Source organism: Hemitrygon akajei, unplaced genomic scaffold (genome assembly GCF_048418815.1).
Source record: "Hemitrygon akajei unplaced genomic scaffold, sHemAka1.3 Scf000035, whole genome shotgun sequence".
Taxonomy (NCBI): Eukaryota; Metazoa; Chordata; class Chondrichthyes; order Myliobatiformes; family Dasyatidae; genus Hemitrygon; species Hemitrygon akajei.
Window position 1 is genome coordinate 4,054,726 of NW_027331921.1, and position 266,883 is coordinate 4,321,608.

Below are 266,883 nucleotides of genomic sequence, written 5' to 3' on the forward strand. Positions count from 1 at the left end.
GCTTACGATTGCATATTCTGATGCAAGTGGTGTGCAACCACATGACCAGCCTGTGCATAGAGAGCATTGGAGAAGCTCACAAGATATCGTGGAAAGGGGGAACTGTAATACTAAACGTCATCTCTCCCTCATACTCCCCACAATTGCCAGAGACACAGAGAGAGGGGAGAGTAGGTAACTCGGGAGGGGGCGTCGTAGATAGGGAGTGCTTAGAGGTTGGAGTGTATCACGATGACGGGGAGGGCGTAGGGAACACACGGAATGATGGAGACGGTGCAATGTGCAGGAGCGTGCAGGGTCACAGAGACGGGGTTGCTTGTAAACGAGGATGAATGAGGGAGACGGGAGTGGTGTAGTGGAGACAGTGTGAAATCTTATGTGGTGTTAGCTTTCATAAGTCGAGGGATAGAGTTTAAGAGTCACGGGGTAATGATGCAGCTCTATAAAACTCTGGTTAGGCCACACTTGGAGTACTGTGTCCAGTTCTGATCGCCTCACTATAGGAGGGATGTGGAAGCATTGGAAAGGGTACAGAGGAGATTTTTACAGGATGCTGCCTGGTTTAGAAAGTATGCACTATGATCAGAGATTAACAGGAGCTCCAGGGCTTTGCTCTTTGGAGAGAAGGAGGATGAGAGGAGACATGTGGAGGTGTACAAGATATTAAGAGGAATAAGCAGAGTGGACAGCCAGTGCCTCTTCCCCATGGCACTACTGCTTAGTACAAGAGGACATGGCTTTATGGTAACAGGAGGGAAGTTCAAGGGGGATATTAGAGAAAGGGCTTTCTCTCAGAGAGTGGTTGGTGCGTGGAATGCACTGCATGAGTCAGTGGTGGAGGCAGATACACTAGTGAAGTTTAAGAGGCTACTAGACAGGTATACAGAGGAATTTAAGGTGGAGGGTTATATGGTACACAGTGTTTGAGTGTCTGCACGACATTATGAGCCGAAGGGCCTGTAATGTGCTGTACTATTCTATGTTCTTGTTCTATGTATCTGTGAGTTGTGTAAGAAAAGTTGTGTTTGACGGAGTTGGGGAGGGGTTTTGGAGAGGGAGTGTGTTATGTTTATGGGGAAGAGTGTTTTCAAGTTACACTGCAGGGCGTGACTCTGTTGCCTCACTACAGGAAGGTTGTGGAGGCCATAGAAAGGGTGCAGAGGAGATTTACAAGAATGTTGCCTGGATTGGGGAGCATGCCTTATGAGAATAGGTTGAGTGAACTCGATATTTTCTCCTTGGGGCGACGGAGGATGAGCGGTGACCTGATAGAGGTGTACACGATAATGAGAGGCATTGATCGTATGGACAGTCCGCGAGAATTTCCCAGGGCTGACATGTTTGACACAAGAGGACACAGATCAAGGTGCAAGGGAGTAGGTACAGAGGATATGTCAGAGGTAAGTTTTTTACTCAGAGAATGGTGGGTGCCTGGAATGGACTGCCGGCAATGGTGGTGGAGGCAGATACGAAAGCGACTTTTAAAAGACTTTTGGAGATGGAGCTTAGAAAAATAGAGTGCTATAGATAAGCCTAGTAATTTCTAGGTTAGGGACATGTTCGGCAGAGAATTGTGGGCTGAAGGGCCAGTATTTTGCTGTAGGGTTTCTGTGATTCTATGTATTCATGGATATTCATGTATAGTTGAATGAGGATTTCTCTTGGATTGCATAGAAACCGTATTTTATGCACAGGTCGCAACTTCCTTGAAAGAGAATCCAAATATCCAGCTGTGTGATTACCTCATTCCTGCTCCAACATCTTAGTCACGTGTTAATCTGTATTATCCTCTCTTGCCTTCTGAGCCACACATCTGATCTCATTGCCAGTGTCCTGCCTGTCAGACATATTTCTAATTGTACATTTGCACCGCTTTCCTCCCACCCAGAAGTACGAAAAGTGGTTTACGTGTTATTGAGGAGATTGCCCACAGCAGGCACTTTGCCCTGGGCCTGGCTTTCAAACCGATTTCATCCTCCTGACTGTCACGCAGTTTCCTGTGAACCGCACATTGGATCATACTAACTCCCATATGTCCCCTCTATCAGCTTCTCAGTTTAACGAATGATCCCGAGATTATCCTTCTCCACTTCCAGATCCTTAAAGTCGTCAGAGACACTGGGGTTCTCCAACAGCATAGCATTACACAAACCCGGGGTCAGACACAGAGTGAGTCTCCCTCCACACCGTCCTAACACACACTCAAGGATCAGACACAGAGTGAATCTCCCTCCACACCGTCACATCACAAGCTCCGGTGGTCAGACACTGAGTGATGCTCCATTAACAACGATCCATCACACCAGACATGGTCAGACACAGGCTGAGGCCCCTCCACACTCCAACATTCCATTCTCCTAGTGCAGACACAAAGTGAAACCTCTTCTTCCTCGTCTTGTCATACACTCGTGTTTCAGACATAATGTACAGTTCCCGTCCACACATTCATTTCGGGAGGACTGCAATGTACAAAAGAGGATGTAATTTTAAGACCTAATAAGGAACCGTAAGGCCACATTTGCAGCATTGTGAGCAGGTTTTGATCCCTTACCGAACAATGTATGAGCTCCTATTGGAAATAGTTCAAATCAGATCCATGAACACGATTCCAGATTGGACGGCTTGTCATATGATGCAGTTTCAAGGCTCTGGGGACTGTGCTCGCTGGAATTCAGAAGAATGTGTGCTCAACTATTTAAAGCTCTCGGATGGTGAAATGTCATGATTTGAACATTTGAACAGGTGAACATTTGGAGTTGCAGAAAATAAAGAGAGGCAGAGACAGAGTGAATGGGCACAGAATATTTACCCGGGCTGGGGAAATCGAGAGAAAGCGGGGGTATAGTATTGATCTGAGTGGTTAGAGCGGAGTGAGAGAGATCGTAGTGGTTTGAGAGAGCAGAGGGAAGGGAGAGAGTAGGATAGTGAATGGGAGACAAAGTGGAATGGAGGGGAAAGAGTTGTGCGGAGGGTGCGGAGAAAGAGAGTGGGTGGAGAAAGGGCGAGGAAGTACGGGAGGAGAGAGCTGAGCAGTGAGGTAGACGGAGTGGCGATATGATGAGAAACAAAGGGATAGATGGGGAGAGAGGTTTATCGGTGTGTGGTGGGGAGAATCGGGTTGCGACAACTGGAGAGAGTGGAGTGGGAGGGAAGGGCAGAGGAGGTGAGAAGGGAATTTGGGGGCGCTCGGGGAGTGGGTGTAGGAGAGAGAAAGAGGAAAAAAGACGAGGTAGTCACTTGATTCAAGTCGGTCCCAGGGTCTGCTCAGAGACCCTGCATCTTTGCAGGAATATCCCAGCACAAAGGTACTGACTTCTCGTAAGCGAAACGTTCAGCCCGATTACAAGGTAAACCCCACACGGACGATTCGCACTCACGACTGGCATACTTTCCAGAGCTCATCTTGTACAGGAGGCCAGAGGCCACTTTGCTGTCGAAGAGCATCAAACAAGTTCAACAGAGACAAAACAGCTCCAGCAGATACCCGAGACCATCGCCAAAGTAATGCCATTAAACCCCCTTCTCCTCAGTCCTGTGTCAGCCCCCACACTAATCACACGAATCCCTTCTTCCCCCACTGACCGACTGTCTCCCCACTGCCCTGTGTCAGTTGCCAACAATAATCCCAGTACACCACGCTCCCCCGACACTCTCTGGTCCGAAGTCAAAACAAATCCCACTGACCCACTCTCCTCTCCAACAGTACTGTCAGTCTCCATACAAATCAAACACGCCCACTTTCTCCCCTGAGATTGTTTCAGTCCCCAGCGGAATCCCACTGCCCCGTCATTTCCCCACAGATCCATGGCAGTCCCGAAATGTTTCCCACTGACCCACTCTCTCTCCACAGTACTGTCAGTCTCCATACGAATCAAACACGCCCACTTTCTCACCTGAGATTGTTTCAGTCCCCAGAGGAATCCTACTGCCCCGCCATTTCCTCACAGATCCATGGCATTCCCAAAATGTGTTCCACTGCCCACTTTATTTCCAGCAACGCCGTGTCTCTCCCCCAAATTAATCCATTTGCCCCCCTCTTCCCACAGCTTCGTGTCAGTCTCCAAACTAATCACAGTTCACCTCACTCTGCCTACAGCCCTGTGCCAATCCGCAAAATAATACCAGTTGACTGAACCCTCCCCACTGCCCCCATCCAGATCTCAAAGCATTCCCACTGCTCTATTCCGTCGCCGATAGATAGGTGACGGTGCCAAACTCTTCCCATTGTACCACCCTCTCCCAACAACATGGTACAGTTTTCAAACAAATCCCAATGCCGTCCCCCCTTCCCAAAACCTACTTCAGTAGTATGTGTGTTTTGTCCCGCATGTGATTGTTGGCATTGTGTTTCTTTATGCTGAGTCACGCTGACGCGTTTGGCTGTATTTATGTTTACTGATATATGGTTGAATGACAATTAAACTCGAATTGGATTGAACCGGTCTCATATGCACAGGTCTCACCTTCCTTGGAAGAGGCCCTTGTGATCCAACTATCTGAAGCCGTCATTCCCACCCCCAACACCTTAGTCCACGTGTTGATCTCTATTATCCTCCTATTTCCGGCGACACCAGCCCGTGCAGAACTTTGCCCGCTCACCCTCCCACTTGAGATTGCTGAAAACCCGATCCGAGAGGTCGTGACCCTGGCACGCGGAGGCCACAATACCATGCAGGAATATGTACCTTGCGCAGAAAACCAGTTTTATGTTCCCCAAACTAGGAATCGCCGATAACCACAGCATGTTTCATCTCGCCTTCCCTTCTTAACCACAGAGACAAACTGGGTGCCAGAGACCAGAACTGTGAGACTTTCCTCTTCACAGACATTAACACCCGTCTCCCCCACCCAGACGAATACAAAGTGATATATCTGTTATTAAGCTATTTGGACAAACCCCTTTCAACCTCCTGACAGTCACCCAGTTTCCTGGAACTGCGCATGGGTCTAACGTCCTCCCAATATGTCCTCCCGACCACCCCCTCACCTTCTCGAATGACCCTGAGTTCATCCAAGTACCAGTTCCAACTCCATAAATCTGCGTGGTAGAATCTGCATCCGGATGCAATTATCAGAACCGAGGTTGTCGGAGACACTGGAGGTCTCCCCTGCCGTCCCAGATCCTGCAAGAGGAGCATTCAACTCTCCTGCCAGGCATGCCTACTGTTCTAACTGTGCAATTATAAAGAAGGAAACAATAAATAAACTGAAAACAAACCTACCAACAGTTTGCCCTTACAGTGACATGCAAAGGTTTGGGCACCCCGGTCAAAAGTTTTGTTACTGTGAATAGCTAAGCGAGTAAAAGAGGACCTGAATTCCAAAAAGCATACTGTTAAAGATGACGCATTTCTTTAATATTTTAAGCAAGAGTACTTTTTTTTTTAATTTCCATCTTTTACAGTTTCGAAATAACAAAAAAAGGAAAAGGGCCCGAAGCAAAAGTTTGGCACCCTGCATGGTCAGTACTTAGTAAAACCCACTTTGGAAAGTGTCACATCTTGTAAAGGCTTTCTGTGGCCAGCTAAGTGTATTTCAGTTCTTGTTTGGTGGAATTTTCACACATTCCTCCTTGCAAAGGGCTTCTAGTTCTGCCCAGATTCTTTGCCCGTCTTGCGTGCACTGCTCTTTTGAGGTCTATCCACAGATTGTCGATAATGCTCCAGTCAGGAACAGTGAATGTCATGGCAAAACATTCAGCCTACGCCTCTTGAAGTAGTCCGTTGTGGAGTTTGAGTCTAGGATGTGTTTCAGATGATTATCCTGTTGTAGAAGCCGTCCTCTTTTCATCTTCAGCATTTTTATAGACGGCGTGATGGTTGCTTCCAGAATTCGCCGGAATTTAATTGAATGCATTCTTCCGTCTACCAGTGAAACTTTTCCTGCTGTCACTGGCTGCGAAACAAACATGATCGATCCACCCCCTTGCTTAACAGTTGGAGAGGTGTTCTTTCCATGAAATTCTGAACCTCTTTTTTTTTCCAAAATTACCTTTGACGGCCACAGGGTAGAGGGATGTCTATTCACAACAGAGATTGGGAGGAACTTACTTTGCCAGAGGCGGGTGAAGCTGTGGAATTCGTTGTTACAGGCGGCCGTGGACGAGAAGCTACTGGACAGAGAGTGACAGATTCCTGACCAGACAGAGCATGCAGAGAACGGAGCGAAAGCTGGACATTGGGAATAAGGGTTGCTCAGCCATAAATAAGTGGTGGACTGACCCGATGGAGCAAATGGCATAATTCTACCATTCTGTCATATGATCGAATTTCAAGCTCCTGGGATATTGGGTATCAGCATCTCAGATGGTCTACACTGGGCACAACACATTCATGTGACACGAAGAACGTGTCATGTTCCTGACAGAACAGCCACAGGCATCCAGGTTTCAGCACCCCCATTCCTCGGGGGAGTAGTTCGCTGTCACTTTCCCTTTAAGACTCAGGCTGCCAATTATTGTCTGCCAATGATCCTTCATGGAATGTCTGTCGGTGAAGGTCTCGCGCCGAGCACTCAGTGCTCAACCGTACGGAATCGATTTCCTGTACTGCTGTTTGTGAATTTATCTTTGGATTTCATCACTGTGGTCTTGTTTATTTCGAGACTGAGCCGGAGTGTATTCTGGACTCAACCCGGCCCCTGCCTTCTCCACCATCCATACCTCTCCCGGTACAGAGGGGACTGCAAGGTTAGGGGTTTGAGGGGATGTGGTCTGTCACTGAGGACTCGCGAAGTTCTCAGGATGTACTGTGGAGAGCGTTCTGACTTGTCGCATCGCCGCCTGGTGTGGAGACTGCAACGCAGAGGGTCGCCAGAGGCTGCAGAGGGTTCTAGGCTCAGCCAACCCCATCACGGGCACAATCCTCCCCTCCATCGAGGACATGTTCAAGAAGGAAAGCCTCGGGAAGACCGCATCCATCAGCGAGGACCCCCTCTAGTCGGGAAATACCCTGTGCTCATCGGTACCATCAGGGAGGAGGTACAGGCGCCTTTAAACTCAACAATTTACAAGCAGTTGCTTCTCCTCCGCCATCACATTGCGAACGCTCCCTGAACACTTAAACACTCCCTCGGGAATCACCTTTGTTGCAGTATTTATTAATTCTCACAATTTACTTTAATTTTACATTTTTGCACCGTACCGGGGTCACTTTGAAGTTGTACAAGGCGTCGGTGAGGCCGCGCTTGGAGGGCGGTGTTCAGTTCTCTTCGCCTTCATGTAGGAAAGATAACACTGAGCTGGAAAGAGTGCAGAATTATGGGACTTTGTTCCTTGGAGCGTGGGTATGAAGCCAGGAGGGGCACAGATAGGGTGAATTTGCACAGTCTTTTTCCCCTGGGTTGGGGAATTGAGAGCCAGCGTGCACAGAATTGAGGAGAGAGCGTGCGGAGAGAACGGAGAGAGCAGAGGCAGAGAATGTGGTCCGAGGGGGAAAGGAGGGGTGGAAAGGGAATGAGTTAGAGAAAAGAAAGGTAAAAAGAGAAAAGGAGTAGAAAGGGGGAGAAGTTGAAAGGGATTGAGAGTTGGGTAGATTGAATGGGGAGAAGTGAGGTGTAGTCAGTTGATTGAAGTCGGCCCCACGGGCTGTTGACAGAGAACTTGGATCTCTTCAGGAATATCCGGGTATAAATGTGCCGACTTCTCGCAGATGAATCTCTGATTCCTTTTGCAATTGTAATTGTAACTGTACGAGTCACACTTACTGCAGCTGGTCGATCCATAGGACATCTTGTACAGAAGCTCAGAGGCCACATTCCTATCAAAGAGGTTTAGACAATTTAAACAGAGACAAAACAGCTCCAGCAGACAACCGGAGACGTCGCCAAACTAATACCTCTGATCTGCGCTCTCCCCACAGACTCTTGTCTGCTTCGGAACTAATGCCATGATACCGCGCTCTCCCCACAGTCTCGGGTTCATGGTCGTACCAATCCCACTACACCGCGTTCCCCTACAATCCCGACTCAGTTCCCAGATTAATCCCACTTTCCCACCCTCTCCCGACAGCACTGCATCAGTCAACAGACGAATCACAATGTCCCACTCTCCTGACTGACCTGTGTCAGTTTCCAAACTAATCCCACTGACACACTCTCTCCTCGACAGATCTCTGTCAGTATTCAAACTAATCCCACTCCCAGACCTTGAGACAGTCTCTAAACCTATCCCACTGCCCGACTCTCTCCCCACGGCCTCGTGTCCCTCCAACACCACCGACCTGTAACAGTCCAAACCTCACCCGTCTCCGCATTTTCCAATCCAGTAAGTTCTGTGCCCATAGCCGATAGATGTGGAAACAAATTCCTGTGAAAATAAATCCCTGCGATTAATGTGCATGCAACGCCCTGGGACATGTTTCACTTCTAATGTGATGGTTTCTCTGTAGCAGCAGTGTGTTTGTGTTATGACGAGAGATAACGGGGGCTTTGGACTGTGCGGCGTCCCATGATGGGAGGGGTTTTCTTTCCTGTGAGCCCGAGAGCGAGGGATTCGTGGGCTTTTGTTCGGCAGAAGATGGAGAGAGAAGATGCCAGAAAGGGGATATCGTAGACTGCATGCCTGAGCGGACTTGGAATGGGGTCGGGAGTAGTCCACGCCCGGGAAAAATCGATGGAGAACGGACGGACGGGGAAGCTGTGAGTTCCAAGGAGCGCATTAGACTGTTTCGTTAAAATGGGCCCTTTTTCTCTTTGTTTCCTGTAATAATCCTCTAGTCAAATGAAGAATCATAAAGCACAATCGTTTAATTGCAAATGGTGAACTGCTCGTTATTTCGTGGGATTGATTTGTAACCGGGCCACACATCCACACAATCGAGATTTCTCAGACTGACCGGGCCGGAGGCAGTATCGCACCCCCCACCCCGAGCCCCAGAGAAATGCATGCTGTTCGAAACAAAGGGTTACATTTAGCCTCCCTCCATACCTGACCTCTGGAAAATGTGAAGTGATGGGACAGAAATGGAATCACTCAGTATCTGATGTCACGAATGTGTGATGGGACGGTGTAGATGGAGTGTCACTCTCTGTCTGACCACGGGAGTATGTGACGGGACGGCGTGGAGGGACTTCATTCGGTCACACTAAAAAAAAACTTCCATAATTGTACTGTGCAGAGCAGTCTGACAGGCTGCATTACGGTCTGGTATGGAGGGGCTACTGCACAGGACCGAAAGAAGCTTCGGAAGGTTATAAATCTAGTCAGCTCCAACTTGGGCGCTAGCCTACAAAGTATCCAGGACATCTTCAGGGAGCGGAGTCTCAGAAAGGCAGCGTCCATTATTAAAGACCTTCAGCAGCCAGGACATGCCCGTTTCTCACTGTTACCATCAGGTAGGAGATACAGAAGCCCGAAGGCACACACACAGTGTTTCAGGAACAGCTTCTTCCCCTCTGCTGTCCTACTCCTGAATGGACTTCAAGCTCTGGACACTACCTCACTTCTTATAATGTAGACCATTTTTGTTTTTATTTACATTTAATTTAATCTATTCAATATGCATGTTTGATTCACTTGTTTATTTTTATTTATTATTATTTTCTCTCTCTCTCTCTCTGCTAGATTATGTATTGCATTGAACTGCTGCTGTTAAGTTAACAAATTACACGTCACATGCCGGTGATAATAAACCTGATTCTGCTTCCAGTGGTAGTTTCACTCTGTGCTTGACCCTGGGAGTTTCTGATGGGACGGTGTGGAGGGAGAGTCACTCTGTGTCTGACCCCGGGAGTGTGTGATGGGACTGTGTGGAGGGAGATTCACTCTGTGTCTGACCCCGGGAGTGTGTGATGGGACGGTGCGGAGGGAGATTCACTCTGTTTCTGACCTCGGGAGTGTGTGATGGGACGGTGTGGAGCGAGATTCACTCTGCGTCTGACCCCGGGAGTGTGTGATGGGACGGTGTGGAGGGAGATTCACTCTGTTTCTGACCCCGGTTGTGTGTGATGGGACGGTGTGGAGGGAGATTCACTCTGTATCTGTCCCCGGGTGTGTGTGATGGGAAGGTGTGGAGGGAGCTTCACTCTGTGTCTGACCCCGGGAGTGTGTGATGGGACGGTGTGGAGGGAGATTCACTCTGTGTCTGACCCCGGGAGTGTGTGATGCGACGGTGTGGAGGGAGATTCTCTCTGTATCTGTCCCGGGGAGTGTGTGATGGGACGGTGTGGAGGTAGATTCACTCTGTTTCTGACCCCGGGAGTGTGTGATGGGTCGGTGTGGAGGGAGATTCACTCTGTGTCTGACCCCGGGATTGTGTGATGGGTCGGTGTGGAGGGAGATTCACTCTGTGTCTGACCCCGAGTGTGTGTGACGGGACGGTGTGGAGGGAGTTTCACTCTGTGTTTGTCCCAGGGAGTGTGTGATGGGACTGTGTGGAGGGAGATTCACTCTGTGTCTGACCCCGGGAGTGTGTGATGGGACGGTGCGGAGGGAGATTCACTCTGTTTCTGACCTCGGGAGTGTGTGATGGGACGGTGTGGAGGGAGATTCACTCTGCGTCTGACCCCGGGAGTGTGTGATGGGACGGTGTGGAGGGAGATTCACTCTGTTTCTGACCCCGGTTGTGTGTGATGGGACGGTGTGGAGGGAGATTCACTCTGTATCTGTCCCCGGGTGTGTGTGATGGGAAGGTGTGGAGGGAGCTTCACTCTGTGTCTGACCCCGGGAGTGTGTGATGGGACGGTGTGGAGGGAGATTCACTCTGTGTCTGACCCCGGGAGTGTGTGATGCGACGGTGTGGAGGGAGATTCTCTCTGTGTCTGTCCCGGGGAGTGTGTGATGGGACGGTGTGGAGGTAGATTCACTCTGTTTCTGACCCCGGGAGTGTGTGATGGGTCGGTGTGGAGGGAGATTCACTCTGTGTCTGACCCCGGGATTGTGTGATGGGTCGGTGTGGAGGGAGATTCACTCTGTGTCTGACCCCGAGTGTGTGTGACGGGACGGTGTGGAGGGAGTTTCACTCTGTGTTTGTCCCAGGGAGTGTGTGATGGGACTGTGTGGAGGGAGATTCACTCTGTGTCTGACCCCGGGAGTGTGTGATGGGACGGTGCGGAGGGAGATTCACTCTGTTTCTGACCTCGGGAGTGTGTGATGGGACGGTGTGGAGGGAGATTCACTCTGCGTCTGACCCCGGGAGTGTGTGATGGGACGGTGTGGAGGGAGATTCACTCTGTTTCTGACCCCGGTTGTGTGTGATGGGACGGTGTGGAGGGAGATTCACTCTGTATCTGTCCCCGGGTGTGTGTGATGGGAAGGTGTGGAGGGAGCTTCACTCTGTGTCTGACCCCGGGAGTGTGTGATGGGACGGTGTGGAGGGAGATTCACTCTGTGTCTGACCCCGGGAGTGTGTGATGCGACGATGTGGAGGGAGATTCTCTCTGTGTCTGTCCCTGGGAGTGTGTGATGGGACGGTGTGGAGGTAGATTCACTCTGTTTCTGACCCCGGGAGTGTGTGATGGGTCGGTGTGGAGGGAGATTCACTCTGTGTCTGACCCCGGGATTGTGTGATGGGTCGGTGTGGAGGGAGATTCACTCTGTGTCTGACCCCGAGTGTGTGTGACGGGACGGTGTGGAGGGAGTTTCACTCTGTGTTTGTCCCAGGGAATGTGTGATGGGACCGTGTGGAGGGAGATTCACTCTGTGTCTGACCCCGGGAGTGTGTGATGGGTCGGTGTGGAGGGAGATTCACTCTGTGTCTGACCCCGGGATTGTGTGATGGGTCGGTGTGGAGGGAGATTCACTCTGTGTCTGACCCTGGGAGTGTCTGATGGGACGGTGTGGAGGGAGAGTCACTCTGCGTCTGACCCCGGGTGTGTGTGATGGGACGGTGTGGAGGGAGATTCACTCTGTGTCTGACCCCGGGAGTGTGTGATGGGACGGTGTGGATGGAGATTCACTCTGTGTCTGACCCCGGGAGTGTGTGATGTGACGGTGTGGAGGGAGATTCGCTCTGTCTCTGACCCCGGGAGTGTGTGATGTGACGGTGTGGAGGGAGATTCACTCTGCGTCTGACCCCGGGAGTGTCTGATGGGACGGTGTGGAGGGAGATTCACTCTGCGTCTGACCCCGGGTGTGTGTGATGGGACGGTGCGGAGGGAGATTCACTCTGTTTCTGACCTCGGGAGTGTGTGATGGGACGGTGTGGAGGGAGATTCACTCTGCGTCTGACCCCGGGAGTGTGTGATGGGACGGTGTGGAGGGAGATTCACTCTGTTTCTGACCCCGGTTGTGTGTGATGGGACGGTGTGGAGGGAGATTCACTCTGTATCTGTCCCCGGGTGTGTGTGATGGGAAGGTGTGGAGGGAGCTTCACTCTGTGTCTGACCCCGGGAGTGTGTGATGGGACGGTGTGGAGGGAGATTCACTCTGAGTCTGAACCCCGGGTGTGTGTGATGGGACGGTGTGGAGGGAGATTCACTCTGTGTCTGACCCCGGGAGTGTGTGATGCGACGGTGTGGAGGGAGATTCTCTCTGTGTCTGTCCCTGGGAGTGTGTGATGGGACGGTGTGGAGGTAGATTCACTCTGTGTCTGACCCCGGGAGTGTGTGATGGGTCGGTGTGGAGGGAGATTCACTCTGTGTCTGACCCCGGGATTGTGTGATGTGTCGGTGTGGAGGGAGATTCACTCTGTGTCTGACCCCGAGTGTGTGTGACGGGACGGTGTGGAGGGAGTTTCACTCTGTGTTTGTCCCAGGGAGTGTGTGATGGGAACGTGTGGAATTGTTCGATCTATATTAGACCCCGGAAATCACTTACCTCTTCCACGTTTGAATTTATTTCGAGGAGCCTTGCATCGAAGATTGAACAATGTTCCCTCGATCCATCATAAGATTTCTCAAAGGTGGATATGAAATAACACCGATCTTCCTTTTCGATCCACTTCCGAGGACACGTCTGCTCTACAAATCAGGCACAAAAACACTGAATCTCCCTCCATAACCCCCATTGCACCGACGGGGATCAGAAACAGTCAACCTCCCTCCACAACGTCCCATTCTGGATTCAGACAGCAGGTGTCGCTGCTTTCACACCGTCCCATCACGACTCCTCCGTCCAGACATAGAGTGAACCTTCCTCCTCACCGTCCCATCACGCACTCATGGGGTCAGGCACAGAGTCAAGCTCTCTCTCTCTCTCTCTCTCTCTCTCTCTCTCTCTCTCTCTCTCTCTCTCTCTCTCTCTCTCTCTCTCTCTCTCTCTCTCTCTCTCTCTCTCTCTCTCTCTCTCCTCTCTCTCTCTCCCGCTCTCCACAGTCGTATCACACACACGTGTTCAGACTACACGCTGCCCACTATCAAACCACGCGCTCTTGTGGACAGACACACGGAGTGAAGCTCCCTCCACACCGTCCCATCACACATCCCCAGAGTGAGACACAGAGTTAAGCCACTTTCACAGTGTCCAATCGCACACTCCAGGGATCAGACACAGTGTACCTCCTTCAGCACCATCCGATTACTGACACCCGGAGAAAGACATGGAGTGAAGCTCTTTCTCACTCTCCCATGACCCACGCGCAGGGATAGAAACAGTGTGAGGCTCCCTCCGCACCGTCCCATCACACACTCCCGGGGTCAGAAACAAAGTGAATGTCCTTCCGCACCGTCTCATCACAGACTCCCGCGGTCAGACACAGGGTGAATGTCCCTCCACACCGTCTCATCACACACTCCCTGGGTCAGACACAGGGTGAATGTCCCTCCACACCGTCTCATCACAGACTCCCGAGATCAGTCATGCAATGAAGCTACCTCGGCACCATCCCATCAGTGAAAGAGTGAAAGTCCTTTCAGGCCATTCAAACACACACTTCTTGACGGGTCAGACACAAATTTGGGTTCCACACACAATGTCCCGTCACACACTCTCGAGGAAAGACGAAGATTAAATCTCTTGTCTCACGGTCCGATCATACTCTCCCGGTGTCAGACACAGATTGATGCTCCTTCCACACTGTCCCTTCATACACGACCCTAACCTTAATCCACAATATCACACACTCCTTGGGTCAAATATAGAGTGAATCTCCCTGCACACTCTCCCATCACACGGACCTCCGGCAAACATAGAGTGAATCTTCCTCCATACTACCCCAATACACCCTCCCGTGGTCAGATAGGAAATGAAACACTCTCTGCTTCATCTGGCCGCACACACTTGTGGTCAACCATAGTATGATGCTCCTTCTACCCGGTGACATCACACAACACCGGGGTCAGTAAACGAGAGATGTTCCTCCGCACCGTCCTATCACAAAGATATCTGACACAGAGCGGAACACCATCCAGGCACGCGTCACCGTTCCCGGTGTCAGACAAATACATAACGACCACCCACCCCCTCCCACCGCAACAAAGGCACTCACCCACCCCACATCCCGCAGTAGCTTCTCATCACATACAACTGGGTCGAACACAGAGTCCCATCAAACACACACGGGGTGAAACACAGCTTTACGTTCCCTGCACACCGTCCGATCACACACTCCCGGAGTGAGACACATAGTTTTCTCCGTCTACAAAGCCTCGTCACGCAGTGCTTGGATCAGACACAGAGTGAATCTCTTTCACCATAGCCTCATCACACATTCCAGCGTTCAGACGTGTAGTGAAATTTCCTGCACGCCGTCCAGTCACACTTCGGGGTCAGTTTCTCCGTGTTACTCCATAGAACCATAAAACTATAGAACACTACAGCACAGTACAGGCCCTTCAGCCCTCCATGTTGTGCTGACCCAAATAATCCATAAAAATGTACTAAACCAACACTACCCCATAACCCTCCATTTTTCTTTCATCCATGTGCCTGTCCAAGAGGCTCTTAAATACCCCTAATGTTTTAGCCTCCACCACCATCCCTGGCAAGTCATTGCAGGCAAGCACAACCCTCTGTGTAAATAAACTTACCCCTGAAGTCTCCCCTAAACTTCCCTCCCTTAATTTTGTACCTATGCCCTCTGGTGTTTTTTTCCTATTGGTGCTCTGGGAAACAGGTACTGACTAACCACCCTATCTATGCCTCCTATAATCTTGAAGACCTCTATCAATTCCCCTCTTATTCTTCGACGCTCCAAAGAGAAAAGTCCCAGCTCTGCTAACCTGGCTTCATATGACTTGTTCTCCAATCAGGCAACATCCTGGTAAATCTCCTCTGCACCCTGTCCATAGCTTCCACATCCTTCCTATAATGAGGTGACCAGAATTGAACACAATACTCTAAGTGCAGTCACACCAGAGATTTGTACAGCTGTAACATCAGCTCTCTACTCTTGAACTCAATCCCCCTGTCAATGAAGCCCAGCATTATGGGATGCTGGGCTTCATTGACAAGGGGATTGAGTTCAAGCCTTCTTAATTACCATATCAAACTGTGCAGCGACCTTGAGGGATGTATGGATTTGAACCCCAAGGTCCCTTTGTTCATCCACACTCTTAAGTAATTGATAATCCATCCTGTACTCAGTCTTCTGGTTTGTCCTTCCAAAATACATCACCTCACACTTGTCCGGATTGAACTCCATCTGCCATTTTTATGCCCAACTCTGCAGCCTGTCTGTATCCTCTTGTATCCATCGACAACATACAGCTCCATCTACAGCTCCTCCAATCATCGTGTCAACCACAAACTTACTCACCCGTCTTTCCATCTCTACATCCAGGACATTTATAAAAATCACCAACAGCAGGGGTCCCAGGACAGATCCCTGCGGCACTCCACTAGTCACCGACCTCCAGGCAGAATACTTTCCTTCTACAACTACACACTGCTTTCTTCCTTTAAGCCACTTTTTTAATCCAAACTCCTTGCACACCGTCTCATCAAACACTCCCGGGGTCAGACACAGAGTGAATCACCCTCCACACCATCCCATAACTCACTCCCGGATTCCGACACAGAGCGAAGCCCCCGCTGCACCTTCCCGTCACACACTCCCGGATTCAGAGTGAAACTCTCTCTCCACGGTGCTATAACACACTTCAGACGTTAGACATGAGGTGATTCGCACTGGGCACTGTCCCAATATGCAATCCCTCTGTCAGACACAGAGTGAAGCTGGATCCATACCGTCCCATCAAACATTCCCGAAGTCAGACATAGAAGGAAATTGTAATGTTACGTCTGACAATCCCGAGGTCAGACCCAGAGTGAATCCACCTCCACAACGTCAAATCACACTCTCCTGGGTTCAGTGATAGAGGACAACTTCCTCCAGACAGCCCCGTCACACACTCGCCCGGTCAAACTCAGAGTGAATATCCCTCCATACTATAGCTTCACACACTCCCGATGTCAAGCACAGAGTGACGCTTCCTCTCTCCATGCCTGCCCTGTGATGAGGAGCGGGTGAAAGAGGGGGATGATGCCTCACCTCTTCTGCTGGTCAGCAATTCACAGATTCGAGCCTTGGCTTCGTTGGCAGATTTGTACTTCTTTTTCACCTCAATAAGCTGGTTACGGAGTTCAGTGTTCCTTCGGTTAAGATCGGACAGATTAGTGTTGAGCGCAGAAAGATTGTTGAGACAGGTTCTCTGGGACAGATTCAGGTGGGAAATCTCTGATATTGTGGATTCAATGGTTGCGTTTAACTCATGAATTTGTAGTCGACATTGGCGTTGGGTCCTGTTCATCTCGTGATTCTCTTCCCGAAGGAGCTGGTTGTTTCGGTCGCATGTGATCTGAGACTGAGGAATCTGTGATACTGAGAGAGATGGGGAAGGATGATTAACGTTTACAGTGACACGTGAGTCAGCGTCACGCTACTATACGGGCCACAGAGAGTGTTTTGTAAGTGTCACCGTGAAGGGAGTCACAATGAAGGATGTGCTGGTGGCACAGTCACAGGCGTCGGCGCCTCCTTGAGGGTCGTGTCTGTGTCACGCTGAGGGGTATATCAATGTCCCGGTGAAGGGTTTGTTGATGGTACAATGGGGGTCAGCGTCAGTATCGTGCGGGGCATGTCCGAGTTGCTCCGAGGAAAGTGTCGGTGTCACTGTGATGGGTGTTTAGGTGCCCTGGCCCGAGTTGAGGCGGTTCATAATGAAGTGTTTCTCGATGTCACTGCGAGGGAAATCCCAGAGTGAGGGGCGTGGGGGTGTCACGGTGGTTAGAGTATCTGTGTCATGGTCTGTGATGTGCTGGTCTCACAGAGAGCGGTGTGTCTGTGTCACGGTGAGAGGCATGTCATGGCTACGTTGGGTGTGACAGTGTCATGCTGAGGTGTGGGTCGATGTCACGGGGTGTACAACGTAGGTCGTGCATCGGTGTTATGTTGAGGGGTGATACTGTCTCGTTGAAGTGTGTTACAGTGACGTGTGAGTTTGTCACGGTGCGGTGCTGGGCGGGTCACGTTGAGGCACTTGTTGGCGTCTCAGTGTCACGGTGAAGGGCGTGTCGGTGTCACTGTGGTGTTTTACAATAACAATTTAATTACATTTCGATCCCGTTAGGCTCACCATGGGTCGAGAGCCCGGCAACAATCACGACAACGGCGGACGTAACGAGGCGGAGTAGGCAGATCCTACGGTTCGATCTATTTTCCATGTTCTCTTTCACTGTGTTGGTGAATTCAGCCGCGTCCCCCACTGGGACTCCCTTCCACCCACCAGCCGCGGTCTCTCCTTCCAACAAGATCACCCCTCCCTCTCTCAATCCCAGTTACATTGAGCCTCATCCCTAAGAGTCCAATCCCTTCACTTCCCAGGGCCGACAAGCGTCTCTCTGATACCAGAGATTTTGTCACCTCTCCCGAATGTGATCGATTAAGTTGGTACCGGGGGTGTTTGACTGAGCTTTCAGGGGAGGCTTATCCAGAAGATAATGACACATGGAATGCACGGGGAACTGGGCATCCGGATACAGCGTTGCTTTTTCGGTGTCACTGTGTGGATGTAACTGTGTCATGGTGGGAGTTATGTCCCTGTCCAGGAAGGGTAGTGTCAGTTCCACGGTGAGGGGCGTGACAGTGTCACGGTGAGGTACTTGACAGTGTCACGGAACGGTATGTGTCAGTGTCACGGAACGGTACGTGGTGAGGTACACGTTCAGCGGCGAGTCCGTGTCACTGTGAGGTTTTACACTCACGTTTCATTCCACTCTGTTATGTTACGGTCTAACTCCAACCGGAGTCCGTTCGACTCACCATGGATCGACAGTCCGACCACTGTCAAGAAGAGGGCGGACGTAACCAGGCAGTGTAGCCAGATCTTACTGTCCGGTCTATTTCCGATGTTCTCGTTCGGCTCCTGTTTACGCGGACCTGTGGAGAGACCATTCAGATAAACAGAGGGAGAAGAAAAGAGATGATGTGAGGGGAGCAATGGGCGGGAAAATGTGAAAGAATGGGGGAGAGAGAACGAGAAGAGAAAGGGGAGGGGATATGGCCGCGTGAGAAGAGGAAGCGATGTTCTGTGTGAATGGGGAGTGGGATGTGTGAGAGAGACAGCAAAAGAGTGGGAAAGGGAGGGGTAGTGAGGGGAGAAAAAATTGGGAGAGAGAGGAGGAAGAGACAATGCAGCGAGAGAGGGGTGCGAAATAGTGGAAAGAGAGAGTGTCACGGTATTATCATTTTTCGTAGCAGTATTGTTGTTAGCCCGCTTTGTTCCTTTTTCACACATGGGGTAAATGACGGTGTTGTGGGGATGAATATGTTGTGGGGATTTTCGTGGACTCCATTGTGTTTCTTTGTTTTGTGGTGCTGGCAAGGAGAAGGGCGGCACGAACACGTGATGGTTAGCGCAGCGCTTTATAGTACCAGCGACCCGGGTGCAATTCCCGTCGCTGCCTGCAAGGAGTTTCCAATTTCTCCCCACGAGCGAGTGGATTTCCCCCGGGCGCTTTGGTTTCCTCCCACAGTCCAAAGACATACCGGTAGGTTGGTTGATTGAAATTGAACAGTCATTAGAAAACGGAATAATTCGGAGAATTGATGAGCAGCGAGGCCTGAGTGGCCGGAAGTGCCTGTTCCGAAATGTTTTTCAATAAAAAATAAAACAAAATATATTTTGAGAAAAAAGATAAAAGATGGTGGGAAATGGTATACATATACAACCGGACCATCCGGTGTTTGTGATGGGTGTGATTGACCTGGATGGGAATAGAGATGGATGGTTGGACACAGAGATTGGCGGTGTTGTGGACAGTGCGGAATATTGCCAAAAGATTCGGTGGGGTCTGGATCAGTTGTAGATCTGGGTGGAAAATGGAAAACGGAGTTTAGCTCAGGTAAGTGTGAGGTATTTTTCTTTGGGGCGTTAAATGTGAAAGGACAGGAGACAGTTAACGACAGAACCCTTAACGTCGACAGGGGAAGGGATCTCGGGTTGATCACGCGTTTCAATGGAGAGATAAAGAGTTGACTGCAGACGGGCCTTTGACAAAGTCTCTCTCAAGGGAGATCTATTCACAAGATTGTGATTACTGGGATTCACAAGGTTTTTTGAATTGAGTCTCCGTACTGGCTTGACCACAGAACCCAGGGGCCGGCGGACGTCCGGGACTGGTAGTGTTATCCATGGATCCGCACTGGGAACTCTGCTGTCTGCGGCCAAGACTTGTGAGAACATGGACATTTAACAAGGCTTTGTGTGTTTCGAACATCCTGCATCGTAGACCAGTCAGTACAGCACAGGAACAGGCCCTTCGGCCGGCAATGCTGTCCAGGATGAATTCCCTCTTTCCCTAAGTTAGCGAGTTAGGGAAACATTTCAAATTTGAGAGTGAAACCCTCTGTAACTCTTATGATCTTGTGCTATCTCTGAACATTTCGACTACAAAGGTAAAACAATTTACGTTTGTCCGGGTTAAACACCATCTGCCATTCCTCCACCCCATATCAGAAACTGATCTATTTCCTACGGAATTGAATGCAGGTCCTCTAAATGATCCTCAACACCCATCAACCTATCATCTACAAACATACCAAACCACCCATCTACATTCCCATCCAGATCGTTTATATAGATCACAGACAGGAGAGATCCCACTCACATCCATAGATACAGGTCACTTCATTGGAGTAGAACAAGGTTACTCAATCACAGAATGCAGAATAAAATATATTTTCGTGAGGAACCAGGGCGTTTCATGAGAACAGGGTAGTAGACATGGTGAACCGCGAAGAAAATAAATCTTTTTTTTTACTTGGTAGACTACTCTGTGTGATGGGTTGGGACCCCGGGGAATTTGAGTGTCTAATATGTCCGGATTGATAGACATAATGGACGCATGTCAAGTCCCGAATCAAGATCCCATATGGTAGATCACTCTGGAAGATGGGAGACAGGAATGTAGAGAGAGACCGAGAAGTAATGGAGCGGTGAGACTGGGCGGGAGAGAGAAAAATAGGGAGAGTAGAAGAGAGATTGGACAAGAAGATTACAGGTGGCGTGAGACACAGGGAGATTTGCCAGGAGGATTTGACAGTGGAGAATAGACCAGGAATTGGTAGTAGATGTACCATACAGAAACTTGACCAAGGCTATTAACAAGGGCTCAGATGGTAGACTGGTCTGGAGATGGTGTGGAACCCATGGAGATCTGTCTAACTAATTTGATTGAGGAGTACTGAACAGGTCGAGGTGCTGGATGTAATATACGTTGATTTTAACAAGATCCCATATGGTATACCGTTCTGGGAGATGTGCGACGCTGGGAGGGATGGCTGCTCCGGCTGATCCGGCTCGGAGATAGGATCCAAAGTTTAGGGTTGCAGTCCATCTCCCAGACTGGATGCACGTCACTAGCAGTGTTCACGGGTGGTCGGTGGTGGGACCATTGATCTTTGCCAACTAGATCGACCATTTATAGCAGATTATACAATACGCGGCAGGTAAATTTGCAGACAACATTAACGTCGATGGCGTTTTAAACAGTGAAGACAGTTATCTCTTACAGTGGGATCTTGATTAGACTGGGAAGTCGCCGAGCTAGAGCACGTGCAATTTATTTCGAGCTATCGTATTTCAGGAGGATAAACATCAGCGTAAAACTTACACGGTCAACAGGAGTAAACTTGGGAAATGTTATCGAACGTATGTACCCAGGGCGAGAGTTAAACTGTTTCCTGAAAGTTTAGTCACAGATAGACAGGGATCCTGGGGAGTGTTGTAGAACAGAGGGACGCAGGGGTACAGGTACACGGTTCCCTAATGTGGAGTCACAGGTAGAGAGGGACCGTGGAGAATATTGTAGAACAGAGTGACCCAGGGTTATAGGTACACGGTTCTCTGAAAGTTGAGTCACAGTAGACAGGGCGGCGAAGAAGGCGTCTGTCGCGCCGCCCTTTTTCTGTCAGGTCAATGAGTACAGGAGTAGGGAGGTCGCATTGGAATTGTACAAGACGTTAGTGAAGCCACATTTTGAGTAGAGCGTTCCCTTGCCGTCGTCCTTCTCTGGATAAGATACCACTAAGCTATCAACAGTGCAGAGGATATGCACGAGGATATTTCATGTACTGAGTATTGGAATTAAGTCAAGCAGTTTGGGAATTTATGCCTTGCAGCGCAGAGGTGATCTTACAGAGTTGTATAAAACCACATGGGACACAGACAAGGTGAATGCACACAGTCATTGTTTTCTCACAGCTTGGATCGTACAGGACCAAAGCGCTCAGGGATAACTTGACAGCAGTAGATGATGCTACTGGGGACAAGACTGAAAACTCTTTTGGATCAGAAGGATCCTTCTGCTAATCAACACTATTTAGCGTCTTGGCTTTAAAAGATTGCTACATCTTCAGAAGGTCGTTGACAAGGTGCCGCACATGAGATTGCTTAGCAAGATAAGAGCCCATGGAATTACAGGGAAGTTACTAGCGTGGGCGGAGCATTGGCTGGTCGGCCGAAAGGAGAGTGGGACAAAAGGGATCCTATTGTGACTGTCTGCCGGTTACTGCTGGAGTTCCACAGGGGTCGCTGTTGGAACCATTACTTACAGTACATGTCAATGATTTGGACTGCGCTATTGAGGGATTTGTTGCTAAATTTGCCGATGATACAAAGATAGGTTGAGAACGGTAGTGTTGAGGAAACAGAGAAGCCGCAAAGAGACTTAACTAGTTTTGGGGGGAATGGCCAAAGACGTTGCAAATGAAATATAATGTTGGAAAGTGTCTGGTCATTCACTGGGGTGGAAGCAATAATTGGGAAGACTTTTATTTCGACGGGGTGAGGACTCAAAATGTAGGGATTTAAAGAGATTTGGGAGTCCTTATGCAAGATGCCCGAAAGGTTAACCTGCAGGGTGAGTCGATTATAAAGAAGGAGAATGCAATGTTGGCATTAATTTCCAGAGGTACGGAATATAAGAGCAAGGATGTGATATTGAGGCTCTATAAAGCATTCGTGAGACCACACTTATCGTATTGTGTGGAGTTTTGAACTCCTTATTTTAGAAAGGATATCCTGACTTTGAAGAAGTTTCACTGAAGATTGACGAGAATGATTCCAGGAATGAAAGGGGTACCGTATGAGGAACGACTGGCAGCTCTTGGGCTGTATTCTCTGGAGTTCAGGAGAATGAGGGGGGGTCAAATAGAGACATTCCAATTCTCCCCTATCCACTCTACTAGTTACATCTTAAAACATTCTATAACATTCGTGAGACATGATTATCCTTTCACAAATCCATGCTGACTTTGGCCGATGATTTCACCGCTTTCCAAATGTGCTGTTATCACATCTTTGATAATCGACACTAGCATTTTCCACACCACCGATGTCAGACTAACCGGTCTATAAGTCCCCAGTTCTTCTCTCCTTCCTTTTTTAAAAAGTGTGATTACATTAGCCAACCTCCAATCCTCAGGAACTAATCCAGAATCTACGGAATTTTGAAAAAATAATCACTAATGCATCCACTATTTATTGGGCTACTTCCTTAAGCACTCTGGGATGCAGACAATCTGACCCTAGGGATTTATCGGCCTTTAATCCCTTCAATTTACCTAAAACCACTTTCGTAATAACATGTATTTCCCTCAGTTGCTCCATCTCACTAGACCCTCGGTCCCCTACTATTTCCGGAAGATTATTTATGTCCTCCTTAGTGAAGACAAAAAAAAGTAGTTATTCAATTGGTCTGTCATGTCCTTGTTCCCTATGATAAATTCACCTGTTACTGACTGTAAGGGACCTACATTTGTCTTGACCAATCTTTTTTCTTTTCACATGTCTATGAAAGCTTTTACAGTCAGTTTTTATGTTCCCTGCCAGCTTTCTCTCATAATCTATTTTTCCCTTTCCTAATTAAGCCCTTTGTCCTCCTCTGCTGGACTCTGAATTTCTCCCAGTCCTCAGCTGTGCCGCTTTTTCTGGCTAATTTATATGTTTCTTCTTTGGACTTGATACTATCCCTAATTTCCCTTGTGAGTCACGGGTGCACCACCTTCCCTGGTTTATTCTTTTGCCAAACTGGGATGAACTATTGTTGTAGTTCATTCATGAGATCTTTAAATGCTTGCCATTGCATATCCACCGTCAACCCTTTAAGTATAAATTGCCTGTCTATCTTAGCTAATTCACGTCTCATACCTTCAAAGTTACCCTTCTTTAAATTCAGAACCTTTGTTTATGAATTAACTATGTCATTCTCCATCTTAATGAAGAATTCCACTATATTTTGGTCACTGTTACCCAAGGGGCCTTGCACGACAAGATTGCTAACTATCCCTTCCTCATTGCTCAATACCCATTCTAGAATGGCCTGCTCTCTAGATGGTTAATCGACATGTTGGTTCAGAAAACCATCCCGCATACATTCCAAGAAATCCTCTTCCTCAGCACCCTTACCAATTTGGTTCACCCAATCTATATGTAGATTGAAGTCACCAATTATAACTACAGTTGCTTTATTGCACGCATTTCTAATTTCCTGTTTAATGCCATCCCCAACCTCACTACTACTGTTAGGTGGCCTGTACACAACTCCCACCAGCGTTTTTCTGCCCCTTAGTGTTATGGAACTCTACCCATATCGATTCCACATCCTCCAAGCTAATGTCCTTCCTTTCTATTGCGTTAATCTCCTCTCCAACCAGCAATGCTACCCCACCTCCCTTTCCTTCCTGTCTATCCCTCCTGAATATTGAATATCCCTGGATGTTGAGCTCCCATCCTTGCCCTGGAGCCATGTCTCTGTGATCCCAACTGTATCTTATTCATTAATAACTATCCGCACATTGAATTCATCCACCTTGTTACGAATGCTCCTCGCATTGACACACAAAGCCTCCAGGCTGGTTTTTACAACACTCTTAGCCCTTATACAATTATGTTGAAAAGTGACCCTTTTTGCTTTCTGACCTGGATTTGCCTGCCTACCACGATTACTTTTCACCTTTCTACTTTTGCTTCTACCCTCATTTTACACCCCTCATATATATTTCATAATTGATTGACTCATAATATGAAAAATGATAGAAGGAAATTAATACAGACGTGTGAGGTATTGCACTTTGGAAGGAAAAGCCAAGGTAGAACATAACAGTCAAATGGTAGGACACTGAGGAGTGCAGTAGAACAGAGGGATCTGGGAATACAGATACAAAATTCCCTTAAAGTGGCGTCACAGGTAGATAGGGTAGTAAAGTGAGTTTTTGGAACATTGGCCTTTATAAATCAAAGTATTGAGTATAAGAGTTGGAATGTTATGTTGAGGTTGTATAAGGTATTGGTGAGGCCGAATGTGGAGTATTTTGTGCAGTTCTGTCCACCGAATTACAGGAAGGATAGTAATAAGGTTGGAAGAGTGCAGAGAAGGTTTACAAGGATGTTGCTGGGACTTGAGAAACTGAGATACAGAGAAAGGTTGAATAGGTTAGGACTTTTTTTCCCTGGAGCGTAGAAGAATGAGGGGAGACATTATAGAAGTATATAAAATTATGATGTTTTTTTTTTACTGAGGCTAAAGGATACAACAGAAACAGGGGACATTGATTAAGGGTGAAGTGGGAAACGTTAAAAGGGAAGATCGTGGTGGGGAGGGCTTCCTCACACCGAGAGTAGTGGGAGTGTGGAATCAGATGCAAGATGAAGTGGTAAATGCAGGCTCACTTCTAACATTTAAGAAAACCTTGGACAAGTACATGGATGCGAGGTGTATGCAGGGATATGGGCCAGATACAGATCAGTGGGACTAGTAGAAAACTGGTTCGGCACAGTAAAGAAGGGCCATAATGCCTGTTTCACTGCTGTAATGTTCTATAGTTCTATGGTTCCAGGGTCGTAGGAAGGGATCACAGTTGAACATGCAGTTCATTGGGGTGCTAAACTCTTGATTTTAGACGGGCATTCAGCAACGTCACTTTCATGGGGGATACATTGACAAGATTGCGATGATTGGGATTCACAATGAACTGGGAATGTGGGCTCAGTGTTGGCTTGTGTACAGACCTCAGAGAGCGGCGGACGCCCGTGAATCGTGGTATAATGCATCGATCCGGCCTACGGCTTCTGCTCTTTGTGGCAAAGATTTGGATGGAAATATGGATATTCAAGTAGGCTTTGTGTGTTTAGAATGTCCTGCCTTGTAGAGTTAGTAAGTTGTTAGAAAATTGTTTTATTATTTCCAGGTATAGAACAGAGACCGCCCAGCGGAGTACAGGAATGGGCCTACAATTTTGTCCCGAATTCATTCCCTCTGGTATGAGATATTTCAACTTTGATGAAAGGTACTGTCTGTCGACTCAGTCTGTGCCTCTTGTGATCTTAGAAACATCTGACGGATCTCCCGCTCAACATCTCCGGAGGCTATCCAAGGCCTTCTAATCCTCCCAATAATGTGGTGAACAGAACTGTATACAATACGCCGGATGCAGCCTAAGCAGAAATTTTGATAAAGCTGCAACATAACTTCCTGAATTTTTGAACCCGGTGCTCCCAATGATAAAGTCAAGCGTGTTATATGCCTGGTTAAACACCCCAGAAAGCGTACCCACGGATAACGACTTTGGACCCTAATCTCCTTCTGCTAATCAACACTGTTTAGGGTCTTGGTTTTTTGGGTGCGCAATCTCTTAACATTTGACCTAACAAGGTGCAGCATTTCACATTTGTCCGTGTGAAACTCCATATGCCGTTTCTCCAACCCATATCTGTACCTGATCCATATCCCACTGGATTCTTTTCAGGTCTTCTACACGATCCACAACACCACCCATCGTCGTATCATCTGCAAACCGACCAAACCACTCATCTAAACTGTCATCCGGGCCACTCACATACGTTGCAGACAGGAGAGGTGCCAATTACATTCCGAGCACTTCATGGCAGTGTTGCATTTGGAGAAGGAAGTCGGAGGGTCAGAACGGGAGTGCGGAGGGAGCCATTTTGATTTTTTTTTCTTCTTCTCATCAGAGTTAAGAGAGTTGGGACTGCGCAGGCGTGTGACGTCGGGCAGTGAAGCGGGGAAGATTTAAAAAGGACACAGCCTTATACAGCTGGCAGTGAAGTGGCCGGGAGCAGAGTGAAGGCTTAAGTTCTTTGACTCAACTTGCCGAGGCGGAAACGGGCGAGGCAAGGTAGGTTTAGTTTTCAGTATTTCCTGTTATGCAAGTTATTTTGAGTAAGTGCAAGCTGCTGTATTTCAGGAAGACAAGCAGCGTGAGACAGTCACAGTGAAGAGGAGGAACTCTGGGAAGTGTTAGAGAATAAATAGCCACAGGTCTACACGAAATCGTTTCCCAGAGATTAAGGTCAAGGGTGGATAGGGCGGTGAAGATTGAATTTTCATCAATCAAAGCTCTGAGTTCGGGAGTCGAGAGGTCACTTTGCAGTTGAACAGGACGTAGTTGTACAGGACCCTGGAGTATAGTGTTCAGTTCTTGTCCACCTGCTCCAGGTGAAATGCCACTGAGCAGCAAAGATTGCAGAGGGAGCTTTACGGGGATATTGCCGAGACTCGAGGGACTGAGTTATGGAGATAAGTCAGGCAGATTAAGATTTTATACCCTGGAGTTCATAGGTGACTTACAGAGGATAATATAACCACGTGGAGCACAGACAAGGTGAATGCGCAGAGTCATTTTCTATAGACTTGGGGAATTGAGGAACAGAGCGAACAGTTCCGAGGTGATAGCAGAAAGAGATTTAACTGTGGACCAGGATGACAATTTTTGTTTAAAAAACGGTGCTCCGTCTGTGGAAGGAACTGCCAGAGGAAATGGTCGATGCAGATGCATTATCACTTGTACACTTGTGCGTTTTTCACGTGACACCTTCAGAATGACGTCATCAACGTGAACTCTGACCTGCCTGAGCTCCTGGTTCCCACGCAAGAGGAGGATCTTCTTCCTTAGCGATGAGAACTTCATTTCGGCGAAGGTTCAGCTGAGAGTAGGTGGGGTCCAGTCCATCTGGGAAACAAAGCAAGAGAATGTGAGAGAGAGACAAATAGAAGGGCAAGGGACAGGAAGAGAATGGTGGGGCGGAGTGAGAGACGGAGACACAATTTGAGGGAGATGAGGAAGTGAGTGGAGAGAGAGGTGGAGACAGAGCAGCAGTTAGAGGGATGGATGGATAGGGGAAAGAGGGTGATAGATGAAGGCGCTTCGCTGGAGAATGGGAGAGAATGGGGAGACAGAACGAGGAGAGGAATTCAACAGGCAGTGTGGCAGGAGAAGAAGGAAAGGGACGGGTTGCACCTTAACAAGAGGGGGACCAGCATTCTGACAGGCAGGTTTGCCACTGCTACACGGGTGCGTTTAAACTAGTAAGTGGGGCGAGTGGGGACGAACTGGAAATATAAGGATGGAGTTAAAGGGAAAGAGTGAATAAGAAAACGTAAGAACGACAGCAGAATTAAAGGGGCAGAACGCTCAGGAAGGGATCGGAGCGTATGGCAAAGTGCAATAGGGATCCGTGTGAGAAGCGAGGGGAGTGATGGATGAAAAGTATTATACATGAATGCGCGAAGTATAAGAAATAAAGTGGATGGGCTTGAGGCTCAGTTGGAAATTGGCAAGTATGATGTTATAGGAATAACACAGACATGGCTGTAAGAGGACCAGGGCTGGGAAATGAATATTCAAGCGTATACGTCCAATCAAAAGGACAGACAGGTGGGCAGAGGGGCTTGAGAGTGTCAAGCTGTGGGAAGAAGGGTGCTGGGGAAGGACACAAACACTTTTTTATTGGTACAATAAAATAGCGTTTCTTCCTCGCTCCACGGTCCTCAGACTAGGGACGAGGATCGCCGCGGACCTGGGACTTGGAAACAGGGAACTGGTATCGCGGCGGAACTTGGACTTGGACAGCGGGAACACGGACAGCTGCGGGCCTTGGACTCGGACAGGAGGAGCATGGGTAGGAAGGGGCAGAACCCCCGCCGGGCAGCGGCAGTCCGGCCGGAGCTGCCCGAAGTAGGCAACGGGTAGGATCATGGAGTCAGGACTCCGCCTTCCACTCAGGCACCGAGCCGAGACTCTTTGAAGGGTAGATATGGAGAACGGGCAGGAACATCGAGTCAGGACTCCGCCTTCCACTCAGGCACTGAGCCGAGACTCTACGAGGCTAGACACGGACAAGGGGAATAAACGTCAAGTCAGGACTCCGCCTTCAGCTCACCCCTGGTAGACTGACCTTGCCCGGACCCACTCTGACGACGGAAGCCGAATTGTGGGTACTCCGATGCGGGCTGGATCACTTTGGTTCGTCGTAGCAGCGGCGGTGACGCTCTCGCACCGAACGGCTAAAGCCAGGGGCTTATAAGCTGCCGGTTCGGGTCGAGGGTAGATTACCATGATTGCCGAGCTCAAGGGACGCGTGAAACGGAATTAGACGGGAACAAGTAGTCAATGGTCCGGATCGCAACCTAACTAAATTTAAAGGAGAACCGATCCGGACCATGAAAGGGAGGCTGTACTGGTGAGGAATGAAATTTAGTCCCTTGCGAGGGGTGACATAGAATCAGGAGATGTAGAGTCAGTATAGAGAGTGCTGAGAAATTGTAAGCGCAAAAAGACCCTAATGGGAGTTATCTACAGGCCCCCAAATAATAGACGGGATATAGGGTGCAAGTTGCATCAAGAGCTAAAATTAGCATGTCGCAAAGGTAATACTACGGTTGTAATGGGGGATTTCAACACGCAGGTAAACTGGGAAAATCAGTTTGGTACTGGACCCAAAGAAAGGGAGTTTGTGGAGTGCCTCCGAAATGGATCCTTACAGCAGATTGTACTGGAGCCTACCCAGCAGAAGACAATTGTGGATCTCGTGTTGTGTAATGAACCGGATTTGAGAAGGGAATTCGAGCTAAAGGAGCCATTAGGAGGTAGTGACCATAATATAATGTTTTAATCTACAATTTGAGAGGGAGTAGGGAAAATGGGAAGTGTCAGTATTACAGTTGAACAAAGGGTACCATGGAGCCATGAGGGAGGAACTAGCCAAAGTTGAGTGGAAGGATACCCTAGCAAGGATGACAGCGGAACAACAATGACAGGTATATCTGGGAATAATACAGAAGGTGCAGGATCAGTTCATTCCAAAGAGGGAGAAAGATTCTATGGGGAGTAGGGGGCGTCCGTGGCTAACAAGGGAAGTCAAGGGCAGTATAAAAATAAAAGAGAAGTATATCATAGCAAAGATGAGCAGAAAACCGGAGGATTGGGAAAATTTTAAGGAGAATCAGAAGATAACTAAAAAGGCATTACGGGAAGAAAAGATGAGGTACGAAGGTAAGCTCGCCAAGAATATAACGGAGGATAGTAAAAGCCTCTTTAGGTATGTGAAGCGGAAAAGAAAAATATTTAAGACCAAAGTTGGGCCCTTGAATGCAGAAACGGGTGAATTTATTATGGGGAATAAGGAAATGACAGACGAGCTGAAAAGGTACTTTGGATCTGTCTTCACAAGGGAAGACACAGACAATATCCCAGATGTAATAGTGGTTCGAGGACCTAGGGCAACAGAGTAACAGGCGGAAATCCAGATCAGGCAGAATATGGTGTTGGGTGGACTGATGGGACTGAAGGCTGAAAAAACCCGAGGGCCTGATGGTCTGCATGCCAGGGTACTTAAAGAAGTGGCTGTAGAAATCGTGGACGCATTGGTAAATATTTTCCAATGTTCTATAGATTCAGCGTCATTTCCTGAGGATTGGAGGGTAGCTAATATTATCACACATTTTAAGAAAGGAGGGAGAGAGTAAACAAAAAATTGGCCTGACATCAGTGGTGGGGAAAGCTGGAGTCAATTATAAAAGATGAAATAGCGGCACATTTGGATAGCAATAACAGGATCGGTCGAGTCATCATGGATGAAGGGGGCGGGTTATCATGCTTGATTAATTTCTGGAATTTTTTGAGGATGTGACTATGAAAATGGACAAGGAGAGCCAGTGGATGTAGTGCACCTGGGCTTTCGGAAAGCCTTTGATGAGGTGCCACATAGGAGAATAGTGGACAAAATTAAAGCACATGGTATTGGGAGTAGGGTACTAACATGGATATAAAATTGGTTGGCAGACAGGAAACAAAGAGTAGGAATGAACGGGTACTTTTCAGAATGGCAGGCAGTGACTAGTGGGGTACCGCAAGGCTCGGTGCTGGCATCGCAGCTAGTTACAATATACATTAATGATTTAGATGAAGGGATTAAAAGTAACATTAGCCAATTTGCAGATGACACAAAGCAGGGTGGCAGTGCGAAATATGAGGATGATGTTAGGGGAATGCAGGGTGACTTAGACAGGTTGGGTGAGTGGGCAGATACATAGCAGATGCAGTTTAATGTGGATAAATGTGAGATTATCCACTTTGGTGGCAAGAACAGGAAGACAGATTACTATCTGAATGGTGTCAAGTTAGGAAAAGGGTAAATACAACGAGATCTAGGTGTTCTTGTTCATTAGTCACTGAGAGCAAGCAAGCAGGTACAGCAGGCAGTGAAGAAAACTAATGACATGTTGGCCTTCATAACCAGGGGAGTTGAGTATAGGAACAAAGAGGTCCTTCTGCAGTTGTATAGGGCCCTGGTGAGACCACACCTGGAGTATTGTGTTCAGTTTTGGTCTCCAAATTTGAGGAAGGACATTCTTGCTATTGAGGGAGTGCAGCGCAGTTTCACGAGGTTAATTCTCCGGATGGCGGGACTGTTATATGTTGAAAGATTGGAGCAATTGGGCTTGTATACACCGGAATTTAGAAGGATGAGAGTGGATCTGATTAAAACATATAAGATTATTAAGGGATTGGACACGCTAGAGGCAGTAAACATATTCCCGATGTTGGAGTCCAGAACCAGATGCCACAGTTTATGACTGAGGGCTAGGCCATTTAGAACTGAGTTAAGGAAAAGCTTCTTCACCCATAGAGTTGTGGATCTATGGCAGTGGAGGCCAATTCTCTGGATGCTTTCAAGAAAAGGTTAGATAGCGGAGTCAAGGGATATGGGGAGAAGGCAGGAACGGGGTACTGATTGTGGATGATCAGCCATGATCGCAATGAATGGCGATGCTGGCTCGAAGGGTTGAATGGACTACTCCTGCACCTATATCCATTGTCTATTGGCTATTGTGTACAAGAGTAAGGCGGTCATGTTGCAGTTGCAGAGTACGTTGGTGAGGTCAGTACGGTGTTCAGTGTTGGTCGTCCTGTTCCTGGAAAGATGCCATCGAACTGGAAATGAGTGCTCGTGGAGATTTACGGCGACGTTGCCAGGACTCCAGGGACTGAGATAGGGAAAGAGGTTGGGTTGATTGCGACTTTATTCCTTGTAGCGCAGGGATGACCTTTCAAGGGTATATAAGGCCACGAGGAGCACAGACAGAGTGAATGGGCGCTATTATTTCCCCTAGACTTGGACAACCGAGGACCTGAGCGCACAGGTACAAGGAGACAGGGGAAATAGATTCAACTGTTGAGCCGATTGACAACCGTTTGTTACCCAGATGGTGGTCAGTCTGAGGAACGAGCTGCCAGGGAATTGGTGGAGACGAATGCATTACACACTTGGGCATTTGGGAGAATGACATGTGAGCCCTCCAGAATGACGTCGTTGTTGCATCACTGACCTGCTTGTGTATTGGTGAGGCGTTCGACTTTCCGAATGTTCAGCTCGGTGTAGGTGGAGGTCATATCGTCTGCGAGAGAGAGACAGACAAGTATGAGATAGCGCGATAGAAAATCGGGGACTGTGAGGTACAGAGGGAAGGAAAGAGAGTACAGAGACGGGGGGGGAGTGTTGGGGACAGCGAAAGGGAAGAAGGGAGGCAAGAGAGGGAAGCGAGACAGGGAGTACAACGACAGAGACTGAAATGGATGGATTGAGCTGTTGAAAGGGGGTGACTGAAGAGAGGCGATGGGTGGGGAAATGGAGCAGAATTGGGGAAAGAGAACGAGGAGAAATAGGAGAGAGAGGGGCAAAGTGATGTGAGGGGAGGGAGGTAGTCAGTGCGGAGAGTAGGATTGAGAGGCGAGGCAGAGGGGTGAGAGAGTAGAAAGTACAGGATGGAGAAATGTTGGGGGAGAGAGGATGGAAGAGTCAAAAGGAACGAGAGAGTGAGGGAAAGAGTGCAGAGGGAGAGTCAGAGTGGGAGTCCGGGGGAGGGTGACAGAGGGGAGAGGATTAAGAAAGTGAGCAATGAGAGAGGGAAGAGTTAATGGGTAAAAAGGGGTATAGAGATGCTGGGAGGTAGTTAGAGAGCGGACAGAATATTCACGGCAGAGGGAGGCAAAAGAGGAGGGAATGAGGGAGCGATAGGGAGAGAGTGTGAGAGAGGAAATAGTGGGACAGATAGCGTGAAAGATAGGGTAGGAAGAGAGGGGGTACGGAAGAGAGAGGTTCAAGGAGTGATAGAGAGGGGACGGGGCGTTGGAGAGGAGCGAATGAGAGAGCAGTTTGGGGAGAAGAGTTAGAGGGTAAACAGAGGGGGTGATGAGGGTCGGGGAGAGTGAGAACAAGAAAGGGGAGAGTCGATGAGATGGGAAAAGAGGGATAGAGGGGAGAAGAGAGGGGAAACAAAAGAATGAGTGTGAGAGGGAAAGAGATAGAGAAGGGGGGAAGAGGTAAGGTTAGTGCAGAGTGAAGGGGGTGAGGAGATGGAAAATACGAGAGTGGATCAAAAATATATTTTAGGGGGCTCCCTCATCACCGCATCTCTCATTGCCGTCTCTAAACACCATCCTTTCCAAGGCACTCCTTATTCACCTGCCATCCCACAACCCTTCCTCCTTTCGCCGTCTCAGCGCTCCCCCCTCAGTCACCCTTCCACCCCACCGCCCCGATCACGAGAATTCCACAACACTGCCCCCCATGACATTCCGTCCTCCCATATCACACTCTCTACACCCCACTCCACAACACTGCCCCCATGAATTCCGTCCTCCCACTTCACACTCTCTACACTCCACTCCAAAACACTGCCCCCCATGACATTTCGTCCTCCCACTCCACACTCTCTACACCCCACTCCACAATGCTGCCTCGATAATTCCCTCCTATGCCGGTCGCTCCACGCCACCCTTCCCAAAGCACGCCAGCGTCACAGACGTCCCCACCCCCTCACCTTGCTCCTCCGAGTCGCCTGACCTGCGCGCTCCCTTCGACATATTCTCAAACAGCGAATGTTAATGGTCAGCTGTGTTTGCCCTGAGGTCTCTCGACAGGAATAGACAAATTACATGAACACAGTCAAGGCAACAACGATGAAACTGTCTTCCATCTCTACGAACCTGGGGCACAGAGAGGGTCTAGGCTTTAGTCGCCACGTACGATACATCAGGTTCAGAAATTGGCTGAGACTCCCTCATCATCGACCCAGGATCAGACACTGAGTGAACCTCACTCCACACCAGCCCATCACACCCTCCGGGGGTCAAACACAGATTGAATCTCCCTGTGCAGCGTCTCACAAGTCCTGGGCTTAGACACAGAGTGACGCTCCCTCCCCAATGTGCCATCACCAACCCCCAGGGACAAACGCAGAGGGGGTTTCCATCCACACAATCCAACACACGCTCTCGGAGTCAGTCTCAAATTGAAACTCCCTCCTTCCGTCTTTCTGCCCCACTCACTTCGGGAAGCTGCCCCTGAGCCAGTATTTGTGCGTTTCTTATTCATGGATGCCTCGCAGTCGTCCAACCTGTCGAGGATCCTTTGAGTGTCTGAGCTCAGGAAGGAGAAGTAACCGTTGTCACAGTAAGCCCGTTTTGACAAGTGAGTCAGACCGACACCAAATAACACAAGCTGAGCAGCTGAAAAAGTGAGGAAGCGAGAACTGGGGGTGGGAGAGGTACCGTGGAGAGGGGTTGAGAGTGCGAGAGAATGGCCCGCAGAGATGGACTTCGATAAGGCCTTTGACAAGTTCCCACATGGGAGGTTAGTTAAGAACATTCAGTTGCTAGTTATAGATGGTAAAGTAGTAAACTGGATTCGACATTGGCTCAATGGGAGAAGCCAGAGTGGTAGTGGATGATGTCTTCTCTGAGTGGAGGACTGTGACTAGTGGTGTGCCACAGGGATCAGTGCTGGGTCCATTGTTATTTGTCATCTATATCATTGATCTGGATGATAATGAGGTACATTGGGTCAGCAAATTTGCTGATGATACAAAGATTGGAGGTGTAGTGGACAGTGAGGTAGGTTTTCAAAGCCTGCAGAGGGATTTGGACCAGATGGAGAAACGGACTGGAAAATGGCAGATGGAGTTTAATACAGACAAGTGTGAAGTGTTGCTTTTTGGAATGGAAAATCAAGGTGGAACATACTAGGTAAATGGTAGGACATTGAGGAGTGCTGTAGAACAGAGTGATCTAGGAATACAGATACAGAATTCCCTAGTTTCCTTAGTAAATACAGCTGCAAAAAAAAAACCCATTTAATATCTCTCACATTTCTTTTGGTTCCATACATAGCCGACCACTCTGATCTTCAAGAGCACCAGTTTAATCCATTACTATCCTTTTGCTCCTAACATACCTGTAGAAGCTCTTTGGATTATCCTCGACCCTGACTGCCAACGTAACCTCATGTCTTCTTTTATCCCTCCTGAGGCTTCACAAGTAGATAGGGTTGTAAAGAAAGCTTTTAGTACTTTGGCTTTTATTAATCAAAGTACTGAGTATAAGAGTTGGAATGAAATGGTGAGGTTGGATAAGACATTGGTGAGACCGAATTTGGAGCATTGTGTGCAGTTCTGGTCACCTAATTACAGGAAAGATATTTATAAGGTTGAAAGAGTGCAGGAAAGGTTTGCAAGGGCATTGCCGGGACTCGAGAAACTGAGTTACAGAGAATGGTTGAATAGGTTTGGACTTTATTCCCTGGAGCGCAGAAGAATGAGGGGAGATTTGATTTAGGTATATAAAATAATGATGGGGATAGATAGGGTGAATGCAACCAGGCTTTTGCCGCTGAGGCTTTGGGAGAAATAAAAAACAGGGCATGGGTTAAGGGTGAAAGTGTTGGCGCGTGGCCTAGTTTATAGGGCATTGGTCTAGTGATCTGATGTTCACTGGTTCAAGCCTCAGATGAGGCAGCGTGTTGTGTCCTTGAGCAAGGCATTTGACAACACATTGCTCTGCGACGACACAGGTGCCGAACTGCTTTGGTCCAAGTGTCCTTCCCTTGGAGAACTTGAATAAGAATGAGGAACTTTTGTTCTCGAGGGATATTGAAAGCCTGATAAAGAAGAAGAGAGAGATGTAGAACATGTATAGGCAACAGGGAGGAAATAATTTGCTTGAGGAGTATAAAAAGAGAAAGAAAATACTTAAGAAAGAAATCAGGAGGGCTGAAAAAAGACATGATGTTACTGTGGCAGTCAGGGTGAAGGATAATCCTAAAAGTATCTACAGGTATGTTAAGAAAAAAAAGGATAGTAATGGATAAAATTGGTCCTCTTGATGATCAGAGTGGTCGACTATGTATGGAGCCAAAAGAAATGGGAGAGATATTGTATGTATTTTTTTTTTTGCATCTGTAGCTACTAAGGAAACTGGAATGGAGTCTATGAAAACAAGGCAAACAGGTAGGGAGGCCATGGAACATACAGATTAAAGAGGAGGAGGTGCTTGCTGTCTTGAGGCAAATCAGTGTAGATAAATCCCCCGGACCTGACAGGGTATTCCCTCGGACCTTGAGGGAGACTACTGTGGAAATTGCAGGGGCCCTTGCAGAAATATTTAAAATGTCGTTCTTTAAAAAAGTCTCAAAAAGTAAGTAGGGATATTATAGGCCGGTAAGTTTGACATCGGTAGAAGGTAAATTATTGGAAGGAATACTAAGAGATAGGATCTGCAAGTATTTCAATAGACGGGCACTTATTAGAAAAAGTGAGCATGGCTTTGTGCGTGGTAGGTCATGTTTAACTAATCTGTTAGAGTTTTTCGTGGACGTTACCAGGAAAGTGGATGATGGGAAGGCAGTGGATGTTGTCTACTTGGACTTCAGTAAAGCCTTTGACAATGTCCCGCGTGGGAGATAAGTTAGGAAGATTCAGTCGCTAGATATACATGATGAGGTAGCAAATTGGATTAGACATTGGCTCAATGGAAGAAGCCAGAGAGTGGTAGTGGAGGATTGCTACTCTGAGTGGAGGCCTGTGAACCCACAGGGATCATTGCTGGGTCCATTGATATTTGTCATCTATATCAATGATATGGATGATAATATGGCAAATTGGATCAACAAATTTGCTGATGATACTAAGATTGGTGGTGTAGTGGAGAGTGAGGAAGGTTTTCAAAGCTTGCAGAGGGATTTGGACCAGTTCAAGGAATGGGCTGAAAAATGGCAGATGAAGTTTAATGCGGACAAGTGTGATGTATTACACTTCGGAAGGTCAACCCAAGGCAGTACATACAAGGTAAATGGTAGGACACTGAGGAGTGCAGTAGAACAGAGGGATCTGGGAGTGCAGACACACAACTCACTAAAAGTGGCTTTACAAGTAGATAGGGTTGTAAATAAAGCTTTTGGTACATTGGCCTTTATAAATCAAAGTATTGAGTATAAGAGTTAGAATGTAATGGTGAGGTTGTATAAGACATTGGTGAGATCGAGTTTGGAGTATTGTGTGAAGTTTTGGTCACCTAATTAAAGGAAGAATATTAATACGGTTGAAAGAGTGCAGAGACGCTTTAAAAGGATGTTGCCGGGACTTGAGAAACTGAGTTACACTGTAAGGTTGAATAGATTATGACATTATTCCCTGGAGCGTAGGAGAATGCGGGGTGATTAGATAGAGGTTTATAAAATTATGATAGGTATTGATAGAGTGAATGCAAGCAGGCGTTTTCACTGAGGCCAGGGGAGAAAAAAAAACCCACAGAGGTCATGGGTTAAGGGCGAAGGGGGAAAAGTTTAAAGGGAACATTGGGGGAGGGCTTCTTCACGCAGAGAGTGGTGAGAATGTGGAATATTATACCTCCTCAAATGTGCATAAATCCTGCCTCTTAGGATCTTCTCCATCAAATTACCAACGACTGAGGAAGGACTCACTGGTCTATAATTTCCTGGTCTATAATATCTACCCCCTTTCTGGAATAAAGGAACAACATCCGCAAATACCAATCCTCCGGAGACTCTCCCGTCCCCAGTGATGATGCAATGATCATCGCCAGAGGCTCAGTAATCTCCTCCATCGCCTCTCATGTTAGCCTGGGTTACATCACATCCGGTCCCAGTGACTTTTCCACATGCTCAATCTTTTCAGTCAGCTGCAAGTTAACACCACTATCACCAAGATGCTTTTCCATAGTGAATACTTAAGCAAAGTATTCATTAAAATCTAACACCTGACCAGGTTAATCTGACAATATCAAATCAAGAACAGTTTCCCGCCATGCAGGCTTATCTACATATTGTGTCAATAAACCTTCCTGAACACACCTAACAGACTCCAACCCATCTAAAACTCTTGCTCTAGGGAGATGCCAATCGATATTTGGAAAATTAATATCTCCGATCGCGACAGCACTGTTATTATTATAAATGTCCAGGATCTGTTTCCCGATCTGCTCCTCGATATTCCTGCTACTGTTGGGCGGCCAATAAAAAGAAAACACCGAGTAAAGTTATTTACCCTTTCCTTTTCCCAATCTTCACCCTAAGAGTCTCCGTAGATAATTCATCCATGGCGTCAACCATTCCTGCAGCTGTGTCACTATCTCTGATCAACAGTGCCACGCCCCCAGCTCTTTTGCCCACCCCCGTCCTTTCTGAAACATCTAGAGGTTGCCACTTGAAGTATCCATTCCTCTCTCCGAGCCATCCAAGTCTCTGTAATGGCCACCACATCATATTACTTCGGCAGTTTGAACGGTGCACGACTGCGCAAGCGCGTGAAACTTGGCCCGTGATGCAGCGGGAGATTTTAAAAAGCAAGCAGATTAACGGAGCTGGTACGTAGTGGAGAGAGACAGGGTTGAAGGCTTTGGTTCCAGAGGCTTCGGCGAACAGATGCTGAGGACGAGCTTGCTCCCAGTGAGGTAAGGCGGGGTAATCTCCTTCAATTAATCTAATTAGTTCAGGAGAAGGTAATGGAGGCAGCAGTTAGGGCGGTAGAGTACTCCGTTAACAATATGTGAGAAGACCGGGAGAGCACAAACGTTCCTGATGGCCACACCTGCAAAAGGTGCATCCAGATGCAGCTGCTCACAAACTGTGTTAGGGAGCTGGATAAACGTCAGAACATTTGGGAGGCAAAAGGGGAAATAAACTGGAGTTTCTGGAAGATATTCACCCCTAAATGTCAGGAGGCAGGTATCCGGGTGACTGTGAGCGGAGGGAAGAGGAATAGACAGAATGAGCAGAGCACCCCTGCGGATGTTCCCACAAATAATAAGTACACCGTTTTGGATACTGTTGGTGGGGACGACCTACCAGGGACAATTTGCAGAGTTCAGATCTCTGGCAGTGAGACTGTATCCTCAGCTCAGAAGGAAAGGAGTGAAAAGAGGAGAGCAGTAGTGATAGGGGATTCGATGTTTGGGAGGAGAGATAGGAGGTTCTGTGGGAGAAATCGAGAATCCCGGATGCTCTGTTGCCTCCCTGTTGCCATAGTCAGCGATATCTCGGATCGAGTTCTCACTATTCTCAAGAGGGAGGGTGAGCAGCCGGATGTTGTGGTCCATGTAGGGGCAAATGTGGTGGATAGGAAGAAGGAGGAGGTCCAGCAAAGAGTGTTTATGGAGTGAGGTGCAATTTTGGAGGAAGAGACCTCCAGGGTTGCAATCTCAGGATCGCTACCCGTGCCACCTACTAGTGAGGCCAGAGATAGGGAAATAATGCAGCTAAATACGTGGCTTAGGGGCTTGTGCAGGAAGGATAGCTTCATGTTTCTGGACAATTGGGCCTTGTTCCAGAGAAGGTGGGACTTGTAGCATCGGGACTGTTTGCACCTGAACTGGTGGGGGACTAACATGCTTGCGGGAAGGTTTGCTGGTGCTGCACCGGCAGGTTTAAACTAGATTTGCGGGGGGACGGGAACCAGAGTGTTAGCGCAGATGGTGAGGTGGAGAAGGATAAAGGTCATGCGAGAGCTGCAAGTACAGTGCATGGAGTAAAGACAGATCTAGAATTTGAGGAAACAGAAGCAGAATAAGGGTGTAAAGGTAGTTAGATAGAAGGGCTAAAGTGCGTGTACGACAATGCAAGAAACATCAGGAACAAAGGGAATGACATATTGCCCTTACAACTTCTCAGTTCTATCCATACTGACTCTACATCTCCTGATTCTATGTCACACCTCGCAAGGGACTGAATTACATTCCGCACCAGCAGAGCCATCCCACCCCCTCTGCCCAACTGTCTGTCCTTTCGATAGGACGTATACGCTTGATTATTCATTTCCCAGTGAAAAGTGGCAGATACGTTCACCTCGAAGAAGTGTGAGGTGGTATGGGGTGTTAGCTTTCATAACTCGAGAGATAGAGTTTTAGAGTGGCGATGTAAAGATGCAGCACTATAAAATCCTGGTTAGGCCACACTTGGAGAATTGTGTCCAGTCTGGTCGCCTCACAATAGAAAGGATATGGAAGCACTGGAAAGGGAACGGAGGAGATTTACCAGGATGCTGCCTGGTTTAGAGAGAGTGCATTATGATCAGAGATCAAGGGAACTAGGGCTTTACTCTTTGGAGAGAAGGAGGATGAGAGGAGACATAATAGAGGTATACCAGATATTAGGAGGAATAGATAGAGTGGATAGCCAGCGCCTCTTCCCCAGGGCACCACTGCTCAGTACAAGAGGACATGCCTTTAAGGTAAGGGGTTGGAAGTTCAAGGGGGATATTAGAGGAAGGTGTTTTTACTCAGAGAGTGGTTGGTGCGTGGAATGCACTGCCTAAGTCAGTGGTGGAGGCAGATACACTAGTGAAATTTAAGAGACTACTAGTCAGGGAAATGGAAGAATTTAAGGTGGGGAATTATATGGGGGGGCATGGTTTAAGGGTCGGCACGGCATTGTGGGCCGAAGGGAATGTAATGTGCTGTACTATTCTATTTTCTATTTTGTAACATTGCCATACATTTCTTATTCGTCACTTACGCCCATAAAGCCTCATTTAGACGATTTGTCTTTCCTGTCCTGACTGTCCACTGCGGTGACATTTTCTCAGCCTAGTAATGTCACCCCTCCTCCTTTAATTCCTTCCTCTTTCTCACGGCTAAATATAGGGAAACCCAAAATATCGTGCTCTCCTGCTTGCTTCTCCAACAACCAATTCTTAGTAATGGCCACAATGTCATAGTTCACTGTATTGATTCATTCGCTGAGCTCAACCGCATTTTTTAAAGCGTCCTGCAGTGAAATATACGGAGCTCAGGGCACCAGTCGCATTAGGTCTAAACTCTTGACATCGGACTCTTTCTGCGGTCTTAACATCATCTGTCTCCATAGCGACTCCGCTGTTTGCTCTGGAGCTTTGCATCCCATCCCCCTGCAACTCGAGTTCGCCAACTATCCCAAAAACTCTCACGCACAGTACTGACAAACCTTCCCGCTCGGATATCAGTTCCCCTCCAGTTCCGGTGTAAACCGCATTACATCTCTTCTGTATAGATCCCACCTTCCTCGGAAAAAAATACAATGATTCCAAATTTTGGAGCGCTCCCATCTACACCACGTCATAATCTGTATGGTCTTCCTATGTCTGGACACACTGGGACGGGTAGTTTGTCCTGTCCTTTAATTTAATAGCTAAATCCCTGAGCTCACTTTGCAAAACCACCTTCCCGTACATACCGATTTCATTTGTACATATATGCTGCTCACTCACTCACTTAAGCATCATAGAGAAGGAATGGTGTGCTGCAAAATGAGGAAGGAAGTGGAGGAGAGTGGGGCCACAGAAAGGGTGTTCAGACTGCAGCCGTTGGAGCACAGCATGAGAGTTACCATTTTCTTGCTCCCTATCTTTGCTTGGAGTCACCTTAAAAGCCGAAATCCACTGAACCATGGCCAGGAGTCACAGACAGGGCGAGAATCCCTCCATACAATCCCATCGCACACTCCTGGAAACATACACTGAGTAACGCTCCCTCCGCAAAGATCCATCACACACAGCCGGGGTCAGACACAGAGTGCAACTCCTTCCATACTGTCTCAACACACACTCCGGGATCACACACAAAGTGAAGCTCCGTCCACACCGTCCCATCACACTCTTCCAGGGTCAGATATCTAGCGAAGCTCCCTAAATATTATCCCATGACACTCCGGGAGTCAGACATGTGAAGTACCTCCCGCAACATCGCAGTACACTTCACTAGAATGAGAAAAAGTACGAAACCCTCTCCCTCCTCCGGTCTCCCCACTCACCAATACCCAGCCTTTCGGCTTTCCAGTAGTCTTGAATTGTGTGTGTCTCTCGGAGATGGTGTGTGTGTGTGTGTGTGTGTGTGTGAGCGGACTGTGTGCTGCCGTTAGAGGAAGGAAGGGGAGGAGAGAGGAGGCCAGGGAAAGGGTGGTGAGAATGCAAACGCTGATGCAAGTGGTGTGGAATCACGTGACCGGCCTGAGCATGCAGAGTTGTGGAGAGTTTCAGATCCTGGCGATCGATATCCAAAGTACGGGGGAGATTTATCACCAGCCATCATCTCTCCCTCATACTGCGCACAATTACTTGTGTCACGGAGTGGGAGGAGAGTGCAGGGACGACGTAGATGGGGAGCGTTTAGCACATGGAGTGTATCACCGAGATGGGGAAGGGACGTATGGGTACGTACGGGATGATGGAGACGGCGAAGTGTGCAGAAGGGGGTTTGGGTCACGGAGACGGGGTTGCTTGGAACTGAGGGATGGGTGACGGAGACGGGAGTGGTGTATTGCAGACAGTGTGTGACGGTGACGGGAATGAGTGTAGGGGAAAACGTTTGACGGGGTTCAGAGGGATTTTGCAGAGTGAGGGAGTTATGCACACGGAGTGAAGTGTTTTCGATTGTTTTAGAATTACATTGCAGGGTAACTTTCTCTAATATGTCCTCACTATCACACCCTCGGCATCCCTAATGACCCGGAATTCATCCAGTTCCATTTCCAACTCCTCAACGCAGAGTGTTAGAAGCTGCAGCTGGATACACTTCAGACCATAAGATTCAGGGGCAGAGGTCGGCCATACGTCCCATCGATTCTGCTCCGCTATTTTATCATGAGCTGATCCATTCACCAATTTAGTCCCACTTCCCCCGCCTTCTCACCATAACCTTTGATGCCCTGGCTACTCAGATACCTACCAATCTCTACCTTAAATACACCCAATGACGTGGCCTCCACTGCCGCCTGTGACATCAAATTCCAGAGATTCAACACCCTCTGGCTAAAAGAATTTCTTCGCATCTCTGTTCTGAATGGGCGCACTTCAATCCTTCAGTCATGCCCTCTCGTAATAGACTTCCCCACCATGGAAAACAACTTTGCCACATCCACTCTGTCCATGCCTTTCAACATTTGAAATGTTTCTATGAGGTCCCCCCTCATTCTTCTAAACTCCAAGGAGTACAGTCCAAGAGCAGTCAAACGTTCCTCATATGTTACCCTCTCATTCCCGGACTCATTCTAGTGAAATTTCTCTGAACCCTCTCCAACGTCAGCACGTCCTTAATGAAATAAGGTGCCTAAGACTGCACACAGCACTCCAAGTGAGTTGTTACCAGTGCCTTATAGAGCTTCAACGTTACACCCATGCTCCTATAATCTATTCTTCTAGAAGTAGACAATAGGTGCAGGAGTAGGCCATTGGTCTCCTCGAGCCAGCACCGCCATTCAATGTGATCAGGGCTGAACATCCACAATCAATACCCTGTTCCTGCCTTCTCCCAATATCCCTAGACTGCGCTATCTTTAAGAGATCTATCTAACTCTTTCTTAAACGCATACAGAGAATTGGCCTCCACTGCCTTCTGAGGCAAAGCATTCCATAGAGCCACAACTCACTGTGTTATTTTTTTTTTCCTGAACTCCGTTCTAAATGGGCTACTCCTTAAACTGTGGCCTTTGGTTCTGCGCGCCCCCATCATCGGGAACATGTTTCCGGCCTCTGGCGTATCCAATCCCTCCCATCCTTCTAAATTCCAATGTATACAAGTCCAGTACTCCAATCTTTCAACACCTGAAAGTCCCGCAATCCCGGGAATCAACCTCGTGAACATATGCTGCACTCCCTCAATAGAAAGAATGTCCTTCCTCAAATTTGGAGACGAAAACTGAACACAATACACTAGGTGTGGTCTCACGAGGGCCCTGTGCAACTGCAGAAGGACCTCTTTGCTCCTATACTCAACTCCCCTTGTTATGAAGGTCATCATGCCATTAGCTTTCTTCACTGCCTGCTGTACCAGCAAGCTTACTTTCAATGTCTGATAAACAAGGACATCTAGATCTCATTGTACTTCCTTTTTTCCTAACTTGACACCATGCAGATAGTAATTTGCCTTCCTGTTCTTGTCACCAAAGTGGATAACCTCACATTTATCCACATTAAACTGCATCTGTTATGCATCTGCCCACTCACGCAACCTGTCCTAATCACCCTGCATTCTCCCAACACCATCCTCATATTTCACACTGCCACCCAGCTTTGTGTCATCTGCAAATTTACTAATGTTACTCTAAATCCCTTCATCTGAATCATTAATGTTAATTGTAAATAGCTGAGGTCCCAGCACTGAGCCTTGCGGTACCCCACTAGTCACTGTCTGCCGTTCTGAAAATGACCCGTTAAACCCTAGTCTTTGTTTCCTGTCAGAAAAACAATTTTCTACCCATGTCTGTACTCTACTCCCAATTCCATGTGCTCTAATTTTGCCCACTAATCTCCTGAGTGGGACCTTATCAAAGGCTTACTGAAAGTCCATGTACAGTACATCCACTGACTCCCCTTGTCCATTTTCATTGATAGATCTTCATAAACTCCCAGAAGATTAGTCTTGCTGAGTCAGACAATAGATGTGATGCCCACTACACCGACCCAACACACATAACCCAGATCACAGACTGAGTAATCCTGTCTCTCTCTCTAACTCTCCTTGCCCGTCTCTCTCCTCTACGTCTCTCTCTGTCTCTGTCTCTCCCCCTCTCTCTGTCTGTGTCTCTCTGTCTCTCCCTTGAGAATGGGGTTCAAGCAGGTTGTGGAGGGAGCTTCGCTGTCTGGCCACAGGAGGGTGTTATGGGACGGTAAGGAGGAAGTTTCATTCTGTGCTTGACCCCAGGTGTGTGTCACTCTGGGCCTGACGGTGGGGCTGTGTGGTGGGACGATGTGAACGGTGATCCGCACGGTTTCCGCCCCCGATCTTGTTTGTTCGTACGGTCTAGTGGTTCTTGTCCTCTCTGTCTCTCTCTCTCTCTCTCTCGAGGGTAGGAGCGGGGGAATGGGGGCTTTTACCTCACCTTTCCTGCAGGTCAACGTTGGCAGAATAATTTGCATTCGGGGATAGAGCTGTTGTGATTGACGATGCACATGTTCCTGAGACAGGTGGCCTGGCAGAGGTCCCGAAGGGATTTCGCGATTGTCCTGGATTCAAGGGGCGAATATAACTCAAGGAATTTTAGTCGATATTGGCTCCAGGTCCTGTTCATCTCCTGATATTGTTCCACAAAAGTCAGCTGGTCTCGTTCGGAAGAGATCAGGGAGAGGCGAAACTCTGTCAAGATGAAAAGAGAAAATTGCAAAAGTTTCGGAAGGCTAGGTAATATCTAAAAGATTGTAAGGCTAGCAGGAAGGATCTTAAGAGGGTAATTAGGAGGGCCAGAAGGGGCCATCTGAAGCCTTGGCGGGCAGGATTAAGGAATAATTCACCGGGACTGGATGAGATGTGCTCCAGGCTACAATGACAGGCGAGAGAGGAGATTGCTGAGCCTCTGGCGATGATCTCTGCATCATCAATGGAGACGGGATAGGTTCGGGAGGATTGGAGAGTTGCGAATATTGTTCCTTTATTCAAGAAAGGGAGCAGAGATAGCCCAGGAATTTATAAACCAGTGAGTCTTAACTCAGTGGTTAGTAAGTTGATGGAGAAGATCCTGAGAGGCAAGATTTATGAACATTTGGAGAGGTATGATATGATTAGGAATAGTCAGCATGGCTTTGCCTAGGACAGGCTGTGCCGTACGAGCCTGATTGAATTTTTTGAGGATGTGACTAAACACATTGATGAAGGAAGAGCAGTAGATGCAGTGTATATGGATTTCAGCAAGGCATTTGATAAAGTTCTCCAGGTAATTATTATTGAGAAAGTAAAGGAGGTATGGGATCCAAGGGGACATTGTTTCGTGCATCCAAAACCGGCTCACAGAAGGTTATGAGTTGTTTTAGACGTGTCATGTTTTGCATGGAAGTCGGTCACCAGTGGAATGCCTCAAGGATCTGTTCTGGGACCCTAACTTTTAGTGATTTTTTTAATGACCTGGATGAGGAAGTGGAGGGTTGGGTTAGTACGTTTGCTGCTGACACAAAGGTTAAGGGTGTTATGTACAGTGTGGAGGACTGTCAGAGTTTACAGCGGGACCTTGATAGGATGCAAAACTGGACTGAGAAGTGGCAGATGGATATCAACCCAGGGAAGTGTAAAGTGGTTCATTTTGGCAGGTCAGATATGATGGCAGATTATGGTTTTAATGGTAAGACTCTTGGCAGTGTGGAGGATCAGGGGGATCTTGGGGTCCGAGTCCATGGGACGCTCAAAGCAGCTGCTCAGGTTGACTCTGTGGTTAAGAAGGCGCATGGTGTATTGGGTTTCATCAATCGTGGAACTAAATTTAGAAGCCCAGAGGAAATGTTGCAGCTAAATAGGTCCCTAGTCAAACCATTGGAGTACTGTGCTCAGTTGTTTTCTCCTCACTGAAGAAAGGATGAGGAAGCCATAAAAAGATTGAAGAGGATATTTACAATGATGTTTCCTGGAATCGGGAGCATGTCCTATGTGAATAGGTTGAGTCAACTCGGCCTTTTCTCGTAGGAGCGACGGAGGATGAGAGGTGACCTGATAGAGATGTATAAGATGATGAGAGGCATTGATCGTGTGGACACTCAGAGACTTTTTCCTACGGCTGAAATGTCTATCAGGAGTGGGCACAGTTTTAAGGAGCTTGGCCAGTAGGTACAGAAGTGATGTCAGCGGTATGCTCTTTACTGAGAGAGTGATGAGTTAGTGGAATGGGCTGCCGGCAACGGTGGTGGATGCGAATAAGATAGAGTCTTTTAAAAGACTTTTGGATAGCTGCATGGAGCAGAGTAAAATAGAGGGCTATATGTAAGCCAAGTAATTTCTAAAGTAGGGACATGTTCGGCACAAATTTGTGGGCCGAAGGATCTTATTGTGCTGTAGTTTTTCTGTTTTCATGAAAACTACGCAACTCAGAACATGGGTCCCACCAACATACCATCCGAGACTCTCGCTCTCTCCACAGATCCTCATTTTGTTACCCTTGATAACGAATCCCCTGTCACGACAGCTCGCCTCTGCTCTTCTCTCCTACTCTTCCTTGCTCTTCCTGCAGCACAAGATCAATCACACACACACACACACACACACACACACACACACACACACACACACACACACACACACACACACACACACACACACACACACACACACACACACACACACACACACCAGTAGCCCAAGTGTGTGGTTGTGTATGTGTGTGGGAGGCGGTGTGCGGGGCTTGAGACCGGAATGGGAATATACGGGTGGTGATATAGTGGGTCCTACAGGGAGTGGTGTCCACGCAGACATGGGGTCACTGATGTAAAATTGCTCCGGCACCATCACAGCACACTCTAATGGAGTCAGTAAAACTGCGCAACGCTCTCCCTCCTCCGTGCTACCCACTCACCAATACCCAGCCTTTATGCTTTCGAGTGTCGAATTGAGTGTGTCTCTCCAAGATGGTATGTGTGTGTGTGACCGTATAATTTGCTGCGAGAAGACTAAGGAAGGGGAGGAAAGAAGTGGGCAGGGAAAGGGTGTTAAGTTTGCAGACACTGAAGCAAGTGATGTGGAACCACATGACCGGCCTGTGCATACAGAGCTGTTGAGAAGCTCAGATCCTGGTGATAGATATCCAGTGGAAGGGGCGAGGTGTAATACTAGGCGTCATCTCTCCCTTACATTAACCACAATTGCCTCTGACACAGAGAGGGAGGAGGGAGCGGGGTCGACGGAGATGGGGAGAGTTTAGCAAATGGAGTGTATCTCGGATACGGAGATGGGCGTAGGGAACGTACAGTATGTGAGAGGGGTAGAGAGTTTGTGTCAAATAGAGGCAGTAGAGCAAAAGAGGAAGTGTCAGTGCAGAAAGAGAGAGAGGGAGAGTAGAGACATTGAGATTTGGGTGAGGACAGAGAGTGTGTGTGTGGGCGTAGAGTGCACAAAGGGAAAGAGAGAGAGAGAGAGAGAGAGAGAGAGAGAGAGAGAGAGAGAGAGAGAGAGAGAGAGAGAGAGAGAGAGAGAGAGAGAGAGGAGAGAGAGAGAGAGAGAGAGATACAGAACAATAACCCATGGAATCATGGAATGTCCAAACAAACACGACCGGGGTCAGACACAGAAAGTGAAGTTCCCTCCACACCTAATGCTTTCGGGTATAGAGAGATTCTTGTTGAGGGTGTAAGCATTCTTGAGACAGTTGCTCTGGCCGAGGACCAGAAGTTAAGTAGCGGTTATCCTGGATTCAACGTGTGAATGAAACTCATGGACATTTAGACGATATCGGCACCGGTTCCTGTTCCTCTTGTTCCCAAAGGTCTACTAGTCTCGGTCGGAAGTGATCGGAGAGAGACAAATATCTGTCAGAAAGAAAAGAAAAGCTTCCAAAAGGGGTTCACAGAGTTTGGTAATGTCAGAGATCTCGAAGATTATAAGGCTAATAGAAAGGAGCTGAAGAAGGAAATTAGGAGAGCCGGAAGGGGCCATGTGAAGGTGTTGGCGGGCAGGATGAAGGAAGACCCCAAGACATTCTACAAGTATGTGAAGAGCAAGAGGGGAAGACGTGAAAGAATTGACCCATCAAGAGTGACAGTGGAAAGTGTGTGTGGAACCAAAGCAAATAACAGAGGGACTTAATGAATACTTTGCTTCAGTATTCACTATGGAATAGGACCTTGGTGATAGAGGTGATAACTTGCAGCTGACTGAAAAGATTGATCATGTGGAAAAGTCACTGGGACCGGATGAGATGTAACCCAGGCTACCATAAGAGGCGAGGGAGGAGATTACTGGGCCTCTGGCGATGATCTTTGAATCATCAGGATTGGATCAACAGGATCCTGGAGGATTGGAGGGTTGCGGATGTTGTTCCTTTATCCAAGAAAGGGAGTAGAGATAGCCCAGGAAATTATAGACCAGTGAGTCTTACATCACCGGTTGGTAAGTTGATGGAGAAGATACTGAGAGGCAGTATTTATGAACTTTTTGAGCGGTATGATATGATTAGGAATAGTTAGAATGGCTTTGTCAAGGGCATGTTGTGCCGTACGAGACTGTTTGATTTTGCTGAGGATCTGACTGAACACGTTGATGAAGGAAGAGCAGAAGATGTAGTGTACATTGATTTCAGCAAGGCATTTATTAACGTACTACATGTATGGCTTACTGAGGAAGTAAAGTGGCATGCGATACAAGGCGACATTACCTTGTGGATCCAGAAATGGTTACCTACGGAAGAAAAAGAGTGGGTGTGGACGGGTCATTTTCTACAGGGTGGTCGGTGACCAGTGGGTTGCCTCAGGGATCTGTTCTGGGACCCTTACTGTTCGTCTTTTTTTTTAATGGGCTGGATTGAAGAAGTGGAGCGATGGGTTAGTAAGTGTATTGATGACACAAAGGCTGGAGGATTTGTGGGTAGTGTTTAGGGCTGTCACACGTTACAGCGGGACATTGATTGGGTGCAGAACTGGTTTGAGAAGAAGTAGAAAGAGTTCAACCCAGATTCTTGAAAAGTGGTCTATTTTGGTAGGTCGGTGATAAGGCAGAATATAGTATTAATGGTAATAATGTTGGCACTGTGGAGGATCAGTGAGATCTTGGGGTCCGAGTCCATAGAACGCTCAAAGCAGCTGCGCATGTTGACTCTGTGGTTGTGAAGACGTACGGTGTATTTTCCTTCATCAATCGAGGAATTCAATTTAGAGCCGAGAGGTAATGTTACAGCTATATATGCCCCTGAACCAATCCCACTTGGAGTACTGTGTTCACTTCCCGTCTCCACACTGCGGAAAGGATTTGGAAGCCATAGAAAGGGTGCAGAGAAGATTTACAGGGATGTTTCCTCGAGTGAGGACTATTATACAATACAATACGTAATATATTATAATTTTATAATTTTATATATTTTAAATTATAATTTTATATAATTATATAATTATAAATAATTATAATTATAATAATATATAATATATTAGTATAAGTATACACTTATTACTTAATACGTTGAGTTTTTCTCCTTGGAGCCAAAGAGGATGAGGTCACCTGACAGAGGTGGAAAATGTGATGAGAGGCATTAATCGTATGGATGGGCAAAGGCATTTTTTCCCAAGGGCTGAAATGGTTGCCACAAGAGGACACCGCTTAAGTAGCTGGGGTGTAGGTACAGAGGGGATATCAGAGGTATATTTTTAATCAGAGAGAGGTGAGTACGTGGAAATGGTGACAGGCAGCAGTGGTGGAGGCGGATACAACAGGGTCTTTTAAGAGCCTTCGAAATAGGTACATGGAGCTTAGTAAAGGGCTATAGGTAAGCCAAGTAATTTTTAAAAGAGGGTCATGTTCGGCACGAGCCTGTATTGTGCTGTAGATTTTCTATGTTTCTATGAAAACTGCGCAACACAGAACATGGGACCATCCATGACTCTCGTTCTCTCCACAGAGTCTCCGTTTGTTACCCATATTAATGAATCCCCTGTCACGACAGCTCGCCTCTGCTCTCCCTCACATTCCCTTCTGAGTCACAGTACATTAAACAGAGGCACCAAACTGCTGTCAGCAACTACACACACACACACACACACACACACACACACACACACACACACACACACACACACACACACACACACACACACACACACACACACACACACACACACACACACACACACACACATCCGAACTGTGTGATTGTGTATGTGTGCGGGGTAGAAGACGGAATGATATGGTGATACAATGGGCACTACAGCGGGTGGTGTCCACGCAGACATGGAGGTCACAGAAGTAAAGTTGCTCCGGCACCATCGCAGCATACTCTAATGGAGCCAGAAAAAGTGCTCAGCCCTCCCCCTCCTCCGTTCTCCCCACTCTCAAATACCCTGCATTTCGGCGTTCCCCTAGTCTCGAATTGGGTGTGACTCTCGGAGATGGTATGTGTGTGTGTGTGTGTGTGTGTGTCTGTGATTGATCATGTGCTGCAGGAAGAGCAAGGAAGAGTAGGAGAGAAGAAGGGAGATAAAGGGTGTTAAGTTTGCAGATAGAGCAGCAAGTGGAGTAGAACCACACGACCGGCCTGTGCATACAGAGCTGTGGAGAAGCTCAGATCGTGTGGAAAGGGCGCGGTGTAATACTAGACGTCATCTCTCCCCTACACTCCCCACAATAGGCTATGACACAGGGAGGGAGGAGCGAGCGCGGGGCGAGGTAGATTGGGAGCGTTTAGCAGATGGCGTGTATCTCGGAGACACAAATAGGTGTAGGGAACGTACAGGATGTGAGAGAGATTAAAAAAGTGTATGTCAAATAGAGGCAACAGAACAAAAGAGAAGAGTGTCCTCATAGAAAGAGAGACCGTCCCATCTCACAATCCCGGGCTCAGACATTGAGTGAAACTCCCTCCACACCGTCCCATCACACAGTCCCGGGGTCAGACACAGAGTGAATCTCCCTCCACACCGTCCAATTATCCTTTCACATTGTCAGACACAGTGATCTCCCTCCACACCATCCCATCACACACTCCCGGGGTCAGACGCAGAGTGAATCTCCCTCCACACCGTCCCATCACACACTCCCAGGGTCAGACACAGAGTGAATCTCCCTCCACACCGTCCCATCTCACACTCCCAGGGTCAGACACAGAGGGAATCTCCCTCCACACCGTCCCATCACACACTCCCGTGGTCAGACACAGAGGGAATCTCCCTCCACACCGTCCCATCACACACTCCCGGGGTCAGACGCAGAGTGAATCTCCCTCCACACCGTCCCATCACACACTCCCAGGGTCAGACACAGAGTGAATCTCCCTCCACACCGTCCCATCTCACACTCCCAGGGTCAGACACACAGTGAATCTCCGTCCACACCGTCCCATCACACACTCCCGGGGTCAGACGCAGAGTGAATCTCCCTCCACACCGACCCATCACACACTCCCAGGGTCAGACACAGAGTGAATCTCCCTCCACACCGTCCCATCTCACACTCCCAGGGTCAGACACACAGTGAATCTCCGTCCACACCGTCCCATCACACACTCCAAGGGTCAGGCACAGAGTGAATCTCCCTCCACACCGTCCCATCACACACTCCCAGGGTCAGGCACACAGTGAATCTCCGTCCACACCGTCCCATCACACACTCCCGGGGTCAGACACAGAGGGAATCTCCCTCCACACCGTCCCATCACACACTCCCAGGGTCAGGCACAGAGTGAATCTCCCTCCACACCGTCCCATCACACACTCCCGTGGTCAGACACAGAGGGAATCTTCGTCCACACCGTCCCATCACACACTCCAAGGGTCAGGCACAGAGTGAATCTCCCTCCACACCGTCCCATCACACACTCCTGGGGTCAGACGGCGAGTCTCTCTCTCTCTCTCTCTCTCTCTCTCTCTCTCTCTCTCTCTCTCTCTCTCTCTCTCTCTCTCTCTCTCTCTCTCTCTCTCTCTCTCTCTCTCTCTCTCTCTCTCTCTCTCTCTCTCTCTCTCTCTCTCTCTCTCTCTCCTTAACATTAGGAGCGGGGAATGCGGGATTTCACTTCACCTTTCCTGCTGGTGCACAGCTGGCAGAAGAATTTGTTTTCGGGGAGAGAGAGTATTTTGTTGAGGGTGTAAGCATTCTCGAGACTGGTGTTCTGGCCGTGGACCAGAAGGACACACACACACACACACACACACACACACACACACACACACACACACACACACACACACACACACACACACACACACACAGAGTAAGGTGGGGGGGGGGAGGTTCAGAGGCCGGAATGGGACTATATTGCTGGTGATATAGTGCACACTAGAGGGAGTGGTTTCCACGCAGAGCCGTGGAGAGATTCAGAACCCAGAGGTCAATATCCGGTGGAAAGGAGGAGATGTGACAACTGGCACCAATATTCCCCTTCCTCATCACACATCCCTCTGATCACAGAGAGGGAGTGGTGCAGATATACTGAGGGGGTAGTGGAGGTATGGGAAGACGGAAATGGAGAGGGGTATATGGGAGGACGGGGTGACGCATGCGAAGAAGAGTATGGGGAGGGTATTCGGTTTGGAGACATGGAGGTTTTTAAGGGAGGGAAGAGTGAAGGGACGGGTGGGGTCCCTCTATTCACATTGTGTATTCCCCAGCCTTGTACACCAAAATCCATCTCTCCTTCAACACTTCCCACTATTCACAGTATAGGACGCTCCCGGCTACAACGAACTATGCACCGCTTAGTCACCAAGTTACCAAGAGCATATTTGCCAGAAAACATCTTCTCCAAATCCACACATTCCACATAATTTCTGATCCAAGGTAAACTTCGCCTTGTTCCAATTTAGAATCTAAACTTGAGGAACGTCCTATCGTTTCTGATAATTATTTGAAGCTAATGACTTTCTGATCACTAGATACAATGTGTACCCTGGCATAAAACTCTGACACCTGCCTTGTCTCATGCCACAGTAGCAGTTCAGGTCTTTCTCAGGTATGTGTCGGGGATAGTGTGGCGGGCTGTCAGACGTTACAGCGGGACATTCATATGATGCAAAACTGGGCTGAGAAGTAACAAATGGTGTTCATCCGAGATAAGTGTAAGGTGGCTCATTTTGGTAGGTCAAATATTATGACAGAATAAAGTCTTAATGATCAGACTCTTGTCAGTATGGAGTATGAGAGAGATCTTGTGGACCGAGTCCATAGGAAGCTCAAAGCCACTGCTCAGGTTGACTCTGTGGTTAAGAAGGCATACGATGTGTTGGCCTTCATCAATCCTGGGATTGAATTTAGGAGCAGAGAGGTAATGTTGCAGTCTTATGGGACACTGGTCAGACCCTATTTGGAGGACTGTGCTCAGTTCTGGTCGCCTCACTATAGGAAGTATGTAGGACGTTTCCTGGACTGGGGAAATTGTTTTATGAAAACAGATTGTGGGAACTTGGCCTTTTCTCCTTGGAGCGACGGATGATCAGATGTCACCTGATAGGGGTGTATAAGATGATGAGAGGCATTGATAGTGTGGATAATAAGAGGCTTTTTCCCAGGGCTGAAATGGTTGCCACAAGAGGACACAGGGTTAAGGTGCTGGGGACTGGGTACACAGAAGATGTCAGGGGTACGTGTTATATGCAGAGAGTTGTGAGTGTGTGGAATGGGCTGCCGGCAACGGTAATGGAGACGGATACAATAGGCTCTTTTACGAAACTTTTGTACAGATACATGGAGCTTAGAAAAATAGAGGGCTATGTGAAAGCCTAGTAATTTCTAAGGTAGGGACATGTTGAGCGCAAGTTTGTGGGCCGAAGGGCCTGTATTGGGCTGTAGTTTTCTTTGTTTCTATATATCCACCCACAAAGCCCACAGGGGATGCAGAGTCAGTGTGAATAGAACTGAGAAATTCTAAGGGTAGAAACACCCTAATACAAGTTATCTACAGGCATGCAAACAGTAGTCTGGATGTAGGGTGTAAGTTGAATGAAGAGTTAAAATTGGCATGTCGCAAAGGTAATGATACAGTTGTCATGGGAGATTTCAACATGCAGGTCGACTGGGAGAATCAGAATGGTACTGGACCCCAAGAAAGGAAGTTTGTGGAGTGTCTCCCAGATGGATTCTTAGAACAGCTTGTACTGGAGCCTACCAGGGAGAAGGGAATTGTAGATTTAGTGTTGTGCAATGAACCGGATTTGATCAGGGACCTGGAGGTAAAGGAGCCATTAAGAGGGAGTGACCATAATATGACGTGTTTTAACCTACAATTTGAGAAGGAGAAGGGAGAATCGGATGTGTCAGTGTTACAGATGAACAAAGTGAAATAAGCAGCTATGAGGGAGGAGCTGGCCAAAGTTCAATGGAACAATACCCTAGCAGGGAAAACAGTGGAACAACAATGGCAGGTATTTCTGGGAATAATGCAGTAGGTGCAGGATCGATTCATTCCAAAGATGAAGAAAGATCCTAAGGGGAGTAAGGGGCAGCCGTTGCTGACGAGGGAAGTAAAGGGCAGAATAAAAATAAAAGAGAAGGATAACGTAGCATGATGAGCGGGAAGCTGGAGGACTGGCAAGTTTTTAAAGAACAACAGAAAATAGCAAAAAAGACAATGTGCGGAGAAAAAAAATGAGGTACGAAGGCAAACTAGCCAAGAATATAAAGGAAGATAGTAAAAGCTTCTTTAGGTATGTGAAAAGGAAAAAAAAAACAGTTAAGACCAAAATTGGGCCATTGAAGACCGAAACGGGTGAATTTATTATGGGGAACAAGGAAATAGCAGATGAGTGGAACAGATACTTTGGATCTGTCTTCACTAGGGAAGAAACAAACAATCTCCCAGATGTAATAGTGACCAAAGAAACTACGGTAATGGATAAACTGAAGGAAATTTATATTAGGCAAAAAACGGTGTTGGATAGACTGTTGGGTCTGAAGGCTGATAAGACCCCGAGATCAGATGGTCTTCATCCCAGGGTACTTAAGGAGGTGGATCTAGAAATCGTGGACGCATTGGTAATCATTTTCCAATGTTCTATAGATTTAGTATCAGTTCCTGTGGATTGGTGGCTAGAGTTGTCCCACTTTTCAAGAAAGGAAGGAGAGAGAAAACAGGGAATTATAGACAGGTTTGCCTGACGTCCGTGGTGGGAAAGATGCTGCAGTCAAGTATAAATGAGGAAATTACGACACATTTGGATAGCAGTAGAAGGATCAATCCGAGTCAGCATGGATTTGCGAAGGGAAAATCATGCTTGACTAATCTTCTGGAGTTTTTTGAGGATGTAACTATGAAAATGGGAAAGGGAGAGCTAGTGGATGTAAAGTAGTAGGACTTTCAGAAAACCTTTGATAAAGTCCCACATAGGAGGTAATTTGGCAAAATTAAAGCACATGGTATTGGGGGCAGAGTACTGACATGGATTGAAAATTGGCTGGCTGACAGGAGACAAAGAGCAGCGATTAATGGGTCCCTTCCGGAATTGCAGGTTGTGTCCAGTGGGATACCGCAATGTTCGGTGCTGGGACCGCAGCTGTTTACAATATTCATTCATGATTTCGATGAAGGGATTGAAAGTAACATTAGCAAATTTGCCGATGACACAAAGCTGGGTGGTAGTATGAAATGTCAGGAGGATGTTATGAGAATGCAGGGTGACTTGGACAGGCTAGGTGAGTTGGCGAATGTATGGCAGATGCAGTTTAATGTGGATAAATGTGAGGTTTTCCACTTAGGTGGCCAGAACAGGAAGGCTGATTACTATCTAAATGGAGTCAAGATAGGAAAGGGGGAAGTACAACGAGATCTAGGTGTTCTTGTACATCAGACAATGAAAGCAAGCATGTAGGTACAGCAGGCAGTGAAGAAAGTTAATGGCATGCTGGCCTTTATAACAAGATAAATTGTGTATAGGAGTAAAGAGGTCCTTCTGCAGATGTACGGAGCCCTGGTGAGACCCCATCTGGAGTATTGTGTGCAGTTTTGTTCTCCAAATTTGAGGAAGGACATTCTTCCTATTGAGGGAGTGCAGAGTAGGCACACAAGGTTAATTCCCGGAATGGCGGGACTGTCATATGTTAAAAGATTGGTGCGACTGGGCATGTATACACTGGAATTTGGAATGATGAGAGGGGATCTGATTGAAACATATAAGATTTTAAGGGATTGGGCAGGCTTCAGGCAGGAAGCATGTTCCCGCTGATGGGTGAGTCCAGAACTAGATGCTACAGTTTAAGAATAGGGGTAGGCCATTTAGAAGAGTGATGCGGAAAAACTTTTTCACACAGAGCGAGGTGGATTTGTGGAATGCTCTGCCCCAAAAGGCAGTGAGGGCGAAGTTTCTTGATACTTTCAAGAGAGGTTAGATAGGGCTCTTACAGATAGCTGGGTCAAGGTATATGGGGAGATGGCATTAACGGGGTACTGATTGAGTATTGTCAGCCATGATAACAGTATATGGCGGTGCCGGCTCGAAGGGCCGAATGGCCTACTCCTGCATCTGCTGTCTATTTTCTATATGTGTAAACTCTCTTCCATCTAATCAGTAGACATCCCACGTTCCTTGGAATAAACACAATGAATTTTGAAGCCCTCCCGCCTGTACTGTAATTTGAGCCACGTGCTAAACTGTATGGTCTTCCTGTGTCTGGGCACACTGGGACGGGTGGTGGTCCTGTCCTTTAAGTTAATAGCTAAATCCCTGACCTCACTGCGCAGATCCACCTTCCCAGACATATCGATTTCATTGGTACATATATGGACCAGGACGTCGAGCGGCTCACTCACCCACTTAAGAATCATAGAATATTTCTGCAATAGCAGTTGAGCCTCTTTCTATTGCACTTAAGTCAACTACATTATTCCAAGGTGTTAGGAGACGGGTCATAGAACATTCCCATTGAAATCCTCTCAATTCACATCTAACCCTGTCGTGCTCTCCACCCTCAAAATGTTTAATCAATTTCGCTGCCATTGTACGTTCACATCAGTTCAGTTTTGGGTCCCATTCATAGAAACCATCTATTTCTTCCCTCCACACACGATTCAGTTTTTAGACAATGGGGTTTGAACGGTCTTATGCCCATTAATGATTTGTGCACTGAAAATATATTCAACAGTTTTGATAACCTGTGCAGTAAATATGGCCTTCTGCAGAATCATTTTTTTCCATACCTGCATATTCTCCACTTTGTCAAGGAAAACATTCCCTCTTTTCCTGATGTACCACCTGCTATGTTGTGGGACAAACTCACTCTTAGCTTTAATAATAAAGGGCTGATCTCTGTACTATACCTTCAGCTGATGTCTTTGGGAGTTCAAGATCAAAACAAAACTACGACTGGCTGGGAGGATGACCTTGGTGTGGATCTGGCTGAGGGATATTGGGGAAAAGCACTGAATATGGTCCATTCCTCGTCATCATGTGCTAGACTCGGGCTCATACAATTTAAAGTTTTACACTGTACATTTAAGTAAAGCCAGGCATGCTGACATATATCCTGGGACAGACGCAGGCTGTGACGGGTGTTCCTTCTCTCCGGCTGGTTTAGTGCATGCATTTTGATCTTGCCCTAGGCTTGATGGCTATTGGGAACTGGTTTTTAAAATTATCAGTGAGGTTTGGGGGTGACACTGAGACCCTGCCCGCTTATAGCTGTATTTTATGTGGCAGATGATGTTTTGGGTTTAAATGCAAAGCAGTAGGATATCATTTTACTTACATCGCTTTTGGCCCGTAGGACAATCTTGCTGGTCTGGAAATCTGCCACTCCCCCATCTGCTGCTGCTTGGTTAGAGGACGTAATGTTTTATTCTGAAATTAGAAAAAGATTAAATTCACTCTGAGGGCGTCTGTGAGAAAGTTCTATTCGAAATGGGGGCCCTTCTTGTCATATTTTGGGAGTCTGAAGGAATTACCTACCAGTTAAAGACATTTGCTTGTACTTGGGAAGTTGCTTCCTTTTGACACGCATATGGTTTACCTCACAGGGTGGTTGATGAATTGTAATATGAGTGTATTCTGGATCATCTGAGATGTTGTAGATGTGTGTGGGACTTCGTCTTGAAGTAGTGTGGGGGTATGGCATTGAAATGTCCGTACATTAGCTGTCATTGTATGTTCGGGGAGGGCGGGTGAGGGGAGGTTTCTTTAGGAGTAAGATACAAAAGCAAAATGGAGGAAATTGTAATCCATTATTATTCTGTACAGTGACCTTTCTTCAATAAAAAATATATTACAAATAAAAAAGAATCATAGAGAAGGAATGGTGTGCTGTGAAAAGAGGAAGGAAGGGGAGGAGAGTGAGGCCACAGAAAGGTTGTTCAGTTTGCAGCCGTTGGAGCAGAACGTGTCAGGCACCATTTTCTTGCTCCCTATCTCCGAATGGAGTCTGTTTGAACGCCAAAATCCACTGACCCATGGCCAGGAGTCACAGACAGAGTGAGAATCCCTCCATAAAATCCGATCACACACTCCTGGAAACATACACTGAGTAACGCTCCCTCCGCAACGATCCATCACACACCCCCGGGATCATACACGGAGTGCAACTCCCTCCATATTGTTTCAACACACACTCCGGGGTTACACACCGAGTGAAGCTCCGTCCTCAACGTCCAAACACGCAGTCTCTGGTTCGAATAACCAGCGAAGGTCCTTAAATATTATCCCATCACACTCCCGGGGTCAGACATGTGAAGTACCTCCCGCACCGTCGCAGCACACCCTACCGGAGTCATCAAAAGTGCGCAGCCATCTCCCTCCTCCGTTCTCCCCACTCACCGATACCCAGGCATTAGGCCTTCCAGTAGTCTGGAACTGTGTGTGTCTCTCGGAGATGGTGTGTGTCTGTGAGCGGACTGTGTGTGGCCGTTAGAGGAAGGAAGGGGAGGAGAGAGGAGGCCAGGGAAAGGGTGGTGAGTTTGCAAAGACTGATGCAAGTAGCGTGGTGGAATCACATGACCGGCCTGCGCATACAAAGTTGTGGAGAGGCTCAGCTCCTGATGATCGATATCCGGTGGAACGGAGGGAGGTGCAATACAGAGAGAGAAAAAAAAACTAAATGTATCAGGGATGGGGTAGGAAGGGGAGGAGGGGCATTATCAGAAGTTAGAGAAGTCAATGTTCATGCCATCAGTTTGGAAGCCGGTATATACCGGCTGGGTAGCCTCCAAACTGATGGCATGAACATTGAATTATCTAACTTCAGTTAATGCCCCTCCTCCACTTCTTACCCCATCCCTGACATACTTAGTTGTTTGTGTTTTTCCCTCTCTCTGCCCATCATTCTATGCTTGTTCTCCATCTCCCTCTGGTGTCATTTTTCTAATTTTGTTGACACCTACACGTAAATAAGTTTGGAGAACCGGCTCCCTTTTTCTGCCTATACACTGGTGACGGTAACGATCGCTTACCATCGACGAATCTCGTTCTCGTCCACAGTTCCTCTTTTCCGTTCCCCTAACAAAGAGAACCCTATCAATACAGCTCGCCATATTTCACCCCTTTCTCTGCTGAGCCACAGAACCACAGTCAGTGCCAGAGACCTGACCGGTGAGACTTTCCCCTGCTTGATCATTTGCACCTCTCTCCTCCCATCCAGAAGTATCCAAAGTGGCCTACCTGTTATTGAGCGGGTTGGCCACAAGGTGTCTCTGCATAGGTTCTGGCTGTTTAAACCCTTTCATCTTCAGGTCTGTCACCCAGTTTCAAGTATCCGAAACATTGGGTGTAATTCCTCTCTATATGACCCCTTATCACCCGCTCAGCTTCCCGAATGATCCAAAGTTCATCCAGTTCAAGTTCCAACGCTGTTCCGCAGAGTGTCACGCGGGATGCGTGTGGGTGTCACCGTGTGGGGTCGCTTAGCGTCCGGTCGGGGTTGTGTCCATGTCATGGTGAGGGGTGTGTAGGTGTCACAGTGACAGCTGTGTGGCTCGCTCACTGCCTATGCTGTCTGTGAACCTATGCTGGTTGTTCTCTGTGTTTCTCAATCTATCGTCAAAGTCCTTGATCCACCCCACCCAGTTATCTGCCTACTCGATGAGTTTAAATCTGTCTTTTTGCCCCTCTTGCAGAGCAGTGAACGTAAATCACCGAACAGAACAGACCCTTCGGCCACAATGTTGTGATATACCAATTGAATTGAATCACTTCTCACTGCACAACAACCATCTCCCTGCATTCCCTGCACATTACCGTCCCTGTCAAAGAGGCATTTGAACTCCTCTCTCCCTGAGTTTGTCAATGAATCCCATGTGACTAGTAAAGCCGTTCCTCAACTTTGAATACTTCCCGCTTCATCACGACTAATATAATCACGTCTACAATATCATAATTCCAGCCGTGGACCCCGGACCTCAGCTCATCTGCCTTTCGTACAATACTTCCTGCATTGAAACGTACGCAGCTCAGAATTTGAGTCCCAACAGGCTCAATGTTTTGCTTCTTGACTTTGTCGGAGGCCTTAACAACATCTGACCCAACAACCACTCAGCTGTCTGCAATGGCGTTCTTGTTTACATGTCCCTGCAACTCTATTTTGTTTCACCACTCTCCCTTTTTAATGGCAAACTTTACCGATGGTATATTAGTTCCAATAAAGTTCGGGTGTAAAGTGAGAGGGTTGCTCATGGGAGACTAAATGAAGGAGCTGCGCCAGATGGAGGCAGTGAGGCGCTGCCTCCAGACAGGATTCTGTGCTGCCCCCCAGTGTTCGTTCGGCAGAAGACAATCTCTCTGTGAACAATTGTAGATTACCGTGTATTCAAAGTGCCCAGGGGCTTCAAGGTGTATGTGGTGTGTGTGTGTGTGTGTGTGTGTGTGTGTGTGTGTGTGTGTGTGTGTGTGTGTGTGTGTGTGTGTGTGTGTGTGTGTGATATGTGTGTACGCGCGCGCCCGTGTACGTAATGCGTGATTGAGTTTTCTTGATAGCCTACATACGCTTGCTGTCTTTCCATTTTATACACATTGTGTGTGCTTTCTGCCATGTGGGACTGTTGGTATTGCAATTAACAGCAGGTCCTGGCTGTATTCATGGGCAGTTCTGTGTGATGGAATTACAATGAAACTTAAATTGAAATTAATTGAAATGAAATGAAACCGTTCCGTCTGTAGAGTTTGCACCTTCAGTGGAAGAGAATCTAGTGATACACATATCTGAAGTTCTCATTCCAACCCTAATGTTAAACTGAAAGTTCTTTTTAATTTTGGCCACACATGCACATACATAAGTTTGCAGAAACGGCTCCCTCTTCGATCCTATGTACTGTTGTCTGTAACATAGGCAACATAGAAACACAGAAAAATCTGCAGCACAATGCAGGCCCTTAGGCCCAGAAATCTGCGCCGAACATGTCCCTAACTTAGAACGACCTAGGGTTTAGCCATAGATCTCGATTTCTCCAAGCTCCATGGAGCCAGACTGGAGTCTTTCAGAAGTTCCGATCGTATCCGCCTCCACCACCGCCGCCGGCAGCCCATTCCACGCACTGACCACTCTACATTAAAAAAAAAACTTACCCTGACAACTCCTCTGTATATACTTCCAAGCACCATAAATCAATGCGCTTTTGTGCTAGCCATTTCAGCCCTGGCAAAAGGGGTTTTGACTGTCCACGCGATAAATGCCTCTCATTTTCTTGTTCATATCTGTCTGTTCACCGCTCATCCTCCGTCGCTCCAAGGAGAAACAATCGAGTTCATTCAACCTCATAAGGCATGCTTCCCAATTCCAGCAACAATTTGTATATTGGGGACCGCATACCATCGAGGAATCTGGTTCTCGTCCACAGTACCTCTTTTTCGTTCCCCTAACAAAGACAACCCTACCGATACAGCTCGTCAGATTTCACCCCTTACTCCCTGCTGAGCCACAGAACCGTTGTCAGTGCCAGAGACCTGACCGGTGAGACTTTCCCCTGCTTGGTCATTTGCGCCTCTCTCCTCCATTCCAGAAGTATCCAACGTGGTCTAACTGTAATTGCGCGAGTTGGCCACAAGGGGTCTCTGCACTAGTTCTGGCTGTTTAACCCCTTTCACCTTCCAGTCTGTCACCCAGATTCCTGTATCCTACACCTTGAATGTAAATACCTCTCTATATATCTTCGCTATCACCCGCTCAGCTTCCCGAATGATCCCGAGTTCATACAGTTCCAGTTCCAACTCTGTTACGCACAGTGATAGACGGTGCAGCTGGATGACCTTCTTACAGGTGAAGTTGTCAGGGACTCTGGAGGTCTCCATGCACTCCCACAATCCATAAGGCAAACAGTCAACTCTCCTGCAGGAGTGCTCACTGCTCTTTCTAACTGTAATTATAAACGAAACAATCAATAAACTGAGAACAAATCTACCGATAGTTTTGCGCCTTCTCTCACACGAGTCTCTCCTCCTTACAGCATCAGATTGGATAAGCCCTCTAACTCGAACAATGTCCGCTGCGATTGCCCACACCTTTACTCCGAGGTAAGCCCCCTCTGCTCCGGTTCATTATACTGATAGAGATTCAAACAATGAACGAAATTCACCCCACACCGTCCCATCACCCAGACGCGGGGCCAAGCACAGATTGAAGCTCCCTCCCCACGGTCCCATCACACACTGAAGGGTTCCGAAGCTGCTTTCCTCTCACCATCCCCAACACTCCGCCGTTCCAGTAGTCCTTCATTGTGTGTCTGTCTCGGAGACTGTGTGTGTGTTTGTGTTCAGATGGTGAGCAGTGAAGAGCAGAGAAGTGGAAGAGGTTGACGGGGAGGGAGTAGGGACGTGGTGTTGAGACAGTGGTCACTGGGAGAAAGTAGTTGGAACCGCAAGACCGGCCTGTCCTCACAGAGCAGTGAAAAGGATCAGAACCGAGAGATCGACATCCGGAGGAGGGGGTAGGTTGTTGTAACACCAGACGTCACCTCTCCCCCTTCCTCACCAGAATTCCAGATGAACGGGGGGCGGTGTAGAGGAGCGAGAGGGTTTATGGAACCGTGGAGATTGTAGGGGATGGAACAGGTCAGGGAGACTGTTAAAGGAGATGGGGAAGGAGGAGATAACGGAGACTGCAAGTAGTGCGGGAGACGGAAGATTGATGGAGTCGGGGTGTGTAAGATTGCGGTGATAGAAATGAAGTTAGGGGAAATCGACATCGGGTGGAGGGTGTTGTGGTGTGGTGATGTAACACCAGACGTCACCTCTCCCTCTTCCCCACAATTCCACATTAACATAGAAAGGGAGCGGGGTGGAGGGGGGAACGGGATGACGGAAACTTGGAAGGCTGTAGGGGACGCAGCGTGTCAGGGAGACGGGGAGAGGAGTTGGGGAAGGGGGGATTACAGAGACGGCGTGAGGTGTAGGGGACAAAGCAGTAATGGAGACGAGGTGTGTGGCAGGGAAGGTTTGACGAAAACGGGGGAGAGTGGTGACGTAGAGGATGTCCTGTCTGCATGTGGCGAGGTTGGTTGTCGGGGAACAAGGGGTTGACGACGAGGAGAGTCGTAGGGGAGGAAGGGGCCAACGGAGACAGGGTAGGGTGCTGACCCTGCTGGTGGTGTGTACAAGAGCGAGGGGTTCATGGAGATGGGCAAGGGTGATTGGAAGGGACAGAGTGACTGGAACCGAGAGTGGGGAAGAGGGAGGGACAGACAGAGACGGGAGAGAGGATGAGGAGGAGAAGTAGGAACAACTGACATGTGTAGCGGTGTACAGGAGGGAGGGAGTCATGGAGTCGGGTAGGATTTTGGTGGAGGGGAACGGTCCTGCTGTCGGGGAGGGAGGAGATGACGGAGACGAAGGGGGTTGCAGTTGAGGAAGTATTCGAGTTGGAAAGTCACGTTACATTTCAAAAAGATGTTAGAGAGGGGCACCATGTTCGGCTCTGATCGCCCCCTTCTCTTCTGTAACCTCTATTTTCTCGGCCGATGAAAGAATCATCCTTCAGGTGGGTGAACCCTCGCAAGTTATCGGGTTCCGAATGTGTACCTGGTAGGGCACTGAAAACCTCTGTCACCAACAGGCTGGATTGTTCAAGGACTCGGTGGTGAGGAAGGCTAATAAAAGGTTCGCATTCATTTCCCAGGCAAGGATTTAATTTTCAGGCTCTGGGGTGGCCTCATTTGGAGTGTGCTTCGCTGTCACTTTCAATTTAAGACTCGGACTTCCAATTTCTGCCCGTCACAATCCTTCCTGGAATGTCTATAATGAAATGGATTGTCCTGAGCACTCAGTGCTCAACCGTAGGAGATCCATTTCCAGCACTGAGGGCTGTGATTGACACTTTGGATGTAGTTACTGCCGGCGTTTATTTTGACTCTAAGTCTGAGATAATTCCAGACCTTACTCTGCACTTGGGTTGACACCATCCATAACTCCCTGGCCACAGAAGTTATTGTGACGTCAGGAGTTTTTGACGATTTGGTCTCTCATTGAACACGAGTAAATGTCTATGGATGTCCGCTGGGGGGCGCTCTGTCCAGTCGCATCACCGCCTGGTGTGGAGTCGACGACGCCCAGGGTGGCCAGAGACTGCAGAGGGATGTAGACTCAGCCAGTCCCGTCAAGGGAAACAGCGCTCCCCGCCGTCTCGTAGTTGAAACGGTGATTATCACAATTGCAAGACGAACTCTTTCTGGACTATTTGCATTCGGAACATTCGAACTTTCCAGAGTCCATCTTGTACACAACAGGAGAGGCCACTTTCCTATCAAAAAGGGTTAGACATTCTCAACAGGAGCAAAATAGATCCAGTTGGCAACCAAGAGAGTTTTCTGGAAATATTCCCATTACTCCACTCTCTCCACGGCCCGTGTCAGTCTCTAAACTAATCTCACTACACCGCGATCTCCACGCAGCCCCATTTCAGTCTCCAAACTATTCCGATCACTACACCGATCACTCTCCACGACCCCTCGTCATTATCCAGACTAATCTCACTGCACCTTTACGGGATCCAGCGGGGCACCGAGACGGGTTGTGGCGGTGGGAAGACAGGAGATAACGGAGAGTGTGGAGAGAGGGAGTGTGTCACGAAGACGGGGCAGCTTGTAAAGGAGGGACGGTGACGGGGATGGGAGTGGTGTAAAGGAGGGATTGTGAGACGGAGAGAGGGAGTATTGCAGGAGAGCGAAGGTAGACGAAGTTGGGGAACACTCTTGGACAGCGAGGGGATTCTGCATACGGGGCGGACTGTGTCACTGCTGCGGTGAAGGTCGTGAAGGTATTTCGGTATCGTTGGGCGGTATGTTCATGTTATGCTGCAAGGCGTGTCGGTGCGTCGCTGTCACGGTGAGGGGCGCGTTCATGTCCCGTTTAGGGCTGTGTCGGTGTCACGGTGAGGGGTGTGTCTGTGTAGTAGTGAGGGCTGTGTCGGTGTCACGGTGAGGGGTGTGTCTGTGTAGTAGTGAGGGCTGTGTCGGTGTCACGGTGAGGGGTGTGTCTGTGTAGTAGTGAGGGCTGTGTCGGTGTCACGGTGAGGGAGTGTCTGTGTAGTAGTGAGGGCTGAGTCGGTGTCACGGTGAGGGGGCTGTTTGTGTAGTAGTGAGGGTTGTGTCGGTGTCACGGTGAGGGGTGTGTCTGTGTAGTAGTGAGGGCTGTGTCGGTGTCACGGTGAGGGGTTGTCTGTGTAGTAGTGAGGGCTGTGTCGGTGTCACGGTGAGGGGGGTGTCTGTGTAGTAGTGAGGGCTGTGTCGGTGTCACGGTGAGGGGGGTGTCTGTGTAGTAGTGAGGGCTGTGTCGGTGTCACGGTGAGGGGTGTGTCTGTGTAGTAGTGAGGGCTGTGCGGCTCGTTCACTGCCTATGTCGAGAGGTCGTTCCCTGAGTTTCTCAATGCAGCGTCATATTCCTTCATCTACCCCGCCCCCTGCGTTTCCAATCCCATGAGTTCAAAACACTCCCTAACCCTCCTGTGGAGCGGTGAACGTCAATCACCAAACAGAGGAGACCCTTCGGCCCGCAATGTTGTGATTATACCAAATAATCTAAATCCTTTCTGCCGACACACGTCCATCTCTATCAATTGCCTGCAAATCCACGTGCCTGTCAAACAGCCAGTGAAACGCCTCTATCGATCTGCCCACACCACCGTCTCTAGTCGCACAGAACAATCACCCACCAGTCTCTGTGTGAATAAAAAAACTTGCCGACCTCATCTCCTTTGGGCTTGGCACTCTCACCTCAATACATGCCCTCTGGCATTAAACATTTTCATCCTGAGGGTAATAACACCTGCTCTCTGGTCCATCTGTATCTGTCCCCATGAGATAACCCTCTGCCAGTTGTCCCCTCCGCCTTCGCCGCTCCAGAGAAAAGAAACCGAAAACTCTGACCACTGCCTATAGATATTGCCCTCTATACCGGGCAGCATCCTAGTGAATATCCATTGTATCGTCTCTGAACACCCCCGCACACTTCCTTTAACGAAATGTCAGTAATTAGTCAGGAATGTCCGAAACGTCAAACCCAGACCCAACTCCTATCTGCTCCGCCCCTTGGTTTCCTGGCACTCTTCCCCATTCACAGTGTGTGGTCCCCAATCCTCTAGACTGAAGTTCCTCTCTCCTTCCAAACCTCCCACAATTCTTATGAGACAGCGCCTGGGCTCCAACTTAGCAGGTACATCTTTGCCAGAAAACAACCTGGCCGAATCCGCACTTGGCAGATCATTCCTGATGCCAGAAATATTGGCCTTCATTCATTTTATGAACTAAACTCGAGGAGTAGTCAGCGTGGCTTTTTAAAGGGCAGGTCGTGCCTTACAAGCCTGATTGAATTTTTTGAGGATTTGATGATGGAAGCGCAGTAGATGTAGTGTATATGGATTTCAGCAAGGCATTTGATAAGGTAACCCGTGCAAGGTTTGCTGAGAAAGTAAGGAGGCATAGCGTCAAAGAGGACACTGCCCACAGAAGACAAAACTTGCTTTTAAACGTGTCATATTCTGCATGGAGGTCGATCACCAGTGGAGTGCCCCGAGGATCCCTTCTGGGGCCCTTACTCTTTGTGATTTTTATAAATGACCTGGATGAGGAAGTGGAGGGATGGTTTAGCACTTTTGCTGATGACACAAAGGTAGGAGGTGTTGTTGATAGTGTGAAGGGCTGTCACAGGTAACAGCGGGACATTGGTAAGACGCAAAACTGAGCAAGAAAGTTGCAGATGTTCAACCCAGATAAGTGTGAAATGGTTCATTTTGGTTGAACTTCCCCATCAACTTACCAACCAGTAAAAGACAGGATGCAGAAGGACAGACAGATTTGTAGAATGTGCAGCAAATTGGCAAATGCAACACAATTTTGGAAAATGCATGGTCGTGCAAATTGGTTGTAGAAATAAAAGTGCGGAATATTGTCAAAACGGGGAGAACATTCAAAACACAACGAGGCAAAGGGACATCTTCTTCCACTGCGCACCTTTCAACGCACGAGAACTAACTCCAAACTTTTTGCAGTATTTATTAATATTTGTAATTTACATTAATATTACATCTTTCATCCATAATGATGCTTCAGAGTAAGAAATTGCAGGCCGTGTAAGTCTCAGATAAAGGGGTCTTTATTCCCTGGAGCATAGCTGTAACTTTACAGAGTTGCATAAACTCAAGAGGGGTACAGACAGAGAGAATGCGCACATACTTTTACGCAGAACTGGGGTACGAGACCCAGACGACACAGGATTGAGGTGAGAGTGGGTGGAAAGGAGATAGAGAGAGAGAGAGAGAGATCAGAGAGACGCAGGTGTTTGAGGGAACGGAGAGGAGAGGGAGAGAGTGTGGTAGAGGGGGAAAAGAGAGAGAAATATAAAGTGGTTGGAAGAGGGAGCGGAGAAATAGCAGACAGAGTCGAGAAAATAGGGAGGAGATGGGGTAGAGAGAGTTAGAGGGAGTGAGGAACTGCGGGATGCAGAGGGATGGCGGGAAAGAACGGGATAGATGGAGATCGGGGTTTTCCATGTGTGGTGGGGAGAATGGGATTGGGAAAAGAGGAGAATAGAGAAGCAGGTACGGCAGAGAATGTATGGAGGATTTTGAGAGGATGGGGTGAGTGAGAGTGGAGGAGGGATAAGGAAGGGAAAGACGCTGTAATCATTTGATTCAAGTCGGCTCTCCGGGCTGTTGACAGAGAACCTGGATCTTTTCAGGAATATCCGGGCAGCAAGGGGCAGACATCTCGCAGATGAAACGGTGTTTCTCATGTGGGCAATATTCACTCCCACCACTCGATGTGCATGCACTGCAGGAGGACCTTCCAGAGGACACATTGTACAGCAGACCAGTGGTATCATCCCTATCAATAAATGGTTAAAAATTTTGAACAGAAACAAAACAGATCCGGCGGAACAAATGCTTGTCGCCAAACTAATCCCATTAAATCCGGGCAATCACCACAGCCCTGTGTCGTTCCCAAAATAATTCCAGTGTCCCAATGTCTCCCTACTGCTCTGTGTCAGTCGACAGATTAATCCAGCTACGACAGCTCCCCCACAGCCTCCGTTCGGTCGTCCCGCGGTCTCCACAGTCCTGTGGCAGTCCCAGTGCGAATCGAACACACCCATTTATCCAGTCAGATCTATTTCAGTCCCCAAACAAATCCCAATATGCCACCCTACCCCCACAGACATACGCGGTCCCGAAATTTATCCCATCGGCACAATCTGATCCTGCAACCCTCTGTCGGTCACAAAATACATAACACGGCTCCTCTCCCGCCCGACAGTTTATGTCCGTCTCCAGGTTAATCCCATTGCCTCTCACTGCTCCCTCAGCCCTGCGTCAGTCAGTAGACTGGACCCACTGACCGACTCTGTACCCACATCCCCGTATCGGTCTCCAAACTAATCCAGTTCTCCCACTCTCTCCCCCCAGATCAGTGTCAGACCCCAAACTAATCCAGTTGTCCCACTCTCTCCCCCCCAGATCAGTGTCAGACCCCAAACTAATCCAGTTGTCCCACTCTCTCCCCCCAGATCAGTCAGACCCCAAACTAATCCAGTTCTCCCACTCTCTCCCCCCCAGATCAGTGTCAGACCCCAAACTAATCGAGTTGTCCCACTCTCTTCCTCTAGATCAGTGTCAGACCCCAAACAAATCCAGTTGTCCCACTCTCTCCCCTCAGATCAGTGTCAGACCCCAAACTGATCCTGTTCTCCCACTCTCTACCCCCCAGATCAGTGTCAGACCCCAAACTGATCCAGTTGTCCCACTCTCTCCCCTCAGATCAGTGTCAGACCCCAAACTGATCCAGTTGTCCGATTCTCTCACCCCAGATCAGTGTCAGACTCCAAACTGATACAGTTCTCCCACTCTCTCCCCCCCAGATTAGTGTCAGACCCCAAACTGATACAGTTTTCCCACTCTCTCCCCCCCAGATCAGTGCCAGACCCCAAACTAATCCAGTTGTCCCACTCTCTCCCCCCAGATCAGTGTCAGACCCCAAACTGATCCTGCTGCATAACTCTTTCTCACAGAGTAAGGCCTGTCGTCAAACTAATCCGACTCTGCCTCCTGCTCCCACAGATCTGTGTCAGACTCCAAACTAATTCCACTGCATCTCCCAATCCCCACAGCCCTGCGTCAGTCACCAAAATAATCCCAGGGAAATAATCTCCGGAGCCCACTGACAATCGTCAAAAGTATTTCACTGCCCTGTCCCGTGACAGACGCGTATCGCTCCCTGAAATATTCACCTTGTATCATCCTCTCCCGACAACTAATCAATGTCCCGCACCCACTTCTCACAAACCTACTTCACTCCGTAAACTAATCTCATTTTCTCCCCTCAAGACAGTGTCATTCCCCATCTCTCACCACACAGTTCAGTCCAAATCTCACCCGTTCGCGCATTTTCCAACCCAGTAAGCAAGGTTTCGGTTGTCAAGAAGGCGGAAAACAAAACTCTGTAAAATTAAATCCCTTTGATTAATGCCGAGAATCGAAAACTGTTTACAGCAGTGTGTGATGGGGCGTTGTGGAGGGAGATTCACTCATTGTCTGACCCCGGGAGTGTGTGATGGGACGGTGTGGAGGGAGATTCACTCTGTGTCTGACCCCGGGAGTGTGTGATGGGACGCTGTGGAGGGAGATTCACTCTGTGTCTGACCCCGGGAGTGTGTGATGGGACGCTGTGGAGGGAGATTCACTCTGTGTCTGACCCCGGGAGTGTGTGATGGGACGCTGTGGAGGGAGATTCACTCTGTGTCTGACCCCGGGAGTGTGTGATGGGACGGTGTGGAGGGAGATTCACTCTGTGTCTGACCCCGGGAGTGTGTGATGGGGCGGTGTGAAAGGAGATTCACTCTGTGCCTGATCCCGGGAGTGTGTGATGGGGCGGTGAGGAGGGAGAGTCACTCTGTGCCTGATCCCGGCAGTGTGTGATGGGACGGTGTGGAGGCAGATTCACTCTGTGTCTAATCCCGGGAGTGTGTGATGATTCCTGTGTTACTGTGTGATCTTCCCGTGCTGTGACACATACCGCTTCATCCCTTGAATTGATTTCCAGCAGCCTTGAATCACGGATTGAACATTCTTGCATCGCTCTGGGGAAAGATCTTTCATACGTGGATACGTAATAACGCCGGTCTGTATTTGTGGCACAGTCCTTGAAACACGTTTGCTCTGGAAATCAGGAACAAGAAACAGTGAGACACAAAGTGAATCTCTCTTCACACTTTCCTATCACACATTCCCGGAGAGACACACAGATTGAATGTCTCGCCATGCGGTCCCATCACGAACACCTGAGTTCAGGCACAAAGTGAATCTCCCTCACACCATCCAATCGCACATTACCAATGATCAGACACAATTACCTTCCCACCAAACCTTCCATCACACACTCCCGGATTCAAGACAGAGAGTGTATCTCCTACCACACTGTCCCATCGCACACGTCCGGGGAGAGACACAGAATGAAGTTCCCTCCACAACGTCCCATCATAAATTCACAGGAGCAGGCAGAGAGTGAGTTTCCTCCACGTCATCCATCACAGACTATCCAGTCAGGCATAGACTGAGACTACCTCTATCCCTCCCCTGATGCATTCACGGAGTCAGACACAGAACGGTCGTCGCGCGACACCATCCCACCACGCATTCTGTGTGTCAGAAACAGATGCTGCCTCCACAGCGTCCCATAAGAGACCCCTGAAGTAGTGTGGAATCGTCACACAGCCTCTGGGCCGGACCCAGAGTGGTTTCCCTCAGATTCTCCACATTCAATGTTTCAGACACGGAGCGAATATCCCTCCACACCGTCCCATTACACACTCCCGGGGTCAGCACAGAGGATTTATCTCCCTCCACACTGTCCAATCACACACTCCAGGGGTCCGAGAACATAATTTAGATCCTTCCACAAAGTCCAATGACACTCAAGCTTGGTCAGACACATAGTGAATTTATCTCTCTCCATGGCCCCATCACACACTCAAACAGTCAGACACAGCAAGAAACTCTCTCAGCACACACGACATATGTCAGAGGGAGAGTGGTTCTCCCTCTACAGCTTCTCAACGCACCACACAGCAAACTGTCAGACACAGAGGGGAAACTGCCTCCGCACGGTCCCATTACACAATCCCGATTCTAACACAGTGTGAATCTACCTCCTTAAGTCCTATCACAATTCCTGGCGAGTCACAGAGTGAGGCTCTCTCTGAACCGTCCCATCACTCCCCACTGTTTTCTTACACAAAGCGAAATTCCGCCCACACCCTCCCATGGCAAACTCACGGTGTCAGTCTCCCTCCACAATATCCAATCAAACAGTTTGGCGTCACATAGAATGAACGTTCCTCTGCACTGTCCCGTCACACAATCTCGCTGTCTGACAAAGAGTGAAGCTGGATCCTTACTGTCCCATCAGACATTCCCGGAGTGGGACATAGAGTGAAGCTATAATTTTACGTCTCACAATTCCGTGTTCAGACACAGAGTGAATCCACCTCCACAACGCACCATCACATCCTCCTGGATTCAGTGATAGAGTGAAAGATCTTCCACGCAGCCCCATCACACAATGACCGTTTCAAACACAGAGTGAATCACCCTCCATACCGTCCCATCACACCCTCCCGAGGTCAGACACAGAGTGAAGCTCGCTCCATACCGCCCCTCACAAACTCCCTGTGTCAGATAACAGAATTTAGATCCCTCCACAAATACAAATCACGCTCAGCCTTGGTCGGACACAGTGCGAATCTCTTTCATCAGCACACACACACACACACACACACACACACACACACACACACACACACACACACACACACACACACACACACACACACACAGAGTCACACAAAACCTTGATCAGGCACAGTGTGAATCTCTCTCTCACGGCCGCATCACACACTCATACGGTCAGACACGGAAATAAACTCCTACGCACAGACGACATATGTTAGAGTCACATATGTGATTCTCCCTCTACTGCTTCTCAACACATCACACTGTAAAGTGTCAGATACAGAGGGAAGCTGCCTCCACACGGGCTCATCACAAACTCGCGAGTCTAACACAGTGTGAAGCTCCTTCCTTACGTCCCATCACACACTTCTTGGCGAGTCACAGAGTGAGGCTCTCTCTGAATTGTCCCATCACACTCCTCTGTGTTTTCACACAAAGCGAAGTTTCGCCCAGAAGTTCCCATGCAACAGGCATGGGCTCAGACTCCCTCCACAACATCCAATCACACGGTCTTGTGTCACAGAGAATGAAGGACGTATCACAGAATCCCGCTGACAGACACAGAGTGAATCCACCTCCACAACTTCCCGTCACACTCTGCTGGATTCAGTGATAGACTGAAACTTCCTCGCAGAACCATCACACACTCACCGGGTCAAACACAGAGTGAATCACCCTCCATACCATCTCTTCACTCATTCCCGATGTCACACACTGTGACGTTTCCTCTCTCCATGCCTGCCCTGTGATGAGGAGCGGGTGAAAGAGGGGGATGATGCCTCACCTCTTCTGCTGGTCAACAATTCACAGATTTGAGCCTTGGTTTCGTTGACAGATCTGTACTTCGTTTCCATCTCAGTGAACTGGTGACGGAGACCGCTGTACATTCCTTTAAGAAAAGACAGATTAGTCTTGAGCGAGGAAAGCTGGGACTGAAGGGATGAGTTTAACTCATGGTAGTTTCGGTCGGTGGTGACCTTAGACTGACGAGTCTTTGATACTGAGAGACATGGTGAAGGATGTTTAGCGTTTACAGGGACACGTGAATCAGCGTCACGCTACCGAACGGGTCACAGAGAGTGTTGTGTCAGTGTCACGGTGAAGGGTGTCACAGAGAAGGATGTGCTGGTGGCACATTGAGAGGCGTCGGCGATACATTGAGGGGCGTGTCTCTGTCACTCTGAGGGGTTATCAATGTCCCGGTGAAGGCTTTGTTGTTGTTACCATGGAGGCTGCCTCTGTGTCTTGCGGGGGATGTCCAGGTTGCTGTGAGGGACGTTTCGGTGTCATTGTGATAGGTGTTTCTGTGCCCCGGCGAGAGGTGTGCCGGGTTACAATGAAGTGTATCTCGATATTAAGGTGAAGAAAATGTCAGATGAGGGGCCTTGTGGTGTCACCGTGGGTGGAATACCTGTGTCACGGAGTGCTGTTCTCACGTATGTGTGTGTCACGGTGAGAGACATGTCATGGCCACCGTGTGTGTGAGAGTGTCACACTGAGATGTCCGACGGCGTCAATGTCGGTGTCATTGTGAATTTAGGTGTCGGTATCAGTTCAGGGATTTGCCTGTGTCAGGGTGAGGTGTGGATAATTGTCTCAGTGAGGGCCAATACTGTCTCGGTAAGTGGTGTTACTGTGACTTCTGAGTCTTCGTCACGGGCCGGTGCGGAGGGGATCACGTTGAGGAGCGTGATGGTGTCACGGTGTACGTTATCTGAGTGTCACGGTGAAGAGCGTGTCGCTGTCACTGTGAGGAGTGTTTCGGTGTCGGTTGTGGAGATTATCAGCGACACGGTCAGGGCATGTCGATGTCACAGCGAGGGGCATGTTCCAGTCAGTGTGACTGCGATGTGTGTGTCACGGCGATGGTCGTGTCCCTGTCGCGGTCAGGAGTGTATCTGTGTCTCGGTGAAGGTCGTGACCGTGACAACGTTGTTGATGTTATGGTGAATGGCGTGTCGGTGTCAGGACGAGTCTTGGTCGTGTTACGGTAAAGGCCCTGTCTTTATCACGGTTAGGGGTGTGTCCGTGATTGGTTTTAATCGGTGTTACGGTAAGCGGCATGTCAGTGTCGCTGTGGTGTTTTACAATAACAATGTATTCCACTCTCTTTTTCATGGTCTGACTCCACCCGGAGACCGTTCCACTCACCATGGATCCAGAGACCGGCCACAATCACGATGAGGGCGGACGTAACTAGGCAGAGTAGGCAGATCAGACGGTACGGTCTGTTTCCGATCTTCACTTTCGACTCCTGTTCATGCGCAGCTGTGGACAGACCACACGACCATGCGACCATCAGATATAGCAGCAGAAGGAGGCGATTCGGGACATCGCGTGCCCCGCCATTCAATCATGGGCCGAAGCAATTCTTCCAGTCATCCCCACTCCCTTGCCTACTGCCGATACCCATTAATGCCCGGGCTAATCTAGAGCCTATCTCTCTCTGCACCCAATAATTTGGCCTTCACAGCCGCTTATGGCAACAAATTCCACAGATTTAACAGCCTCGGAAAAAAAATTAATTTCTCCACATCTGAGTTCTAAAAGGACGTCCTTCAATCCGGAAGTCGTGGCCACTTGTCCTAGAATCGCTTACCATTGGAAATAATATTTCCATATTTAATCTGTTCAGGCTTTGAAGATTCGGTAAGTTTCGTTGAGATCCTCCCCCATTCTCCTGAACCCCAGGGAATACAGCCCAAGAGCTGCCGGATGTTCCTCATACAGCGACCCTCTCATTCCTGGAGTCATTCTCCTGAATCTTCACTGAACCCTCTCCAATGTCAGTATTTATAAGAAGCCAAAAGCTGCACACAATACTCTCAGTGTGGTCTCACGGGTGCCTTTTGGTGCCTCAGTATCACATCCCTGCTCTTATATTCTATACCTGAATGTCAACATTTCATTCGCTTTCTTCACCACCAACTGAACATGGAGTTTAAGCTTTAGGATCCTTTGCACAAGTACTCCCAAGTCCCTTTGCAAATCTGCATTTTAAGTTCTCTCACCATCTAAATAATAGTCTGCATGTTTATTTCATACAATAAAGTGAATGACATTGAATGACATTTTCCAACATTGAATTCCATTTGCCTCTTCTTTGCCCATTCCCCTAAACTATCTGCGTCCCTCTGTAAGCTCACTGTTTCCTCAAAACTTCCCGCTCCTCCACCTATCTTTGTATCATCGGCAAATTCTGCACAAGTCCATGAATCCCATGGTCCAAATCTTTGACAGACATTGTAGAAATCAGCGGTCCCAACACCGACCCCTGTGGAACTCCACTGGTAACCGGCACGACCACTCTCTTTTCTGCCGATCAGCAAATGCTCACCCGGTGCTAGAAACCTCCCTGTAATTCTACGGGCTCTGATCTTCATAAGCAGCCCTATTTGCGGCACATTGTCATAGGCCTTCTGAAAATCTAAATACACTGTTGATTCCTGAAAGATCATTGTTGATCCCTCGGCAATCTCTCTGCCTACTTCCTTCAGAACCCAAGGGTACATTCCATTAGGTCCATGAGAATTAATCCCATCGTCCAAGTCACTGGCATCATCAGTTACTTTCAGCCGTAATCGCCTAGAGTCCAAATTCCTTGACTCGGCAAAGGCTGAGAAGTGTCTGACTGATTCCTGAGGTGTTTTACTCTCTCCTATGCGATTGATTAAGTTGGAGTTCTGGGTGTTGTCTCCGTCAACTTCATTTGGGTGTTTGACTGTGTCCCTCGGGGGAGGCTTATCCAGAAGATTATGATACAGGGGACACACGGGGAATTGACCGTCTGGATTCAGAGTTTATTATTTTTCACAGTTGTATTATTGTTTGCCCGCTTTGTTCTTTTCCCTCACATCGGATACATGACGGACTAAACTCTTCCATTCTTCAGATGGATCTGTGACTGATCTCTGTCGCAATGAACTCTTTTTTTTTTTGCCACTTTCCAACATAATCCACAAGAGCACCCATCTTCGCATCGGGTGCAATTCACCAACTCACCCACCTACAGTTTCAACCAGCTGATTTAAAAATTGGAAACAATTGGCAAATGACACCTGACGATTCCAGAATGGCGTCACTACTGTGAACTCTGACCTGTCTGTGCAGTAGTCGGCAGCCCTCCGGGTCCTGAGGCAATGGGAGGAACCTCGTCCTCGTCGATGAGAGGCTCGTCTTTCCGAAGGTTCAGCTCTGAGTAGGGGGAGGTCAGGCCATCTGGGGGAGAGAGTCGGACAGGCAGATTAGGATGAGACAGCGGTAGAGAATGGAGGAGAGACACAGAGGGAGAGAAAAGACAGCAGAGAGGGGTAAGCGAGAGGGAGAGAGGGGTAAGCGGGGGAATGTGAAAGAGAGGGAGCAGAGAGAGTGGGGAAGGGGAGAGTGGGGAAAGGGAAGTAGATAGAGGGGAATGTCAACGGAGAGAGCAGGAGTCGTAGAACGGGAGAGATGTGGAAAAGACAGTGAGAAGGGTTGGGAAAGGGGAGAAAGCGTGAAAGTGTAGGTAAAGGAAAGGAAATAGTGGGCCAGGGAGGAAGAAAAGAAGATGAGAGAGCATCAGTGTGTGAGAGACAGGGGAAGAAAGAGGGAGACAAGGGAGAGAGAGGAGAGAGCGTGATGAGAGTGTTGGTTTGGAACGGGGTCAGTTCCTCACTGAATCTTGCCACTCTCCTCCCTCCTCGCCACTCTTCCCAAGGTGTTTCCTGCTCACCGGCCATGCTACAACACTCCCTGCTCCCGCACCCGCCCCATCAGACAGCTCCCCTCCTCAGTGTCCCCAATTTAACCCCCTCTCGCGGTACTCCCACCACACAAAAAAATTCATGGCATTCTCTGCACCGATCCCACCTAGAGAAACTCCTCATTCCTTTCCACAGACCTCCCTCTGTACCACACCGCCTGTTGCTCTGCCTCCGCCTTGACCCTTCCCAGTGCGCACCTTCCTCACCGACCTTCCCATAGAGCCCGTCTCTCATCCAGTCTCGCACGCATTGCTACTGACCTATTGTCTAACAGGGAAAAATCAGGGTTAACTGTGCGCTTGGGATGAGATTTCTCGACAGGAAGATTCACATCAGATGAACAGTGTCAAACAAACAAAGTGAAACTGACCTCCATTCGTCCGGACCCGGGAATCAGAGTGGGATTTAAAATGAAGTTCCACATACGATACACAAGGTTTAGCTGGGGACAGAATAGTGAGAGTCAGAAACAGGGTGAAGCTCCCTGCACACGGTCCCATCACACACGCCCGGTGTCAGACACAGAGTCAATCTCCCTCCACACCGTCCCATCACACACTCCTGGGGTCAGACACAGAGCGAAACTCCCTCCACACCGTCCCAGCACACTCTCCCGGGGTCACACACAGAGTGAATCTCCCTCCACACCGTCCCATCACACACTGCCGTCATCAGGCACAGAGTGAAACTTCCTTCACTCTGTCCCATAATGAGGGACAGACTACACTTTGGAGCGTAGAAGGTTGAGGGGGGACTTGACAGAGGTATTTACAATTATGAGGGGGATAGATCGAGTTGACGTGGATAGGCTTTTTTTCCATTGAGAGTAGGGGAGATTCAAACAAGAGGACATGATTTGAGAGTTAGGGGGCAAAGGGTTAAGGGTAACACGAGGGGGAATTTCTTTACTCAGTGAGTGGTAGCTGTGTGGAATGAGCTTCCAGTAGAAGTGGTGGAGGCAGGTTCGGTATTGTAATTTAAATTAAAATTGGATTGGTATATGGAATGGAAAGGAATGGAGGGTTATGGGCCGAGTGCGTGTCAGTGGGACTAGGTGAGAGTAAGCGTTCGGCACGGACTAGAAAGGCCGAGATGGACTGTTTCCATGCTGTAATTGTTATATGGTTGTTATATGGTTTATGTTATACAGTCCCGTGTTCAGACACAGAGTGAAGTTTCCTCCGCACACTCCCGTGATCAGAAAAGGAGGGACACTCCCTCCACACCGTACCATCACACACTCCCGGGGTCAGACACAGAATGAAGGTCCCTCTACACACCCCATTACACACTCCACGGGTTAGAAAGAGACAGAAACTCCCTCCCTCCATCTCTGCCCCACTCACCTCCCGATGGAGACGGTGAGTCCGGTTTTACAAGTTGCTTTTTCATGGACGTCTCGCTCTTGGCCATCCTGTCGAGAGTCCGCTGCGTCTCTGAGCTCAGCGAGGGGAAGGAACCGTTGTCAGAGGAAGCCCGTGTTGACAAGTGGATCAGAACGAGACCAGCAAACACCGGATGAGCAGCTGATGAAGACAGGAGCCGAGAGCAGAGGGAGGAAGCGCTGGGGAAGAGAGAGATTTAGAGTGTGATGGGGGTGGCCTGTAGCGATGAGAGTTGCGCGGGGAGGAGTAGTGCGAGTGGGGAGAAACATAGGGAGGGGGAGTGAGGGGAAGGTTAAGGTTTGGCGGAAAGATAGTCGTGAGTGACAGGGGTCAGAAAAGGGTATCACTGCAAGAAGGGGAGGACAATATCTGGGATGGAATGGAGGGAGGATTGTTGGAGAGCTTCAATTTCGCCCCTCTCTCCAATTCTCTGCTTTTTCCTCCAATCCCTCTCTCTCCTCTGCCTGTCTATCAAATCCTCCACTGAAAGCAAAGGGGGAAGTGAAAGGAAATGGGGGCTTTTGAAATGGGGTAATTGAAGTGGACAAAGGGGTGGTGGTGCGGGAGGCGATGTGCTGTAGCAGTTCAGTGTCTGTGTCTGGGTGTGTGTGTGTGTGAGAGAGAGAGAGAGAGAGAGAGAGAGAGAGAGAGAGAGAGAGAGAGAGAGAGAGAGAGAGAGAGAGAGAGAGAGGAGAGAGAGAGAGAGAGAGAGAGAGAGAGAGAGAGAGAGAGAGAGAGAGAGCGTCGACATCGGCCGAACTATCACTCCCGGATCAGACATTAGTGCAGTTCCTTCCATACCGTCCCATTGCACAGTCCCGCGGTCAGACACAGAGCTAAACCGACGCTTCACAGTCCGATAACACAGTAACAGATTCAGAAACAGATCGAATCTCCCACTGCACTCTGTCTCTGCCTGTCAACAACCAGCAGTTTTTCAGCGTTCCTCAACAGTGTGAACAGTCTTCAACAGTGTGTCTGTCTCAGACATAATAAGTGTGTGTCTAATGCCACAGAAAGAAAAGTGGATGGAGGGGGACGAGAGGTAGGGCTTTACAGGGAAGATGAGTTTGCAGTCACTGGGGAAAAGCGGTGAGAAACTACACGACCGGCCTATACACACAGATGTGTGGAGGAAACTTGATTCTGTGTCTGACCCCGGGAGTGTGTGATGGGACAGTGTGTAGGGAGATTCACTATGTGTCTGATCCCGGGAGTGTGTGATGGGACGGTGTGTAGGGAGATTCACTATGTGTCTGAGCCCGGGAGTGTGTGATGGGACGGTGTGGAGGGAGATTCACTTTGTGTCTGACCCCGGGAGTGTGTGATGGGACGGTGTGTAGGGAGATTCACTCTGTGTCTGACCCCGGGAGTGTGTGATGGGACGGTGTGTAGGGAGATTCACTCTGTGTCTGACCACTGGAGTGTGTCATGGGACGGTGTGTGGGATGATTCACTCTGTGTCTGTCTCCGGGAGTGTGTGATGGGACGGTGTGGAGGGAGATTCACTCTGTGTCTGACCACTGGAGTGTGTCATGGGACGGTGTGTGGGATGATTCACTCTGTGTCTGACCCCGGGAGTGTGTGATGGGACGGTGTGGAGGGAGCTTCTCAGTGTGTCTGAGCCCCGAAGTATGAAATGAGTTTGAGTGGAGGGAGTGTTACTTTGGTGTGAATATATCACACATCTGAATTCCTCATTTGAATTTATTTCAAGACGCTTTGTAGCAGAGGTAGAATAATGTTTCTTCGCCCCATCGTCTGCCCTGAAAATAGGAACAATAAACAGTGGATCTGTCTCCTCAGCTTCAATTACATCCGCGGGTAGTCAGACACAGAATGGGAATCCCTTCACACATGCCAATCACACATTCCAGGCGTCAGTTGTAAAGTGAAGATCACTACGAACCACCCGAATCACACACACTCGGCGGGTCGAGACAGAGTAAAGCTCCTAATGCACTCTTCCATCAAATTATCCTGTTGGCAGACATACAGAGAAATTCCTCGTAAACTCTCCCAAAACACCTTCCCGGGATCAGACACAGAGTCAAGGTCCCAAAACACAGTCCCAGCACATAATAATTGAGCTAGAAAACAGAGTAAAGTTGCTTTCACACCGTCCAATTTCACACTCCCGGTGTCAGCCACAGAGTCAATCTCCCTCTTCACTCCCTCTCTCCCTCTCACCAATCACCAGTTTTTCAGCGTTCCTGTAGACTCCAACAGTGTTTCAGTCTCAGGGATAATAAGTGTATGTGAGATCAGAGGTAGAACAGAGGAGGGTGGGGGAGTGGAAAGCGGGCTGTGGACAGGTGGTGAGTTTCCAGTCACTGGGAGGAAATGTTGTTAAACCACACGACCGGCCTGTACACACAGAGACGTAGAGAAGCTCAGAAGCGAGAAATCGATATCCGGTGGAAGTGAGCAGCAGTAACTCCAACGTTGTGCAAGGAGTTGACCACTTTTCTGACCCCGGGAGTGTGTGATGGGGGGAGGGGTGGAGAGTTAGTCACAGTGTCTGACACCTGTAGTCTGTAATGGGACTGTTTGGATGGCGATTCAACATGTGTCTGATCCCGGGAGTCTATGATGGGACGGTGTGGAGGGAGATTCTCCCTGTGTCTCACCCCGGGCGTGTGTGCTGGGTCGGGTTGGAGGGAAATCCAGTCTGTGACTTACCCCAGGAGAATGTTGTAAGGCGGTGAGGAGGGAGCTTCTCAGTGTGTCTGAGCCGAGAAGTATGAAATGGGATGGAGTGAAGGAAGTGTTACTCTGGTGTGAATATATCACACATCTCAATTTCTCATTTGAATTTATTTCAGGACGCTTTGGAGCAGAGTCAGAACAAAGCTCCCTCGCCGCATCGTCTGCTCTGCAAAATAGGAAAAATAAACAGTGAATCTCTCTTCTCAGCGTCAATTACATCCGCGGGTAGTCAGACACAGAATGGGAATCCTTTCACACCGGCCCATCACACATTCCAGGTAACAGTTGTAAAGTGAAGTTCACACCGTACCGTCTGATCACACAGACTCGACGGGTAGAGACTGACTGAAGCTCCCTATGCACTCTCCCATAAAATTATCCTGTTGGAGGACATACAGGGAAGTTCCTAACACACTCTCCCAAAACACATCCCCGGGATCAGACACTGAGTCAAGATCCCAAAACACAGTCCCAGCACATACTAACTGCGCTAGAAAACAGAGTAAAGTTGCTTCCACACCGTCCAATTTCACACTCCCGGGGTCAGACACAGAGCGAATCTCCCTCTTCACTCCCTCTCTCCCTCTCACCAATCACCAGTTTTTCAGCGTTCCTGCAGTCTCCAACAGCGTGTCTGTCTCAGAGATAATAAGTGTGAGTGAGACCAGAGACAGAACAGAGGAGGGTGGGGGAGTGGAGAGAGGGCTGTGGACAGGTGATGAGTTTGCAGTCACTGGGAGGAAATGGTGTGAAACCACACGACCGGCCTGTACAAACAGAGACGTAGAGAAGCTCAGAAGCGAGAAATCGATATCCGGTCGAAGTGAGCAGCAGTAACTCCAACGTTGTGCAAGGAGTTGACCACGTGTCTGACCCCGGGAGTGTGTGATTGAAACGGTATAGAACATAGAACAGAAAACGATACAGCACAGTCCTGGCCCTTCGGCCCACAATGTTGTCCCGACCCCTATACCCTGCTCCCATGTAAAACCCAAATTTAAATTCCCCCATATAGCTGTCTAGTAGTCTGTTAAATTTCACTAGAGTATGTGTCTCCACCACAGACTCAGGCAGTGGATTCCACGCACCAACCACTCTCTGAGTAAAAAACCTTCCTCTAATATCTCCCTTGAACTTTGCTCCCCTGAACTTAAAGCCACGTCCTCTTGTATTGAGCAGTGGTGTCCTGGGAAAGAGGCGCTGGCTATCCACTCTATCTTTTCTTCTGAATATCTTGTACACCTCTAACATGTCTCCTCCCATCCTACTTCTGTCCAGAGAGTAAAACCCTAGATCCCTTAATCTCTGCTCATAATGCATACTCTCTAAACCAGGCACATCCTGGTAAATCTGCTCTGCACCCTTTCCACTGCTTCCACATCCTTCCTATAGTGAGGCGAGCAGAACTGGACACAGTACTCCAAGTGTGGGCTAACCTGTGTTTTACAGAGCTGCATCGATAAGCCGCGACTCTTAAACTTTGTCCCTCGGCTTATGAAAATTAACATTCTATTGGCTGCCTTAACTACACTATCTACACGTGAGGCAACTTTCAGGTTTCTGTGGACATGTATCCCGGGGTCCCTCTGGTCCTCCACACTTCCATGTATCCTGCCATTTACTTTCTATCCTGCCTTGGAGTATGTCCTTCCAAAGTGTACCACTTTACACTTCTCCGGGTTGAATTCTATTTGCCACTTTTCAGCCCAGTTCAGCATCCTATCAATGTCTCTCTGCAATTTTCGGGATTTTTCTACACTGGCCGCAACACCACCAACCTTTGTGTCGTCTGCAAACTTGCCAGCCAGCCCTTCTACTCCACCATTAGGTGGTTAATAAAATCACGAAATATAGAGGTCGCAGAACCGATCCCTGCGGGACACGACTCGTCACAGCCTTCCAATCCGACTGTACACATGCTCCACAACACAGTGCTTTCTGCAGCCATGCCAATTCAGAATCTACCTTGACAAATCTCCCTTGACCCCATGCCTTCTGACATTCTGAATAAGCCTACCGTGTAGAACCTTGTCAAATGCCTTACTAAAATTCATGTCGATTTTTCATCCACTGCGCTGCCCTCATCTATATGCCTGGTCACCTCATTAAGGAACTTTATCAGCCTTGTTAGCCACGACCTGCCCTCTGCAAAGCTATGCTGACGGTCCCTGATCAGACCATGATTCTCTAAAGGCCCATAGATCTTATCTGTAAGAATACTTTCCTACAGCTTTCCCACAGCAGACGTAAGTCTCACTGGTCTATAATTACCCAGACTATCCCTACTAACCTATTTGAAGAAGGGGACAACATGCGTCTCCCTGCAATCCTGCGGTACCATTCCCGTGGAGATCGAGGACATAAAGATCGTAGCCAGAGGCTCAGCGTTGTTTTCCATCGCCTCGTGGAGCGGCCTGGGGACTATTTCTTCAGGCCCCGGGAAATTATCCACATTAAAGTATTTTAACAACTACAACGCGTACTCTCACTTAATATCATCGTGCTCCAGAACATCAACCACACTCATATTGTCCTCACCGAAAAAAAGTTCTCTAACATCAGTGAATACAGAAGACAAGTAATTATTGAGGACCTCGCTCTATTCCACACAACCGCCAGGCACAGCTTTCCATCTTTATCTCTAATCGGTCCTATCTTTAGTCCTCTCAACTTATTGTTCTTAACATAATTCAAGAATTCCTTGGCGTTTTCCTTTACCCAACTGCTTCTCATACCCTCTCCTTGCTCTCCTTAGTTCCTTCCTAAGCTCCATTCTTGCTACCCAATATTGCTCAATAGACCAATCTGATCCTTGCTTCCTAAACCTCATGTCTGCTGCCTAATTCCACCTGACTAGATTCTCCACCGCGCTTCTCATCATCGTGCCTTCACTCTACCATTCTTTATCTTCCTCATCGAAACAAATTTAACCCTAATATCCTGCAAGAGATAACTAAACATCGATCAAATGTCCATAGTACATTTCCCTGCAGAAACATCATCCCAATTCACACACGCATGTTCTAATTTTATAGCCTCATAAACTGTCGATCCCCACTTAAAAATGTTCTCTGCACTTTCTGTTATTTACGGATTTCCATGAGTCAAATGGAGGCAAACTCTCTGTCTGAAACCGGGAGTGTGTAATGGGACGTCGTGGGGGGAGATTCACCATGTGTCTGACCCCGGGAATGTGTGATGAGATGGTGTGGAGGGAGCTTCACTCTGTATCTAACCCCGGGAGTGTGTGATGGGACAGTGTGGAGGGAAATTCACTCTGTGTTTGACCCCGGGAGTGTGTAATGGGACGGTGCGGAGGGAGATTCACTCTGTATCTACCCCCGGGAGCATCTGATTGTTTCGCTAAGTGTCTGTCCTGGGTACTGTGTGATGGAACGGTGTGGAGGGAGATTAATTCTGTGTCTGATCCCGGGAGTGTCTGATGGGGCGGTGTGGATTGAGCTGCACTGTGTGTCTAACACCCGAATTATGAAATAGGATGTAGTGGAGGGAGCTTCTGTCTGGTATGTACGTACGTTCTGTGTGTCTAACACTTACCTCTTCCTCTTTTGAAGGTATTTCAAGACGCTTTGAAACAGAGTTAGAAGAATGCTGCCTCGCCCCATCGTCTTCTCTGGAAAATAGGGCTCTCTCCACATCGTCCATTACATCCGCCGGTAGTCAGACACAGAATGGGGAGCCTTTCACAACGGCCCATCACACATTCCCGGCGTCAGCTGTAAAGAGAAGATCCCCCCGAACCGCCCGATCACAGAGACAGAGTTTAGAGACAGAGTGAAGCTCCCTCTGCACTCTCCCATCAAATAGTCCTGTTGACAGACATACAGAGAAATTCCCGAAACACTCTCCCAAAACACTCACCCGGGATCAGAATTAGAGTCAAGATCTCAAAGCACAGTCCGAGCACATACAAACAGCGTTAGTCTCTGAGTGAAGTTGCTTTCACACCGTCCAATTTCACACTCCCGGGGACAGACACAGACTGTAGCTCCAGCCACACCGTCCCATCACACAACCCCCGGGTCGAGCTCGGAGTGAAGCTCTCTCCGCATAGTCCACACACACCCACACACACAACACCCCCCCCCCCCCATCCCCGCGATCAGATACAAAGAGAGAAGCTTCGCACACACCGTCCCATCTCCCGTGGTCAGACTCGGAGTGATGTTCCCTCAACATCATCCCCTCGCACAGTCCCGGGGTCCGACAAAGACTGAAGCTCCATATACACCGACCTGTCACACACACTCGGGGTCAGACAAAGTGTGAAGTTCCCTCTACTCCGTTCCATCACTCACTCCCGGAGTCAGAAACAAAGTGAAGCTCCAATTACTCTGTCCCATTACACAGCCCCTGGGTCAGACGCAGTGTGACTCTTCCTCCACACCGTTCGATCACACACTTGCGGGGTCAGAGGTGGAGGGAAGTTCCCCTGCGCACGGTCACACAACTCTCTCCCGGGGTCGGACACAGAGTGAAAGTACATCCAGTCCGCCCCAGCGCACAGTCCCTCGGTTAGACAAGGAGTAAATCTCCCCTCTAAACCGTCCCATCACACATTCCCGTGGTCAGCCAAAGAGTGAATCTCCCTCCACACAGTCTCATCACACACACCGGGGGTCAGACACAGAGTGAATCTCCCTCCACACCGACCCATCACACACTCCCTGGGTCAGACACAGAGTGAAGCTCCCTCCATACTGCCCCATCACACCCTCCCGGGGTCAGACACAGAGTGAATCTCCCTCCATACTGTCCCATCACACACTCCCGGGGTCAGACACAGAGTTAATCTCCCTCCACACCGTCCCATCACATACTCCCGGGGTCAGACACAGAGTGAATCTCCCTCCACACCGTCCCATCACACACTCCCGGGGTCAGACACAGAGTTAATCTCCCTCCACACCGTCCCATCACATACTCCCGGGGTCAGACACAGAGTGAATCTCCCTCCACACCGTCCCATCACACACTACCGGGGTCAGACACAGAGTGAATCTCCCTCCACACCGTCCCATCACACACTCCCGGGGTCAGACACAGAGTGAATCTCCCTCCACACCGTCCCATCACACACTCCCGGGGTCAGACACAGAGAGAATCTGCCGCCACACAGTCCCATAACACAGCAACGGTTTCAGAAAGAGAGCGAATCACCCCCACCCCCCGTCACTCCCTCTCTCCCTTCTCACCAATCGCCAGCACTTCAGCGTTCCAGTAGTCTCCAAAAGTGTGCCGGTCCTAGAGATAATTAGTGTGTGTGAGACCAGAGGTAGAACTGTGGCGGGGGGTGGGGGGGGGGAGGGGTTGGGTGTGAGGGGAGAAAGCGCTGAGACGGGGGTGAGTTTGCAGTCACTGGGAGAAAAGGGCATGAAACCACACGAACGGCCTGTACTCGCAGAGACGTCGAGAAGCTGAGAACCGAGAGATCGATATCCGGTGGAAATGAGCAGAAATAACACCAACGGTGTGCTAGGAGTTTGACCCTGTGCCTGCCCCTGGGAGTGTGTGATGGGATGGTGTGGAGGGAGATTCGCTCTGTGTCTGACCCCGGGAGTGTGTGATGTGACGGTGCGGAGGGAGATTCACTCTGTGTCTGACGCCGAGAGTGTGTGATGGGACGGTGTGGAGGGAGATTCACTCTGTGTCTGACCCCGGGAGTGTGTGATGGGACGGTGTGGAGGGAGATTCACTCTGTGTCTGACCCCGGGAGTGTGTGATGGGACGGTGAGGAGGAGGTTCACTCCGTGTCTGACCCCGGGAGAGTGTGGTGGGACCGTGTGGAGGGAGATTCACTCTGTGTCTGACATCGGGAGTGCATGATGGGAGGGTGCGGAAGGAGATTCGCTCGGTGTCTGACCCGGAGAGTGTGTGATGGGACGGTGTGGAGGGAGATTCACTCTGTGTCTGACCCCGGGAGTGTGTGATAGGACGGTGTGGAGGGTGATTCACTTTGTTTCTGCCCTGGGAGTGTGTGATGGGACGGTGTGGAGGGAGATTCAATCCGTGTCTGACCCCGGGAGAGTGTGATGGGACCGTGTGGAGGGAGGTTTACTCTTTGTCTGACCCCGGGAGTGTGTGATGGGACGGTGTGGAGGGTGATTCACTCTGTGTCTGCCCCGGGTGTGTGTGATGGGACGGTGTGGAGGGAGATTCACTCCGTGTCTGTCCCCGGGAGTGTGTCGTGTGACGGTGTGGAAGCAACTTCACTCCGTGTCTGACCGAGTGTGCGATGAGACGGTGTGGAAGCAACTTCAATCAGAGTCTAACACTGTGTGTATGTGCTCAGACTGTGTTTTGAGATCTTGACTCTAATTCTGATCCCGGGAATCTGTTTTGGGAGAGTGTTTCTGGAATTTCTCTTTCTGTCTGTCAATAGGACTATTTGATGGGAGAGTGCAGAGGGAGCTTCACTCTGTCTCTAAATCGCCGAGTCTCTGTGATCGTGTGGTTCGGAGGGATCTTCTCTTTACAACTGACGCTGGGAATGCGTGATGGCCCGTTGTGAAAGGATTCCCATTCTGTGTCCGACTACCGGCGAATGTAATGGACGATGTGGAGAGAGTCCTATTTTCCAGAAAAGACGATGGGGCAAGGTCGCATTCTTCTCTCTATCAAAGCGTCTTGAAATACTTTCAAAAGAGGAAAAGGTATGTGTGAGTCACACAGAACGTACGTACATGCCAGACTGAAGCTCCTTCCACTACATCCTATTTCATACTTCGTGTGTTAGCCACACAGAGCAGTTCCCGACACACCGCCCCATCACACACTTCCAGTGTCGGAGACAGAGTGATTCTCCCTCCACACCGCCCCATCACACACCCCCGGTGTCGGACACAGAGAGAATCTCGCTCCACACCGTCCCATCAAACACTCCGGGGGTCAGACACAGAGTGAATCCCCTTCCACACCGTCCCATCACACACTCCCAGTGTCAGATACAGAGTGAATCTCCCTCCACACCGTCCCATTACACACTCCCAGGGTCAGATACAGAGTGAATCTCCCTCCACACCGTCCCATCACACACTTCAGGGGTCAGACACATGGCGAAACTCAATCCACACCGTACAATCAGATACACCCGAGTTTAGACCCAGAGAGAATCTCCCACCACACTATCCACCACATACTCCAGGGGTGAGACACAGTGAATCTCCCTCCACACCGTCCCATCACACAATCACTGGGTCAGACACAAAGTGAATCTCCCTCCACACTGACCCGTCAAACACTCCCGGGGTCAGACACAGAGTGAATCTCTCTCCACACCGTCCCATCACACACTCCCGGGGTCAGACACAGTGAATCTCCCTCCATCCCGTCCCATCACACACTCCCGGAGTCAGACACAGTGAATCTCCCTCCACACCGTCCCATCACACACTCCCGGGGTCAGACACAGTGAATCTCCCTCCACACCGTCCCATCACACACTCACGGGATCAGACACAGAGTAAAGCTCCCTCCACACCGTCCTATCGCACACTCCCGGGGTCAGACACAGAGGGAATCTCCCTCCACACGTCCCATCACACACTCCCGGGGTCAGACACAGTGATTCTCCCACCACACCGTCCCAGCACATACTCCCGGGGTGAGACACAGTGAATCTCCCTCCACACCGTCCCATCACACAATCACGTGATCAGACACACAGTGAATCTCCCTCCACACCGTCAGAAACACACACTCCCGGGGTCAGACACAGAGTGAATCTCCTTCCAAACCGTTCAATCACACAATCCCAGGGTCATACACAGAGTGCATCTCCCTCCACACCGTCCCATCACACACTCCCGGGATCAGACAAAGAGTTAATCACCCTCCACACCTCCCCCTCACAAACCCCGAGTTTAAGTGCCTCCATTTGCCTCATGGAAAACGGTAAAAAAACACAAGAAGGAGAACGTTTTAAGTAGGAAACGACAGATTATGAGGCTATAAATTTAGAACATGCGTGTGTGATTTGGGATGATGTTTCTGCAGGGAAATATACTATGGACATTTCTTCGATGTTTAGGGATTTCTTGCAGGATGTTAGGGTTAAATCTGTTCCTGTGAGGAAGATAAAGAATGGCAGAGTGAAGGCACGATGGTGACAAGCGCGCTGGAGAATCTAGTCAAATGGAATTAGGCAGCGTACATGAGGTTTAGGAAGCAAGGATCAGATGGGTCTATTGAGGAATATTGGGTCGCAAGAAAGGAGCTTAGGAAGGAACTGAGTGGAGCAAGAAAAGGGTATGAGAAGGCCTTGGCGAGAAGGATAAAGGAAAGCGCCAAGGAATTCTTCAATTCTGTGAAGAACAAAAAAATTAGATGAGTGAAGTTAGGTCTGATTGGAGACAAAGTTGCTAAGATGTGCCTGGAGGCTGTGGAACAGCGCGAGGTCATCAATAATTACTTGTCTTCGGTATTCACTAATGTGAGAGAACCTTTTCCGTTGAGGACATTATGAGTGAGGTTGATGTTCTGGAGCACGTTGATATTAAGGGAGAGCAGAGGTTGGAGTTGTTAAAATAATTTAGTGCGGGTAATTCCCAGGGGCCTAAAGGAATAGTCCCCAGGCTGCTCCACTAGGCGATGGAAAACATTCCTGAGCCTCCTGCTACGATCTTTATGTCCTCGTTGTACACGGGAATGGTACAGCAGGATTGCAGGGACGTGAATGTTGTCCCCTTCTTCAAATAGGTTAGTAGAGATAGTTCGGGTAATTATAGACCAGTGAGCCTTACGTCTGCGGTGGGAAAGCTGTTGGAACAGATTCTTACAGTTAGAATCTATGGGCCTTTAGAAAATCACGCTCTGATCAGGGACAGTCAGCGTAGCTTTGCTAAGGGCAGGTCGTGTCTAACAAGGCTGACAGAGTTCTTTAAGGAGGTGAGCAAGCAAATAGATGAGGGCAGCGCAGTGGATGTAAAATCTACATGGAATCAAGTAATCATTTTACAAGATTCTACACGGTAGGCTTATTCTGAAAGTCAGAAGTCATGGGATCCAGGGAAGTTTGTCAAGGTAGATTCTCAATTGGCTTGGCTGCAGAAAGCAGTGTGTTGTGGAACATGTGTACATTCAGATTGGAAGGCTGTGACGAGTGGTGTCCCGCAGGGATCGGTTCTGGGACCTCTAGATTTCGTGATTTTATTATCCACCTAATGTTGGGGTAGAAGGGCTGGTTGGCAAGTTTGTAGACGATGCAAAGGTTGGCTGCGTTGTGGACAGTGTAGATACCTCCAGAAGAGTGCAGAGAGACATTAATAGGATGCTTAACTGGGCTGAGAAGTGGCTAATAGAATTCAACCCGAAGAAGTGTGAGGTGGTACACTTTGGAAGGACATACTCCAAGGCAGAGAAGAAAGTAAATGGAAGGATACATGGAAGTGTGGAGGACCAGAGGGATCTCGGGGTACATGTCCACAGATCCCTGAAAGTTGCCTCACAGGTAGATAGGGTTGTTAAGAAAGATTATGGGGTGTTAGCTTTCATAAGTTTGGGGATAGAGTTTAAGAGACGCGATGTAATGATGCAGCTCTATAAAACTCTGGTTATGCCACACTTGGAGTATTGTGTCTAGTTCTGGTCGCCTCACTACAGGAAGGACGTGGAAACATCGGAAAGGGTACAGAGAAGATTTACCAGGATGGTTCCTGTTTTAAGGAGTATGCATTATGATCAGAGATTAAGGGAGATAGTGCTTTACTCTCTGGAGAGAAGGAAGATGAGAGGAGGCATGTTAGAGGTGTACAATATGTTAAAAGGGAAAGATAGAGTGGATAGCCAGCGCCTCTTCCCCAGGGCATCACTGCTCAATACAAGAGGACATGGTTTTAAGGTAAGGGGAGCAAAGTTCAAGGAGGATATTAGAGGAAGGATTTTTACTCAGAGCGTGGTTGGTGCGTGGAATGCACTGCCTGAGTCAGTGGTGGAGGCAGATACTCTAGTGAAATTTAAGAGATTACTAGACAGGCAAATGGAGGAATTTAAGGAGAGGGTGTGGGGTTTCCGAGAGGCAGTGTTTAAGGGTCTGCACAACTTTGTGCGCCGAAGGGCCTGTGCTGTGTTGTACTATTCTATGTTCTAAGTTGTAACATTGCCATATACGTTTAAGAGACTGCTAGTTATATGGGAGGCAGGGTTTGAGGGTCGGCACAACGTTGTGGGCCGAAAAGCCTGTAATGTGTGGTATTGTTTACTGTTCAATGAGCTATACCGACCCAACTCACACTACCGAGGTCAGACACATGGTCAAGGACCCTGCACACCGTTGGTGATACAGCTGCTCACTTCCACCGGATATCGATTTCTCGCATCTCAGCTTCTGTACGTCTCTGTGTCTACAGGCCGGTCGGGTGGTTTCACACCTTTCCCTCCCAGTGACTGCAAACTCACCAGCTGTCCACAGCCCTCTTTCCACTCCCCCACCCTCCTCTGTTCTGCATCTGGTCTCGCACACACTTATTATGTCTGAGGCAGAGAGGGAGAGAAGAGAGAAACTGTTTTCTAGCTAAGTTAGTCTGTGCTGGGACTGTGTTTTGGGATCTTGACTCTGTGTCTGATCCCGGGAATGTGCTTTGGGAGAGTGTGTTAGGAACTTCTCTGTATGTCTGACAACGGGAAATTTGATGGGAGAGTGCTTTAGTAGCTTCACTTTACACCTGACGCCTAGAATCTGTGGTGCGCATGTGTAAAAGGATCCCCATTCTGTGCCTGATTACCCGCGAATGTAATTGACGCTAAGGAGACAGCTTCACTGTTTATTGTTCCAAATGTTCAGAGCAGGGCGAAGCAACATTGTTCTAAATCTACTCCAAAGCGTCTTGAAATAAATTCAAATGAGGAATTAAGATGTGTGATATCTTCCCACCAGAGTAACACTAACTGCACTCCATCCCATTTCATACTTCGGGGGTCAGAAAAACTGAGAAGCTTTCTCCAGAACGTCCTACCACATTCAACCGGGGTCAGGCACAGAGTGAATCTCCCTCCACACAGTCTCATCACACACTCCCGCGGTCAGACAGAGAGTGAATCTCCCTCCACACCGTCCCATCACACACTTCCGGGGTAAAGCTCGGACTGAATCTCCCTCAACACCGACCCGTCACACACTCCCTGGGTCAGACACAGAGTGGATCTCCCTCCACACTGACCCGTCACACATTCCCGGGGTCAAAGCTCCCTCCACACCGTCCCATCACACACTCCCGGGGTCAGACACAGAGTGAACCTCTCTCCACACCGTCCCATCACACACTCCCGGGGTCAGACACAGAGTGAATCTCCCTTCACACCGTCACATCAACTAGTCCCGGGGTCAGACACAGAGTGAATCTCCCTCCAAACCGTCCCATCACAAACCTAAGCGGTCAGACACAGAGTGATTCTCCCTCCACACCGTCCCATCACACACTCCCGGGGCCAGAGACAGAGTGAATCTCCCTCCGTATCGTCCCATCACACACTCCAGTGGTCATACACAGAGTGAATCTCCCTCCACACCGTCCCATCACACACTCCCGGGGCGAGACACTGAGTGAATTTCCCTCCAAACCGTCCCATCACTAACCTGCGCGGTCAGACACAGAGTGAATCCCCCTCCACACCGTCCCATCACTCACTCCCGGGGTCAGACACAGAGTGTATCTCCCTCCACAACCGTCCCATCACAGACTCCCGGGGTCAGACACAGAGAGAATCTCCCTTAACACCGTCCCATCACACACTCCCGGGGTGAGACGCAGAGTGAATCTCCCTGAACACCGTCCCATCACACACTCCCGGGGTCAGACACAGAGCGAATCTCCCTCCACACCGTCCCATCACACATTCCCGGGGTCAGACACAGAGTGAATCTCCCTCCAGACCGTCCCATCACACAGTCCTGGGGTCAGACACAGAGTGAATCTCCCTCCACACCGTCCCATCACGCACTTCCGGGGTCAGACACAGAGTGAATCTCCCTCCACACCGTCCCATCAGACACTCCCGTGGTCAGACACATTGTGAAGATCCCTTCAGTCCGTTGGCGTCACTTCTGCTCAGTTCCAAGAATATCTCAACTCTTCTCAACTTTTCTACGTCTCTGTGTGAACCGGCCCGTCGTGTGGTTTTTCACCCCTTTCTCCCAGTAACTGCAAACTCACCAGCCCTCCACAACCCTTACTCCCCTCCCCCTCCATCCTCTGTTCTGCCTCTGGTCTCACACTCTCCGTTGGCGACTGCAGGAACTTTGTTGAGGAACGCTGAAAAACTGTTGCTTGGTGAGAGGCAGAGAGGGAGTGAAGAGGAAGATTCGATCTGTTTCTGAATCCGTTATTCTGTTATCGGACTGTGAGACGGCAGATTAACCCTGTGTCTGACCCCGGGAGTTTGTGCTGGGGCTATGAGAACGGAGCTTCACTGCTTCTGACCCCAGGGAGGGACGAGTGAACGCGCGCAGTAGAGCTTCACTCCACATCTGACCCGGAAAATCTGTGATGGAAAGGTGTTTTGGGAGCTTCCCTCGATGTCTGACCGCGGGGCTGTGTAATGGGACGGATTAGAGGGAGCTTCACTGTGGGTCTGACGCCGGGATTGTGTGACGAGACGGTGTGGAGGGAACTTCACTCCGAGTCTGACCACGGAGGAGTGTGATGGGTCGGTGTATAGGGAGTTTCAATCTGGGTCTGATCTGGGGAGTCTGTGATGGGACGGTGTGGAAGGAGATTCACTCTGTGTCTGACCACGGAGGAGTGTGATGGGTCGGTGTATAGGGAGTTTCAATCTGGGTCTGATCTGGGGAGTCTGTGATGGGACGGTGTGGAAGGAGATTCACTCTGTGTCTGACCCCGGGAATGTGTGATGGGACGGTGTGGAGGGAGCTTCACTCTGTTTTCTAGCGCAATTAATATGTGCTGTGACTGTTTTTTTAGGATATGACTCCCGGTCTGATCTCGGAAATGTGTTTTGGGTGACTGTTTTGGATACCTTTCTGTATGCCTGCCAACAGGACAGGAGAGTGGAGTGAGAGCCTGTGAAATCGGACGGTTCTGAGTGATCTTCTCTTTACAACCGAAGCCGTGAATGTGTGATGGGCCGGTGGGAACGATTCCCTTTACTCTGTCTGACTACCGGCGGATGTAATGGACGGTGTGTAGAGAGATTCACTGTTCAGTGGTCCTGCTTTCCAGAGCAGACGATGGGGCGAAGCAGCATTGTTCTAACTCTGTTCCAAAGCGTCTTAAGAGGAATAGATATGTGTGATAGATACACACCAGAGTGAATCTCCCTCTCCTCTGTCCAACCACTCATTTCCGGGGCCATACACAGGGTGTAACTCTGCCGGTGTCAGGCACATGCAGAACCTCCCACCACACCGCCCCATCACAAACTCCTGGGGTCAGACACATGGTGAATCACTTTCTACATCGCCCCATTACAAACTCCCGGGATCAGACACAGAATATAGTCCCTGCACCCTGTCCCATTACACTCTCCTGGGGTCAGACACAGAATAAAGCTCCCTCCACACCGTCGTATCACACACTTCCGCTGTCTGTCACAGTAAGAAACACCCTGCACACCGTCCATCACACACTCCTGGGGTGAGACATAAAGTGAATCTCCCTTTACATCGTTGCATCACACACACCATTGTCAGATAGAGTTTAACTCCCTCGATTTGGCTCATTGAAAAGGATAGAATCAGAGGGTGGTACCGAAAGACTGGACGGAGGCGAATGCTGTTTTCTTTTTCAAATGGTTAGTAGGAATTGTCTGGATAATTATAGACCAGTGAGTCTGACGTCTGTGGTGGGAAAGTTGTTGGAAAGGATACTTAGGGAAAGAATCTATGGGCATTTAGAGAATCATGCTCTGATCTGGGACAGGCAGCATGGCTGTGAGAAGGGCAGATCGTGTCGCACAGGCCTGGTAGAGTTCTTTATGGAGGTGACCACGCATATAGATGAGGGTAGTGCAGTGGATGTACTTCTACGCGTATTTTAGTAAGGAATTTGACAAGGTTCCACTATGCAGGCATATTCAGAAAGTCAGAAGGCATGGGATCCAGGTACGTTTGGCCAGGTGGATTCAGATTTGGCTTGCCTGCAGAAGGCAGAGAGTTGTGGTGGGGGAGTACATTCAGACTGGAGGGTAGTGGCTAGTTTTGTCCTACAAGGATCGGTTCTGGAACCCCTGCTTTTCGTGATTTCATTAACAAACTGGATGTGGGGGTTGAAGGATTGGTTGGCAAGTTTGCAGACGACACAAATGTTGGTGGTGTTGTTGATAGTGTAGAGCATTGACAAAGATTGCAGAGAGACGTTGACAGGATGCAGAAGTGTGCTGAGAAGTGGCCGATGGAGTTCAACACGGAGAAGTGTGAGGTGGTACACTTTGGAAGGACAAACTCCAAGGCAGAGTACAAAGTAAATGGCAGGATACTTGGTAGTGTGGAGGAGCAGAGGGATCGGGGGGGGGGGGGGGGTACATGTCCTCAGATCCCTGAAAGTCGCCTCACATGTAGATAGGGTAGTTCTGACAGCTTATGCAGTGTTAACTTTCCAAAGCTGAGGGACAGACTTTAAGAGACGCGGGATGTCAGCTCACTCTTGGAGTATTGTGTCCAGTTCTGGTGGCCTCACTATAGGAAGGATGAAGAAGCATTGGAAAAGGTACAGAGGAGATTTACCAGGTTGCAGCATGGTTCAGAGAGTGTGAATTATGATCAGAGTTTAAGGGAGCTCGGGCTTTACTCTCTGGAGAGAAGGAGGATGAGAGGAGACATGATAGACCTATACAAGATATTAAGAGGGAAAGATAGAGTGGACAGCCAACGCCTCTTCCCTCAGGACACCACTTCTCAAAACAGGAGGACATGGCTTTAAGGTAAGGGGTGGACAGTTCAAAGGAGTGATTAGAGGAATGGCTTTTACTCAGGGAGTGGTTCATGCGTGGAATGCACTGCCTGAGTCAGTGGTGGAGGCAGATACACAAGTGAAAATTAAGAGACTACTAGACAGGCATATGGGGGAATTTACGTTGGGGGTTTATATGGGAGGCAGTGTATAAGGGTTGGCAAAACATTGTGGGCCGACGGGCCAGTAATGTGCTGCATCATTCTCTGTTCTATGTTCTATACGGTCCAATCACACACACCCGTGGTCAGACACGTGGTCAACTTCTTGCACAACTTTGGAGTTATTGCTACTCACTTCGACCGGATATCGATTTCGCGCTTCTGAGCTTCTCTACGTCTCTGTGTGTACAGGCCGGTCGTGTGGTTTCACACCATTTCCTCCCAGTGACTGGAAACTCACAACCTGTCCACAGCCTTCTCTCCACTCCCCCACCTTCCTCTGTTCTATCTCTGGTCTCACACACACTTATTATCTCTGAGACAGACACACTGTTGGACACTACAAAACGCTGAAAAACTGGTGATTGGTGAGAGGGAGAGAGGGAGTGAAGAGGGAAACATTTCTAGCGCAGTTAGTATGTGCTGGGACTGTGTTTTGGGATCTTGACTCTATGTCTGATCCCGGGAATGTGTTTTGGGAGAGTGTGTTAGGAACTTCTATGTATGTCTGCCAACAGGATAATTTTATGGGAGAGTGCATTGGGAGCTTCAGTCTGTCTCTACTCGCCGAGTGTGTGTGATCAGACGGTGCGCAGTGATCTTCACTTTACAACTGACGCCTGGAATGTGTGGTGGGCATGTGTGAAAGGATTCCCATTCTGTGTCTGACTACCCGCGGATGTAATTGATGCTGAGGAGAAAGCTTCACTGTTTATTGTTCCTATGTTTCAGAGCAGACGATGGGGCGAAGCAACATTGTTCTAACTCTGCTCCAAAGCGTCTTGAAATAAATTCAAATGAGGAAGTGAAATGTGTGATGTATTCACACCAGAGTAACACTCCCTCCACTCCATTTCATTTCATACATCTGGGGTCATACAGGCTGAGAAGCTCCCTCCACACCGTCATACCACATTCTCCTGGGGTCAGTCACAGATTGAATTTCCCTCCACACCGTCCTACCACATTCTCCTGGGGTCAGTCACAGACTGAATCTCCTTCCACACCGTCCTACCACATTCTCCTGGGGTCAGTCACAGACTGAATCTCCCTCCACACCGTCCTACCACATTCTCCTGGAGTCAGTCACAGAGTGAATCTCCCTCCACACCGTCCTACCACATTCTCCTGGGGTCAGTCACAGACTGATTTCCCTTCACACCGTCCTACCACATTCTCCTGGGGTCAGTCACAGACTGATTTCCCTTCACACCGTCCTACCACATTCTCCTGGGGTCAGTCACAGACTGAATCTCCCTCCACACCGTCCTACCACATTCTCCTGGGGTCAGTCACAGACTGAATTTACCTTCACAGCGTCCCATCACACACTCCCGCGGCCAGACACGGAGTGAAACTAACTCCACACCATCCCATCACACAATCCCGTTATATGGTTATATGGTTATATGAGTGATAGGACAATGTGGCGGGAGCTTCACTTTGTGTCTGACCGCGGGAGTGTGATACCGGACAGAGTGGAGGGAGAACCACTCTGTGTCTGATCCCGGGGGGCGGGAGGAGTGGGTCACGCGATGGTGGGGAGGGAGCTTCACTCTGTGTCTGATCCCGGGTGTGTGTGACGGGACGGTGTAGAGGGAGCTTCACTCTGTGTCTGATCCCTGGAGTGTGAGATTGGACGGTGTGGAAACAATTTTATTCTGTGTCTAACGCAATTACTATGTGTTGGAACTGTGTTTTGGGATCTTGACTCTGCGTCTGATCCCGTTAATGTGTTTTGGGAGAGTGTTTTCAGTGTTTGCGAGAGTGTGAGACAGTTTAACTTCACTGTCTGTCTGCCAACAGGAATATTTGATGGGAGAGTGAAGAAGAGGATTCACTCATTCTCTAAACCGCCGAGTCTGTGTGATCGGAGGGTCCGGACGGACCTTCACTTTACAACCGACGAGGTGAATGTGTGATAGGCAAGTATGAAAGTATCCCCATTCTGTGTCTGACTACGGTCGGATTTACTGGACTGTGTGGAGAGAGATTCACTGATCACTGGTCCTGTTTTCCAGAGCAGACGATGGGACGAAGCAACATTGTTCCAAAACCGTCTGAATGTGAAAGAAATTCAAAAGAGGAAAACGGGTGTGTAATATATCCAGACAAGAGCGAAGCCCCTTCCACTCCAACCCATCATATTCTTTGGGGTCAGACGCACAGAGTAGCTCCCTGCAGGCCATACCATCAGACATTCCCGGGGTCAGACATATGGTGAAACCCCTTCCTCACCGTCCAATCACATACTCCCGAGGTCAATCACAGAGTGAAACTTCCTGCAAAACGTCACATCACACACTCCTGGAGTCAGACACAGGGTATGACTTCCTCCACACTGTCCCATTACACACTTCCGAGATCATGCACTGGGAGTAGCTCCCTCCGTACTGTCCTATCACACTCTCCCGGGTCAGACATATGGTGTATCTCCCTCCACACTGTCCCATCATAAACCAGTGGTGTCAGACACATGTTATATCTCAATCCACACCGCCCCATTACACAATCCCGGGGTCAGACACTGACTGACGTCCCTCCACATCGTCCAATCACACAACCCCACGGTCAGACACAGAGTGAAACTCCCTGTAAATCGTCCCATCACACTATCTCGGTGTCAGACACAGGGTATGCCTCTATCCAGTCCGTCCCATGACACACTTCCTGGGTCATACACAAGGTGAAGCTCCCTCCACAACGTCCTATTACAAACTTACGAGGTGAGGCACAGAATGAAGCTCAATCCACACCGAACCATCACACACTCATGTGGTCAGACACAAGGTGGATCTCCCTCCACACAGATCCTCATACACTACTGGGCTCAGACACAGAGTGAATCTCCCTCCACACAGTCCCTCATACACTACCGGGGCCAGTCACACTGAGACGCTCCCTCTACACGGCTGCATCACACACTCCCGGGGTCAGGGAAATTTTAACTCCCTCCATTCGCCTGATGGAAAAGGATAGAATCAGAGAGGACAGGGAAATTTTTAATTGGGAATCGGCAGATCATGAGGCTGTAAGGTTAGAACTTACGGTGTGAATTGTTTGATGTTTTGCAGTAAAATATACAATGGACATGTGATCGGTGTTTAGAGATCTCTTGCGGGATGTTAGGGTTAAATTTTTCCCGATGAGGAAGATAAAGAATGATAGGATGAAGCCACCATAGTAACAAGTGCGGTGGAGAATCAAGTCAGGCGGAAGAAGGCAACATACATGAGGTTTAGGGAGGAAGGATCAGATGGGTTTATTGAGGAATATTGTGTAGCAAGAAAGAAGAATGGGCTGAGGAGAGCAAGAATGGAGCATTGAAGACCTTGGAGAGAAGGGTAAAGGAAAACCGCAAGGCATTCTTCAATTTTGTGAAGAACAAATGGATGAGAGGAATGAAGATAGGGCTGATTAGAGATAAAGGTGGGAAGATGTGCCTGGAGGCAGTGGAAGTGAGCGAGGTCCTCAATGTATTCTTGTCTTCGGTATGATCAAATGAGAGGGAACGATGACGGTGAGGACAATATGAGTGAGGTCAATGTTCTGGAGTATGTTGATATTAAGGAAGAGGAGGTGTTGGAGTTTGAAAAATACAGTGGGAAGGATCGTTCCGCGGGGCCTGACGGAATATTGCCTAGGCTGCTCCACGAGGCAGGGGAGAGATTGCTGATCCTCTGCATAAGAACTTTATGTCCTTGTTGACGACGGGAACGGTACCGAAAGGATGAATGTTGTTCCTTTCTTCACAAATGTTAGTAGGCATAGTCTGGGTAATCATTGACCAGTGAGCCTGACGTAAGTGATGGGAAAGCTGTTGGAAAACATTCTTGGACATTGGATCTATGGCCATTTAGAGAATCATGATCTGATCAGGGACAATCAGCATAGCTTTGTGCAGGGCAGGTAGTGTCTAACAAGCCTGATGGAGTTCTTTGAGGAGGTTACCAGGCATATAGATCAGGGTAGTGCAGTGGATGTGATCTACATGGATTTCAGTAAGGCATTTGACGAGGTTCCACAGGGTAGGTTTATTCAGAAAGTCAGAAGGCATGGGATCCAGGGAGGTTTGGCCAGGTGGATTCAGAATTGGTTTGGCTGCAGAAAGCAGTGGGTTGTGGTGCAGTGAGTACATCCGGATCGGAAGATTGTGACCAGTGGTGTCCTGCAAGGATCGGGTTTGGGAAGTCTACATTTTGTGATTTTTTATTTACGACCTAATGTGGGATAGAGGGTTTGGTTGGCTGGTTTGCAGACGACAGAAAGGTCGGTGGTGTTCTGGATAGTGCAGAGGACTGTCGAAGATTGTAGAGAGACATTGCAAGGATGCAGAACTGGGCTGAGAATGGCAGATGGAGTTCAAACCGGAGAAGTGTGAGGTGGTACATTTTTGAAGGACAAACTCCAAGGCAGAGTAGAAAGTAAATGGCAGGATACTTGGAACTGTGGAGAATCAGAGGGTTCTGGGGGTAAATGTCCACAGATCTCTGAAAGTTGCCTCACAGGTAGATAGTGTAGTTAACAAATCCTCTAGAGTGTTAGTTTTCAGAAGCCGAGGAATAGAGTTTAAGGGTCGCGGGGTAATGATGCAGTTCTGTAAAACACTGTTTCGACCACACTTGGAGTACTGTGTTCAGTTCTGGGCGCCTCACTTTTGACGGATGTGGAAGCATGGGAAAGGGTACAAAGGAGATTTACCAGGTTGCTGCCTGGTTTAGAGAGTACGCATTATGATCAGAGATTAAGGGAGCTTGGGATTTACTCTCTGGAGAGAAGGAGGAAGAGAGGAGACATGATAGCGCGATAGAAGACATTAAGAGGAATAGGTAGAATGGACACCCAGCGCCTCTTCCACAGGGCACCGCTGCTCAATACAAGAGGCTTTTAGGTAAGGGGAACTAAGTTCAAGGGTTTATTACAGGAAGGTCTTTTACTCAGAGAATGGTTGGTGCGTGGAATGCACTGCCTGAGTCAGCGGTGGAGGCAGATACACTAGTGAAATTTAAGAGACAGAAAGACAGGTATATGGAGGAATTTACGGTGAGGAGTTAAAAAGGGTGGCAGGGTATAAGGGTCGGCACAACATTGTGGACCGAAGGACAATGATGTGCTGTATCATTTTCTGTTTTATGTTCTATACCGTCCCATCACACACCTCCGGGGACAGACACAGGGTCAAGCTCCCTCCATACCGTTGTATTTATTTCTGCGCGCTTCCACCAGGTAGTCGTGTGGTTTCAGACATTTTCCTCCCAGTATGTGCAAGATCATTAACCCTCCACAGCCCTTCCTCACTTCCCCCTCTCTACTCTGTCATCCTCTTGACTCACACACACTTATTATCTCTGAGACAGACACACTGTCGGAGACTCCAGGAACGCTGAACAACTGCTGATTAGTGAGATACAGAGAGGGAGTGAAGACGGAGATTCTCTCTCTTTCTGAATACGTTAATGTGCTACCGGACTGTGAGGTAGACTAACTCTGTGTCTGACCCCGGGAGTGTGTGATGGAAGGTTGTGGAGGGTGATTCACTCTGTGTCTGAACCCGGGAGTGTGTGATGGAACGGTGTGGAGGGAGATTCACTCTGTGTCTGACACGGGGTGAGTGTGATGGAACGGTGTGGAGGGAGATTCACTCTGTGTCTGACACGGGGTGTGTGTGATTGGACGGTGTGGAGGGAGATTCACTCTGTGTCTGACACGGGGTGTGTGTGATGGAACGGTGTGGAGGGAGATTCACTCTGTGTCTGACACGGGGTGTGTGTGATTGGACGGTGTGGAGGGAGATTCACTCTGTGTCTGACCCCGGGTGTGTGTAATTGAACGGTGTGGAGGGAGATTGACTCTGTGTCTGACCCCGGGAGTGTGTGATGGAACGGTGTGGAGGGAGATTCACTCTGTGTCTGACACCGCGAGTTTGTGATGGGACAGTGTGGAGGGATATTGACTCGGTGCCTGACCGCGGGAGTGTGTGATGGAACGTAGTGGAGGGAGATTCACTCTGTGTCTGACCCCGGGAGTGTGTGATTGCACGGTGTGGAGGGAGTTCTACTCTGTGTCTGACCCCTGGTGTGTGTGATTGGACTGTGTGGAGGGAGATTCACTCTGTGTCTGACCCCGGGAGTGTGTGATTGAACGGTGTGGAGGGAGATTTACTCTGTGTCTGACCCCGCGAGTATGTCATGGGGCGGTGTCGAGGGAGATTCACTATGTGTCTGACGCTGGGAGTGTGAAATTGGATGGTGTGGAGGGAGATTCACTCTGTGTCTGACCCCGGGAGTGTGTGATTGAACGGTGTGGAGGGAGATTCACTCTGTGTCTGACACCGCGAGTTTGTGATGGGACAGTGTGGAGGGATATTGACTCGGTGCCTGACCGCGGGAGTGTGTGATGGAACGTAGTGGAGGGAGATTCACTCTGTGTCTGACCCCGGGAGTGTGTGATTGCACGGTGTGGAGGGAGTTTTACTCTGTGTCTGACCCCTGGTGTGTGTGATTGGACTGTGTGGAGGGAGACTCACTCTGTGTCTGACCCCGCGAGTATGTCATGGGGCGGTTGTCGAGGGAGATTCACTATGTGTCTGACCCTGGGAGTGTGAAATTGGATGCTGTGGAGGGAGATTCACTCTGAGTCTGACCCCGGGAGTGTGTGATTGAACGGTGTGGAGGGAGAATCACTCTGTGTCTGACACGGGGTGTGTGTGATTGGACGGTGAGGTGAGAGATTGATTCTGTGTCTGACCCCGGGAGTGTGTGATGGAACGATGTGGAGTGAGATTCACTCTCTGTCTGACCCCGCGAGTGTGTGATGGGACAGTGTGGAGGGATATTGACTCTGTGTCTGACCGCGGGAGAGTGTGATGGAAGGTTGTGGAGGGAGATTCACTCTGTGTCTGACCCCGTGTTTGTGTAATTGGACGGTGTGGAGGGAGATTGACTCTGTGTCTGACCCCGGGAGTGTGTGATGGAACGGTGTGGAGGGAGATTCATCTGTGTCTGACACCGCGAGTTTGTGATTGGACAGTGTGGAGGGATATTGACTCGGTGTCTGACCCCGGGAGTGTGTGATTGCACGGTGTGGAGGGAGTTTTACTCTGTGTCTGACCCCTGGTGTGTGTGATTGGACTGTGTGGAGTGAGATTCATTCTGTGTCTGACCCCGGGATTGTGTGATGGAACTGTGGGGAGGGAGATTCACTATGTGTCTGACCCTGGGAGTGTGAAATTGGATGGTGTGGAGGGAAATTCACTCTGTGTCTGACCCCGGGAGTGTGTGATTGAACGGTGTGGAGGGAGATTCACTCTGTGTCTGACACGGGGTGTGTGTGATTGGACGGTGAGGAGAGAGATTGATTCTGTGTCTGACCCCGGGAGTGTGTGATGGAACGATGTGGATGGAGATTCACTCTCTGTCTGACCCCGCGAGTGTGTGATGGGACAGTGTGGAGGGATATTGACTCTGTGTCTGACCGCGGGAGAGTGTGATGGAAGGTTGTGCAGGGAGATTCACTCTGTGTCTGACCCCGGATGTGTGTAATTGGACGGTGTGGATTGAGATTGACTCTGTGTCTGACCCCGGGAGTGTGTGATGGAACGGTGTGGAGGGAGATTCACTCTGTGTCTGACACCGCGAGTGTGTGATGGGACAGTGTGGAGGGATATTTACTCTGTGTCTGACCGCGGGAGTGTGTGATGGAACGTTGTGGAGGGAGATTCTCTCTGTGTCTGACCCCGGGATTGTGTGATGGAACGGTGTGGAGGGAGATTTACTCTGTCTCTTACCCCTGGTGTGTGTGTGATGGAACGGTGTGGAGGGAGATTCACTATGTGTCTGACCCTGGGAGTGTGAAATTGGATGGAGTGGAGGTAGATTCACTCTGTCTCTGACCCCCGGACTAGGTGATAGGACAGTGTGGAGGAAGAGTCACTCTGTCCCTGACCCTGGGATTGGATAATAGGACTGTGTGGAGGGAGATTCTCTCTGTGTCTGACCCCGGGAGTGTGTGATGAGACGGTGTGGAGGGAGATTCACTCTCTGTCTGACCCCGGGATTGTGTGATGGAACGGTGTGGAGGGAGATTCACTCTGGGTCTGACCCCGCGAATATGTCATGGGACGGTGTCGAGGGAGATTCACTATGAGGCTGACGCTGGGAGTGTGAAATTGGATGGTGTGGAGGGAGATTCATTCTGTGTCTGACACGGGGTGTGTGTGATTGGACGGTGAGGAGTGAGATTGATTCTGTGTCTGACCCCGGGAGTGTGTGATGGAACGATGTGGAGGGAGATTCACTCTCTGTCTGACCCCGCGAGTGTGTGATGGGACAGTGTGGAGGGATATTGACTCTCTGTCTGACCGCGGGAGAGTGTGATGGAAGGTTGTGCAGGGAGATTCACTCTGTGTCTGACCGCGGATTTGTGTAATTGGACGTTGTGGATTGAGATTGACTCTGTGTCTGACCCCGGGAGTGTGTGATGGAACTGTGTGGAGGGAGATTCACTCTGTGTCTGACCCCGGGAGTGTGTGATTGAACGGTGTAGATGGAGATTGACTCTGTGTCTGACCCTGGGAGTGTGTGATGGAACGGGTTGAGGGAGATTCACTCTGTGTCTGACACCGCGAGTGTGTGATGGGACTGTGTGGAGGGATATTTACTCTGTGTCTGACCGCGGTAGTGTGTGACGGAACGTTGTGGAGAGAGATTCACTCTCTGTCTGACCCCGCGAGTGTGTGATGGGACAGTGTGGAGGGAGATTCACTCTGTGTCTGACCCCGGGATTGTGTGATGGAACGGTGTGGAGGGAGATTTACTCTGTGTCTTACCCCTGGTGTGTGTGTGATTGGACGGTGTGGAGAGAGATTCACGCTGTGTCTGACCCCGGGATTGTGTGATGGAACGGTGTGGAGGGAGATTGACTCTGTGTCTGACCCCGGGAGTGTGTGATGGAGCGGTGTGGAGGGAGATTCACTATGTGTCTGACCCTGGGAGTGTGAAATTGGATGGAGTGGAGGTAGATTCACTCTGTCTCTGACCCCCGGACTAGGTAATAGGACAGTGTGGAGGGAGATTCACTCTGGGTCTGACCCCGCGAATATTGCATGGGACGGTGTCGAGGGAGATTCACTATGTGGCTGACCCTGGGAGTGTGAAATTGGATGGTGTGGAGGGAGATTGACTCTGTGTCTGACCCCGGGAGTGTGTGATGGAACGGTGTGGAGGGAGATTCACTCTGTGTCTGACACCGCGAGTGTGTGATGGGACTGTGTGGAGGGATATTTACTCTGTGTCTGACCGCGGTAGTGTGTGATGGAAGGTTGTGCAGGGAGATTCACTTTGTGTCTGACCCCGGATGTGTGTAATTGGACGGTGTGGATTGAGATTGACTCTGTGTCTGACCCCGGGAGTGTGTGATGGAACGGTGTGGAGGGAGATTCACTCTGTGTCTGACCCCGGGAGTGTGTGATTGAACGGTGTGGATGAAGATTGACTCTGTGTCTGACCCCGGGAGTGTGTGATGGAACGGTGTTGAGGGAGATTCACTCTGTGTCTGTCACCGGGAGTGTGTGTTGGGACAGTGTTGAGGGATATTTACTCTGTGTCTGACCGCGGGAGTGTGTGATGGAACCTTGTGGAGGGAGATTCACTCTGTGTCTGACCCCGGGATTGTGTGATGGAACGGTGTGGAGGGAGATTTACTCTGTGTCTTACCCCTGGTGTGTGTGTGATTGGACGGTGTGGATTGAGATTCACTCTGTGTCTGACCCCGGGATTGTGTGATGGAACGGTGTGGAGGGAGATTGACTCTGTGCCTGAACCCGGGAGTGTGTGATGGATCGTTGTGGAGGGAGATTCACTGTGTGTCTGACGCTGGGTGTGTGAAATTGAATGGAGTGGAGGGAGATTCACTCTGTCTCTGACCCCGGGACTGGCTGATAGGACTGGGTGGAGGGAGAATCACTCTTTCTCTGACCCTGGGAGTGGATATTAGGACTGTGTGGAGGGAGATACACTCTGTGTCTGACCCCGGGAGTGTGTGATGAGACGGCGCGGAGGGTGATTGACTCTGTGTCTGACCCCGGGAGTGTGTGATGGGACTATGTGGAGGGTGATTGACTCTGTGTCTGACCCCGGGAGTGTGTGATGGGACTGTGTGGAGGGAAATTCACTCTGTGTCTGACCCCGGGAGTGTGTAATGAAACGGTGTGGAGGGAGATTCACTCTGTGTCTGACGCCGGGTGTGTGATGGGACGGTGTGGAGGGAGATTGACTCTGTGACTGACACGGGGTGTGTGTGATTGGACGGTGAGGAGAGAGATTCACTCTGTGTCTGACCCCGGGAGTGTGTGATGGAACGGTGTGGAGGGAGATTCACTCTGTGTCTGACCCCGGGAGTGTGTGATTGAACGGTGTGGATGGAGATTGACTCTGTGTCTGACCCCGGGAGTGTGTGATGGAACGGTGTTGAGGGAGATTCACTCTGTGTCTGACACTGCGAGTGTGTTTTGGGACAGTGTTGAGGGAGATTCACTCTGTGTCTGACCCCGGGATTGTTTGATGGAACGGTGTGGAGGGAGATTTACTCTGTGTCTTACCCCTGGTGTGTGTGTGATTGGACGGTGTGGAGTGAGATTAACTCTTTGTCTGACCCCGGGATTGTGTGATGGAACGGTGTGGAGGGAGATTGACTCTGTGTCTGACCCCGGGAGTGTGTGATGTAACGTTGTGGAGGGAGATTCACTGTGTGTCTGACTCTGGGAGTGTGAAATTGGATGGAGTGGAGGGAGATTCACTCTCCGTCTGACCCCGGGAGTGTGTAATGAAACGGTGTGGAGGGAGATTCACTCTGTGTCTGACGCCGGATGTGTGATGGGACGGTGTGGAGGGAGATTGACTCTGTGTCTGACCCCGGGAGTGTGTGATGGGACTGTGTGGAGGGAAATTCACTCTGTGTCTGACGCCGGGAGTGTGAAATTGGACGGTGTGGAAGCAACTTTACTTTGGTTCGAACGCCGAGATGGAGAGAAGAGGGAGACTGTTTTCTAGCACAGTTACTTCTGGGAATGTGTTTTGGGACTTTGACTCTGTGTCGGATCCCGGGAGTGTGTTCTGGGAGAGTGTGTTAGGATCTTCTCTGTATGTCTGACAACAGGACTATTTGATGGGAGTGTGCATAAGGAGCTTCACTCTGTCTCTGAACCGCCGAGTCTGTTTGATCAGACGGTTCGTAGGGATCTTCACTTTACACCTGACGCCTGGAATGTGTGATGTACATGTGTAAAATGATCCCCGTTCTGTGTCTGACTACCCGCGGATGTAGTGGATGGTTTGGAGACAGATTCATTGTTTATTGCTACTAATCTGCAGAGCAGACGTTGGGTGAAGCCACATTGTTTTACAAACGTTTGTAATTCCGTTTCAAAGTGTCTCGAAATAAATTCAAAAAGGAATAAAAATGTGTGATATATCCACACTAGAGTGAAGCTCCCTCCACTCCATCCCATTTCATAATTCGGGGGTCAGACACACAATGAGAAGCCCTCCACACTGTTCCATCAAACACTCCCTAGGTCAGACATAGAGTGAACCTCCCTTCATACCGTCCCTCACACACTCCCGGGGTCAGGCACAGAATCAAGTTCTCTCCACACATCTCTGTGTGTACCGGCCGGTCGTGTGGTTCTCCCAGTGAATGCAAAACCCTCCCTCAGCTCTCACTCCATCCACTGTTCTGCCTCAGCTCTCACACTCAGACTTAATATCTCTGAGACATACACAATGTTGAAGAATGTTCACACTGTTCAGGAACTCTGAAAACCTGCTGATTGTTGACAGGCGAGGAGAGAGTGAAGAGGGAGATTCGATCTGTCTATTAATCCGATATCGGACTCTGAGGCGTCGGATTCACTCTGTGTCTGACCGGGAGTGTTTGTTCGGATGGTGCTGAGGCGCTCTCTCCGCCCACCCCCTCTCTCTCTCTCTCTCTCTCTCTCTCTCTCTCTCTCTCTCTCTCTCTCTCTCTCTCTCTCTCTCTCTCTCTCTCTCTCTCTCTCTCTCTCTCTCTCTCACACACACACACACACACACACACACACACACACACACACACACACACACACACACACACACACACCTGCTGCAGCACATCGCCACCCGCACCACCACCCCTTTATCCACTACCCTCTCCCAATTTCAAAAGCCCCCATTTCCTTCCTCTTTCCCCGCTGCTTTTAGTGGAGGATGTAACTAATCCCCACTGTTCAGTGGGGGCGCCTTTCCAGGATACGGGACAGTTTTCAGATTTCAGTCCGGGAACGATCACTGTGAGCGGGAGAGAGTGGGAATAGAGAAAGTGGGGTAGAGAGGATGGGGAGACAAAAAGAGAAGGCTTAGTGAGGAGGGCAGTGAGATAGATAGGCAGAGGAGAGAGAGGGAGTAGAGGAATAAAAGAGAGAGCTCGAGAAAGAAGCCAAATTGATTCTCTCCAACGTCCATCCACTCTACGTCTACCCCTCTCTCTCCATTCTCTCCCAGTTCTTGTCCTCCCCTTCTTTCAGTGATATCCCTTTCTGATCCCTGTAACTCACTACTCTCTTTCCGCCAAACACTACCCTTCCTCTCACTCCCCCCTCGCTCTACTCTCCCTCCCTGCCACTCTCATCGTTATAGACCAACCCCTCTCATACCATCAATCTCCCTCTTCCCCAGCACTTCCTCCCCCTGCTCTCGGCTCCTCCCTTTATCAGCTTTTCATCCGGTGTCTGTCTGAGTCGGTCTGATCCGCTTGTCAACACGGGCTTCCTCTGACAACGGTTACTTCCCCTCGCTGAGCTCAGAGACGCAGAGGACCCTCGACAGGATGGACGAGAGCGGGACTTACATGAATAAGCAGCTCGTAAAACCCAATTCACCGTCTCCATCGGGAGGTGAGTGGGGCAGAGACGGATGAGGGTGTTTCAATCTCTTTCTAACCCGGGGAGTGTGTAATGGGAGGGGGTGTAGAGGGAGCTTCACTCCGTGTCTGACCACGCGACTGTGTAATGGGACAGAGTGCAGGAAGGTTCACTCTGTGTCTGACCACGGATGTGTGTGATGGAACGCTGTGGAGAGAGCCTCACCCTGTTTCCGACTGTTCTGTACCCAGCTGAACCTGATGTACCCTATGTGGAACTTCATTTCAAATCCCTCTCAATTTCCCAGGTCCGAACGAATGGAGATCAGTTTCCCTTTGTTGGTTTGACTCTGTTCAGCAGATGTGAATCTTCCTGTCGAGAAATTTCATCGCAAGCGCACAGTTAACAATAATTGTTCCCTGTTAGACAATAAGTCAGAAGCAATGCGTGAAAGACTGGATGAGATACGAATTTTGTGGGAGGGTCGGTGTAGAGGGAACTCTCTGGGAAGTTTCGGGGTGGAGGCAGAGCAACAGGCGGGGTTGAAAAGAGGGAGAGCTGAGGAACAGGATGAGCAGTTGCTCTGGGTGGGGTCGTGCAGAGAATGCAATGAGATTTTTTGTGTGGGTGGAGTACCATGAGAGGCGCTTAAACTGGGGGCACTGAGGAGGGAGAGCTGTGCGTTGGCGAGGTTGGTGCGAGAGCAGGGAGTGCTGTGGCATGTCCGGTGAGCAGCAAACACCTTGGGAAGAGTGGCGAGAAGGGCGGAGAGTGGGAAGAGTCAGTGAGGAACGAGAACTTTATAAAATATGTACAACACTCTCCCCGTTCTAAATCAACTCTCTCATCCCTCTCTCTCCACTCTCTCCTCTGCCTCCCTCTTTGTTCCCCTATCTCTTACAGGCTGATGCTCTCTCATCCTCTTTTCTTCCTCTCTGGCCCACTATTTCCTTTCCCTCACCCATACTTTCACGCTCTCTTCCATTTCCCAACCCTTCTCTCTGTCTATTCCACATCTCCACCCTTCTACGACTCTTGCTCTCTCCGTTGACATTCCCATCGATCTACTTCTCTTTCCCTACCACCCTTTCCCACACCGCTGTCTCATTCGCTCCCTAATCTGCCTGTCCGACTCTCCCTCCCAGATAGTCTGACCTCCACCTACTCAGAACTAAATTTTCGGAACGACGATTCCATTCATCGATGAGGACGAGGATCCTCTCATTGCCTCGGGACCCGGAGGGATGCCAACTACTGCACAAACATGTCAGAGTTCACTGTAGTGACGCCATTCTGGAAGCGTCAAGTGTCATTTGCGCAAGTGTTTCAAATTTTAATGCATCTGCCTCGACCACTTCTCTGGGAGCTCGTTCCACCTCCTGTCTGTGTTGTACAGCGTCGTTTTGCGGGCAGCGGAGTTAGCCGGGAGCAGAGTGAGATCTTAACGGCTTTGGCTCAACAGGTTTAGACGGAAACGGGCGAGGCAAGGTAGGTTCAGGTTTCAATTGTTTGAGGGGAGGTGTAAGTATGAGTGTGAGGGCAGCTTGTTGTTCTCGGTGTCGGATGTGAGAGGTCCTGGAGTCTCCGAGCTGCAGCTCCTAAGGGACCGTGTTAGGGAACTGGAGCTGCAGCTCGATGACCTTCGACTGGTCAGGGAGAGTGAGGAGATGATAAAGAGGAGTTACAGGCAGGTGTCACACCAGGACCACGGGAGGCAGACAGGTGGGTCACGGTTAGGAGGGGGATGGGGAAGAGTAAGGTACTAGAGAGTACCCCAGTGGCTGTACCCCTTGACAATAAGTACTCCTGTTTGAGTACTGTTTGGGGGGGGGGGCAGCCTACCTGGGGGAAACAATAGTGGCCGTGCCTCAGGCACAGAGTCCGGCCCTGTAGCTCAGAAGGGTAGGGAAAGGAAGAGGAAGACAGAAGTAATAGGGTACTCGATAGTTAGGGGGTCAGATAGGTGATTCTGCGGACGAGATCAGGAGACCCGGATGGTAGTTTGCCTCCCTGGTGCCAGGGTTTGGGATGTTACTGATCGCGCCCAAGATATCTTGAAGTGGGATGGTGAGGAGCCAGAGGTCGTGGTACCAATGACATAGGTAGGAAAAGGGAAGAGGTCCTGAAGGGAGAATACAGAGAGTTGGGAAGGCAGTTGAGAAGAAGGACCACGAATGTAGTAATCTCGGGACTACTGCCTGTGCCAAGCGACAGTGAGATTAGGAATGGCATGATGTGGAGGATTAATGCGTGGCTGAGGGATTGGAGCAGGGGGCAGCGATTCAAGTTTCTAGATCATTGGGACCTCTTTTGGGGCAATTTTGACCTTTACAAAAAAGACGGGTTATAGTTGAATCCTGGGGGACCAATATCCTGACGGGGAGATTTGCTAAGGCTACTGGGGAGACTTTAAACTAGAATGGTTGGGGTGTGGGAATCAATTTTAAGAGACTAGAGGAGAGGAGGTTATTTCACAAATAGAGAAAGCTAATAGACAGTGTGCGAGGGAGGACAGGCAGGTGATAGAGAAGGGGAGTGCTCAAACCGAGGATGTAGGGGAGAAGGAAGATAAAAATAATAAAGTTGAGCTCATGGTTAGGGATAAACAGCGAGGAAGAGGTAGAGAGTATCTTAAATGCATCGATTTTAATGCTAGGAGCATTGTAAGAAAGGTGGATGAGCTTATAGAATATATGTCAAACTCCCGGCCCGCGGTGGAATTATCTTTGGCCCGCGAGATAATATCTAATTACTATTAAAGCTGGCCCCAGTAATCGAAGCGCCTATGGCGTATGATAAGGCTAATGCTGAGTTTATTCAGGTACCAGGTTTTCAGGGTTTATTCGGCAGTCTTGCTCGGCAGTCTTCTTCATAAGAAACGGAATTTGTAAAGTGAAACACTTTGTAGTTATAGCAGAGACTGAGACACATGAGAGCAGGCTGAAAAAACGGAGGCAACGAAAGCTGCGTTCGCACACGTCCGACTGATCCGGCCCGTGACCTAAAATGAGTTTGACACCCCTGGCTTAGAGCATGGATCGATACCTGGAAATATGATGTTGTAGCTACTACTGAAACATGGCTGCAGGTATGATAGAATCGGAGGGACAAGAGGAGGAGGTATTGCATTGCTTGTCAGAGAAAATATTACAGCGGTGCTTTGGCAGGATAGATTAGAGGGCTCATCTAGAGAGACTATTTGTGTGGAATTGAGGAATGGGAAAGGTGTAGCAACACTTATAGGGGTGTATTATAGACCACCTAATGGGGAGCGAGAATTGGAGGAGTAGATTTGTAAGGAGATAGCAGATATTTGTAGTAAGCACAAGGTTGTGATTGTGGGAGATTTTAATTTTCCACACATAGACTGGGAAGCCAATTCTGTAAAAGGGCTGGATGGTTTGGAGTTTGTAAAATGTGTGCAGGATAGTTTTTTGCAGCAATACATAGAGGTACCGACTGAAGAAGGGGCTGTGTTGGATTTCCTGTTAGGAAATGAGATAGGTCAGATTACGGAAATATGTGTTGGGGAGCACTTCAGGTCCAGCGCTCACAATAACATAGTTTCATTATAATTATGGAGAAGGATAGGACTGGACCCAGGGTTGCAATGTTTGATTGGAGAAGGACTAACTTTGAGGAGATGCGAAAGGCCTTAGGAGGAATGGATTGGTACAGTTTGTTTAATGGGAAGGATGTAATAGAGAAATGGAGGTCATTTAAAGGTGCAATTTTGAGGGCACAGAATCTTTATGTTCCTGTTAGGTTGAAAGGAAAGGTTGAAAGTTTGAGAGGGCAATGATTTTCAAGGGATATTGGAAATTTGGTTTTTAAAAAGAGGGAGATCTATAATCAATATAGGCCGCATGGAGTAAATGATGTGTTCGAGGAATATAAAGAATATGAAAAAGAATCTTAAGAAAAAAATTATAAAAGCTAAAAGAAGAAACGAGGTTGTTTTGGCAAGTAAAGTGAAAATAAATCCGAAGGGTTTCTCCAGTTATATTAATGGCAAAAAGATCGTGAGGGATACAATTGGTCCCTTGGAGAATCAGAGTGGACAGCTATGTGTGGAGCCGAAAGAGATGGGGGAGATTTTGAACAATTTCTTTTCTTCAGGATTCACTATGGAGAAGGGTATTGAATTGTGTAAGGTAAGGGAAACAAGTAGTGAAGTTATGAAAACTATGACGATTAAAGAGGAGAAAGAACTGGCACTTTTAAAAGCTATAAAAGTGGATAAACCTCCGGTTCCTGACAGGATATTCCCTAGCACCGTGAGGGAAGTTGGTGTAGAAATAGCAGGGGGTCTGACAGAAATATTTCAAATGTCACTAGAAACGTGGATGGTGCCGGAGGATTGTCGTATTTCTCATGTGATTCCATTGTTTAAAAAGGGTTGTAAGTGTAAACCTAGAAATTATAGACCTGTCAGTTTGACGTCAGTGGTGGGTAAATTAATGGAAAATATTCTTAGAGATGGTATATATATTTCTCTGGATAGACAGGGTCTGATTAGGAATAGGCAGCATGGATTTGTGCGTCGAAGGTCAAGTTTGTCAAATCGTATAGAATTCTTTGAAGAGGTTACTAGGAAAGTTGAGGACGGTAAACCAGTGGATGTTGTTTATATGGACCAGTATGGCCTTTGACAAGGTTCCGCACGGATGGTTAGTTAAGAAGTTTCGATCGTTAGGTATTAATATTGAAGAAGTAAAATGGCTTCAACAGTGGTCAGATGGGAGATGCCAGAGAGTAGTGGTGGATAACTGCTTGTCAGGTTTGAGGCCGGTGACTAGAGGTGTGCCTCAGGGATCTGTATTGGGTCCAATGTTGTTAGTCACATACATTAATGATATGAATGATGGGGTGGTAAATCGGATTAGTAAGTATGCAGATGATACTAAGGTAAGTGGCGTTGTGGATAATGAAGTAGGTTTTCAAAGCTTTCAGAGACATTTAGGCCAGTTAGAAGAGAGGACAGCGATGGCAGATGGATTTTAATGCTGATAAGTGTGAGGTGCTGCACTTTGGTAGGAATAATCCAAATAGGACATACATCGTAAATGGTAGGGCGTTGAAAAATGCAGTAGAATAGAGTGAACTAGGAATAAAGGTGCCAAGTTCCCTGAAGGTGGAATCTCATGTGGATAGGGTGGTGAAGAAAGCTATTGGTATGCTGGCATTTATAAATCAAAGCATTGAGTATAGGAATTGGGATGTAATGTTAAAATTGTATGAGGCATTGTTTAGGCCGAATTTGGAGTATTGTGTACTGTTCTGGTCACCGAATTATAGGAAAGCTATCAACAAAATAGAGAGAGTACAGCGAAGATTTACTAGATTGTTGCCTGGGTTTCAGCACCTGAGTTACAGGGACAGGGTTAACAAGTTAGGTTTATATTCTTCGGAGCTTTGAAGGTTGAGGGGCTCTTGATAGAGGTATTTAAAATAATGAGGGGGATAGATCGAGTTGACGTGAATAGGCTTTTTTCCATTGAGAGTAGGGGAGTTTCAAACAAGAGGACATTAGTTGAAAGTTAGGGGGCAAACGTTTAGGGGTAACACGAGGGGAAGCTTCTTTACTCAGAGAGTGGTAGCTGTGTGGTATGGGCTTCCAGCAGAAATGGTAGAGGCAGGTTCGGTATTGTCATTTAAAGTAAAATTGGATAGGTATATGGACAGGAAAGGAGTGGAGGGCTATGGGCTGTGTGCGGGCTACTGGGACTAGCTGAATGTCAGCGTCGGCACGGACTAGAAGGGCCGAGATGGCCTGTTTCCGTGCTGTAATTGTTATATGGTTATATATAAATTATCTGGTTGAATTTGTAAATGGGTGAGTTGGTGAGCTGCACACGATGCGAAGCTGGGTGCTCGTGTGGGTCATTTTGAAAACTGTCAAAATAGATGCGACATAGATCAGTCACAGATCCAGCTGGAGAATGGCAGAGTTTAGCCCATCATGTATCCGATGTGTGAAAAATGAACAACGCGGGAAAATAATACAACTGTGAAAAAATAATAACATCTGAATTGAGGCGGCCAATTCCCCTTGGGTCCCATGTATCATAATCTTCTGGATAAGCCTTGCCTGAGGGACCTAGTCAAACGTCCAAATGAATTTCACGGAGAAAACACCCACGATTCCAACTTAATCACTTAATCAATCGCATAGGAGAGAGTAAAACACCTCTGGAATCAGTCAGATAATTCTCAGCCTTTGCCGAGTCAAAGCATTTTGACTCTCAGCGATTACGGCTGAACGTAACTGAGGATGTCAGTAACTTGGACGACTGTATTAAATCTCATGGACCTGATGGAATGCACTCTCGGGTTCTGAAAGAAATAGGCGGAGAGATTGCCGAGGCATCAACAATGATCTTCCAGGAAAGATATCAATACATTAGAGAGAGTGCAGAGACGATTTACTAGGATGTTACCGGGGTTTCAGCACTTAAGTTACAGAGAAAGGTTGAACAAGTTAGGTCTCTATTCATTGGAGCGTAGAAGGTTGAGGGGGGATTTGATCGAGGTATTTAAAATTTTGAGAGGGATAGATAGAGTTGACGTGAATAGGCTTTTTCCATTGAGAGTAGGGGAGATTCAAACGAGAGGACATGATTTGAGAGTTAGGGGGCAAAAGTTTAAGCGAAACACGAGGGGGTATTTCTTTACTCACAGAGTGATAGCTGTGTGGAATAAGCTTCCTGTAGAAGTAGTAGAGGTCAGTTCAGTTGTGTCATTTAAGGTAAAATTGGATAGGTATATGGACAGGAAAGGAGTGGAGGGTTATGGGCTGAGTGCGGGTAGGTGGGACTAGGTGAGATTAAGAATTCGGCACGGACTAGGAGGGCCGGAATGGCCTGTTTCCGTGCTGTGATTGTTATATGGTTATATGTTATATGGTTATCTAGGAATCGATAGTGTATTTGAATTTTCAGAAGGCCTTTTGACAACGAGTCGCACATGGGGCTGCTTAGGAAGATCAGAGCCCCTAGAATTTCTGGGAAGTTTCAAGAACGGGTGGAGCATTGGCGGATCGGCAGAAAAGAGAGAGTGGGAATGAAGGGATCCTATTCTGGCTGGCTGCCGGTTGCCACTGGAGGTCCACACGGATCGGTGTTCGGACCGCTAGTTTCTACAATGTTTGCCAAAGATTTGGACCATGGAATTCATGGACTTGTGCAGAATTTGCAGATGATACAAAGATAAGTGGAGGAGCGGGAAGCGTTGAGGAAACCGAGAGCCAACCGAGAGACTTCGATAGTTCAGGGGAATGGGCAAAGAAGGGGCAAATGAGACACAATGTTGGAAAGTGTATGGTCATGCACTTTGGAGGATGAAATAAACAAGTAGACTATTATTTAGATGGTGAGAGAATTCAAAATGCAGAGATGCAAAGGGTCTCGGGAGTACTTGTGCACGAGACCCTAAATGGTAACACCCGTGTTCAGTTGGTGTTTCAGTTGATGTGATGTTGAGGCACCAACAGACACACGTGAAACCACACTGAGAGTATTGTGTGCAGTTTTGGGCTTCTTATAAATACTGAGATTGGAGAATGTTCAGAGAAGATTCAGGAGAATGACTCCAAGAATCAGAAGGTTGCTGTGTGAGGAACATCTGGCAGCTCCTGAGCTGTATTCCCTGGAGTTCAGCAGAATGAGGGGTGATCTCATAGAAACTTACCGAATCTTCAAAGCCTGAACAGATTAGATATGGAAATGTCATTTCCCATGGGTAAGCGATTCTAGGACAAGTGGGTTCGACTTCCGGATTGAACGACGTCCTTTTAGAACTGAGCTGTGGAGAAATTACTTTATTCAGAGGCTGTTAAATCTGTGGAATTTGTTGCCACGAGCGGCTGTGAAAGCCAGTTACTGGGTGCATTTAGCGCAGAGAGAGATAGGCTCTTGATTAGCCCGGGCATCAAAGGGTATCGGCAGTAGGCAGGGGATTGGGGATGACTGGAAAAATTGCTTCAGCCCATGATTGAATGGCGGGGCCCTAATGTCCTCCTTCTGCTATCTTATGGTCTCATGGTCTTGTGGTCTCTCCACAGCTGCGCATGAACAGCAGTCGAAAGTGAAGATCGGAAATAGACCGTACCGTCTGATCTACCTAATCTGCCTAGTTACAGCCGCCATCATCGTGATAGTGGTCCGTCTCTCGATCCATGGTGAGTGGAACGGGCTCCGGGTGGAGTCAGACCATAAATAAAGAGAGTGGAATGAATTGTTATTGTAAAACACCACAGTGACACCGACACGCCGCTTACCGTAACACCGACTAAAACACCTCACCACAACACGGACAAATCCCGAACAGTGATAAAAACACCTTTACCGTAACACGATCAAGACTCGTCCTGACACCGACACGCCATTCATCATAACATCAACAGCGCTGTCACGATCACGACCTTCAACGAGACACAGATACACTCCTAACCGCGACACTGACACGACCATCGCCGTGACACACACATGTCAGTCACACTGACCGCAACACACCCCTCACTGTAATATAGATATGCCTCTGACGGTATTACCTGATAAACTCCTCAAGGCGACACCGAAACACACCTCACAGTGACAGCGACACGCTCTTCACCGTGACACTGAGGGACCGTACACCGTGACACCATCACGCTCCTCAACGTGATCCGCTGCGCTGCGCATCGCGACAAAGACTCAGAAGTAATTGGAACAGCCCTTTCCGAGACAGTATCACCCCTCAACATAACACCGATGCACCGCTCACTGACGCAATTACCCACACCTCACCCTGACAGAGGCAAAACCCTGAACGTGATACCGAGACCTGAATTCACAATGACACCGACACAGTACTCTCCGTGATACCTTCGGAATGCTCAGCGTGACACTCTCACACACAACGAGACCATGACATGCCTCTCACCGTGAAACAGACATACCCCTCTCTGTGAGACCAGCACACCCCTCACTCTGATATTCCCATCGTCTGGACATCGAGATACACTTCATTGTGATCCGGCACACCACTCGCCGGGGCACAGAAACTACTATCATCGTGACACCGACACGTCCCTCACAGCAACCGGACATGCCCCGCACGACACTGACGCAGAACCCCCCACCCCCCCCCCCCCATGGTAACAACAACAAAACCTTCACCGGGACATTGATAACCCCTCAGAGTGACAAAGACACGCCCGTCAAGGTGGCGCCGACGCCTCTCACTGTGCCACCAGCACATCCTTCACTGTGACACCCTTCACCGTGACACTGACACAACACTCTCTGTGACCCGTTCGGTAGCGTGACGCTGACACACGTGTCACTGTAAACGCTAAACATCCTTCACCATCTCTCTCAGTGTCACAGATTCGTCAGTCTAAGGTCACCTCCGATCGAAACTACCATGAGTTAAACTCATCCCTTCAGTCCAAGCTTTCCTCGCTTAGCTATAATCTGCCTTTTCTTAAAGGAATTCACTACAATCTCCGTCACGAGTTCACTGAGATGGAAACGAAGTACAGATCTGTCAACAAAACCAAGGCTGAAATCTGTGAATTGTTGACCAGCAGAAGAGGTGAGACATCATCCCCCTCTTTTACCCGCTCCTCATCACAGGACAGGCATGGAGAAAGGAAGCGTCACTCTGTGCTTGACATCGGGAGAGTGTGAAGAGATGGTATGGAGGGTGATCACTCTGTGTTTGATCCGGCAAGCGTGTGAAGGGTCTGCGTGGAGGAAGTTTCAATCTGTGTCTAACCCCAGTAGTGTGCGATGGAAAATTGTGTAGGTGGATTCACTCTGTGTCTGACCACGGGAGTGTGTGATGGGAGGGTGTGGAGGGAGAATCACTCTGTGTCTGACCCCGGGCGTGTGTGATAAGACGGTGTGGAGGGAGATACACTCTGTGTCTGACCCCGGGAGAGTGTGATGGGACGGTGTGAAGGGAGATTCACTCTGTGCCTGACCACGGGAGAGAGTGATGGAACTGTGCGGAGGGAGATTCACTCTGTGTGTGACCCCGGGAGTGTGTGATGGGACGGTACGGAGGGAGACTCACTCTACGTCTGACCCCAGGAGTGTGTGATGGGACGATGTGGAGGGAGATTCACTCTGTGCCTGATCCTGGGAGTGTGTGATAAGACGGAGCGGTGGGAGATTCACACTGTGTCTGACCCGGGGAATGTGTGATGAGACGGTGTGGAGGGAGATTCACTCTGTGTCTGACCCCGAGCGTGTGTGATGGGACGGTGTGGAGGGAGATTCACTCTGTGTCTGACCCCGCGTGTGTTTGACGGGACGGTGGGGAGGGAGATTCACTCTGTGTCTGACCCCAGGAATGTGTGACGGGACGCTGCGGAGGGAGATTCACTCTGTGTCTGATCCTGGGAGTGAGTGACCGGACGGTGTGGAGGGAGATTCACTCTGTGTCTGACAACGAGTGTGTGTGACGGGACGGTGTGGAGGGAGATTCACTCTGTGTCTGACCCCAGGAGTGTGTGACAGGACGGTGCGCAGGGAGATTCACTCTGTGTCTGACCCCGGAGTGTGTGATGATACGGAGTGGCGTGAGTAAAACCCGGAATCTTACCCCTGGAATAGTGTGACCGGACGGAGTGCAGGAAACCTCACTCCACGTCTGACCGTTGGAATGTGTGATGAGGCTATGGAGTGAGTGGAGGGAGTTTCATTTTGTATCTGATTCCGGGAGAGTGTGGTGAGAAGGTGCGGATGGTGCACACTGTGTTTGACCCTGCGCCTGTGTCATGGGAGACTGAGACAGAGTTTCACTCCATGTCTTTTTCCGGGTGTCTGTAATCGGAAGCTGCTGAAGGAGCTACACAGTGTTTGATCCCTGGAGTGTGCGATTGGATACTGTGAGAGCAGCTTAGCTCTGTGTCTCACTGCATGGATGTGTGATAGTACGGTGTGTAGGGAGATTCACTCTGTGTCTGACCCCGCGTGTGTGTGACGGGACGGTGGAGAGGGAAGTTCACTCTGTGTCTCACCCCGGGAGTGTGTGATGGGACGGTACGGAGGGAGACTCACTCTATGTCTGACCCCAGGAGTGTGTGATGGGACGATGTGGAGGGAGATTCACTCTGTGTCTGATCCTGGGAGTGTGTGATAAGACGGAGCGGTGGGAGATTCACACTGTGTCTGACCCCAGGAATGTGTGACAGGACGGTGCGCAGGGAGATTCACTCTGTGTCTGACCCCAGGAGTGTGTGATGGGACGCTGCGGAGGGAGATTCACTCTGTGTCTGATCCTGGGAGTGAGTGAGCGGACGGTGTGGAGGGAGATTCACTCTGTGTCTGACAACGCGTGTGTGTGACGGGACGGTGTGGAGGGATATTCACTCTGTGTCTGACCCCAGGAGTGTGTGACAGGACGGTGCGCAGGGAGATCCACTCTGTGTCTGACCCCAGGAGTGTGTGATGGGACGATGTGGACGGAGAATCACTCTGTGTCTGACACCGCGTGTGTGTGACGGGACGTTGGGGAGGGAGATTCACTCCGTGTCTGACCCCAGGAGTGTGTGACGGGACGGTCGTGAGGGTGATTCACTCTGTGTCTGACCCCAGGAGTGTGTGACGGAACGCTGCGGAGGGAGATTCACTCTTTGTCTGATCCTGGGTGTATGTGATAAGACGGTGCGGTGGGAGATTCACTCTGTGTCTGACCCCGGGAGTTTGTGTTGGGACGGTGTGAAATAAGATTCACTCTGTGTCTGACCACGGGAGAGAGTGATGGGACTGTGCGGAGGGAGATTCACTCTGTGTCTGACCCCGAGAGTGTGTGATGGGACGGTGAGGAGGGAGATTCACTGTGTGTTTGACACTGGGAGTGTGTGATGGGACGGTGTTAAGGGAGATGCACTCTCTGTCTGACCCGGGGAGTGTGATGGGACGGTGTGGAGGGAGATTCACTCTGTGTCTGACCCCGCGTGTGTGTGACGGGACGGTGGGGTGGGAAGTTCACTCTGAGTCTCACCCCAGGAGTGTGTGACGGGACTGTGCGGAGGGAGATTCACTCTGTGTCTGATCCTGGGAGTGTGTGGTAAGACGTTGCGGTGGGAGATTCACTCTGTGTCTGACCACGGGAGAGCATGATGGGACTGTGAGGAGGGAGATTCACTCTGTGTGTGACCCCGGGAGTGTATGATGGGACGGTGTCGAGGGAGATTCACTCTGTGTCTGACCCTGGGAGTTTGATGGCACGGTGTGGAGGGAGATTCACTCAGTGTCTGACCCCGCGTGTGTGTGACGGGACGTTGTGGACGGAGATTCACTCTGTGTCTGACCCCAGGAGTGTGTGACGGGACGGTGCGGATGGAGATTCACTCTGTGTCTGACCCCAGGTGTGTGTGATTGGACGGTCGGGAGGGAGATTCACTCTGTGTCTGACCCGGGGAGCGTGTGATGAGACGCTGTGGAGGGAGATTCACTCTGTGTCTGACCACAGGAGTGTGTGATGGTACGGTCTGGAGGGAGCTTCACTCTGTGTCTGACCCGGGGAGCGTGTGATGAGACGGTGTGGAGGGAGATTCACTCTGTGTCTGACCCCGGTTGTTTGTGACGGGACGGTTTGGAGGGAGATTCACTCTGTGTCTAACCCCAGGAGTGTGGATGGAAAATTGTGTAGGTGGATTCACTCTGTGTCTGACCACGGGAGTGTGTGTTGGGAGGGTGTGGAGGGAGAATCACTCTGTGTCTGACACCGGGAGAGTGTGATGGGACGGTGTGAAGGGAGATTCACTCTGTGTCTGACCACGGGAGAGTGATGGGTCTGTGCGGAGGGAGATTCACTCTGTGTCTGACGCAGGGAGTGTGTGATAGGACGGTGAGGAGGGAGCTTCACTCTGTGTTTGCCGCCGGGAGTGCGTGATGGAACTGTGAGGAGGGAGATTCACTCTGTGTGTGACCACGGGAGTGTGTGATGGGACGGTACGGAGGGAGACTCACTCTATGTCTGACCCCAGGAGTGTGTGATGGGACGATGTGGAGGGAGATTCACTCTGTGTCTGATCCTGGGAGTGTGTGATAAGACGGAGCGGTGGGAGATTCACACTGTGTCTGACCCGGGGAATGTGTGATGAGACGGTGTGGAGGGAGATTCACTCTGTGTCTGACCCCGAGCGTGTGTGATGGGACGGTGTGGAGGGAGATTCACTCTGTGTCTGACCCCGCGTGTGTTTGACGGGACGGTGGGGAGGGAGATTCACTCTGTGTCTGACCCCAGGAATGTGTGACGGGACGCTGCGGAGGGAGATTCACTCTGTGTCTGATCCTGGGAGTGAGTGACCGGACGGTGTGGAGGGAGATTCAATCTGTGTCTGACCCCAGGAGTGTGTGATGGGACGGTGTGGAGGGAGCTTCACTCTGTGTCTGACCCGGGGAGCGTGTGATGGCACGGTGTGGAGGGAGATTCACTCTGTGTCTGACCCCGGTTGTTTGTGACGGGACGGTTTGGAGGGAGATTCACTCTGTGTCTAACCCCAGGAGTGTGGATGGAAAATTGTGTAGGTGGATTCACTCTGTGTCTGACCACGGGAGTGTGTGTTGGGAGGGTGTGGAGGGAGAATCACTCTGTGTCTGACACCGGGAGAGTGTGATGGGACGGTGTGAAGGGAGATTCACTCTGTGTCTGACCACGGGAGAGTGATGGGTCTGTGCGGAGGGAGATTCACTCTGTGTCTGACGCAGGGAGTGTGTGATAGGACGGTGAGGAGGGAGCTTCACTCTGTGTTTGCCGCCGGGAGTGCGTGATGGAACTGTGAGGAGGGAGATTCACTCTGTGTGTGACCACGGGAGTGTGTGATGGGACGGTACGGAGGGAGACTCACTCTGTGTCTGACCCCAGGTGTGTGTGATTGGACGGTCTGGAGGGAGCTTCACTCTGTGTCTGACCCGGGGAGCGTGTGATGAGACGGTGTGGAGGGAGATTCACTCTGTGTCTGACCCCGGTTGTTTGTGACGGGACGGTTTGGAGGGAGATTCACTCTGTGTCTGACCCCAGGAGTGTGTGACGGGACGGTGCGGAGGGAGATTCACTTTGTGTCTGACACCGGGAGTGTGTGATGGGACGGTGTGGAGGGAGATTCAATCTGTGTCTGACCCGAGGAGTTTGTGTCGGGACGGTGCGGAGAGAGATTCACACTGTGTCTGACCCCGGGAATGTGTGATGAGACGGTGTGGAGGGAGATTCAATCTGTGTCTGACCCCGGGAGTGTGTGATGGGACGGTGTGAAGGGAGATTCACTCTGTGTCTGACCCCAGGAGTGTGTGACGGAACGCTGCGGAGGGAGATTCACTCTTTGTCTGATCCTGGGAGTGTGTGATAAGACGGTGCGGTGGGAGATTCACTCTGTGTCTGACCCCGGTTGTTTGTGACGGGACGGTTTGGAGGGAGATTCACTCTGTGTCTGACCCCAGGAGTGTGTGACGGGACGGTGCGGAGGGAGATTCACTTTGTGTCTGACACCGGGAGTGTGTGATGGGACGGTGTGGAGGGAGATTCAATCTGTGTCTGACCCGAGGAGTTTGTGTCGGGACGGTGCGGAGAGAGATTCACACTGTGTCTGACCCCGGGAATGTGTGATGAGACGGTGTGGAGGGAGATTCAATCTGTGTCTGACCCCGGGAGTGTGTGATGGGACGGTGTGAAGGGAGATTCACTCTGTGTCTGACCCCAGGAGTGTGTGACGGAACGCTGCGGAGGGAGATTCACTCTTTGTCTGATCCTGGGAGTGTGTGATAAGACGGTGCGGTGGGAGATTCACTCTGTGTCTGACCCCTGGAGTTTGTGTTGGGACGGTGTGAAATAAGATTCACTCTGTGTCTGACCACGGGAGAGAGTGATGGAACTGTGCGGAGGGAGATTCACTCTGTGTCTGACCCCGAGAGTGTGTGATGGGACGGTGGGGAGTGAGATTCACTGTGTGTGTGACACTGGGAGTGTGTGATGGGACGGTGTTAAGGGAGATTCACTCTCTGTCTGACCCGGGGAGTGTGATGGGACGGTGTGGAGGGAGATTCACTCAGTGTCTGACCACGCGTGTGTGTGTGACGGGACGGTGTGTAGGGAGATTCACTCTGTGTCTGACCCCGCGTGTGTGTGACGGGACGGTGGGGAGGGAAGTTCACTCTGTGTCTCACCTCAGGAGTGTGTGACGGGACGGTGCGGAGGGAGATTCACTCTGTGTCTGATCCTGGGAGTGTGTGGTAAGACGTTGCGGTGGGAGATTCACTCTGTGTCTGACCACGGGAGAGCGTGATGGGACTGTGAGGAGGGAGATTCACTCTGTGTGTGACCCCGGGAGTGTATGATGGGACGGTGTCGAGGGAGATTCACTCTGTGTCTGACCCTGGGAGTTTGATGGCACGGTGTGGAGGGAGATTCACTCAGTGTCTGACCCCGCGTGTGTGTGACGGGACGTTGTGGACGGAGATTCACTCTGTGTCTGACCCCAGGAGTGTGTGACGGGACGGTGCGGATGGAGATTCACTCTGTGTCTGACCCCAGGTGTGTGTGATTGGACGGTCTGGAGGGAGATTCACTCTGTGTCTGACCCGGGGAGGGTGTGATGAGACGCTGTGGAGGGAGATTCACTCTGTGTCTGACCCCAGGAGTGTGTGATGGGACGGTGTGGAGGGAGCTTCACTCTGTGTCTGACCCGGGGAGCGTGTGATGAGACGGTGTGGAGGGAGATTCACTCTGTGTCTGACCCCGGTTGTTTGTGACGGGACGGTTTGGAGGGAGATTCACTCTGTGTCTAACCCCAGGAGTGTGGATGGAAAATTGTGTAGGTGGATTCACTCTGTGTCTGACCACGGGAGTGTGTGTTGGGAGGGTGTGGAGGGAGAATCACTCTGTGTCTGACACCGGGAGAGTGTGATGGGACGGTGTGAAGGGAGATTCACTCTGTGTCTGACCACGGGAGAGTGATGGGTCTGTGCGGAGGGAGATTCACTCTGTGTCTGACGCAGGGAGTGTGTGATAGGACGGTGAGGAGGGAGCTTCACTCTGTGTTTGCCGCCGGGAGTGCGTGATGGAACTGTGAGGAGGGAGATTCACTCTGTGTGTGACCACGGGAGTGTGTGATGGGACGGTACGGAGGGAGACTCACTCTATGTCTGACCCCAGGAGTGTGTGATGGGACGATGTGGAGGGAGATTCACTCTGTGTCTGATCCTGGGAGTGTGTGATAAGACGGAGCGGTGGGAGATTCACACTGTGTCTGACCCGGGGAATGTGTGATGAGACGGTGTGGAGGGAGATTCACTCTGTGTCTGACCCCGAGCGTGTGTGATGGGACGGTGTGGAGGGAGATTCACTCTGTGTCTGACCCCGCGTGTGTTTGACGGGACGGTGGGGAGGGAGATTTACTCTGTGTCTGACCCCAGGAATGTGTGACGGGACGCTGCGGAGGGAGATTCACTCTGTGTCTGATCCTGGGAGTGAGTGACCGGACGGTGTGGAGGGAGATTCATTCTGTGTCTGACCCCAGGAGTGTGTGATGGGATGGTGTGGAGGGAGATTCACTCTGTGTCTGACCCCAGGAGTGTGTGACAGGACGGTGCGGAGGGAGATTCATTCTGTGTCTGACCCCGGGAGTGTGTGATGGGACGATGTGGAGGGAGATTCACTCAGTGCCTTATCCTGGGAGTGTGTGATAAGACGGTGTGGAGGGAGATTCACTCTGTGTCTGACACCGCGTGTGTGTGACGGGACGTTGGGGAGGGAGATTCACTCCGTGTCTGACCCCAGGAGTGTGTGACGGGACGGTCGTGAGTGTGATTCACTCTGGGTCTGACCCCAGGAGTGTGTGACGGAACGCTGCGGAGGGAGATTCACTCTTTGTCTGATCCTGGGAGTGTGTGATAAGACGGTGCGGTGGGTGATTCACTCTGTGTCTGACCCCGGGAGTTTGTGTTGGGACGGTGTGAAATAAGATTCACTCTGTGTCTGACCACGGGAGAGAGTGATGGGACTGTGCGGAGGGAGATTCACTCTGTGTCTGACCCCGAGAGTGTGTGATGGGACGGTGAGGAGGGAGATTCACTGTGTGTGTGACACTGGGAGTGTGTGATGGGACGGTGTTAAGGGAGATTCACTCTCTGTCTGACCCGGGGAGTGTGATGGGACGGTGTGGAGGGAGATTCATTCAGTGTCTGACCACGCGTGTGTGTGTGACGGGACGGTGTGTAGGGAGATACACTCTGTGTCTGACCCCGCGTCTGTGTGACGGGACGGTGGGGTGGGAAGTTCACTCTGTGTCTCACCCCAGGAGTGTGTGACGGGACGGTGCGGAGGGAGATTCACTCTGTGTCTGATCCTGGGAGTGTGTGGTAAGACGTTGCGGTGGGAGATTCACTCTGTGTCTGACCACGGGAGAGCATGATGGGACTGTGAGGAGGGAGATTCACTCTGTGTGTGACCCCGGGAGTGTATGATGGGACGGTGTCGAGGGAGATTCACTCTGTGTCTGACCCTGGGAGTGTGATGGCACGGTGTGGAGGGAGATTCACTCAGTGTCTGACCCCGCGTGTGTGTGACGGGACGTTGTGGACGGAGATTCACTCTGTGTCTGACCCCAGGAGTGTGTGACGGGGCGGTGCGGAGGGAGATTCCCTCTGTGTCTGACCCCAGGTGTGTGTGATTGGACGGTCTGGAGGGAGATTCACTCTGTGTCTGACCCGGGGAGCGTGTGATGAGACACTGTGGAGGGAGATTCACTCTGTGTCTGACCCCAGGAGTGTGTGATGGGACGGTCTGGAGGGAGCTTCACTCTGTGTCTGACCCGGGGAGCGTGTGATGAGACGGTGTGGAGGGAGATTCACTCTGTGTCTGACCCCGGTTGGTTGTGACGGGACGGTTTGGAGGTAGATTCACTCTGTGTCTAACCCCAGGAGTGTGCGATGGAAAATTGTGTAGGTGGATTCACTCTGTGTCTGACCACGGGAGTGTGTGATGGGAGGGTGTGGAGGGAGAATCACTCTGTGTCTGACCCCGGGCGTGTGTGATAAGACGGTGTGGAGGGAGATACACTCTGTGTCTGACCCCGGGAGAGTGTGATGGGACGGTATGAAGGGAGATTCACTCTGTGTCTGACCACGGGAGAGTGTGATAGGTCTGTGCGGAGGGAGATTCACTCTGTGTCTGACGCAGGGAGAGTGTGATAGGACGGTGAGGAGGGAGCTTCACTCTGTGTTTGCCGCCGGGAGTGCGTGATGGAACTGTGAGGAGGGAGATTCACTCTGTGTGTGACCCCGGGAGTGTGTGATGGGACGGTACGGAGGGAGACACACTCTATGTCTGACCCCAGGAGTGTGTGATGGGACGATGTGGAGGGAGATTCACTCTGTGTCTGATCCTGGGAGTGTGTGATAAGACGGAGCGGTGGGAGATTCACACTGTGTCTGACCCGGGGAATGTGTGATGAGACGGTGTGGAGGGAGATTCACTCTGTGTCTGACCCCGAGCGTGTGTGATGGGACGGTGGGGAGAGAGATTCACTCTGTGTCTGACCCCAGGAATGTGTGACGGGACGCTGCGGAGGGAGATTCACTCTGCGTCTGATCCTGGGAGTGAGTGACCGGACGGTGTGGAGGGAGATTCACTCTGTGTCTGACCCCGGGAGTTTGTGATGGGACGATGCGGAGGGAGATTCACTCAGTGCCTTATCCTGGGAGTGTGTGATAAGACGGTGTGGAGGGAGATTCGCTCTGTGTCTGACACCGCGTCTGTGTGACGGGACGGTGTGGAGGGAGATTCACTCTGTGTCTGACCCCAGGAGTGTGTGACAGGACGGTGCGCAGGGAGATTCACTCTGTGTCTGACCCCAGGAGTGTGTGATGGGACGATGTGGAGGGAGATTCGCTCTGTGTCTGACACCGCGTGTGTGTGACGGGACGTTGGGGAGGGAGATTCACTCCGTGTCTGACCCCAGGAGTGTGTGACGGGACGGTCGTGAGGGTGATTCACTCTGTGTCTGACCCCAGGAGTGTGTGACGGAACGCTGCGGAGGGAGATTCACTCTTTGTCTGATCCTGGGAGTGTGTGATAAGACGGTGCGGTGGGAGATTCACTCTGTGTCTGACCCCGGGAGTTTGTGTTGGGACGGAGTGAAATAAGATTCACTCTGTGTCTGACCACGGGAGAGAGTGATGGGACTGTGCGGAGGGAGATTCACTCTGTGTCTGACCCCGAGAGTGTGTGATGGGACGGTGAGGAGGGAGATTCACTGTGTGTGTGACACTGGGAGTGTGATGGGACGGTGTGGAGGGAGATTCACTCAGTGTCTGACCACGCGTGTGTGTGTGACGGGACGGTGTGTAGGGAGATTCACTTTGTGTCTGACCCCGCGTTTGTGTGACGGGACGGTGGGGAGGGAAGTTCACTCTGTGTCTCACCCCAGGAGTGTGTGACGGGACAGTGCGGAGGGAGATTCACTCTGTGTCTGATCCTGGGAGTGTGTGGTAAGACGTTGCGGTGGGAGATTCACACTGTGTCTGACCACGGGAGAGCGTGATGGGACTGTGAGGAGGGAGATTCACTCTGTGTGTGACCCCGGGAGTGTATGATGGGTCGGTGTCGAGGGAGATTCACTCTGTGTCTGACCCTGGGAGTGTGATGGCACGGTGTGGAGGGAGATTCACTCAGTGTCTGACCCCGCGTGTGTGTGACGGGACGTTGTGGACGAAGATTCACTCTGTGTCTGACCCCAGGAGTGTGTGACGGGACGGTGCGGACGGAGATTCACTCTGTGTCTGACCCCAGGTGTGTGTGATTGGACGGTCTGGAGGGAGATTCACTCTGAGTCTGACCCGGGGAGCGTGTGATGAGACGCTGTGGAGGGAGATTCACTCTGTGTCTGACCCCAGGAGTGTTTGATGGGACGGTGTGGAGGGAGCTTCACTCTGTGTCTGACCCGGGGAGCGTGTGATGAGACGGTGTGGAGGGAGATTCACTCTGTGTCTGACCCCGGTTGTTTGTGACGGGACGGTTTGGAGGGAGATTCACTCTGTGTCTGACCCCAGGAGTGTGTGACGGGACGGTGCGGAGGGAGATTCACTTTGTGTCTGACCCCAGGAGTGTGTGATGGGACGGTGTGGAGGGAGATTCAATCTGTGTCTGACCCGAGGAGTTTGTGTCGGGACGGTGCGGAGAGAGATTCACACTGTGTCTGACCCCGGGAATGTGTGATGAGACGGTGTGGAGGGAGATTCAATCTGTGTCTGACCCCGGGAGTGTGTGATGGGACGGTGTGTAGGGAGTTTCACTCTGTGCCTGACCCCGGAGTGTGTGATGATACGGAGTGGCGTGAGTAAAACCCGGAATCTTACCCCTGGAATAGTGTGACCGGACGGAGTGCAGGAAACCTCACTCCACGTCTGACCGTTGGAATGTGTGATGAGGCTATGGAGTGAGTGGAGGGAGTTTCATTTTGTATCTGATTCCGGGAGAGTGTGGTGAGAAGGTGCGGATGGTGCACACTGTGTTTGACCCTGCGCCTGTGTCATGGGAGACTGAGACAGAGTTTCACTCCATGTCTTTTTCCGGGTGTCTGTAATCGGAAGCTGCTGAAGGAGCTACACTGTTTTTGATCCCTGGAGTGTGCGATTGGATACTGTGAGAGCAGCTTAGCTCTGTGTCTCACTGCATGGATGTGTGATAGTACGGTGTGTAGGGAGATTCACTCTGTGTCTGACCCCGCGTGTGTGTGACGGGACGGTGGGGAGGGAAGTTCACTCTGTGTCTCACCCCAGGAGTGTGTGACGGGACGGTGTGGAGGGAGATTCACTCTGTGTCTGACCCCGGGCGTGTGTGATGGGACGGTGTGGAGGGAGATTCAACTCTGTGTCTGACCCCGCGTGTGTTTGACGGGACGGTGGGGAGGGAGATTCACTCTGTGTCTGACCCCAGGAATGTCTGACGGGACGCTGCGGAGGGAGATTCACTCTGAGTCTGATCCTGGGAGTGAGTGACCGGACGTTGTGGAGGGAGATTCACTCTGTGTCTGACCCCTGGAATGTGTGACGGGATGCTGCGGAGGGAGATTCACACTGTGTCTGATCCTGGGAGTGAGTGACCGGACGGTGTGGAGGGAGATTCACTCTGTGTCTGACCCCAGGAGTGTGTGACAGGACGGTGCGGAGGGAGATACACTCTGTGTCTGACCCCAGGAGTGTGTGATGGGACGATGTGGAGGGAGATTCACTCTGTGCCTTATCCTGGGAGTGTGTGATAAGACGGTGTGGAGGGGGATTCACACTGTGTCTGACAACGCGTGTGTGTGACGGGACGGTGTGGAGGGAGATTCACTCTGTGTCTGACCCCGGGAGGGTGTGATGGGACGGTGTGGAGGGAGATTCACTCTGTGTCTGACCCCGGGAGTGTGTGATGGGTCTGTGTGGAGGGAGATTCACTCTGTCTCTGACCCCGGAATTGTGTGATAAGACGGTGTGGAGGGAGATTCACTCTGTGTCTGACCCCGGGAGTGTGTGATAAGACGGTGTGGAGGGAGATTCACTCTGTGTCTGACCCCGAGCGTGTGTGATGGGACGGTGGGGAGGGAGATTCACTCTGTGTCTGACCCCAGGAATGTGTGACGGGACGCTGCGGAGGGAGATTCACTCTGTGTCTGATCCTGGGAGTGAGTGACCGGACGGTGTGGAGGGAGATTCACTCTGTGTCTGACCCCGGGAGTTTGTGATGGAACGATGCGGAGGGAGATTCACTCTGTGTCTGACCCCAGGAGTGTGTGTCAGGACGGTGCGCAGGGAGATTCACTCTGTGTCTGACCCCAGGAGTGTGTGATGGGACGATGTGGAGGGAGATTCGCTCTGTGTCTGACACCGCGTGTGTGTGACGGGACGGTGTGGAGGGAGATTCACTCTGTGTCTGACCCCAGGAGTGTGTGACAGGACGGTGCGCAGGGAGATTCACTCTGTGTCTGACCCCAGGAGTGTGTGATGGGACGATGTGGAGGGAGATTCGCTCTGTGTCTGACACCGCGTGTGTGTGACGGGACGTTGGGGAGGGAGATTCACTCCGTGTCTGACCCCAGGAGTGTGTGACGGGACGGTCGTGAGGGTGATTCACTCTGTGTCTGACCCCAGGAGTGTGTGACGGAACGCTGCGGAGGGAGATTCACTCTTTGTCTGATCCTGGGAGTGTGTGATAAGACGGTGCGGTGGGAGATTCACTCTGTGTCTGACCCCGGGAGTTTGTGTTGGGACGGAGTGAAATAAGATTCACTCTGTGTCTGACCACGGGAGAGAGTGATGGGACTGTGCGGAGGGAGATTCACTCTGTGTCTGACCCCGAGAGTGTGTGATGGGACGGTGAGGAGGGAGATTCACTGTGTGTGTGACACTGGGAGTGTGTGATGGGACGGTGTTAAGGGAGATTCACTCTCTGTCTGACACGGGGAGTGTGATGGGACGGTGTGGAGGGAGATTCACTCAGTGTCTGACCACGCGTGTGTGTGTGACGGGACGGTGTGTAGGGAGATTCACTTTGTGTCTGACCCCGCGTGTGTGTGACGGGACGGTGGGGAGGGAAGTTCACTCTGTGTCTCACCCCAGGAGTGTGTGACGGGACGGTGCGGAGGGAGATTCACTCTGTGTCTGATCCTGGGAGTGTGTGGTAAGACGTTGCGGTGGGAGATTCACACTGTGTCTGACCACGGGAGAGCGTGATGGGACTGTGAGGAGGGAGATTCACTCTGTGTGTGACCCCGGGAGTGTATGATGGGTCGGTGTCGAGGGAGATTCACTCTGTGTCTGACCCTGGGAGTGTGATGGCACGGTGTGGAGGGAGATTCACTCAGTGTCTGACCCCGCGTGTGTGTGACGGGACGTTGTGGACGAAGATTCACTCTGTGTCTGACCCCAGGAGTGTGTGACGGGACAGTGCGGACGGAGATTCACTCTGTGTCTGACCCCAGGTGTGTGTGACTGGACGGTCTGGAGGGAGATTCACTCTGAGTCTGACCCAGGGAGCGTGTGATGAGACGCTGTGGAGGGAGATTCACTCTGTGTCTGACCCCAGGAGTGTGTGATGGGACGGTGTGGAGGGAGCTTCACTCTGTGTCTGACCCGGGGAGCGTGTGATGAGACGGTGTGGAGGGAGATTCACTCTGTGTCTGACCCCGGTTGTTTGTGACGGGACGGTTTGGAGGGAGATTCACTCTGTGTCTGACCCCAGGAGTGTGTGACGGGACGGTGCTGAGGGAGATTCACTTTGTGTCTGACCCCAGGAGTGTGTGATGGGACGGTGTGGAGGGAGATTCAATCTGTGTCTGACCCGAGGAGTTTGTGTCGGGACGGTGCGGAGAGAGATTCACACTGTGTCTGACCCCGGGAATGTGTGATGAGACGGTGTGGAGGGAGATTCAATCTGTGTCTGACCCCGGGAGTGTGTGGTGGGACGGTGTGTAGGGAGTTTCACTCTGTGCCTGACCCCGGAGTGTGTGATGATACGGAGTGGCGTGAGTAAAACCCGGAATCTTACCCCTGGAATAGTGTGACCGGACGGAGTGCAGGAAACCTCACTCCACGTCTGACCGTTGGAATGTGTGATGAGGCTATGGAGTGAGTGGAGGGAGTTTCATTTTGTATCTGATTCCGGGAGAGTGTGGTGAGAAGGTGCGGATGGTGCACACTGTGTTTGACCCTGCGCCTGTGTCATGGGAGACTGAGACAGAGTTTCACTCCATGTCTTTTTCCGGGTGTCTGTAATCGGAAGCTGCTGAAGGAGCTACACTGTTTTTGATCCCTGGAGTGTGCGATTGGATACTGTGAGAGCAGCTTAGCTCTGTGTCTCACTGCATGGATGTGTGATAGTACGGTGTGTAGGGAGATTCACTCTGTGTCTGACCCCGCGTGTGTGTGACGGGACGGTGGGGAGGGAAGTTCACTCTGTGTCTCACCCCAGGAGTGTGTGACGGGACGGTGCGGAGGGAGATTCACTCTGTGTCTGATCCTGGGAGTGTGTGGTAAGACGTTGCGGTGGGAGATTCACTCTGTGTCTGACCACGGGAGAGCGTGATGGGACTGTGAGGAGGGAGATTCACTCTGTGTGTGACCCCGGGAGTGTATGATGGGACGGTGTCGAGGGAGATTCACTCTGTGTCTGACCCTGGGAGTGTGATGGCACGGTGTGGAGGGAGATTCACTCAGTGTCTGATCCTGGGAGTGTGTGATAAGACGGAGCGGTGGGAGATTCACACTGTGTCTGACCCGGGGAATGTGTGATGAGACGGTGTGGAGGGAGATTCACTCTGTGTCTGACCCCGGGCGTGTGTGATGGGACGGTGTGGAGGGAGATTCACTCTGTGTCTGACCCCGCGTGTGTTTGTCGGGACGGTGGGGAGGGAGATTCACTCTGTGTCTGACCCCAGGAATGTCTGACGGGACGCTGCGGAGGGAGATTCACTCTGTGTCTGATCCTGGGAGTGAGTGACCGGACGTTGTGGAGGGAGATTCACTCTGTGTCTGACCCCTGGAATGTGTGACGGGATGCTGCGGAGGGAGATTCACACTGTGAGTGACCGGACGGTGTGGAGGGAGATTCACTCTGTGTCTGACCCCAGGAGTGTGTGACAGGACGGTGCGGAGGGAGATACACTCTGTGTCTGACCCCAGGAGTGTGTGATGGGACGATGTGGAGGGAGATTCACTCTGTGCCTTATCCTGGGAGTGTGTGATAAGACGGTGTGGAGGGGGATTCACACTGTGTCTGACAACGCGTGTGTGTGACGGGACGGTGTGGAGGGAGATTCACTCTGTGTCTGACCCCGGGAGTGTGTGATGGGACGGTGTGGAGGGAGATTCACTCTGTGTCTGACCCCGGGAGTGTGTGATGGGTCTGTGTGGAGGGAGATTCACTCTGTCTCTGACCCCGGAATTGTGTGATAAGACGGTGTGGAGGGAGATTCACTCTGTGTCTGACCCCGGGAGTGTGTGATAAGACGGTGTGGAGGGAGATTCACTCTGTGTCTGACCCCGAGCGTGTGTGATGGGACGGTGGGGAGGGAGATTCACTCTGTGTCTGACCCCAGGAATGTGTGACGGGACGCTGCGGAGGGAGATTCACTCTGTGTCTGATCCTGGGAGTGAGTGACCGGACGGTGTGGAGGGAGATTCACTCTGTGTCTGACCCCGGGAGTTTGTGATGGGACGATGCGGAGGGAGATTCACTCTGTGTCTGACCCCAGGAGTGTGTGACAGGACGGTGCGCAGGGAGATTCACTCTGTGTCTGACCCCAGGAGTGTGTGATGGGACGATGTGGAGGGAGATTCGCTCTGTGTCTGACACCGCGTGTGTGTGACGGGACGGTGTGGAGGGAGATTCACTCTGTGTCTGACCCGGGGAGCGTGTGATGAGACGCTGTGGAGGGAGATTCACTCTGTGTCTGACCCCAGGAGTGTGTGATGGGACGGTGTGGAGGGAGCTTCACTCTGTGTCTGACCCGGGGAGCGTGTGATGAGACGGTGTGGAGGGAGATTCACTCTGTGTCTGACCCCGGTTGTTTGTGACGGGACGGTTTGGAGGGAGATTCACTCTGTGTCTGACCCCAGGAGTGTGTGACGGGACGGTGCTGAGGGAGATTCAATTTGTGTCTGACCCCAGGAGTGTGTGATGGGACGGTGTGGAGGGAGATTCAATCTGTGTCTGACCCGAGGAGTTTGTGTCGGGACGGTGCGGAGAGAGATTCACACTGTGTCTGACCCCGGGAATGTGTGATGAGACGGTGTGGAGGGAGATTCAATCTGTGTCTGACCCCGGGAGTGTGTGATGGGACGGTGTGTAGGGAGTTTCACTCTGTGCCTGACCCCGGAGTGTGTGATGATACGGAGTGGCGTGAGTAAAACCCGGAATCTTACCCCTGGAATAGTGTGACCGGACGGAGTGCAGGAAACCTCACTCCACGTCTGACCGTTGGAATGTGTGATGAGGCTATGGAGTGAGTGGAGGGAGTTTCATTTTGTATCTGATTCCGGGAGAGTGTGGTGAGAAGGTGCGGATGGTGCACACTGTGTTTGACCCTGCGCCTGTGTCATGGGAGACTGAGACAGAGTTTCACTCCATGTCTTTTTCCGGGTGTCTGTAATCGGAAGCTGCTGAAGGAGCTACACTGTTTTTGATCCCTGGAGTGTGCGATTGGATACTGTGAGAGCAGCTTAGCTCTGTGTCTCACTGCATGGATGTGTGATAGTACGGTGTGTAGGGAGATTCACTCTGTGTCTGACCCCGCGTGTGTGTGACGGGACGGTGGGGAGGGAAGTTCACTCTGTGTCTCACCCCAGGAGTGTGTGACGGGACGGTGCGGAGGGAGATTCACTCTGTGTCTGATCCTGGGAGTGTGTGGTAAGACGTTGCGGTGGGAGATTCACTCTGTGTCTGACCACGGGAGAGCGTGATGGGACTGTGAGGAGGGAGATTCACTCTGTGTGTGACCCCGGGAGTGTATGATGGGACGGTGTCGAGGGAGATTCACTCTGTGTCTGACCCTGGGAGTGTGATGGCACGGTGTGGAGGGAGATTCACTCAGTGTCTGATCCTGGGAGTGTGTGATAAGACGGAGCGGTGGGAGATTCACACTGTGTCTGACCCGGGGAATGTGTGATGAGACGGTGTGGAGGGAGATTCACTCTGTGTCTGACCCCGGGCGTGTGTGATGGGACGGTGTGGAGGGAGATTCACTCTGTGTCTGACCCCGCGTGTGTTTGTCGGGACGGTGGGGAGGGAGATTCACTCTGTGTCTGACCCCAGGAATGTCTGACGGGACGCTGCGGAGGGAGATTCACTCTGTGTCTGATCCTGGGAGTGAGTGACCGGACGTTGTGGAGGGAGATTCACTCTGTGTCTGACCCCTGGAATGTGTGACGGGATGCTGCGGAGGGAGATTCACACTGTGTCTGATCCTGGGAGTGAGTGACCGGACGGTGTGGAGGGAGATTCACTCTGTGTCTGACCCCAGGAGTGTGTGACAGGACGGTGCGGAGGGAGATACACTCTGTGTCTGACCCCAGGAGTGTGTGATGGGACGATGTGGAGGGAGATTCACTCTGTGCCTTATCCTGGGAGTGTGTGATAAGACGGTGTGGAGGGGGATTCACACTGTGTCTGACAACGCGTGTGTGTGACGGGACGGTGTGGAGGGAGATTCACTCTGTGTCTGACCCCGGGAGTGTGTGATGGGACGGTGTGGAGGGAGATTCACTCTGTGTCTGACCCCGGGAGTGTGTGATGGGTCTGTGTGGAGGGAGATTCACTCTGTCTCTGACCCCGGAATTGTGTGATAAGACGGTGTGGAGGGAGATTCACTCTGTGTCTGACCCCGGGAGTGTGTGATAAGACGGTGTGGAGGGAGATTCACTCTGTGTCTGACCCCGAGCGTGTGTGATGGGACGGTGGGGAGGGAGATTCACTCTGTGTCTGACCCCAGGAATGTGTGACGGGACGCTGCGGAGGGAGATTCACTCTGTGTCTGATCCTGGGAGTGAGTGACCGGACGGTGTGGAGGGAGATTCACTCTGTGTCTGACCCCGGGAGTTTTTGATGGGACGATGCGGAGGGAGATTCACTCTGTGTCTGACCCCAGGAGTGTGTGACAGGACGGTGCGCAGGGAGATTCACTCTGTGTCTGACCCCAGGAGTGTGTGATGGGACGATGTGGAGGGAGATTCGCTCTGTGTCTGACACCGCGTGTGTGTGACGGGACGGTGTGGAGGGAGATTCACTCTGTGTCTGACCCCAGGAGTGTGTGACAGGACGGTGCGCAGGGAGATTCACTCTGTGTCTGACCCCAGGAGTGTGTGATGGGACGATGTGGAGGGAGATTCGCTCTGTGTCTGACACCGCGTGTGTGTGACGGGACGTTGGGGAGGGAGATTCACTCCGTGTCTGACCCCAGGAGTGTGTGACGGGACGGTCGTGAGGGTGATTCACTCTGTGTCTGACCCCAGGAGTGTGTGACGGAACGCTGCGGAGGGAGATTCACTCTTTGTCTGATCCTGGGAGTGTGTGATAAGACGGTGCGGTGGGAGATTCACTCTGTGTCTGACCCCGGGAGTTTGTGTTGGGACGGAGTGAAATAAGATTCACTCTGTGTCTGACCACGGGAGAGAGTGATGGGACTGTGCGGAGGGAGATTCACTCTGTGTCTGACCCCGAGAGTGTGTGATGGGACGGTGAGGAGGGAGATTCACTGTGTGTGTGACACTGGGAGTGTGTGATGGGACGGTGTTAAGGGAGATTCACTCTCTGTCTGACACGGGGAGTGTGATGGGACGGTGTGGAGGGAGATTCACTTTGTGTCTGACCCCGCGTGTGTGTGACGGGACGGTGGGGAGGGAAGTTCACTCTGTGTCTCACCCCAGGAGTGTGTGACGGGACGGTGCGGAGGGAGATTCACTCTGTGTCTGATCCTGGGAGTGTGTGGTAAGACGTTGCGGTGGGAGATTCACACTGTGTCTGACCACGGGAGAGCGTGATGGGACTGTGAGGAGGGAGATTCACTCTGTGTGTGACCCCGGGAGTGTATGATGGGTCGGTGTCGAGGGAGATTCACTCTGTGTCTGACCCTGGGAGTGTGATGGCACGGTGTGGAGGGAGATTCACTCAGTGTCTGACCCCGCGTGTGTGTGACGGGACGTTGTGGACGAAGATTCACTCTGTGTCTGACCCCAGGAGTGTGTGACGGGACAGTGCGGACGGAGATTCACTCTGTGTCTGACCCCAGGTGTGTGTGACTGGACGGTCTGGAGGGAGATTCACTCTGAGTCTGACCCAGGGAGCGTGTGATGAGACGCTGTGGAGGGAGATTCACTCTGTGTCTGACCCCAGGAGTGTGTGATGGGACGGTGTGGAGGGAGCTTCACTCTGTGTCTGACCCGGGGAGCGTGTGATGAGACGGTGTGGAGGGAGATTCACTCTGTGTCTGACCCCGGTTGTTTGTGACGGGACGGTTTGGAGGGAGATTCACTCTGTGTCTGACCCCAGGAGTGTGTGACGGGACGGTGCTGAGGGAGATTCACTTTGTGTCTGACCCCAGGAGTGTGTGATGGGACGGTGTGGAGGGAGATTCAATCTGTGTCTGACCCGAGGAGTTTGTGTCGGGACGGTGCGGAGAGAGATTCACACTGTGTCTGACCCCGGGAATGTGTGATGAGACGGTGTGGAGGGAGATTCAATCTGTGTCTGACCCCGGGAGTGTGTGATGGGACGGTGTGTAGGGAGTTTCACTCTGTGCCTGACCCCGGAGTGTGTGATGATACGGAGTGGCGTGAGTAAAACCCGGAATCTTACCCCTGGAATAGTGTGACCGGACGGAGTGCAGGAAACCTCACTCCACGTCTGACCGTTGGAATGTGTGATGAGGCTATGGAGTGAGTGGAGGGAGTTTCATTTTGTATCTGATTCCGGGAGAGTGTGGTGAGAAGGTGCGGATGGTGCACACTGTGTTTGACCCTGCGCCTGTGTCATGGGAGACTGAGACAGAGTTTCACTCCATGTCTTTTTCCGGGTGTCTGTAATCGGAAGCTGCTGAAGGAGCTACACTGTTTTTGATCCCTGGAGTGTGCGATTGGATACTGTGTGAGCAGCTTAGCTCTGTGTCTCACTGCATGGATGTGTGATAGTACGGTGTGTAGGGAGATTCACTCTGTGTCTGACCCCGCGTGTGTGTGACGGGACGGTGGGGAGGGAAGTTCACTCTGTGTCTCACCCCAGGAGTGTGTGACGGGACGGTGCGGAGGGAGATTCACTCTGTGTCTGATCCTGGGAGTGTGTGGTAAGACGTTGCGGTGGGAGATTCACTCTGTGTCTGACCACGGGAGAGCGTGATGGGACTGTGAGGAGGGAGTTTCACTCTGTGTGTGACCCCGGGAGTGTATGATGGGACGGTGTCGAGGGAGATTCACTCTGTGTCTGACCCTGGGAGTGTGATGGCACGGTGTGGAGGGAGATTCACTCAGTGTTTGACCCCGCGTGTGTGTGACGGGACGGTGTGGACGGAGATTCACTCTGTGTCTGACCCCAGGAGTGTGTGACGGGACGGTGCGGATGGAGATTCACTCTGTGTCTGACCCCAGGTGTGTGTGATTGGACGGTCTGGAGGGAGCTTCACTCTGTGTCTGACCCGGGGAGCGTGTGATGAGACGGTGTGGAGGGAGATTCACTCTGTGTCTGACCCCGGTTGTTTGTGACGGGACGGTTTGGAGGGAGATTCACTCTGTGTCTGACCCCAGGAGTGTGTGACGGGACGGTGCGGAGGGAGATTCACTTTGTGTCTGACACCGGGAGTGTGTGATGGGACGGTGTGGAGGGAGATTCAATCTGTGTCTGACCCGAGGAGTTTGTGTCGGGACGGTGCGGAGAGAGATTCACACTGTGTCTGACCCCGGGAATGTGTGATGAGACGGTGTGGAGGGAGATTCAATCTGTGTCTGACCCCGGGAGTGTGTGATGGGACGGTGTGAAGGGAGATTCACTCTGTGTCTGACCCCAGGAGTGTGTGACGGAACGCTGCGGAGGGAGATTCACTCTTTGTCTGATCCTGGGAGTGTGTGATAAGACGGTGCGGTGGGAGATTCACTCTGTGTCTGACCCCTGGAGTTTGTGTTGGGACGGTGTGAAATAAGATTCACTCTGTGTCTGACCACGGGAGAGAGTGATGGAACTGTGCGGAGGGAGATTCACTCTGTGTCTGACCCCGAGAGTGTGTGATGGGACGGTGGGGAGGGAGATTCACTGTGTGTGTGACACTGGGAGTGTGTGATGGGACGGTGTTAAGGGAGATTCACTCTCTGTCTGACCCGGGGAGTGTGATGGGACGGTGTGGAGGGAGATTCACTCAGTGTCTGACCACGCGTGTGTGTGTGACGGGACGGTGTGTAGGGAGATTCACTCTGTGTCTGACCCCGCGTGTGTGTGACGGGACGGTGGGGAGGGAAGTTCACTCTGTGTCTCACCTCAGGAGTGTGTGACGGGACGGTGCGGAGGGAGATTCACTCTGTGTCTGATCCTGGGAGTGTGTGGTAAGACGTTGCGGTGGGAGATTCACTCTGTGTCTGACCACGGGAGAGCGTGATGGGACTGTGAGGAGGGAGATTCACTCTGTGTGTGACCCCGGGAGTGTATGATGGGACGGTGTCGAGGGAGATTCACTCTGTGTCTGACCCTGGGAGTTTGATGGCACGGTGTGGAGGGAGATTCACTCAGTGTCTGACCCCGCGTGTGTGTGACGGGACGTTGTGGACGGAGATTCACTCTGTGTCTGACCCCAGGAGTGTGTGACGGGACGGTGCGGATGGAGATTCACTCTGTGTCTGACCCCAGGTGTGTGTGATTGGACGGTCTGGAGGGAGATTCACTCTGTGTCTGACCCGGGGAGCGTGTGATGAGACGCTGTGGAGGGAGATTCCCTCTGTGTCTGACCCCAGGAGTGTGTGATGGGACGGTGTGGAGGGAGCTTCACTCTGTGTCTGACCCGGGGAGCGTGTGATGAGACGGTGTGGAGGGAGATTCACTCTGTGTCTGACCCCGGTTGTTTGTGACGGGACGGTTTGGAGGGAGATTCACTCTGTGTCTGACCCCAGGAGTGTGTGACGGGACGGTGCGGAGGGAGATTCACTTTGTGTCTGACCCCAGGAGTGTGTGATGGGACGGTGTGGAGGGAGATTCAATCTGTGTCTGACCCGAGGAGTTTGTGTCGGGACGGTGCGGAGGGAGATTCACACTGTGTCTGACCCCGGGAATGTGTGATGAGACGGTGTGGAGGGAGATTCAATCTGTGTCTGACCCCTGGAGTGTGTGATGGGACGGTGTGTAGGGAGTTTCACTCTGTGCCTGACCCCGGAGTGTGTGATGATACGGAGTGGCGTGAGTAAAACCCGGAATCTTACCCCTGGAATAGTGTGACCGGACGGAGTGCAGGAAACCTCACTCCACGTCTGACCGTTGGAATGTGTGATGAGGCTATGGAGTGAGTGGAGGGAGTTTCATTTTGTATCTGATTCCGGGAGAGTGTGGTGAGAAGGTGCGGATGGTGCACACTGTGTTTGACCCTGCGCCTGTGTCATGGGAGACTGAGACAGAGTTTCACTCCATGTCTTTTTCCGGGTGTCTGTAATCGGAAGCTGCTGAAGGAGCTACACAGTGTTTGTTCCCTGGAGTGTGAGATTGGATACTGTGAGAGCAGCTTAGCTCTGTGTCTCACTGCATGGATGTGTGATAGTACGGTGTGTAGGGAGATTCACTCTGTGTCTGACCCCGCGTGTGTGTGACGGGACGGTGGAGAGGGAAGTTCACTCTGTGTCTCACCCCGGGAGTGTGTGATGGGACGGTACGGAGGGAGACTCACTCTATGTCTGACCCCAGGAGTGTGTGATGGGACGATGTGGAGGGAGATTCACTCTGTGTCTGATCCTGGGAGTGTGTGATAAGACGGAGCGGTGGGAGATTCACACTGTGTCTGACCCCAGGAGTGTGTGACAGGACGGTGCGCAGGGAGATTCACTCTGTGTCTGACCCCAGGAGTGTGTGATGGGACGATGTGGAGGGAGATTCGCTCTGTGTCTGACACCGCGTGTGTGTGACGGGACGGTGTGGAGGGAGATTCACTCTGTGTCTGACCCCGAGCGTGTGTGATGGGACGGTGGGGAGGGAGATTCACTCTGTGTCTGACCCCAGGAGTGTGTGACAGGACGGTGCGCAGGGAGATTCACTCTGTGTCTGACCCCAGGAGTGTGTGATGGGACGATGTGGAGGGAGATTCGCTCTGTGTCTGACACCGCGTGTGTGTGACGGGACGTTGGGGAGGGAGATTCACTCCGTGTCTGACCCCAGGAGTGTGTGACGGGACGGTCGTGAGGGTGATTCACTCTGTGTCTGACCCCAGGAGTGTGTGACGGAACGCTGCGGAGGGAGATTCACTCTTTGTCTGATCCTGGGAGTGTGTGATAAGACGGTGCGGTGGGAGATTCACTTTGTGTCTGACCCCGGGAGTTTGTGTTGGGACGGAGTGAAATAAGATTCACTCTGTGTCTGACCACGGGAGAGAGTGATGGGACTGTGCGGAGGGAGATTCACTCTGTGTCTGACCCCGAGAGTGTGTGATGGGACGGTGAGGAGGGAGATTCACTGTGTGTGTGACACTGGGAGTGTGTGATGGGACGGTGTTAAGGGAGATTCACTCTCTGTCTGACACGGGGAGTGTGATGGGACGGTGTGGAGGGAGATTCACTGTGTGTCTGACCCCGCGTGTGTGTGACGGGACGGTGGGGAGGGAAGTTCACTCTGTGTCTCACCCCAGGAGTGTGTGACGGGACGGTGCGGAGGGAGATTCACTCTGTGTCTGATCCTGGGAGTGTGTGGTAAGACGTTGCGGTGGGAGATTCACACTGTGTCTGACCACGGGAGAGCGTGATGGGACTGTGAGGAGGGAGATTCACTCTGTGTGTGACCCCGGGAGTGTATGATGGGTCGGTGTCGAGGGAGATTCACTCTGTGTCTGACCCTGGGAGTGTGATGGCACGGTGTGGAGGGAGATTCACTCAGTGTCTGACCCCGCGTGTGTGTGACGGGACGTTGTGGACGAAGATTCACTCTGTGTCTGACCCCAGGAGTGTGTGACGGGACAGTGCGGACGGAGATTCACTCTGTGTCTGACCCCAGGTGTGTGTGACTGGACGGTCTGGAGGGAGATTCACTCTGAGTCTGACCCGGGGAGCGTGTGATGAGACGCTGTGGAGGGAGATTCACTCTGTGTCTGACCCCAGGAGTGTGTGATGGGACGGTGTGGAGGGAGCTTCACTCTGTGTCTGACCCGGGGAGCGTGTGATGAGACGGTGTGGAGGGAGATTCACTCTGTGTCTGACCCCGGTTGTTTGTGAAGGGACGGTTTGGAGGGAGATTCACTCTGTGTCTGACCCCAGGGGTGTGTGACGGGACGGTGCGGAGGGAGATTCACTTTGTGTCTGACCCCAGGAGTGTGTGATGGGACGGTGTGGAGGGAGATTCAATCTGTGTCTGACCCGAGGAGTTTGTGTCGGGACGGTGCGGAGAGAGATTCACACTGTGTCTGACCCCGGGAATGTGTGATGAGACGGTGTGGAGGGAGATTCAATCTGTGTCTGACCCCGGGAGTGTGTGATGGGACGGTGTGTAGGGAGTTTCACTCTGTGCCTGACCCCGGAGTGTGTGATGATACGGAGTGGCGTGAGTAAAACCCGGAATCTTACCCCTGGAATAGTGTGACCGGACGGAGTGCAGGAAACCTCACTCCACGTCTGACCGTTGGAATGTGTGATGAGGCTATGGAGTGAGTGGAGGGAGTTTCATTTTGTAGCTGATTCCGGGAAAGTGTGGTGAGAAGGTGCGGATGGTGCACACTGTGTTTGACCCTGCGCCTGTGTCATGGGAGACTGAGACAGGGTTTCACTCCATGTCTTTTTCCGGGTGTCTGTAATCGGAAGCTGCTGAAGGAGCTACACTGTTTTTGATCCCTGGAGTGTGCGATTGGATACTGTGAGAGCAGCTTAGCTCTGTGTCTCACTGCATGGATGTGTGATAGTACGGTGTGTAGGGAGATTCACTCTGTGTCTGACCCCGCGTGTGTGTGACGGGACGGTGGGGAGGGAAGTTCACTCTGTGTCTCACCCCAGGAGTGTGTGACGGGACGGTGCGGAGGGAGATTCACTCTGTGTCTGATCCTGGGAGTGTGTGGTAAGACGTTGCGGTGGGAGATTCACTCTGTGTCTGACCACGGGAGAGCGTGATGGGACTGTGAGGAGGGAGATTCACTCTGTGTGTGACCCCGGGAGTGTATGATGGGACGGTGTCGAGGGAGATTCACTCTGTGTCTGACCCTGGGAGTGTGATGGCACGGTGTGGAGGGAGATTCACTCAGTGTGTGACCCCGCGTGTGTGTGACGGGACGGTGTGGACGGAGATTCACTCTGTGTCTGACCCCAGGTGTGTGTGATTGGACGGTCTGGAGGGAGCTTCACTCTGTGTCTGACCCGGGGAGCGTGTGATGAGACGGTGTGGAGGGAGATTCACTCTGTGTCTGACCCCGGTTGTTTGTGACGGGACGGTTTGGAGGGAGATTCACTCTGTGTCTGACCCCAGGAGTGTGTGACGGGACGGTGCGGAGGGAGATTCACTTTGTGTCTGACACCGGGAGTGTGTGATGGGACGGTGTGGAGGGAGATTCAATCTGTGTCTGACCCGAGGAGTTTGTGTCGGGACGGTGCGGAGAGAGATTCACACTGTGTCTGACCCCGGGAATGTGTGATGAGACGGTGTGGAGGGAGATTCAATCTGTGTCTGACCCCGGGAGTGTGTGATGGGACGGTGTGAAGGGAGATTCACTCTGTGTCTGACCCCAGTAGTGTGTGACGGAACGCTGCGGAGGGAGATTCACTCTTTGTCTGATCCTGGGAGTGTGTGATAAGACGGTGCGGTGGGAGATTCACTCTGTGTCTGACCCCGGGAGTTTGTGTTTGGACGGTGTGAAATAAGATTCACTATGTGTCTGACCACGGGAGAGAGTGATGGAACTGTGCGGAGGGAGATTCACTCTGTGTCTGACCCCGAGAGTGTGTGATGGGACGGTGAGGAGGGAGATTCACTGTGTGTGTGACACTGGGAGTGTGTGATGGGACGGTGTTAAGGGAGATTCACTCTCTGTCTGACCCGGGGAGTGTGATGGGACGGTGTGGAGGGAGATTCACTCAGTGTCTGACCACGCGTGTGTGTGTGACGGGACGGTGTGTAGGGAGATTCACTCTGTGTCTGACCCCGCGTGTGTGTGACGGGACGGTGGGAAGGGAAGTTCACTCTGTGTCTCACCTCAGGAGTGTGTGACGGGACGGTGCGGAGGGAGATTCACTCTGAGTCTGATCCTGGGAGTGTGTGGTAAGACGTTGCGGTGGGAGATTCACTCTGTGTCTGACCACGGGAGAGCGTGATGGGACAGTGAGGAGGGAGATTCACTCTGTGTGTGACCCCGGGAGTGTATGATGGGACGGTGTCGAGGGAGATTCACTCTGTGTCGGACCCTGGGAGTTTGATGGCACGGTGTGGAGGGAGATTCACTCAGTGTCTGACCCCGCGTGTGTGTGACGGGACGTTGTGGACGGAGATTCACTCTGTGTCTGACCCCAGGTGTGTGTGATTGGACGGTCTGGAGGGAGCTTCACTCTGTGTCTGACCCGGGGAGCGTGTGATGAGACGGTGTGGAGGGAGATTCACTCTGTGTCTGACCCCGGTTGTTTGTGACGGGACGGTTTGGAGGGAGATTCACTCTGTGTCTGACCCCAGGAGTGTGTGACGGGACGGTGCGGAGGGAGATTCACTTTGTGTCTGACACCGGGAGTGTGTGATGGGACGGTGTGGAGGGAGATTCAATCTGTGTCTGACCACGGGAGAGAGTGATGGGACTGTGCGGAGGGAGATTCACTCTGTGTCTGACCCCGAGAGTGTGTGATGGGACGGTGAGGAGGGAGATTCACTGTGTGTGTGACACTGGGAGTGTGTGTGATGGGACGGTGTTAAGGGAGATTCACTCTCTGTCTGACACGGGGAGTGTGATAAGACGGTGTGGAGGGAGATTCACTCTGTGTCTGACCCCGAGCGTGTGTGATGGGACGGTGGGGAGGGAGATTCACTCTGTGTCTGACCCCAGGAATGTGTGACGGGACGCTGCGGAGGGAGATTCACTCTGTGTCTGATCCTGGGAGTGAGTGACCGGACGGTGTGGAGGGAGATTCACTCTGTGTCTGACCCCGGGAGTTTGTGATGGGACGATGCGGAGGGAGATTCACTCAGTGCCTTATCCTGGGAGTGTGTGATAAGACGGTGTGGAGGGAGATTCGCTCTGTGTCTGACACCGCGTGTGTGTGACGGGACGGTGTGGAGGGAGATTCACTCTGTGTCTGACCCCAGGAGTGTGTGACAGGACGGTGCGCAGGGAGATTCACTCTGTGTCTGACCCCAGGAGTGTGTGATGGGACGATGTGGAGGGAGATTCGCTCAGTGTCTGACACCGCGTGTGTGTGACGGGACGTTGGGGAGGGAGATTCACTCCGTGTCTGACCCCAGGAGTGTGTGACGGGACGGTCGTGAGGGTGATTCACTCTGTGTCTGACCCCAGGAGTGTGTGACGGAACGCTGCGGAGGGAGATTCACTCTTTGTCTGATCCTGGGAGTGTGTGATAAGACGGTGCGGTGGGAGATTCACTTTGTGTCTGACCCCGGGAGTTTGTGTTGGGACGGAGTGAAATAAGATTCACTCTGTGTCTGACCACGGGAGAGAGTGATGGGACTGTGCGGAGGGAGATTCACTCTGTGTCTGACCCCGAGAGTGTGTGATGGGACGGTGAGGAGGGAGATTCACTGTGTGTGTGACACTGGGAGTGTGTGATGGGACGGTGTTAAGGGAGATTCACTCTCTGTCTGACACGGGGAGTGTGATGGGACGGTGTGGAGGGAGATTCACTGTGTGTCTGACCCCGCGTGTGTGTGACGGGACGGTGGGGAGGGAAGTTCACTCTGTGTCTCACCCCAGGAGTGTGTGACGGGACGGTGCGGAGGGAGATTCACTCTGTGTCTGATCCTGGGAGTGTGTGGTAAGACGTTGCGGTGGGAGATTCACACTGTGTCTGACCACGGGAGAGCGTGATGGGACTGTGAGGAGGGAGATTCACTCTGTGTGTGACCCCGGGAGTGTATGATGGGTCGGTGTCGAGGGAGATTCACTCTGTGTCTGACCCTGGGAGTGTGATGGCACGGTGTGGAGGGAGATTCACTCAGTGTCTGACCCCGCGTGTGTGTGACGGGACGTTGTGGACGAAGATTCACTCTGTGTCTGACCCCAGGAGTGTGTGACGGGACAGTGCGGACGGAGATTCACTCTGTGTCTGACCCCAGGTGTGTGTGACTGGACGGTCTGGAGGGAGATTCACTCTGAGTCTGACCCGGGGAGCGTGTGATGAGACGCTGTGGAGGGAGATTCACTCTGTGTCTGACCCCAGGAGTGTGTGATGGGACGGTGTGGAGGGAGCTTCACTCTGTGTCTGACCCGGGGAGCGTGTGATGAGACGGTGTGGAGGGAGATTCACTCTGTGTCTGACCCCGGTTGTTTGTGACGGGACGGTTTGGAGGGAGATTCACTCTGTGTCTGACCCCAGGAGTGTGTGACGGGACGGTGCGGAGGGAGATTCACTTTGTGTCTGACCCCAGGAGTGTGTGATGGGACGGTGTGGAGGGAGATTCAATCTGTGTCTGACCCGAGGAGTTTGTGTCGGGACGGTGCGGAGAGAGATTCACACTGTGTCTGACCCCGGGAATGTGTGATGAGACGGTGTGGAGGGAGATTCAATCTGTGTCTGACCCCGGGAGTGTGTGATGGGACGGTGTGAAGGGAGATTCACTCTGTGTCTGACCCCAGTAGTGTGTGACGGAACGCTGCGGAGGGAGATTCACTCTTTGTCTGATCCTGGGAGTGTGTGATAAGACGGTGCGGTGGGAGATTCACTCTGTGTCTGACCCCGGGAGTTTGTGTTTGGACGGTGTGAAATAAGATTCACTATGTGTCTGACCACGGGAGAGAGTGATGGAACTGTGCGGAGGGAGATTCACTCTGTGTCTGACCCCGAGAGTGTGTGATGGGACGGTGAGGAGGGAGATTCACTGTGTGTGTGACACTGGGAGTGTGTGATGGGACGGTGTTAAGGGAGATTCACTCTCTGTCTGACCCGGGGAGTGTGATGGGACGGTGTGGAGGGAGATTCACTCAGTGTCTGACCACGCGTGTGTGTGTGACGGGACGGTGTGTAGGGAGATTCACTCTGTGTCTGACCCCGCGTGTGTGTGACGGGACGGTGGGAAGGGAAGTTCACTCTGTGTCTCACCTCAGGAGTGTGTGACGGGACGGTGCGGAGGGAGATTCACTCTGAGTCTGATCCTGGGAGTGTGTGGTAAGACGTTGCGGTGGGAGATTCACTCTGTGTCTGACCACGGGAGAGCGTGATGGGACAGTGAGGAGGGAGATTCACTCTGTGTGTGACCCCGGGAGTGTATGATGGGACGGTGTCGAGGGAGATTCACTCTGTGTCGGACCCTGGGAGTTTGATGGCACGGTGTGGAGGGAGATTCACTCAGTGTCTGACCCCGCGTGTGTGTGACGGGACGTTGTGGACGGAGATTCACTCTGTGTCTGACCCCAGGTGTGTGTGATTGGACGGTCTGGAGGGAGCTTCACTCTGTGTCTGACCCGGGGAGCGTGTGATGAGACGGTGTGGAGGGAGATTCACTCTGTGTCTGACCCCGGTTGTTTGTGACGGGACGGTTTGGAGGGAGATTCACTCTGTGTCTGACCCCAGGAGTGTGTGACGGGACGGTGCGGAGGGAGATTCACTTTGTGTCTGACACCGGGAGTGTGTGATGGGACGGTGTGGAGGGAGATTCAATCTGTGTCTGACCACGGGAGAGAGTGATGGGACTGTGCGGAGGGAGATTCACTCTGTGTCTGACCCCGAGAGTGTGTGATGGGACGGTGAGGAGGGAGATTCACTGTGTGTGTGACACTGGGAGTGTGTGTGATGGGACGGTGTTAAGGGAGATTCACTCTCTGTCTGACACGGGGAGTGTGATAAGACGGTGTGGAGGGAGATTCACTCTGTGTCTGACCCCGAGCGTGTGTGATGGGACGGTGGGGAGGGAGATTCACTCTGTGTCTGACCCCAGGAATGTGTGACGGGACGCTGCGGAGGGAGATTCACTCTGTGTCTGATCCTGGGAGTGAGTGACCGGACGGTGTGGAGGGAGATTCACTCTGTGTCTGACCCCGGGAGTTTGTGATGGGACGATGCGGAGGGAGATTCACTCAGTGCCTTATCCTGGGAGTGTGTGATAAGACGGTGTGGAGGGAGATTCGCTCTGTGTCTGACACCGCGTGTGTGTGACGGGACGGTGTGGAGGGAGATTCACTCTGTGTCTGACCCCAGGAGTGTGTGACAGGACGGTGCGCAGGGAGATTCACTCTGTGTCTGACCCCAGGAGTGTGTGATGGGACGATGTGGAGGGAGATTCGCTCTGTGTCTGACACCGCGTGTGTGTGACGGGACGTTGGGGAGGGAGATTCACTCCGTGTCTGACCCCAGGAGTGTGTGACGGGACGGTCGTGAGGGTGATTCACTCTGTGTCTGACCCCAGGAGTGTGTGACGGAACGCTGCGGAGGGAGATTCACTCTTTGTCTGATCCTGGGAGTGTGTGATAAGACGGTGCGGTGGGAGATTCACTTTGTGTCTGACCCCGGGAGTTTGTGTTGGGACGGAGTGAAATAAGATTCACTCTGTGTCTGACCACGGGAGAGAGTGATGGGACTGTGCGGAGGGAGATTCACTCTGTGTCTGACCCCGAGAGTGTGTGATGGGACGGTGAGGAGGGAGATTCACTGTGTGTGTGACACTGGGAGTGTGTGATGGGACGGTGTTAAGGGAGATTCACTCTCTGTCTGACACGGGGAGTGTGATGGGACGGTGTGGAGGGAGATTCACTGTGTGTCTGACCCCGCGTGTGTGTGACGGGACGGTGGGGAGGGAAGTTCACTCTGTGTCTCACCCCAGGAGTGTGTGACGGGACGGTGCGGAGGGAGATTCACTCTGTGTCTGATCCTGGGAGTGTGTGGTAAGACGTTGCGGTGGGAGATTCACACTGTGTCTGACCACGGGAGAGCGTGATGGGACTGTGAGGAGGGAGATTCACTCTGTGTGTGACCCCGGGAGTGTATGATGGGTCGGTGTCGAGGGAGATTCACTCTGTGTCTGACCCTGGGAGTGTGATGGCACGGTGTGGAGGGAGATTCACTCAGTGTCTGACCCCGCGTGTGTGTGACGGGACGTTGTGGACGAAGATTCACTCTGTGTCTGACCCCAGGAGTGTGTGACGGGACAGTGCGGACGGAGATTCACTCTGTGTCTGACCCCAGGTGTGTGTGACTGGACGGTCTGGAGGGAGATTCACTCTGAGTCTGACCCGGGGAGCGTGTGATGAGACGCTGTGGAGGGAGATTCACTCTGTGTCTGACCCCAGGAGTGTGTGATGGGACGGTGTGGAGGGAGCTTCACTCTGTGTCTGACCCGGGGAGCGTGTGATGAGACGGTGTGGAGGGAGATTCACTCTGTGTCTGACCCCGGTTGTTTGTGACGGGACGGTTTGGAGGGAGATTCACTCTGTGTCTGACCCCAGGAGTGTGTGACGGGACGGTGCGGAGGGAGATTCACTTTGTGTCTGACCCCAGGAGTGTGTGATGGGACGGTGTGGAGGGAGATTCAATCTGTGTCTGACCCGAGGAGTTTGTGTCGGGACGGTGCGGAGAGAGATTCACACTGTGTCTGACCCCGGGAATGTGTGATGGGACGGTGTGGAGGGAGATTCAATCTGTGTCTGACCCCGGGAGTGTGTGATGGGACGGTGTGAAGGGAGATTCACTCTGTGTCTGACCCCAGTAGTGTGTGACGGAACGCTGCGGAGGGAGATTCACTCTTTGTCTGATCCTGGGAGTGTGTGATAAGACGGTGCGGTGGGAGATTCACTCTGTGTCTGACCCCGGGAGTTTGTGTTTGGACGGTGTGAAATAAGATTCACTATGTGTCTGACCACGGGAGAGAGTGATGGAACTGTGCGGAGGGAGATTCACTCTGTGTCTGACCCCGAGAGTGTGTGATGGGACGGTGAGGAGGGAGATTCACTGTGTGTGTGACACTGGGAGTGTGTGATGGGACGGTGTTAAGGGAGATTCACTCTCTGTCTGACCCGGGGAGTGTGATGGGACGGTGTGGAGGGAGATTCACTCAGTGTCTGACCACGCGTGTGTGTGTGACGGGACGGTGTGTAGGGAGATTCACTCTGTGTCTGACCCCGCGTGTTTGTGACGGGACGGTGGGAAGGGAAGTTCACTCTGTGTCTCACCTCAGGAGTGTGTGACGGGACGGTGCGGAGGGAGATTCACTCTGAGTCTGATCCTGGGAGTGTGTGGTAAGACGTTGCGGTGGGAGATTCACTCTGTGTCTGACCACGGGAGAGCGTGATGGGACAGTGAGGAGGGAGATTCACTCTGTGTGTGACCCCGGGAGTGTATGATGGGACGGTGTCGAGGGAGATTCACTCTGTGTCGGACCCTGGGAGTTTGATGGCACGGTGTGGAGGGAGATTCACTCAGTGTCTGACCCCGCGTGTGTGTGACGGGACGTTGTGGACGGAGATTCACTCTGTGTCTGACCCCAGGTGTGTGTGATTGGACGGTCTGGAGGGAGCTTCACTCTGTGTCTGACCCGGGGAGCGTGTGATGAGACGGTGTGGAGGGAGATTCACTCTGTGTCTGACCCCGGTTGTTTGTGACGGGACGGTTTGGAGGGAGATTCACTCTGTGTCTGACCCCAGGAGTGTGTGACGGGACGGTGCGGAGGGAGATTCACTTTGTGTCTGACACCGGGAGTGTGTGATGGGACGGTGTGGAGGGAGATTCAATCTGTGTCTGACCACGGGAGAGAGTGATGGGACTGTGCGGAGGGAGATTCACTCTGTGTCTGACCCCGAGAGTGTGTGATGGGACGGTGAGGAGGGAGATTCACTGTGTGTGTGACACTGGGAGTGTGTGTGATGGGACGGTGTTAAGGGAGATTCACTCTCTGTCTGACACGGGGAGTGTGATAAGACGGTGTGGAGGGAGATTCACTCTGTGTCTGACCCCGAGCGTGTGTGATGGGACGGTGGGGAGGGAGATTCACTCTGTGTCTGACCCCAGGAATGTGTGACGGGACGCTGCGGAGGGAGATTCACTCTGTGTCTGATCCTGGGAGTGAGTGACCGGACGGTGTGGAGGGAGATTCACTCTGTGTCTGACCCCGGGAGTTTGTGATGGGACGATGCGGAGGGAGATTCACTCAGTGCCTTATCCTGGGAGTGTGTGATAAGACGGTGTGGAGGGAGATTCGCTCTGTGTCTGACACCGCGTGTGTGTGACGGGACGGTGTGGAGGGAGATTCGCTCTGTGTCTGACACCGCGTGTGTGTGACGGGACGGTGTGGAGGGAGATTCACTCTGTGTCTGACCCCAGGAGTGTGTGACAGGACGGTGCGCAGGGAGATTCACTCTGTGTCTGACCCCAGGAGTGTGTGATGGGACGGTGTGGAGGGAGATTCAATCTGTGTCTGACCCCGGGAGTGTGTGATGGGACGGTGTGAAGGGAGATTCACTCTGTGTCTGACCCCAGTAGTGTGTGACGGAACGCTGCGGAGGGAGATTCACTCTTTGTCTGATCCTGGGAGTGTGTGATAAGACGGTGCGGTGGGAGATTCACTCTGTGTCTGACCCCGGGAGTTTGTGTTTGGACGGTGTGAAATAAGATTCACTATGTGTCTGACCACGGGAGAGAGTGATGGAACTGTGCGGAGGGAGATTCACTCTGTGTCTGACCCCGAGAGTGTGTGATGGGACGGTGAGGAGGGAGATTCACTGTGTGTGTGACACTGGGAGTGTGTGATGGGACGGTGTTAAGGGAGATTCACTCTCTGTCTGACCCGGGGAGTGTGATGGGACGGTGTGGAGGGAGATTCACTCAGTGTCTGACCACGCGTGTGTGTGTGACGGGACGGTGTGTAGGGAGATTCACTCTGTGTCTGACCCCGCGTGTGTGTGACGGGACGGTGGGAAGGGAAGTTCACTCTGTGTCTCACCTCAGGAGTGTGTGACGGGACGGTGCGGAGGGAGATTCACTCTGAGTCTGATCCTGGGAGTGTGTGGTAAGACGTTGCGGTGGGAGATTCACTCTGTGTCTGACCACGGGAGAGCGTGATGGGACAGTGAGGAGGGAGATTCACTCTGTGTGTGACCCCGGGAGTGTATGATGGGACGGTGTCGAGGGAGATTCACTCTGTGTCGGACCCTGGGAGTTTGATGGCACGGTGTGGAGGGAGATTCACTCAGTGTCTGACCCCGCGTGTGTGTGACGGGACGTTGTGGACGGAGATTCACTCTGTGTCTGACCCCAGGTGTGTGTGATTGGACGGTCTGGAGGGAGCTTCACTCTGTGTCTGACCCGGGGAGCGTGTGATGAGACGGTGTGGAGGGAGATTCACTCTGTGTCTGACCCCGGTTGTTTGTGACGGGACGGTTTGGAGGGAGATTCACTCTGTGTCTGACCCCAGGAGTGTGTGACGGGACGGTGCGGAGGGAGATTCACTTTGTGTCTGACACCGGGAGTGTGTGATGGGACGGTGTGGAGGGAGATTCAATCTGTGTCTGACCACGGGAGAGAGTGATGGGACTGTGCGGAGGGAGATTCACTCTGTGTCTGACCCCGAGAGTGTGTGATGGGACGGTGAGGAGGGAGATTCACTGTGTGTGTGACACTGGGAGTGTGTGTGATGGGACGGTGTTAAGGGAGATTCACTCTCTGTCTGACACGGGGAGTGTGATAAGACGGTGTGGAGGGAGATTCACTCTGTGTCTGACCCCGAGCGTGTGTGATGGGACGGTGGGGAGGGAGATTCACTCTGTGTCTGACCCCAGGAATGTGTGACGGGACGCTGCGGAGGGAGATTCACTCTGTGTCTGATCCTGGGAGTGAGTGACCGGACGGTGTGGAGGGAGATTCACTCTGTGTCTGACCCCGGGAGTTTGTGATGGGACGATGCGGAGGGAGATTCACTCAGTGCCTTATCCTGGGAGTGTGTGATAAGACGGTGTGGAGGGAGATTCGCTCTGTGTCTGACACCGCGTGTGTGTGACGGGACGGTGTGGAGGGAGATTCACTCTGTGTCTGACCCCAGGAGTGTGTGACAGGACGGTGCGCAGGGAGATTCACTCTGTGTCTGACCCCAGGAGTGTGTGATGGGACGATGTGGAGGGAGATTCGCTCTGTGTCTGACACCGCGTGTGTGTGACGGGACGTTGGGGAGGGAGATTCACTCCGTGTCTGACCCCAGGAGTGTGTGACGGGACGGTCGTGAGGGTGATTCACTCTGTGTCTGACCCCAGGAGTGTGTGACGGAACGCTGCGGAGGGAGATTCACTCTTTGTCTGATCCTGGGAGTGTGTGATAAGACGGTGCGGTGGGAGATTCACTTTGTGTCTGACCCCGGGAGTTTGTGTTGGGACGGAGTGAAATAAGATTCACTCTGTGTCTGACCACGGGAGAGAGTGATGGGACTGTGCAGAGGGAGATTCACTCTGTGTCTGACCCCGAGAGTGTGTGATGGGACGGTGAGGAGGGAGATTCACTGTGTGTGTGACACTGGGAGTGTGTGATGGGACGGTGTTAAGGGAGATTCACTCTCTGTCTGACACGGGGAGTGTGATGGGACGGTGTGGAGGGAGATTCACTGTGTGTCTGACCCCGCGTGTGTGTGACGGGACGGTGGGGAGGGAAGTTCACTCTGTGTCTCACCCCAGGAGTGTGTGACGGGACGGTGCGGAGGGAGATTCACTCTGTGTCTGATCCTGGGAGTGTGTGGTAAGACGTTGCGGTGGGAGATTCACACTGTGTCTGACCACGGGAGAGCGTGATGGGACTGTGAGGAGGGAGATTCACTCTGTGTGTGACCCCGGGAGTGTATGATGGGTCGGTGTCGAGGGAGATTCACTCTGTGTCTGACCCTGGGAGTGTGATGGCACGGTGTGGAGGGAGATTCACTCAGTGTCTGACCCCGCGTGTGTGTGACGGGACGTTGTGGACGAAGATTCACTCTGTGTCTGACCCCAGGAGTGTGTGACGGGACAGTGCGGACGGAGATTCACTCTGTGTCTGACCCCAGGTGTGTGTGACTGGACGGTCTGGAGGGAGATTCACTCTGAGTCTGACCCGGGGAGCGTGTGATGAGACGCTGTGGAGGGAGATTCACTCTGTGTCTGACCCCAGGAGTGTGTGATGGGACGGTGTGGAGGGAGCTTCACTCTGTGTCTGACCCGGGGAGCGTGTGATGAGACGGTGTGGAGGGAGATTCACTCTGTGTCTGACCCCGGTTGTTTGTGACGGGACGGTTTGGAGGGAGATTCACTCTGTGTCTGACCCCAGGAGTGTGTGACGGGACGGTGCGGAGGGAGATTCACTTTGTGTCTGACCCCAGGAGTGTGTGATGGGACGGTGTGGAGGGAGATTCAATCTGTGTCTGACCCGAGGAGTTTGTGTCGGGACGGTGCGGAGAGAGATTCACACTGTGTCTGACCCCGGGAATGTGTGATGGGACGGTGTGGAGGGAGATTCAATCTGTGTCTGACCCCGGGAGTGTGTGATGGGACGGTGTGAAGGGAGATTCACTCTGTGTCTGACCCCAGTAGTGTGTGACGGAACGCTGCGGAGGGAGATTCACTCTTTGTCTGATCCTGGGAGTGTGTGATAAGACGGTGCGGTGGGAGATTCACTCTGTGTCTGACCCCGGGAGTTTGTGTTTGGACGGTGTGAAATAAGATTCACTATGTGTCTGACCACGGGAGAGAGTGATGGAACTGTGCGGAGGGAGATTCACTCTGTGTCTGACCCCGAGAGTGTGTGATGGGACGGTGAGGAGGGAGATTCACTGTGTGTGTGACACTGGGAGTGTGTGATGGGACGGTGTTAAGGGAGATTCACTCTCTGTCTGACCCGGGGAGTGTGATGGGACGGTGTGGAGGGAGATTCACTCAGTGTCTGACCACGCGTGTGTGTGTGACGGGACGGTGTGTAGGGAGATTCACTCTGTGTCTGACCCCGCGTGTGTGTGACGGGACGGTGGGAAGGGAAGTTCACTCTGTGTCTCACCTCAGGAGTGTGTGACGGGACGGTGCGGAGGGAGATTCACTCTGAGTCTGATCCTGGGAGTGTGTGGTAAGACGTTGCGGTGGGAGATTCACTCTGTGTCTGACCACGGGAGAGCGTGATGGGACAGTGAGGAGGGAGATTCACTCTGTGTGTGACCCCGGGAGTGTATGATGGGACGGTGTCGAGGGAGATTCACTCTGTGTCGGACCCTGGGAGTTTGATGGCACGGTGTGGAGGGAGATTCACTCAGTGTCTGACCCCGCGTGTGTGTGACGGGACGTTGTGGACGGAGATTCACTCTGTGTCTGACCCCAGGTGTGTGTGATTGGACGGTCTGGAGGGAGCTTCACTCTGTGTCTGACCCGGGGAGCGTGTGATGAGACGGTGTGGAGGGAGATTCACTCTGTGTCTGACCCCGGTTGTTTGTGACGGGACGGTTTGGAGGGAGATTCACTCTGTGTCTGACCCCAGGAGTGTGTGACGGGACGGTGCGGAGGGAGATTCACTTTGTGTCTGACACCGGGAGTGTGTGATGGGACGGTGTGGAGGGAGATTCAATCTGTGTCTGACCACGGGAGAGAGTGATGGGACTGTGCGGAGGGAGATTCACTCTGTGTCTGACCCCGAGAGTGTGTGATGGGACGGTGAGGAGGGAGATTCACTGTGTGTGTGACACTGGGAGTGTGTGTGATGGGACGGTGTTAAGGGAGATTCACTCTCTGTCTGACACGGGGAGTGTGATAAGACGGTGTGGAGGGAGATTCACTCTGTGTCTGACCCCGAGCGTGTGTGATGGGACGGTGGGGAGGGAGATTCACTCTGTGTCTGACCCCAGGAATGTGTGACGGGACGCTGCGGAGGGAGATTCACTCTGTGTCTGATCCTGGGAGTGAGTGACCGGACGGTGTGGAGGGAGATTCACTCTGTGTCTGACCCCGGGAGTTTGTGATGGGACGATGCGGAGGGAGATTCACTCAGTGCCTTATCCTGGGAGTGTGTGATAAGACGGTGTGGAGGGAGATTCGCTCTGTGTCTGACACCGCGTGTGTGTGACGGGACGGTGTGGAGGGAGATTCGCTCTGTGTCTGACACCGCGTGTGTGTGACGGGACGGTGTGGAGGGAGATTCACTCTGTGTCTGACCCCAGGAGTGTGTGACAGGACGGTGCGCAGGGAGATTCACTCTGTGTCTGACCCCAGGAGTGTGTGATGGGACGATGTGGAGGGAGATTCGCTCTGTGTCTGACACCGCGTGTGTGTGACGGGACGTTGGGGAGGGAGATTCACTCCGTGTCTGACCCCAGGAGTGTGTGACGGGACGGTCGTGAGGGTGATTCACTCTGTGTCTGACCCCAGGAGTGTGTGACGGAACGCTGCGGAGGGAGATTCACTCTTTGTCTGATCCTGGGAGTGTGTGATAAGACGGTGCGGTGGGAGATTCACTTTGTGTCTGACCCCGGGAGTTTGTGTTGGGACGGAGTGAAATAAGATTCACTCTGTGTCTGACCACGGGAGAGAGTGATGGGACTGTGCGGAGGGAGATTCACTCTGTGTCTGACCCCGAGAGTGTGTGATGGGACGGTGAGGAGGGAGATTCACTGTGTGTGTGACACTGGGAGTGTGTGATGGGACGGTGTTAAGGGAGATTCACTCTCTGTCTGACACGGGGAGTGTGATGGGACGGTGTGGAGGGAGATTCACTGTGTGTCTGACCCCGCGTGTGTGTGACGGGACGGTGGGGAGGGAAGTTCACTCTGTGTCTCACCCCAGGAGTGTGTGACGGGACGGTGCGGAGGGAGATTCACTCTGTGTCTGATCCTGGGAGTGTGTGGTAAGACGTTGCGGTGGGAGATTCACACTGTGTCTGACCACGGGAGAGCGTGATGGGACTGTGAGGAGGGAGATTCACTCTGTGTGTGACCCCGGGAGTGTATGATGGGTCGGTGTCGAGGGAGATTCACTCTGTGTCTGACCCTGGGAGTGTGATGGCACGGTGTGGAGGGAGATTCACTCAGTGTCTGACCCCGCGTGTGTGTGACGGGACGTTGTGGACGAAGATTCACTCTGTGTCTGACCCCAGGAGTGTGTGACGGGACAGTGCGGACGGAGATTCACTCTGTGTCTGACCCCAGGTGTGTGTGACTGGACGGTCTGGAGGGAGATTCACTCTGAGTCTGACCCGGGGAGCGTGTGATGAGACGCTGTGGAGGGAGATTCACTCTGTGTCTGACCCCAGGAGTGTGTGATGGGACGGTGTGGAGGGAGCTTCACTCTGTGTCTGACCCGGGGAGCGTGTGATGAGACGGTGTGGAGGGAGATTCACTCTGTGTCTGACCCCGGTTGTTTGTGACGGGACGGTTTGGAGGGAGATTCACTCTGTGTCTGACCCCAGGAGTGTGTGACGGGACGGTGCGGAGGGAGATTCACTTTGTGTCTGACCCCAGGAGTGTGTGATGGGACGGTGTGGAGGGAGATTCAATCTGTGTCTGACCCGAGGAGTTTGTGTCGGGACGGTGCGGAGAGAGATTCACACTGTGTCTGACCCCGGGAATGTGTGATGAGACGGTGTGGAGGGAGATTCAATCTGTGTCTGACCCCGGGAGTGTGTGATGGGACGGTGTGTAGGGAGTTTCACTCTGTGCCTGACCCCGGAGTGTGTGATGATACGGAGTGGCGTGAGTAAAACCCGGAATCTTACCCCTGGAATAGTGTGACCGGACGGAGTGCAGGAAACCTCACTCCACGTCTGACCGTTGGAATGTGTGATGAGGCTATGGAGTGAGTGGAGGGAGTTTCATTTTGTAGCTGATTCCGGGAGAGTGTGGTGAGAAGGTGCGGATGGTGCACACTGTGTTTGACCCTGCGCCTGTGTCATGGGAGACTGAGACAGAGTTTCACTCCATGTCTTTTTCCGGGTGTCTGTAATCGGAAGCTGCTGAAGGAGCTACACTGTTTTTGATCCCTGGAGTGTGCGATTGGATACTGTGAGAGCAGCTTAGCTCTGTGTCTCACTGCATGGATGTGTGATAGTACGGTGTGTAGGGAGATTCACTCTGTGTCTGACCCCGCGTGTGTGTGACGGGACGGTGGGGAGGGAAGTTCACTCTGTGTCTCACCCCAGGAGTGTGTGACGGGACGGTGCGGAGGGAGATTCACTCTGTGTCTGATCCTGGGAGTGTGTGGTAAGACGTTGCGGTGGGAGATTCACTCTGTGTCTGACCACGGGAGAGCGTGATGGGACTGTGAGGAGGGAGATTCACTCTGTGTGTGACCCCGGGAGTGTATGATGGGACGGTGTCGAGGGAGATTCACTCTGTGTCTGACCCTGGGAGTGTGATGGCACGGTGTGGAGGGAGATTCACTCAGTGTGTGACCCCGCGTGTGTGTGACGGGACGGTGTGGACGGAGATTCACTCTGTGTCTGACCCCAGGAGTGTGTGACGGGACGGTGCGGATGGAGATTCACTCTGTGTCTGACCCCAGGTGTGTGTGATTGGACGGTCTGGAGGGAGCTTCACTCTGTGTCTGACCCGGGGAGCGTGTGATGAGACGGTGTGGAGGGAGATTCACTCTGTGTCTGACCCCGGTTGTTTGTGACGGGACGGTTTGGAGGGAGATTCACTCTGTGTCTGACCCCAGGAGTGTGTGACGGGACGGTGCGGAGGGAGATTCACTTTGTGTCTGACACCGGGAGTGTGTGATGGGACGGTGTGGATGGAGATTCAATCTGTGTCTGACCCGAGGAGTTTGTGTCGGGACGGTGCGGAGAGAGATTCACACTGTGTCTGACCCCGGGAATGTGTGATGAGACGGTGTGGAGGGAGATTCAATCTGTGTCTGACCCCGGGAGTGTGTGATGGGACGGTGTGAAGGGAGATTCACTCTGTGTCTGACCCCAGTAGTGTGTGACGGAACGCTGCGGAGGGAGATTCACTCTTTGTCTGATCCTGGGAGTGTGTGATAAGACGGTGCGGTGGGAGATTCACTCTGTGTCTGACCCCGGGAGTTTGTGTTTGGACGGTGTGAAATAAGATTCACTATGTGTCTGACCACGGGAGAGAGTGATGGAACTGTGCGGAGGGAGATTCACTCTGTGTCTGACCCCGAGAGTGTGTGATGGGACGGTGAGGAGGGAGATTCACTGTGTGTGTGACACTGGGAGTGTGTGATGGGACGGTGTTAAGGGAGATTCACTCTCTGTCTGACCCGGGGAGTGTGATGGGACGGTGTGGAGGGAGATTCACTCAGTGTCTGACCACGCGTGTGTGTGTGACGGGACGGTGTGTAGGGAGATTCACTCTGTGTCTGACCCCGCGTGTGTGTGACGGGACGGTGGGAAGGGAAGTTCACTCTGTGTCTCACCTCAGGAGTGTGTGACGGGACGGTGCGGAGGGAGATTCACTCTGATTCTGATCCTGGGAGTGTGTGGTAAGACGTTGCGGTGGGAGATTCACTCTGTGTCTGACCACGGGAGAGCGTGATGGGACAGTGAGGAGGGAGATTCACTCTGTGTGTGACCCCGGGAGTGTATGATGGGACGGTGTCGAGGGAGATTCACTCTGTGTCGGACCCTGGGAGTTTGATGGCACGGTGTGGAGGGAGATTCACTCAGTGTCTGACCCCGCGTGTGTGTGACGGGACGTTGTGGACGGAGATTCACTCTGTGTCTGACCCCAGGTGTGTGTGATTGGACGGTCTGGAGGGAGCTTCACTCTGTGTCTGACCCGGGGAGCGTGTGATGAGACGGTGTGGAGGGAGATTCACTCTGTGTCTGACCCGGGTTGTTTGTGACGGGACGGTTTGGAGGGAGATTCACTCTGTGTCTGACCCCAGGAGTGTGTGACGGGACGGTGCGGAGGGAGATTCACTTTGTGTCTGACACCGGGAGTGTGTGATGGGACGGTGTGGAGGGAGATTCAATCTGTGTCTGACCCGAGGATTTTGTGTCGGGACGGTGCGGAGAGAGATTCACACTGTGTCTGACCCCGGGAATGTGTGATGAGACGGTGTGGAGGGAGATTCAATCTGTGTCTGACCCCGGGAGTGTGTGATGGGACGGTGTGAAGGGAGATTCACTCTGTGTCTGACCCCAGGAGTGTGTGACGGAACGCTGCGGAGGGAGATTCACTCTTTGTCTGATCCTGGGAGTGTGTGATAAGACGGTGCGGTGGGAGATTCACTCTGTGTCTGACCCCGGGAGTTTGTGTTGGGACGGTGTGAAATAAGATTCACTCTGTGTCTGACCACGGGAGAGAGTGATGGAACTGTGCGGAGGGAGATTCACTCTGTGTCTGACCCCGAGAGTGTGTGATGGGACGGTGAGGAGGGAGATTCACTGTGTGTGTGACACTGGGAGTGTGTGATGGGACGGTGTTAAGGGAGATTCACTCTCTGTCTGACCCGGGGAGTGTGATGGGACGGTGTGGAGGGAGATTCACTCAGTGTCTGACCACGCGTGTGTGTGTGACGGGACGGTGTTTAGGGAGATTCACTCTGTTTCTGACCCCGCGTGTGTGTGACGGGACGGTGGGAAGGGAAGTTCACTCTGTGTCTCACCTCAGGAGTGTGTGACGGGACGGTGCGGAGGGAGATTCACTCTGAGTCTGATCCTGGGAGTGTGTGGTAAGACGTTGCGGTGGGAGATTCACTCTGTGTCTGACCACGGGAGAGCGTGATGGGACAGTGAGGAGGGAGATTCACTCTGTGTGTGACCCCGGGAGTGTATGATGGGACGGTGTCGAGGGAGATTCACTCTGTGTCGGACCCTGGGAGTTTGATGGCACGGTGTGGAGGGAGATTCACTCAGTGTCTGACCCCGCGTGTGTGTGACGGGACGTTGTGGACGGAGATTCACTCTGTGTCTGACCCCAGGAGTGTGTGACGGGACGGTGCGGATGGAGATTCACTCTGTGTCTGACCCCAGGTGTGTGTGATTGGACGGTCTGGAGGGAGATTCACTCTGTGTCTGACCCGGGGAGCGTGTGATGAGACGCTGTGGAGGGAGATTCACTCTGTGTCTGACCCCAGGAGTGTGTGATGGGACGGTGTGGAGGGAGCTTCACTCTGTGTCTGACCCGGGGAGCGTGTGATGAGACGGTGTGGAGGGAGATTCACTCTGTGTCTGACCCCGGTTGTTTGTGACGGGACGGTTTGGAGGGAGATTCACTCTGTGTCTGACCCCAGGAGTGTGTGACGGGACGGTGCGGAGGGAGATTCACTTTGTGTCTGACCCCAGGAGTGTGTGATGGGACGGTGTGGAGGGAGATTCAATCTGTGTCTGACCCGAGGAGTTTGTGTCGGGACGGTGCGGAGAGAGATTCACACTGTGTCTGACCCCGGGAATGTGTGATGAGACGGTGTGGAGGGAGATTCAATCTGTGTCTGACCCCTGGAGTGTGTGATGGGACGGTGTGTAGGGAGTTTCACTCTGTGCCTGACCCCGGAGTGTGTGATGATACGGAGTGGCGTGAGTAAAACCCGGAATCTTACCCCTGGAATAGTGTGACCGGACGGAGTGCAGGAAACCTCACTCCACGTCTGACCGTTGGAATGTGTGATGAGGCTATGGAGTGAGTGGAGGGAGTTTCATTTTGTATCTGATTCCGGGAGAGTGTGGTGAGAAGGTGCGGATGGTGCACACTGTGTTTGACCCTGCGCCTGTGTCATGGAAGACTGAGACAGAGTTTCACTCCATGTCTTTTTCCGGGTGTCTGTAATCGGAAGCTGCTGAAGGAGCTACACAGTGTTTGATCCCTGGAGTGTGCGATTGGATACTGTGAGAGCAGCTTAGCTCTGTGTCTCACTGCATGGATGTGTGATAGTACGGTGTGTAGGGAGATTCACTCTGTGTCTGACCCCGCGTGTGTGTGACGGGACGGTGGAGAGGGAAGTTCACTCTGTGTCTCACCCCGGGAGTGTGTGATGGGACGGTACGGAGGGAGACTCACTCTATGTCTGACCCCAGGAGTGTGTGATGGGACGATGTGGAGGGAGATTCACTCTGTGTCTGATCCTGGGAGTGTGTGATAAGACGGAGCGGTGGGAGATTCACACTGTGTCTGACCCGGGGAATGTGTGATGAGACGGTGTGGAGGGAGATTCACTCTGTGTCTGACCCCGCGTGTGTTTGACGGGACGGTGGGGAGGGAGATTCACTCTGTGTCTGACCCCAGGAATGTGTGACAGGACGGTGCGCAGGGAGATTCACTCTGTGTCTGACCCCAGGAGTGTGTGACGGGACGGTGCGGAGGGAGATTCACTTTGTGTCTGACACCGGGAGTGTGTGATGGGACGGTGTGGAGGGAGATTCAATCTGTGTCTGACCCGAGGATTTTGTGTCGGGACGGTGCGGAGAGAGATTCACACTGTGTCTGACCCCGGGAATGTGTGATGAGACGGTGTGGAGGGAGATTCAATCTGTGTCTGACCCCGGGAGTGTGTGATGGGACGGTGTGAAGGGAGATTCACTCTGTGTCTGACCCCAGGAGTGTGTGACGGAACGCTGCGGAGGGAGATTCACTCTTTGTCTGATCCTGGGAGTGTGTGATAAGACGGTGCGGTGGGAGATTCACTCTGTGTCTGACCCCGGGAGTTTGTGTTGGGACGGTGTGAAATAAGATTCACTCTGTGTCTGACCACGGGAGAGAGTGATGGAACTGTGCGGAGGGAGATTCACTCTGTGTCTGACCCCGAGAGTGTGTGATGGGACGGTGAGGAGGGAGATTCACTGTGTGTGTGACACTGGGAGTGTGTGATGGGACGGTGTTAAGGGAGATTCACTCTCTGTCTGACCCGGGGAGTGTGATGGGACGGTGTGGAGGGAGATTCACTCAGTGTCTGACCACGCGTGTGTGTGTGACGGGACGGTGTTTAGGGAGATTCACTCTGTTTCTGACCCCGCGTGTGTGTGACGGGACGGTGGGAAGGGAAGTTCACTCTGTGTCTCACCTCAGGAGTGTGTGACGGGACGGTGCGGAGGGAGATTCACTCTGAGTCTGATCCTGGGAGTGTGTGGTAAGACGTTGCGGTGGGAGATTCACTCTGTGTCTGACCACGGGAGAGCGTGATGGGACAGTGAGGAGGGAGATTCACTCTGTGTGTGACCCCGGGAGTGTATGATGGGACGGTGTCGAGGGAGATTCACTCTGTGTCGGACCCTGGGAGTTTGATGGCACGGTGTGGAGGGAGATTCACTCAGTGTCTGACCCCGCGTGTGTGTGACGGGACGTTGTGGACGGAGATTCACTCTGTGTCTGACCCCAGGAGTGTGTGACGGGACGGTGCGGATGGAGATTCACTCTGTGTCTGACCCCAGGTGTGTGTGATTGGACGGTCTGGAGGGAGATTCACTCTGTGTCTGACCCGGGGAGCGTGTGATGAGACGCTGTGGAGGGAGATTCACTCTGTGTCTGACCCCAGGAGTGTGTGATGGGACGGTGTGGAGGGAGCTTCACTCTGTGTCTGACCCGGGGAGCGTGTGATGAGACGGTGTGGAGGGAGATTCACTCTGTGTCTGACCCCGGTTGTTTGTGACGGGACGGTTTGGAGGGAGATTCACTCTGTGTCTGACCCCAGGAGTGTGTGACGGGACGGTGCGGAGGGAGATTCACTTTGTGTCTGACCCCAGGAGTGTGTGATGGGACGGTGTGGAGGGAGATTCAATCTGTGTCTGACCCGAGGAGTTTGTGTCGGGACGGTGCGGAGAGAGATTCACACTGTGTCTGACCCCGGGAATGTGTGATGAGACGGTGTGGAGGGAGATTCAATCTGTGTCTGACCCCTGGAGTGTGTGATGGGACGGTGTGTAGGGAGTTTCACTCTGTGCCTGACCCCGGAGTGTGTGATGATACGGAGTGGCGTGAGTAAAACCCGGAATCTTACCCCTGGAATAGTGTGACCGGACGGAGTGCAGGAAACCTCACTCCACGTCTGACCGTTGGAATGTGTGATGAGGCTATGGAGTGAGTGGAGGGAGTTTCATTTTGTATCTGATTCCGGGAGAGTGTGGTGAGAAGGTGCGGATGGTGCACACTGTGTTTGACCCTGCGCCTGTGTCATGGAAGACTGAGACAGAGTTTCACTCCATGTCTTTTTCCGGGTGTCTGTAATCGGAAGCTGCTGAAGGAGCTACACAGTGTTTGATCCCTGGAGTGTGCGATTGGATACTGTGAGAGCAGCTTAGCTCTGTGTCTCACTGCATGGATGTGTGATAGTACGGTGTGTAGGGAGATTCACTCTGTGTCTGACCCCGCGTGTGTGTGACGGGACGGTGGAGAGGGAAGTTCACTCTGTGTCTCACCCCGGGAGTGTGTGATGGGACGGTACGGAGGGAGACTCACTCTATGTCTGACCCCAGGAGTGTGTGATGGGACGATGTGGAGGGAGATTCACTCTGTGTCTGATCCTGGGAGTGTGTGATAAGACGGAGCGGTGGGAGATTCACACTGTGTCTGACCCGGGGAATGTGTGATGAGACGGTGTGGAGGGAGATTCACTCTGTGTCTGACCCCGCGTGTGTTTGACGGGACGGTGGGGAGGGAGATTCACTCTGTGTCTGACCCCAGGAATGTGTGACAGGACGGTGCGCAGGGAGATTCACTCTGTGTCTGACCCCAGGAGTGTGTGATGGGACGCTGCGGAGGGAGATTCACTCTGTGTCTGATCCTGGGAGTGAGTGACCGGACGGTGTGGAGGGAGATTCACTCTGTGTCTGACAACGCGTGTGTGTGACGGGACGGTGTGGAGGGAGATTCACTCTGTGTCTGACCCCAGGAATGTGTGACAGGACGGTGCGCAGGGAGATTCACTCTGTGTCTGACCCCAGGAGTGTGTGATGGGACGATGTGGACGGAGAATCACTCTGTGTCTGACACCGCGTGTGTGTGACGGGACGTTGGGGAGGGAGATTCACTCCGTGTCTGACCCCAGGAGTGTGTGACGGGACGGTCGTGAGGGTGATTCACTCTGTGTCTGACCCCAGGAGTGTGTGACGGAACGCTGCGGAGGGAGATTCACTCTTTGTCTGATCCTGGGTGTATGTGATAAGACGGTGCGGTGGGAGATTCACTCTGTGTCTGACCCCGCGTGTGTGTGACGGGACGGTGGGGTGGGAAGTTCACTCTGAGTCTCACCCCAGGAGTGTGTGACGGGACTGTGCGGAGGGAGATTCACTCTGTGTCTGATCCTGGGAGTGTGTGGTAAGACGTTGCGTTGGGAGATTCACTCTGTGTCTGACCACGGGAGAGCATGATGGGACTGTGAGGAGGGAGATTCACTCTGTGTGTGACCCTGGGAGTGTGATGGCACGGTGCGGAGGGAGATTCACTCAGTGTCTGACCCAGCGTGTGTGTGACGGGACGTTGTGGACGGAGATTCACTCTGTGTCTGACCCCAGGAGTGTGTGACGGGACGGTGCGGAGGGAGATTCACTCTGTGTCTGACCCCAGGTGTGTGTGATTGGACGGTCTGGAGGGAGATTCACTCTGTGTCTGACCCGGGGAGCGTGTGATGAGACGGTGTGGAGGGAGATTCACTCTGTGTCTGACCCCGGTTGTTTGTGACGGGACGGTTTGGAGGGAGATTCACTCTGTGTCTGACCCCAGGAGTGTGTGACGGGACGGTGCGGAGGGAGATTCACTTTGTGTCTGACACCGGGAGTGTGTGATGGGACGGTGTGGAGGGAGATTCAATCTGTGTCTGACCACGGGAGAGAGTGATGGGACTGTGCGGAGGGAGATTCACTCTGTGTCTGACCCCGAGAGTGTGTGATGGGACGGTGAGGAGGGAGATTCACTGTGTGTGTGACACTGGGAGTGTGTGTGATGGGACGGTGTTAAGGGAGATTCACTCTCTGTCTGACACGGGGAGTGTGATAAGACGGTGTGGAGGGAGATTCACTCTGTGTCTGACCCCGAGCGTGTGTGATGGGACGGTGGGGAGGGAGATTCACTCTGTGTCTGACCCCAGGAATGTGTGACGGGACGCTGCGGAGGGAGATTCACTCTGTGTCTGATCCTGGGAGTGAGTGACCGGACGGTGTGGAGGGAGATTCACTCTGTGTCTGACCCCGGGAGTTTGTGATGGGACGATGCGGAGGGAGATTCACTCAGTGCCTTATCCTGGGAGTGTGTGATAAGACGGTGTGGAGGGAGATTCGCTCTGTGTCTGACACCGCGTGTGTGTGACGGGACGGTGTGGAGGGAGATTCACTCTGTGTCTGACCCCAGGAGTGTGTGACAGGACGGTGCGCAGGGAGATTCACTCTGTGTCTGACCCCAGGAGTGTGTGATGGGACGATGTGGAGGGAGATTCGCTCTGTGTCTGACACCGCGTGTGTGTGACGGGACGTTGGGGAGGGAGATTCACTCCGTGTCTGACCCCAGGAGTGTGTGACGGGACGGTCGTGAGGGTGATTCACTCTGTGTCTGACCCCAGGAGTGTGTGACGGAACGCTGCGGAGGGAGATTCACTCTTTGTCTGATCCTGGGAGTGTGTGATAAGACGGTGCGGTGGGAGATTCACTTTGTGTCTGACCCCGGGAGTTTGTGTTGGGACGGAGTGAAATAAGATTCACTCTGTGTCTGACCACGGGAGAGAGTGATGGGACTGTGCAGAGGGAGATTCACTCTGTGTCTGACCCCGAGAGTGTGTGATGGGACGGTGAGGAGGGAGATTCACTGTGTGTGTGACACTGGGAGTGTGTGATGGGACGGTGTTAAGGGAGATTCACTCTCTGTCTGACACGGGGAGTGTGATGGGACGGTGTGGAGGGAGATTCACTGTGTGTCTGACCCCGCGTGTGTGTGACGGGACGGTGGGGAGGGAAGTTCACTCTGTGTCTCACCCCAGGAGTGTGTGACGGGACGGTGCGGAGGGAGATTCACTCTGTGTCTGATCCTGGGAGTGTGTGGTAAGACGTTGCGGTGGGAGATTCACACTGTGTCTGACCACGGGAGAGCGTGATGGGACTGTGAGGAGGGAGATTCACTCTGTGTGTGACCCCGGGAGTGTATGATGGGTCGGTGTCGAGGGAGATTCACTCTGTGTCTGACCCTGGGAGTGTGATGGCACGGTGTGGAGGGAGATTCACTCAGTGTCTGACCCCGCGTGTGTGTGACGGGACGTTGTGGACGAAGATTCACTCTGTGTCTGACCCCAGGAGTGTGTGACGGGACAGTGCGGACGGAGATTCACTCTGTGTCTGACCCCAGGTGTGTGTGACTGGACGGTCTGGAGGGAGATTCACTCTGAGTCTGACCCGGGGAGCGTGTGATGAGACGCTGTGGAGGGAGATTCACTCTGTGTCTGACCCCAGGAGTGTGTGATGGGACGGTGTGGAGGGAGCTTCACTCTGTGTCTGACCCGGGGAGCGTGTGATGAGACGGTGTGGAGGGAGATTCACTCTGTGTCTGACCCCGGTTGTTTGTGACGGGACGGTTTGGAGGGAGATTCACTCTGTGTCTGACCCCAGGAGTGTGTGACGGGACGGTGCGGAGGGAGATTCACTTTGTGTCTGACCCCAGGAGTGTGTGATGGGACGGTGTGGAGGGAGATTCAATCTGTGTCTGACCCGAGGAGTTTGTGTCGGGACGGTGCGGAGAGAGATTCACACTGTGTCTGACCCCGGGAATGTGTGATGGGACGGTGTGGAGGGAGATTCAATCTGTGTCTGACCCCGGGAGTGTGTGATGGGACGGTGTGAAGGGAGATTCACTCTGTGTCTGACCCCAGTAGTGTGTGACGGAACGCTGCGGAGGGAGATTCACTCTTTGTCTGATCCTGGGAGTGTGTGATAAGACGGTGCGGTGGGAGATTCACTCTGTGTCTGACCCCGGGAGTTTGTGTTTGGACGGTGTGAAATAAGATTCACTATGTGTCTGACCACGGGAGAGAGTGATGGAACTGTGCGGAGGGAGATTCACTCTGTGTCTGACCCCGAGAGTGTGTGATGGGACGGTGAGGAGGGAGATTCACTGTGTGTGTGACACTGGGAGTGTGTGATGGGACGGTGTTAAGGGAGATTCACTCTCTGTCTGACCCGGGGAGTGTGATGGGACGGTGTGGAGGGAGATTCACTCAGTGTCTGACCACGCGTGTGTGTGTGACGGGACGGTGTGTAGGGAGATTCACTCTGTGTCTGACCCCGCGTGTGTGTGACGGGACGGTGGGAAGGGAAGTTCACTCTGTGTCTCACCTCAGGAGTGTGTGACGGGACGGTGCGGAGGGAGATTCACTCTGAGTCTGATCCTGGGAGTGTGTGGTAAGACGTTGCGGTGGGAGATTCACTCTGTGTCTGACCACGGGAGAGCGTGATGGGACAGTGAGGAGGGAGATTCACTCTGTGTGTGACCCCGGGAGTGTATGATGGGACGGTGTCGAGGGAGATTCACTCTGTGTCGGACCCTGGGAGTTTGATGGCACGGTGTGGAGGGAGATTCACTCAGTGTCTGACCCCGCGTGTGTGTGACGGGACGTTGTGGACGGAGATTCACTCTGTGTCTGACCCCAGGTGTGTGTGATTGGACGGTCTGGAGGGAGCTTCACTCTGTGTCTGACCCGGGGAGCGTGTGATGAGACGGTGTGGAGGGAGATTCACTCTGTGTCTGACCCCGGTTGTTTGTGACGGGACGGTTTGGAGGGAGATTCACTCTGTGTCTGACCCCAGGAGTGTGTGACGGGACGGTGCGGAGGGAGATTCACTTTGTGTCTGACACCGGGAGTGTGTGATGGGACGGTGTGGAGGGAGATTCAATCTGTGTCTGACCACGGGAGAGAGTGATGGGACTGTGCGGAGGGAGATTCACTCTGTGTCTGACCCCGAGAGTGTGTGATGGGACGGTGAGGAGGGAGATTCACTGTGTGTGTGACACTGGGAGTGTGTGTGATGGGACGGTGTTAAGGGAGATTCACTCTCTGTCTGACACGGGGAGTGTGATAAGACGGTGTGGAGGGAGATTCACTCTGTGTCTGACCCCGAGCGTGTGTGATGGGACGGTGGGGAGGGAGATTCACTCTGTGTCTGACCCCAGGAATGTGTGACGGGACGCTGCGGAGGGAGATTCACTCTGTGTCTGATCCTGGGAGTGAGTGACCGGACGGTGTGGAGGGAGATTCACTCTGTGTCTGACCCCGGGAGTTTGTGATGGGACGATGCGGAGGGAGATTCACTCAGTGCCTTATCCTGGGAGTGTGTGATAAGACGGTGTGGAGGGAGATTCGCTCTGTGTCTGACACCGCGTGTGTGTGACGGGACGGTGTGGAGGGAGATTCGCTCTGTGTCTGACACCGCGTGTGTGTGACGGGACGGTGTGGAGGGAGATTCACTCTGTGTCTGACCCCAGGAGTGTGTGACAGGACGGTGCGCAGGGAGATTCACTCTGTGTCTGACCCCAGGAGTGTGTGATGGGACGATGTGGAGGGAGATTCGCTCTGTGTCTGACACCGCGTGTGTGTGACGGGACGTTGGGGAGGGAGATTCACTCCGTGTCTGACCCCAGGAGTGTGTGACGGGACGGTCGTGAGGGTGATTCACTCTGTGTCTGACCCCAGGAGTGTGTGACGGAACGCTGCGGAGGGAGATTCACTCTTTGTCTGATCCTGGGAGTGTGTGATAAGACGGTGCGGTGGGAGATTCACTTTGTGTCTGACCCCGGGAGTTTGTGTTGGGACGGAGTGAAATAAGATTCACTCTGTGTCTGACCACGGGAGAGAGTGATGGGACTGTGCGGAGGGAGATTCACTCTGTGTCTGACCCCGAGAGTGTGTGATGGGACGGTGAGGAGGGAGATTCACTGTGTGTGTGACACTGGGAGTGTGTGATGGGACGGTGTTAAGGGAGATTCACTCTCTGTCTGACACGGGGAGTGTGATGGGACGGTGTGGAGGGAGATTCACTGTGTGTCTGACCCCGCGTGTGTGTGACGGGACGGTGGGGAGGGAAGTTCACTCTGTGTCTCACCCCAGGAGTGTGTGACGGGACGGTGCGGAGGGAGATTCACTCTGTGTCTGATCCTGGGAGTGTGTGGTAAGACGTTGCGGTGGGAGATTCACACTGTGTCTGACCACGGGAGAGCGTGATGGGACTGTGAGGAGGGAGATTCACTCTGTGTGTGACCCCGGGAGTGTATGATGGGTCGGTGTCGAGGGAGATTCACTCTGTGTCTGACCCTGGGAGTGTGATGGCACGGTGTGGAGGGAGATTCACTCAGTGTCTGACCCCGCGTGTGTGTGACGGGACGTTGTGGACGAAGATTCACTCTGTGTCTGACCCCAGGAGTGTGTGACGGGACAGTGCGGACGGAGATTCACTCTGTGTCTGACCCCAGGTGTGTGTGACTGGACGGTCTGGAGGGAGATTCACTCTGAGTCTGACCCGGGGAGCGTGTGATGAGACGCTGTGGAGGGAGATTCACTCTGTGTCTGACCCCAGGAGTGTGTGATGGGACGGTGTGGAGGGAGCTTCACTCTGTGTCTGACCCGGGGAGCGTGTGATGAGACGGTGTGGAGGGAGATTCACTCTGTGTCTGACCCCGGTTGTTTGTGACGGGACGGTTTGGAGGGAGATTCACTCTGTGTCTGACCCCAGGAGTGTGTGACGGGACGGTGCGGAGGGAGATTCACTTTGTGTCTGACCCCAGGAGTGTGTGATGGGACGGTGTGGAGGGAGATTCAATCTGTGTCTGACCCGAGGAGTTTGTGTCGGGACGGTGCGGAGAGAGATTCACACTGTGTCTGACCCCGGGAATGTGTGATGAGACGGTGTGGAGGGAGATTCAATCTGTGTCTGACCCCGGGAGTGTGTGATGGGACGGTGTGTAGGGAGTTTCACTCTGTGCCTGACCCCGGAGTGTGTGATGATACGGAGTGGCGTGAGTAAAACCCGGAATCTTACCCCTGGAATAGTGTGACCGGACGGAGTGCAGGAAACCTCACTCCACGTCTGACCGTTGGAATGTGTGATGAGGCTATGGAGTGAGTGGAGGGAGTTTCATTTTGTAGCTGATTCCGGGAGAGTGTGGTGAGAAGGTGCGGATGGTGCACACTGTGTTTGACCCTGCGCCTGTGTCATGGGAGACTGAGACAGAGTTTCACTCCATGTCTTTTTCCGGGTGTCTGTAATCGGAAGCTGCTGAAGGAGCTACACTGTTTTTGATCCCTGGAGTGTGCGATTGGATACTGTGAGAGCAGCTTAGCTCTGTGTCTCACTGCATGGATGTGTGATAGTACGGTGTGTAGGGAGATTCACTCTGTGTCTGACCCCGCGTGTGTGTGACGGGACGGTGGGGAGGGAAGTTCACTCTGTGTCTCACCCCAGGAGTGTGTGACGGGACGGTGCGGAGGGAGATTCACTCTGTGTCTGATCCTGGGAGTGTGTGGTAAGACGTTGCGGTGGGAGATTCACTCTGTGTCTGACCACGGGAGAGCGTGATGGGACTGTGAGGAGGGAGATTCACTCTGTGTGTGACCCCGGGAGTGTATGATGGGACGGTGTCGAGGGAGATTCACTCTGTGTCTGACCCTGGGAGTGTGATGGCACGGTGTGGAGGGAGATTCACTCAGTGTGTGACCCCGCGTGTGTGTGACGGGACGGTGTGGACGGAGATTCACTCTGTGTCTGACCCCAGGAGTGTGTGACGGGACGGTGCGGATGGAGATTCACTCTGTGTCTGACCCCAGGTGTGTGTGATTGGACGGTCTGGAGGGAGCTTCACTCTGTGTCTGACCCGGGGAGCGTGTGATGAGACGGTGTGGAGGGAGATTCACTCTGTGTCTGACCCCGGTTGTTTGTGACGGGACGGTTTGGAGGGAGATTCACTCTGTGTCTGACCCCAGGAGTGTGTGACGGGACGGTGCGGAGGGAGATTCACTTTGTGTCTGACACCGGGAGTGTGTGATGGGACGGTGTGGATGGAGATTCAATCTGTGTCTGACCCGAGGAGTTTGTGTCGGGACGGTGCGGAGAGAGATTCACACTGTGTCTGACCCCGGGAATGTGTGATGAGACGGTGTGGAGGGAGATTCAATCTGTGTCTGACCCCGGGAGTGTGTGATGGGACGGTGTGAAGGGAGATTCACTCTGTGTCTGACCCCAGTAGTGTGTGACGGAACGCTGCGGAGGGAGATTCACTCTTTGTCTGATCCTGGGAGTGTGTGATAAGACGGTGCGGTGGGAGATTCACTCTGTGTCTGACCCCGGGAGTTTGTGTTTGGACGGTGTGAAATAAGATTCACTATGTGTCTGACCACGGGAGAGAGTGATGGAACTGTGCGGAGGGAGATTCACTCTGTGTCTGACCCCGAGAGTGTGTGATGGGACGGTGAGGAGGGAGATTCACTGTGTGTGTGACACTGGGAGTGTGTGATGGGACGGTGTTAAGGGAGATTCACTCTCTGTCTGACCCGGGGAGTGTGATGGGACGGTGTGGAGGGAGATTCACTCAGTGTCTGACCACGCGTGTGTGTGTGACGGGACGGTGTGTAGGGAGATTCACTCTGTGTCTGACCCCGCGTGTGTGTGACGGGACGGTGGGAAGGGAAGTTCACTCTGTGTCTCACCTCAGGAGTGTGTGACGGGACGGTGCGGAGGGAGATTCACTCTGATTCTGATCCTGGGAGTGTGTGGTAAGACGTTGCGGTGGGAGATTCACTCTGTGTCTGACCACGGGAGAGCGTGATGGGACAGTGAGGAGGGAGATTCACTCTGTGTGTGACCCCGGGAGTGTATGATGGGACGGTGTCGAGGGAGATTCACTCTGTGTCGGACCCTGGGAGTTTGATGGCACGGTGTGGAGGGAGATTCACTCAGTGTCTGACCCCGCGTGTGTGTGACGGGACGTTGTGGACGGAGATTCACTCTGTGTCTGACCCCAGGTGTGTGTGATTGGACGGTCTGGAGGGAGCTTCACTCTGTGTCTGACCCGGGGAGCGTGTGATGAGACGGTGTGGAGGGAGATTCACTCTGTGTCTGACCCCGGTTGTTTGTGACGGGACGGTTTGGAGGGAGATTCACTCTGTGTCTGACCCCAGGAGTGTGTGACGGGACGGTGCGGAGGGAGATTCACTTTGTGTCTGACACCGGGAGTGTGTGATGGGACGGTGTGGAGGGAGATTCAATCTGTGTCTGACCCGAGGATTTTGTGTCGGGACGGTGCGGAGAGAGATTCACACTGTGTCTGACCCCGGGAATGTGTGATGAGACGGTGTGGAGGGAGATTCAATCTGTGTCTGACCCCGGGAGTGTGTGATGGGACGGTGTGAAGGGAGATTCACTCTGTGTCTGACCCCAGGAGTGTGTGACGGAACGCTGCGGAGGGAGATTCACTCTTTGTCTGATCCTGGGAGTGTGTGATAAGACGGTGCGGTGGGAGATTCACTCTGTGTCTGACCCCGGGAGTTTGTGTTGGGACGGTGTGAAATAAGATTCACTCTGTGTCTGACCACGGGAGAGAGTGATGGAACTGTGCGGAGGGAGATTCACTCTGTGTCTGACCCCGAGAGTGTGTGATGGGACGGTGAGGAGGGAGATTCACTGTGTGTGTGACACTGGGAGTGTGTGATGGGACGGTGTTAAGGGAGATTCACTCTCTGTCTGACCCGGGGAGTGTGATGGGACGGTGTGGAGGGAGATTCACTCAGTGTCTGACCACGCGTGTGTGTGTGACGGGACGGTGTTTAGGGAGATTCACTCTGTTTCTGACCCCGCGTGTGTGTGACGGGACGGTGGGAAGGGAAGTTCACTCTGTGTCTCACCTCAGGAGTGTGTGACGGGACGGTGCGGAGGGAGATTCACTCTGAGTCTGATCCTGGGAGTGTGTGGTAAGACGTTGCGGTGGGAGATTCACTCTGTGTCTGACCACGGGAGAGCGTGATGGGACAGTGAGGAGGGAGATTCACTCTGTGTGTGACCCCGGGAGTGTATGATGGGACGGTGTCGAGGGAGATTCACTCTGTGTCGGACCCTGGGAGTTTGATGGCACGGTGTGGAGGGAGATTCACTCAGTGTCTGACCCCGCGTGTGTGTGACGGGACGTTGTGGACGGAGATTCACTCTGTGTCTGACCCCAGGAGTGTGTGACGGGACGGTGCGGATGGAGATTCACTCTGTGTCTGACCCCAGGTGTGTGTGATTGGACGGTCTGGAGGGAGATTCACTCTGTGTCTGACCCGGGGAGCGTGTGATGAGACGCTGTGGAGGGAGATTCACTCTGTGTCTGACCCCAGGAGTGTGTGATGGGACGGTGTGGAGGGAGCTTCACTCTGTGTCTGACCCGGGGAGCGTGTGATGAGACGGTGTGGAGGGAGATTCACTCTGTGTCTGACCCCGGTTGTTTGTGACGGGACGGTTTGGAGGGAGATTCACTCTGTGTCTGACCCCAGGAGTGTGTGACGGGACGGTGCGGAGGGAGATTCACTTTGTGTCTGACCCCAGGAGTGTGTGATGGGACGGTGTGGAGGGAGATTCAATCTGTGTCTGACCCGAGGAGTTTGTGTCGGGACGGTGCGGAGAGAGATTCACACTGTGTCTGACCCCGGGAATGTGTGATGAGACGGTGTGGAGGGAGATTCAATCTGTGTCTGACCCCTGGAGTGTGTGATGGGACGGTGTGTAGGGAGTTTCACTCTGTGCCTGACCCCGGAGTGTGTGATGATACGGAGTGGCGTGAGTAAAACCCGGAATCTTACCCCTGGAATAGTGTGACCGGACGGAGTGCAGGAAACCTCACTCCACGTCTGACCGTTGGAATGTGTGATGAGGCTATGGAGTGAGTGGAGGGAGTTTCATTTTGTATCTGATTCCGGGAGAGTGTGGTGAGAAGGTGCGGATGGTGCACACTGTGTTTGACCCTGCGCCTGTGTCATGGAAGACTGAGACAGAGTTTCACTCCATGTCTTTTTCCGGGTGTCTGTAATCGGAAGCTGCTGAAGGAGCTACACAGTGTTTGATCCCTGGAGTGTGCGATTGGATACTGTGAGAGCAGCTTAGCTCTGTGTCTCACTGCATGGATGTGTGATAGTACGGTGTGTAGGGAGATTCACTCTGTGTCTGACCCCGCGTGTGTGTGACGGGACGGTGGAGAGGGAAGTTCACTCTGTGTCTCACCCCGGGAGTGTGTGATGGGACGGTACGGAGGGAGACTCACTCTATGTCTGACCCCAGGAGTGTGTGATGGGACGATGTGGAGGGAGATTCACTCTGTGTCTGATCCTGGGAGTGTGTGATAAGACGGAGCGGTGGGAGATTCACACTGTGTCTGACCCGGGGAATGTGTGATGAGACGGTGTGGAGGGAGATTCACTCTGTGTCTGACCCCGCGTGTGTTTGACGGGACGGTGGGGAGGGAGATTCACTCTGTGTCTGACCCCAGGAATGTGTGACAGGACGGTGCGCAGGGAGATTCACTCTGTGTCTGACCCCAGGAGTGTGTGATGGGACGCTGCGGAGGGAGATTCACTCTGTGTCTGATCCTGGGAGTGAGTGACCGGACGGTGTGGAGGGAGATTCACTCTGTGTCTGACAACGCGTGTGTGTGACGGGACGGTGTGGAGGGAGATTCACTCTGTGTCTGACCCCAGGAATGTGTGACAGGACGGTGCGCAGGGAGATTCACTCTGTGTCTGACCCCAGGAGTGTGTGATGGGACGATGTGGACGGAGAATCACTCTGTGTCTGACACCGCGTGTGTGTGACGGGACGTTGGGGAGGGAGATTCACTCCGTGTCTGACCCCAGGAGTGTGTGACGGGACGGTCGTGAGGGTGATTCACTCTGTGTCTGACCCCAGGAGTGTGTGACGGAACGCTGCGGAGGGAGATTCACTCTTTGTCTGATCCTGGGTGTATGTGATAAGACGGTGCGGTGGGAGATTCACTCTGTGTCTGACCCCGCGTGTGTGTGACGGGACGGTGGGGTGGGAAGTTCACTCTGAGTCTCACCCCAGGAGTGTGTGACGGGACTGTGCGGAGGGAGATTCACTCTGTGTCTGATCCGGGGAGTGTGTGGTAAGACGTTGCGTTGGGAGATTCACTCTGTGTCTGACCACGGGAGAGCATGATGGGACTGTGAGGAGGGAGATTCACTCTGTGTGTGACCCTGGGAGTGTGATGGCACGGTGCGGAGGGAGATTCACTCAGTGTCTGACCCAGCGTGTGTGTGACGGGACGTTGTGGACGGAGATTCACTCTGTGTCTGACCCCAGGAGTGTGTGACGGGACGGTGCGGAGGGAGATTCACTCTGTGTCTGACCCCAGGTGTGTGTGATTGGACGGTCTGGAGGGAGATTCACTCTGTGTCTGACCCGGGGAGCGTGTGATGAGACGCTGTGGAGGGAGATTCACTCTGTGTCTGACCACAGGAGTGTGTGATGGTACGGTCTGGAGGGAGCTTCACTCTGTGTCTGACCCGGGGAGCGTGTGATGAGACGGTGTGGAGGGAGATTCACTCTGTGTCTGACCCCGGTTGTTTGTGACGGGACGGTTTGGAGGGAGATTCACTCTGTGTCTAACCCCAGGAGTGTGGATGGAAAATTGTGTAGGTGGATTCACTCTGTGTCTGACCACGGGAGTGTGTGATGGGAGGGTGTGGAGGGAGAATCACTCTGTGTCTGACCCCGGGAGAGTGTGATGGGACGGTGTGAAGGGAGATTCACTCTGTGTCTGACCACGGGAGAGTGATGGGTCTGTGCGGAGGGAGATTCACTCTGTGTCTGACGCAGGGAGTGTGTGATAGGACGGTGAGGAGGGAGCTTCACTCTGTGTTTGCCGCCGGGAGTGCGTGATGGAACTGTGAGGAGGGAGATTCACTCTGTGTGTGCCCACGGGAGTGTGTGATGGGACGGTACGGAGGGAGACTCACTCTATGTCTGACCCCAGGAGTGTGTGATGGGACGATGCGGAGGGAGATTCACTCTGTGTCTGATACTGGGAGTGTGTGATAAGACGGAGCGGTGGGAGATTCACACTGTGTCTGACCCGGGGAATGTGTGATGAGACGGTGTGGAGGGAGATTCACTCTGTGTCTGACCCCGAGCGTGTGTGATGGGACGGTGTGGAGGGAGATTCACTCTGTGTCTGACCCCGCGTGTGTTTGACGGGACGGTGGGGAGGGAGATTCACTCTGTGTCTGACCGCAGGAATGTGTGACGGGACGCTGCGGAGGGAGATTCACTCTGTGTCTGATCCTGGGAGTGAGTGACCGGACGGTGTGGAGGGAGATTCAATCTGTGTCTGACCCCAGGAGTGTGTGATGGGATGGTGTGGAGGGAGATTCACTCTGTGTCTGACCCCAGGAGTGTGTGACAGGACGGTGCGGAGGGAGATTCATTCTGTGTCTGACCCCGGGAGTGTGTGATGGGACGATGTGGAGGGAGATTCACTCAGTGCCTTATCCTGGGAGTGTGTGATAAGACGGTGTGGAGGGAGATTCACTCTGTGTCTGACACCGCGTGTGTGTGACGGGACGTTGGGGAGGGAGATTCACTCCGTGTCTGACCCCAGGAGTGTGTGACGGGACGGTCGTGAGGGTGATTCACTCTGGGTCTGACCCCAGGAGTGTGTGACGGAACGCTGCGGAGGGAGATTCACTCTTTGTCTGATCCTGGGAGTGTGTGATAAGACGGTGCGGTGGGAGATTCACTCTGTGTCTGACCCCGGGAGTTTGTGTTGGGACGGTGTGAAATAAGATTCACTCTGTGTCTGACCACGGGAGAGAGTGATGGGACTGTGCGGAGGGAGATTCACTCTGTGTCTGACCCGGGGAGCGTGTGATGAGACGGTGTGGAGGGAGATTCACTCTGTGTCTGACCCCGGTTGTTTGTGACGGGACGGTTTGGAGGGAGATTCACTCTGTGTCTGACCCCAGGAGTGTGTGACGGGACGGTGCGGAGGGAGATTCACTTTGTGTCTGACCCCAGGAGTGTGTGATGGGACGGTGTGGAGGGAGATTCAATCTGTGTCTGACCCGAGGAGTTTGTGTCGGGACGGTGCGGAGAGAGATTCACACTGTGTCTGACCCCGGGAATGTGTGATGAGACGGTGTGGAGGGAGATTCAATCTGTGTCTGACCCCTGGAGTGTGTGATGGGACGGTGTGTAGGGAGTTTCACTCTGTGCCTGACCCCGGAGTGTGTGATGATACGGAGTGGCGTGAGTAAAACCCGGAATCTTACCCCTGGAATAGTGTGACCGGACGGAGTGCAGGAAACCTCACTCCACGTCTGACCGTTGGAATGTGTGATGAGGCTATGGAGTGAGTGGAGGGAGTTTCATTTTGTATCTGATTCCGGGAGAGTGTGGTGAGAAGGTGCGGATGGTGCACACTGTGTTTGACCCTGCGCCTGTGTCATGGGAGACTGAGACAGAGTTTCACTCCATGTCTTTTTCTGGGTGTCTGTAATCGGAAGCTGCTGAAGGAGCTACACAGTGTTTGATCCCTGGAGTGTGCGATTGGATACTGTGAGAGCAGCTTAGCTCTGTGTCTCACTGCATGGATGTGTGATAGTACGGTGTGTAGGGAGATTCACTCTGTGTCTGACCCCGCGTGTGTGTGACGGGACGGTGGAGAGGGAAGTTCACTCTGTGTCTCACCCCGGGAGTGTGTGATGGGACGGTACGGAGGGAGACTCACTCTATGTCTGACCCCAGGAGTGTGTGACGGGACGTTGTGGACGGAGATTCACTCTGTGTCTGACCCCAGGTGTGTGTGTGATTGGACGGTCTGGAGGGAGATTCACTCTGTGTCTGACCCGGGGAGCGTGTGATGAGACGCTGTGGAGGGAGATTCACTCTGTGTCTGACCACAGGAGTGTGTGATGGTACGGTCTGGAGGGAGCTTCACTCTGTGTCTGACCCGGGGAGCGTGTGATGAGACGGTGTGGAGGGAGATTCACTCTGTGTCTGACCCCGGTTGTATGTGACGGGACGGTTTGGAGGGAGATTCACTCTGTGTCTAACCCCAGGAGTGTGGATGGAAAATTGTGTAGGTGGATTCACTCTGTGTCTGACCACGGGAGTGTGTGATGGGAGGGTGTGGAGGGAGAATCACTCTGTGTCTGACCCCGGGAGAGTGTGATGGGACGGTGTGAAGGGAGATTCACTCTGTGTCTGACCACGGGAGAGTGATGGGTCTGTGCGGAGGGAGATTCACTCTGTGTCTGACGCAGGGAGTGTGTGATAGGACGGTGAGGAGGGAGCTTCACTCTGTGTTTGCCGCCGGGAGTGCGTGATGGAACTGTGAGGAGGGAGATTCACTCTGTGTGTGCCCACGGGAGTGTGTGATGGGACGGTACGGAGGGAGACTCACTCTATGTCTGACCCCAGGAGTGTGTGATGGGACGATGTGGAGGGAGATTCACTCTGTGTCTGATACTGGGAGTGTGTGATAAGACGGAGCGGTGGGAGATTCACACTGTGTCTGACCCGGGGAATGTGTGATGAGACGGTGTGGAGGGAGATTCACTCTGTGTCTGACCCCGAGCGTGTGTGATGGGACGGTGTGGAGGGAGATTCACTCTGTGTCTGACCCCGCGTGTGTTTGACGGGACGGTGGGGAGGGAGATTCACTCTGTGTCTGACCGCAGGAATGTGTGACGGGACGCTGCGGAGGGAGATTCACTCTGTGTCTGATCCTGGGAGTGAGTGACCGGACGGTGTGGAGGGAGATTCAATCTGTGTCTGACCCCAGGAGTGTGTGATGGGATGGTGTGGAGGGAGATTCACTCTGTGTCTGACCCCAGGAGTGTGTGACAGGACGGTGCGGAGGGAGATTCATTCTGTGTCTGACCCCGGGAGTGTGTGATGGGACGATGTGGAGGGAGATTCACTCAGTGCCTTATCCTGGGAGTGTGTGATAAGACGGTGTGGAGGGAGATTCACTCTGTGTCTGACACCGCGTGTGTGTGACGGGACGTTGGGGAGGGAGATTCACTCCGTGTCTGACCCCAGGAGTGTGTGACGGGACGGTCGTGAGGGTGATTCACTCTGGGTCTGACCCCAGGAGTGTGTGACGGAACGCTGCGGAGGGAGATTCACTCTTTGTCTGATCCTGGGAGTGTGTGATAAGACGGTGCGGTGGGAGATTCACTCTGTGTCTGACCCCGGGAGTTTGTGTTGGGACGGTGTGAAATAAGATTCACTCTGTGTCTGACCACGGGAGAGAGTGATGGGACTGTGCGGAGGGAGATTCACTCTGTGTCTGACCCGGGGAGCGTGTGATGAGACGGTGTGGAGGGAGATTCACTCTGTGTCTGACCCCGGTTGTTTGTGACGGGACGGTTTGGAGGGAGATTCACTCTGTGTCTGACCCCAGGAGTGTGTGACGGGACGGTGCGGAGGGAGATTCACTTTGTGTCTGACCCCAGGAGTGTGTGATGGGACGGTGTGGAGGGAGATTCAATCTGTGTCTGACCCGAGGAGTTTGTGTCGGGACGGTGCGGAGAGAGATTCACACTGTGTCTGACCCCGGGAATGTGTGATGAGACGGTGTGGAGGGAGATTCAATCTGTGTCTGACCCCTGGAGTGTGTGATGGGACGGTGTGTAGGGAGTTTCACTCTGTGCCTGACCCCGGAGTGTGTGATGATACGGAGTGGCGTGAGTAAAACCCGGAATCTTACCCCTGGAATAGTGTGACCGGACGGAGTGCAGGAAACCTCACTCCACGTCTGACCGTTGGAATGTGTGATGAGGCTATGGAGTGAGTGGAGGGAGTTTCATTTTGTATCTGATTCCGGGAGAGTGTGGTGAGAAGGTGCGGATGGTGCACACTGTGTTTGACCCTGCGCCTGTGTCATGGGAGACTGAGACAGAGTTTCACTCCATGTCTTTTTCCGGGTGTCTGTAATCGGAAGCTGCTGAAGGAGCTACACAGTGTTTGATCCCTGGAGTGTGCGATTCGATACTGTGAGAGCAGCTTAGCTCTGTGTCTCACTGCATGGATGTGTGATAGTACGGTGTGTAGGGAGATTCACTCTGTGTCTGACCCCGCGTGTGTGTGATGGGACGGTGGAGAGGGAAGTTCACTATGTGTCTCACCCCGGGAGTGTGTGATGGGACGGTGTGTAGGGAGATTCACTCTGTGTCTGACCCCGCGTGTGTGTGACGGGACGGTGGAGAGGGAAGTTCACTATGTGTCTCACCCCGGGAGTGTGTGATGGGACGGTACGGAGGGAGACTCACTCTATGTCTGACCCCAGGAGTGTGTGATGGGACGATGTGGAGGGAGATTCACTCTGTGTCTGATCCTGGGAGTGTGTGATAAGACGGAGCGGTGGGAGATTCACACTGTGTCTGACCCGGGGAATGTGTGATGAGACGGTGTGGAGGGAGATTCACTCTGTGTCTGACCCCGCGTGTGTGTGATGGGACGATGTGGAGGGAGATTCACTCTGTGTCTGACGCCAGGAGTGTGTGATGGGACGCTGCGGAGGGAGATTCACTCTGTGTCTGATCCTGGGAGTGAGTGACCGGACGGTGTGGAGGGAGATTCAATCTGTGTCTGACAACGCGTGTGTGTGACGGGACGGTGTGGAGGGAGATTCACTCTGTGTCTGACCCCAGGAATGTGTGACAGGACGGTGCGCAGGGAGATTCACTCTGTGTCTGACCCCAGGAGTGTGTGATGGGACGATGTGGACGGAGAATCACTCTGTGTCTGACACCGCGTGTGTGTGACGGGACGTTGGGGAGGGAGATTCACTCCGTGTCTGACCCCAGGAGTGTGTGACGGGACGGTCGTGAGGGTGATTCACTCTGTGTCTGACCCCAGGAGTGTGTGACGGAACGCTGCGGAGGGAGATTCACTCTTTGTCTGATCCTGGGTGTATGTGATAAGACGGTGCGGTGGGAGATTCACTCTGTGTCTGACCCCGCGTGTGTGTGACGGGACGGTGGTGTGGGAAGTTCACTCTGAGTCTCACCCCAGGAGTGTGTGACGGGACTGTGCGGAGGGAGATTCACTCTGTTTCTGATCCTGGGAGTGTGTGGCAAGACGTTGCGTTGGGAGATTCACTCTGTGTCTGACCACGGGAGAGCATGATGGGACTGTGAGGAGGGAGATTCACTCTGTGTGTGACCCCGGGAGTGTTTGATGGGACGGTGTCGAGGGAGATTCACTCTGTGTCTGACCCTGGGAGTGTGATGGCACGGTGTGGAGGGAGATTCACTCAGTGTCTGACCCAGCGTGTGTGTGACGGGACGTTGTGGACGGAGATTCACTCTGTGTCTGACCCCAGGTGTGTGTGTGATTGGACGGTCTGGAGGGAGATTCACTCTGTGTCTGACCCGGGGAGCGTGTGATGAGACGCTGTGGAGGGAGATTCACTCTGTGTCTGACCACAGGAGTGTGTGATGGTACGGTCTGGAGGGAGCTTCACTCTGTGTCTGACCCGGGGAGCGTGTGATGAGACGGTGTGGAGGGAGATTCACTCTGTGTCTGACCCCGGTTGTTTGTGACGGGACGGTTTGGAGGGAGATTCACTCTGTGTCTAACCCCAGGAGTGTGGATGGAAAATTGTGTAGGTGGATTCACTCTTTGTCTGACCACGGGAGTGTGTGATGGGAGGGTGTGGAGGGAGAATCACTCTGTGTCTGACCCCGGGAGAGTGTGATGGGACGGTGTGAAGGGAGATTCACTCTGTGTCTGACCACGGGAGAGTGATGGGTCTGTGCGGAGGGAGATTCACTCTGTGTCTGACGCAGGGAGTGTGTGATAGGACGGTGAGGAGGGAGCTTCACTCTGTGTTTGCCGCCGGGAGTGCGTGATGGAACTGTGAGGAGGGAGATTCACTCTGTGTGTGCCCACGGGAGTGTGTGATGGGACGGTACGTAGGGAGACTCACTCTATGTCTGACCCCAGGAGTGTGTGATGGGACGGTGTGGAGGGAGATTCACTCTGTGTCTGATACTGGGAGTGTGTGATAAGACGGAGCGGTGGGAGATTCACACTGTGTCTGACCCGGGGAATGTGTGATGAGACGGTGTGGAGGGAGATTCACTCTGTGTCTGACCCCGAGCGTGTGTGATGGGACGGTGTGGAGGGAGATTCACTCTGTGTCTGACCCCGCGTGTGTTTGACGGGACGGTGGGGAGGGAGATTCACTCTGTGTCTGACCGCAGGAATGTGTGACGGGACGCTGCGGAGGGAGATTCACTCTGTGTCTGATCCTGGGAGTGAGTGACCGGACGGTGTGGAGGGAGATTCAATCTGTGTCTGACCCCAGGAGTGTGTGATGGGATGGTGTGGAGGGAGATTCACTCTGTGTCTGACCCCAGGAGTGTGTGACAGGACGGTGCGGAGGGAGATTCATTCTGTGTCTGACCCCGGGAGTGTGTGATGGGACGATGTGGAGGGAGATTCACTCAGTGCCTTATCCTGGGAGTGTGTGATAAGACGGTGTGGAGGGAGATTCACTCTGTGTCTGACACCGCGTGTGTGTGACGGGACGTTGGGGAGGGAGATTCACTCCGTGTCTGACCCCAGGAGTGTGTGACGGGACGGTCGTGAGGGTGATTCACTCTGGGTCTGACCCCAGGAGTGTGTGACGGAACGCTGCGGAGGGAGATTCACTCTTTGTCTGATCCTGGGAGTGTGTGTTGGGACGGTGTGAAATAAGATTCACTCTGTGTCTGACCACGGGAGAGAGTGATGGGACTGTGCGGAGGGAGATTCACTCTGTGTCTGACCCCGAGAGTGTGTGATGGGACAGTGAGGAGGGAGATTCACTGTGTGTGTGACACTGGGAGTGTGTGATGGGAAGGTGTTAAGGGAGATTCACTCTCTGTCTGACCCGGGGAGTGTGATGGGACGGTGTGGAGGGAGATTCATTCAGTGTCTGACAACGCGTGTGTGTGTGACGGGACGGTGTGTAGGGAGATACACTCTGTGTCTGACCCCGCGTGTGTGTGACGGGACGGTGGGGTGGGAAGTTCACTCTGTGTCTCACCCCAGGAGTGTGTGACGGGACGGTGCGGAGGGAGATTCACTCTCTGTCTGATCCTGGGAGTGTGTGGTAAGACGTTGCGGTGGGAGATTCACTCTGTGTCTGACCACGGGAGAGCATGATGGGACTGTGAGGAGGGAGATTCACTCTGTGTGTGACCACGGGAGTGTATGATGGGACGGTGTCGAGGGAGATTCACTCTGTGTCTGACCCTGGGAGTGTGATGGCACGGTGTGGAGGGAGATTCACTCAGTGTCTGACCCCGCGTGTGTGTGACGGGACGTTGTGGACGGAGATTCACTCTGTGTCTGACCCCAGGAGTGTGTGACGGGACGGTGCGGAGGGAGATTCCCTCTGTGTCTGACCCCAGGTGTGTGTGATTGGACGGTCTGGAGGGAGATTCACTCTGTGTCTGACCCGGGGAGCGTGTGATAAGACGCTGTGGAGGGAGATTCACTCTGTGTCTGACCCCAGGAGTGTGTGATGGGACGGTCTGGAGGGAGCTTCACTCTGTGTCTGACCCGGGGAGCGTGTGATGAGACGGTGTGGAGGGAGATTCACTCTGTGTCTGACCCCGGTTGTTTGTGACGGGACGGTTTGGAGGGAGATTCACTCTGTGTCTAACCCCAGGAGTGTGCGATGGAAAATTGTGTAGGTGGATTCACTCTGTGTCTGACCATGGGAGTGTGTGATGGGAGGGTGTGGAGGGAGAATCACTCTGTGTCTGACCCCGGGCGTGTGTGATAAGACGGTGTGGAGGGAGATACACTCTGTGTCTGACCCCGGGAGAGTGTGATGGGACGGTGTGAAGGGAGATTCACTCTGTGTCTGACCACGGGAGAGTGTGATAGGTCTGTGCGGAGGGAGATTCACTCTGTGTCTGACGCAGGGAGTGTGTGATAGGACGGTGAGGAGGGAGCTTCACTCTGTGTTTGACGCCGGGAGTGCGTGATGGAACTGTGAGGAGGGAGATTCACTCTGTGTGTGACCCCGGGAGTGTGTGATGGGACGGTACGGAGGGAGACTCACTCTATGTCTGACCCCAGGAGTGCGTGATGGGACGATGTGGAGGGAGATTCACTCTGTGTCTGATCCTGGGAGTGTGTGATAAGACGGAGCGGTGGGAGATTCACACTGTGTCTGACCCGGGGAATGTGTGATGAGACGGTGTGGAGGGAGATTCACTCTGTGTCTGACCCCAGGAATGTGTGACGGGACGCTGCGGAGGGAGATTCACTCTGTGTCTGATCCTGGGAGTGAGTGACCGGACGGTGTGGAGGGAGATTCAATCTCTGTCTGACTCCGGGAGTTTGTGATGGGACGATGCGGAGGGAGATTCACTCAGTGCCTTATCCTGGGAGTGTGTGATAAGACGGTGTGGAGGGAGATTCGCTCTGTGTCTGACACCGCGTGTGTGTGACGGGACGGTGTGGAGGGAGATTCACTCTGTGTCTGACCCCAGGAGTGTGTGACAGGACGGTGCGCAGGGAGATTCACTCTGTGTCTGACCCCAGGAGTGTGTGATGGGACGATGTGGAGGGAGATTCGCTCTGTGTCTGACACCGCGTGTGTGTGACGGGACGTTGGGGAGGGAGATTCACTCCGTGTCTGACCCCAGGAGTGTGTGACGGGACGGTCGTGAGGGTGATTCACTCTGTGTCTGACCCCAGGAGTGTGTGACGGAACGCTGCGGAGGGAGATTCACTCTTTGTCTGATCCTGGGAGTGTGTGATAAGACGGTGCGGTGGGAGATTCACTCTGTGTCTGACCCCGGGAGTTTGTGTTGGGACGGAGTGAAATAAGATTCACTCTGTGTCTGACCACGGGAGAGAGTGATGGGACTGTGCGGAGGGAGTTTCACTCAGTGTCTGACCCCGCGTGTGTGTGACGGGACGTTGTGGACGAAGATTCACTCTGTGTTTGACCCTGCGCCTGTGTCATGGGAGACTGAGACAGAGTTTCACTCCATGTCTTTTTCCGGGTGTCTGTAATCGGAAGCTGCTGAAGGAGCTGCACTGTTTTTGATCCCTGGAGTGTGCGATTGGATACTGTGAGAGCAGCTTAGCTCTGTGTCTCACTGCATGGATGTGTGATAGTACGGTGTGTAGGGAGATTCACTCTGTGTCTGACCCCGCGTGTGTGTGACGGGACGGTGGGGAGGGAAGTTCACTCTGTGTCTCACCCCAGGAGTGTGTGACGGGACGGTGCGGAGGGAGATTCACTCTGTGTCTGATCCTGGGAGTGTGTGGTAAGACGTTGCGGTGGGAGATTCACTCTGTGTCTCACCACGGGAGAGCGTGATGGGACTGTGAGGAGGGAGATTCACTCTGTGTGTGACCCCGGGAGTGTATGATGGGACGGTGTCGAGGGAGATTCACTCTGTGTCTGACCCTGGGAGTGTGATGGCACGGTGTGGAGGGAGATTCACTCAGTGTTTGACCCCGCGTGTGTGTGACGGGACGGTGTGGACGGAGATTCACTCTGTGTCTGACCCCAGGAGTGTGTGACGGGACGGTGCGGATGGAGATTCACTCTGTGTCTGACCCCAGGTGTGTGTGATTGGACGGTCTGGAGGGAGCTTCACTCTGTGTCTGACCCGGGGAGCGTGTGATGAGACGGTGTGGAGGGAGATTCACTCTGTGTCTGACCCCGGTTGTTTGTGACGGGACGGTTTGGAGGGAGATTCACTCTGTGTCTGACCCCAGGAGTGTGTGACGGGACGGTGCGGAGGGAGATTCACTTTGTGTCTGACACCGGGAGTGTGTGATGGGACGGTGTGGAGGGAGATTCAATCTGTGTCTGACCCGAGGAGTTTGTGTCGGGACGGTGCGGAGAGAGATTCACACTGTGTCTGACCCCGGGAATGTGTGATGAGACGGTGTGGAGGGAGATTCAATCTGTGTCTGACCCCGGGAGTGTGTGATGGGACGGTGTGTAGGGAGTTTCACTCTGTGCCTGACCCCGGAGTGTGTGATGATACGGAGGGGCGTGAGTAAAACCCGGAATCTTACCCCTGGAATAGTGTGACCGGACGGAGTGCAGGAAACCTCACTCCACGTCTGACCGTTGGAATGTGTGATGAGGCTATGGAGTGAGTGGAGGGAGTTTCATTTTGTATCTGATTCCGGGAGAGTGTGGTGAGAAAGTGCGGATGGTGCACACTGTGTTTGACCCTGCGCCTGTGTCATGGGAGACTGAGACAGAGTTTCACTCCATGTCTTTTTCCGGGTGTCTGTAATCGGAAGCTGCTGAAGGAGCTACACTGTGTTTGATCCCTGGAGTGTGCGATTGGATACTGTGAGAGCAGCTTAGCTCTGTGTCTCACTGCATGGATGTGTGATAGTACGGTGTGTAGGGAGATTCACTCTGTGTCTGACCCCGAGCGTGTGTGATGGGACGGTGTGGAGGGAGATTCACTCTGTGTCTGACCCCGCGTGTGTTTGACGGGACGGTGGGGAGGGAGATTCACTCTGTGTCTGACCGCAGGAATGTGTGACGGGACGCTGCGGAGGGAGATTCACTCTGTGTCTGATCCTGGGAGTGAGTGACCGGACGGTGTGGAGGGAGATTCAATCTGTGTCTGACCCCAGGAGTGTGTGATGGGATGGTGTGGAGGGAGATTCACTCTGTGTCTGACCCCAGGAGTGTGTGACAGGACGGTGCGGAGGGAGATTCATTCTGTGTCTGACCCCGGGAGTGTGTGATGGGACGATGTGGAGGGAGATTCACTCAGTGCCTTATCCTGGGAGTGTGTGATAAGACGGTGTGGAGGGAGATTCACTCTGTGTCTGACACCGCGTGTGTGTGACGGGACGTTGGGGAGGGAGATTCACTCCGTGTCTGACCCCAGGAGTGTGTGACGGGACGGTCGTGAGGGTGATTCACTCTGGGTCTGACCCCAGGAGTGTGTGACGGAACGCTGCGGAGGGAGATTCACTCTTTGTCTGATCCTGGGAGTGTGTGATAAGACGGTGCGGTGGGAGATTCACTCTGATTCTGACCCCGGGAGTTTGTGTTGGGACGGTGTGAAATAAGATTCACTCTGTGTCTGACCACGGGAGAGAGTGATGGGACTGTGCGGAGGGAGATTCACTCTGTGTCTGACCCCGAGAGTGTGTGATGGGACAGTGAGGAGGGAGATTCACTGTGTGTGTGACACTGGGAGTGTGTGATGGGACGGTGTTAAGGGAGATTCACTCTCTGTCTGACCCGGGGAGAGTGATGGGACGGTGTGGAGGGAGATTCATTCAGTGTCTGACAACGCGTGTGTGTGTGACGGGACGGTGTGTAGGGAGATACACTCTGTGTCTGACCCCGCGTGTGTGTGACGGGACGGTGGGGTGGGAAGTTCACTCTGTGTCTCACCCCAGGAGTGTGTGACGGGACGGTGCGGAGGGAGATTCACTCTCTGTCTGATCCTGGGAGTGTGTGGTAAGACGTTGCGGTGGGAGATTCACTCTGTGTCTGACCACGGGAGAGCATGATGGGACTGTGAGGAGGGAGATTCACTCTGTGTGTGACCACGGGAGTGTATGATGGGACGGTGTCGAGGGAGATTCACTCTGTGTCTGACCCTGGGAGTGTGATGGCACGGTGTGGAGGGAGATTCACTCAGTGTCTGACCCCGCGTGTGTGTGACGGGACGTTGTGGACGGAGATTCACTCTGTGTCTGACCCCAGGAGTGTGTGACGGGACGGTGCGGAGGGAGATTCCCTCTGTGTCTGACCCCAGGTGTGTGTGATTGGACGGTCTGGAGGGAGATTCACTCTGTGTCTGACCCGGGGAGCGTGTGATAAGACGCTGTGGAGGGAGATTCACTCTGTGTCTGACCCCAGGAGTGTCTGATGGGACGGTCTGGAGGGAGCTTCACTCTGTGTCTGACCCGGGGAGCGTGTGATGAGACGGTGTGGAGGGAGATTCACTCTGTGTCTGACCCCGGTTATTTGTGACGGGACGGTTTGGAGGGAGATTCACTCTGTGTCTAACCCCAGGAGTGTGCGATGGAAAATTGTGTAGGTGGATTCACTCTGTGTCTGACCATGGGAGTGTGTGATGGGAGGGTGTGGAGGGAGAATCACTCTGTGTCTGACCCCGGGCGTGTGTGATAAGACGGTGTGGAGGGAGATACACTCTGTGTCTGACCCCGGGAGAGTGTGATGGGACGGTGTGAAGGGAGATTCACTCTGTGTCTGACCACGGGAGAGTGTGATAGGTCTGTGCGGAGGGAGATTCACTCTGTGTCTGACGCAGGGAGTGTGTGATAGGACGGTGAGGAGGGAGCTTCACTCTGTGTTTGCCGCCGGGAGTGCGTGATGGAAATGTGAGGAGGGAGATTCACTCTGTGTGTGACCCCGGGAGTGTGTGATGGGACGGTACGGAGGGAGACTCACTCTATGTCTGACCCCAGGAGTGTGTGATGGGACGATGTGGAGGGAGATTCACTCTGTGTCTGATCCTGGGAGTGTGTGATAAGACGGAGCGGTGGGAGATTCACACTGTGTCTGACCCGGGGAATGTGTGATGAGACGGTGTGGAGGGAGATTCACTCTGTGTCTGACCCCGAGCGTGTGTGATGGGACGGTGGGGAGGGAGATTCACTCTGTGTCTGACCCCAGGAATGTGTGACGGGACGCTGCGGAGGGAGATTCACTCTGTGTCTGATCCTGGGAGTGAGTGACCGGACGGTGTGGAGGGAGATTCACTCTGTGTCTGACTCCGGGAGTTTGTGATGGGACGATGCGGAGGGAGATTCACTCAGTGCCTTATCCTGGGAGTGTGTGATAAGACGGTGTGGAGGGAGATTCGCTCTGTGTCTGACACCGCGTGTGTGTGACGGGACGGTGTGGAGGGAGATTCACTCTGTGTCTGACCCCAGGAGTGTGTGACAGGACGGTGCGCAGGGAGATTCACTCTGTGTCTGACCCCAGGAGTGTGTGATGGGACGATGTGGAGGGAGATTCGCTCTGTGTCTGACACCGCGTGTGTGTGACGGGACGTTGGGGAGGGAGATTCACTCCGTGTCTGACCCCAGGAGTGTGTGACGGGACGGTCGTGAGGGTGATTCACTCTGTGTCTGACCCCAGGAGTGTGTGACGGAACGCTGCGGAGGGAGATTCACTCTTTGTCTGATCCTGGGAGTGTGTGATAAGACGGTGCGGTGGGAGATTCACTCTGTGTCTGACCCCGGGAGTTTGTGTTGGGACGGAGTGAAATAAGATTCACTCTGTGTCTGACCACGGGAGAGAGTGATGGGACTGTGCGGAGGGAGATTCACTCAGTGTCTGACCCCGCGTGTGTGTGACGGGACGTTGTGGACGAAGATTCACTCTGTGTTTGACCCTGCGCCTGTGTCATGGGAGACTGAGACAGAGTTTCACTCCATGTCTTTTTCCGGGTGTCTGTAATCGGAAGCTGCTGAAGGAGCTACACTGTTTTTGATCCCTGGAGTGTGCGATTGGATACTGTGAGAGCAGCTTAGCTCTGTGTCTCACTGCATGGATGTGTGATAGTACGGTGTGTAGGGAGATTCACTCTGTGTCTGACCCCGCGTGTGTGTGACGGGACGGTGGGGAGGGAAGTTCACTCTGTGTCTCACCCCAGGAGTGCGTGACGGGACGGTGCGGAGGGAGATTCACTCTGTGTCTGATCCTGGGAGTGTGTGGTAAGACGTTGCGGTGGGAGATTCACTCTGTGTCTGACCACGGGAGAGCGTGATGGGACTGTGAGGAGGGAGATTCACTCTGTGTGTGACCCCGGGAGTGTATGATGGGACGGTGTCGAGGGAGATTCACTCTGTGTCTGACCCTGGGAGTGTGATGGCACGGTGTGGAGGGAGATTCACTCAGTGTTTGACCCCGCGTGTGTGTGACGGGACGGTGTGGACGGAGATTCACTCTGTGTCTGACCCCAGGAGTGTGTGACGGGACGGTGCGGATGGAGATTCACTCTGTGTCTGACCCCAGGTGTGTGTGATTGGACGGTCTGGAGGTAGCTTCACTCTGTGTCTGACCCGGGGAGCGTGTGATGAGACGGTGTGGAGGGAGATTCACTCTGTGTCTGACCCCGGTTGTTTGTGACGGGACGGTTTGGAGGGAGATTCACTCTGTGTCTGACCCCAGGAGTGTGTGACGGGACGGTGCGGAGGGAGATTCACTTTGTGTCTGACACCGGGAGTGTGTGATGGGACGGTGTGGAGGGAGATTCAATCTGTGTCTGACCCGAGGAGTTTGTGTCGGGACGGTGCGGAGAGAGATTCACACTGTGTCTGACCCCGGGAATGTGTGATGAGACGGTGTGGAGGGAGATTCAATCTGTGTCTGACCCCGGGAGTGTGTGATGGGACGGTGTGTAGGGAGTTTCACTCTGTGCCTGACCCCGGAGTGTGTGATGATACGGAGGGGCGTGAGTAAAACCCGGAATCTTACCCCTGGAATAGTGTGACCGGACGGAGTGCAGGAAACCTCACTCCACGTCTGACCGTTGGAATGTGTGATGAGGCTATGGAGTGAGTGGAGGGAGTTTCATTTTGTATCTGATTCCGGGAGAGTGTGGTGAGAAGGTGCGGATGGTGCACACTGTGTTTGACCCTGCGCCTGTGTCATGGGAGACTGAGACAGAGTTTCACTCCATGTCTTTTTCCGGGTGTCTGTAATCGGAAGCTGCTGAAGGAGCTACACTGTGTTTGATCCCTGGAGTGTGCGATTGGATACTGTGAGAGCAGCTTAGCTCTGTGTCTCACTGCATGGATGTGTGATAGTACGGTGTGTAGGGAGATTCACTCTGTGTCTGACCCCGCGTGTGTGTGACGGGACGGTGGGGAGGGAAGTTCACTCTGTGTCTCACCCCGGGAGTGTGTGATGGGACGGTACGGAGGGAGACTCACTCTATGTCTGACCCCAGGAGTGTGTGATGGGACGATGTGGAGGGAGATTCACTCTGTGTCTGATCCTGGGAGTGTGTGATAAGACGGAGCGGTGGGAGATTCACACTGTGTCTGACCCGGGGAATGTGTGATGAGACGGTGTGGAGGGAGATTCACTCTGTGTCTGACCCCGAGCGTGTGTGATGGGACGGTGGGGAGGGAGATTCACTCTGTGTCTGACCCCAGGAATGTGTGACGGGACGCTGCGGAGGGAGATTCACTCTGTGTCTGATCCTGGGAGTGAGTGACCGGACGGTGTGGAGGGAGATTCACTCTGTGTCTGACTCCGGGAGTTTGTGATGGGACGATGCGGAGGGAGATTCACTCAGTGCCTTATCCTGGGAGTGTGTGATAAGACGGTGTGGAGGGAGATTCGCTCTGTGTCTGACACCGCGTGTGTGTGACGGGACGGTGTGGAGGGAGATTCACTCTGTGTCTGACCCCAGGAGTGTGTGACAGGACGGTGCGCAGGGAGATTCACTCTGTGTCTGACCCCAGGAGTGTGTGATGGGACGATGTGGAGGGAGATTCGCTCTGTGTCTGACACCGCGTGTGTGTGACGGGACGTTGGGGAGGGAGATTCACTCCGTGTCTGACCCCAGGAGTGTGTGACGGGACGGTCGTGAGGGTGATTCACTCTGTGTCTGACCCCAGGAGTGTGTGACGGAACGCTGCGGAGGGAGATTCACTCTTTGTCTGATCCTGGGAGTGTGTGATAAGACGGTGCGGTGGGAGATTCACTCTGTGTCTGACCCCGGGAGTTTGTGTTGGGACGGAGTGAAATAAGATTCACTCTGTGTCTGACCACGGGAGAGAGTGATGGGACTGTGCGGAGGGAGATTCACTCAGTGTCTGACCCCGCGTGTGTGTGACGGGACGTTGTGGACGAAGATTCACTCTGTGTTTGACCCTGCGCCTGTGTCATGGGAGACTGAGACAGAGTTTCACTCCATGTCTTTTTCCGGGTGTCTGTAATCGGAAGCTGCTGAAGGAGCTACACTGTTTTTGATCCCTGGAGTGTGCGATTGGATACTGTGAGAGCAGCTTAGCTCTGTGTCTCACTGCATGGATGTGTGATAGTACGGTGTGTAGGGAGATTCACTCTGTGTCTGACCCCGCGTGTGTGTGACGGGACGGTGGGGAGGGAAGTTCACTCTGTGTCTCACCCCAGGAGTGCGTGACGGGACGGTGCGGAGGGAGATTCACTCTGTGTCTGATCCTGGGAGTGTGTGGTAAGACGTTGCGGTGGGAGATTCACTCTGTGTCTGACCACGGGAGAGCGTGATGGGACTGTGAGGAGGGAGATTCACTCTGTGTGTGACCCCGGGAGTGTATGATGGGACGGTGTCGAGGGAGATTCACTCTGTGTCTGACCCTGGGAGTGTGATGGCACGGTGTGGAGGGAGATTCACTCAGTGTTTGACCCCGCGTGTGTGTGACGGGACGGTGTGGACGGAGATTCACTCTGTGTCTGACCCCAGGAGTGTGTGACGGGACGGTGCGGATGGAGATTCACTCTGTGTCTGACCCCAGGTGTGTGTGATTGGACGGTCTGGAGGTAGCTTCACTCTGTGTCTGACCCGGGGAGCGTGTGATGAGACGGTGTGGAGGGAGATTCACTCTGTGTCTGACCCCGGTTGTTTGTGACGGGACGGTTTGGAGGGAGATTCACTCTGTGTCTGACCCCAGGAGTGTGTGACGGGACGGTGCGGAGGGAGATTCACTTTGTGTCTGACACCGGGAGTGTGTGATGGGACGGTGTGGAGGGAGATTCAATCTGTGTCTGACCCGAGGAGTTTGTGTCGGGACGGTGCGGAGAGAGATTCACACTGTGTCTGACCCCGGGAATGTGTGATGAGACGGTGTGGAGGGAGATTCAATCTGTGTCTGACCCCGGGAGTGTGTGATGGGACGGTGTGTAGGGAGTTTCACTCTGTGCCTGACCCCGGAGTGTGTGATGATACGGAGGGGCGTGAGTAAAACCCGGAATCTTACCCCTGGAATAGTGTGACCGGACGGAGTGCAGGAAACCTCACTCCACGTCTGACCGTTGGAATGTGTGATGAGGCTATGGAGTGAGTGGAGGGAGTTTCATTTTGTATCTGATTCCGGGAGAGTGTGGTGAGAAGGTGCGGATGGTGCACACTGTGTTTGACCCTGCGCCTGTGTCATGGGAGACTGAGACAGAGTTTCACTCCATGTCTTTTTCCGGGTGTCTGTAATCGGAAGCTGCTGAAGGAGCTACACTGTGTTTGATCCCTGGAGTGTGCGATTGGATACTGTGAGAGCAGCTTAGCTCTGTGTCTCACTGCATGGATGTGTGATAGTACGGTGTGTAGGGAGATTCACTCTGTGTCTGACCCCGCGTGTGTGTGACGGGACGGTGGGGAGGGAAGTTCACTCTGTGTCTCACCCCGGGAGTGTGTGATGGGACGGTACGGAGGGAGACTCACTCTATGTCTGACCCCAGGAGTGTGTGATGGGACGATGTGGAGGGAGATTCACTCTGTGTCTGATCCTGGGAGTGTGTGATAAGACGGAGCGGTGGGAGATTCACACTGTGTCTGACCCGGGGAATGTGTGATGAGACGGTGTGGAGGGAGATTCACTCTGTGTCTGACCCCGAGCGTGTGTGATGGGACGGTGGGGAGGGAGATTCACTCTGTGTCTGACCCCAGGAATGTGTGACGGGACGCTGCGGAGGGAGATTCACTCTGTGTCTGATCCTGGGAGTGAGTGACCGGACGGTGTGGAGGGAGATTCACTCTGTGTCTGACTCCGGGAGTTTGTGATGGGACGATGCGGAGGGAGATTCACTCAGTGCCTTATCCTGGGAGTGTGTGATAAGACGGTGTGGAGGGAGATTCGCTCTGTGTCTGACACCGCGTGTGTGTGACGGGACGGTGTGGAGGGAGATTCACTCTGTGTCTGACCCCAGGAGTGTGTGACAGGACGGTGCGCAGGGAGATTCACTCTGTGTCTGACCCCAGGAGTGTGTGATGGGACGATGTGGAGGGAGATTCGCTCTGTGTCTGACACCGCGTGTGTGTGACGGGACGTTGGGGAGGGAGATTCACTCCGTGTCTGACCCCAGGAGTGTGTGACGGGACGGTCGTGAGGGTGATTCACTCTGTGTCTGACCCCAGGAGTGTGTGACGGAACGCTGCGGAGGGAGATTCACTCTTTGTCTGATCCTGGGAGTGTGTGATAAGACGGTGCGGTGGGAGATTCACTCTGTGTCTGACCCCGGGAGTTTGTGTTGGGACGGAGTGAAATAAGATTCACTCTGTGTCTGACCACGGGAGAGAGTGATGGGACTGTGCGGAGGGAGATTCACTCAGTGTCTGACCCCGCGTGTGTGTGACGGGACGTTGTGGACGAAGATTCACTCTGTGTTTGACCCTGCGCCTGTGTCATGGGAGACTGAGACAGAGTTTCACTCCATGTCTTTTTCCGGGTGTCTGTAATCGGAAGCTGCTGAAGGAGCTACACTGTTTTTGATCCCTGGAGTGTGCGATTGGATACTGTGAGAGCAGCTTAGCTCTGTGTCTCACTGCATGGATGTGTGATAGTACGGTGTGTAGGGAGATTCACTCTGTGTCTGACCCCGCGTTCTGTGTGACGGGACGGTGGGGAGGGAAGTTCACTCTGTGTCTCACCCCAGGAGTGCGTGACGGGACGGTGCGGAGGGAGATTCACTCTGTGTCTGATCCTGGGAGTGTGTGGTAAGACGTTGCGGTGGGAGATTCACTCTGTGTCTGACCACGGGAGAGCGTGATGGGACTGTGAGGAGGGAGATTCACTCTGTGTGTGACCCCGGGAGTGTATGATGGGACGGTGTCGAGGGAGATTCACTCTGTGTCTGACCCTGGGAGTGTGATGGCACGGTGTGGAGGGAGATTCACTCAGTGTTTGACCCCGCGTGTGTGTGACGGGACGGTGTGGACGGAGATTCACTCTGTGTCTGACCCCAGGAGTGTGTGACGGGACGGTGCGGATGGAGATTCACTCTGTGTCTGACCCCAGGTGTGTGTGATTGGACGGTCTGGAGGTAGCTTCACTCTGTGTCTGACCCGGGGAGCGTGTGATGAGACGGTGTGGAGGGAGATTCACTCTGTGTCTGACCCCGGTTGTTTGTGACGGGACGGTTTGGAGGGAGATTCACTCTGTGTCTGACCCCAGGAGTGTGTGACGGGACGGTGCGGAGGGAGATTCACTTTGTGTCTGACACCGGGAGTGTGTGATGGGACGGTGTGGAGGGAGATTCAATCTGTGTCTGACCCGAGGAGTTTGTGTCGGGACGGTGCGGAGAGAGATTCACACTGTGTCTGACCCCGGGAATGTGTGATGAGACGGTGTGGAGGGAGATTCAATCTGTGTCTGACCCCGGGAGTGTGTGATGGGACGGTGTGTAGGGAGTTTCACTCTGTGCCTGACCCCGGAGTGTGTGATGATACGGAGGGGCGTGAGTAAAACCCGGAATCTTACCCCTGGAATAGTGTGACCGGACGGAGTGCAGGAAACCTCACTCCACGTCTGACCGTTGCAATGTGTGATGAGGCTATGGAGTGAGTGGAGGGAGTTTCATTTTGTATCTGATTCCGGGAGAGTGTGGTGAGAAGGTGCGGATGGTGCACACTGTGTTTGACCCTGCGCCTGTGTCATGGGAGACTGAGACAGAGTTTCACTCCATGTCTTTTTCCGGGTGTCTGTAATCGGAAGCTGCTGAAGGAGCTACACTGTGTTTGATCCCTGGAGTGTGCGATTGGATACTGTGAGAGCAGCTTAGCTCTGTGTCTCACTGCATGGATGTGTGATAGTACGGTGTGTAGGGAGATTCACTCTGTGTCTGACCCCGCGTGTGTGTGACGGGACGGTGGGGAGGGAAGTTCACTCTGTGTCTCACCCCGGGAGTGTGTGATGGGACGGTACGGAGGGAGACTCACTCTATGTCTGACCCCAGGACTGTGTGATGGGACGATGTGGAGGGAGATTCACTCTGTGTCTGATCCTGGGAGTGTGTGATAAGACGGAGCGGTGGGAGATTCACACTGTGTCTGACCCGGGGAATGTGTGATGAGACGGTGTGGAGGGAGATTCACTCTGTGTCTGACCCCGGGCGTGTGTGATGGGACGGTGTGGAGGGAGATTCACTCTGTGTCTGACCCCGCGTGTGTTTGACGGGACGGTGGGGAGGGAGATTCACTCTGTGTCTGACCCCAGGAATGTGTGACGGGATGCTGCGGAGGGAGATTCACACTGTGTCTGATCCTGGGAGTGAGTGACCGGACGGTGTGGATGGAGATTCACTCTGTGTCTGACCCCAGGAGTGTGTGACAGGACGGTGCGGAGGGAGATACACTCTGTGTCTGACCCCAGGAGTGTGTGATGGGACGATGTGGAGGGAGATTCACTCTGTGCCTTATCCTGGGAGTGTGTGATAAGACGGTGTGGAGGGAGATTCACACTGTGTCTGACAACGCGTGTGTGTGACGGGACGGTGTGGAGGGAGATTCACTCTGTGTCTGACCCCGGGAGTCTGTGATGGGTCTGTGTGGAGGGAGATTCACTCTGTCTCTGACCCCGGAATTGTGTGATAAGACGGTGTGGAGGGAGATTCACTCTGTGCCTTATCCTGGGAGTGTGTGATAAGACGGTGTGGAGGGAGATTCACACTGTGTCTGACAACGCGTGTGTGTGACGGGACGGTGGGGAGGGAGATTCACTCTGTGTCTGACCCCGGGAGTGTGTGATAAGACGGTGTGGAGGGAGATTCACTCTGTGTCTGACCCCGAGCGTGTGTGATGGGACGGTGTGGAGGGAGATTCACTCTGTGTCTGACCCCGAGCGTGTGTGATGGGACGGTGGGGAGGGAGATTCACTTTGTGCCTGACCCCAGGTGTGTGTGATTGGACGGTCTGGAGGGAGATTCACTCTGTGTCTGACCCGGGGAGTGTGTGATAAGACGGTGTGGAGGGAGATTCGCTCTGTGTCTGACACCGCGTGTGTGTGACGGGACGGTGTGGAGGGAGATTCACTCTGTGTCTGACCCCAGGAGTGTGTGACAGGACGGTGCGCAGGGAGATTCACTCTGTGTCTGACCCCAGGAGTGTGTGATGGGACGATGTGGAGGGAGATTCGCTCTGTGTCTGACACCGCGTGTGTGTGACGGGACGTTGGGGAGGGAGATTCACTCCGTGTCTGACCCCAGGAGTGTGTGACGGGACGGTCGTGAGGGTGATTCACTCTGTGTCTGACCCCAGGAGTGTGTGACGGAACGCTGCGGAGGGAGATTCACTCTTTGTCTGATCCTGGGAGTGTGTGATAAGACGGTGCGGTGGGAGATTCACTCTGTGTCTGACCCCGGGAGTTTGTGTTGGGACGGAGTGAAATAAGATTCACTCTGTGTCTGACCACGGGAGAGAGTGATGGGACTGTGCGGAGGGAGATTCACTCAGTGTCTGACCCCGCGTGTGTGTGACGGGACGTTGTGGACGAAGATTCACTCTGTGTTTGACCCTGCGCCTGTGTCATGGGAGACTGAGACAGAGTTTCACTCCATGTCTTTTTCCGGGTGTCTGTAATCGGAAGCTGCTGAAGGAGCTACACTGTTTTTGATCCCTGGAGTGTGCGATTGGATACTGTGAGAGCAGCTTAGCTCTGTGTCTCACTGCATGGATGTGTGATAGTACGGTGTGTAGGGAGATTCACTCTGTGTCTGACCCCGCGTGTGTGTGACGGGACGGTGGGGAGGGAAGTTCACTCTGTGTCTCACCCCAGGAGTGCGTGACGGGACGGTGCGGAGGGAGATTCACTCTGTGTCTGATCCTGGGAGTGTGTGGTAAGACGTTGCGGTGGGAGATTCACTCTGTGTCTGACCACGGGAGAGCGTGATGGGACTGTGAGGAGGGAGATTCACTCTGTGTGTGACCCCGGGAGTGTATGATGGGACGGTGTCGAGGGAGATTCACTCTGTGTCTGACCCTGGGAGTGTGATGGCACGGTGTGGAGGGAGATTCACTCAGTGTTTGACCCCGCGTGTGTGTGACGGGACGGTGTGGACGGAGATTCACTCTGTGTCTGACCCCAGGAGTGTGTGACGGGACGGTGCGGATGGAGATTCACTCTGTGTCTGACCCCAGGTGTGTGTGATTGGACGGTCTGGAGGTAGCTTCACTCTGTGTCTGACCCGGGGAGCGTGTGATGAGACGGTGTGGAGGGAGATTCACTCTGTGTCTGACCCCGGTTGTTTGTGACGGGACGGTTTGGAGGGAGATTCACTCTGTGTCTGACCCCAGGAGTGTGTGACGGGACGGTGCGGAGGGAGATTCACTTTGTGTCTGACACCGGGAGTGTGTGATGGGACGGTGTGGAGGGAGATTCAATCTGTGTCTGACCCGAGGAGTTTGTGTCGGGACGGTGCGGAGAGAGATTCACACTGTGTCTGACCCCGGGAATGTGTGATGAGACGGTGTGGAGGGAGATTCAATCTGTGTCTGACCCCGGGAGTGTGTGATGGGACGGTGTGTAGGGAGTTTCACTCTGTGCCTGACCCCGGAGTGTGTGATGATACGGAGGGGCGTGAGTAAAACCCGGAATCTTACCCCTGGAATAGTGTGACCGGACGGAGTGCAGGAAACCTCACTCCACGTCTGACCGTTGGAATGTGTGATGAGGCTATGGAGTGAGTGGAGGGAGTTTCATTTTGTATCTGATTCCGGGAGAGTGTGGTGAGAAGGTGCGGATGGTGCACACTGTGTTTGACCCTGCGCCTGTGTCATGGGAGACTGAGACAGAGTTTCACTCCATGTCTTTTTCCGGGTGTCTGTAATCGGAAGCTGCTGAAGGAGCTACACTGTGTTTGATCCCTGGAGTGTGCGATTGGATACTGTGAGAGCAGCTTAGCTCTGTGTCTCACTGCATGGATGTGTGATAGTACGGTGTGTAGGGAGATTCACTCTGTGTCTGACCCCGCGTGTGTGTGACGGGACGGTGGGGAGGGAAGTTCACTCTGTGTCTCACCCCGGGAGTGTGTGATGGGACGGTACGGAGGGAGACTCACTCTATGTCTGACCCCAGGAGTGTGTGATGGGACGATGTGGAGGGAGATTCACTCTGTGTCTGATCCTGGGAGTGTGTGATAAGACGGAGCGGTGGGAGATTCACACTGTGTCTGACCCGGGGAATGTGTGATGAGACGGTGTGGAGGGAGATTCACTCTGTGTCTGACCCCGAGCGTGTGTGATGGGACGGTGGGGAGGGAGATTCACTCTGTGTCTGACCCCAGGAATGTGTGACGGGACGCTGCGGAGGGAGATTCACTCTGTGTCTGATCCTGGGAGTGAGTGACCGGACGGTGTGGAGGGAGATTCACTCTGTGTCTGACTCCGGGAGTTTGTGATGGGACGATGCGGAGGGAGATTCACTCAGTGCCTTATCCTGGGAGTGTGTGATAAGACGGTGTGGAGGGAGATTCGCTCTGTGTCTGACACCGCGTGTGTGTGACGGGACGGTGTGGAGGGAGATTCACTCTGTGTCTGACCCCAGGAGTGTGTGACAGGACGGTGCGCAGGGAGATTCACTCTGTGTCTGACCCCAGGAGTGTGTGATGGGACGATGTGGAGGGAGATTCGCTCTGTGTCTGACACCGCGTGTGTGTGACGGGACGTTGGGGAGGGAGATTCACTCCGTGTCTGACCCCAGGAGTGTGTGACGGGACGGTCGTGAGGGTGATTCACTCTGTGTCTGACCCCAGGAGTGTGTGACGGAACGCTGCGGAGGGAGATTCACTCTTTGTCTGATCCTGGGAGTGTGTGATAAGACGGTGCGGTGGGAGATTCACTCTGTGTCTGACCCCGGGAGTTTGTGTTGGGACGGAGTGAAATAAGATTCACTCTGTGTCTGACCACGGGAGAGAGTGATGGGACTGTGCGGAGGGAGATTCACTCAGTGTCTGACCCCGCGTGTGTGTGACGGGACGTTGTGGACGAAGATTCACTCTGTGTTTGACCCTGCGCCTGTGTCATGGGAGACTGAGACAGAGTTTCACTCCATGTCTTTTTCCGGGTGTCTGTAATCGGAAGCTGCTGAAGGAGCTACACTGTTTTTGATCCCTGGAGTGTGCGATTGGATACTGTGAGAGCAGCTTAGCTCTGTGTCTCACTGCATGGATGTGTGATAGTACGGTGTGTAGGGAGATTCACTCTGTGTCTGACCCCGCGTGTGTGTGACGGGACGGTGGGGAGGGAAGTTCACTCTGTGTCTCACCCCAGGAGTGCGTGACGGGACGGTGCGGAGGGAGATTCACTCTGTGTCTGATCCTGGGAGTGTGTGGTAAGACGTTGCGGTGGGAGATTCACTCTGTGTCTGACCACGGGAGAGCGTGATGGGACTGTGAGGAGGGAGATTCACTCTGTGTGTGACCCCGGGAGTGTATGATGGGACGGTGTCGAGGGAGATTCACTCTGTGTCTGACCCTGGGAGTGTGATGGCACGGTGTGGAGGGAGATTCACTCAGTGTTTGACCCCGCGTGTGTGTGACGGGACGGTGTGGACGGAGATTCACTCTGTGTCTGACCCCAGGAGTGTGTGACGGGACGGTGCGGATGGAGATTCACTCTGTGTCTGACCCCAGGTGTGTGTGATTGGACGGTCTGGAGGTAGCTTCACTCTGTGTCTGACCCGGGGAGCGTGTGATGAGACGGTGTGGAGGGAGATTCACTCTGTGTCTGACCCCGGTTGTTTGTGACGGGACGGTTTGGAGGGAGATTCACTCTGTGTCTGACCCCAGGAGTGTGTGACGGGACGGTGCGGAGGGAGATTCACTTTGTGTCTGACACCGGGAGTGTGTGATGGGACGGTGTGGAGGGAGATTCAATCTGTGTCTGACCCGAGGAGTTTGTGTCGGGACGGTGCGGAGAGAGATTCACACTGTGTCTGACCCCGGGAATGTGTGATGAGACGGTGTGGAGGGAGATTCAATCTGTGTCTGACCCCGGGAGTGTGTGATGGGACGGTGTGTAGGGAGTTTCACTCTGTGCCTGACCCCGGAGTGTGTGATGATACGGAGGGGCGTGAGTAAAACCCGGAATCTTACCCCTGGAATAGTGTGACCGGACGGAGTGCAGGAAACCTCACTCCACGTCTGACCGTTGCAATGTGTGATGAGGCTATGGAGTGAGTGGAGGGAGTTTCATTTTGTATCTGATTCCGGGAGAGTGTGGTGAGAAGGTGCGGATGGTGCACACTGTGTTTGACCCTGCGCCTGTGTCATGGGAGACTGAGACAGAGTTTCACTCCATGTCTTTTTCCGGGTGTCTGTAATCGGAAGCTGCTGAAGGAGCTACACTGTGTTTGATCCCTGGAGTGTGCGATTGGATACTGTGAGAGCAGCTTAGCTCTGTGTCTCACTGCATGGATGTGTGATAGTACGGTGTGTAGGGAGATTCACTCTGTGTCTGACCCCGCGTGTGTGTGACGGGACGGTGGGGAGGGAAGTTCACTCTGTGTCTCACCCCGGGAGTGTGTGATGGGACGGTACGGAGGGAGACTCACTCTATGTCTGACCCCAGGACTGTGTGATGGGACGATGTGGAGGGAGATTCACTCTGTGTCTGATCCTGGGAGTGTGTGATAAGACGGAGCGGTGGGAGATTCACACTGTGTCTGACCCGGGGAATGTGTGATGAGACGGTGTGGAGGGAGATTCACTCTGTGTCTGACCCCGGGCGTGTGTGATGGGACGGTGTGGAGGGAGATTCACTCTGTGTCTGACCCCGCGTGTGTTTGACGGGACGGTGGGGAGGGAGATTCACTCTGTGTCTGACCCCAGGAATGTGTGACGGGATGCTGCGGAGGGAGATTCACACTGTGTCTGATCCTGGGAGTGAGTGACCGGACGGTGTGGATGGAGATTCACTCTGTGTCTGACCCCAGGAGTGTGTGACAGGACGGTGCGGAGGGAGATACACTCTGTGTCTGACCCCAGGAGTGTGTGATGGGACGATGTGGAGGGAGATTCACTCTGTGCCTTATCCTGGGAGTGTGTGATAAGACGGTGTGGAGGGAGATTCACACTGTGTCTGACAACGCGTGTGTGTGACGGGACGGTGTGGAGGGAGATTCACTCTGTGTCTGACCCCGGGAGTCTGTGATGGGTCTGTGTGGAGGGAGATTCACTCTGTCTCTGACCCCGGAATTGTGTGATAAGACGGTGTGGAGGGAGATTCACTCTGTGCCTTATCCTGGGAGTGTGTGATAAGACGGTGTGGAGGGAGATTCACACTGTGTCTGACAACGCGTGTGTGTGACGGGACGGTGGGGAGGGAGATTCACTCTGTGTCTGACCCCGGGAGTGTGTGATAAGACGGTGTGGAGGGAGATTCACTCTGTGTCTGACCCCGAGCGTGTGTGATGGGACGGTGTGGAGGGAGATTCACTCTGTGTCTGACCCCGAGCGTGTGTGATGGGACGGTGGGGAGGGAGATTCACTTTGTGCCTGACCCCAGGTGTGTGTGATTGGACGGTCTGGAGGGAGATTCACTCTGTGTCTGACCCGGGGAGCGTGTGATGAGACGCTGTGGAGGGAGATTCACTCTGTGTCTGACCCCAGGAGTGTGTGATGGGACGGTCTGGAGGGAGCTTCACTCTGTGTCTGACCCGTGGAGCGTGTGATGAGACGGTGTGGAGGGAGAGTCACTCTGTGTCTGACCCCGGTTGTTTGTGACGGGACGGTTTGGAGGGAGATTCACTCTGTGTCTAACCCCAGGAGTGTGCGATGGAAAATTGTGTAGGTGGAATCACTCTGTCTGACCACGGGAGTGTGTGATGGGAGGGTGTGGAGGGAGAATCACTCTGTGTCTGACCCCGGGCGTGTGTGATAAGACGGTGTGGAGGGAGATAAACTCTGTGTCTGACCCCGGGAGAGTGTGATGGGACGGTGTGAAGGGAGATTCACTCTGTGTCTGACCACGGGAGAGTGTGATGGGTCTGTGCGGAGGGAGATTCACTCTGTGTCTGACGCAGGGAGTGTGTGATAGGACGGTGAGGAGGGAGCTTCACTCTGTGTTTGCCGCCGGGAGTGCGTGATGGAACTGTGAGGAGGGAGATTCACTCTGTGTGTGACCCCGGGAGTGTATGATGGGACGGTGTCGAGGGAGATTCACTCTGTGTCTTACCCTGGGAGTGTGATGGCACGGTGTGGAGGGAGATTCACTCAGTGTCTGACCCCGCGTGTGTGTGACGGGACGTTGTGGACGAAGATTCACTCTGTGTCTGACCCCAGGAGTGTGTGACGGAACGGTGCGGACGGAGATTCACTCTGTGTCTGACACCGCGTGTGTGTGACGGGACGTTGGGGAGGGAGATTCACCCTGTGTCTGACCCCGGGAGTGTGTGATGGTGCGGTGTGGAGGGAGATTCACTCCGTGTCTGACCCCAGGAGTTTGTGACGGGACGGTCGTGAGGGTGATTCACTCTGTGTCTGACCCCAGGAGTGTGTGACGGAACGCTGCGGAGGGAGATTCACTCTTTGTCTGATCCTGGGAGTGTGTGATAAGACGGTGCGGTGGGAGATTCACTCTGTGTCTGACCCCGGGAGTTTGTGTTGGGACGGAGTGAAATAAGATTCACTCTGTGTCTGACCACGGGAGAGAGTGATGGGACTGTGCGGAGGGAGATTCACTCTGTGTCTGACCCCGAGAGTGTGTGACGGAACGGTGCGGACGGAGATTCACTCTGTGTCTGACCCCAGGTGAGTGATTGGACGGTCTGGAGGGAGATTCACTCTGTGTCTGACCCCAGGAGTGTGTGATGGGACGGTCTGGAGGGAGCTTCACTCTGTGTCTGACCCGGGGAGAGTGTGATGAGACGGTGTGGAGGGAGATTCACTCTGTGTCTGACCCCGGTTGTTTGTGACGGGACGGTTTGGAGGGAGATTCACTCTGTGTCTGACCCCAGGAGTGTGTGACGGGACGGTGCGGAGGGAGATTCACTTTGTGTCTGACCCCAGGAGTGTGTGATGGGACGGTGTGGAGAGAGATTCAATCTGTGTCTGACCCGAGGAGTTTGTGTCGGGACGGTGCGGAGAGAGATTCACACTGTGTCTGACCCCGGGAATGTGTGATGAGACGGTGTGGAGGGAGATTCAATCTGTGCCTGACCCCGGAGTGTGTGATGATACGGAGTGGCGTGAGTAAAACCCGGAATCTTATCCCTGGAATAGTGTGACCGGACGGAGTGCAGGAAACCTCACTCCACGTCTGACCGTTGGAATGTGTGATGAGGCTATGGAGTGAGTGGAGGGAGTTTCATTTTGTATCTGATTCCGGGAGAGTGTGGTGAGAAGGTGCGGATGGTGCACACTGTGTTTGACCCTGCGCCTGTGTCATGGGAGACTGAGACAGAGTTTCACTCCATGTCTTTTTCCGGGTGTCTGTAATCGGAAGCTGCTGAAGGAGCTACACTGTGTTTGATCCCTGGAGTGTGCGATTGGATACTGTGAGAGCAGCTTAGCTCAGTGTCTCACTGCATGGATGTGTGATAGTACGGTGTGTAGGGAGATTCACTCTGTGTCTGACCCCGCGTGTGTGTGACGGGACGGTGGGGAGGGAAGTTCACTCTGTGTCTCACCCCGGGAGTGTGTGATGGGACGGTACGGAGGGAGACTCACTCTATGTCTGACCCCAGGAGTGTGTGATGGGACGATGTGGAGGGAGATTCACTCTGTGTCTGATCCTGGGAGTGTGTGATAAGACGGAGCGGTGGGAGATTCACATTGTGTCTGAACCGGGGAATGTGTGATGAGACGGTGTGGAGGGAGATTCACTCTGTGTCTGACCCCGCGTGTGTTTGACGGGCCGGTGGGGAGGGAGATTCACTCTGTGTCTGACCCCAGGAATGTGTGACCGGACGCTGCGGAGGGAGATTCACTCTGTGTCTGATCCTGGGAGTGAGTGACCGGACGGTGTGGAGGGAGATTCACTCTGTGTCTGACCCCAGGAGTGTGTGACAGGACGGTGCGGAGGGAGATTCACTCTTGTGTCTGACCCCAGGAGTGTGTGATGGGACGATGTGGAGGGAGATGCACTCTGTGTCTGACCCCAGGAGTGTTTGATGAGTCGGTATGGAGGGAGATTCACTCAGTGCCTTATCCTGGGAGTGTGTGATAAGACGGTGTGGAGGGAGATTCACTCTGTGTCTGACAACGCGTGTGTGTGACGGGACGGTGTGGAGGGAGATTCACACTGTGTCTGACAACGCGTGTGTGTGACGGGACGGTGGGGAGGGAGATTCACTCTGTGTCTGACCCCGGGAGTGTGTGATAAGACGGTGTGGAGGGAGATTCACTCTGTGTCTGACCCCGAGCGTGTGTGATGGGACGGTGGGGAGGGAGATTCACTCTGTGTCTGACCCCAGGAATGTGTGACGGGACGCTGCGGAGGGAGATTCACTCTGAGTCTGACCCTGGGAGTGAGTGACCGGACGGTGTGGAGGGAGATTCACTCTGTGTCTGACCCCGGGAGTTTGTGATGGGACGATGCGGAGGGAGATTCACTCAGTGCCTTATCCTGGGAGTGTGTGATAAGACGGTGTGGAGGGAGATTCGCTCTGTGTCTGACACCGCGTGTGTGTGACGGTACGGTGTGGAGGGAGATTCACTCTGTGTCTGACCCCAGGAGTGTGTGACAGGACGGTGCGCAGGGAGATTCACTCTGTGTCTGACCCCAGGAGTGTGTGATGGGACGATGTGGAGGGAGATTCGCTCTGTGTCTGACACCGCGTGTGTGTGACGGGACGTTGGGGAGGGAGATTCACTCCGTGTCTGACCCCAGGAGTGTGTGACGGGACGGTCGTGAGGGTGATTCACTCTGTGTCTGACCCCAGGAGTGTGTGACGGAACGCTGCGGAGGGAGATTCACTCTGTGGCTGATCCTGGGAGTGTGTGTTAAGACGTTGCGGTGGGAGATTCACTCTGTGTCTGACCACGGGAGAGCATGATGGGACTGTGAGGAGGGAGATTCACTCTGTGTGTGACCCCGGGAGTGTATGATGGGACGGTGTCGAGGGAGATTCACTCTGTGTCTGACCCTGGGAGTGTGATGGCACGGTGTGGAGGGAGATTCACTCAGTGTCTGACCCCGCGTGTGTGTGACGGGACGTTGTGGACGGAGATTCACTCTGTGTCTGACCCCAGGAGTGTGTGAGGGAACGGTGCGGAGGGAGATTCACTCTGTGTCTGACCCCAGGTGTGTGTGATTGGACGGTCTGGAGGGAGATTCACTCTGTGTCTGACCCCGGGAGTGAGTGATGGGTCTGTGTGGAGGGAGATTCACTCTGTCTCTGACCCCGGAAGAGTGTGATAAGACGGTGTGGAGGGAGATTCACTCTGTGTCTGACCCCGGGAGTGTGTGATAAGACGGTGTGGAGGGAGATTCACTCTGTGTCTGACACCGCGTGTGTGTGTGACGGGACGGTGTGGAGGGAGATTCACTCCGTGTCTGACCCCAGGAGTGTGTGACGGGACGGTCGTGAGGGTGATTCACTCTGTGTCTGACCCCAGGAGTGTGTGATGGAACGCTGCGGAGGGAGATTCACTCTTTGTCTGATCCTGGGAGTGTGTGATAAGACGGTGCGTTGGGAGATTCACTCTGTGTCTGACCCCGGGAGTTTGTGTTGGGACGGTGTGAAATAAGATTCACTCTGTGTCTGACCACGGGAGAGAGTGATGGGACTGTGCAGAGGGAGATTCACTCTGTGTCTGACTGCAAGAGTGTGTGATGGGACGGTGAGGAGGGAGATTCACTGTGTGTGTGACACTGGGAGTGTGTGATGGGACGGTGTTAAGGGAGATTCACTCTCTGTCTGACCCGGGGATTGTGATGGGACGGTGTGGAGGGAGATTCACTCAGTGTCTGACCACGCGTGTGTGTGTGACGGGACGGTGTGTCGGGAGATTCACTCTGTGTCTGACCCCGCGTGTGTGTGACGGGACGGTGGGGTGGGAAGTTCATTCTGTGTCTCACCCCAGGAGTGTGTGAAGGGACGGTGCGGAGGGAGATTCACTCTGTGTCTGATCCTGGGAGTGTGTGGAAAGACGTTGCGGTGGGAGATTCACTCTGTGTCTGACCACGGGAGAGCTTGATGGGACTGTGAAGAGGGAGATTCACTGTGTGTGTGACACTGGGAGTGTGTGATGGGACGGTGTTATGGGAGATTCACTCTCTGTCTGACCCGGGGAGTGTGATGGGACGGTGTGGAGGGAGATTCACTCAGTGTCTGACCACGCGTGTGTGTGACGGGACGGTGTGGAGGGAGATTCACTCTGTGTCTGACCCCAGGAGTGTGTGACAGGACGGTGCGGAGGGAGATTCACTCTGTGTCTGACCCCTGGAGTGTGTGATGGGACGATGTGGACGGAGAATCACTCTGTGTCTGACACCGCGTGTGTGTGACGGGACGTTGGGGAGGGAGATTCACTCCGTGTCTGACCCCAGGAGTGTGTGACTGGACGGTCGTGAGGGTGATTCACTCTGTGTCTGACCCCAGGAGTGTGTGACGGAACGCTGCAGAGGGAGATTCACTCTTTGTTGATCCTGGGAGTGTGTGATAAGACGGTGCGGTGGGAGATTCACTCTGTGTCTGACCCCAGGAGTTTGTGTTGGCACGGTGTGAAATAAGATTCACTCTGTGTCTGACCACGGGAGAGAGTGATGGGACGGTCGTGAGGGTGATTCACTCTGTGTCTGACCCCAGGAGTGTGTGATGGAACGCTGCGGAGGGAGATTCACTCTTTGTCTGATCCTGGGAGTGTGTGATAAGACGGTGCGTTGGGAGATTCACTCTGTGTCTGACCCCGGGAGTTTGTGTTGGGACGGTGTGAAATAAGATTCACTCTGTGTCTGACCACGGGAGAGAGTGATTGGACTGTGCGGAGGGAGATTCACTCTGTGTCTGACTGCGAGAGTGTGTGATGGGACGGTGAGGAGGGAGATTCACTGTGTGTGTGACACTGGGAGTGTGTGATGGGACGGTGTTAAGGGAGATTCACTCTCTGTCTGACCCGGGGATTGTGATGGGACGGTGTGGAGGGAGATTCACTCAGTGTCTGACCACGCGTGTGCGTGTGACGGGACGGTGTGTAGGGAGATTCACTCTGTGTCTGACCCCGCGTGTGTGTGACGGGACGGTGGGGTGGGAAGTTCATTCTGTGTCTCACCCCAGGAGTGTGTGACGGGACGGTGCGGAGGGAGATTCACTCTGTGTCTGATCCTGGGAGTGTGTGGAAAGACGTTGCGGTGGGAGATTCACTCTGTGTCTGACCACGGGAGAGCATGATGGGACTGTGAAGAGGGAGATTCACTGTGTGTGTGACACTGGGAGTGTGTGATGGGACGGTGTTAAGGGAGATTCACTCTCTGTCTGACCCGGGGAGTGTGATGGGACGGTGTGGAGGGAGATTCACTCAGTGTCTGACCACGCGTGTGTGTGACGGGACGGTGTGGAGGGAGATTCACTCTGTGTCTGACCCCAGGAGTGTGTGACAGGACGGTGCGGAGGGAGATTCACTCTGTGTCTGACCCCTGGAGTGTGTGATGGGACGATGTGGACGGAGAATCACTCTGTGTCTGACACCGCGTGTGTGTGACGGGACGTTGTGGACGGAGATTCACTCTGTGTCTGACCCCAGGAGTGTGTGACGGGACGGTGCGGAGGGAGATTCACTTTGTGCCTGACCCCAGGTGTGTGTGATTGGACGGTCTGGAGGGAGATTCACTCTGTGTCTGACCCGGGGAGCGTGTGATGAGACGCTGTGGAGGGAGATTCACTCTGTGTCTGACCCCAGGAGTGTGTGATGGGACGGTCTGGAGGGAGCTTCACTCTGTGTCTGACCCGTGGAGCGTGTGATGAGACGGTGTGGAGGGAGAGTCACTCTGTGTCTGACCCCGGTTGTTTGTGACGGGACGGTTTGGAGGGAGATTCACTCTGTGTCTAACCCCAGGAGTGTGCGATGGAAAATTGTGTAGGTGGAATCACTCTGTCTGACCACGGGAGTGTGTGATGGGAGGGTGTGGAGGGAGAATCACTCTGTGTCTGACCCCGGGCGTGTGTGATAAGACGGTGTGGAGGGAGATAAACTCTGTGTCTGACCCCGGGAGAGTGTGATGGGACGGTGTGAAGGGAGATTCACTCTGTGTCTGACCACGGGAGAGTGTGATGGGTCTGTGCGGAGGGAGATTCACTCTGTGTCTGACGCAGGGAGTGTGTGATAGGACGGTGAGGAGGGAGCTTCACTCTGTGTTTGCCGCCGGGAGTGCGTGATGGAACTGTGAGGAGGGAGATTCACTCTGTGTGTGACCCCGAGAGTGTGTGATCGGACGGTACGGAGGGAGACTCACTCTATGTCTGACCCCAGGAGTGTGTGATGGGACGATGTGGAGGGAGATTCACTCTGTGTCTGATCCTGGGAGTGTGTGATAAGACGGAGCGGTGGGAGATTCACACTATGTCTGACCCGGGGAATGTGTGATGAGACGGTGTGGAGGGAGATTCACTCTGTGTCTGACCCCGAGCGTGTGTGATGGGACGGTGTGGAGGGAGATTCACTCTGTGTCTGACCCCGCGTGTGTTTGACGGGACGGTGGGGAGGGAGATTCACTCTGTGTCTGACCCCAGGTATGTGTGACGGGACGCTGCGGAGGGAGATTCACTCTGTGTCTGATCCTGGGAGTGAGTGTCCGGACGGTGTGGAGGGAGATTCACTCTGTGTCTGACCCCAGGAGTGTGTGACAGGACGGTGCGGAGGGAGATTCACTCTGTGTCTGACCCCGGGAGTGTGTGATGGGACGGTGCGGAGGGAGATTCATTCTGTGTCTGACCCCAGGAGTGTGTGATGGGACGATGCGGAGGGAGATTCACTCTGTGTCTGACCCCGGGAGTGTGTGATGGGACGGTGCGGAGGGAGATTCATTCTGTGTCTGACCCCGGGAGTGTGTGATGGGACGGTGTGGAGGGAGATTCACTCTGTGTCTGACCCCAGGAGTGTGTGACAGGACGGTGCGCAGGGGGATTCACTCTGTGTCTGACCCCAGGAGTGTGTGATGGGACGATGTGGACGGAGAATCACTCAGTGCCTTATCCTGGGAGTGTGTGATAAGACGGTGTGGAGGGAGATTCACTCTGTGTCTGACACCGCGTGTGTGTGACGGGACGTTGGGGAGGGAGATTCACTCCGTGTCTGACCCCAGGAGTGTGTGACGGAACGATGTGGAGGGAGATTCACTCTGTGTCTGATCCCGGGTGTGTGTGATGGGACGGTGTGGAGGGAGATTCACTCTGTGTCTGATCCCGGGAGTGTGTGATGGGACGGTGTGGAGGGAGATCCACTCTGTGTCTGACCCCGGGAGTGTGTGATGTGACGGTGTGGAGGAAGATTCACTCTGTGTCTGACCCCGGGAATAATGTGTTATTGGACGGTGTGGAGGGAAATTCACTCTGTGTCTGATCCCGGGAGTGTGTGATGGGACGGTGTGGAGGGAGATTCACTCTGTGTCTGACACCGCGTGTGTGTGACGGGACGGTGCGGAGGGAGATTCACTCTGTGTCTGACCCCGGGAGTGTGTGATGGGACGGTGGGGAGGGAGATTCACTCTGTGTCTGACACCGCGTGTGTGTGACGGGACGTTGGGGAGGGAGATTCACCCTGTGTCTGACCCCGGGAGTGTGTGATGGTGCGGTGTGGAGGGAGATTCACTCCGTGTCTGACCCCAGGAGTTTGTGACGGGACGGTCGTGAGGGTGATTCACTCTGTGTCTGACCCCAGGAGTGTGTGACGGAACGCTGCGGAGGGAGATTCACTCTTTGTCTGATCCTGGGAGTGTGTGATAAGACGGTGCGGTGGGAGATTCACTCTGTGTCTGACCCCGGGAGTTTGTGTTGGGACGGAGTGAAATAAGATTCACTCTGTGTCTGACCACGGGAGAGAGTGATGGGACTGTGCGGAGGGAGATTCACTCTGTGTCTGACCCCGAGAGTGTGTGACGGAACGGTGCGGACGGAGATTCACTCTGTGTCTGACCCCAGGTGAGTGATTGGACGGTCTGGAGGGAGATTCACTCTGTGTCTGACCCCAGGAGTGTGTGATGGGACGGTCTGGAGGGAGCTTCACTCTGTGTCTGACCCGGGGAGAGTGTGATGAGACGGTGTGGAGGGAGATTCACTCTGTGTCTGACCCCGGTTGTTTGTGACGGGACGGTTTGGAGGGAGATTCACTCTGTGTCTGACCCCAGGAGTGTGTGACGGGACGGTGCGGAGGGAGATTCACTTTGTGTCTGACCCCAGGAGTGTGTGATGGGACGGTGTGGAGAGAGATTCAATCTGTGTCTGACCCGAGGAGTTTGTGTCGGGACGGTGCGGAGAGAGATTCACACTGTGTCTGACCCCGGGAATGTGTGATGAGACGGTGTGGAGGGAGATTCAATCTGTGCCTGACCCCGGAGTGTGTGATGATACGGAGTGGCGTGAGTAAAACCCGGAATCTTATCCCTGGAATAGTGTGACCGGACGGAGTGCAGGAAACCTCACTCCACGTCTGACCGTTGGAATGTGTGATGAGGGTATGGAGTGAGTGGAGGGAGTTTCATTTTGTATCTGATTCCGGGAGAGTGTGGTGAGAAGGTGCGGATGGTGCACACTGTGTTTGACCCTGCGCCTGTGTCATGGGAGACTGAGACAGAGTTTCACTCCATGTCTTTTTCCGGGTGTCTGTAATCGGAAGCTGCTGAAGGAGCTACACTGTGTTTGATCCCTGGAGTGTGCGATTGGATACTGTGAGAGCAGCTTAGCTCAGTGTCTCACTGCATGGATGTGTGATAGTACGGTGTGTAGGGAGATTCACTCTGTGTCTGACCCCGCGTGTGTGTGACGGGACGGTGGGGAGGGAAGTTCACTCTGTGTCTCACCCCGGGAGTGTGTGATGGGACGGTACGGAGGGAGACTCACTCTATGTCTGACCCCAGGAGTGTGTGATGGGACGATGTGGAGGGAGATTCACTCTGTGTCTGATCCTGGGAGTGTGTGATAAGACGGAGCGGTGGGAGATTCACATTGTGTCTGAACCGGGGAATGTGTGATGAGACGGTGTGGAGGGAGATTCACTCTGTGTCTGACCCCGCGTGTGTTTGACGGGCCGGTGGGGAGGGAGATTCACTCTGTGTCTGACCCCAGGAATGTGTGACCGGACGCTGCGGAGGGAGATTCACTCTGTGTCTGATCCTGGGAGTGAGTGACCGGACGGTGTGGAGGGAGATTCACTCTGTGTCTGACCCCAGGAGTGTGTGACAGGACGGTGCGGAGGGAGATTCACTCTGTGTCTGACCCCAGGAGTGTGTGATGGGACGATGTGGAGGGAGATGCACTCTGTGTCTGACCCCAGGAGTGTTTGATGAGTCGGTATGGAGGGAGATTCACTCAGTGCCTTATCCTGGGAGTGTGTGATAAGACGGTGTGGAGGGAGATTCACTCTGTGTCTGACAACGCGTGTGTGTGACGGGACGGTGTGGAGGGAGATTCACTCTGTGTCTGACCCCAGGAGTGTGTGACAGGACGGTGCGCAGGGAGATTCACTCTGTGTCTGACCCCAGGAGTGTGTGTGACGGGACGTTGGGGAGGGAGATTCACTCCGTGTCTGACCCCAGGAGTGTGTGACGGGACGGTCGTGAGGGTGATTCCCTCTGGGTCTGACCCCAGGAGTGTGTGACGGAACGCTGCGGAGGGAGATTCACTCTTTGTCTGATCCTGGGAGTGTGTGATAAGACGGTGCGGTGGGAGATTCACTCTGTGTCTGACCCCGGGAGTTTGTGTTGGGACGGTGTGAAATAAGATTCACTCTGTGTCTGACCACGGGAGAGAGTGATGGGACTGTGCGGAGGGAGATTCACTCTGTGTCTGACTGCGAGAGTGTGTGATGGGACGGTGAGGAGGGAGATTCACTGTGTGTGTGTGACACTGGGAGTGTGTGATGGGACGGTGTTAAGGGAGATTCACTCTCTGTCTGACCCGGGGAGTGTGATGGGACGGTGTGGAGGGAGATTCACTCAGTGTCTGACCACGCGTGCGTGTGTGTGACGGGACGGTGTGTAGGGAGATTCACTCTGTGTCTGACCCCGCGTGTGTGTGACGGGACGGTGGGGTGGGAAGTTCACTCTGTGTCTCACCCCAGGAGTGTGTGACGGGACGGTGCGGAGGGAGATTCACTCTGTGTCTGATCCTGGGAGTGTGTGGTAAGACGTTGCGGTGGGAGATTCACTCTGTGTCTGACCACGGGAGAGCATGATGGGACTGTGAGGAGGGAGATTCATTCTGTGTGTGACCCCGGGAGTGTATGATGGGACGGTGTCGAGGGAGATTCACTCTGTGTCTGACCCTGGGAGTGTAATGGCACGGTGTGGAGGGAGATTCACTCAGTGTCTGACCCCGCGTGTGTGTGACGGGACGTTGTGGACGGAGATTCACTCTGTGTCTGACCCCAGGAGTGTGTGACGGGACGGTGCGGAGGGAGCTTCACTCTGTGTCTGACCCCAGGTGTGTGTGATTGGACGGTCTGGAGGGAGCTTCACTCTGTGTCTGACCCGGGGAGCTTGTGATGAGACGGTGTGGAGGGAGATTCACTATGTGTCTGACCACGGTTGTTTGTGACGGGACGGTTTGGAGGGAGATTCACTCTGTGTCTGACCCCAGGAGTGTGTGACGGGACGGTGCGGAGGGAGATTCACTTTGTGTCTGACCCCAGGAGTGTGTGATGGGACGGTGTGGAGGGAGATTCAATCTGTGTCTGACCCCAGGAGTTTGTGTCGGGACGGTGCGGAGAGAGATTCACACTGTGTCTGACCCCGGGAATGTGTGATGAGACGGTGTGGAGGGAGATTCACTCTGTGTCTGACCCCGGGAGTGTGTGATGGGACGGTGTGTAGGGAGTTTCACTCTGTGCCTGACCCCGCGTGTGTGTGACGGGACGGTGTGGAGGGAGATTCACTCTGTGTCTAACCCCGGGAGTGTGTGATGGGACGGTGTGTAGGGAGTTTCACTCTGTGCCTGACCCCGCGTGTGTGTGACGGGACGGTGGGGAGGGAAGTTCACTCTGTGTCTGATCCTGGGAGTGTGTGGTAAGACGTTGCGGTGGGAGATTCACTCTGTGTCTGACCACGGGTCAGCGTGATGGGACTGTGAGGAGGGAGATTCACTCTGTGTGTGACCCCGGGAGTGTATGATGGGACGGTGTCGAGGGAGATTCACTCTGTGTCTGACCCTGGGAGTGTGATGGCACGGTGTGGAGGGAGATTCACTCAGTGTCTGAACCCGCGTGTGTGTGACGGGACGTTGTGGACGGAGATTCACTCTGTGTCTGACCCCAGGAGAGTGTGACGAGACGGTGCGGAGGGAGATTCACTCTGTGTCTGACCCGGGGAGCGTGTGATGAGACGCTGTGGAGGGAGATTCACTCTGTGTCTGACCCCAGGAGTGTGTGATGGGACGGTCTGGAGGGAGTTTCACTCTGTGTCTGACAAGGGGAGCGTGTGATGAGACGGTGTGGAGGGAGATTCACTCTGTGTCAGACACCGGGAGTGTGTGATGGGACGGTGTGGAGGGAGATTCACTCTGTGTCTGACACCGGGAGTGTGTGATGGGACGGTATGGAGGGAGATTCACTCTGTGTCTGACCCCGGGAGTGTGTGATGAAACCGTGTGGAGGGAAATCCACTCTCTGTCTGACCCCGGGAGTGTGTGATGGGACGGTTTCGAGGGAGATTCACTTTGTGTCTGACCCCAGGAGTGTGTGATGGGACGGTGTGGAGGGAGATTCAATCTGTGTCTGACCCCAGGAGTTTGTGTCGGGACGGTGCGGAGAGAGATTCACACTGTGTCTGACCCCGGGAATGTGTGATGAGACGGTGTGGAGGGAGATTCAATCTGTGTCTGACCCCGGGAGTGTGTGATGGGACGGTGTGTAGGGAGATTCACTCAGTGTCTGACCACGCGTGTGTGTGTGACGGGACGGTCTGTAGGGAGATTCACTTTGTGTCTGACCCCGCGTGTGTGTGACGGGACGGTGGGGAGGGAAGTTCACTCTGTGTCTGATCCTGGGAGTGTGTGGTAAGACGTTGCGGTGGGAGATTCACTCTGTGTCTGACCACGGGAGAGCGTGATGGGACTGTGAGGAGGGAGATTCACTCTGTGTGTGACCCCGGGAGTGTATGATGGGACGGTGTCGAGGGAGATTCACTCTGTGTCTGACCCTGGGAGTGTGATGGCACGGTGTGGAGGGAGATTCACTCAGTGTCTGACCCCGCGTGTGTGTGACGGGACGTTGTGGACGAAGATTCACTCTGTGTCTGACCCCAGGAGTGTGTGACGGAACGGTGCGGACGGAGATTCACTCTGTGTCTGACCCCAGGTGAGTGATTGGACGGTCTGGAGGGAGATTCACTCTGTGTCTGACCCGGGGAGCGTGTGATGAGACGCTGTGGAGGGAGATTCACTCTGTGTCTGACCCCAGGAGTGTGTGATGGGACGGTCTGGAGGGAGCTTCACTCTGTGTCTGACCCGGGGAGCGTGTGATGAGACGGTGTGGAGGGAGATTCACTCTGTGTCTGACCCCGGTTGTTTGTGACGGGACGGTTTGGAGGGAGATTCACTCTGTGTCTGACCCCAGGAGTGTGTGACGGGACGGTGCGGAGGGAGATTCACTTTGTGTCTGACCCCAGGAGTGTGTGATGGGACGGTGTGGAGGGAGATTCAATCTGTGTCTGACCCGAGGAGTTTGTGTCGGGACGGTGCGGAGAGAGATTCACACTGTGTCTGACCCCGGGAATGTGTGATGAGACGGTGTGGAGGGAGATTCAATCTGTGCCTGACCCCGGAGTGTGTGATGATACGGAGTGGCGTGAGTAAAACCCGGAATCTTACCCCTGGAATAGTGTGACCAGACGGAGTGCAGGAAACCTCACTCCACGTCTGACCGTTGGAATGTGTGATGAGGCTATGGAGTGAGTGGAGGGAGTTTCATTTTGTATCTGATTCCGGGAGAGTGTGGTGAGAAGGTGCGGATGGTGCACACTGTGTTTGACCCTGCGCCTGTGTCATGGGAGACTGAGACAGAGTTTCACTCCATGTCTTTTTCCGGGTGTCTGTAATCGGAAGCTGCTGAAGGAGCTACACTGTGTTTGATCCCTGGAGTGTGGGATTGGATACTGTGAGAGCAGCTTAGCTCTGTGTCTCACTGCATGGATGTGTGATAGTACGGTGTGTAGGGAGATTCACTCTGTGTCTGACCCCGCGTGTGTGTGACGGGACGGTGGGGAGGGAAGTTCACTCTGTGTCTCACCCCGGGAGTGTGTGATGGGACGGTACGGAGGGAGACTCACTCTATGTCTGACCCAGGAGTGTGTGATGGGACGATGTGGAGGGAGATTCACACTGTGTCTGATCCTGGGAGTGTGTGATAAGACGGAGCGGTGGGAGATTCACATTGTGTCTGACCCGGGGAATGTGTGATGAGACGGTGTGGAGGGAGATTCACTCTGTGTCTGACCCCGAGCGTGTGTGATGGGATAGTGTGGAGGGAGATTCACTCTGTGTCTGACCCCGCGTGTGTTTGACGGGACGGAGGGGAGGGAGATTCACTCTGTGTCTGACCCCAGGAATGTGTGACCGGACGCTGCGGAGGGAGATTCACTCTGTGTCTGATCCTGGGAGTGAGTGACCGGACGGTGTGGAGGGAGATTCACTCTGTGTCTGACCCCAGGAGTGTGTGACAGGACGGTGCGGAGGGAGATTCACTCTGTGTCTGACCCCAGGAGTGTGTGATGGGACGATGTGGAGGGAGATGCACTCTGTGTCTGACCCCAGGAGTGTTTGATGAGTCGGTATGGAGGGAGATTCACCCAGTGCCTTATCCTGGGAGTGTGTGATAAGACGGTGTGGAGGGAGATTCACTCTGTGTCTGACAACGCGTGTGTGTGACGGGACGGTGTGGAGGGAGATTCACTCTGTGTCTGACCCCAGGAGTGTGTGACAGGACGGTGCGCAGGGAGATTCACTCTGTGTCTGACCCCAGGAGTGTGTGTGACGGGACGTTGGGGAGGGAGATTCACTCCGTGTCTGACCCCAGGAGTGTGTGACGGGACGGTCGTGAGGGTGATTCCCTCTGGGTCTGACCCCAGGAGTGTGTGACGGAACGCTGCGGAGGGAGATTCACTCTTTGTCTGATCCTGGGAGTGTGTGATAAGACGGTGCGGTGGGAGATTCACTCTGTGTCTGACCCCGGGAGTTTGTGTTGGGACGGTGTGAAATAAGATTCACTCTGTGTCTGACCACGGGAGAGAGTGATGGGACTGTGCGGAGGGAGATTCACTCTGTGTCTGACTGCGAGAGTGTGTGATGGGACGGTGAGGAGGGAGATTCACTGTGTGTGTGTGACACTGGGAGTGTGTGATGGGACGGTGTTAAGGGAGATTCACTCTCTGTCTGACCCGGGGAGTGTGATGGGACGGTGTGGAGGGAGATTCACTCAGTGTCTGACCACGCGTGTGTGTGTGACGGGACGGTGTGTAGGGAGATTCACTCTGCGTCTGACCCCGCGTGTGTGTGACGGGACGGTGGGGTGGGAAGTTCACTCTGTGTCTCACCCCAGGAGTGTGTGACGGGACGGTGCGGAGGGAAATTCACTCTGTGTCTGATCCTGGGAGTGTGTGGAAAGACGTTGCGGTGGTAGATTCACTCTGTGTCTGACCACGGGAGAGCATGATGGGACTGTGAGGAGGGAGATTCATTCTGTGTGTGACCCCGGGAGTGTATGATGGGACGGTGTCGAGGGAGATTCACTCTGTGTCTGACCCTGGGAGTGTAATGGCACGGTGTGGAGGGAGATTCACTCAGTGTCTGACCCCGCGTGTGTGTGACGGGACGTTGTGGACGGAGATTCACTCTGTGTCTGACCCCAGGAGTGTGTGACGGGACGGTGCGGAGGGAGCTTCACTCTGTGTCTGACCTCAGGTGTGTGTGATTGGACGGTCTGGAGGGAGCTTCACTCTGTGTCTGACCCGGGGAGCGTGTGATGAGACGGTGTGGAGGGAGATTCATTTTGTGTCTGACAACGGTTGTTTGTGACGGGACGGTTTGGAGGGAGATTCACTCTGTGTCTGACCCCAGGAGTGTGTGACGGGACGGTGCGGAGGGAGATTCACTTTGTGTCTGACCCCAGGAGTGTGTGACAGGACGGTGCGGAGGGAGATTCACTCTGTGTCTGACCCCGGGAGTGTGTGATGGGACGGTGCGGAGGGAGATTCATTCTGTGTCTGACCCCAGGAGTGTGTGATGTGACGATGCGGAGGGAGATTCACTCTGTGCCTGACCCCGGGAGTGTGTGATGGGACGGTGTGGAGGGAGATTCACTCTGTGTCTGACCCCAGGAGTGTGTGACAGGACGGTGCGCAGGGAGATTCACTCTGTGTCTGACCCCAGGAGTGTGTGATGGGACGATGTGGACGGAGAATCACTCAGTACCTTATCCTGGGAGTGTGTGATAAGACGGTGTGGAGGGAGATTCACTCTGTGTCTGACACCGCGTGTGTGTGACGGGACGTTGGGGAGGGAGATTCACTCCGTGTCTGACCCCAGGAGTGTGTGGCGGGAGGATGTGGAGGGAGATTCACTCTGTGTCTGATCCCGGGTGTGTGTGATGGGACGGTGTGGAGGGAGATTCACTCTGTGTCTGATCCCGGGAGTGTGTGATGGGACGGTGTGGAGGGAGATCCACTCTGTGTCTGACCCCGGGAGTGTGTGATGGGACGGTGTGGAGGAAGATTCACTCTGTGTCTGACCCCGGGAATAATGTGTTATTGGACGGAGTGGAGGGAAATTCACTCTGTGTCTGATCCCGGGAGTGTGTGATGGGACGGTGTGGAGGGAGATTCACTCTGTGTCTGACACCGCGTGTGTGTGACGGGACGGTGGGGAGGGAAGTTCACTCTGTGTCTCACCCCAGGAGTGTGTGACGGGACGGTGCGGAGGGAGATTCACTCTGTGTCTGATCCTGGGAGTGTGTGGTAAGACGTTGCGGTGGGAGATTCACTCTGTGTCTGATCCCGGGAGTGTGTGATGGGACGGTGTGGAGGGAGATCCACTCTGTGTCTGACCCCGGGAGTGTGTGATGGGACGGTGTGGAGGAAGATTCACTCTGTGTCTGACCCCGGGAATAATGTGTTATTGGACGTTGTGGAGGGAAATTCACTCTGTGTCTGATCCCGGGAGTGTGTGATGGGACGGTGTGGAGGGAGATTCACTCTGTGTCTGACACCGCGTGTGTGTGACGGGACGGTGCGGAGGGAGATTCACTCTGTGTCTGACCCCGGGAGTGTGTGATGGGACGGTGGGGAGGGAGATTCACTCTGTGTCTGACACCGCGTGTGTGTGACGGGACGTTGGGGAGGGAGATTCACCCTGTGTCTGACCCCGGGAGTGTGTGATGGTGCGGTGTGGAGGGAGATTCACTCCGTGTCTGACCCCAGGAGTGTGTGACGGGACGGTCGTGAGGGTTATTCACTCTGTGTCTGACCCCAGGAGTGTGTGACGGAACGCTGCGGAGGGAGATTCACTCTTTGTCTGATCCTGGGAGTGTGTGATAAGACGGTGCGGTGGGAGATTCACTCTGTGTCTGACCCCGGGAGTTTGTGTTGGGACGGAGTGAAATAAGATTCACTCTGTGTCTGACCACGGGAGAGAGTGATGGGACTGTGCGGAGGGAGATTCTCTCTGTGTCTGACCCCGAGAGTGTGTGATGGGACGGTGAGGAGGGAGATTCACTGTGTGTGTGACACTGGGAGTGTGTGATGGGACGGTGTTAAGGGAGATTCACTCTCTGTCTGACCCGGGGAGTGTGATGGGACGGTGTGGAGGGAGATTCACTCAGTGTCTGACCACGCGTGTGTGTGTGACGGGACGGTCTGTAGGGAGATTCACTTTGTGTCTGACCCCGCGTGTGTGTGACGGGACGGTGGGGAGGGAAGTTCACTCTGTGTCTCACCCCAGGAGTGTGTGACGGGACGGTGCGGAGGGAGATTCACTCTGTGTCTGATCCTGGGAGTGTGTGGTAAGACGTTGCGGTGGGAGATTCACTCTGTGTCTGACCACGGGAGAGCGTGATGGGACTGTGAGGAGGGAGATTCACTCTGTGTGTGACCCCGGGAGTGTATGATGGGACGGTGTCGAGGGAGATTCACTCTGTGTCTTACCCTGGGAGTGTGATGGCACGGTGTGGAGGGAGATTCACTCAGTGTCTGACCCCGCGTGTGTGTGACGGGACGTTGTGGACGAAGATTCACTCTGTGTCTGACCCCAGGAGTGTGTGACGGAACGGTGCGGACGGAGATTCACTCTGTGTCTGACCCCAGGTGAGTGGTTGGACGGTCTGGAGGGAGATTCACTCTGTGTCTGACCCGGGGAGCGTGTGATGAGACGCTGTGGAGGGAGATTCACTCTGTGTCTGACCCCAGGAGTGTGTGATGGGACGGTCTGGAGGGAGCTTCACTCTGTGTCTGACCCGGGGAGCGTGTGATGAGACGGTGTGGAGGGAGATTCACTCTGTGTCTGACCCCGGTTGTTTGTGACGGGACGGTTTGGAGGGAGATTCACTCTGTGTCTGACCCCAGGAGTGTGTGACGGGACGTTGCGGAGGGAGATTCAATCTTTGTCTGACCCGAGGAGTTTGTGTCGGGACGGTGCGGAGAGAGATTCACACTGTGTCTGACCCCGGGAATGTGTGATGAGACGGTGTGGAGGGAGATTCAATCTGTGCCTGACCCCGGAGTGTGTGATGATACGGAGTGGCGTGAGTAAAACCCGGAATCTTACCCCTGGAATAGTGTGACCGGACGGAGTGCAGGAAACCTCACTCCACGTCTGACCGTTGGAATGTGTGATGAGGCTATGGAGTGAGTGGAGGGAGTTTCATTTTGTATCTGATTCCGGGAGAGTGTGGTGAGAAGGTGCGGATGGTGCACACTGTGTTTGACCCTGCGCCTGTGTCATGGGAGACTGAGACAGAGTTTCACTCCATGTCTTTTTCCGGGTGTCTGTAATCGGAAGCTGCTGAAGGAGCTACACTGTGTTTGATCCCTGGAGTGTGCGATTGGATACTGTGAGAGCAGCTTAGCTCTGTGTCTCACTGCATGGATGTGTGATAGTACGGTGTGTAGGGAGATTCACTCTGTGTCTGACCCCGCGTGTGTGTGACGGGACGGTGGGGAGGGAAGTTCACTCTGTGTCTCACCCCGGGAGTGTGTGATGGGACGGTACGGAGGGAGACTCACTCTATGTCTGACCCCAGGAGTGTGTGATGGGACGATGTGGAGGGAGATTCACTCTGTGTCTGATCCTGGGAGTGTGTGATAAGACGGAGCGGTGGGAGATTCACATTGTGTCTGACCTGGGGAATGTGTGATGAGACGGTGTGGAGGGAGATTCACTCTGTGTCTGACCCCGAGCGTGTGTGATGGGACGGTGTGGAGGGAGATTCACTCTGTGTCTGACCCCGCGTGTGTTTGACGGGACGGAGGGGAGGGAGATTCACTCTGTGTCTGACCCCAGGAGTGTGTGATGGGACGATGTGGAGGGAGATGCACTCTGTGTCTGACCCCAGGAGTGTTTGATGAGTCGGTATGGAGGGAGATTCACTCAGTGCCTTATCCTGGGAGTGTGTGATAAGACGGTGTGGAGGGAGATTCACTCTGTGTCTGACAACGCGTGTGTGTGACGGGACGGTGTGGAGGGAGATTCACTCTGTGTCTGACCCCAGGAGTGTGTGACAGGACGGTGCGCAGGGAGATTCACTCTGTGTCTGACCCCAGGAGTGTGTGTGACGGGACGTTGGGGAGGGAGATTCACTCCGTGTCTGACCCCAGGAGTGTGTGACGGGACGGTCGTGAGGGTGATTCCCTCTGGGTCTGACCCCAGGAGTGTGTGACGGAACGCTGCGGAGGGAGATTCACTCTTTGTCTGATCCTGGGAGTGTGTGATAAGACGGTGCGGTGGGAGATTCACTCTGTGTCTGACCCCGGGAGTTTGTGTTGGGACGGTGTGAAATAAGATTCACTCTGTGTCTGACCACGGGAGAGAGTGATGGGACTGTGCGGAGGGAGATTCACTCTGTGTCTGACTGCGAGAGTGTGTGATGGGACGGTGAGGAGGGAGATTCACTGTGTGTGTGTGACACTGGGAGTGTGTGATGGGACGGTGTTAAGGGAGATTCACTCTCTGTCTGACCCGGGGAGTGTGATGGGACGGTGTGGAGGGAGATTCACTCAGTGTCTGACCACGCGTGTGTGTGTGACGGGACGGTGTGTAGGGAGATTCACTCTGCGTCTGACCCCGCGTGTGTGTGACGGGACGGTGGGGTGGGAAGTTCACTCTGTGTCTCACCCCAGGAGTGTGTGACGGGACGGTGCGGAGGGAGATTCACTCTGTGTCTGATCCTGGGAGTGTGTGGTAAGACGTTGCGGTGGGAGATTCACTCTGTGTCTGACCACGGGAGAGCATGATGGGACTGTGAGGAGGGAGATTCATTCTGTGTGTGACCCCGGGAGTGTATGATGGGACGGTGTCGAGGGAGATTCACTCAGTGTCTGACCCCGCGTGTGTGTGACGGGACGTTGTGGACGGAGATTCACTCTGTGTCTGACCCCAGGAGTGTGTGACGGGACGGTGCGGAGGGAGCTTCACTCTGTGTCTGACCCCAGGTGTGTGTGATTGGACGGTCTGGAGGGAGCTTCACTCTGTGTCTGACCCTGGGAGCGTGTGATGAGACGGTGTGGAGGGAGATTCATTTTGTGTCTGACCACGGTTGTTTGTGACGGGACGGTTTGGAGGGAGATTCACTCTGTGTCTGACCCCAGGAGTGTGTGACGGGACGGTGCGGAGGGAGATTCACTTTGTGTCTGACCCCAGGAGTGTGTGATGGGACGGTGTGGAGGGAGATTCAATCTGTGTCTGACCCCAGGAGTTTGTGTCGGGACGGTGCGGAGAGAGATTCACACTGTGTCTGACCCCGGGAATGTGTGATGAGACGGTGTGGAGGGAGATTCACTCTGTGTCTGACCCCGGGAGTGTGTGATGGGACGGTGTGTAGGGAGTTTCACTCTGTGCCTGACCCCGCGTGTGTGTGACGGGACGGTGTGGAGGGAGATTCACTCTGTGTCTGACCCCGGGAGTGTGTGATGGGACGGTGTGTAGGGAGTTTCACTCTGTGCCTGACCCCGCGTGTGTGTGACGGGACGGTGGGGAGGGAAGTTCACTCTGTGTCTGATCCTGGGAGTGTGTGGTAAGACGTTGCGGTGGGAGATTCACTCTGTGTCTGACCACGGGTGAGCGTGATGGGACTGTGAGGAGGGAGATTCACTCTGTGTGTGACCCCGGGAGTGTATGATGGGACGGTGTCGAGGGAGATTCACTCTGTGTCTGACCCTGGGAGTGTGATGGCACGGTGTGGAGGGAGATTCACTCTGTGTCTGAACCCGCGTGTGTGTGACGGGACGTTGTGGACGGAGATTCACTCTGTGTCTGACCCCAGGAGTGTGTGACGAGACGGTGCGGAGGGAGATTCACTCTGTGTCTGACCCGGGGAGCGTGTGATGAGACGCTGTGGAGGGAGATTCACTCTGTGTCTGATCCTGGGAGTGTGTGGTAAGACGTAGCGGTGGGAGATTCACTCTGTGTCTGACCACGGGTGAGCGTGATGGGACTGTGAGGAGGGAGATTCAATCTGTGTGTGACCCCGGGAGTGTATGATGGGACGGTGTCGAGGGAGATTCACTCTGTGTCTGACCCTGGGAGTGTGATGGCACGGTGTGGAGGGAGATTCACTCAGTGTCTGAACCCGCGTGTGTGTGACGGGACGTTGTGGACGGAGATTCACTCTGTGTCTGACCCCAGGAGTGTGTGACGAGACGGTGCGGAGGGAGATTCACTCTGTGTCTGACCCGGGGAGCGTGTGATGAGACGCTGTGGAGGGAGATTCACTCTGTGTCTGACCCCAGGAGTGTGTGATGGGACGGTCTGGAGGGAGCTTCACTCTGTGTCTGACCCGGGGAGCGTGTGATGAGACGGTGTGGAGGGAGATTCACTCTGTGTCTGACCCCGGGAGTGTGTGATGGGACGGTGTGTAGGGAGATTCACTCTGTGTCAGACACCGGGAGTGTGTGATGGGACGGTGTGGAGGGAGATTCACTCTGTGTCTGACACCGGGAGTGTGTGATGGGACGGTATGGAGGGAGATTCACTCTGTGTCTGACCCCGGGAGTGTGTGATGAAACCGTGTGGAGGGAAATTCACTCTCTGTCTGACCCCGGGAGTGTGTGATGGGACGGTTTCGAGGGAGATTCACTTTGTGTCTGACCCCAGGAGTGTGTGATGGGACGGTGTGTAGGGAGATTCAATCTGTGTCTGACCCCAGGAGTTTGTGTCGGGACGGTGCGGAGAGAGATTCACACTGTGTCTGACCCCGGGAATGTGTGATGAGACGGTGTGGAGGGAGATTCAATCTGTGTCTGACCCCGGGAGTGTGTGATGGGACGGTGTGGAGGGAGATTCACTCTGTGTCTGACACCCGGAGTGTGTGATGGGACGGTATGGAGGGAGATTCACTCAGTGTCTGATCCTGGGAGAGTGTGGTAAGACGTTGCGGTGGGAGATTCACTCTGTGTCTGACCACGGGAGAGCGTGATGGGACTGTGAGGAGGGAGATTCACTCTGTGTGTGACCCCGGGAGAGTATGATGGGACGGTGTGGAGGGAGATTCACTCTGTGTCTGACCCTGGGAGTGTGATGGCACGGTGTGGAGGGAGATTCACTCAGTGTCTGAACCCGCGTGTGTGTGACGGGACGTTGTGGACGGAGATTCACTCTGTGTCTGACCCCAGGAGTGTGTGATGGGACGGTGTGTAGGGAGATTCACTCTGTGTCAGACACCGGGAGTGTGTGATGGGACGGTGTGGAGGGAGATTCACTCTGTGTCTGACACCCGGAGTGTGTGATGGGACGGTATGGAGGGAGATTCACTCTGTGTCTGACCCAGGGAGTGTGTGATGAAACCGTGTGGAGGGAAATTCACTCTCTGTCTGACCCCGGAAGTGGGTGATGGGACGGTGTCGAGGGAGTTTCACTCTTTGTCTGACCCCCGTAGTGTGTGATGGGACGGTGTGGAGGGAGATTCAATCTGTTTCTGACCCCGGGAGTGTGTGATGGGACGGTGTGTAGGGACTTTCACTCTGTGCCTGACCCCGGAGTGTGTGATGATACGGAGTGGCGTGAGTAAAACCCGGAATCTTACCCCTGGAATAGTGTGACCGGACGGAGTGCAGGAAACCTCACTCCACGTCTGACCGTTGGAATGTGTGATGAGGCTATGGAGTGAGTGGAGGGAGTTTCATTTTGTATCTGATTCCGGGAGAGTGTGGTGAGAAGGTGCGGATGGTGCACACTGTGTTTGACCCTGCGCCTGTGTCATGGGAGACTGAGACAGAGTTTCACTCCATGTCTTTTTCCGGGTGTCTGTAATCGGAAGCTGCTGAAGGAGCTACACTGTGTTTGATCCCTGGAGTGTGCGATTGGATACTGTGAGAGCAGCTTAGCTCTGTGTCTCACTGCATGGATGTGTGATAGTACGGTGTGTAGGGAGATTCACTCTGTGTCTGACCCCGCGTGTGTGTGACGGGACGGTGGGGAGGGAAGTTCACTCTGTGTCTCACCCCAGGAGTGTGTGACGGGACGGTGCGGAGGGAGATTCACTCTGTGTCTGATCCTGGGAGTGTGTGGTAAGACGTTGCGGTGGGAGATTCACTCTGTGTCTTTCCACGGGAGAGCGTGATGGGACTGTGAGTAGGGAGATTCACTCTGTGTGTGACCCCGGGAGTGTATGATGGGACGGTGTGGAGGGAGATTCACTCTGTGTCTGACCCCGCGTGTGTGTGACGGGACGTTGTGGACGGTGATTCACTCTGTGTCTGACCCCAGGAGTGTGTGACGAGACGGTGCGGAGGGAGATTCACTCTGTGTCTGACCCCAGGTGTGTGTGATTGGACGGTCTGGAGGGAGATTCACTCTGTGTCTGACCCGGGGAGCGTGTGATGAGACGCTGTGGAGGGAGATATAGTCTGTGTCTGACCCCAGGAGTGTGTGATGGGACGGTCTGGAGGGAGCTTCACTCTGTGTCTGACCCGGGGAGCGTGTGATGAGACGGTGTGGAGGGAGATTCACTCTGTGTCTGACCCCGGTTGTTCGTGACGGGACGGTTTGGAGGGAGATTCACTCTGTGTCTGACCCCAGGAGTTTGTGCCGGGACGGTGCGGAGGGAGATTCACTTTGTGTCTGACCCCAGGAGTGTGTGATGGGACGGTGTGGAGGGAGATTCAATCTGTGTCTGACCCCAGGAGTTTGTGTCGGGACGGTGCGGAGAGAGATTCACACTGTGTCTGACCCCGGGAATGTTTGATGAGACGGTGTGGAGGGAGATTCAATCTGTGTCTGACCCCGGGAGTGTGTGATGGGACGGTGTGTAGGGAGATTCACTCTGTGTCAGACACCGGGAGTGTGTGATGGGACGGTGTGGAGGGAGATTCACTCTGTGTCTGACACCGGGAGTGTGTGATGGGACGGTATGGAGGGAGATTCACTCTGTGTCTGACCCCGGGAGTGTGTGATGAAACCGTGTGGAGGGAAATTCACTCTCTGTCTGACCCCGAGAGTGGGTGATGGGACGGTGTCGAGGGAGATTCACTCTTTGTCTGACCCCGGTAGTGTTTGATGGGACGGTGTGGAGGGAGATTCAATCTTTTTCTGACCCCGGGAGTGTGTGATGGGACGGTGTGTAGGGACTTTCACTCTGTGCCTGACCCCGGAGTGTGTGATGATACGGAGTGGCGTGAGTAAAACCTGGAATCTTACCCCTGGAATAGTGTGACCGGACGGAGTGCAGGAAACCTCACTCCACGTCTGACCGTTGGAATGTGTGATGAGGCTATGGAGTGAGTGGAGGGAGTTTCATTTTGTATCTGATTCCGGGAGAGTGTGGTGAGAAGGTGCGGATGGTGCACACTGTGTTTGACCCTGCGCCTGTGTCAAGGGGACTGAGACAGAGTTTCACTCCATGTCTTTTTCCGGGTGTCTGTAATCGGAAGCTGCTGAAGGAGCTACACTGTGTTTGATCCCTGGAGTGTGCGATTGGATACTGTGAGAGCAGCTTAGCTCTGTGTCTCACTGCATGGATGTGTGATAGTACGGTGTGTAGGGAGATTCACTCTGTGTCTGACCCCGCGTGTGTGTGACGGGACGGTGCGGAGGGAGATTCACTTTGTGTCTGACCCCAGGAGTGTGTGATGGGACGGTGTGGAGGGAGATTCAATCTGTGTCTGACCCCAGGAGTTTGTGCCGGGACGGTGCGGAGAGAGATTCACACTGTGTCTGACCCCGGGAATATGTGATGAGACGGTGTGGAGGGAGATTCAATCTGTGTCTGACCCCGGAAGTGTGTGATGGGACGGTGTGTAGGGAGTTTCACTCTGTGCCTGACCCCGGGAGTGTGTGATGGGACGGTGTGTAGGGACTTTCACTCTGTGCCTGACCCCGGAGTGTGTGATGATACGGAGTGGCGTGAGTAAAACCCGGAATCTTACCCCTGGAATAGTGTGACCGGACGGAGTGCAGGAAACCTCACTCCACGTCTGACCGTTGGAATGTGTGATGAGGCTATGGAGTGAGTGCAGGGAGTTTCATTTTGTATCTGATTCCGGGAGAGTGTGGTGAGAAGGTGCGGATGGTGCACACTGTGTTTGACCCTGCGCCTGTGTCATGGGAGACTGAGACAGAGTTTCACTCCATGTCTTTTTCCGGGTGTCTGTAATCGGAAGCTGCTGAAGGAGCTACACTGTGTTTGATCCCTGGAGTGTGCGATTGGATACTGTGAGAGCAGCTTAGCTCTGTGTCTCACTGCATGGATGTGTGATAGTACGGTGTGTAGGGAGATTCACTCTGTGTCTGACCCCGCGTGTGTGTGACGGGACGGTGCGGAGGGAGATTCACTTTGTGTCTGACCCCAGGAGTGTGTGATGGGACGGTGTGGAGGGAGATTCAATCTGTGTCTGACCCCAGGAGTTTGTGCCGGGACGGTGCGGAGAGAGATTCACACTGTGTCTGACCCCGGGAATATGTGATGAGACGGTGTGGAGGGAGATTCAATCTGTGTCTGACCCCGGGAGTGTGTGATGGGACGGTGTGTAGGGAGTTTCACTCTGTGCCTGACCCCGGAGTGTGTGATGATACGGAGTGGCGTGAGTAAAACCCGGAATCTTACCCCTGGAATAGTGTGACCGGACGGAGTGCAGGAAACCTCACTCCACGTCTGACCGTTGTAATGTGTGATGAGGCTATGGAGTGAGTGGTGGGAGTTTCATTTTGTATCTGATTCCGGGAGAGTGTGGTGAGAAGGTGCGGATGGTGCACACTGTGTTTGACCCTGCGCCTGTGTCATGGGAGACTGAGACAGAGTTTCACTCCATGTCTTTTTCCGGGTGTCTGTAATCGGAAGCTGCTGAAGGAGCTGCACTTTGTCTGAACCCTGGAGTGTGCGGTTGGATACTTTAACAGCAGCTTATTCTGTTTCTCACTGCATGGATGTGTGATAGTACGGTGTGGAGTGAGATTCACTCTGTTTCAGACCGCAAGGGCGTTAGAGTTGAGAGTAACCAGTGTGCAGTCTGAACCTATGTGTGTGTGATGTGGCAGTGGAGAGGAGAGAGAGAGAGAGAGAGAGAGAGAGAGAGAGAGAGAGAGAGAGAGAGAGAGAGAGAGAGAGAGAGAGAGAGAGAGAGAGAGAGAGAGAGAGTGTTTCACTCTGTGTCTGACCGCGGGAGAGTGGAGAGTGTGGAGGGATCTTCACTCTGGGTCCGGCCCAGAGGCTGTGTGAAGTCGCCCAATGGAGGGAGCTTCACACTCCGTGTTTGATTCGGGGTCTCTGATGGGACGGCGTGGAGGGAGCATCGCTCTGTTTCTGACACACTGAGTGTGTGATAGGATGGTGTAACGCGAGGATCATTCTGTGTCTGTCTCCGTCAGTGTATCAGGGAACGTTGATGGGATGGTGTGGAGCGAGCATCAGTTTGTGCCTGACTCTGTGAGTGTATCAGGGGAGGGCAGAGGTAGCGTCAAACTGTGCCTGACTGGAGAGTCTGTGATGGATCAGTTGGAGGGATCTTAACTCAGTGCCTGTTCCTGTCACTCTGTGATGGGCCGTTGTGGAGGGAACCTCATTTTGTGTCTCTCCCCGGGCGTGGGCGATAGGACAGTGTGACGAGAGATTCACTTTGTGTCTCATTGGTTCTTGTTCCTGATTTCCAGAGAAAACCTGTTCCAAGGACTGGTTCTCAAATACAGACCGGCGTTATTACGTATCCAAATATACAACATCTTTCCCCAGAGCGATGCAAGAATGTTCATACCTTAACTTCAGACTGGTCGAAGTCAATTCAACGGATGAAACGGTATGTGTCACAGCACGAGAAGATCCCACAGTAACACAGGAATCATCACACACTCCCGGGGTCAGACACAGAGTGAATCTCTCTCCACATCGTCCCATCACACACTCCCGGGGTCAGACACAGACTGAATCTCCCTCCACACAGTCCCATCACACACTCCCGGGGTCAGACACAGAGTGAATCTCCCTCCACACCGTCCCATCACACACTCCCGGGGTCAGGCACAGAGTGAATCTCCCTGCACACGTTCCCATCACACACTCCGGGGGTCAGACACAGAGTGAATCTCCCTCCACACCATCCCATCGCACTCTCCCGTAAACAGTTTTCTATTCTCGGCATTAATTGAAGGAATTTAATTTTACAGAGTTCTGTTTTCCACTCTCTTGTCCACCAGAACGTTGCTTACTGGGTTGGAAAATGCTCGAACGGGTGAGATTTGGACTGATCTGTGAGTGGGAGATGGGGAATGACACTGTCTTGAGGGGAGAAAATGGGATTGGTTTACGGACTGAAGTAGGTTTGTGAGAAGAGGGTGGGGTACTGGAATTTGTTGTCGGAAGAGGACGATACCACGGGAATATTTTAGGGAACGATACGTGTCTGTCACGGGACAGGGCAGTGAAATACTTTTGACGATTGTCAGTGGACTCCGGAGATTATTCCCCTGGGATTATTTTTGTGACTGACGCAAGGCTGCGGGAATTGGGTGATGCAGTGGAATTAGCTTGGAGTCTGACAGAAAGCAGTGGGGCGCAGGAGACAGATTCGGATTAGTTTGGCGACAGGCCTTGCCCTGTGAGAAAGAGTTATGCAGCAGGATCAGTTTGGGGTCTGACACTGATCTGGGGGGAGAGAATGGGACAACTGGATCATTTTGGGGTCTGACACTGATCTGGGGGGAGAGAGTGGGACAACTGGATTAGATTGGAGACCAATACGGGGATATGGGTACAGAGGCGGTCAGTGGGTCCAGTCTGCTGACTGACACATGGCTGAGGGAGCAGTGAGAGGCAATGGGATTAATCTGGAGACGGTCATGAACTGCCGGGAGAGGGAGGAGCCGTGGGATGTATTTTCGGCCCGACAGAGCGTTGGAGGATCAGATTGTACCGATGGGATTAATTCCGGAACCGCGTACGTCTGTGGGGGGTTGGGATTCTTGGATTTGTTTGGGGACTGAATTAGATCTGACGGGATAAATGGGTGTGTTCTATTCGCACTGGGACTGCCACAGGACTGTAGATACCGCGGGACGACGGGCCGGTGGCTGTGGGGGAGGTGGTTAGTTGGATTAATCTGTCGACTGACACAGAGCAGTGGGGAGAAATTGGGACACTGTGATTATTCTGAGAACGACATAGGGCTGTAGTGATTGTCTGGATTTAATGGGATTAATTTGGCGACGGTCTCGTGTTCCGCCGTATCTGTATTGTCTCTGTTCAAAATTTTTAACCATTTATTAATAGGAATGATGTCCATGGTCTGCTGTACAATGTGTCCTCCGGAAGGCCCTCCTGCAGTGAATGTAAATCGAGCAGAAGTGGTGAAAATTGCATTAATGATGAACACCATTTCATCTGCGAGAAGTCTGCCCCCTGCTGTCCGGATATTCCTGAAAAGATCCAGATTCTCTGTCAACAGCCCGGAGAACCGACTTGAATCAAATGCTTACCCCGTCTTTCCCTTCCTTATCCCTCCTCCACTCTCACTCACTCCATCTTCTCAAAATTCTCCCTACATTCTCTGCCGTACCTGCTTCTCTATTCTCCTCTTTTCCCAACCCCATTCTCCTCACCACACATGGAAAACCCCGATCTCCATCTATCCCGTTCTTTCTCTCCATCCCCATCCCGTTCTTCCTCGCTCCTTTTAACTGTCTCTACCCCATCTCCTCCCTATTTCCTCGACCTTTCTCCGCCTGCTATTTCTCCGCTCCCTCTTCCAACCTCTTTATATTTATCTCCCTTTCTTCCTCTCTACCACACTGTCTCCCTCTCCTCTCCGTTCCCTCAAACACCTGTGTCTCTCTGATCTCTCTCTCTATCTCCTTTCCACCCACTCTCACTTCAATGCTGTGCCGTCTGGGTCTCGATACCGCAGCTCTGGATAAAAGTCTGTGCGCATTCCCTCCGTCTGTGCCCCTCTTGAGTTTATGCAACTCTGTAAGGTTACAGCTACGCTCCAGGGAATTAGAACCCCTTTTTCTGAGAATTACACGGCCTGTAATTTCTTATTCTGAAGCATCAGTATGGACTAAAGATGTAATATTAATGTAAATTACTAATATTAAAAAATACCGCCAAAATGTGGAGTTAGTTCTCGTGCGTTGAAAGATGTGATGGCGCAGTGGAAGAAGATTTCCCTTTGCCTCTCTGTGTTTTGGATTTTCTCCCCGTTTAGACAATAGTCCGCACATTTATTTCTACAACCAATGTGCACGAACATGCATTTTCCAACATTGTGTTTCATTAGTTGAGCATTTGACTAATCTGTCTGTCCTTCTGCATCCTGCCTTTTTACTGGTTGGTACGTTAATGAAGAAGATCAACAAAAATGAACCATTTCACACTTATCTGGATTTAAGATCTGCATCTTTCTTGCTTAGTTTTGCATCCTACCAATGTCCCGCTGTTATCTGTGACAGCCCTCCACACTATCCACGACACACCAACCTTTGTGTCATCAGCAAACGTGCTAACCCATCCCTCCACTCGCTCATCCAGTACATTTGCAAAAAATCACGAAGAGTAAGTGTCCCAGAAGGGATCCCCGAGACACTCCACTGGTGACCGACCATGCAGAATATGACCCGTCTAAAAGCACGCTTTACCTTCTGTGGGCAATGTCCTCTCTGATCCGATGCCTCCTTACATTCTTAGTTAGCCTTTCACGGGTTGCCTTATCAAATGCCTTGCTGAAATCCATATACACTACATCTACTGCACTTCCTTCATCAATGTGTTTAGTCACATGCTCAAAAAATTCAGTCAGGCTTATAAGGCACGATCTGACCTTGACAAAGCCATGCTGACTACTGCTCCAGTTTAGTTTATAAATTGAATGAAGGCCAATATGTTTGGCATCGGGAATGATCTGGCAAGTGCGGATTCGCCCAGGCTGTTTTCTGGCAAATATGTACCTGTTAACTGGGAGCCCAGGCGCTGTTCCATAACAATTGTGGGAGGTTTGGAAGGAGAGAGGAACTTCAGTCTAGAGGATTGGGGACAACACACTGTGAATGGGGAAGAGTGCCGTGTAACCCAGGGGCGGAGCAGATAGGAGTTGGGACTGGGTTTGACGTTTCGGAGTGTCCTGGCTAATTACAGACATTTCGTTAAAGGAAGTGTGCGGGGGTGTTCAGAGACGATACAGTGGGGATTCACTAGGATGCTGCCCGGTATAGAGGGCACTATCTATAGGCAGTGGTTAGAATTTTCGGTTTCTTTTCTCTGGAGCGGCGAAGGCGGAGGGGACAACTGGCAGAGGGTTATCTCACCAGAACAGACACAGATGGACCAGAAAGCGGGTGTTATTAACCCCAGGATAAAAATGTCTAGTACAAGAGGGCATGCATTGATGTGAGAGGGGTAAGTTCAGAGGAGATGAGGTTGGCAAGTTTTTTATTCACACAGACTGGTGGGTGATTGTTCTGTGCGACTAGAGACGGTGGTGAGGGCAGATCGATAGAGGTGTTTCACTGGCTCTTTGACAGGCACGTGGATTTCCATGGAATTGAGAGAGATGGACTTGTGTCGGCAGAAAGGATTTAGATTAATTGGTATCCCACAACATTGCGGACCGAAGGGTCTCCTCTGTTCGGTGATTGACGTTCACCGCTCCACAGAAGAGTCAGGGAGTGTTTTGAACTCATGGGATGGGAAACGCAGGGGGCGGGGTAGATGAAGGAATATGACGCTGCATTGAGAAACTCAGGGAACGACCTCTCGGTATAGGCAGTGAACGAGCCACACAGCCCTCACTACTACACAGTCACACCCCTCACCGTGACACCGACACAGCCCTCAACGGGACATGAACGCGCCCCTCACCGTGACACCGGCGCAGCGACACGTGATGGGACTGTGAGGAGGGAGATTCACTCTGTGTCTGACGCCCGGACTGTGTGATGGGACGGTGAGGAGGCAGATTCACTCTGTGTCTGACGCCGGGGCTGTGTGATGGGACGGTGAGGAGGCAGATTCACTCTGTGTCTGACCCTAGGAGTGTGTGATGGGACGATGTGGAAGGAGATTTACTCTGTGTCTGACCCCGGGTGTGTGTGAAGGGACGGTGTGGAGGCAGATTCACTCTGTGTGTGATGAGACGGTGCGGAGGGAGATTCACTCAGTGTTTGACCCAGGGAGTGTGTGAAGGGACCGTGCGGAGGGAGATTCACTCTTTGTCTGACGCCGGGACTGTGTGATGGGACGGTGAGGAGGCAGATTCACTCTGATTCTGACCCCAGGAGTGTCTGATGAGACGGTGTGGAGGGAGATTCACTCTGTGTCTGACCCCGGGTGTGTGTGAAGGGACGGTGTGGAGGGAGATTCACTCTGTGTCTGACCCCAAGAGTGTGTGACGGGACCTTGCGGAGGCAGATTCACTCTGTGTCTGACACCAGGAGTGTGTTATGGGACGATGTGGAAGGAGATCCACTCTGTGTCTGACCCCGGGTGTGTGTGAAGGGACGGTGTGGAGGGAGATTCGCTCTGTGTCTGACCCCAGGAGTGTGTGACGGGACCGTGCGGAGGGAGATTCACTCTGTGTCTGACGCCGGGACTGTGTGACGGGACCGTGCGGAGGGAGATTCACTCTGTGTCTGACCCCGGGAGTGTGTGATGGGACGGTGTGGAGGGAGATTCACTCTGTGTCTGACACCGGGAGTGTGTGATGGGACGGTATGGAGGGAGATTCACTCTGTGTCTGACCCCGGGAGTGTGTGATGAAACCGTGTGGAGGGAAATTCACTCTCTGTCTGACCCCGGGATTGTGTGATGGGACGGTGTCGAGGGAGATTCACTTTGTGTCTGACCCCAGGAGTGTGTGATGGGACGGTGTGGAGGGAGATTCAATCTGTGTCTGACCCCAGGAGTTTGTGTCGGGACTGTGCGGAGAGAGATTCACACTGTGTCTGACCCCGGGAATGTGTGATGAGACGGTGTGGAGGGAGATTCAATCTGTGTCTGACCCCGGGAGTGTGTGATGGGACGGTGTGTAGGGAGATTCACTCTGTGTCAGACACCGGGAGTGTGTGATGGGACGGTGTGGAGGGAGATTCACTCTGTGTCTGACACCCGGAGTGTGTGATGGGACGGTATGGAGGGAGATTCACTCTGTGTCTGACCCCGGGAGTGTGTGATGAAACCGTGTGGAGGGAAATTCACTCTCTGTCTGACCCCGGGAGTGGGTGATGGGACGGTGTCGAGGGAGTTTCACTCTTTGTCTGACCCCCGTAGTGTGTGATGGGACGGTGTGGAGGGAGATTCAATCTGTGTCTGACCCCGGGAGTTTGTGATGGGACGGTGTGTAGGGACTTTCACTCTGTGCCTGACCCCGGAGTGTGTGATGATACGGAGTGGCGTGAGTAAAACCCGGAATCTTATCCCTGGAGTAGTGTGACCGGACGGAGTGCAGGAAACCTCACTCCACGTCTGACCGTTGGAATGTGTGATGAGGCTATGGAGTGAGTGGAGGGAGTTTCATTTTGTATCTGATTCCGGGAGAGTGTGGTGAGAAGGTGCGGATGGTGCACACTGTGTTTGACCCTGCGCCTGTGTCATGGGAGACTGAGACAGAGTTTCACTCCATGTCTTTTTCCGGGTGTCTGTAATCGGAAGCTGCTGAAGGAGCTACACTGTGTTTGATCCCTGGAGTGTGCGATTGGATACTGTGAGAGCAGCTTAGCTCTGTGTCTCACTGCATGGATGTGTGATAGTACGGTGTGTAGGGAGATTGACTCTGTGTCTGACCCCGCGTGTGTGTGACGGGACGGTGGGGAGGGAAGTTCACTCTGTGTCTCACCCCAGGAGTGTGTGACGGGACGGTGCGGAGGGAGATTCACTCTGTGTCTGATCCTGGGAGTGTGTGGTAAGACGTTGCGGTGGGAGATTCACTCTGTGTCTGTCCACGGGAGAGCGTGATGGGACTGTGAGTAGGGAGATTCACTCTGTGTGTGACCCCGGGAGTGTATGATGGGACGGTGTCGAGGGAGATTCACTCTGTGTCTGACCCTGGGAGTGTGATGGCACGGAGTGGAGGGAGATTCACTCAGTGTCTGACCCCGCGTGTGTGTGACGGGACGTTGTGGACGGTGATTCACTCTGTGTCTGACCCCAGGAGTGTGTGACGAGACGGTGCGGAGGGAGATTCACTCTGTGTCTGACCCCAGGTGTGTGTGATTGGACGGTCTGGAGGGAGATTCACTCTGTGTCTGACCCGGGGAGCGTGTGATGAGACGCTGTGGAGGGAGATTCACTCTGTGTCTGACCCCAGGAGTGTGTGATGGGACGGTCTGGAGGGAGCTTCACTCTGTGTCTGACCCGGGGAGCGTGTGATGAGACGGTGTGGAGGGAGATTCACTCTGTGTCTGACCCCGGTTGTTCGTGACGGGACGGTTTGGAGGGAGATTCACTCTGTGTCTGACCCCAGGAGTGTGTGACGGGACGGTGCGGAGGGAGATTCACTTTGTGTCTGACCCCAGGAGTGTGTGATGGGACGGTGTGGAGGGAGATTCAATCTGTGTCTGACCCCAGGAGTTTGTGTCGGGACGGTGCGGAGAGAGATTCACACTGTGTCTGACCCCGGGAATGTGTGATGAGACGGTGTGGAGGGAGATTCAATCTGTGTCTGACCCCGGGAGTGTGTGATGGGACGGTGTGTAGGGAGATTCACTCTGTGTCAGACACCGGGAGTGTGTGATGGGACGGTGTGGAGAGAGGTTCACTCTGTGTCTGACACCGGGAGTGTGTGATGGGACGGTATGGAGGGAGATTCACTCTGTGTCTGACCCCGGGAGTGTGTGATGAAACCGTGTGGAGGGAAATGCACTCTCTGTCTGACCCCGGGAGTGGGTGATGGGACGGTGTCGAGGGAGATTCACTCTTTGTCTGACACCGGTAGTGTTTGATGGGACGGTGTGGAGGGAGATTCAATCTGTGTCTGACCCCGGGAGTGTGTGATGGGACGGTGTGTAGGGACTTTCACTCTGTGCCTGACCCCGGAGTGTGTGATGATACGGAGTGGCGTGAGTAAAACCCGGAATCTTACCCCTGGAATAGTGTGACCGGACGGAGTGCAGGAAACCTCACTCCACGTCTGACCGTTGGAATGTGTGATGAGGCTATGGAGTGAGTGGAGGGAGTTTCATTTTGTATCTGATTCCGGGAGAGTGTGGTGAGAAGGTGCGGATGGTGCACACTGTGTTTGACCCTGCGCCTGTGTCATGGGAGACTGAGACAGAGTTTCACTCCATGTCTTTTTCCGGGTGTCTGTAATCGGAAGCTGCTGAAGGAGCTACACAGTGTTTGATCCCTGGAGTGTGCGATTGGATACTGTGAGAGCAGCTTAGCTCTGTGTCTCACTGCATGGATGTGTGATAGTACGGTGTGTAGGGAGATTCACTCTGTGTCTGATCCCGCGTGTGTGTGACGGGACGGTGCGGAGGGAGATTCACTTTGTGTCTGACCCCAGGAGTGTGTGATGGGACGGTGTGGAGGGAGATTCAATCTGTGTCTGACCCCAGGAGTTTGTGCCGGGACGGTGCGGAGAGAGATTCACACTGTGTCTGATCCCGGGAATATGTGATGAGACGGTTTGGAGGGAGATTCAATCTGTGTCTGACCCCGGGAGTGTGTGATGGGACGGTGTGTAGGGAGTTTCACTCTGTGCCTGACCCCGGAGTGTGTGATGATACGGAGTGGCGTGAGTAAAACCCGGAATCTTACCCCTGGAATAGTGTGACCGGACGGAGTGCAGGAAACCTCACTCCACGTCTGACCGTTGTAATGTGTGATGAGGCTATGGAGTGAGTGGTGGGAGTTTCATTTTGTATCTGATTCCGGGAGAGTGTGGTGAGAAGGTGCGGATGGTGCACACTGTGTTTGACCCTGCGCCTGTGTCATGGGAGACTGAGACAGTGTTTCACTCCATGTCTTTTTCCGGGTGTCTGTAATCGGAAACTGCTGAAGGAGCTGCACTTTGTCTGAACCCTGGAGTGTGCGGTTGGATACTTTAACAGCAGCTTATTCTGTTTCTCACTGCATGGATGTGTGATAGTACGGTGTGGAGTGAGATTCACTCTGTTTCAGACCGCAAGGGCGTTAGAGTTGAGAGTAACCAGTGTGCAGTCTGAACCTATGTGTGTGTGATGTGGCAGTGGAGAGGAGAGAGAGAGAGAGAGAGAGAGAGAGAGAGAGAGAGAGAGAGAGAGAGAGAGAGAGAGAGAGAGAGAGAGAGAGAGAGAGAGAGAGAGAGAGAGAGAGAGAGAGAGAGTGTTTCACTCTGTGTCTGACCGCGGGAGAGTGGAGAGTGTGGAGGGATCTTCACTCTGGGTCCGGCCCAGAGGCTGTGTGAAGTCGCCCAATGGAGGGAGCTTCACACTCCGTGTTTGATTCGGGGTCTCTGATGGGACGGCGTGGAGGGAGCATCGCTCTGTTTCTGACACACTGAGTGTGTGATAGGATGGTGTAACGCGAGGATCATTCTGTGTCTGTCTCCGTCAGTGTATCAGGGGACGTTGATGGGATGGTGTGGAGCGAGCATCAGTTTGTGCCTGACACTGTGAGTGTATCAGGGGAGGGTAGAGGCAGCGTCAAACTGTGCCTGACTGGAGAGTCTGTGATGAATGATGTGGAGGGATCTTCACTCTGTGCCTGCTCCTGTCACTCTGTGATGGGCCGTTGTGGAGGGAACTTTATTCTGTGTCTCTCCCCGGGCGTGGGCGATAGGACAGTGTGACGAGAGATTCACTTTGTGTCTCATTGGTTCTTGTTCCTGATTTCCAGAGAAAACCTGTTCCAAGGACTGGTTCTCAAATACAGACCGACGTTATTACGTATCCAAATATACAACATCTTTCCCCAGAGCGATGCAAGAATGTTCATACCTTAACTTCAGACTGGTCGAAGTCAATTCAACGGATGAAACGGTATGTGTCACAGCACGAGAAGATCCCACAGTAACACAGGAATCATCACACACTCCCGGGGTCAGACACAGAGTGAATCTCTCTCCACATCGTCCCATCACACACTCCCGGGGTCAGACACAGAGTGAATCTCCCTCCACACAGTCCCATCACACACTCCCGGGGTCAGACACAGAGTGAATCTCCCTCCACACCGTCCCATCACACACTCCCGGGGTCAGGCACAGAGTGAATCTCCCTGCACACGTTCCCATCACACACTCCGGGGGTCAGACACAGAGTGAATCTCCCTCCACACCATCCCATCGCACTCTCCCGTAAACAGTTTTCTATTCTCGGCATTAATTGAAGGAATTTAATTTTACAGAGTTCTGTTTTCCACTCTCTTGTCCACCAGAACGTTGCTTACTGGGTTGGAAAATGCTCGAACGGGTGAGATTTGGACTGATCTGTGAGTGGGAGATGGGGAATGACACTGTCTTGAGGGGAGAAAATGGGATTGGTTTACGGACTGAAGTAGGTTTGTGAGAAGAGGGTGGGGTACTGGAATTTGTTGTCGGGAGAGAACGATACAAGGGGAATAATTTAGGGAACGATACGTGTCTGTCACGGGACAGGGCAGTGAAATACTTTTGACGATTGTCAGTGGGCTCCGGAGATTATTCCCCTGGGATTATTTTTGTGACTGACGCAAGGCTGCGGGAATTGGGTGATGCAGTGGAATTAGCTTGGAGTCTGACAGAAAGCAGTGGGGCGCAGGAGACAGATTCGGATTAGTTTGGCGACAGGCCTTGCCCTGTGAGAAAGAGTTATGCAGCAGGATCAGTTTGGGGTCTGACACTGATCTGGGGGGAGAGAATGGGACAACTGGATCATTTTGGTGTCTGACACTGATCTGGGGGGAGAGAGTGGGACAACTGGATTAGATTGGAGACCAATACGGGGATATGGGTACAGAGGCGGTCAGTGGGTCCAGTCTGCTGACTGACACATGGCTGAGGGAGCAGTGAGAGGCAATGGGATTAATCTGGAGACGGTCATGAACTGCCGGGAGAGGGAGGAGCCGTGGGATGTATTTTCGGCCCGACAGAGCGTTGGAGGATCAGATTGTACCGATGGGATTAATTCCGGAACCGCGTACGTCTGTGGGGGGTTGGGATTCTTGGATTTGTTTGGGGACTGGATTAGATCTGACGGGATAAATGGGTGTGTTCTATTCGCACTGGGACTGCCACAGGACTGTAGATACCGCGGGACGACGGGCCGGTGGCTGTGGGGGAGGTGGTTAGTTGGATTAATCTGTCGACTGACACAGAGCAGTGGGGAGAAATTGGGACACTGGGATTATTCTGAGAACGACATAGGGCTGTAGTGATTGTCTGGATTTAATGGGATTAATTTGGCGACGGTCTCGTGTTCCGCCGTATCTGTATTGTCTCTGTTCAAAATTTTTAACCATTTATTAATAGGAATGATGTCCATGGTCTGCTGTACAATGTGTCCTCCGGAAGGCCCTCCTGCAGTGAATGTAAATCGAGCAGAAGTGGTGAAAATTGCATTAATGATGAACACCATTTCATCTGCGAGAAGTCTGCCCCCTGCTGTCCGGATATTCCTGAAAAGATCCAGATTCTCTGTCAACAGCCCGGAGAACCGACTTGAATCAAATGCTTACCCCGTCTTTCCCTTCCTTATCCCTCCTCCACTCTCACTCACTCCATCTTCTCAAAATTCTCCCTACATTCTCTGCCGTACCTGCTTCTCTATTCTCCTCTTTTCCCAACCCCATTCTCCTCACCACACATGGAAAACCCCGATCTCCATCTATCCCGTTCTTTCTCTCCATCCCCATCCCGTTCTTCCTCGCTCCTTTTAACTGTCTCTACCCCATCTCCTCCCTATTTCCTCGACCTTTCTCCGCCTGCTATTTCTCCGCTCCCTCTTCCAACCTCTTTATATTTATCTCCCTTTCTTCCTCTCTACCACACTGTCTCCCTCTCCTCTCCGTTCCCTCAAACACCTGTGTCTCTCTGATCTCTCTCTCTATCTCCTTTCCACCCACTCTCACTTCAATGCTGTGCCGTCTGGGTCTCGATACCGCAGCTCTGGATAAAAGTCTGTGCGCATTCCCTCTGTCTGTGCCCCTCTTGAGTTTATGCAACTCTGTAAGGTTACAGCTACGCTCCAGGGAATTAGAACCCCTTTATCTGAGAATTACACGGCCTGTAATTTCTTATTCTGAAGCATCAGTATGGACTAAAGATGTAATATTAATGTAAATTACTAATATTAAAAAATACCGCCAAAATGTGGAGTTAGTTCTCGTGCGTTGAAAGATGTGATGGCGCAGTGGAAGAAGATTTCCCTTTGCCTCTCTGTGTTTTGGATTTTCTCCCCGTTTAGACAATAGTCCGCACATTTATTTCTACAACCAATGTGCACGAACATGCATTTTCCAACATTGTGTTTCATTAGTTGAGCATTTGACTAATCTGTCTGTCCTTCTGCATCCTGCCTTTTTACTGGTTGGTACGTTAATGAAGAAGATCAACAAAAATGAACCATTTCACACTTATCTGGATTTAAGATCTGCATCTTTCTTGCTTAGTTTTGCATCCTACCAATGTCCCGCTGTTATCTGTGACAGCCCTCCACACTATCCACGACACACCAACCTTTGTGTCATCAGCAAACGTGCTAACCCATCCCTCCACTCGCTCATCCAGTACATTTGCAAAAAATCACGAAGAGTAAGTGTCCCAGAAGGGATCCCCGAGACACTCCACTGGTGACCGACCATGCAGAATATGACCCGTCTAAAAGCACGCTTTACCTTCTGTGGGCAATGTCCTCTTTGATCCGATGCCTCCTTACATTCTTAGTTAGCCTTTCACGGGTTGCCTTATCAAATGCCTTGCTGAAATCCATATACACTACATCTACTGCACTTCCTTCATCAATGTGTTTAGTCACATGCTCAAAAAATTCAGTCAGGCTTATAAGGCACGATCTGACCTTGACAAAGCCATGCTGACTACTGCTCCAGTTTAGTTTATAAATTGAATGAAGGCCAATATGTTTGGCATCGGGAATGATCTGGCAAGTGCGGATTCGGCCAGGCTGTTTTCTGGCAAATATGTACCTGTTAACTGGGAGCCCAGGCGCTGTTCCATAACAATTGTGGGAGGTTTGGAAGGAGAGAGGAACTTCAGTCTAGAGGATTGGGGACAACACACTGTGAATGGGGAAGAGTGCCGTGTAACCCAGGGGCGGAGCAGATAGGAGTTGGGACTGGGTTTGACGTTTCGGAGTGTCCTGGCTAATTACAGACATTTCGTTAAAGGAAGTGTGCGGGGGTGTTCAGAGACGATACAGTGGGGATTCACTAGGATGCTGCCCGGTATCGAGGGCACTATCTATAGGCAGTGGTTAGAATTTTCGGTTTCTTTTCTCTGGAGCGGCGAAGGCGGAGGGGACAACTGGCAGAGGGTTATCTCACCAGAACAGACACAGATGGACCAGAAAGCGGGTGTTATTAACCCCAGGATAAAAATGTCTAGTACAAGAGGGCATGCATTGATGTGAGAGGGGTAAGTTCAGAGGAGATGAGGTTGGCAAGTTTTTTATTCACACAGACTGGTGGGTGATTGTTCTGTGCGACTAGAGACGGTGGTGAGGGCAGATCGATAGAGGTGTTTCACTGGCTCTTTGACAGGCACGTGGATTTCCATGGAATTGAGAGAGATGGACTTGTGTCGGCAGAAAGGATTTAGATTAATTGGTATCCCACAACATTGCGGACCGAAGGGTCTCCTCTGTTCGGTGATTGACGTTCACCGCTCCACAGAAGAGTCAGGGAGTGTTTTGAACTCATGGGATGGGAAACGCAGGGGGCGGGGTAGATGAAGGAATATGACGCTGCATTGAGAAACTCAGGGAACGACCTCTCGGTATAGGCAGTGAACGAGCCACACAGCCCTCACTACTACACAGTCACACCCCTCACCGTGACACCGACACAGCCCTCAACGGGACATGAACGCGCCCCTCACCGTGACACCGGCGCAGCGACACGTGATGGGACTGTGAGGAGGGAGATTCACTCTGTGTCTGACGCCCGGACTGTGTGATGGGACGGTGAGGAGGCAGATTCACTCTGTGTCTGACGCCGGGGCTGTGTGATGGGACGGTGAGGAGGCAGATTCACTCTGTGTCTGACCCTAGGAGTGTGTGATGGGACGATGTGGAAGGAGATTTACTCTGTGTCTGACCCCGGGTGTGTGTGAAGGGACGGTGTGGAGGGAGATTTACTCTGTGTCTGACGCCGGGACTCTGTGATGGGACGGTGAGGAGGCAGATTCACTCTGTGTGTGATGAGACGGTGCGGAGGGAGATTCACTCAGTGTTTGACCCAGGGAGTGTGTGAAGGGACCGTGCGGAGGGAGATTCACTCTTTGTCTGACGCCGGGACTGTGTGATGGGACGGTGAGGAGGCAGATTCACTCTGATTCTGACCCCAGGAGTGTCTGATGAGACGGCGTGGAGGGAGATTCACTCTGTGTCTGACCCCGGGTGTGTGTGAAGGGACGGTGTGGAGGCAGATTCACTCTGTGTCTGACACCAGGAGTGTGTTATGGGACGATGTGGAAGGAGATTCACTCTGTGTCTGACCCCGGGTGTGTGTGAAGGGACGGTGTGGAGGGAGATTCGCTCTGTGTCTGACCCCAGGAGTGTGTGACGGGACCGTGCGGAGGGAGATTCACTCTGTGTCTGACGCCGGGACTGTGTGACGGGACCGTGCGGAGGGAGATTCACTCTGTGTCTGACCCCGGGAGTGTGTGATGGGACGGTGTGGAGGGAGATTCACTCTGTGTCTGACCCAGGGAGTGTGTGATGGGGCGATGTGGAAGGAGATTCACTCTGTGTCTGACCCCGGGTGTGTGTGAAGGGACGGTGCGGAGGGAGATTCGCTCTGTGTCTGACCCCAGTAGTGTGTGACGGGACCGTGCGGAGGGAGACTCACTCTGTGTCTGACGCCGGGTCTGTGTGATGGGACGGTGAGGAGGCAGATTCACTCTGTGTCTGACCCCAAGAGTGTGTGATGGGACGATGTGGAAGGAGATTCACTCTGTGTCTGACCCCGGGTGTGTGTGAAGGGACCGTGTGGAGGGAGATTCGATCTGTGTCTGACCCCAAGAGTGTGTGACGGGACCGTGCGGAGGGAGATTCACTCTGTGTCTGACGCCGGGACTGCGTGATGGGACGGTGAGGAGGCAGATTCACTCTGTGTCTGACCCTAGGAGTGTGTGATGGGACGATGTGGAAGGAGATTTACTCTGTGTCTGACCCCGGGTGTGAGTGAAGGGACGGTGTGGAGGGAGATTCACTCTGTGTCTTACCCCAGGAGTGTGTGATGAGACGGTGCGGAGGGAGATTCACTCAGTGTTTAACCCAGGGAGTGTGTGACGGGACCGTGCGGAGGGAGATTCACTCTGTGTCTGACGCCGGGACTGTATGATGGGACGGTGAGGAGGCAGATTCACTCTGTGTCTGACCCCACGTGTGTGTGATGAGACGGTGTGGAGGGAGATTCACTCTGTGTCTGACCCTGGTGTGTGTGAAGGGACGGTGTGGAGGGAGATTCGCTCTGTGTCTGACCCCAGGAGTGTGTGACGGGACCGTGTGGAGGGAGATTCGCTCTGTGTCTGACCCCAGGAGTGTGTGACGGGACCGTGCGGAGGGAGATTCACTCTGTGTCTGACGCCGGGACTGTGTGACGGGACCGTGCGGAGTGAGATTCACTCTGTGTCTGACCCCGGGACTGTGTGATGGGACGGTCTGGAGGGAGCTTCACTCTGTGTCTGACCCCAGGAGTGTGTGATGTGGCGATGTGGAAGGAGATTCACTCTGTGTCTGACCCCGGGTGTGTGTGAAGGGACGGTGTGGAGGGAGATTCGCTCTGTGTGTGACCCCAGTAGTGTTTGACGGGACCGTGCGGAGAGAGACTCACTCTGTGTCTGACGCCGGGACTGTGTGATGCGACGGTGAGGAGGCAGATTCACTCTGTGTCTGACCCCAAGAGTGTGTGATGGGACGATGTGGAAGGAGATTCACTCTGTGTCTGACCCCAGGTGTGTGTGATGGGACGTTGTGGAGTGAGATTCACTCTGTGTCTCACCTCGGGAGTGTGGGATGGGACGGTGTGGTGGGAGATTCACTCTGTGTCTGACCCGGGGAGTTTGTGATGAGACGGTGTGTAGGGAGTTTTACTCTGTGTCTGACCCCGGGAGTGTGTGATGTGACGGTGAGGAGGGAGGTTCACTCTGTGTCTGACCGCAAGAGTAACCAGTGACCAGTAACCATTTGACAGTAACCCGTGTGCAGTCTGAACCTATGTTTGCGTGATGTAGCAGTGGAGAGAGAGAGAGAGAGAGAGAGAGAGAGAGAGAGAGAGAGAGAGAGAGAGAGAGAGAGAGAGAGAGAGAGAGAGAGAGAGAGAGAGAGAGAGAGAGAGAGAGAGAGAGTGTGTTTCACTCTGTGTCTGCTCGCGGGAGAGTGGAGAGTGTGGAGGGATCTTCACTCTGGGTCCGGCCCAGAGGCTGTGTGAAGTCGCCCAATGGAGGGAGCATCACTCCGTGTTTGATTCGGGGGTGTCCGATCGGACGGCGTGGAGGGTGCATCGCTCTGTTTCTGACACACTGAATGTGTGATAGGATGGTGTAACGCGAGGATCATTCTGTGTCTGTCTCCGTCAGTGTATCAGGGGACGTTGATGGGATGGTGTGGAGCGAGCATCAGTTTGTGCCTGACTCTGTGAGTGTATCAGGGGAGGGCAGAGGTAGCGTCAAACTGTGCCTGACTGGAGAGTCTGTGATGGATGATTTGGAGGGATCATAACTCAGTGCCTGTTCCTGTCACTCTGTGATGGGCCGTTGTGGAGGGAACCTCATTTTGTGTCTCTCCCCGGGCGTGTGCGATAGGACAGTGTGGTGAGAGATTCACCTTGTGTCTCACTGTTTCTTGTTCCTCATTTCCAGAGAAAACCTGTTCCAAGGACTGGTTCTCAAATACAGACCGGCGTTATTACGTATCCAAATATACCACATCTTTCCCCAGAGCGATGCAAGAATGTTCAAACCTTAACTTCAGACTGGTCAAAGTCAATTCAACGAATGAAGCGGTATGTGTCACAGCACGAGAAGATCCCACAGTAACACAGGAATCATCGCACACTCCCGGGGTCAGACACAGAGTGAATCTCCCTCCACACCGTCCCATCACATACTCCCGGGGTCAGACACAGAGTGAATCTCCCTCCACACCATCCCATCACACTCTCCTGTAAACAGTTTTCGATTCTCGGCATTAATTGAAGGAATTTAATTTTACAGAGTTCTTTTTTCCACTCTCTGGTCCACCAGAACGTTGCTTACTGGGTTGGAAAATGCGCGAACGGGTGAGATTTGGACTGATCTGTGAGTGGGAAATGGGGAATGACACTGTCTTGAGGGGAGAAAATGGGATTGGTTTACGGACTGTAGGTTTGTGAGAAGAGGGTGGGGTACTGGAATTTGTTGTCGGGAGAGAACGATACAAGGGGAATAATTTAGGGAACGATACGTGTCTGTCACGGGACAGGGCAGTGAAATACTTTTGACGATTGTCAGTGGGCTCCGGAGATTATTCCCCTGGGATTATTTTTGTGACTGACGCAGGGCTGCGGGAATTGGTTGATGCAGTGGAATTAGCTTGGAGTCTGACATAAAGCAGTGGTGAGCAGGAGACAGATTTGGATTAGTTTGACGACAGGCCTTGCCCTATGAGAAAGAGTTATGCAGCAGGATCAGTTTGGGGTCTGACACTGATCTGGGGGGAGAGAGTGGGACAACTGGATTAGATTGGAGACCGATACGGGGATGTGGGTACAGAGGCGGTCAGTGGGTCCAGTCTGCTGACTGACACAGGGCTGAGGGAGCAGTGAGAGGCAATGGGATTAATCTGGAGACGGTCATGAACTGCCGGGAGAGGGAGGAGCCGTGGGATGTATGTTCGGCCCGACAGAGCGTTGGAGGATCAGATTGTACCGATGGGATTAATTCGGGAAACGGGTACGTCTGTGGGGGGTTGGGATTTTTGGATTTGTTTGGGGACTGAAATAGATCTGACGGGATAAATGGGTGTGTTCTATTCGCACTGGGACTGGCACAGGACTGTAGATACCGCGGGACGACGGGCCGGAGGCTGTGGGGGTGGTGGTTAGTTGGATTAATCTGTCGTCTGACACAGAGCAGTGGGGAGAAATTGGGACACTGGAATTATTTTGAGAACGACATAGGGCTGTAGTGATTGTCCGGATTTAATGGGATTAATTTGGCGACGGTCTCGTGTTCCGCCGTATCTGTATTGTCTCTGTTCAAAAATTTTAACCATTTATTAATAGGAATGATGTCCATGGTCTGCTGTACAAGGTGTCCTCCGGAAGGTCCTCCTGCAGTGAATGTAAATCGAGCAGAAGTGGTGAAAATTGCATTAATGATGAACACCATTTCATCTGCGAGAAGTCTGCCCCCTGCTGCTCGGATATTCCTGAAAAGATTCAGGTTCTCTGTCAACAGCCCGGAGAACCGACTTGAATCAAATGGTTCCCCCGTCTTTCCCTTCCTTATCCCTCCTCCACGCGCACTCACTCCATCTTCTCAAAATTCTCCCTACATTCTCTGCCGTACCTGCTTCTCTATTCTCCTCTTTTCCCAACCCCATTCTCCTCACCTCACATGGAAAAGCCCGATCTCCATCTATCCCGTTCTTTCTCTCCATCCCTATCCCGTTCTTCCTCGCTCCTTTTAACTGTCTCTACCCCATCTCCTCCCTATTTCCTCGACCTTTCTCCGCCTGCTATTTCTCCGCTCCCTCTTCCAACCTCTTTATGTTTATCTCCCTTTCTTCCTCTCTACCACACTGTCTCCCTCTCCTCTCCGTTCCCTCAAACACCTGCGTCTCTCTGATCTCTCTCTCTCTCTCTATCTCCTTTCCACCCACTCTCACCTCAATCCTGTGCCGTCTGGGTCTCGATACCGCAGCTCTGGATAAAAGTCTGTGCGCATTCCCTCCGTCTGTGCCCCTCTTGAGTTTATGCAACTCTGTAAGGTTACAGCTACGCTCCAGGGAATAAAGACCCCTTTATCTGAGAATTACACGGCCTGTAATTTCTTATTCTGAAGCATCAGTATGGACCAAAGATGTAATATTAATGTAAATTACAAATATTAATAAATACCGCCAAAATGTGGAGTTAGTTCTCGTGCGTTGAAAGATGTGATGGCGCAGTGGAAGAAGATGTCCCTTTGCCTCTCTGTGTTTTGGATTTTCTCCCCGTTTAGACAATAGTCCGCACATTTATTTCTACAACCAATGTGCACGACCATGCATTTTCTAACATTGTGTTTCATTAGTTGAGCATTTGACTAATCTGTCTGTCCTTCTGCATCCTGCCTTTTTACTGATTGGTAAGTTAATGAAGAAGATCAACAAAAATGAACCATTTCACACTTATCTGGATTGAAGATCTGCAAATTTCTTCCTCAGTTTTGCATCCTACCAATGTCCCGCTGTTATCTGTGACAGCCCTCCACACTATCCACAGCACATCCAACCTTTGTGTCATCAGCAAACGTGCTAGCCCATCCCTCACTCCCTCATCCAGTTCATTTGTAAAAATCACGAAGAGTAAGTGTCCCAGAGGGGATCCCCGAGACACTCCACTGGTGACCGACCATGCAGAATATGACCCGTCTAAAAGCACGCTTTACCTTCTGTGGGCAATGTCCTCTTTGATCCGATGCTTCCTTACATTCTCTGTTAGCCTGTCACGGGTTACCTTATCAAATGCCTTGCTGAAATCCATATACACTACATCTACTGCTCTTCCTTCATCAATGTGTTTAGTCACATGCTCAAAAAATTCAGTCAGGCTTTAAGGCACGATCTGACCTTGACAAAGCCATGCTGACTACTGCTCCAGTTTAGTTTATAAATTGAATGAAGGCCAATATGTTTGGCATCGGGAATGATCTGGCAAGTGCGGATTCGGCCAGGCTGTTTTCTGGCAAATATGTACCTGTTAACTGGGAGCCCAGGCGCTGTTTCATAAGAATTGTGGGAGGTTTGGAAGGAGAGAGGAACTTCAGTCTAGAGGATTGGGGACCACACACTGTGAATGGGGAAGAGTGCCGAGTAACCCAGGGGCGGAGCAGACAGGAGTTGGGACTGGGTTTGACGTTTCGGAGAGTCCTGACTAATTACAGACATTTCGTGATAGGATGTGTGAGTGTCTTTGGGGAGGATACAGTGGGAATTCACTAAGATGCTGCCCGGTATTGAGAGCACTATCTATAGACAGTGGTCAGAATTTTCAGTTTCTTTTCTCTGGAGCGGCGAAGGCGGAGGGGACAACTGGCAGAGGGTTATCTCACTAGAACTTCACATATGGACCAGACAACCGGTGTTGTTACCCCCAGGATAAAAAAATATCTAGTACAAGAGGGCATGCATTGAGATAAGGGTGGCAACATCAAAGGAGATGAAGTTGACAAGTTTTTTATTCTCACAGAGACTGGGGGGTGATTGTACTGTGTTATCAGAGACGGTGGTGAGGGCAGATCGACAGAGGCGTTTCACTGGCTCTTTGACAGTCACGTGGAATTCCAGTGAATTGATAGAGATGGAAGGGATTTTGATTATTTGGTATATCACAACTTGGTGGGCCGATATGTTCTCCTCTGTTCGGTGATTGACGTTCACTGCTCTACAGGAGGGTCAGGGAGTTTTTTTTTAACTCATGGGATGGGAAACGCAGGGGGCGGGGTAGATGAAGGAATATGACGCTGCATTGAGAAACTCAGGGAACGACCTCTCGACATAAGCAGTGAACGAGTCACACAGCCCTCACTACTACACAGACACTCCCCTCACTGTGACACCGACACAGCCCTCACTACTACACAGACACCCCCCTCACCGTGACACCGACACAGCCCTCAACGGGACATGAACGCGACCCTCACCGTGACACCGGCGCACAGACACGCCTTGCAGCATAACACGAACCCACCGCCCAACGATACCGACATACTGTCACGTCCTTCACCGTAGCAAGGACACAGTCCGCCCGTATGCAGAATCCCCTCTCTCTCCAAGTCCTCCCCAACTTCGTCTAACTAATACTCCCTCTCTCCGTCACACACTCTCTGCTTTACACCACTCCCATCCCCGTCACCGTCCCTCCCTTACAAGCTGTCCCGTCTTCGTGACACACTCCCCCTCTGCACACTCTCCGTTATCTCCTGTCTTCCCACCGCCACAACCCGTCTCGGTGCCCCGCTGAATCCCGTAAAGGTGCAGTGAGATTAGTCTGGATAATGACGAGGGGTCGTGGAGAGTGATCAGTGTAGTGATCGGAATAGTTTGGAGACTGACACGGGCCTTGGAGAGAGTGGAGTATTTGGAATATTTTTCCAGAAAACTCTCTGGGTTACCTACTGGATTTATTTTACTTCTGTTGAGATTGTTTAACCCTTTTTGATAGGAAAGTGGCCTCTCATGTTGTGTACAAGATGAACTCTGGAAAGTTCGAATGCACCGAATGCAAATCGTCCAGGAAGAGTTCGTCTCGCAATCGTGATAAACACCGTTTCAACTACGAGACGGCGGGAGCGGTGTTTCCCTTGACGGGACTGGCTGAGTCTACATCCCTCTGCAGTCTCTGGCCACCCTGGGCGTCGTCGACTCCTCACCAGGCGGTGATGCGACTGGACAGAGCGCCCCCCAGCGGACATCCATAGACATTTACTCGTGTTCAATGAGAGACAAAATCGTCACAAACCCCTGACGTCACAATAACTTCTGTGGCCAGGGAGTTGTGGATGGTGTCAACCCAAGTGCAGAGTAATGTCTGGAATTGAATCAGACTCAGACTCAAAATAACCGACGGCAGTAACTACATCCGAAGTGTCAATCACAACGCACAGTGCTAGAAATGGATCTCAGCACAATCAAATCTCAGTAAATGAGTGCTCAGCCCAATCGATTTAATTACAGACATTCCAGGAAGGATTGTGACAGGCAGAAATTGGCAGTCCGAGTCTTAAAGTGAAAGTGACAGCGAAGCACACTCCAAATGAGGCCTCACCAGAGCATTAAAATAAAATCCTTGCCCGTGAAATAATGCGAACCTTTTATTAGCCTTCCTCACCACCGAGTCCTTGAACAGTCCAGCCTGTTGGTGGCAAAGGTTTTCAGTGCCCTACTAGAAACACATTCGGAATACGATGCCTTGCGAGGGTTCACCCACCTGAAGGATGATTCTTACATCGGCAGAGAAAATAGAGGTTACAGAAGAGAAGGGGGCGAGCAGAGCCGAACATGGTGCCCCCTCTAACGTCTTTTTCATCTGCAACGTGACTTTGCAACTCGTGTACTTACTCAACTGCAACCACCTTCGTCTCCGTCATCTCCTCCCTCCCCGACATCAGAACCGTTCCCCTCCACTAAAATCCTACCAGACTCCATGACTCCCTCCCTCCTGTGCACCGCTACACATGTCAGTTGTTCCTACTTCTCCTCCTCATCCCCGCCCCCGTCTCTGTCAGTCCCTCCCTCTTCCCCACTCTCGGTTCCAGTCACTCTGTCCCTTCCAGTCACCCTTGCCCATCTCCATGACCCACTCGCTCTTCTACAAACCGCCAGTCTCTGTCACCACCAGCAGTGTCTGCACACTACCCTGTCTCCGTCAGCCCCTTCCTCCCCTACGACTCTCCTCGTCGTCAATCCCTTGTTCCTCGACCACCAACCTCGCCACAGTCAGACAGAACATCCTCCACGTCACCACCCTCCCCCGTTTTCGTCATACCTTCCCTCCTCTACCACGCTCCCTTTCTGTGTTAATGTGGAATTGTGGGAAAGAGGGTGACCTCTGGTGTTACACCACCACAACACAACACCCTCCAGCCGATGCCGATTTCCCCTACCTTCATTTCCATCACGGTCCTCTTCTTTTACACACCCCGACTCCATCAACCCTCCGTCTCCGGCACTCCTTGCCGTCTCCGTCACCTCCTCCTTCCCCATCTCCTCTGCCCTTCTCCCTGACCCGTTCCATCCCCTAAAATCTCCACGGTTCAATCAACCCTCTCGCTCTTCTACACCCTTCTATTCATCTGGAAATCTGAGAAGGAAGGGGGGGGGGGGCAGTTGATGTCTGGAGTTACAACACCCAAACCCGTCCTCTGGATGTGATCTCTCGGTTCTGATCCTGTTCACTGCTCTGTGTGGACAGGCCGGTCTTGCGGTTCCACACCACTTTCTCCCAGTGACCACTATCTCAACACCACGTCCCTCTGCTCTCCCCTCTCAACCTCTCCCACTTCTCCGCTCTTCACTGCTCACCATCTGAACACAAACACACGCACAGTCTCCGAGACAGACACACAATGAAGGACCACTGGAACGGCGGAGTGCTGGGTGTTGTGAGAGGAAAGCAGCTTCTGAACCCGGAGTGTGTGATGGGACCGGAGGGAGAAGCTTCAATCTGTGCCTGACCGCGAGTCTGGGTGATGGGAAGGTGCGATGTGAATTTCCTTCATTGTTTGAATTTCTGTATCCGTATAAAGGACCGGAGCAGAGGGGAGATACCTCGGAGTAAAGGGGTGGGCAATCGCAGCGGACATTGTTCGAGTAAACAGTGTCTGAGTGAAAGGTAGAGGTCTTATCAATTTGATGATGTAAAGAAGAGAGACTCGGGTGAGAGAAGGCATAAAACTGTTGGTAGATTTGCTTTCAATTTATTTATTGTTTCGTTTATAATTGCAGTTAGAAAGAGCGGTGAGCATGCCTGACAGGAGAGTTGACTGCTTACCTTATGGGTTGTGGGAGGGCATGGAGACCTCCAGAGTCGCTGACAACTTCACCTGTACGAAAGTCATCCAGCTGCACCGTCTATCACTCTGCGTTACAGAGTTCGAACTGGAACTGGACGAACTCGGGATCATTCGGGAAGCTGCGGGTGTGATAGGGAGAACATATAGAGATTTATTTACACTCAAGGTGTAGGATACAGGAAACTGGGTGACGGACAGGAACGTGAAAGGGGTTACACAGCCAGAACAAATGCAGAGACCCCTTGTGGCCAACCCGCTCAATAACAGGTAGACCACTTTGGATACTTCTGGATGGGAGGAGAGAGGTGCAAGTGACCAATCAGGGGAAAGATTCACCGGTCAGGTCTCTGGCACTGACTATGGTTCTGTGGTTCAGCAGGGAGGCGGGTGAAATCTGACGAGCTGTATCGATAGGGTTGTCTTTGTTAGGGAACGGAAAATAAGTACTGTGGACGAGAACGAGATTCCTCGATGGTATATGGTTCCCAAAATACAAGATTGTTGCTGGAACTGGGAAGCATGCCTTATGAGGTTGGATGAACTCGATCTTTTCTCCTTAGAGCGACTGAGGATGAGCGGTGAACAGATGAATTTGTACAAGATAATGAGAGGCATTTATCGTGTGGATAGTCAGTCCCCCTTTGCCAGAACTGAAATGGCTAACACAAAAGCGCATTGATTTACGGTGCTTAGAAGTATGTACAGAGGAGTTGTCAGGGTAAGTTGTTTTTTTTTTTACGTAGAGTGGTGTGTGCGTGGAATGGGCTGGCGGCGGCAGTGGTGGAGGCGGATACGCTAGGGTCTTTTAAGAGACTCCAGGCTGGCTGCATGTAGATCAGAAAAATATAGGTCTATGGGTAAACAACACACACAAAATGCTGGTGGAACACAGCAGGCCAGGCAGCATCTATAAGGAGAAGCACCGTCGACATTTCGGGCCGAGACCCTTCGTCAGGACTAACTGAAAGCAAAGATAGTAAGAGATTTGAAAGTAGTGGGGTGAGTAGGAAATGAGAAATGATAGGAGAAGACTGGAAGGGGTGGGATGAAGCTAAGAGCTGGAAAGGTGATTGGCGAAAGTGATACAGAGCTGGAGAGGGGAGAGGATCATGGGACGGGAGGCCTCGGGAGAAAGAAAGGGCAGGGGGGGCACCAGAGGGAGATGGAGAACAGGCAAACAACTAAATATGTCAGGGATCGGGTAAGAAGGGGAGGAGGGGCATTAACGGGTTAGAGAAGTCAATGTTCATGCCATCAGGTTGGAGGCTACCCAGCCGGTATATAAGGTATTGTTCCTCCAACCTGAGTTTGGACTAATTTTGACAGTAGAGGAGGCCATAGATAGACATATCAGAGTGACAATGGGACGTGGAATTAAGATGTTTGACCACTAGGAGATCCTGCTTTCTCTGGCGGACCGAGCGTAGGTGTTCAGCGAAACGGTTTCCCAGTCTGCGTCGGGTCTCACCAATATATAAAAGGCCAGACTGGGAGCACCGGACGCAGTATACCACACCAGCCGACTCACAGGTGAAGCGTCGCCTCACCTGGAAGTTAGTCCTGACGAAGGGACTCGACCCGAAATGTCGACGGTGCTTCTCCTTACAGATGCTGCCTGGCCTGCTGTGTTCCACCAGCATTTTGTGTGTGTTGTTTACCCATAGACCTATATTTTTCTGATCTCCATGCAGTCAGCCTGGAGTCTCTTAAAAGACCCTATCGCATCCGCTTCCACCACCGCCGCCGCCAGCCCATTCCACGCACACACCACTCTATGTAAAAAAAAACAACTTACCCTGACAGCTCCTCTGTACATACTTCTAAGCACCGTAAATCAATGCGCTTTTGTGCTATCCATTTCAGCTCTGGCAAAGGGGGACTGACTATCATTCTGTGTGTGTTGTTTACCCATAGACCTATATTTTTCTGATCTACATGCAGCCAGCCTGGAGTCTCTTAAAAGACCCTCTCGCTGGAAAGTTATCCAGCTGCACCTTCTATCACTCTGCGTTACAGAGTTGGGACTAGAACTGGATGAACTCGGGATCATTCGGGAAGCTGAGCGGGTGATAGGGAGGGCATATAGAGAGGTATTTACACTCAAGGTGTAGGATACAGGAATCTGGGTGACAGACAGGAAGGTGAAAGGGGTTTAAACAGCCCGAGCCAGTGCAGAGACCCCTTGTACCAACCCGCACAAGTAACGATATCCCACTTTGGCGACTTCTGGATGGGAGGAGAGAGGTGCAAATGACCAAGCAGGGGAAGTCTCACCGATCAGGTCAATGGCAGTGACTACGGTTCTGTGGCTCAGCAGGGAGGCAGGTGAGATCTGACGAGCTGTATCGATAGGGTTGTCTTTGTTAGGGGAACGGAAAAGAGGTACTGTGGACGAGAACCAGATTCCTCGATGGTATGCGGGCCCCAAAATACAAGATTGTTGCTGGAATGGGAGAGCATGCCTTATGAGGTTGAATGAACTCCATCTTTTCTCCTTGGAGCGACGGTGGATGAGCGGTGAACAGACAGATGTGAACAAGATAATGAGAGGCATTTATCGCGTGAACAGTCAGACCCCTTTGCCAGGGCTGAAATGGATAGCACAAAATCGCATTGATTTATGGTGCTTGGAAGTATGTACAGTGGAATTGTCAGGGTAAGTTTTTTTTTGTACGTAGAGTGGTGAGTGCGTGGAATGGGCTGCCGGCGGCGCTGGTGGAGGCGGATACGATAGGGTCTTTTGAGAGACTCCAGGCTGGCTACATGGAGCTTGGAAAATAGAGGTCTATGGGTAAACAAAACACACAAAATGCCGGTGGAACACGGCCAGGCAGCATCTATAGGAAGAAGCACTGTCAACGCTTCGGGCCGAGACCCTTCGCCAGGACTAACTGGAAGGAAAGATAGTAAGAGATTTGAAAGTAGTGGGGTGAGTAGGAAATGAGAAATGATAGGAGAAGACCGGAGTGGGTGGAATGAAGCCAAGAGCTGGAAAGGTGATTGGAGAAAGTGATACAGAGCTGGAGAAGGGAAAGGATCATGGACGAAAGGCCTCGGGAGAAAGAAAGGCGGGGCACCAGAGGGAGATGGAGAACAGGCAAACAACTAAATATGTCAGGGATGGGGTAAGAAGGGGAGGAGGGGCATTAACGGAATTTAGAGAAGTCAATGTTCATGCCATCAGGTTGGAGGCTACTAAGCCGGTATATAAGGTGTTGTTCCTCCAGCCTGAGTTTGGATTCATTTTGACAGTAGAGGAGGCCATGGATAGACATATCAGACTGGGAATGGGACGTGGAATTAAGATGTGTGACCACTAGGAGATCCTGCTTTCTCTGGGGGACCGAGCGTAGGTGTTCAGCGAAACGGTCTCCCAGTCTGCGTCGGGTCTCACCAATATACAAAAGGACACACTGGAGCACCGGACGCAGTATACCACACCAGCCGACTCACAGGTGAAAGGTCGCCCCACCTAGAAGTTAGTCCTGACGAAAGGTCTCGGCCCGAAACTTCGACAGTGCTTCTCCTTACAGATGCCGCCTGGCCTGTTGTGTTCCACCAGCATTTTGTCGTGTATTGTTTGAATTTCCAGCATCTGCAGATTTCTCGTTTTTGGTCTATGGGCAAACCCTAGGTCGTTCTAAGTTAGGGACATGTTCGGCACAGATTTCTGGGCCTAACGGCCTGTATTGTGCTACAGGTTTTTCTATGTTTCTATGTTGCCTATGTTATAGACACCAGTATATAGGAACGAAGGGGGAGCCGTTTCTGCAAACCTGTGTACGTGCAGGTGTGGCCAGAAATAAAAAGAACTTTCAGTTTAACATTAGGGTTGGAAAGAGAACTTCAGATATGTGTATCACTAGATTCTCTTCCACTGAAGGTGCGAACTCCACAGACGGAACGGATTCATTTCATTTCAATTAATTTCAATTTAAGTTTCATTTTAATTTCAACACACAGAACTGCCCATGAATACAGCCAGGACCTGGCTGTTAATTGCAATATCGACAGTCCCACGTGACACAAAGCACACACAATATGTATAAAATGGAAAGATAGCAAGCATATGTAGAATATCAAGAAAACACATTCACGCATTATGTACGCGCGCACGCCACACACACGCGCGCGCGCGCGCACACACACACACACACACACACACACGCACATTTATGCAGCTTGAAGCCCCTGGGCATTTGAATACACGATAATCTACAATTGTTCACAAAGAGATTGTCTTCTGCCGAGCGAACACTGGGGAGGGGCAGCACAGACTCCTGCCTCACCGCCTCCATCTTGCCCAGCTGCTTCATTTACTCTCCCATGAGCAACCCTCTCACTTTACACCCGAAATTTATTGGAACTAATATACCATCGGTAAGGTTTGCCATTAAAAAGGGAGAGTGGGTGAAATAAAATAGAGTTGCAGGGACATGTAAACAAGAACGCCATTGCAGATAGCTGAGTGGTTGTTGGGTCAGACAAAGTTAAGGTCTCCGACAAAGTCAAGTAGCAAAAAGTTGAGCCTGCTAGGATTCAAATTTCTGAGCTGCGTACGTTTCAATGCAGGAAGTATTGTACGAAAGGCAGATGAACTCAGGTCCGGGGTCAACGGCTGGAATTATGATGTTGTAGCCATCAGTGAGACGCCGTCGCAGGGCGGGCAGGAGCGTCAGCTCAACATTCCCGGTTTCGGATGTATTAGTCGTGAAGAAATGGGAAGTATTCAAAGTTGAGGAGAGGCTTTACTAGTCACGAGATTCATTGACAAACTCGGGGGGGGGGGGGGGTGGTTCATGTGCCTCTCTGAAAGGGACGTTAATGTACAGGGAATACAGGGAGATGGTAGGTGTGCAGTCAGAAGTGATTTAGCTCAATTGGCATATCACAACATTGTGGGCCGAAGGGTCTGTTCTGTTCGGTGATTTACGTTCACTGCTCTGCAAGAGGGGCAAAAAGACAGATTCAAACTCATCGAGTGGGCAGAGAAGGGTGGTGGGGCAGATCAAGGACTTTGACGATAGATTGCGAAACACAGAGAACAACCACTTCACAGACAGCATAGGCAGTCAGCGAGCCACACAGCTGTCACTGTGACACCAAACACATCCCTCACCATGACATGGACACAACCCCGATCGGACGCTAAGCGACTCCATACCGTGACACACGCACGCATCCCGCGTGACACTCTGTGGAACAGCGTTGGAACCTGAACTGGATGAACTCGGGATCATTCGGGAAGCTGCGGAGGTGATAGGTAGGGCATATAGAAAGGCATTTACACCCACCGTGTAGGGTACAGGAAATTGGGTGACGGGCAGGAAGGGGTTAACAGACAGACCCAGTGCAGGACACCTTGTGGCCAAACCCGCTCAATAACAGGTAGACCACTTTGGATGCTTCAGGATGGGAGGAGAGAGGTGCAAATGACCAATCAGGGGAAGTCTCACGGTCAGGTCTCTGGCACTGACTATGGTTCTGTGGCTCAGCAGGGGTGAAATATGGCGAGTTGAATCGATAGTGTTGTCTTTGTTAGGGGAACGGAAAAGAGGTACTGTGGACGAGAACGAGATTCCTCGATGGTATGCGGTCGTTACCGTCACCACTATATACGTAGAAAAAGAGAGTCGGTGTGCAGGTCTGGACAAAATTAAAAAAATAATACATTCAGTTTAAAATGTGGTTTGAGTTATGGTTGGAGCGTACATAATATGTATAAATTATCAAGTTAGCAAGTATATGCAGGATATCAGTCAATACATTCACGCATTATGTATATACACACACACACACACACACGCACACGCACACACACGCAAACGCGCGCACACACACATACACACTCACACACACACGCACACACTCGCGCACGCACACGCGCGCGCGCACACACACACATACACACACACACTCACACACACACACGCACACACACACACACAAACACAAACACGCACGCACACACACACACAAACTCGCACGCACACACACACACACACATACACGCGCGCGCGCGCACACACACACACACACACACACACACACATTTATGCAGCTTGAGACCCCCTGGGCATTTTGAATGCCACGGTAATCTACAATTGTTCAGAGCAGAGATTGTATTCTGCAGAGCGAACACTGGGGGGCAGCACAGACTACTGCCACACCGACCCCACCTTGCTCAGTTGATTCATATCCTCTCCCATGAACAACTCTCTGAATTTACACCTGAACTGGTATCGAACTAATATCCCACCGGTAAGGTTTGCCATTAAAAGGGAAGAGTGGTGGTAGAAACTAGAGTTGCAGGGACATGTAAATAGGAACGCCATTACAGATAGTTGAGTGGTGTTGGGACAGATGTTGCTAAGACTTCTGAAAAGTCAAGAAGCAAAAGGTTGAGCCTGCTGGTACTCATGTTCTGAGCTGCGTACGCTTCAATGCAGGAAGTATTGTTTGAAGGGCCGATGCGCTCAGGTCAGGGGTCAACGCCTCTAAGCCTAACACGGCAGATATTAGTGAGACTAGATTGCAGGCGGGACAGTACCGTTTGCATAAGCTATGAACGGGACACACAGACCTCACTGTGACACGGAGATGTTCTTCAATGGGACACTGAAAGTGTTTCGGTGTCACTGCCACAACCCACATCTAACATGAACACGCCCTCATCGAGACACTGACACACTGACAGGCTCTGCACCACAGCAGGATCTCACCACTCAACGATACCAACACAGAGTCAGGCCCTGCACTGTAACTCGAATACAGTCCTCCATAACATACATTTATGTCCTCCATAACTATACAGTTATATACATTCCTCCACAACAGTCCTCATGCATAACACCCTCCCTCCCCAAAACCACACCCCCACTCCGTCGCCCTCCTCCTACACGATTCCCAGTCACCGTCACACAGATTGCATTACACCACTCCCGTCTCCGTCACCCATCCCTCGGCTACAAGCAACCCCATTTCGTGACCCACATCCTCTCCTGCACAACACAGACAAAGTGCTGGTGGAACACAGCAGGCCAGGCAGCGTCTACAAGGAGAAGGACTGTCAACGTTTCGGGCCGAGACCCTTCGTCAGGACTAACTGAAAGGAAAGATAGGAAGAGAATTGAAAGTAGTGGGGGGGGGGTGGGGGGAGGGAGAAATGCGAATTGATAAGAGAAGACCGGAGGGGGTGGGATGAAGCTAAGAGCTGGAAAGGTGATTGGCAAAAGTGATACAGAGCTGGAGAAGGGATATGATCATGGGACGGGAGGCCTAGGGCGAAAGAAATAGGAGGGCGGCACCAGAGGGAGATGGAGAACAGGCAACGAGTGATGGGCAGTGAGAGAGAAAAACACAAACAATTAAATATGTCAGGGATGGGGTAAGAAGGGGAGGAGGGGCATTAACGGAAGTTAGAGAATTCAATGTTCATGCCATCAGTTTGGAGGCTACCCAGCCGGTATATACCGGCCTCCAACCTGATGGCACGAACATTGATTTCTCTAACTTCCGCTAATGCCCCTCCGCTTCTTACCCCATCCCTGATACATTTAGTTTTTTTTTCTCTCTCTCTGCATTACACCTCCCCCCGTTCCACCGGATATCGATCGCCAGGATCTGAATCTCTCCACCACTTTGCATGCAAAGGCCGGTCACGTGATTCCACACCACTTGCATCAGTGTTTGCAAACTCATTACCCTTTCCCTGGCCTCCTCTCTCCTCCCCTTCCTTCCTCTAACGGCAGCACACATTCCGCTCACACACACACACAGACATCTCCGAGAGACACACGCCATTCAAGACTACTGGAAAGACGAAAGGCTGGGTATCGGTGAGTGGGTAGAACGCAGGAGGGAGAGGGCTGAGCACTTTCGCTGACTCCGGTAGGGTGTGCTGCGACGGTGCGGGAGGTACATGTCTGACCCCGGGAGTGTGATGGGATAATATTTAGTGAGCTTCGCTGGTTATCCGAACCAGGGACTGCGTGTTTGGACGTTGTGGACGGAGCTTCACTCTCTGCGTGACCCCGGAGTGTGTGTTGAAACAATATGGAGGGAGTTGCACTCTGTGTATGATCCCGGGGGTATGTGATGGATCGTTGCGGAGTGAGCGTTACTCAGTGCATATTTCCAGCAGTGTGTGATAGGATTGTATGGAGGGATTCTCACTCTGTCTGTGACTCCTGGCCATGGGTCAGTGGATTTCGGCGTTTAAATAGACTCCATTCGGAGATAGGGAGCAAGAAAATGGTGCCTGATACATTCTGCTCCAACGGCTGCAAACTGTACACCCTTTCTGTGGCCTCCACTCTCCTCCCTTCCTTCCTCTTTTCACAGCACACCATTCCTTCTCTATGATTCTTTTTTATTTGTAATATATTTTTTATTGAAGAAAGGTCACTGTACAGAATAATAATGGATTACATTTTCCTCCATTTTGATTTTGTTTCTTACCCCTAAACAAACCTCCCCTCACCCGCCCTCACCGAACATACAATGACAGCTAATGTATTTACAATACAACACTTCACAAACACAAGTACGGACATTTCACAGCCATACCCCCACACTACTTCAAGACGAAGTCCCACACTTCTCAAGTACAATCAAATGCCCTCAACTAATAGGTAATTCCGTAAGACTCCCAAAATACGACAAGGAAGGACCCCATTTCGAATAGAAATTTCTCACAGACGCCTTCAGAGTGAATTTAATCTTTTCTAATTTCAGTATAAAACATTACTTCCTCTAACCAAGCAGCAGCAGATGGGGGAGTGGCAGATTTCCAGACCAGCAAGATTCTCCTACGGGCCAAAAGCGATGTAAGTGAAATGATATCCGATTGGTTTGCATTTAAACCCAAAACATCATCTGCCACATCAAATACAGCTATAAGCGAGCAAGGTCTCAGTGTCACCCCAAAACCTCACTGATAATTTTAAAATCCAGTGCCCAGTAGCCATCAAGCCGTGGGCAAGACCAAAATGCATGAACTAAACCAGCCGGAGAGAAGGAACATAGAACATAGAATATTACAGCACATTACAAACCTTTAGGCCCAAAATGTTGTGTCGACCCTCAAGCCCATCCTCCCATATCTACCCACACCTTAAATTCTTCCATATACCTGCCTTGTATCTGCCTCTACCACTGACTCAGGCAGTGCATTCCACCCATCAACCACTCTCTGTGTGAAGAACCTTCCTCTAATATCCCCCTTGAACTTCCCTCCCGTTATCTTAAAATCATGTCCTCTTGTACTGAGCAGTGGTTGCCCTGGGAAGGAGGCGTTGGCTGTCCACTCTGTCTATTCCTCTTAATATTTTGTACACCTCTATCATGTCTCCTTTCATCCTCCTTCTCCCAAAGAGGAAAGCCCCAGTTCCCTTAATCTCTGATTATAATCCATACACTTTAAACCAGGCAGCATCCTGGTAAATCTCCTCTGTACAATTTCCAATACTTCCACATCCTTCCTATACTGAGGCGAACAGAACTGGACACAGTACTCCACGTGTGTTCTAACCTGAGTTTTATACAGCTGCACCATTACATCTTGTCTCTTAAACTCTATCCCTCGACTTATGAAAGCCGACACTCCATAAGCTTTCTTAACCACCCTATCTACCTATCTACCCTATTCAGTGCTTTTGCCCAATATTCTTCGGCCAGATCCACACCAAGGTCATCCTCCCAGCTGGTCGTAGTTTTTTTTTTAGATCTTGAACTCCCAAAGACATCAGCTGAGAGTATAGTACAGAGATCAGCCCTTTATTATTAAAGCTAGAGAGTGAGTTTGTCCCACAACATAGTAGGTGGTAGATCAGGAAAAGAGGGATATTTTTCCTTGACAAAGTGGAGAATCTGCAGGTATTGAAAAAAATTATTATACGGAAGGCCAGATTTACTGCACAGGTTATCAAAGCTATTAAATATATTTTCAGTGCACAAATCCTTAATGCACATAAGACCGTTCAAACCCCATTGTCTAAAAACTGAATCGACCGTGGAGGGAAGAAATAGATGGTTTCTATGAATGGGACCCAAAACTGAACTGATGTGAACGTACAGTTGCAGCGAAATTGATTAAACATTTTGAGGGTGGAGAGCACGACAGGGTTAGATGTGAACTGAGAGGATTTCAATGGCAATATTCTGTGACACGTCTCCTAACACCTTGAAATAATGTAGTTGACTTAAGTGTAATAGAAAGATGCTGAACTGCAATTGCAAAAAGATTCTATGATTCTTAAGTGGGTGAGTGAGCAGCTCGACTCCCTGGTCCATATATGTACGAATGAAATCGGTATGTATGGGGAGGTGGTTCTGCAGAGTGAGGTCAGGGATTTAGCTATTAAATTAAAGGACAGGACCACCACCCGTCCCAGTGTGCCCAGACCTAGGAAGACCATACAGTTTAGCACGTGGCTCAAGCTACGGTGCAGGTGGGAGGGCTTCAGAATTCATTGTGTTTATTCCAAGGAAGGTGGGATCTGTACAGAAGACGGTTTGCACATAAACTGGAGTGCAGCTGATATCCTAGCGGGAAGGTTTGAGAGTACTGTGCATGAGAGTTTTTAGGAGAGTTGTTGAACTGGAGGGGAACTGATATCCTAGCGGGAAGGTTCGAGAGTACTGTGCTTGAGAGCTTTTGGGAGAGTTGTTGAACTCGATTTGCAGGGGGATGGGGGATTCAGAGTTCGAGAGCAGGTAGCGGAGTCGATATGGAGACAGATATTGTTAAGACCTCAGAAAAATGCAAGAATCAATACGTTGTATATGATGCGACTGATGCCCTGAGCTCCGTATATTTCAATGCAGGAAGCTTCTAAGAAGCGCAGTTGAGGTCAGGGCATGAATCCACACAGTGAATGTGATATTGCAGCCATTATTTGGAATAGAGTGCAGGAGGAGCAAGCAGGACAGCACGATTTTTCGGGTTTCCCTATTTTTAGACGTGAGAGAATGGAAGAATTACAGGAGGAGGGGTGACGTTACAGGGCTGAGCAAATGTCACCGCAGAGCACAGTCAGAACAGACAAGACAAATGGTCTAAGTGAATCTTTGTAGGTGCAAATATGGAAACATAGAAACATAGAAAACCTACGGCACAATACAGTGCCCAATAAGGAAGGCGGGCTCTGTCGTGGGCAACGTACTGGAGAGTTTAACATCGGTAGCTGAGCGAAGGGTGCTGAGTAGGCTACGGTCAATTATGGAAAACCCTGAACATCCTCTACATAGCACCATCCAGAGACAGAGAAGCAGTTTCAGCGACAGATTACTGTCGATGCAATGCTCCTCAGACAGGATGAAGAGGTCAATACTCCCCAATGCCATTAGGCTTTACAATTCAACTGCCAGGACTTAAGAACTTTTTTTTTTTAAAGCTATTATTAATGCTTTTTGAGTTAGTGATTTAGATGCATATCATATTATTACTGAGTTAAGTATTGTATGTAATGAGTTTTTGCTACAACAAGTGTATGGGACATTGGAAAAAATGTTGAATTTCCCCATGGGGATGAATAAAGTATCTATCTATCTATCTATCTATCTATCTATCTATCTATCTATCTATCTATCTATCTATCTATCTATCTATCTATCTATCTATCTATCTATCTATCTATCTATCTATCTATCTATCTATCTATCAATATGTCCTTCCTTAGAAATAACTAGGTTTACCCATAGGCCTCCATTTTTCTAAGCTCCTTGTACTAAAAGGGCCTCCTAAAAGACCCTATTGTATCCGCCTCCACCACCGCTGTCGGCAGCACATTCCACGCACTCACCACTCTCTGAGAACAGAAAAAAAAATCTTGCCCCTGACTATCCACACGATCAATGCCTCTCATCATCTTATACACCTCTGTCAGGTCACCTCTCATCCTCCTTCGCTCCGAGGAGAAAAGGCCGTGTTCATTCAACCTATTATCATAAGGCATGCACCCCAGTCGAGGAAATATCCCTGTAAATCTTATCTGCGCCTTTCTATGGCTTCTACATCCTTTCCGTAGTGAGACCACCAGAACTGAGCACAGTATTCCAAGTGGGGTCTGGTCAGGAGCCTATACAGATGCAACATTACCTCTCGGCTCCTAAATTTAATTCCACGATTGATGAAGGGATATACAAGATACGCCGTCTAACCACAGAGTCAACCTGCGCAGCTGTTTTGAGCGTCCTATGGAGTCGGACCCCAAGATCTCTCTGAAT

General features: G+C 52.3%; 3 protein-coding genes across 3 annotated transcripts; 1 reads left to right on the forward strand and 2 right to left on the reverse strand.

Moving 5' to 3' along the window:
• Positions 1-7,110: 7,110 nt before the first annotated feature.
• LOC140720036 (uncharacterized) lies at positions 7,111-19,510 on the reverse strand. Its single transcript, XM_073034935.1, has 6 exons — positions 19,453-19,510; positions 18,138-18,254; positions 16,368-16,697; positions 12,755-12,897; positions 8,241-8,305; positions 7,111-7,757 (listed from the first exon to the last, which is right to left on the reverse strand). Exons 1-6 carry the CDS (start codon positions 19,508-19,510, stop codon positions 7,559-7,561), a joined length of 912 nt encoding a protein of 303 aa, XP_072891036.1. The 3' UTR covers positions 7,111-7,558.
• Positions 19,511-68,112: 48,602 nt separating this feature from the next.
• On the reverse strand, positions 68,113-78,664 carry LOC140720042 (uncharacterized). The gene is made up of 7 exons (XM_073034942.1): positions 78,598-78,664; positions 76,608-76,727; positions 74,661-74,777; positions 73,294-73,398; positions 70,795-70,937; positions 70,155-70,219; positions 68,113-68,610 (listed from the first exon to the last, which is right to left on the reverse strand). The coding sequence occupies exons 1-7, from the start codon at positions 78,662-78,664 to the stop codon at positions 68,418-68,420; spliced, it is 810 nt and encodes a 269-aa protein (XP_072891043.1). The 3' UTR covers positions 68,113-68,417.
• Positions 78,665-109,272: 30,608 nt separating this feature from the next.
• Positions 109,273-233,405, forward strand: LOC140720064 (uncharacterized). Its single transcript, XM_073034963.1, has 6 exons — positions 109,273-109,358; positions 117,388-117,504; positions 118,797-118,901; positions 231,431-231,573; positions 231,941-232,005; positions 233,043-233,405. The coding sequence occupies exons 1-6, from the start codon at positions 109,292-109,294 to the stop codon at positions 233,233-233,235; spliced, it is 690 nt and encodes a 229-aa protein (XP_072891064.1). The 5' UTR covers positions 109,273-109,291; the 3' UTR covers positions 233,236-233,405.
• Positions 233,406-266,883: the final 33,478 nt, after the last annotated feature.

Bases quoted from the DNA above. Each gene is read 5' to 3' on its own strand.
- LOC140720064 (XM_073034963.1), top strand. From the start codon at position 109,292: ATGGACGAGAGCGGGACTTACATGAATAAGCAGCTCGTAAAACCCAAT. The intron at 109,359-117,387 runs GTGAGTGGGGCA...GTCTCTCCACAG, and splicing joins TTCACCGTCTCCATCGGGAG to CTGCGCATGAACAGCAGTCG. The intron at 118,902-231,430 runs GTGAGACATCAT...CCTGATTTCCAG, and splicing joins ATTGTTGACCAGCAGAAGAG to AGAAAACCTGTTCCAAGGAC.
- LOC140720036 (XM_073034935.1), bottom strand. From the start codon at position 19,510: ATGGATAACACTACCAGTCCCGGACGTCCGCCGGCCCCTGGGTTCTGT. The intron at 16,698-18,137 runs GTGAGTCGAACG...CATCTCTCTCAG, and splicing joins GGTCGGACTGTCGATCCATG to TATCACAGATTCCTCAGTCT. The intron at 7,758-8,240 runs GTGAGGTTTGGA...CCTCTTTGATAG, and splicing joins ATTGGAAAATGCGGAGACGG to GAATGTGGCCTCTGAGCTTC.
- LOC140720042 (XM_073034942.1), bottom strand. From the start codon at position 78,664: ATGGCCAAGAGCGAGACGTCCATGAAAAAGCAACTTGTAAAACCGGAC. The intron at 73,399-74,660 runs GTGAGTGGAACG...CTTTTCTTAAAG, and splicing joins GGCCGGTCTCTGGATCCATG to GAATGTACAGCGGTCTCCGT. The intron at 70,938-73,293 runs GTGAGGCATCAT...CCTGATTTCCAG, and splicing joins ATTGTTGACCAGCAGAAGAG to AGCAAACGTGTTTCAAGGAC.